This window comes from Manis pentadactyla, chromosome 15 (genome assembly GCF_030020395.1).
Source record: "Manis pentadactyla isolate mManPen7 chromosome 15, mManPen7.hap1, whole genome shotgun sequence".
NCBI lineage: Eukaryota > Metazoa > Chordata > Mammalia > Pholidota > Manidae > Manis > Manis pentadactyla.
Genome location: NC_080033.1, coordinates 34,706,316 through 34,994,673, shown reverse-complemented (window position 1 = coordinate 34,994,673; position 288,358 = coordinate 34,706,316). Strand labels below are relative to the sequence as shown.

Sequence of the window (288,358 nt, the reverse complement as noted above, 5' to 3'; positions counted from 1 at the left end):
TCTCCAATCTTCTGAAGCATAACGAACAAGTTCTTACATGGAGAACAAATTCTTACATAGTGAATAAGTTACATGGTGAACAGTACAAAGGCAGTCATCACAGAAACTTTCAGTTTTGCTCATGCATTATGAACTTTAAACAGTCAGTTCAAATATGAATATTCATTTGATTTTTATACTTGATTTATATGTGGATACCACATTTCTCTCTTTATTATTATTATTTTTAATAAAATGCTGAAGTGGTAGGTAGATACAAGATAAAGGTAGAAAACATAGTTTAGTGTTGTAAGAGAGCAAATGTAGATGATCAGGTGTGTGCCTGTAGACTATGTGTTAATCCAAGCTAGACAAGGGCAATAAAACATCCACGTATGCAGAAGATTTCTCTCAGAACAGGGGGGGTGAGGTTCTAAGCCTCACCTCTGTTGATCCCCAATTTCTCACCTGATGGCCCCCCTGCGACTGTGCCTGTCTTAGGTTGTTCCTCCCTTGAGGAATCTTACCCATCTCTGGCTAACCAGTCATCTTCCACGGCCATACAGGGAAATGTAAAGTTGGTAAGTGAGAGAGAAGCCTTATTGTTTGAAAAGGTTAGCTTTTTACTTCTTTGCATATTTATGCCCTGTGGCTTCTATGCCCAGCATTTGTCTTGAGGTATCTTTACCACTTGGAAGAATTATGATACTCGGTAAATTTGATATGAGGCACGAATTCTATTTAAGGGTTGTAATTAGGAAGGAAGAAGAAAAGCTATAGAAGTAGCAGGCAGCAGAAAACATGGGAAGATTGATTATTTCTTTGACATAACTTCTTGTAGAGTAACTTCAGCATGTATAGGTTTTAAACTACTAAGTAAATTGTGCACACACATTAACATAATAGGAGTATAGTTACATAACCAAAGCATACCTGTAATTACCAGCCCTCTCCAGTGAAACCAAGAATACCAGTTAGGCACCTTAGGCATTTGTGAAAACTTATCTATGATATGGTGGATATTGTCCAACTGAACTTGAATAGTCTGAGAGAAATCAGACAAATTAAAACAACTCATTCCTGGGGACTGTTCACATCCCATACGTTCTTTTAACAGTAAATAGTCTGTAGTTGTAAGATTTTGGAGTGCTACAACTTGCACTTCTCCTAATTCTTGTTTGAGTTCCAACAGTGTAGATCCAGTCAAATTTGTTGTTTTACTGTATGCACAGGCCAGCTTAGATATCTCCTTCTTCATTCCAATAGCAAGTCTAGGAACCAGTGGGATGAATGCAGGTAAAACTGCAGCATCACCTGGATCTTTGTTGGGGTTTTTGATGATCATCTTCTGGTATGACTCTTCCAGAGAGTGCTGATGTTGGAAGTTCTTTTTCATATCGTATCTTAGTTCATTTTCTGGGTAGCCAAATTAGGCTTTGGTCCTCTGTATAAACACAAACAGACCCTTTGCCCACACTTTGATCTGCCCTTTATACCATTGTGTAGAACTCATTGGAGGTCACGACACAGGAACTGCTTTTTTTTTTTTTTTCAAGAGAAAGGAATATTATCAGAAAAGTGTACCTCCATAGTGGATCATCTGACACCCTTAAAGTGATCAAAATTAAGAATATTTAAAGCATGCATTAATCGTTGATTTAAAGTTAGTTTTATCCTATCATGGAGTAATCCCCCTTTTCTTTCTTTCTTTTTTTTTTGTTATCTTTAATCTACACTTACATGAAGAATATTATGTTTACTGGGCTCTCCCCTAAACTGGGTTCCCACTATAAACCCCTTTACAGTCACTGTCCCTCAGAATAGCTAAATGTTGTAGAATCACTACTTGACTTCTCTGTGTTGTACAACCCTCCCCTTTCTCCCACCACACCCAGTGCATGCTAATCTTAATATCCCCCTTCTTCTTCCCCCCCCTTATCCCTCCCTACCCACCCATCCTCCCCAGTCCCTTTCCCTTTGGTACCTGTTAGTCCATTCTTGGGTTCTGTGATACCGCTGCTGTTTTGTTCCTTCAGTTTTTCCTTTGTTATTATATTCCACAGATGAGTGAAATCATTTGGTATTTCTCTTTCTCTGCTTGGCTTATATCACTGAGCACAATACCTTCCAGCTCCATCCATGTTGCTGCAAATGGTAGGATTTGTTTTCTTCTTATGGCTGAATAATATTCCATTGTGTATGTGTACCACATCTTCTTTATCCATTCATCTACTGATGGACACTTAGGTTGCTTCCATTTCTTGGCTATTGTAAATAGTGCTGCAATAAACATAGGCGTGCATATGTCTTTTTCAAACTGGGCTCCTGCATTCTTAGGGCAAATTCCTAGGAGTGGACAGGTCTATGTTTTTTAACAATGTTAGGAGTGGGGAAATCAGGAAAAACTTTCATAGGTTAAAAGCTGCAGGTCTATTTGCAACAACATGGATGGAGCTAGAGGGTATTATGCTCAGTGAAATAAGCCAAGCAGAGAAAGGCAAGTACCAAATGATTTCACTCATCTGTGGAGAATAAGAACAAAGAAAAAAATTGAAGGAGCGAAACAGCATCAGACTCACAGGACCCAAGAGTGGACTAACAGTTACCAAAGGGAAAGGGACTGGGGAGGATGGGTGGGAAGGGGAAAAAGGAGAAAAAGGGGCATTACAATTAGCACACGTAATGTAGGGGGGGTCATGGGTAAGGCAGTATAGCACAGAGAAACCAAGTAGTAGTGACTCTAGCAACTTACTACGCTGATGGACAGTGACTGTAATGGGGTGTATGGCGGGGACTTGATAATGGGGGGAGTCTAGTAACATAATGTTGTTCAAGTAATTGTACATTCATGATACCAAAAAAAAAAAATGTATCCTCTGACAGTCTGTCTTCTTTCCTTATTTTTTTTAAAAGTATAACCATATTATATTCATAAAGTATTGGTCTGTCCCCCACGAGAGGTATGCTGTGGAGTACCAGAGCCACTAGCTATATGTGGCTATGTTGTGGCTAGTCGGAATTGAGATGTCCTGTGAATGTAAATATACACCAGATTTTAAAGAATAAAAAATAAGTAAATTATCTCATTAAAATTTTTGTATTGACTAAATGTTGAAATAACATTGCAGGTTGAATTGTTTATTAAGGTTGATTTCACCTTTTTTTGTAACCTTTGTTAAAAAAATGATTACTAGGAAATGTAAAATTGTGTTTGACACTTGGGGCTTGTATTTCTTTTGGGTGGCGATGTTCTGGAATACAAGCTGAGGCAGGAACGTTTGTTTCTGAGGTACAGACACTGCTGTACCTCAGAAGAGAACAGAAAGTCAGTAAGCAATATTTGCTGAATTAAGGAACCCAAAAGTAGAATGCCAGTCCTTCTTTTTGCTGTCTACCCCAGGGATCCATTATGAAAAAATAAGAAAACTTTGAAGCATAATTTCCATAAAAGTCACCCATTTTAAGTGTATAATCCAACAATTTTTAGTGAATTCACCAGATTGTCCAACCATCAACGTCCCTTTTAGAATATTTGCATCGCCCCAATCGGATCCCCTCATGCTCCTTTACAGGCCATCCCCATCCCATCCCAAGGCAACCACTGTACGTCGTCTCGGTAGATTTCCTGTGTTGGATTTCTAAGGAATGAATCCCTATGTCCTTCCAGGGAGCAAACTCCTTGACCAGACAGGGCCATTGCTCTTCCCGGTTTCTGTCTGTCCCTCAACGCTGCTCAGCACAGGGCCAGACCCACACACGTCTCAGGGTTTGCTCGAGGGAAGGCGGGTCAGCTCGCGCCCCGCCCCCTTAGGGGTTCTCCAGCCCCGCGCCTTCCCAAGGCCCCGAAAGGGCAGGCCTGGGGGCTCGTGGTCCGCTGCCGCCTCCTGAAGAGCACGTGGGGCTGCCTTGCTGAGCCCCACAGCCCTGCGGGAGGGGCGCCTACTCCCCAAGCCCTCCTCGCGGGGACTGCAGCTCCCAGCGGCCCGCACGGGCGCGAGCTCCGCGTCAGCGCGTTCTAGGGCTTCCCCCGGCGGCTCCTAACCCTGCTCTGCCTTCTCCCGACCAACCGCCTCCCTCCCTTCCGCCGCCGGGCGCCTAACCGCGCTGAGCCCCGCCCCGCCGGAGGCCCCGCCCAGGCCCCGCCCCTCGGCGTTGGACGAAAAACCGCCGAGGCCGCCCCGCTGGGCCGCACGCGCTGGGAGCCCGGGCGTCGCAAGGTTCGGCGCGAGGATGCTCCGGGCCGGGCAAGGCGGCCGCGGCCGCTGTCGCGCACGCGTGCTCGCGTCGCGGGTGAGCTCAAAAGACGCCCCGGGGGCAGGCCCGGCTGCGCGAGCGTGCCCGGCCGGCGGGCAGCGCTGTGGAGACCGGGCGACGCTTGGAGCCCCGCGAGTCCCGGCGCGCGACCCCCGGAAGCGGGTAAAACCCGGTTGCTGCCGCCACGGCCGCCTCTCTTCCTCTCTATCCACCTTTCCGCTCCTTTGTCATTTTCAGCCTCTTATCCCTTTCAAATCTAATTTGTTTGTACATTTCTTTTTGAGGGCACCTATCAACCTTTCAAAGGGCAAAGGGGGAGCCGTGGGCGCCCCTCACCCCGCGTCACGCACGCACTGTCTGCCCTCCCAACGGCTCCGGGCCTTGCTGCACCCCCGCAGCCCCTTCTCCCTTGGAGAAGACTCAGCGGCCACTGGCCACTGTACCCCTTTTCTTACCTACGCCGCCCCCCAGGCCCCAACTGCCCCCTCGCAGCTCTCCAGCTCGTACCTCGGGCCCTGCCCCGACCTCCGCCCTTTCTGCATCTTGGCCTTGGATTCGCTGTCCTCCACTTCCAGGTTCGTTCTGCTAAACATTCTCTTTCCTCCTGAAGAGTCCTCCTCATCTTGGGGACCCAGGTTTGTTTCTTTTTAGGATCTTCCAGCAAAAACAAAAATCTCTCTCTATCCCTTGAGTACAACCCTCCCCCTCCTTTTTGGAACTTAGAGCAAAAAATATCTTTCTTTCTTCACATAGATTTTTTTTCTCCTGTCTATGATCGCTGTCCAGCAAAACCCTTCCTTTCCACCAAGGATTTTTTTTTTTATAACAAACCGTTCATTCCTAGTTTCTCTTTGGTCTGATATTTGTTTTCCCAACCCTCTTCCCCAACTCTCCAACAATAGTCTCTCTTGATCACCAGATCTACCCCAGTTAGGCTTGTCCCAGCAAAATCCCCAGGTCCCTCCCCAGAGAGGGGAGATAGGTAAGGAGGAAAAAACAACTTTTTTTTTAACAACAAAACCCTTTCTCCCACCTAGATCTCTCCCGTTTGCTATTGCTTCCGTTCTTCTAAAAGTTGCCATCTCCTCTTATTTCTCACCAGTGTCCTTGCTTCCTTGGGTATCCAAGTTCTGAATTGTCCCGTTCCTTTCCAGCACCTGCTCTTCAGGACAAAAGAAGTTGGACGAATCCTGAATTTACCACCCGGCGTTCCAGGAGGCAATACCCAGTGGTCTGACCGTTGCTGTCCCTGTGGGTCCTGACCTGGGCCCTCCTGTTTCCTGGAGAATCCCTCACTTGCTCTTCCGGTGAGTTTCCGCCCTTTGCTCTTGTCTAAAGAAAGCTACTTCCTCGATGGATTCCTTTCTTTCTCAGAAGTGTTTCTAATCCCTCCAAAAATCTCTGTACCGGTGGTGAGATCATTACAGAATTGCTGTTTGGGAAATTAGATAAGCAAAGGGGTTGTTGTGCATGTTGACCTCTCTGGAGGAATGCAGACATTTATTAGACTGACTTATGTTTCCTTGTTTATTGCAAAGATACCTTTTCCTTCTCTAGCCCAGGGTAGCAAGTTAAGATACCTACAGTCCCTGAGTGTGATCAACCAGACTGCGCCCTAAGCTACACCAGTCAATGTAAATGGCCGTGTAGAAATGCCAGGACAGTGTTGCGAGAACTTAATTTTTTAAAATTAAAGTATTGTTTATATACAATCTTATGTTGGTTTCAAATGTATATCACAGTGGTTTAGCAGTCCCTGTGACCCCCTAACATTGTGACTGAAAATTACTGTGCTCCTTTATCCCCCTATCGCCATACCCCCCACCCACCTCATTGGCCCCAACCCCTCCCCCTTGGTAACCACTAGTCACCTCTCAGTGTCCATGAGTCTAGTGCTCTTTTCTTTCTTCTGTTTTGCTTTGTGGAACTTAATTTTTTTTTTTTTTTTTTTTTTGGTGAAGAGACCAGAACACTGTGTCTGTGTGAAACCTTTTGATCTTTTAAAATGCTGACAAGTTTAACGAATATTTAAAGAGAGTGTAAGCCCCTTACAAAACTTGTCTGGTGGTCGCCAGTTTAGAAATTTTGTTTTAGTGTTTCTTTCTGTGTTAGACACACTTACACAGATACATATACCCCTGGGCATATGCATATATGCAGAACTTGTTCTCTTTAGGGCCAAAGTTCTCAAACTTCTTGATCATCGGACTTGTCTCCACTTAATTCTGGAAGACCCCAAAGAGGCATTCTGCATGTGAACTCTATCTGCTGACATTTGCTGCATTGCAAGTTTAAACTAATAAACTTAAACAGTATTTTTAAATTCATTTTTAAATAGAATAGTAGACCAATTCTATGTTAACATAACTGACATTTTTATTTAAAGACTTTCAGCAAACAAAAAAATTTAGTGAGAATAATAGGATTGTTTTATAGTTGTTTCTTATAACTGCTTTTGTATTCAGCCTCTTTGGATATGTCTTGTAGCCTCTGCAAAGTTTCCCTGAGAATGAAAAAGGCAGATATTTTTATGAAAATAGTTTTGACCTCGTTGACTTCCTGAAAGACTGTTGAAGACCTGGGGGCTCCCCACATTGCCATCCACGGCACCATGAAAACTGCTCCTCTAGATTTTAATGTTTATTTGCACCTTCTATTAGGATCAGCTTTTACAGTGAGAAACTTTGGTGTCTCTTTTCTTCATTTAGTTAATTCTGGGTAAGAAATTTTCCTGGGAAGTACAGTCTGAGGCTACTGATTGCACCATGTCTTTCTCTTTCACAATGGAAGCTTTAAATCTGCTCTTTTCATTAGATATCGGAGGAAATGAGTTAAACTTCTGGTAAATATTATATTGGTTGGATGGCCAGAGGAGGGAGTCTTTCCTGACGAGTCAGTTTAAAAATGTGGGTGCTGAGTATTACACAGGAGTCCCTGCCTCAAGTATGGAATTACAACACAGTGGAGTGGTTATGTGTGAGGGCTTTGAAGTCAAACTACTGGGGGTGAATCATGACCTTGATTTGGGATAAGTTACTTAACTGCTGTAGACTTTACCTCATCTGTAAAATAGGGTTAATAATACAGCATATTGCCTCAAAGGGGTATTGTGGGAATTAAATGAGATGATATATACATGGTTAGAGTAGGGCCTGGTATATGATAAAGCCTTTATAAATGTTTGCTTCTACTCTTACTATTATGATGATGATTATTATTGGGGCCTGGTAGGAAGATAAGTGTGGACTGTGGGAACTGGAGGCCACAGCTCTCTCCAGAGACGGCACCATCTGTCAGCTCTCTCTTATTGATAACTATCAGGGAGTATCAAATCTGGTAATTTTTAAGAGAAGCCAGAAGTCCACATATTTAGTTGAAATCTCTCCATTAAAAGAAATGTCAGTGGCTGATCCATCTTTATTTTATTTTATTTTATTTTTTTGTTTTTTTTTTCATTTTGTTATCTTGAATCTACAGTTTCATGCTGAACATTATGTTTCCTAGACTCCCCCTTCACTAAGTCCCCCCCACAAACCCCATTACAGTCACTGTCCATCAGCATAGTAAAATGCTATAGAATCCTTACTTGTCTTCTCTGTGTTGCACAGCACTCCCCATGCCCCCCCCACACATTATACATGCTAATCGTAAGGCCCCCTTTCTTTTTCCCCACCCTTATCCCTACCTTCCCACCTATCCTCCCCAGTCCCTTTCCCTTTGGTAACTGTTAGTCCATTCTTGGGTTCTGTGATTCTGCTGCTGTTTGGTTCCTTCAGTTTTTCTGTGTTCTTATACTCCACATATGAGTGAAATCATTTGGTACTTGTCTTTCTCCACCTGGCTTATTTCACTGAGCCTAATACCCTCTAGCTCCATCCATGTTGTTGCAAATGGTAGGATTTGTTTTCTTCTTATGGCTGAATAATATTCAATTGTGTATATGTACTACATCTTCTTTATCAATTCATCTACTGATGGACACTTAGGTTGCTTCCATTTCTTGGCTATTGTAAAGAGTGCTGTGATAAACATAGGGGTGCATCTGTCTTTTTCTAACTGGGCTGCTGCATTCTTAGGATAAATTCCTAGAAGTGGAGTTTCTGGGTCAATAGGTATTTCTTTTGAGCTTTTTGAGGAGCCTCCATACTACTTTCCACAATGGTTGAACTAATTCACATTCCCAGGAGCAGTGTAGGAGGGTTCCTTTCTCCACAACCTCGCCAACATTTGTTGTTGTTTGTCTTTTGGATGGTAGTAATCCTTACTGGTGTGAAGTGGTATCTCATTGTGGTTTTAATTTTCATTTCTTTGATGACTATCGGTGTGGAGCATCTTTTCATGTGTCCATTGGCCATCTGAATTTCTTCTTTGCAGAACTGTCTGTTCAGCTCCTCTGCCCATTTTTTAATTGTCTTATTTGCTTTATCTTTGTTGAGGTGCATGTGCTCTTTATATATTTTGGATGTTAACCCTTCATCGGATCTGTCATTTATGAATATATTCTCCCATACTGTAGGATACCTTTTTGTTCTATTGATGGTGTCTTTTGCTGTACAGAAGCTTTTCAGCTTGATATAGTCCCACTTGTTCATTTTTGCTTTTGTTTCCCTTGCCCGGGGAGATATGTTCATGAAGAAGTTGCTCATGTTTATGTCCAAGAGATTTTTGCCTGTGTTTTTTTCTAAGAGTTTTATGGTTTCATGACTTACATTCAGGTCTTTGATCCATTTCAAATTTACTTTTATGTATGGGGTTAGACAGTGATCCAGTTTCATTCTCTTACATGTAGCTGTCCAGTTTTGCCAGCACCATCTGTTGAAGAGACTGTCATTTCCCCATTGTATTTCCATGGCTCCTTTATCATATATTAATTGACCATATATGTTTGGGTTAAGGTCTGGAGTCTCTATTCTGTTCCACTGATCTGTGGCTTTTTTCTTGTGCCAGTACCAAATTGTCTTGATTACTGTGACTTTGTAGTAGAGCTTTAAGTTGGGGAGGGAGATCCCCCCCACTTTATTCTTCCTTCTCAGGATTGCTTTGGCTATTTGGGGTCTTTGGTGTTTCCATATGAATTTTTGAACTATTTGTTCCAGTTCATTGAAGAATCCTGTTGGTAATTTGATAGGGATTGCATCAAATCTGTATATTGCTTTGGGCAGGATTGCCATTTTGATGACATGAATTCTTCGTAGCTGAGAACATGGGATAAGTTTCCATTTGTTAGTGACCTCTTTAATTTCTCTTCAGAGTGTCTTATAGTTTTCATGGTATAGGTCTTTCACTTCCTTGGTTAGGTTTATTCCTAAGTATTTTATTCTTTTTGATCCAATTGTGAATGGAATTGTTTTCATGATTTCTCTTTCTATTAGTTCATTGTTACTGTATAGGAAAGCCACAAATTTCTGTGTGTTAATTTTGTATCCTGCAACTTTGCTGTATTCCGATATCAGTTCTAGTAGTTTGGAGTGGAGTCTTTAGGGTTTTTATGTACAATATCATGTCATCTGCAAATAGTGAAACTTTAACTTCTTCTTTGCCAATTTGGATCCTTTTATTTCTTTGTTTTGTCTAATTGCCATGGCTAGGACCTCCAGTACTATGTTGAATAACAGTGGGGAGAGTGGGCATCCCTGTCTTGTACCCGATCTCAGAGGAAAAGCTTTCACCTTCTCTCTCTTCAGTATGATGTTGGCTGTGGGTTTATCATATATGGCCTTTATTATGTTGAGGTACTTGCCCTCTGTACCCATTTTGTTGAGAGTTTTGGCTGATCCATTTTTAAAGAACATTGTGTAGCTCAAACAAAGCAGGCCTATGTTTTTTTTTTTTTTGTTATCATTAATGTACAATTACTTAAACAACATTATGGTTACTAGACTCCCCTATTATCAAGTCACCGCCACATACCCCATTACAGTCACTGTCCATCAGCATAGTAAGATGCTATGGAATCATTACTTGTCTTCTGTGAATATGCTGCCTTTCCTGTGTACCCACCTGCTACATTAGGTGTGCTAATCCTAATGCCCCATTTTCCCCCTTATCCCTCCCTTCCCACCCATCCTCCCCAGTCTGTTTCCCTTGGTAACTGTTAGTCCATTCTTGGGTTCTGTGAGTCTGCTGCTGTTTTGTTCCTTCAGTTTTTGCTTTGTTCTTATACTCCACATATGACTGAAATCATTTGATACTTGTCTTTCTCCACCTGCCTTATTTTACTGAACATAATACCCTCTAGCTCCATCCATGTTGTTGCAAATGGTAGGATTTGTTTTCTTATGGCTGAATAATATTCCATTGTATATATGTATCACATCTTTATCCATTCATGCACTGATCCACTGATGGACATGTAGGTTGCTTCCATTTCTTGGCTATTGTAAATAGTGCTGCCATAAACATAGGGGTACATCTGTCTTTTTGAAACTGGGCTCCTGCATTCTTAGGGTAAATTCCTAGGAGTGGACAGGTCTATGTTTTATAACAAAGTTAGAACTGGGAAATCAAGAAAAACTTTCATAGGGTAAAAGCTACAGGTCTGTCTCTTCATGCAGCTCCCCACTGCCTGCTGTTACTCAAAGATGATCACTTCCTCCCTGTAACACCGATGCAGAGTGAAATAAGAGGGTGGCGCTTGGGTTATAATAGGCTGATGGTCCAACAGGTTGGGGCTTTTCAGAGAGGAAGAGAGGTGGCACAGTGGAATCCTGTCACTCTCCAGTGAAAGGGCTGCTGAGAGCCTTCTTTGATCAGAGTTCTGTGCCAGCTGAGATGTTATGAGAAGTATGCACACATAAAGCAGAGTCACAGCCACCTAGAGCTTATAGTCTGGAGAAAATTGAAGAACCTGAAAGATAAATTCTGAGGCCGTTTGGGATAAGTGTTAAATGGATTATCAGACAAGTGCTTATTGGAGTTCAGAGGAGGAAGAAATAACCTCGGACTGTGTTATGTGAACAGTATTCTCCAGGTCAAGGGGTCATTTAGCCATGATTTTGAAAGGCTTCGTTTGGCAAAAGTGACTAAAGAGATGTTGGTCAAAGAAAACCACACAAATCAGGGTTTTGAATTCAGATGCCTCTACAGGCCTGACAGGGCATATAAATGAGAGGGTGGGTGGGTGTGAGAGAACAGGGAGTGAGGACTGTGGCAAACTGACGGGGGCATGCTCTGTCTAAAGTAGCTACAGCTTCTTAGCTCCAGCCAGTTGTTACTTTGCAGGAATGTGGACTCAGTGTTGACAGATGCTCAGATTTTTTCCCCCAGAATTTTAAATACAAGTTGGGAGCCTTACTTAACGTAGAATCTCTTAATCTGTAGTGTCCAATTTGGTAGGCACTAGCCACTTGTAGCTATATAAATTTAAACTGAATTAAAATAAAATAGTCAGTTGCACCCACTGCATTTCTAGGTGTTCCTTAGCTCTGTGGCTCGTGGCTGTCATTAGTGCGGATTTAGAACATTTCTGTAAGTACAGAAAGTTCTTCCGGAGAGTAATACGCTATCCAAAAGAACTCAGACAGATTTTTCAATTTGATAACTAGTAGAAAATATTTAAATTTACTGCAGGCTAAACAAAACATCTTTGTAGACCAGTAAACATTCAGATTTTCCCCTCCTTCCAAACAATGCCACAGTAAACATTATTTATCTAGTGTGGACTTACTGCTGCAGTGTAGAACCATATGGCAGGTTACCCCCCCAAAAGGTAGCATTTCACAGACTTCTTTCTCTTCCTACCCCCACCAGTAATGGAGTGATGACCCTGTTTTAAAAGAAAAAAATTGAAATTGCATTGGATCGCCAGTGTTGACTTATTGTTTTTTAAACAATTAATGCAAAAATGTTGATGAAACAGGCTTACGTCATACATAAGCTAGAGCTTAACAGTTCTTGTGTCATACAGTTCTCTCTGCTATAATGTCAGCATGCACTTAAACACAAGCCAAGCAACCGAGCCTATGTAATTCAAAATACAAACATGCTATTTTGTTGAAGTTTAGCTGTCTCCTTGAAACAACTACTTTCCCAACTGCCACACTGAGCCCTTCTGCATTTAGCAGACCCTGTGATGTCTCGATTTCTTCCATCCTTTCTCAGTTTGAACTACAGTAAAACCTCCATTTGTACCAGGATGCCTGTTGGCTTTTAATTGAACCAAAGACATTACAATGAGCTAAATCCACCTCTGGCTTCTTCTCATTAGCCTGCGGCAGTAAAAATAGTCCTTGTTTGCCTTAGTGCCATTGTAATCATACCCTAGGCATCAAAACCAAATGGTAGTACTTGGTTATAGAGTGTTAATCCAATCATATAGATACACTGATTATTTTTCTTTTAGTTAATTCTTAATATGAAAACACATAAAATTCTTGGAAAGAGTATCTGGACACTTGGGTATGTCTACAAGGATCCAGGGCACCACAGACCCTGCCCCACAGGGACATGGAAGGTGCTGACACTTGATGAATTGAATTTGTGTGATGACAGAACCCAAGTAAATTTAATATCGGCTGAGGGGGGCTTGCTTTACTATGTGGAAAAGCATGGCCTTTGGACTTTGGGCTTGCTTGCCCGAGGTTGTAACCAGACCGATGTGTTCTATGGACTTTGGGAGTATGCTGGAAAGCAGGTGATTCAAGCGTTGGGGGATTCCAGAGACTGTCTCCCTCCCTGGCCCCACCCAGAACCTCTTGTGTTTTCTAGTTTAAAGGGTACACAATGTGGTCTGCCGTTTATTCCATAAGGCATCAGTGTTGTGTGGTGGATAAGCACACAAGCTCTAAAGTCAAATTATCTGGGTTTAAAATCTGGTTCAACTACTTGTTAAGTACATGACATTGGACAGATTGCTTGTCCTCTCGGAGTCCCTTTCCTTCCCTGTAAAATGGAAGTAATAATAGAACCAGCCTCTGGGTAGTGAGGAGTGAGTGAATGAATGCATGTAAAGCACTTGGTGTAATCCATGAGAAGGAGAAAATGCTTAACATCTTATTTTACAAAATACTACTTTATATTTTATCAGCTTGTTTTATTACTGGGAGATGAATAAAGCTGGGTTCTTTGCTCCTCGGAGGACTGAAAACAGCTTCCAGCAGCCCTGTAAAAGAAACTTAAGAATTGGCATTGTAATCATTTTGCCTCTGAATATAAACTAATGCAGTTCACACCCTTTTCTCTGCAGTTTAGAAACCTAGGAAGTTCTGAGAATGCCAGGGTGTCTCCAATCTCCTTTGGTGGCCAAACCTGAATTCACATGTTGCTCTTTGCAGTCTATTTATTCCACTTTACTCTGAGTCATCCTAGGTGTTATGATTTGGTCACCAGGTGCTGTCCTGGACCCCCTGGGGATTATTTAAAACACGGTGTGTGCATTATGCACCTTTCTAAATCCCCCATGTTGTGAATTCTGAAACTCAGTCAGGTCCCAGAACTGTGGTCCAGGTCTGTGGACCTGTATTCAACTTTGAATTTGAGCTCCCTCGGTGGGCTACACGCGCAGACACACAGGGAGATGCACAATGTGAAATGCAGGTGTTGAGGGCACAGCGGTTCTGTTACATCTCAACACAAAAAGTTTTTAAACAGTATGCACTGATATAGCCTGGGAGTCCAGGCCCAACTCCTGTTATCCTAGCGTCCACCAGATTTGTTATCAGTGAGTCAGTACGTTTATTAAGTGTTTAGGTGTGGATAGAAGTATTCATAAAAGCCAAAATTGAAACAATCCAGATGCCCATCAATAGACTAATAGAAGCAGAAAATGTGGTCTATACAGACAATGCAATGTTTCCTGGTCATAAAAAGGATGAAGTAATGGTAGGTAAATGCTGTGAAATGTGGATTAAGCCAGAAAAATGCCATGCTTACTGGTAAAAGAAGCCAGACATAAAAGGCCACATCTTGTTTGATTCCTTCTGTATGAAATGGATGACCCTGTGAATGGACCGTCCTTTGTTTGCATGTGTTGTAACTTTTTGTTGAGAAACTGGACATGTTGAACATTCCAACGTGGGGACTCTGGGAGTCAGATTTTCCCTCTACCCCAGGGCTGCTTGTTGCTCTTCCTCTGTGGACTGTTCTTTGTCAAATGCTGTCAGTGAAGACTCTTTCCATTATTATTTTTTTATTTTTTATGAAGGTATTATTGATATACACTCTTATGAAGGTTTCACATGAAAAAACGATGTGGTTACTACATTCACCCATATTATCAAGTCCCCCCCACACCCCATTGCAGTCACTGTCCATCAGTGTAATAAGATGCTGCAGAGTCACTGTTTGCCTTCTCTGTGCTACACTGTTTTCCCGTGATCCCCACACCATGTGTACTAAACATAATACCCCTCAATCCCCTTCTCCCTCCCTCCCCAACCCTCCCCTTTGGTAACATCTAGTCCCTTCTTGGAGTCTGTGAGTCTGCTGCTATTTTGTTCCTTCAGTTTTGCTTCATGTTATATTCCACAAATGAGGGAAATCATTTGGCACTTGTCTTTCCTGCCTGGTTTATTTCACTGAGCATAATGTCCTCCAGCTCCATCCATGTTGTTGGAAATGGTAGGATTTGTTTCTTTTAGCTGAATAGTATTCCATTGTGTATATGTATCACATCTTCTTAATCCATTCATCTGCTGGTGGACACTTAGGTTGCTTCCATATCTTGGCCATTGTAAAAAGTGCTATGATAAACGTAGGGGTGCATATCTCTTTTTGAATCTGAGAAGTTGTATTTTTTGGGTAAATTCTAAGGAGTGGGATTCCCAGGTCAAATGGTATTTCTATTTTTAGTTTTTTGAGGAACCTCAGTATTGCTTCCACACTGCTTGAACTAGTTTACATTCCCACCAGCAGTGTAGGAGGGTTCCACTTTCTCCACATTCTTGCCAGCATTTGTTGTTCCTAGTCTTTTCTATGTTGGCCACCCTAACTAGTGTGAGGTGATATGTCATTGTGGTTTTACTTTGCATTTCCCCGATAATTAGCAATATGGAACATCTTTTCATGTGTCTTTTGGCCATCTGAATTTCTTCTTTGGTGAAGTGTCTGTTCATATCCTCTGCCCATTTTTTAATCAGGTTATTTGTGTTTTGGGTGTTGAGGCGTGTGAGTTCTTTATATATTTTGGATGTTAACCCATTGTCGGATATGTCATTTACAAATATATGCCCCCATACTGTAGGATGTCTTTTTGTTCTGCTGATGGTGTCCTTTGCTGTACAGAAGCTTTTTAGCATGATGTAGTCCCATGTATTCATTTTTTATTTTGTTTTCCTTGACCAAGGAGATGTGTTCAGGAAAAAGTTGCTCATGTTTATATTCAAGAGATTTTTGCCTATGTTTTCTTCTAAGAGTTTTATGGTTTCATTACTTACATTCAGGTCTTTGATCCATTTTGAGTTTCCTTTTGTGTATGGGGTTAGATAATAATAAGTTTCATTCTCTTGCATGTAGCTGTCCAGTTTTGCCAACACCAGTTGTTAGAGGCTGTCATTTCCCTATTGTATATCCATGGCTCCTTTATCGTATATTAATTGTTCATATATCCTTGAGTTATATCTGGGCTCTCTAGTCTGTTTCACTGGTCTATGGATCTGTTCTTGTGCCAGTACCAAATTGTCTCGATTACTGTGGCTTTGTAGTAGAGCTTGAAGTCGGGGAGCATAATCCCCCCAACTTATTCTTTCTTCTCAGGACTGCTTTGGCTATTCAGGATCTTTTGTGGTTCCATATGAATTTTAGAACTACTTGCCCTAGTTGCTTTAATGTTTTCAACAAATGCCAACCCCATGGCTACTCTACTTGCTGTCCTGAGTTCCTGGTTAGGCAAAGTCAAAGCAAGACCTTTGTGTTAGCTTTTCAAGAGCCATCCAGGTCAAGAGAGACATCAGTTCTTTGATTCTTTGAGAACAAGATTGTCTCTGCTCCCTCCTATGCCAGGAGGCCCCAGGTGGAACTGGGGGCTGTCTTCAAATTTTTGTGGAGCTGGGGAGTGGGATGGGGCAAAGGGAAGTTACAGTGTCACAGGCTTCTCCTACCAGGTTTCATTCACCATTTACTTGATAGGAGTTTACTTGGTTACTATAAAGCATTGACTTTTTTCCAGAGTTCTGATAAAGTTTTTCTCAGTGGGGGCACAGGGAGGAAGTTTTTAAATTACGAATTCAATCTTTTTACTTGATACAAGTCTACTCAGGTAGTCTGTGTCCCCTTGAGTCAGTTTGGGTAATTTGTATCTTTCTAGGAATTTGTCCATTTCAATCCAAGTTTCCTAATTTGTTGGCATGTAATTGTTTGTAGTATTCCTTTATCATCCTTTTTGTTTTTGTAGGGTCATCAGTGATGTCCCCTCTTTAATTTCTGATTTTAGAAATTTGAGTCTTTTTTTTTTCCTCTTTTTCTTTTCTTGAGATAAATCCCACTAGTTTAGATGCTACATAGTTTATTCCTTTCCTTTTGGTAGTTACACTTAAGATTCCTTTAGAGTTTATACTTAAAATATAAAATCAATCATTGTCACTTTCTTTTTCCCAAATGATTCAGAAACCTGTGAACTTTTAAGCCTTGACTGAGAAAAGTCTGCATTGCTCCTTAAATACAGATGTTGCTGTGTGTTGAGTTCTGGGCTGGCTCCCACCTTTCCTTTGTCTGCTGATGGTATTATTCCACACCTTCCAGCGTTATTTCTGTTGAGAAGTCTGTCACCAGGCTAGTCATCTTCCCTTTGTAAATCATCTGCTGCTGCTTTTTGGTATCTTTTAGGGTGTCCTCTTTGTCTTTAGTGTTTGGCAGTTCTGCTGCATGTCAGGGAGTGAATTCATTTTTATTTATTCTGCTCTGGCCTTGAAATGATTGGTTGTTATTAACCCCATGTCTTCAAGAATCAGATCTTTAAGCCTGGTGTCATGTGCTTCTGCAGTCCTGGGAGTTCCTCCATTATCTCTTTAGTATTCTGTCCTCCTGTAGTGTCTCCTCTTTCCTCATTTCCCTATTAGACATAGGCCTGAGACTTTTGCATCTGCTTCTCATATTTCCTCAATTTCTCATTCATATTTTCCATGTCTTTATCTCTCTGTGCTGAATTTGGGGGGGAGTTCCTCAGATTGCTCTGCTGATTAATTATTCCTCTTTAGCACTGTTTAATCTGCTCTTTAACCTGCCAGTGAATTTTTATTTAAATACCTTTCATTTCTAGGAATTCCAATTGCTTCTTTGAAAAGATATTTCTTCTTGTCTCATACTGACTTTTTCTTTTCTCGTGCTGGGTTTTCTTTTTTTGTTGTTGTTGTTATCATTAATCTACAATTACATAAACAACATTATGTTTACTAGGGTCCCCCCTTCACCAAGTCTCCCCCACAAACCCCATTACAGTCACTGTCGATCAGCATAGTAAGATGTTGTAGAATCACTACTTGTCTTCTCTGTGTTGCACAGCCCTCCCCATTCCTCCCCCCCACACTATACATGCTAATCGTAATACCCCTTTTCTTTTTCCCCTCCCTTATTCCTCCCTTCCCTCCCATTCTCCCCAGTCCCTTCCCCTTTGGTAACTGTTAGTCCATTCTAGTGTTCTGTGATTCTGCTGCTGTTTTGTTCCTTCAGTTTTTCTTTGTTCTTACACTCCACATATGAGTGAAATCATTTGGTACCTGTCTTTCTCCGCCTGGCTTATTTCACTGAGCATAATACCCTCTAGCTCCATCCATGTTGTTGCAAGTGGTAGGATTTGTTTTCTTCTTATGGCTGAATAATATTCCATTGTGTATGTGTACCACATCTTCTTTATCCATTCATCTACTGATGGACACTTAGGTTGCTTCCATTTCTTGGCTATTGTAAATAGTGCTGCAAAAGCACAGGGGTGCATCTGTCTTTTTCAAACTGGGCTTTGTGCTGGGTTTTCTCATCTTTCATTGTCCTGTTTTTATTTTTATTAATTTTTATTTTTTTATTTTAGTTCTTGGAGTGCTTCTCTAGGCTTGTGTGCAGAATTTCTCTTTCATTTCTTTAGCTGTCCTGTGGATGTCGTGGCTCTTCTGGGGTCCCAGTTCTCCATTTCCTGAGCTCAAGGTCCTGTTCCTTTTTTCCTTATGTCTATTTTGACCCCAGGTGCCAGCCTCCAAGGTAATGTTCTGTAAGAGAAATTTAACATAAGGCATATATAATTTAGAATTTTCTAGGAGCCACATTGAAAAGTAGAGGCAGATAAAATTAATTTTAATAACATTTAACCCACTATATCTAAAGTACCACTACAACATGTAATAATGTAAAACATTACAGATACATTCTTTCTTTTGATTTACATTAAATCTTCTAAATCGACTGTGTATTTTATACTCACAGTGTGTCTCAACTTGGGCCTTCCACAGTTCAAGCGCTTCAGAGCCACATATGCCTTGTGGCTGCCGTATTGGGTGACAGCTCCGAGTCCTGTATCTGAGTCTGATTTTCCCCCTAAGGCAGACCCGAGCTTGTACCTCCTAGTTGTCTTTGAGTTTTTGCATTTTTCCTGGCAACTTGGGGTTTTACCTGTCTCTTGAGCTTGGCTATGTATTAAAAATTATCTTTTGTCATATTTGTATGTGTTCATTGCTGGAGAAGATGGTCGGTTCAGTCCATGAAGTTGCTGGAAATCTTTTAATTTATTCCCAACAACCCCCTTATGATGGAGGTACTCTTAGGCCCAACTTACAGAAGAGAAAATATGCTTCTCGAGCTTAAGTGAATTACCTGTGTTCACATGGCTGTTAAATGGCAGAGAACAGATCCAGATACAGGTCTGTTTGAAGTCCAAGTCCATGCTCTATATTCTCCATGGCCATATCATAATTTTGAATCCTCCTTGTTTGTTTTCAGGAATTAGAAACCATCGAGGGATCTCTCCTCCCCGATCCCTTGCAAGCCTTGCTCGTCTGGAGAGTAGCTCTTGGCCAAGATTTGGCAGCAGAGAGCCATGGACCAGAACAGCGCAGGGGAGGAGGGTGCCCTTCCATCTGAGATACACCTCCCTTCATTTTCTGAGAGTCAAGGACTCAACTGCAGCAATGCCCTCAACCAGGATCTGGGTCCCAGCTCCCGAGACCTGCTCTATGCTGGCCTAAGTGGTTTGGACATGGACCCCAGCCTCCCAGCACCCAATGTGCCCAGCAAGGTGCTGGAGGACAACTTAGATGCTTTCTCCCTGGACTCTGGGGAGGACCGTGACTCCGTGAAGCTGCTGGAGAAGTATGCAGACCCGGAATCTCAGGCTTCTTTACAGGGTGAGGCTGTCCACCTGGGTCCCAGGGCCTGGTGGGCTGTTTGAAATTCCCTGGGCTAGCTACATGTTGATTCTGTGTGGATTGGTTAAGGAAACTTTCCTTTTCTGTGGGTGAATGGGGAAGGACAGTCACCTTTTGGTTTTCTGCTTGGGCATTGTTCCCAATTTGCTAGTCAAGGAAACTGAATACCGATCCTAGGAAATAATGCTGAGAAATTTGGATGTTTGGAGATATCGTAATCTTGTGTGTGGGGTGGGCAGACCTTTGAGTTGGTGAGAGACTTTCCTGCCCATGCCACATCTCAGAGGCTCTTCTCATGTTTGCAGAATGAGCTAGGATCCTGTCCATTTGCTCCTTGGTTGTCTCTTCTTCCTAAGGATCAGTGTCTTCATCTGCAAAGTGGGGGATGATGATAAGCACTCTGCTTTCCCCAGAGTAACAGTAGTCAGAAGCAAAAGAAGAAATGAATGTTAAAGCCCCTCATAGATTCTAAAGCCCTGGACAGTGCGCAGATTTTTATCGATATTGTTAGAGTTAATGCCAGCAGTCCATTGATTTAGTTCTAAGTCTTCTCTTCAGCAAAGAGAGAACTAAGACAGTAATTAGAGACCTTTCTTGTCTCCTTTTGCTTTGCCTTCAGGCTTCCCACACAAGATAAATTCAGTTTTTGTTTTAGCCCTCTTCATGATATCCTTAGGTTAGATGCTTAGGTGGGTTGATCGAGTGAGAGTCACACCACGTGCGTGGAAAGCCACATCTGGAGTGGCCCTGCAAACCAGATATTACTGCTGTTTGGGATAAGCGGCTCACGAAGCCCCCTGAAGACTTGCTAAAATGAAAACCATCTGAGGCCCCCACTCCACGCAAGGTGCAGTGCCCCCGTGTTGAAACAGTGGCTAAATATAAATTCCTAGAATCAGGACATCCGTGGTGCCACCCTGGGCACTGGACAGGCCTGTGGGTACAGTAATTGGGGTTCTCAACCCCATCCACAGAAATTAACATGAAAATGCCAGTGTTAAAACATGTGCACATATCAGGATAAGCAGTGATTCTACAGGATCTTACTACACTGGTGGACAGTGACTGTAATGGGGGTTGTGGGGGGGACTTGGTGAAGGGGGAAGCCCAGTAAACATAATGTTCCTCATGTAATTTTAGATTGATGATACAAAAAAAAAATGCGAGTGCACACATGTGCATTTTGCTGGCCAGAGAAACTGCAGCTTTCACCAGATTTTCATACGGATCCATGCGTCCCACTGAAAAATGTTACAGTCATTAACCTAGTTCAACATTTCCAAATTGATTTTAAATTGCATTTTTTTAACCTTATTAAAAAAATCCACTGAACATTAAGTTTTAACTCTGTTTTTTTAATACTTACATAACTTAAATTCATAAATGCATATACTTAGATTAATTTTAATTTTTAAGTTAGAAAAGTAATGCATTTTTATTTAAGAAAACCTAGAAAATGAAGAAGAGTAACAAGAAAAATCCCCACCCTGGCTTCCACACATAGATTTTTTAAAACATGGGTGAAGTCACTCAGAAAGACATGGTTTTGCAGAAACTAAGTGGACATTTCTATTTGAAAATTTTAAACCTTAGTTTATTTGCTTTCATATATAAAGGTAGAATATTCAGTTATCATTGTAATGATTATTCCATTGTATTGGTTGGCCATATTCTTGCTGGTTAGACTGTTACAGTGTTTCTGTGAACAACTTCTTACATATGTGTTTTCTTTTGGATTAGTTCTTTGAACATATTCCTACCAGTGGGTTTGTCCATGAGAGAATGTACACAGTTTGAGAGTGCTTATAACACTGCCTCCTGGGAAGGTCAAGTGGCTTTCTGGGCCAGTGACTCATTTGCCTCTTTTTTTGAAACAACATTTTGTTTTCTAGTTTAATTAAATTGCTTTAATGAGAATTTTAAAAGTAACTCAGCAAGGCTGGGGACTTGCCCCGGAAGGAGTCCTGTTTTTCCTCATTTAAACTGTTGGAATCATTTGACCACTGGGGACAGTGATTTCTCATATGAAGAGAATGTAGATCAGGCAGGTTAAGTAACAGAAGGCAGTGGCCAGAGGCAGATTGGGACGAGAGACCGGGCCTGGAGGCCCCATCCAGGCTGCTTGCTGCTGGGTCACTCCGCTGGGTCTCAGGCTCAGAGGCTGAGCACTCTGGCTCCTAAAGCTGAGCCCCCTCCACTCCCCACAAGCTGGCCTGTTGGATTCTTGGATCCCACCTCTGCAGAGTTCCAGATAAATGGTGTCATAAAGCTCCTGCCACCACAGCACCCTAGTCTTTAGAAGCCTTCCAGGCCACAACTGTCCTGAGTGTGGCCTCTGACTGGGTGCCGTCCTGCAGCGTGGCCGGGCCAGGGTCCTTACTCTCCTCACTCCCCAGTCTAGGCCTTGTTTTCTCTGTGGCTAAAGGTGCTGGAGGTGGAGAAAGGGTTCCCGGGCCTCTCTTCCTGTGTCTGCTATGGTTCTAAGAGTCGGTGAGTGCTTTAGCCATGCTCTTGGATGTCCCCAGGTGTCTCTAATCTGGGCTTTTTCCTTCTGTTTGTTTAGACCTGAGGCTTGGCAAGCTTCAGGTGCCTACAGAGGCTGACGAAGGAGGCAGGGCCACCTCCGGGAGCACAGGGAAAGAAGAGCAGCATCACACTTCGCCTCAGAAGCTGCTTCGGGATTGCAGCGTCTGCGGGAAGGTGTTCAGCAGCACCAGCTCTCGGAGCAAGCACCACCTCACGCACAGCCAGGAACGGAAACACATTTGTGGAATCTGCAGCAAGGCCTTTAAGCGCCGGGACCACCTGTATGTAGGCGTCTGGTCACCAACGTCTGTGCAGGGGCCTGGGGTGGGGGGACATGTTCCTAGGTCATTCTCATCAACTCCCAGATGAGCCCGACACACCCTGTCGGTGTTGGGTCCCTGTGACCCGTGCTTAGATGAGAACTCCGTGTCTGGGGACAGGTCTGGCACTGCCCTGAAGAGGTCACCCTTCCAAGCCCTCAAAGTCTACCAATGAGAAAATCACTGCCTTGATTTGCAGGTGCGACCTCCTGAGGCAATGTTGTCATAGAGGGAATCGGGTTAACTTTATAGAGAAATATTTGGAGACAGTGGTAGTTGCCTGAGGAGAACCAGCCCTTGTTTATATAAGGAACATGTACCTGGACTCCACAGGGCATGAGAGACTCTTGTCTTTTTTAACTCCTTATTATTATTATTTTTAACTCTTGATTTTAAAAAGAAAGCCCATTAAAAGAGTCTGGAGCAGAATTCCTTTTGTTCTTAATGTCTGGTAAATGATAAGCTTTTCCTGCTAGTGAGGAAGGACAGACAGACTTTCTCAAACCAAGAGACTGGCAAGTGGGAGACAGCAGTCCATTGCTTTTTTGTTGTTGTTTTTATCATTAATCTACAATTACATGACGAACATTGTTTACTAGGCTCCCCCCTCCACCAAGTCCCTCCCACAAACCCCATTACAGTCACTGTCCATCAGCATAGTAAGATGCTGTAGAATCACTACTTGTCTTCTCTGTGCTGTACAACCCTGCCCATGCCCCCCCACATTATACATGCTAATCGTAATGCCCCCTTTCTTCCCCTGCCACCCCCTTATCCCTACCATTTGCAACAACATGGATGGAGCTAGAGTCCATTGCATTTTATATGGTCCTGGCCTTCCCACAGGGCTTTGACTGACCCACCTTCCAGACTCATCCTCTCGCCAAGCCCCCAGGGAAAGGCCGCGATTTGCTTATGTCACAGACCAGTTAACAGGGGAGCTGGAGATTGGGTCTCTCCCACTCTCCTCCGATGGAGGCCGGGGCTGACCTTTGGGGAAGGGCTTTGTCATTTATTAGACACGTCCCGTTTGCAGTATTATTAGGACTGTCCAGACTAGGGCTGCTTGGAGTGCAGAGGGTGATTTTCTTATCTGTTTATAGTTATTAATGCAGATATGAGTATGACATAATCATTGTGCATATTTGTATTCATTTATATTATAGGAGGCACATTTGGCTGTTTTCTAGAAAGTTCTGGTTGCGCATCTGTAAATTGTATTTTTTCCTGTGGGGGTTTTCAGGCAGCTGTCTCCTTATAGGAAGGAATTCTATGGTAGGGGAAGGACTCCTTTGATAAAGGCAGGATCCTCCCAAAATTAGATTTTCCTCAAATGTATTCTGTAAAACATTGGTTCTTAAGGGCGCAAAGAGGGGCTATTTCAAAAAACAGTTCTGTGGGCAACTATGTTTCAGAGACATGGCAAGTTAAATAGATGACCTCTATTTATCTACCTGCTATGTGGCTTTTAAATTTGCTCCCATGAACCTCCAAGAAGCAAATAGTGTTTTGTCAGAACGGACTTGCCAGCTGAGCCGAAGTCCTCAGGGAGCAACTGTGGAGGGCTGGTGTTCCTTGGGAACCCATTCTGGGGAACTCTGGCCTGGCTTCTGGTGATTTTTCTCTCAGATAAGGGGTTTGCTTAACGGTGAGGGAGAGGGGCACCCCTTCCAGATGCTTTGTAGCCGGGGGCTGAGTGCAGGTTCTGAACTGTGGTTCTGAGCTCCACTGCCCCTTGAGAGCACTGTGGGGGGAGTCAGGCTCGGGACCCTGCAGTGGGAGGCTGAGCCCCAGTGACCTCTGACTCCCTTCTCGTGTGTGACTCCAGGACTAGGCACATGCTCACCCACCAGAAGACCAAGCCCTTTGCGTGCATAGAGCAGGGCTGCAGCAAGAGCTACTGTGATGACCGCTCCCTGCGCCAGCACTATGAGGTCCAGCACGGCTTGTGCATCCTGAAGGAGGCCCCCCCCGAGGAAGAAGCCTGTGGGGACTCCTCTCCTGCCCACGAGGTGGCCGGCCAGCCTGCTGCTGATGGCCTGCGGTCCCTGGTGCCTCCAGAAGCCAGGTCCCCGGGCCCCCTTTTGCCCAACCGAGAACCCCTGTGCTCTGTTGTAAGCAGCATGGTCCACCAGCAGATCTCTTCTTCTGGCCCAGTCCTGGCCGGGCCCTCAGATGACGGGGAAGGGAAAAACACAGCCTGTCCCTCCCCACCCTCACTGGGGCCCTACACCTGCACCCCAGCGGCCCCAGGGACCCTGGGCACTGATGTTCCCGAGGAGTGTCATCCCCTGTGGAAGGAGCTCGCCACTGGGTTCACAGCCATTCAGTCCAGGGTAGCCGAGGATGGTGGTCCACACCCAGCTGAGTTGGAGCAGCCACCCCAGCAACCGCCCACCCTGGAGAGCTGGCAGGAGGCTGGGCCTTTGGTGGACCTCCCACAGGACTCAAAGTCCAAGCTGACGATATCCAACAGGATCCAGGTACCTGACTTTATGCTGTGAGATGAGAGTCTCACTCATCACTTGTTTCCGAATTTGAGTTGTCCAGGCATTTTACTTAGTGCCCGTGTGTCCTCAGAGCCAGTTTTACAGAGGGGAAGTGAAGGTTCAGAGAGATCGTGGCCCCGCACCAACCTCCCCCACAGAAAAGCCAGGATGAAGGCTTTGCAAAGTCGCTGGGACACCCTGTGTCACCTTTCCTCACTGAGTTTTTTCTGCTTGCTTTCCTCTTGCCCTTCTCTTCCTTCTGGATTTGCCCCTCAAATTCTCCAGAGGATATAAAGGTAGAGTTCCTTCCCCCTCAGTATTCCTGCATGAGATGCCATCTCTGGCTGTGGAGCAGGGGTGCCCACATGTGTCAGCACTTGTGCAGCATTAGCCTGGTTCCTTCCCAGGTGGTCGCTACGAGGACCTGGGTGCCAAGCGGTCAGCCGCTTCTCTTTGAGACACGCTGAGGTCGAGCACCCAAAAGCTGCATCCTTTTTTTTTTTTAAACAGGTTTAATATTCGTGTGCCATCTAACCATTTTAAATCACACCATCTGGTGACTTTTAGTATATTCAAGAAGGTTGTGCACCATTACCGCTTTTTCCAGAACATTTTCATCACCCCAGAAATTAACCCCATACCCTTAGTTGTCCCCCCAGGTCTCCCTATAACCTCCCAGCCCCTGGCACCATGAATCTACCTCTGTCTCTATGGATTTGCCTGCTCTGGACATCTCATATAATTGAAATCATACACTGTGGCCTTTCATGTCTGCCTTCTTCCACTCAGCATAATGTTTTCAAAGTTCATGTTGTAGCATATGCCAGGCTTCGCTCCTTTTTATGGCTGAGTAATACTCCATTGTGTGGATACATCACATTTTGTTTATTCATCGGTTGATCGCCATTTGGGTTGTTTCCACTTCGCCATCGTGAATAGTGCTTCTGTGAGCATTTGTACAAGTTTTTGTGGGGACATACATTTTCATTTCTCTCGGAAATTACCTAGGAGTGGAATTATTAGTTCATGGGGTAGCTCTGTGTTTAACCATCTGAGAAGCTGCCAGGCTTTTCCAAAGCAGTTGCGCCATTTCACATCCCCATCCTCGGGGGATGAGGGCCTCGATTTCTCCACAGCCTCATCAGCATTTGCTATTGTCCAATTTTTTTTTTAACCATAGCCATTCTAGTGGATGTGAGGTGCTACCTCATCATGGTCTGACTCACGAGGCTCTAACGGCTGGTGGTGCTGGGCATCTTTTCATGTGCTTATCGGCCATTCATGTCTTCGGTTTGGTGTCTGTTCATATCCTTTGCGCATTTTTGAACTGGGTTGTTTGAGTTTTGTTGAGCTGTAAGAGTTCTTTACGTATTGTACATACAAGGCCCTTTTGAGATGTATAATGTGTAAAGACTTTCTCCCATTCTGTGGGATCTTACTTTCTTGATGGTGTCCCTTGATGCAGAGAAGTTTTAAGTTTTGATAAGTCCAGTTTGTTCTCTTTCTGTGTCATCCAAGAAAGCATTGCCTAATCCAAGGTCACGGAGTCACACCTGTGTTTTCTTCTTGGCACTTTGTAATTTTAGTCCTTGCATATGCCTCATTTTTGATATGTTGGCTCAAATGTATTTTCATCTTCAGGATGGAAATACCTACCGGCTCCCCTATCCAGTGAAGGAGGAGAGCATGGCAGCAGGCAGATGGTAAGTTCAGAAGCCCCTCCCTGCCGGGCCTGGGGGCTCAACCCCTCGGGAGTCCTCTGAGGGCTTTTATGTGCTGGCCTTGGGCGAGTGAGCTCTGGATGCTTCAGCCCTGAAGAGGTACATGCCACGCCATGAAGGAGTGTGTTATCGTCTTCATTTCTGGGGATTCATCGAGAGTTGTCACTGGATCAGACTTAAAAGCAAAAAAAGAAAAAAACGGGTGGAGTCCCCTTCTCCCATTCTTCCCTCCTGCCGTGTCTGTCCATAGCAACTAGCAAAATGGAGGCCCTGCAGACTGGGCAGAGCCAAGGAGCACGTATGTCTGCAAGAATTGCATCCAGATGTTTTATACAGAGAAAGGGCTAACCAGCCATATTTGTTTTCACAGTGACAAGTGGCTGTCGCCTCGAAGGAAGCAGGACCAACAGGTGAAGGTGCGCGTGCAGTAGGTTCTGTGTTCGCAGGGCGCTCACAGGCTTTGGGGAGGGAGTCAGTGGCTGGGTGTCATTGTCTCAGGATGGAGGCGTCCTCCTGGGGAAGCCTGGGCAGGGACCAGCAGTCAGGCTGCGCTGCTCTGGCGGGCAGGCCGGCGCTTGAGCCTGGAGCATCCCCTCTGCCGCCTGCCTATGGTTCCTCGTAGGCTGCCATCTCTTCTCTGTCGGTGTTTGGGTGTCTGGCATGGAGTTTTTCAAGCCTCTGAGACAGGCGCTGAGTCTGGAGGTGGAGGCACAGAGCCCCCCAGGAGCCTGGAAACCCTCGACGGCATGAGCACTGCTCCTCTGGGGATGCCTGCGTCGGAGCCTGTGGGCGCAGTGAGCCAGCCCCCGGGAAGCACAGCCAAGGTGGGTACTTGTCTGTCCCACTTCCTTCCCACTGCTCCCTGCACAACCTGCCAGTGGAAGCCATGGGCAGAGCCCAAACCAAGCGCCACAAAAAATCTCTCCAGAACAGCTTGACTTGCGCGTTCATTCCTCCACCTTCCATGCCGGCCCTGTTGGGGCAGTGCTGAGGACACCATGGTAACAGGGACAGCCCCAGCCTTTCGTCCTGGGCCTGCCAGTCCAGATGAGTAGATGGACCCATTCCAGACAGTGAGGACTTAGACTGGGCTGGGCTGGGAGGGGGAGCAGAGGGACTGAGGGGACCCCAGAGACCCCGCCTGAGGAGGTCAAGGAGGACTTTCTGGAGGGGGTCAGAGCTGAGACTAGAGGATGAGGAGCAGTAAGACTGGTAGAAAGAGGGGAGATTGTGTGGAGGTGGGTAAGAGATGTAAGTTCATGGGATCAGCCATTGCAGCCTGGCCTGGAGGTTCCCACCTGGAGAAGCCCCCTCCAGGCCGGGCGAGAGGGTTCATAGATCCCCTTGTCCATATCATGGAGCTGTGGTCATTTTTCATCTTGTGGTGCTGTTGCACTGCATCTCCGGCCCCATCTCTAAGTGCCAGTCATTTTAACAAGTTGACGCTGGCCTCATACATCTCCGAATCCCTTTGTATCAGCGCCTCTCCTTGGGGGGGTGGGCACATGAGGAAGCTTCCCGCATCATATATCCATGCCGAGAGTCTGGGGTCTGGCTCAGGCGTGGTGGCCCCGCTCGGCTCCCTTGTTGAGGCTGGCTCGGACAGGGGTGTTGGGTGTTACATTTCCCTCTGGCTCCATGGGCAGTGCCCTTGCCTATACACGCGCCCCCTTAAAGACTGAACTATGCACATGTGGCCTCAAGTCACCCCCTGTGGCTTTGAATTCTCTTCTGCAGGGACAGGCCGGAGACAGGAGAGTAGCCAGCCCAGAAAGCAGAGAAAGTGCCTGCGGCCCAAGGCATCATTCCTGCCTCCCGCTCCTTATGCCTTTGGGGAGCCGGGCCCTGAAGGAGGCCACCAGAGCTGCCTGTGGTCTCCGGTGCTCCTGGTGGACCACTCCCTGCAGGGATTGTTCCAGTGGTCTCCCAATATGCCGCCCTTGGTGCTGAGCCCCATCCGGGAGGGGTCTGGGCTGTATTTAAACACTGTTCCATGTCCACTCAGGATGATTCTGACAAAGTCATCTGCAGCAAGCTTGGTGAGTGAAGCTCAGGCCTGTCATCTCTGACCATCACATGGCAGGCCTGCTATGGGCCAGATGCAACTCGACATGTAGCATTTGATCCAGGGGTTCTCTCTGGCCTTTGGCTGTGTCCGGCCTGGGGGTCCCATGGCTGCTCAGAGGTATCCCAGGACGATGTGGAACCAGCAGCCTTCTAGGTGCTGAGAATTTTACAGGCAGAAGGAAAATATGGAGGCCATTTAGCCTGACCACCCTTCTGTCTCTCCTCTTGAATAATTTTGTTAGCAGCTTTATTGGTACATAATTCACATACCATATGAATCACCCATTTAAAATACAGTGTTTTTTAGTAAATTCATAGACTTGTGCATCCATCGCACCATGTAATTTTAGAGCAATTTCATCACCCCAGAAGCAGCACTGTACATTTGCAGTCACACACACCCCACAACCCCCATCTCCCCAGCCCTGGGCAACCACTGATCATCTCTAATCATCATGGATGCACCTACTCTGGACATTGCATGTAATTGGAATCATACAGTATGTGACATTTGGCATCTAGTTTGTTCATTTAGCAGAATGTTTTCAAAGTTCATCCATGTTACAGCATATACAGTGCTTCAATCCTTTTTATGGCTGAATAATATTCCATTGTGTGGATACGCAAAATTTAACCATTTATACCTGATGAGTATTTGGGCTGTTTCCATCTTTTAATTATCATGAAAATGCTGTTATGAACATTCACATACAAGTTTTTGTTGGACAAAGGCCTAGGAGTGGAATTGCTGGGTCATAGGGTAACTGTGTTTAATGGTTTAATGCCAGACTGTTTTCCAAAATGGCTGAGCCATGTTAATAAATTTCGATGCACATTGCATGCAAGTTCCAATTTTCCACATCCTTGTCAGTGATTCTTTATAAATTATAACTCTCCTAATGGGCATAAAATATCTTATTGTGGTTTTGATGTACATTTCTCCTATGGTCATGATGTTGATATCTTCTGATGTGCTTATTGTCCATTTGTGTATTTTCTCAGAAGAAATGTCTATTTAGATCCTTTGCCCCTTTTTAAAATTGAGTTATTATCTTTGTATTACTGAGTTGTAAGAGCTCCTTACATATTGTGGATGCAAGCCCCTTATTAGATAACATGATTTGGAAATTCTCTCCTGTTTCATGTCTTATCTTTTCATTTTATTTATGGTATTTGTGGTACAAGAGTTTTTATTTTTTGTCACTTGTGCTTTTGGTGTTGTATCTGCAGTTTTGCCTGACTAAAAGTCACAATTTGTTTTCTTAAGTCAGTTAAGAAAAGAGAAGAAATATGCAATTATGATGACTTTTACTCCTTTCTCTTCAAAGAGTTTTAAATTTTTAACTCTTAAATTTAGGTCTTTGATTGATTTTAAGTTAACTTTTATATATTATGTGAGGTTGGAGTCCAGATTCATTCCTTTGCGTGTGGATATCAGTTGTTCCAGCACCGTTTGTTAAAGAGATTATTCTTCCCCCTATTGAGCTGGTGTGGCACCTTTGTGGAAAATCAACTGACCATAGTGATTTTAGATTTTTCTTATTTTTTAATACAGACAGTTACAACGATAAGTTCCCTCAGAGCATTGCTTTAGCCACATTCCATAAGTTTTAGTATGTTATATTCTTCTTTCCATTTATCTCAAAGTATTCCCTAATTTCTCTTTTGATTTCTTCTTAAATACACTGATTATTGAGGAGTGTGTTGTTTTATTTCCACATATTTGTAAATTTTCCAAATTGTCTCCTTTTATTGATTTATAATGTAATTGTATTGTAGTCAGAGAACATGCTTTGTATTAAGTTGTTCCTTTTAAATGTATTGAGACATGTTTTATGGCTAGAATATGTTCTGTCTTGAAGAATATCCCATGTATGCATAAGAATATATTCTACGGATGTTGGGTGGAATGCACCAAAAATGTTTCTATGTCTTGTTTTATTCTGTGTGGTTGTCCTATCCATTACTGCAAGTACTGAAATCTCCAACTATTGTTTTGAATTGTTTATTTCATACTCAATTGTGTCAGTTTCTGCTTCATGTATTTTTGGACTATGTTTTTAGGTGCATATATGCTTATAATTGTCATATCTTCCTGATGGTGTGATCGTTTTTTCCATGAAGTGACTACAATGTTCTTTATCATCATTGCAATAATTTTATCATTATCTCTAGTTTTTTTTTTTTTAAGCCTAATTAGCCTAACATTAGTACCATTCTGCCTCTTTTATGGTTGTTTAATTGGTATATTTTTTCTGTACTTGTATTTTCAACCTGCTTGTGTTTTTTAAAATAAACCATGTCTCCTATAGATTATATTAGTTGGATCATACATTTTTTATCTAATCTGACGAACTCTGCATTTTGATTGGTTTATTGAATCCAGTGTCACTTAATGTTACATTGTTATAGGGAGGTTTACATTTGCCATTATGCTTTTGATTGTATGTACCTTGCCTTTTTCTCCTTCTGTTCCTCTATTCTGACTTTCTTTTGTATTAAGTGTTTTCTACTGTAACATTTTAATTCCTTTAGTTTTTCATTTTTTTCTTAACCATCCCTTAGTGGTTGCTCTAGGACTTAAAACTACATCTTAACGTTATCAGAATCTGTTTAGATGTATAATAACTTACAGTGAAATATAGAAACATTACTCCTATACAGCTCTATTTCTCCTAACCCTTTTCCTCTTATTATGTATATATGTACTTTATATATATATTTCATTTTCTATATGTGTGTGTATATACATATAAATCCAGCAATACATTGTTTAGTTCTTACATTATACTATTTTGTATTATGTAACAAAAACTGAGAGAATAAAGGAAAGCAAGCATTATTTATACAATTTGTTATGTAACATTTTTAGTTACCATTTCTCTTCTCTTCATTTATTTCTGTGGATTGGAGTTACTGTATGGAGTGTTATTTCTCTACTCCAATGCATCTCCCCTCTGTTGTGCTGTTGTTGTCATATATATGTTTATAAATTAAAGGCCTATAACACTAATCTTTCATGCACATATTTTTAAATCAAGAAAAGAAAAAATATGCAATTATACTGCCTTTTATAATTACCTACATAAGTAGATTTACCAGTGTTTTGTATTTGTTTGAATTCAGGTTACCAGCTAATGTATTTTTTTTCTTTCAGTCTGAAACTTCCTGTACTATTTATTTTCATTGTGGAGGTGTAATTCACATGTCATACAATTCATCCCTTTAAAGTATACAATACAGCAGTGGTTGGTACATTGTCAGAGCTGTGCAACTGTTGCTACCATCAATTTCCAGATATTTTCATCATGTCCCAAGGAAGCCCTGTGCTCAGCAATCACTGTTGTCCCTCCCCTCCCGACCCTGTCCCCAGCCGTAGGTAACCACGAATCTACTTTCTGTCCTGTAGTCTCGGCTCTTCTGGACATTTCATATAAGTGGAAATCATACGATGTGTGCTTCTTTGTATCTTCTTTCAGTTAGCATAAAAAGGTAGGGTTTCATCCATGTTGTGTATATCAGAACTTCATTTCTTTTCATGCATGGCTGAATAATTCTCTACCTTTAATGTTCCTTATAAGACAGGTCTGCTAGTAACAAATTTCCTCTACTTTTATTGACCTAAGGATGTCTTTTTTCACCTTCATTTTTGAAAGGTAATTTGCTGGATATAAGATTCTTGGTTGACAGTTTTTACTTCCAGCAATGAGATCATGTTGTCCCACTGCCTTCCAACTGCTATCATTTTCGATGAGAAGTCAGCTGTTAATCTTACTGGGGTGTACATCTATATCACGTTATTTTTCTCTTTTTCCTTTCAAGGTCTTTCTCTTTGGCTTTCAGTATTTTGCCTATGAAGTGCCCAGATGGAGAGCTCTTTTGTTTATCCTACTTGGTGTTTATAGAGTCTCTTGGATGTATGTATTGTTTTCTCATCACATTTCGGAGATTTTCTGCCATGAAATACTTTAAATATTTTCCTGTTCCTTTCTCCACTCCTCCTTGTATTCCCATTGCACGTGTTGCTGCACTTATTGATGCCCCACATTTCTCTGTGGCTCTTCGTTTTCCTTCATTTTTCTCTCTGTTCTTCAACATCCATCATCTCCATGGATCTATCTTTAAGTTGGCTGCTGGTTTCTTCTGCCAGCTCAAACCTACATTTTGCTTATTGTCGTTTCTTAACTCCAAAATTTCCATTTGGTTCTTTTTTTATTTTTAAACAATTTCTACTTCTTAATAGTATTCTCTCTTTGATGAGCATTTTTCATTGTACCTTCCTTTAGTTCTTTAGGCATGAGAGGTGGGAGGAGAGGGACTCCCTGTGTCCCTGGCTGCACCTCCCTGGAGTAGAGCCCTCCAAGTAGAGCTTCTGATACACAGTGCATGGGGTTGGTAGTTAAGGGAACAAATCATGGCTCAGATGCCACAAACTCACTATTCTTACCGACATTTACTCAGTTGTCCTGAATGAATATTTCTTAAAATGCTGTATACCTTTAGTATAACTTCTAGAGACTTTAACTGCTTTAAAAACAATTTTTACCAGTTACTTTGTTGTTTTACAATTTGTCTTTCTAGAAGTCCTAGTCGTCTTCCACATGATCTTTTTAACAATTTTTGTTGTGACAAGAAGCGTTAACATAAGACCTACCGTCTAACAGATGTTTTAAGTGTTCAATAAAGGATTGTTGGCAGTGCCATACTGCAGATGTCTAGAGTTTATTCATCTTCCTTAACTGAGACTTTACACTCCTTGTTTAGTAACTCCCCATTTCCCACGACCCTAACCCTGGCCACCACCATTCCACCCTTTGGTTATATGGATTTGACTATTTTAGATACTACATGTTAAGTGCATTCATGCAGTATTTCTCTTTCTGTGACTGGCTTATTTCGTTTAATGTTCTCAAGGGGTTCATCCATGTTGTTGCATATTGCAAAATTTCCTTTTTTCAAGGCTAAATAGGATTCCATTGTATGTATAAACCACATATTCTTTCCCCATTCATATGTCTATGGGCATCTTGGTTGTTTCCACATCTAAGCTATTGTGAATCACGTTGCAGTGAGCATGGGTGTGCAGGTGTCTCGTTGAGAGCCCGATTTCAGTACTTTTGGGTCAATACCCACAAGTGGGGTTGCTGGATCATACGACAGTTCTATTGTTAGTGTTCTGAGGTAGCTCCCGACTTTGCAAGCTTGGAAACCCTGCTTTAAGCTGCTCTACAAAAGCAGGTAAAAGGGGATCCTGCATCCCTTCCAGTCAGTGTTCTTGAAGCTTTCTGCTGCGTGTTTTCTAGATCAAGTGGATGACTTCTGGCAGCCATGTTATCAAGGATGACACCAAGCCCCACATTTGAATGTGAGTTTGAACAGACGTAGGACCTGGGGGTCCTACCAAAGTGGGGATATTTTTACCCTCCTTGTGTTTGCCCAGACCTCCTTCCTCACAGGGGCGTTAGCTTCTATCTGAGGGAGAAGTGGTAGATTTCTCTGGGTGTATGCGGGAAGTTCCTCCAATGTTCCTTCTTTCTTGGCATCCCATAGTTGGGCCCACGGGGACAATTGCCCAGGACCCTGGGGTTATAGGTAGAATTGGTGATGGCACATGTGAGGCTTGAGTATCCATGGAATGTGACTAGAGGGATGTGGCCATGGATATAGAAGCATGCCAGGCATCAGCATACACCTCCCATGTCCTGGACCCCTAGAGGGGTACCTGAGGGAGAAACCTGGTGATAAAGAAAATTGGAGGAAGGGAGTGCAGCCGGACAGTATCTAGAACACTTGTCCATGTCTGTCCAGGGTGACGAATGCTCAGCAGATGCATCTCGGAGATGACAGACGTTTCCACAGATCAGGGTTGTGTCCTGAGAGCAGAGCACGTCACACATCTCTGTCTTATTTCCCATCTTAGTCACATGTGTATGTCTCGTGTGTGGCCTCATTTCAGACGCATCAGGAGAGGAATCACGTTTCAGGCCGAGATCCTGGAGCTCCAGGAGCGCCCTACGGCCGAGACCGTTGAACGTGGAGCTTCTCTGGTCTGGAAGCCATCGGATGATGTGATGAGCAATCCAGAAACACAGGATAGAGGTGGCTGAGACATGGGGGCCAAATTCCCAAGGGTACCCCCCCTTCCCTCATCTCCAAGGAGTTCCTCTTTGCAGTTCTCACCTTGGCCAAGAAGCAGTATCCCTGGGTGGGGTAGCAGGCTGTGGGATCAGGCCGTCTCCTCCCACCCCCCATACTTCTCATGCAGTAATCGGCCAGGTCATCTTGAGCGGGTGCCAGGAGCAGGGTTTCTGCCCTTCCTCCTGTCCTTCCCGTCACTGACAGTGAAATACAGAAACATTGCTACTATACAGCTCTATTTCTCCGAACCCACTGGCTCTAATTATTCATATATGTACTTTATATATGTATATGTATGTGAGAGTGTATGTATATAAACCCAGCAATATATCAACTCTTATATTATACGATTTTGTATTATGTAACAAAACTGAGAGAATCAGGGAATGCAAGCTTTATTTATACAGTTTGTTATATAACATTTTTCGTTACCGTTTCTCATCTCCTCCTTTATTCCTGTGGATTTGAGTTACTGTATGGAGTGTTATTTCCTTACTCCAATGCATCTCCCCTTTGTTGTGCTGTTGTTGTCATATATATGTTTATAAATTACAGGCCTATAACAGTATTTTATGTAATTACTTTTTAGGTCAATTAAGAAAAGAGAAAAGATATGCAATTATACTGACTTTTATAATTACTTATATAAGTACATTTACCAGTGTTTTTTGTTTCTTTGGATTCAGATTACTATCGGATGTCATTTTCTCCTTCAGTCTGAAGAACTTCCTGTAGTATTTATTTTCATTGTGGAGGTGTAATTCACATGTCATACAATTCATCCCCTTAAAATAAACTATACAGTGGTAGTTCGTATTTCACAGAGCTGTGTGTGCAACCGTTGCTACCATCAATTTTTGGATATTTTCATCATGCCCAAGGGAGCCCTGTACTCAGCAGTCACTCTTGTCCCTCCCCTCTCGACCCTGTCCCCAGCTGTAGGTAACCACAAATCTACTTTCTGTCCTGTAGGCTCGGCTCTTCTGGACATTTCATATAAGTGGGAATCATACAATGTGTGCTTCTTTGTGTTTTCTTCCAGTTAGCATGAAAACTTAGGGTTTCACCCATGTTGTGTATATCAGAACTTCATTTCTTTTCATGGCTGAATAATTCTCTCCCTTTAATGTTCCTTGTAAGATATGTCTGCTAGCAACAAGTTTCCTCAGTTTTTATTTACCTAAGGATGTCTTTTTTCTCCTTCATTTGTGAAAGGTAATTTGCTGGATATAAGATTCTTGGTTGAGTTTTAACTTCCAGCAATGAGATCATGTTGTCCCACTGCCTTCCAACTGCTATCATGTCCAATGAGACGTCAGCTGTTAATCTTACTGGAGTGTACGTGTATTTCACGTTATTTTCCCCTTTTTTGTTTTCAAGCTATTTATCTTTGGCTTTCAGTATTTTGCCTATGATGTGCCCAGATGGAGAGCTTTTTGTGTTTATGCTACTTGGAGTTTATAGAGTTTCTTGGATGTATGTATTGTTTTTTCGTCACATTTTATGCATTTTCTACCATTAAATACTTTAAATATTTTTCTGTTCCTTTCTCCACTCCTCCTTGTATTCCCATTGCACGTGCTGCTGCACTTATTGATGCCCCGCATTTCTCTGTGGCTCTTCGTTTTCCTTCATTCATTTATTTTTCTCTCTGTTCTTCAAAATCCATAATCTGCATGGATCTAGCTTTAAGTTGGCTGCTGGTTACTTCTGCCAGCTCAAATCTACATTTTGGTTATTGTTCTTAACTCCAAGATTTCCATTTGGTTCGAAAAAGAAAACAATTTCTACCTCTTAATAGTATTCTCTCTTTGATGAGTATTTTTCATTGTACCTTCCTTTAGCTCTTTAGGCATGAGAGCTGGGAGGAGAGGGACCCCCTGTGTCCCTGGCTGCACCTCCCTGGAGTAGAGCCCTTGAAGTAGAGCTTCTGATACACAGTGCATGGGGTTGGTAGGTAAGGGAACAAGTCATGGCTCAGATGCCACAAACTCACTATTCTTACCGACATTTACTCAGTTGTCCTGAATGAATATTTCTTAAAATGCTGTATACCTTTAGGATAACTTCTGGAGACTTTAAGTTCTTTTAAAATAATTTTTACCTGTTAATTTGTTGTTTTACTCTTTGTATTTTCAGAAGTCCTCATCCTCTTCCACATGATCTTTGTAAGAATTTTTGTTGTGAAGAAAAGAGTTAACATAAGACAGACCTACCCTCTAACAAATGTTTTACGTGTAATATAGCATTGTTGGCAGTGCTGTACAGCAGATCTCTAGAGTTTATTCATCTTGCTTAACTGAGAGTTTACATTCATTGCTTAGTAACTCCCAATTTCCCACTACCCTAACCCCTGGCCACCACCATTCCACCCTTTGGTTATATGAATTTGAGTATTTTAGATACTACATGTCTAAGTGCATTCATGCAGTATTTCTCTTTCTGTGACTGGCTTATTTCATTTAATGTCCTCAAGGGGTTCATCCATGTTGTTCCATATTGCAAAATTTCTTTTTAAGGCTAAATAGGATTCCTTTGTATGTATAAATCATGTAATCTTTTCCCATTCATATGTCGATGGGCATCTTGGTTGTTTCCACATCTTAGCTATTGTGAATCTCATTGCAGTGACCATGGGAATACAGGTGTCTCTTTGTGAGCCTGATTTCAGTCCTTCTTGGTCAATACCCAGTAGTGGGGTTGCTGGATCATGTGATAGTTCTATTGTTAGTGTTCCGAGGGAGCTCCCTGCCTTGCAATATTGGAAACCCTGCTTTCAGCTGCTCTACAAAGGCAGGCAGAAGGGCCCCTGCATCACTTCTAGTCAGTGTTCTTGAAGCTTTCTGTTGCGTGTTTTCTAGTTCACGTGGATGACTCTTTTGGCATCTGTGCAATCGTGGATGACAGCAAGCCCAGCATTAGACCGTGAGTTGGAACAGACTTAGAACTGGGGGTCCTTCCAATGTGGGGATATTTTTACCCTCCTTGTTTCCCCCACAGCTCCTTCCTCACAGGGGCATTAGCTCCTCTCTGGAAGAGAAGTGGTAGATTTCTCTGGGTGTATGTGGGAAGTTCCTCCAATGTTCCTTCTATCTGGGCATCCCATAGTTGGGCCTACGGGGACAAATGCCCAGGACCCTGGGGTTATAGGTAGAATTGGTTATGGCACATGTGAGGCTTGAGTATCCATGGAATGTGACTAGAGGGATGTAGCCATGGATGTAGAAGCATGCCAGGCATCAGCATATACCTCCCCTGTCCTGGACCCCAAGAGGGGCACCTGAGGCCAGAAGCCTGGTGAAAAAGGAAATTGGAGGAAGGGGGTGTAGCTGGACGGTATCTAGAACACTTGTCCATGTCTGTCAGGGGTTACAATTACTCCCCAGATGCATCTGGAAGACGATAGAGGTTTCCACAGAAGAGGGTTGTGGCCTGAGAACAGGGCACATCACACATCTCCGTCTTATTTCCCATCTTAGTCACATGTGTATGTCTCATTTCAGACACATCAGGATAGGAAGTGAGTTTCAGGCCGAGATCCCGGAGCTCCAGGAGCGCCCCCCGGCCGAGACTGGTGAACAGGGAGCTTCTCTGGTCTGGAAGCCATCAGACGATGTGATGAGCAGTCCAGAAACACAGGATAGAGGTGGCTGAGACATGGGGGCCAAATTCCCAAGGGTACCCCTCCTTCCGTCATCTCTAAGGAGTTCGAACTCCCAGTTCTCACCTGGACCAAGAAGCAGTATCCCTGGGTGGGGTAGCAGGCTGTGGGACCAGGACTTCTCCTCCCGCCCCCCATTCTTCTCACGCAGTAATCGGCCAGGTCATCCTGAGCAGGTGCCAGGAGCAGGGTTTCTGCCCTTCCTCCCTGTCCTTCCCTTTGCCTGCTTTTCAGGGAGCTGTGAGGGAGACAGGGACAAGGATCCCCTCTCTGTGCTTTTGGGGACGTCTCCTCCTTGCATTCACTGACTTCCTGTGTCTCCCCTTTCTCACACTCTTCTGGGGACATTTGCTGGGAACAGTTACTGAGCTCTGCAAGATGGCCTCCAGCGCGATGCCAGGAGGGGGCACCAACCTGGAGCTCGCTCTGCACTGCCTGCACGAGGCTCAGGGCGATGTCCCGGTGAGCTGGAGGCAGGGGCGGGCTTGATGGGTCCCTGGGAAGCCCCTGCTCTCCTGAGGCTGGGGATCTGGTGCATGTAATGTGCCATCTGCGGGCTTTGCAGCTCATGAAAACTAAAGAAAGGCCACCCGTCCTTCTCCCCAGTGGCTGTGGGGTTGATGTCGTCGTCAGCTGTAGGGCAAGTGTGCAGATGGGGCCCAGTTAGTCAGTTATTTACCTTGGGCAGCAGCAGAGCACGAGGTTCCTACGAGATCGCAGGGGCAGGGGGAGCGGAGCCCAGTAGACTGACTCAGGTCCTGCACTGATCTGGTTTATCGTTGGAGCTTTTCCTTTTGTATTAAAAACCCATGTATGAAAACCCCTGGTGCAACAAAAATATCTGCTTCCTCCAAGGACCCGCTTCACAATCCTGAAGTTTAGAAAATAAAAGTGCAACTCTGAGTAGTGGAAAGGGGGGTCATGTCACCCGAGTTAGGGCCCCAGGAGTCAGTATTGCTAAGTGTACTTTTCCTAAAGTTACAAGGTAGTGGCTGCCACATAGTGGGTGCTCAGAAGAGTAACCAGCACATGTGTGTTGGCCCACATGAGTGTTGTGGCCCTGGGGCAGGGCTGGCTTTGGTGCCCCCCTCGGTCTAATGCTCTGCTTCCACCATTTTTAAAATTAACAAATTTTCAAAATGCCTGCATTTTCATTTTGCACTGGGCCCTGCAAGTTCCGTGGCCAGTCCTGATCGGGTTGACAGTGTTGAGCGAGACAAAATCCTTCTCCGTGGGGCTTGCATTTTAATTTTAGGACAGTCAAAGGGAAATCTGTTTTTAAAAGTTGTTAGCGATTTGTTCTATGAAGAAAATAAACTGGGGCGTGGCACAGGCAGGGCTCCTACAAATGCCAGTCCTTGACGAAGGAAGGAGCTGGCACAAGAACAAATCAGCACACTGCTTCCTTCGTCAAGAAAACCCTACTATGAGAAAAGCACCAGCTGCACCCAGTATGCATAGTGACAGAGCCGGTACGTCCACATGCAGTTTGCAGGCGTTGGCCAGTCCACAGCCCCACCACGCTCTGAGTAGCCCTGGAGTGAGGGAGGCTTTAGGGAGGCCTGTAAGTGTTTCTCAAATGAATGAAAGGATGAAGGCAGGCCTCCACCTCACCTTCCCTCCCTCAGAAAGTAGCCTGCTTTCCTTCCTGCTCCAGGTGGCCCTAGAGACCCTGTTACACAGAGGACCCCAGAAGCCGCTGACTCACCCTCTCGCCAACTATCACTACGCAGGTACTGGAGCGAGGCTTCGGGAGTGGGTTTGCCTGGCTAGTACTTGGGAGCCAGTCGGTCTCGGCGGCAGGCTCTGCTTGTGCCCCTGGGTGTGCTCTTGGGGCCCTCCTTCTCCTGCCTTTCCAGAAGGGCCTTTCCTCTCCAAGGGACCTCAGTGGGTGCCTGTCTCTCCTGGATGGGTCCTCCCTTCCCCCTTCCAGTGGTTCCCTCACCATCTGTGCCCAGCCAGGAAAGGGATCCCCTGGCCAGGGAGAGGTGAAGGCGGGCTCAGATTCAGTGGCTGAGCACCCCAACCTGGGAGTCAGGCAACTGGGGGTCGCTGCCTCCCATTGGCAAGTCTGTTAACCAATGGAAGCCTTGTTATTGCATCTGTCTAGTGGGGATAGTACTGATCCCAACCTGCTGAGGTTTTTCTAAGGATTGTATGAGACAAAACAGAATTCTTGGCACATACTTGGTACTCGGTAATGACAGCTTTAAAAAGGGCAGGCTGCATTTCCGCCATGGCTATGGCCGCAGAACTGTCCTTTTCCCTCCTGTTTCTCTGATAGGTTCAGACGTCTGGACCTCCCAGGAGAAGATTCTGTTTAATAAGGCATTCCAGGCTCACAAGAAGAACTTCCACTTGATACACAAGATGGTAAGGTGTACGTGGGTAGGCTGGTGTAGACAAGGACTCGACTCACACCGCTGAGCTGAGCTAGAGCTGGAGGGCCTATCGGGGTGACACGCTGTTCACACTGTAAACCGTTGGTAATTTTAAAAAGCCACTGATGTGAACTCCAGACAGTACAGAAATGCCATCACATACATGCTCAAAGCCCTCCGCACCCATCCCCGTCGTCCTACTTCTGAATGATGACCTCTGACTTTTGCTGGGCATCTCAGGCATTTCTTTCCCTGTACAGATCTTACGTGCATATACACATGTATTTAGAAAAGGATGCGATCATACTACACTTAATGTCTGCTGATGTTTTTTGTTCTTTTAACTTGATAAACACAAAACTGCACTTAACAAAAATGTACTATTTCATGTTTTGACATATTTATACCTGCAAAACCATCACCATAGTCAAGATAAGAAACACATTCATCACCCCCAAAAGTTTCCTCCTCCCCTTGGTAAATCCCTTTTTCCTACCACCCCTGTCCCTCCCTAATCACCTCCTTATCTTCTTTCTGTCATTCTAAATTAGTTTGCATTTTCCAGAGTTTTCTATGTGTCCAGCAGCATGTGCACTGCTTGTCTGCCTTTCTTACACTCAGTATCATTATTTTGAGGTTCATCCATGTTATTGTGTGGACCCTTTTTCTTGCTGAGGAGTATTCCATTGTGTGGACGTAACAGTTCATTTAATCATTCACCTATTGATGGACATCTGTGTGGTTTCCAAGTTATCTGCAATTATAAATAAAGCTTCTGTGAACATTCACATTCAAATCTCTACATGAACAAGTACTGTTGGTGGGGGGTAGGGCAGCAAATACTTAGGAAATGAATGAGTGGCTCACATGGTAGGTGTACATTTAACTTTTCAAGAAAGTGCCAAACTTACGCAAAGGGGCTGTACCATTTCACATTCCCACTGGCAGGTACAAGAGTTCCAGTTGCTCCACAACATCTCCAGCACTTGATATGGTCGGTTTTTTAAATTGTAGCCATTCTAATGAGTATGCAGAGGTATCTCACTGTGTTTCCCCCTGACTAATGTTGCTGAACAACTTTTCATGTGCTTGTTTGCTATCTGTGAGCCTTCTTTGGTGTCTGTTTGCTTCTTTGCCTTTGTTTTCACTGGGATGTTTGTGTTTTTATTGAGTTGTAGGAGTTCATTATTTGTTCTGGGCACAAGTCTTTTATCCAGATATATGCTTTGCAAGTATTTTCTCCCAATCTGTAGCTTTTTAGTCTTTTAACAGTGTCTTTTGAAGAAAGTTTTAAATTTTAATTAAATTCTATTGATTAATTTTTCTTTAATGGACCATGATTTTGGTGTCGTATCTAAGAAATTTTTGCCTAACCCAAAGTCACAGAGCTTTTCCTCTATGTCTTCTTCGAGAAGCTTTATAGTTTTAGGCTTTACATTTAGATGTACGGTCCTTTCGGGGTTAGTTTTTGTATGTAGTGCATGGTATGGATTGCAGTTCCATCTTTTCCTGTGGATATTTAGTTGTTCCAGTGCCTTTTGTTGAAGAGGCCATATTTTCTCCACTCAGCTGCCTTTGTATCATGTCAGATAGCAGTTGGCTGTATATGTATGGGTTCTTTTTATATGTATTGTTGGATTCTATTTGTTAAAACTGTCTCTGGAATTTCCCCCCTGTGTCCATGGTAGGTACCGGCCTGTAGCTGTCTCTCCTGTGGTGCGTTTTTCTGGCTTTGGGATGGGGGTATTGCTGACCTTGTAGAATGAGTTCAGAAGTGTTCCCTCCACTTCAATTTTTTTGGGGAAGAGTTTGTTTAGAATTGGATTACTTCTTCCTTAAATATTTGGGCCTGCAGCTTTCTTTGTGGGGAGGTTTTGAAGTGCAAATTCAACTTATTTAATAGATATATGGCTACTCAGGTTATCAGTGTCCTTTTGAGTGAACCTTGGTAGTTTTTATCTTTCAAGGACTTTTGTACATTTCTTCTAAGTTGTCTGATGTATTAGCATAAAGTTGTTTATTATATTCTTATATTCTCCTTTTTGAATTTATAGACTATAGTGATAGCCCCTCTCTCATTCCTGGTATCAGTAATATATCTTTTTATTCTGATCTGACTAAAGGCTTATCAATTTTACTGATTTTCTCAAAAAACCAGTTTTGGCTTCCTGGTTTTTCTCTATTTGGTTTATTTATTCTGCAATTTCTTCTGTTTGCTTTGTGTTTAAATTGCTCTTCTTTTACTAGTTTCTGAAAATGGAAGCTGTGCTCATTGATTTCAGACCTTTCTTTTTCCCAAACATGGGTTTGTAGTGCTGTAAGTTTCCCTCAAAGTACTTCTTTGATAAGGTTTCTTATTTTGGGTTTTCATTTTTATTCAATTCAAAATACTTTTTCATCTCCCTTTTGATTTATTTTTTGAAGTATGAATATTTAGAAGTGTGTTAGTCTCCAAATATTTGAGGATTTTGCATAGTTCTTCAGTTAACTGATTTTTCAGTTAATGCTATTGTGACCAGAGAAATGCTTTGCATGACTTGAATCCTTTTTAATTTATTGACCCTTTTTGATAGTTCAGAACATGGTTTACCTCTTGGTAAATGTTCTTCGTACACTTGAAGGTGGTGTACCTGCTGTGGGTGAGTGGAGCTTTATAATTGAGAGTTCGTTGTGGCTCAGAGTGTGGTTTAGGTCTTCCACCCCTTTACTGTCTAATTGTTCCAGCAATTGTTGAGAATGGGATATTAAAATGTTTTCCTATAATTGTGGGTCTATTTTCCCCCAAAGTTCTATAATTTTTTGCTTCATATATTTTGAAGCCCTGATGTAGACATATGAACTTTTAGGATTCTTATGTCTTGATTAATTGACCCTTTTATCATTATGAAATTATTTACTTTATCTCTGGAAGTACTATTTGCTCTGAAATCTACTTTTTTCTGATATTAGTATATCCAACCTCCCCAGCTTTCTTAAAAATGGGTGCTAGCATGCTATGTCATTTTTTTTCATCTCACTTTTAAACTATTTAGCCTTTACAGCTAAAGTGTGTTCTTATAAATAACATGTGTTCGGTGTTGCTTCTTTTATTTCCTATTAAATATTCAGCCTTTTAAATTAGGGTGTTTAGAACATTCACATTTAATGTTGTTATTGAATGGTTAGGTTTAAGTCCCTCATCTTGCTATTTGTTTTCTATTTGTCCCATCTGTTATTTGTTTCCCCTTTCCACTTTTTCTGCCTTCTTTTGGCAGAAAAAATTAATGTAGTAAATTGTAGGATTCTGTTTTATCTCCTTTGTCAGCTTGTTGGCTATAACTGTATTTTATTATTTTGGTGGTTGCTTTAGGGTTAATAGTATGCATCATTAACTTACCAGTCTCCCTTCAAGTGTTTTGATAACATTTCATGTACAGCATGAAAACCTTCCAGTAGTGTACTTACATTTCTCCTCCTGGCCTTTATACAATTGTTGTTATGCATTTCATTTTACATATGTTGTAAACCCCACTATACATTGTTGATATTTTTGTTTAAATGGTCAATTATTTGTAGAGGGCTTTAAACAATAAAATGTCTTATATAGTTACCCATGTACTTACATTTTCATTGCTTTGCATTCCTTTATGTAGATGCATATTTCCATCTGGTATCATTTTCCAGAAGGAAATAAATGTAAGTCATTTAACATTTCTTAAAAGTGCAGATTTGTCAATAATGAATTTTTCCAGCTTCTTTATAGCTAAAAAAGAACCTTTATTTGGCCTTCATTTCTGAAAGACACCTTTGTTAAGTGTGGAATTCTAGCTTGACAGGTCTTTTCTCTGTAATTTAAAGAGGTAATTTACTTTCTTCTGGCTTTTATTATTTTTCATAAGAAATCTCCAGATTTCTGTGTCTTTGGTCCTCTGCATATAACATGTCTTTTTTTTTCTGGCTGGATATTTGTCAGAATTTCTCTTTATCACTGGCTTTTAGCAATTTTATTATGATGGGCTTTGGTGTGCTTTCTTCATTTTTCTTTCTTGTGCTTGCAGTTTGTCGAGCTTCTTGTATCTGTGGGTTTATAGTTTTCCTTACATTTGGGGAAATTCAGTCTTGTTTCTTCAGACATTTCTTGCATCCCCCCTTCTCCTTTGAGGGCTCCACTTAGTGGGTGCTGGGCTTCCTGCAGGTGTCCGGGAATCACTGATGCTCTTTTCATTTCGACTGATTCTTTTTTTCTCTGTGTGTTTCATTTTGGATGATTTTTATTGCTATATTTCTAAGTTCAGTAATCCTTTCTTCTGCAGTATCTAATCTGCAATGTAGTTTTCATCTCAGACATTGTAATTTTTACAAATTTTTACAAAGAACTAGGAGTTCTTTTTGGGTCTCATTAGTGTCCCATGTCTCTACTTAACTTTTTCAACATATAATGTACAATTATAATGACTTTTAGTGCCCTTTCCTGCTATTCTAACATCTGTGTCCATTCTGGGTTGATTTTGATGGATTGATTTTTTTCCCATTATATGTCTTATTTTCCTGCTTTCTATGCCTGGTAATTTTTCAGTGGATTCCTGGCATTGTGAATTATAGCTTGTTGAGTGCTGAATATTTTTGTATTCTTAGTAAGTATTCTTGAACTTTGCTCTGATACATGGTTACTTGAAAACAGCTTGTTCCTTTTGGGTACTGGTTTTGGATTTGTTTAAATTGGACCATTTTTGTCTAAGGCTAATTATTCCTCATTATGGAGGCAAAACCCTCCTCATTTCTCTATCAGTGTCCCATGAACTATGAGTTTTTCCCACCCCAGCGGGTGGAAACCAGGTGCTATTCCTGGGCCTGTGTGAGGTGCCTTTTCATCTAATTCTTTCAGGTGGTTCTTTACCCAGTTTTGGGCCATCTCATATGCCCATGCTGGTCAGCACGTTGCTGAATGCTGAGGGGAGCGCACTCCAGATCTCTGGAATTTTCCTCTGAGCAGCTCTTCCCTGTCCTGCCTTGTCCTGTGAACTCTCACTGCCTTGTTCTCCCAGAACCCTCCCTCCCATCTCAGCTCAGGAAGCCCATCTGGCTCTGCCCAGATCCCTCTCCCCAGGCCATGGCCTGGAAACTCTCCCAAGGTGTAGTGTGTTGGCACAGTGGTAGCTTATTTTCTGTCTCTCAGAAAGACTTGTTCTTGACTTGCCTAGCATCTTAGCAAACATTATTTCAGACATTTTGATTGTTTCTTCTCATTGTTTTGAATGGGAAGGTCAATGTAGCTCCTGTTGCTCCATCTTGTTTGGAAGCAGAGTCCAACTTCTTTTTTTTTCTTCTAACCGAGTGATATTTCTTAGGCAGAGGATTTACTACTTTGGCTCCTAGTCTTTAAAGATATACAGAGCTGAAAAAATTTCACATGGAGAAAGTATTTTCTGAAGTGAGCCCCACATTTTAACTGGCCAATTTAATTTTCCTGAGAAATCGTCTTCCTAGAGCAATTAAACTTTCCTGTTCCGTTTTGTTTTTACAGAAGTTATTATTAATGGTGTCCATTCTTAGTGGAGGGAGAGCACATGGTGAGATCGGAATGCCCTAGGATCAGACTGTGCCCTCAAAACCTCCTCCTCTCGTGGGCCCTTTATCTCTGTGCTGTAGGGCTCTGCCTGGCTGTTGCAAAGGTTTTGTGGTATCTGCTGATGAGGGCATCCTGCTGCAGGGAGTCCCAGTTGGTAAATGCATAGCCATTAGGCCTGACGTCACAGTGAGCGCCTGTGTAGTGAGCCATCGTGTACACCTTCCCATAGGGAGGGACTCCCGGGATTGACTTGGGGCTCAGAGAGCATGCAGAGCTTGGATGGTGCTGGCTACGGTGGATTCACCCTGAGCCCCTCATCACCAGCAGGACTCTGTGCTTCTGTGCTCCTTGTAGCCCAGGGGCATGCCAAACCAAAGGGGAGAGACATTCCAGGAGAGCTTTCAGAAAGTGCCTAGCCCCACGGCGAGGGGGCGTGTGAGGCAGTGCCCAAAGCCTGCTGCTGTTTTCTTTCACCAGGTCCAGACAAAGACAGTGGCCCAGTGTGTAGAGTATTACTACACCTGGAAAAAAAAGATCAGGTTTGCCTATGTTCGGGCCCCAGGCCTGGAAAATGGGGTCAAAAGAAAGCTGGACAAGGCAGACAGAACAGAAACAAAGGTAGGGGATTCTGGGGCAAGGGGGTCTCACTGGAGTTCAGTGCTGGTCTGGATAGCTACTGATCACCCAGGTTGGGGTGGGAAAGGGTGCCCCTACAGAGGAAAGCATTTCCCTTAGAAGGGTGGAAGGTTGGCACCCTGATGTCATTTCTGCCCCTTCTACAGGCCACTTGCAGTCCTCAGAAGAGACCAAAATGCCGTCGAGCTCCTGAGTTGATGAAGACCAAGAGTTGCAGGGGAGAATCCGTTGTCAACGCAAGCCCAAATGCTGGTCCCAAGCAGACACCTGAGCCTCCGGGGAGTGTACAGGGCCGAGGCACTTTTCCCTGCAGAGAGTGTGAGAGGTGAGCACCAGCCCTGTTCCCGGATGCACCCACACAGCCTGCCCTTTGTCCCTTTGGGCCCTCAGCCCACCTTCCCCCTGCTCTGACCCGTGTCCTCTGCTGACTCTGCAGGGTGTTTGACAAGATTCAGAGTCGAAATGCCCACATGAGGCAGCACTGGCTTCAGGACCCCATGGAAACAACTGTAAGGGCGGAAAGACCAGCGAAGGCCTTCCTGCTCCAAGAGGAGGAGAAGGAGGAGGAAGGGGAGATGGGGGCTGACTTGGGCCCCTTGCAGGGGTGATTTGGGCCGTGAGCCGGGGCCAGGCAGCACGTCATCGGGATGAGGACCTCAGGCCGTCACCTCTCCCTTCAGCCTCCCCAAGGTGTTCAGGGCATCCCTCTGCCCTGCCTCCACCCCCACCCCCTGCCCCCTACTGACCAGCCCAGCTTGCAAACACAGTGGGCATTGGCCATCAACAGGCAGAGTGCCGCCATCGTCGGACACTGTGACATCCTTGCCAGCTGGTGCCAGAGGCTCCATTCTCTTTAGGTCAATAGTCTCTCCCCTTCTATTCTCTGGAGCAGGGAGCCTTGTGCGGGGAAACAGGTTCGATCTGCGTCCTCACCAATCTTCGCCTCAATTTTGGGGTTTCATTACATCTGTTAGAGAAGGCCAAGGCGTGGACACCCAGTGGGAAAATAACTCTGGATCTCCCAACATGTCAGACTCCTCATCAGGAGACTGTGCCCTCTGCATTTAGCCCCTAGTATGGCAATGACTTTGTACATTCTTAAGTTTTTTTTGTACAAGTCAATTTGTAAATCTTATTAAATTGTGTTAAGCAGCTATCTTCTGGCTTCTCTGGCCTGTTGAGCCAACAAAGGCTTTAGGGCTCCTGCCACTCGCCAGCGCCACAGAAACCAGTGAGCTTAGTCTACGCCCTGGAGGGGCCATGTCCCCATACATTCTGGGAGCCGGCCCTTAGGTGCCCACTGCAGTGTGTGTCAGCGCCCAGTCCATGCAGTGGGCACACAGCGACACAGGAGGGACCCAGGTGCTCCCCTCAGGGAGCTCACATTTTAGGAGCAGGAGAGCAGCAGGAATAAATAAGCAAAGAGGTGACTTTGGCTATTGCTTTGGGCCATAAGGACAGAAGAGTCAGCAGCGTAGTGACCAGCAGTCAGGACATGACGGTGGTTCCACTGTGTGCGGGGTGAAGTCAGGGTCTCCCAGCAGCGGCCAGCTCAGCATGCGGATCGCAGCGGGGACGAGGATCACCTCCTCCTGCCCCGAGGTCCAAACCAGAGGGCACAGGAAAGAGCACGTTCCTCCCTCCTTCGTCTTGTCCCTTTTCAAGAGTGGGGAGAGCTTGTAACAGTCTCCAGAAGAATGCCTCTGGGTCCATTGGTCAGGAGTGGGGCCCATGCTTTTTCTAAACTGACCCCTGGCAGTAGGAAGGGCTATGGCTGCAGTCATCCCGATATCCAAGGTCTCCTCAGGACTGGGGTAAACCAGCATGTTTCCTCAGGTTTCCTGCTACCTGACCAAAGCGGAAATTGTTTCTGCCAGGATAAGAAGAGGAAGCATGAGTGGCTACTGGGTCGGGAGCCCTTGCGTCCACCACAAGGTGACAGGAGGAAAATAAGGCAGGGGCTCAAATCCTAAAGAGTGACTAGGGTGTGGCAGATGGCATTAGGGGGACGGCCAGGGAAGGCCACCCAGAGGAGGCTGCTGAGGCCACGGTCTGGATTCCAGGCCATGGCGTGGCAAGTGCTGACTCTGCCACGGGAACTAGTGGAGGGTTAAAAGCTCTGTGGCTGCTGTGCCGAGGTTGCAGGAGGCAAGACAGCAAGCCTGGAGAGGTGACAGAGGCTCTCAGAGACGACGGTGGCCTGGGCTGGGTAGCCATAAAGAGGGACAGAAACTCAGGGATTAGGAATGCATCTCAGGAGACTCAGACTTACTGATGGGTCACGCTGTGAGAAACCCACTCACTGGTCCAAATTCAGTAAGTAGACACGGAGAGAAAGAGGACAGCAGAGTGAGGCTTTAATTCGGTCTTGCAGGATTGGGAGTCTCGTGGGCAGGCACACCTGGGGAGTTTGGCCCCAGTAATTTACCTCCTAGTGCGCGAGTCCCTCCCCTGGTTCCTCATTGGCTGAGTACTGCAGGGTTCACATTCTTTCCCGGAAGTCGCCTAAGCCAGTTACATCTTTCTTATTGGTACATTTAAAAAACTCAACCAGGTATAGCCAGGCCCTTATCAATTCCCACCCCGACTCTCAGCCTGAGCAGCTTCCATCACGTGGCCTTTTGTTAATACCTTACTGAAAATGTTTTAAACCTCCTGGTGGGAGTAAATCACATTTAGGTTTTATGCTGTTTTCTAACAGCTGTGACAGTTTCTCAGGCTTTCCTTGTTTCGGATGCCTTGACAGCTTTGGGACGTCCTGGTCAGGTACTTTGGAGATTGTGCCTCAGTTGGAATTGTGTGTTTTTCTCATGATTAAACCGGAAGACCATAGAGGTGAAGTGCCACTGTCATCACATGTTATTAAGGGTACATGTGTCAATGTGTTGATTCATCCCTGTTGGTGTTAGCCTCAGCCACCTGGCTGGCAAAGTTTGTCAGGTTTTTCCACCCTCAACTTAGTCTTCCTCCCCATACTGTACAGGAAGTCACTTAAGGAGGAAGGAATTGTGCTCCACCTTTTTTATTATGTTGGTATTAATATACAATCACATGAGCAACATTGTGGTTACTAGATTCCCCTCTGTGGGATTGATGGGGTTGATACATAATTCAAGTAAGGTAGAAATCAAATGTATAAGCACACATGACTTGATTGTTTTTCCTACACACTCTGTTGATGTGTAATCAAGGACTGAGTGATGGGAACCAAAGCAGTTCTCATGGCTCAGAGCCATCTTCACACAGTTTGGTATCCTTGAGAAGCCTCACGACCTTGGGCTAGACTCAAGGCTGGATAATGATGTTTGAGTTCATTGTAAGTTCATTTGCTCAGTATACATGCGGAGTGTCTTCTCAGCATTGCTCTTGAGCTGTTATGCCTTGAGTCCCCTGGCTGACCCTTTCAGGTCTTCAACAGCTCATCACGTCTCCTCCTTTGTCTGCGGCTTAGAGGCAGGGAGGGGACTGACTGGCAAGTGGGGCCAAACAGGGACCTTGAAACTCAGAGCAGGGAAGCTCTGCTTGGGCGACCCTTGACAAGCAGAGCGGACAGCTCCGAAGAGCGTCGATCCGGTAAGACTCCCGAGAAATCGCGCGTAGGGACAGGATAGAGACGTCAGGACACTATAATGGGCCAAACAGACCAAAGCAGCTAACTGGAGGACTATTTAAAATTACTCTGTGCCCTCCTAAAAACATCAGGAGTGAAAACTTCTAAGAAGGATTTTGCCCAATTGTGTAAATACATTAAAAAATATTGTTATTGGTTGCCACCGCAGGGAACCCTCAAACAAACTATTTGGTCTAATGTTATGAGAGATCTTAAGAAAGCTCATGGACAGGGCGATGCTATTCCTTTGCCTATCTAGTCTTTATGTAACTTGATCAGTCTTGCTTTGCAACCTTTACAAACTCTTCCTTTTTAGGGGCTCGCCCGGGATAACCTCAGAGGTGAGTATCAGCATCCAAGCCTGCCTTTTCTTTCACTGTCCTTATAGAAGGAAGCTGTCTGTGGCACACATCGGGCGCTCGTCAGCCACTTAAATGGGACAAGCCCGGCTGCCGATGTCAAAGTCTCGAGCGACAGTTTCCCCTGCGTCTCCTGCAGTGGATCCCCTGTCTCCCATGGGAGCCGGGAATGTCACCTGAGTGGAGGCCCGGATTCCCTTTCAGAGGCCTCTCCTTGGATGCGAGGGACCGAGGAAGGCTGTGGGCAACTGTGAGACTCTAGGCTGAGGCTGCACTTCAGTGGCTTCTGAAAGGCCCGTGTCTGGAATCAGACCCCGACAGCCCGACTGGGTATCTGTGAGAAACGCCTCTCTCTCTCTGTCTCTGACTTCCAGCCTGCTTCTTCAGCCTGCCCTGGCCTCTGAGTGAGGCAGGGGGTGTCCCTAACTCTCTTCTAACTTCATCAGTCTCATGGAACGTGACGCTCACCCCCGCAAGGTAGGAGACCCACGCTTTGCTCTTACTCCTGACTTAATGCACTCTTTATCTCGTAAAATGTGTCTGGGCACCCGTTAGCCACTTAAAAGATGATTAGCGGTGGCTACAAGTCTTAAGTCTCAGGTGAAAGGTTTCCCGGTTTCTGCTACTCCTTGATCCCCCACCTCTGGACCGAAGGGAATGTCGGGGAGTGGCTGAGCCTATTTCCTACTTTCCTATGCTAATCGGCGGACTCCGAGGGCCGACTGGATCAGTAGACCGTGGTCCTTAGATCTCGGCTCCAGCTGATTGATCCTATGGTGCTGAGTGAACCTCCAGCTAGGCTGCTGCCTATGCGAAAGATGCAGATGATCCCCGACCTCTTATCTCACAGATCAGATTTCTTACAGTAGGTGATTAGCAGGATAATTCCCAAGCAGTGAGAGAAACTGGTGTTCAAGGGTATAAACCCCACCATAAATGTCCGTAACAGTCTCTGAATTTTATCTCCCTTTGCAGGGGTTCCTCTGCTCCCTTTCAAAGCAGTCCTTTTAGGCCTGCCCACTTTTTCCTGTGTAATGTAATGTAAATGGGGTCTGTAAAGCCATCAAGCTGAAAGGTCAAACCAACAAGTAAATAGTTCTATTCTGTTAACTCCCTTCCCTAGAGGTAGTCGTCCTGGAGTTAAGCATTTCCTTGTCTGCAGCCCCAGGGAAGCGAAACAAGCCTGTGACTCAGATCAAGACTCTAAGCAGGGAAGAAAAGTCACACAGTCCCTGCACTTATCAGACAAGCAGGGGCCTCTCGAGGAAGGACTAAAGCTCGGGCAGAAGAAACTAGGAAAACTAACAGAGTAATTCAATCCCTAAAGTCTAAGAAAGAAGTGTCTTCTGCACATAAACCTGGCCTCAACACAAACACTCTGATTAGAGAGGCTTGGCCCCTGAAAGAAGTATGCGATATAATGTTATGCAGCTAAATATATTTTGCCACAAGGAAAATAGTGAAAAGTCCCGTGCACTACTACAATATGGAAGTAGTTTTCTAAATTCCTTTAGTGAAAATCTATTCTACTTACTGGTTCATCATTATCTTTGAAAATTGGGAAGTCTTAAACTAGACTCCCTGAGGTAGAAGAAATTTATCTTTTACAACACAGCCTGGCTTTAAATGACTGGTGCTAGAATTGTACTTGCATTTCATTTCCAGCCCCCTGGACACACACAGTCCGTATCAGTTCAGAGCCTTCATCGGCACTGTTAGTCTGGGGCCATCTAAACCTTAACCCAGTTACGTAAACTGCTCGCCCTTAGAGTGTATTCTTGAAAACTGAAGTACTTTAATCAAGTAAGCTATAAAGAAAGAAGGCAATTGAATATTAGTAACTCAAATCTTTAATCAGTTTGTCTGTGTATATGTTTTTGTATGAAAAGTGTTGCTAACTGTAGTCACTATGTCTCAGTCTGTATGTTTGTGTGTCTAAGTGTGTAAATGAAAAATACTTCCTACCTCCGGATGGTATTAATAAAAATTGATTTAAAGACAAGCGCTTGTGAACATTGAGCATTCTAAAACTTCCAGAAAATCTAATAAAAAATGTTAAGCATTAAAGCTAATTTAAGTTTAAGTGAAACGGACATGTCCTTATAGTTAACAACTGCCAAAGTTTACTTAAAGTCATTTAAGTTGATGTTACCTGTTAAATATTTCAAGAAGATGCTTAAAGAAAAGCTTGACTTTGATGTTTGGTAAAAGTTTTATAAGTAATCTGGCATGGTTGCTAAAAATAAGTAAACAAGTGTAGCAAATAAACATCTTAATAATAATACTGTATTAATGTATAATGGTATATATATCTGCAAACAGCCTGAGAATTTTTGTGGTAACCAAAATTCTTAAAGTTTGCTAAGTTATATAGACATATTTTGTGCTTAATGAGAAATTGTGCTGTAAGGCACATTTCCAAAAATGATAAAATATGTTCATAGATGTATCAATCTGAAGAATGCTGGTGTAACAGTTTACAGTGGCCTGTTTTTCAGTGTTCACTGAAGGTTAAGGTACCAAATGGTTTTAAGTTCTAATGAAAACTACTTAATATAATAAAGAAAACATTTCTGTATGCTAAAGAATGTATGTTTTAATAAGAGAAGGTATAAGGAATAGAAATGCATTGTATTGGAAGTAAAAGAAGATAACTATTCAAAAGTATAGCTGTTTGTTTAAAGACAGTGAACACTGAATGTAAAAGGAAAGTTGTAAAAAGTTTATAAAAAATTGATATAGTCATGCTATGTGAAATTATAGCAAATAAATCTTGATATCAAATACACAGCAAGACTAGAATTTTTGTTTGTTAAAAGAACAAAAGTTTATTACTCTACCTTTAATGTTGAAAGATTGTAAAAAGTTTTCTGATTGTTTATTAAAACAGTTTCTTATGCTTAAAGTCTCAATGAATTGTCTGAGTATTTAAGAAAATGAGATCTTAACATTAAAAAGACTAAGCTAAGTGTTGTTAACTATGTAACCTGCATTTGCTTTTAAACTTTCTTATTATTCTGGTTAAATAATAAGTGTTATTTAATAACTATAATTCTATTTAGGCAAGTGCCTTAAAAACTTTTGACAGCTTCCCAAGACCAAATTTAGAAAAGTGTTTTTACCTCTGATTAACTCTGATATTTTCCAGAGGGCCCCTGGAACATGTCAGAGGAATTTCTTCTCCTCATCAAGGAAAATATTTGACCAATTTGGCTTATTTACCCGATATATATTTACCTGGAGAGCACTGTCAAAGGGAATAATGCCAAACTTTATTACTGAATGTTTTATGTTACAGAAATACCACTCTTCCCCCTAAGACGCTTACTCCTGATGCCCAATTAAATTTACCTGTTAGCACTGCTATAATCACTGACTGTGTGTGTATTGATTGTACTCATGTACCCTCTTACTGTAATTCTGCAATCAATGTAAAATGGTCTTCTGGATATAGACTTCCAAATGGTTGGGTATTTTTGTGAAATGGCAAAACATATCAAGCCCTTTCTTCACACTATCGAGGTGTTTGTGGGGTGGAACGCATTCTTCCTGATCTAATAGACCATCTGGATATAAGAGACGTCTCTGAGCTCTGCCGTCAGATTGTGATGAAAACTTGAAACTTGGAGATCCTGTTGCTGTTGCAGTTGCAGCTGCGTTCCTCCTGCCGGTTCCTGGACTTGTCGTAGGAATGCAGAAAGAGATCTCTAAGCTGGCCTGTGCATATAGCAAAACAACAAATTTGACTGCTTCTATATTATCGGAACTCAACCAAGAACTGGGAGAAGTGCGAGCTGCAGAGCCTCAGGATCGCGCTGCTATGGACCATCTGCTGTTAAAAGAGCACGTAGGATGTGAACAGTTTCCAAGAATGTGTTGTCTCAATTTGTCTGATTCTTCTCAAACTACTCAAAATCAATTAGATGATATCCATCATATTGTCAATAAGTTTTCACAAATGCCTGGGTTACCTGACTGGTTTTCTTGGTTTTGTTGGATATGGCCAGTAATTGTAGGCCTGCTTTTACTATGTATCTGTATTCCTGCTTGTTAATGTGTGTACACAATTTAATTAGTAGTTTGTTAAAACCTATACATGCTTACGTTACTCTGCAGGAAATCATGTCAAAGAAATAATCAATCTTCTCATATTCTAGAAATAATCAATCTTCTCATATTCTCTTCCATCTGCTACTTCTATAGCTTTTTTCTTCCTTTCAAAATACAGCTCTTTACTAGAATTCGTGCCTCATACTTAAAATTGCTGTGCATCATAATCCTTTTCACTGGCAAAGATGTCTTAAAGCAAGTGCTGGACGTAAGCCACGGGGCATAAATCTGTAAAGAAGTGGAAAACTAACCTTTTCAAAGGATATTACTTCTCTCTCACTTACCAACTTTACATCTCCCTGTATGGCCCCGGAAGATGGCTGGTTAGCCAGAGATGGGTAAGATTCCTCAAGGGAGGAACAACCTAAGACAGGCACAGTCACAGGGGGGCCATCAGGTGAGAGATAGGGGGGCCAACAGAGGTGAGGCTTAGAACCTCAACCCCCCAGTTTTGAGAGAAATCTCCACCCATGGATGTTTTGTTGCCCTTGCCCAGCTCAGACCAAAACACAGTCTATAGGCACAGACCTGCTCACCTGCACCTACCCTCTAATGGCACTACATTTATTTTCTATCTTTGCTATCCTTTACATAAGTTCAAAACATAGACTTTTATTTTATACTGTAGAATGTAAAGAACTATTCTATGTCAAAAAACCTTCTATTAAAACTGGTTTACTTATTATACTCCTATATCTTAAAAGAAAAGGGGGATATGTGGGATTGATGGGGTTAATACATAATTCAAGTAAGGTAGAAATCAAATGTATAAGCACACATGACTTGACTGTTTTTCCCACACACTCTGTTGATGTGTAATCAAGGACTGAGTGATGGGAACCAAAGCAGTTCTCATGGCTCAGAGCCACCTTCACACAGTTTGGTATCCTTGGGAAGCGTTGCGACCTTGGGCTAGACTCAAGGCCGGATAATGATGTTTGAGTTCATTGTAGGTTCATTTATTCAATAAATATGAGAAATGCCTTCTCGGCATTGCTCTTGAGCCCCCTGGCTGGTCCTTTCAGGTCTTCGACAACTCATCACGTCTCCTCCCTTGTCTGCGGCTTAGAGGCAGGGAGGGGACCAACATCCCCATTATCAAGTCCCCCCCACATACCCCCTTACAGTCACTGTGCATCAGCGTAGTAAGATGCTATAGAGTCATTACTTGTCTTCTCTGGTATACTGTCTTCCCCATGTCCCCCCCTCCACATTGTGTGCTAATCACAATGCCCCTTTATCCCCTTCTCCCTTCCTCCCTTCCCACCCAACCTCCCCAGTCCCTTTCCCTTTGGTAACTGTTAGTCCCTTCTTGGGTTCTGTGAGTCTGCTGCTGTTTTGTTCCCTCAGTTTTTTTCTTTGTTCTTATACTCCACAGGTGAGTGAAATCATTTGATACTTGTCTTCTCCACCTGGCTTTTTTCACTGGGCATAATACCCTCTAGCTCCATCCATGTTGTTGCAAATGATAGGATTTGTTTTCTTCTTATGGCTGAATAATATTCCATTGTGTATATTTTCCACCTCTTCTTTATCCATTCAAGAGATGCTGTCTTTTTAAGACTATGATACATCTTTAACTTTGTGTTTATTGCTGTCCTAGTCTCAGCAAAGATACTCTTCTACTCAAATAACCAACATGCTGATCATTCTCAAATATACCCACTTGTCCTGAGGGGAAAATGTTTTCTCAGAGTTTAACAAATGATGGCAAAAAAGGGGACTCCCTGCATTCCAATTTATATTTGCCAGGACAAAATCACTTCCAAGTCTGGTCACATACTATTTCTGCCACAGCTTTAGGTGAATATACTATTAAGAAAAATATCATGTTTTCAACTTGAAATTTAATCTACTGGCCTCTGTATTACAAATATTCAGTTATAAATATATATATATATATATAATCACTAATCACCACCCAAAACAAGCTATAGAATGTTCCATCACCCCAGGAAGTTTCTTCTTGCCTTCCTCCTATCATTATTCCTCCTCCCTGACTGCAACCCCCTACCAACAAGTGTCTATTTCTATCAATATGAGATCATTTTGTCTCAAGCTATATTTTATAACAATGGATTTAAACATCATGCATTCTACTATGTCTATATTAATTAGCATAACATTATCATATTTATATTCATCCATATTGGTGCATGTATCAGTAGTTTATTCTTTGTATTGCTATTTCATTTATGTGGATTTATTTATCCATTATTTGTTTATTCATTTACCTGCTAATGGGTATTTAGGGTATTTGAAGTTTTGCATATTCCTAATAAATCTATGAACATTTGAGTACAAGTTTTGTGTGTGCATATGTTTTTATTTGGGTAAATACCTGGAAGTAGGATTTTTGGACAAGCATATAGCTAACTTTTGAAAAACTGCCAAAGGTTTCTTCAAAGAAGTTATACCATTAGCAATATAGAAAAGGTCCACTTGTTCAATATCCTTGGTAACATTTTATCCTGTAATTGAAAAAGAAAACTAGCCATTGTACTAGGTAAAAGTGGTATCTCCCTGTGGTATTAATTTGAACTTCTCTGGTAACTAATGAGGTTGTGGGTTTTTTCATTGTTTATAAACCATTCATATATCTTGACCATTTTTACATTGAGTTCCTTGAATTTTTGTCATTTGTGTATATATATACATATATATTTAATATGTATATTATGTATGTGTGTGTTTGTGTGTGTGTATGTTCTGGATACAAGCCCCTTGTTAGATAAATGCACTATGAATATTTTTTCCCAGTAGCTTGCCCATTCATATTTTTAATGGAGTCTTTTGATGACCCAAAAGGCTGAATTTTAAAATATGTATTTTTTAAGTGTTATGGTTTGTGCTATGGTATTGTGGCCTGTTCAAGACATTTTTGCCTACTTTGAAGTTAAAAAGATAGTCTTCGATTGTTTTCTTTGAGAAGTATTATGACTGAGTTTTAAATTTAGGTCTACATTGTTCTCAAATTGTATTCCTTGTGTATGAAGTGAGAGAGGGGTCTTGATTCAAAATTTTTCATTTTCATATATAACACAGTTTGTTGAAAAGACTTTTCTTTCCACATTCAATACATTTTCCAGTTTTGTTGAAAATAAAATGACCATAAACATGTAGGTGTATTTCTGGACATTCTATGCTATTCCATCAATTGGTTTTCCTCACATTATCAATACCTGTAGCTGTAGTTTATCATAGGTCTAGAAATCATAAGGTACAAGTCTTCCAACAGTGTTCCTCTTAGAAATTGGTGTGACTTTTAAGTCAACTGAATTTCCACATAAATTTATGTATATTGTCTATCTCTTCAAAATATCCTGCTAGAATTTTGAAAAGGATTGCACTGAATCTATAATATTAATACAGGAAGAATGGATAACATAACAATAGTGAATCTCTCAACCAATAATAATGCATCTCTCCATTTAGTTGTCTTTTTTAATACCAGTGATTTCTGTAATTTGAATGTAAAGGTATTGCACATTTTGTTAGCTTTATCCCCAAGTATTTTTCTCATGAATTATGAGTTTCTGAAATTTTGCTCTATTTGCAAGCTAACAATTTAGCTTACCACAGTTAGGTGCATGCTGGCAGAAGACAGGAGACTCCTGGATCACAAACTAAAGATAGTTTATAGCTCACAGCAAAAGCACCTGCCAGAGTATCAGAATTTGTACAGCTTCTCCAAATGCAGTTCCTGTAGGATGATGCAAAAAAGGTCATGTGATAACTACACAAACTTACAGGCCTAAAATTTTTATAATAAGCAGTAAGTAAGCCTGCCCTTTGCTCTGTAGCAAGAGACACTATCTGTCTTCTGGTGTTTTTTCCAACACAGGCACCCTTGAAAAGATATTTCAGAACAAAGGCAGTGCCTATGCTGCTAAGATATGCAGAAATGAGAGAGATGAATATAAAATTGTCTACCAACAACTTTATGTTTTTTTGATGCTATTTTACATGGGATTTAAAATTTCAAATTTCCTCCTGTTGATTACTAGTACATAGACATGTAATTAATGTACATTTAAGAAGTAATCAATGATCAAAAATATCCAAACTACCTTAAAATTAAGAAACATACTCTTAGAAAATAATTAGATAAAAGAAAAATCAAAAGTGAGATACAAATTCACTGGAGTACAAAGAAATGGAGAATAATTTGAATCTAAACTTAGAAAAGACAGGAAAAGCTGTCCTCTGAGGGAAAGGTGTAAGCTTAAATGCCTTTATTCAAATTTAAAAAGATGAAAAATATGAAAATAATATTCATATAAAGAAACTTTAAAGAATACAAATATTTTAAACTATCAGATAGTGTATTAATTCCAGATTTGTTTAAGCCTAATAACTTTTTAAAAGATAGAAATGATTAACAATCCAATGATGAATCTTTGAAAAAAATCTATCAAACCCAATGTGGTCTTGATTAAGAATAAATTAGAAACATACACACACACACACACATACACATACAGAAGATTAAGAATTAGAAAAGAGTAAGAAAGACCATTTAGAGGAGACACTACAAGAATCATGAGTAGAACTACCATAGATTCAGCAATCCCGCTTCTGAGCACAGATCCAAAGGAAATGATAATAGGCTATAAAGAGATTCTGCATTCCCATACTCACTGCAGCATTCTTCATGATAGCCGGGAGATGGAAACAACCTAAATGTTCATGAACAGATAATGGGTAAGGATGTGATTTTACATATATACACGGAAGGAAATCCTGCCGTTTGTGACAAGACAGATGGATCTTAAGGTCACTATGCCAAGTGCAATATGCCAGAGAAAAACAAATACTACATGCTGTCACTTATATATGAAATCTTAAACAAAATTAAAAGTTGAACTCAGAGAAAGAGTAGAAAAGTGGTGGCCAAGAGCTGGGGAATGGGAGAAATAGGGAGAGGCTGGTAAAAGGGGACAAACTTTCAGCTCTAAGATGAGTAAGGTCTGAGGACCTAATGTAAAACATGGCGACTACAATTGATAACACTATTGAAATTTGCTGAGAGTAAAACTTAAATGTTCCCCACACCCAAAAAAAAGGTAAATATTTGAGGTGATGGATGTTAATTAACTAGATGGGGGGATCCTTTCATAGTGTGCACATACACTAAATCACACAATGTACACTGCAAATATCTTACAATTTTATGTAACCTATGCCTCAGTACAGCTGAGAGAGAAAAAAATACAACCTGTGGTGGACCCACTCCCCCCAAAAAAAAGAATTATGAGGCTAGAACATACAATTCCATGCATTTTAATTCCTCTAGGTTTGTAAAATATTTGAGAAAAAATATGAACTACCAAAATGATCACATGTGGACAAACCAATCATTCCAGTTACCACTGAAGAAACTTGAAAAATGATTTAAGATCTACCATTGAAAAAGGCACTGCGACTACACTGGTTTATCGCTGACTCCCATCTAACTTTCAAAGAGTAGACAAATTAAATGTCAAATACACTATTATAGACTAAAGGAAAACATGTAAAAGTCCTCCATTCATTGTGCAAAAGCTGAAGTAACAATAAGTCCAAACTTGATAAACAACATAAATAATAGTACAGATAAACCTTATAACACATTCAAATTTAAAATAAAACAATACCAAATAGAATCTAGCATGTAGCAGATGAATAAGGCATGATAAACATTTGGAATATGGGATGTGGAATAAATATTTATTCCTGTAATGCAAGGATGATTCCACATTAAGAAATGTCAACTTAATAAAATATGTCAAATAATTTAAAGAGAATAATGCCAAAAAAAAATTTGATAAAACTCAAGTCATCACCGATAAAAGCACTAAGTAAAAGGAATTGAGGAAACTGCTTAAATGCAATAGTCTCTTTAAAAAAATCAAGAACAAATATTACTCTAACACTAAAGCCAATTTAATAAAATATATTAAATAATATTATTATCTATTATTTAATATTGTCTGGAATGTAGCAAATATAGTACAAATGAAACATGATCAGTATAAACATGGTGAGGTCATCAGTGGGGATGGTGAAGCTCTCTTTCTGTGGCAGTTACACTGTATACCTGGAATTATGGCACTAGTAAAAACAGTAACTACCATGATGGTAATGTAGAGGGATATAAAATAAGTATGTTTTTAAAAATTCAGTACTATTCTCTAAATAGACAATAAGAAACTGGAAATGGAAATGAAATCATTATGCTTTGCCCAACATTTACAAAGATTATGAAGTCTCCAGAAATAAATTTAGCAAGAAGAACACATGCCCTATATAAAGAAAAGTATAAAATCCCATAAAAGATAGAAGATCTGAATGGGAAGACAGCCTACATTCCAAAATGAGAAGTTTTAATATAAAATGTTATTTCTCTCATATGTAATTTTACATTTAATGTTATTCCAATTCGAATTCTGGTTGCAATTTTTGGTTTCCTCTTTACTTTTGGGTAAAATATGTTAAAATTAATATGGAAGAATAAATACCTGAGACTAACTGCATGCCCCTCCTCAAACAGCTGATATAAAAGAACGCTGAGGAAGACTTGCCTTACCAGTCATCACAACTCTCTACACAGTCACAGTAACCAACTCAATATGGTATTGAGACAGGAATAAAGCAAGAGATTGGTGAAACAGGTCCAGAAATAATATATATGACAAAAGGATTTAAATGTAAAAAATAAAAATCTAAATCTTAGAGGGAAACTAGGCAATTACATATAAAATCTACAGGTGAAACTATATCTACCAGGGAAACTTCTTACCAAGACAGAAAATCTAGAATACCTATATATAAGTAAAACATGTTATGTATATACATACCATATACATGTTTTATATATACACCCATGCATATAATATATACACACACATACATACATATATATATATGTATGTGTGTGTATATATGTATATATATTTGACAGTAGATGAGGAACAATATACATTGTTGCAGGGGGCACTGCAATGACAATGCTGGTGGTAATAGGAGAAAATATTTCTTTTTAAAAAGTAACCTGGCAACTTTAATTAAAATAAAAATTACATATACCTTTCTACCCACGGCAACTCCTGGGAATCTATTTCATGGAGATATCCCCAGTGGGTGAGGATACGTGTACAATGTTGCTTGTGTCGACACTGTGTTTGTTGACAGGAACTAGAAATAATGCGAATGCCCATTGTTGAAGGAGTCGTTGAAACCTACTGGGCAACAGTCTCTCTCACAGACTAGTCAATAAAGAGAAAGAGGTAAAGCACAGGGAGACAGTTCCCAGTGACACTGCTAAGCTACCAGAGCAAACTGCAAACAAATACAAAACCCAGACCAAAACCAAAAACATATTCTATCAGTTAGAAGCAAGTCGGTAGATGCAGACCACATTAAAGGGGAGTAGATTAAAGGAGGGGGTGAATCCCACGAGACCGAGAGCGCTGGGAGCCGTGTCCCAGGCTTCCTGCCATAGTTTAGGTTTTCACATGTTTAAGCCTCATAACATTACTGGGACGCTCTCTGGTGTTTTCCTCACGCACACATTTGAAGACTCTAAAGCCCTATTGTTACAAAACAAATACAATGCCGTGAATCTAGTCCTCAAGCCTGTATTTTATTTAGTGATTGTATTGAAGTATAATACTGCCTGTCCCTTTCTAAGAAATCTTCACCCTTACCAAAGTTGCAGATTGCTGTTCCATTTTTGTTTTAATTTTGGTAAATTATATTTAAAGAAATTTTTTTGACAAAAATTCTTAATATTCTTTTTTTTTCCTTTTAGTATCTATCAGAGAGGAAATGCATAATTTATTCTTGATTTCACTTTCTCCCTCTCCTAGTTCTCATCCTTTTCTTGACCTGCAAGCTAGGAGCTTATCAATTTTCTTGATCACTTCAACTAATCAGTTTTGGCTTTAGAAATGTCCCTATTCCTTGTCTGTTCCCATTCAATTCTACTCAAATTTTTCTATGTACGTTGGGTTTAATTTGCTGTACTTTTTCTGGCTCCTAAGGTGGATTATTAATTTAGAACTTTCCTCCTTTTGCACATAAAAACTTAAAAGCTATAAATTTCCCTCCTAGCACTGCTTTAGAGCTCTTTAACAACTCTGATATATTGTATTTTTAATATTATCAAAAAACTTTTTCTACTTTCCCTTACAATTTCCTATGATCTGTAAATTATTTCACAGTGTGTTATTATTTTCCAGATGTTAACAGCTTCCCTGGAATCTTGTTATAAATTTCTAACTTAATTTTGTTCTGGTCAGAAATTTCTATTCTTTCAAATATATTGAGACTTATTTAGCTGCCCTGTATATGGTCTATTTTCATAAATAGACCATAATCACTATATTTATGTATAGTGTTCTGCAAATATCAATTGGGTGAAATTACTTTTATGGTATTTTTCAGATCTTCTATGTGTTTACTGATATTTTGTCTAGTTTTTGTATCAATTGCTGAGTGTGGTGCTACTATTTTTCTTGTGAGATATAGTTTTCACTGGACCTTATATTCATGCATATTTTGCTAGGTGTGCCAGGACTGTAGGACTCTGACTTTTTATCTGAGCCATTTCTTAGAGTTTTAATGTCACTGGTGACCTTAAGAGAGGACATACCACCCCACAAACCCCAGGGATACGGCACACTTACTGCTTGTTATAAAAGCAGTAGATTCCTCACCTGCACTGCACACCCATCTGATTCCCCTCAGGGTACTCAGCACCAAGGGGAACTGATGAAAGGATGTTGATATTTATGCCTGCGGTGAAAAATAAACTCTTTCTCTCACTCACAAGTCTTGTATTTTCAGCTAACATCTATGAATCAGAAATTAGCTAATTTACTGTCTTGTACATTCAAATCCCAGACCTAATTACTCTACTGTGATTGTAGAGTTATCTGTTTTTCTTTTAATTTGATCAATTCTTGATGAAGTAAGAAGCCACAATGGATAACCCCATGTGTCAAGGAATGACAGGTTGCCTCTAGGAACTATTGGAAGGCATTAATGTCTGAAGATGGCCTCCTGTTGACAACCATTAACATGCTGGGTCCTTAAGTCATATGAAGAAATGAACTCTACCAACAACATGAATGAGTTGGGAAGCAAATTCTTCCCTAGCAGAGCCTCCACATGAGAGCTCAGCCCAGAAGACACCTTGACTGGACCCTTTTAATGCTTGACCACAGGATTTCCCCAAGCTGTGCCTGATATCCTGACCCAAGGGAACTGCAAAATAATAAATCTATGTAGTTTATGCAGCTAAATTTGTGATAATTTGTTAGCAATGAAATGATTATAGCCTCTGATGATTACCTGTTTCTTTGAGAATGTGTCACATTTTCCTGGTTCTTTGTGTAACAGTAATTTTGGATTGTGTCCTGGATATTGTTGAGTGTTGTGTTGTGTAGACTCTGGTTTCTTTTTTATTCTTTTGAAGAGTGTTGGTATTTCTGACTTGACAGGTAATTAACTTGATTTGATTTTCAAACTGAAAAGTCTGTCTCACCCACTGCATCTAAAATCTCAGTTCATTTTTTTTTTTTTGGTCCTTATGCGTGATTTAGAGACGTATAGAATTTATCCACAGAGCTTGGGCTCCTCCTTCTCCAGTTCTTTAATTTTCAGGGTTACTTGTCATTTTCCTACAGCAGTAATGCCTTGAGTTGTCTTCTGATTTGTTAAACCAGAAAGACCACAAGTTTTCTACTGGACCTCAATGTTTTGTCTTTAGTCCAAAACTTGCAAAAACTGGTAACTCAAACCACGTCATTTTCTTCCTTCAAGTATTGACTCCCCTCCAAAATTCCTCACCCTTTTTTCGTTGTCTTTATCCATAGCCTTCAGGTAGTTTTATGTATTTTCTCCAAAACTGATAGTTGTCATCTGTGGGATTAGGAATCTCTTAGGAGTTCCCACAAAAGAGAAGCAATCCACCGAGCCTGTAATTTGATCAACAGATCACTGGTGCAAAAATCTTCTAAACATTTCATCTTATTAAAATGTAAGTTACATTAACAATCTAAACCATTCTCTATGTTTATGGACTAGCTAATATCCTATAACAAAATACATTACTGTGCAATATCAATGGGCTCATAAAGACTTGCTAAAATTGTGGTATACACACACACACACACACACACACACACACACACACACATGCATATATATATACTTATACCATGATGTGTTTCTTTTTTGTTTCTTAAGTATTTTCAGTGAATAAGGATTAATAAAGCCATTTCTTCTGCTTTTGGGCCCTTACTATATGTTGAACCCATAACATGTGTCTATTGTTCTTCATACATATTCAGAGCATATCTTAAAACAGTTTCTTTGGAACCATTATCCATGTATGCTGTGAATGTATATTAACAGAATACATCTTCATTATATGAGTTCATCATATTGAGTGCATAGCAAAATCTCTAGAAAAATATAGTTATAATATTCAGAAGCTATTTACTTAACCACATTACTTACTAGTCTACTGTTCATTAAATGCTATTTCTAAATTTTGTGGTAGAAATTAATAGAAAAGCCATGTTTCCAGAGGACTACATGACCAAATTTAAAAGGGTTTTTTAAATAAACAAGGTCCTTCCTGCTGATATACCCCGAAGAATGCAGTCTATACAGGTAAAAGAATTTGCATCTTTAGTTGTAATGAACATATTTTCATCATGCTCATTGCATAGCTCTTATTTTTAAAGGTCTTGTAATAACTGCAGAAGTTTGGATAAATTCTCAAAGTCTCCTAATTCTGCAAGATGTATGTAAAATTAAATTTATAGCCATTTAACAAATCACATGGCATTATAGTTATTTTTTCATCAACTAAAAGAATCCAGAAAAGACCTAATCTCATAATGTGAACAAACCCAACATACCCTCTGGTTTCCTGGTGAATCTTTGAAGATCAACTGGTTGTTGAGAAATTAAGAGTGGTAAAATATGTGAGTTTCTGTATAATTTTGACACCTTGGATAGTGTACATCCAAGTTCCATGACTTTACATAGCTGAGAAATTCAAGAACTCTAGAAAACTAGAGCATTTTATGACCCATTAGCACAATTAAATCAAATTTCAGAATAGCACAAAAAGAAAGGGACAGATATCTAAATTCAGTAAATGTGCTAACACGAACACGATATCTAAGACATTTACTCAGGAGATTCCAATTGTTTATACAATGTACCAGTCACTTCATAATCTAGATAATGTTGCTTCAGCCTACAGTCCCTGTGTTCAAGAATATGCACTTTTATTATTAATATAAAATGCCTAGTGACAAACCTTTATTTAAGCAAATATAAATAACTGAATCAATTGCACAATAAAACTGTCACAACATTCATAAGAAAGCATTCTCTTAAATGCAAAAGTTTACACTTATAGGGAAGTAGCTTTTCTTTCAACAAGATGATCAGATTAGAATAAAAATTATCAAAATTATAAAAAATGTCAGAATGAATATTAAAACTAGAGACAGAAATTAACAAGGATACCTACTCTTTCCACCTTTACTCAACATAGTATTAGAAGTCCCAGCTCAACAAATGAGACAAGAAAAAAAAAAAAAGAAAAGGCATCAAAAACCAGAAAGGACAGGGAGGGGCGGAAGATGGCGGCGTGAGTAGAGCAGCGGAAATCTCCCCCCAAAACAACATATATCTATGAAAATATAACAAAGACAACCCTTCCTAGAATAAAGACCAGAGGACACAGGACAATATCCAGACCACATCCACACCTGAGAGAACCCAGCGCCTCGCGAAGGGGGTAAGATACAAGCCCCGGCCCCGCGGGAGCCGAGCGCCCCTCCCCCCAGCTCCCGGCGGGAGAAGAGCAGGCAGAGCGGGAGGGAGACGGAGCCCAGGGCTGCTGAACACCCAGCCCCAGCCATCCGGGCCAGAGTGCAGGGCGCTCGATACTAGGAAAACAGGGCAGCAAGAACAGTGAGCAGGCACTGGAGGCTGGGGGACAGAGGACATAAGAAAAGCGCGCGACCATTTTTTTTTTTGCTTTTTTACTGTTTTGTTTTCTAGAGCGCTTTTTGGAAGTCTTAAAGGGATAGGGACCCCAACACTAGGGAAACAGGGCAGAAAGACTAGAGAGCAGAGGCCTGAGGCTGGCACCGGAGAATGAAGAAAAACGAACGACCACCTTTTTTTTTTTTAATTAAAAACTTTTTTTTTTTTTTTAATTTAAAAATTTCTTTTTCTTTTTTTTTTTTGGTGGTCGTTGTTGTGTTTTGGCGGGTGCTTTTTGGAAGTCTTAAAGGGGCAGGGCGGGTCACTTAATCCAGAGGTAGGGAATCCGGGAATCTCTGGGCACCCTAACCCCTGGGCTGCAGGGAGCAGGGAGGCCCCTTACAGAGATAAATAGCCTCCCAGCAGCTCCTGCTCCAACGCGACTCCACCACTTTGGAGTAGCTGCCCGTGCCAGGCCACGCCCACAGCAACAGCGGAGATTAACTCCATAGCAGCTGGGCAGGAAGCAGAAACCCTGTCTGCACGCAGCTGCGCAGCACAAGCCACTAGAGGTCGCTGTTCTCCAGGAGAGGAGGGGCACAAACCAACAAGAAAGGAAGTCCTTCCAGCAGTCACTCGTTCTAGTTCTGCAGACTATTCCTATTACCATGAAAAGGCAAAGCTACAGGCAGACAAAGATCACAGAGACAACACCAGAGAAGGAGACAGACCTAACCAGTCTTCCTGAAAAAGAATTCAAAATAAGAATCATAAACATGCTGACAGAGATGCAGAGAAATACGCAAGAGAAATGGGATGAAGTCCGGAAGGAGATCACAGATGCCAGAAAGGAGATCGCAGAAATGAAACAAACTCTGGAAGGGTTTATAAGCAGAATGGATAGAATGCAAGAGGCCATTGATGGAATTGAAATCAGAGAACAGGAACGCATAGAAGCTGACATAGAGAGAGACAAAAGGATCTCCAGGAATGAAACAATATTAAGAGAACTGTGTGACCAATCCAAAAGGAACAATATCCGTATTACAGGGGTCCCAGAAGAAGAAGAGAGAGGCAAAGAGATGGAAAGTATCTTAGAAGAAATAATTGCTGAAAACTTCCCCACACTGGGGGAGGAAGTAATCGAACAGACCACGGAAATACACAGAACCCCCAACAGAAAGGATCCAAGAAGGACAACACCAAGACACATAATAATTAAAATGGCGAAGATCAAGGACAAGGAAAGAGTGTAAAAGGCAGCTAGAGAGAAAAAGGTCACCTATAAAGGGAAACCCATCAGGCTAACGTCAGATTTCTCAACAGAAACCCTACAGGCCAGAAGAGAATGGCATGATATATTTAATACAATGAAACAGAAGGGCCTTGAACCAAGGATACTGTATCCAGCACGACTATCATTCAAATATGACGGTGGGATTAAACAATTCCCAGACAAACAAAAGCTGAGGGAATTTGCTTCCCACAAACCACCTCTACAGAACATCTTACAGGGACTGCTCTAGATGGGAGCACTCCTAGAAAGAGCACAGCACAAAACACCCAACATATGAAGAATTGAGGAGGAGGAACAAGAAGGGAGAGAAAAAAAGAATCTCCAGACAGTGTATATAACAGCTCAATAAGCAAGCTAAGTTAGGCAGTAAGATACTAAAGAGGCTAACCTTGAACCTTTGGTAACCACGAATTTAAAGCCTGCAATGGCAATAAGTACATATCTTTCAAAAGTCACCCTAAATGTTAATGGGTTGAATGCACCAATCAAAAGACACAGAGTAACAGAATGGATAAAAAAGCAAGACCCATCTATATGCTGCTTACAAGAAACTCACCTCAAACCCAAAGACATGTACAGACTAAAAGTCAAGGGATGGAAAAACATATTTCAAGCAAACAACAGTGAGAAGAAAGCAGGGGTTGCAGTACTAATATCAGACAAAATAGACTTCAAAACAAAGAAAGTAACAAGAGATAAAGAAGGACACTACATAATGATAAAGGGCTCAGTCAAACAAGAGGATATAACCATTCTAAATATATATGCACCCAACACAGGAGCACCAGCATATGTGAAACAAATACTAACAGAACAAAAGGGGGAAATAGACTGCAATGCATTCATTCTAGGAGACTTCAACACACCACTCACCCCAAAGGATAGATCCACTGGGCAGAAAATAAGTAAGGACACGGAAGCACTGAACAACACAGTAGAGCAGATGGACCTAATAGACATCTATAGAACTCTACATCCAAAAGCAGCGGGATATACATTCTTCTCAAGTGCACATGGAACATTCTCCAGAATAGACCACATACTAGGCCACAAAAAGAGCCTCAGAAAATTCCAAAAGATTAAAATCTTACCAACCAACTTTTCAGACCACAAAGGCATAAAACTAGAAATAAACTGTACAAAGAAAGCAAAGAGGCTCACAAACACATGGAGGCTTAACAACACGCTCCTAAATAATCAATGGATCAATGATCAAATCAAAATGGAGATCCAGCAATATATGGAAACAAATGACAACAACAACACTAAGCCCCAACTTCTGTGGGACACAGCAAAAGCAGTCTTAAGAGGAAAGTATATAGCAATCCAAGCATATTTAAAAAAGGAAGAGCAAACCCAAATGAATGGTCTAATGTCACAATTATCAAAATTGGAAAAAGAAGAACAGATGAGGCCTAAGGTCAGCAGAAGGAGGGACATTATAAAGATCAGAGAAGAAATAAATAAAATTGAGAAGAATAAAACAATAGCAAAAATCAATGAAACCAAGAGCTGGTTCTTTGAGAAAATAAACAAAATAGATAAGCCTCTAGCCAGACTTATTAAGAAGAAAAGAGAGTCAACACAAATCAACAGTATCAGAAACGAGAAAGGAAAAATCACGACGGACCCCACAGAAATGCAAAGAATTATTGGAGAATACTATGAAAACCTATATGCTAACAAGCTGGGAAACCTAGGAGAAATGGACAACTTCCTAGAAAAATACAACCTTCCAAGATTGACCCAGGAAGAAACAGAAAATCTAAACAGACCAATTACCAGCAACGAAATTGAAGCGGTAATCAAAAAACTACCAAAGAACAAAACTCCTGGGCCAGATGGATTTACCTCGGAATTTTATCAGACATACAGGGAAGACATAATACCCATTCTCCTTAGAGTTTTCCAAAAAATAGAGGAGGAGGGGATAGTCCCAAACTCATTCTATGAAGCTAACATCACCCTAATACCAAAACCAGGCAAAGACCCCACCAAAAAAGAAAACTACAGACCAATATCCCTGATGAACTTAGATGCAAAAATACTCAACAAAATTTTAGCAAACCGAATTCAAAAATACATCAAAAGGATCATACACCATGACCAAGTGGGATTCATCCCAGGGATGCAAGGATGGTACAACATTCGAAAGTCCATCAACATCATCCACCACATCAACAAAAAGAAAGACAAAAACCACATGATCATCTCCATAGATGCTGAAAAAGCATTTGACAAAGTTCAACATCCATTCATGTTAAAAACTCTCAGCGAAATGGGAATAGAGGGCAAGTACCTCAACATAATAAAGGCCATCTATGATAAACCCACAGCCAACATTATATTGAACAGCGAGAAGCTGAAAGCATTTCCTCTGAGATCAGGAACTAGACAGGGATGCCCACTCTCTCCACTGTTATTTATCATAGTACTGGAGGTCCTAGCCACGGCAATCAGACAAAATAAAGAAATACAAGGAATCCAGATTGGTAAAGAAGAAGTTAAACTGTCACTATTTGCAGATGACATGATACTGTACATAAAAAACCCTAAAGACTCCACCCCAAAACTACTAGAACTGATATCGGAATACAGCAAAGTTGCAGGATACAAAATCAACACACAGAAATCTGTGGCTTTCCTGTGTACTAACAATGAACCAACAGAAAGAGAAATCAGGAAAACAAATCCATTCACAATTGCATCAAAAAAAATAAAATACCTAGGAATAAACCTAACCAAAGAAGTGAAAGACTTATACTCTGAAAACTACAAGTCACTCTTAAGAGAAATTAAAGGGGACACTAACAGATGGAAACTCATCCCATGCTCGTGGCTAGGAAGAATTAATATCGTCAAAATGGCCATCCTGCCCAAAGCAATATACAGATTTGATGCAATCCCTATGAAACTACCAGCAACATTCTTCAATGAACTGGAACAAATAATTCAAAAATTCATATGGAAACACAAAAGACTCCGAATAGCCAAAGCAATCCTGAGAAAGAAGAATAAAGTAGGGGGGATCTCACTCCCCAACTTCAAGCTCTATTATAAAGCCATAGTAATCAAGACAATTTGGTACTGGCACAAGAGCAGTGCCACAGACCAATGGAACAGACTAGAGAATCCAGACATTAACCCAGACATATATGGTCAATTAATATTTGATAAAGGAGCCATGGACATACAATGGCGAAATGACAGTCTCTTCAACAGGTGGTGCTGGCAAAACTGGACAGCTACATGTAGGAGAATGAAAGTGGACCATTGTCTAACCCCATATACAAAAGTAAACTCAAAATGGATCAAAGACCTGAATGTAAGCCATGAAACCATTAAACTCTTGGAAGAAAACATAGGCGAAAACCTCTTAGACATAAATATGAGTGACCTCTTCTTGAACATATCTCCCTGGGCAAGGAAAACAACAGCAAAAATGAGTAAGTGGGACTATATTAAGCTGAAACGCTTCTGTACAGCAAAAGACACCATCAATAGAACAAGAAGGATCCCTACAGTATGGGAGAATATATTTGAAAATGACACATCCGATAAAGGCTTGACGTCCAGAATATATAAGGAGCTCACACGCCTCAACAAACAAAAAACAAATAACCCAATTAAAAAATGGGCAGAGGAACTGAACAGACAGTTCTCCAACAAAGAAATACAGATGGACAACAGACACATGAAAAGATGCTCCACATCGCTAATTATCAGAGAAATGCAAATTAAAACTACAACGAGGTATCACCTCACACCAGTAAGGATGGCTGCCATCCAAAAGACAGAGAACAACAAATGTTGGCGAGGCTGTGGAGAAAGGGGAACCCTCCTACACTGCTGGTGGGAATGTAAGTTAGTTCAACCATTGTGGAAAGCAGTATGGAGGTACATCAAAATGCTCAAAACAGACTTACCATTTGACCCAGGAATTGCACTCCTAGGAATTTACCCTAAGAACGCAGCAATCAAGTTTGAGAAAGACAGATGCACCCCTATGTTTATTGCAGCACTATTTACAATAGCCAAGAATTGGAAGCAACCTAAATGTCCATCAATAGATGAATGGATAAAGAAGATGTGGTACATATACACAATGGAATACTACTCAGCCATAAGAAAAGGGCAAATCCAATCATTTGCAGCAACATGGATGGAGCTGGAGGGTATTATGCTCAGTGAAACAAGCCAAGCGGAGAAAGAGAAATACCAAATGATTTCACTTATCTGTGGAATATAAGAACAAAGGAAAAACTGAAGGAACAAAACAGCAGCAGAATCACAGAACTCAAGAATGGACTAACAGGTACCAAAGAGAAAGGGACTGGGGAGGATGGGTGTATAGGGAGGGATGAGGGGGGGAGAAGTAGGGGGGTATTAAGATTAACATGCAAGGGGGGGTAGGAGAAAAGGGAGGGCTGTACAACACAGAGAAGGCAAGTAGTGATTCTACAACATTTTGCTATGCTGATAGACAATGACTGTAAAGGGGTTTATAGGGGAGACCTGGTATAGGGGAGAGCCTAGTAAGCATAATATTCGTCATGTAAGTGGAGATTAGTGATACCAAAAACAAAGAAAAAAAAAAAAAGGGCAGTTCCTGTGTGGTAACCTCCAACGAGTTCTACACAAGGGTATAAAGGGATTATAAAAGTGTAGGCAAAGGGTCTGTTTGTGTTTATACAGAGGATCAAAGCCTAATTGGGCTACCCCAAAAATGAACTAAGATACGATATGAAAAAGAACTTCCAACATCAGCACTCTCTGGAAGACTCATGCCAGAAGATGATCATAAAAAACCCCAAAAAAGACGCACTGCTATAGCTGTAGATGCACTCATCCCACCCGTTCCTGGACTTGCCATGGGAATGAGGAAGGAGATATCTAAACTGGCCTGTGCATACAGTAAAACAACAAATTTGACTGGATCTATACTGTTGGAACTCAACCAAGAATTTGGAGAAGTGCAAATTGTAGCGCTCCAAAGTCTTACAGCTACAGACTATTTACTGTTAAAAGAACATATGGCATGTGAACAGTCCCCAGGAATGGGTTGTTTTAATTTGTCTGATTTCTCTCAGACTGTTCAAGTTCAGTTGGACAATATCCACCATGTCATAGATAAGTTTTCACAAATGCCTAAGGTGCCTAACTGGTTTTCTTGGTTTCACTGGAGATGGCTGGTAATTACAGATATGCTTTGGTTATGTAACTCTACTCCTATTATGTTAATGTGTGTGCGCAATTTAAGTAGTAGCTTAAAACCTATTCATGCTGAAGTTACTCTACAAGAAGATATGTCAAAGAAATAATCAATCTTTCCATGTTTTCTTCCGCCTGCTACTTCTACAGCTTTTCTTCTTCCTTCCTAATTACAACCCTTAAATAGAATTCGTGCCTCGTATCAAATTTACCGAGTATCATAATTCTTCCAAGTGGTAAAGATACCTCAAGACAAATGCTGGGCATAGAAGCCACAGGGCATAAATATGCAAAGAAGTAAAAAGCTAACCTTTTCAAACAATAAGGCTTCTCTCTCACTTACCAACTTAACATTTCCCTGTATGGCCCCGGAAGATGACTGGTTAGCAAGAGACGGGTAAGATTCCTCAAGGGAGGAACAACCTAAGACAGGCACAGTCGCAGGGGGGCCATCAGGTGAGAAATTGGGGATCAACAGAGGTGAGGCTTAGAACCTCACCCCCCCTGTTCTGAGAGAAATCTTCTGCATACGTGGATGTTTTATTGCCCTGGTCTAGCTGGGATTAACACATAGTCTACAGGCACACACCTGATCATCTACATTTGCTCTCTTACAACACTAAACTATGTTTTCTACCTTTATCTTGTATCTACCTACCACTTCAGCATTTTATTAAAAATAATAATAATAAAGAGGGAAATGTAGTATCCACACATAAATCAAGTATAAAAACCAAATGAGTATTCATATTTGAACTGACTGTTTAGAGTTCATAATGTATGAGCAAAACTGAAAGTTTCTGTGATGACTGCCCTTGTACTGTTCACTATGTAACTTATTCATTATGTAAGAATTTGTTCTCCATGTAAGAACTTGTTTGTTATGCCTCAGAAGATTGGAGACTGACGAAAATTAGGCTTGGGGTGGATTAATGATTGTGCATTGAGCATTGACTCCCCTATACAGAATTTTATTGTCGTTAACAATCATTTGATCAATAAATATGAGAGATGCCCTCACAAAAAAAAAAAAAAAAAAGGAAAGACTTCCAATGTTAAAATAAATAAGTAACCGGGATGTAATGTATAGCATAAGGAATATAGTCAAGATAATGTAACAGCTTGGTAGGGTGATAGCTGGAACCTCGAATTATGTATATAAATGTTCTACCACTGTGTTGTACACTTGAAACTAATGTAATGTAATACGGTGCGTCAACTACCCTTCAATAAAAAAATAATTATTTAAAAAAAAAAAAAAAAGGGGACACTAACAGATGGAAACTCATCCCATGCTCGTGGCTAGGAAGAATTAATATCATCAAAATGGCCATCCTGCCCAAAGCTGTATACAGATTTGATGCAATCCCTATGAAACTACCAGCAACATTCTTCAATGTACTGGAACAAATAATTCAAAAATTCATATGGAAACACCAAAGACCCCGAATAGCCAAAGCAATCCTGAGAAAGAAGAATAAAGTAGGGGGGATCTCACTCCCCAACTTCAAGCTCTATTATAAAGCCATAGTAATCAAGACAATTTGGTACTGGCACAAGAGCAGAGCCACAGACCAATGGAACAGACTAGAGAATCCAGACATTAACCCAGACATATATGGTCAATTAATATTTGATAAAGGAGCCATGGACATACAATGGCGAAATGACAGTCTCTTCAACAGGTGGTGCTGGCAAAACTGGACAGCTACATGTAGGAGAATGAAACTGGACCATTGTCTAACCCCATATACAAAAGTAAACTCAAAATGGATCAAAGACCTGAATGTAAGCCATGAAACCATTAAACTCTTGGAAGAAAACATAGGCGAAAACCTCTTAGACATAAACATGAGTGACCTCTTCTTGAACATATCTCCCCGGGCAAGGAAAACAACAGCAAAAATGAGTAAGTGAGACTATATTAAGCTGAAAAGCTTCTGTACAGCAAAAGACACCATCAATAGAACAAGAAGGATCCCTACAGTATGGGAGAATATATTTGAAAATGACACATCCGATAAAGGCTTGACGTCCAGAATATATAAGGAGCTCACACGCCTCAACAAACAAAAAACAAATAACCCAATTAAAAAATGGGCAGAGGAACTGAACAGACAGTTCTCCAACAAAGAAATACAGATGGACAACAGACACATGAAAAGATGCTCCACATCGCTAATTATCAGAGAAATGCAAATTAAAACTACAATGAGGTATCACCTCACACCAGTAAGGATGGCTGCCATCCAAAAGACAGAGAACAACAAATGTTGGCGAGGCTGTGGAGAAAGGGGAACCCTCCTACACTGCTGGTGGGAATGTAAGTTAGTTCAACCATTGTGGAAAGCAGTATGGAGGTACATCAAAATGCTCAAAACAGACTTACCATTTGACCCAGGAATTGCACTCCTAGGAATTTACCCTAAGAACGCAGCAATCAAGTTTGAGAAAGACAGATGCACCCCTATGTTTATTGCAGCACTATTTACAATAGCCAAGAATTGGAAGCAACCTAAATGTCCATCAATAGATGAATGGATAAAGAAGATGTGGTACATATACACAATGGAATACTACTCAGCCATAAGAAAAGGGCAAATCCAATCATTTGCAGCAACATGGATGGAGCTGGAGGGTATTATGCTCAGTGAAACAAGCCAAGCGGAGAAAGAGAAATACCAAATGATTTCACTTATCTGTGGAATATAAGAACAAAGGAAAAACTGAAGGAACAAAACAGCAGCAGAATCACAGAACTCAAGAATGGACTAACAGGTACCAAAGGGAAAGGGACTGGGGAGGATGGGTGGGTAGGGAGGGATAAGTGGGGAGAAGTAGGGGGGTATTAAGATTAACTTGCATGGGGGGGTAGGAGAAAAGGGAGGGCTGTACAGCACAGAGAAGGCAAGTAGTAATTCTACAACATTTTGCTATGCTGATGGACAGTGACTGTAAAGGGGTTTATAGGGGAGACCTGGTATAGGGGAGAGCCTAGTAAACATAATATTCGTCATGTAAGTGTAGATTAGTGATACCAAAAACAAAGCAAAAAAAAAAAAAGAAGGGCAGTTCTTGTGTGGTAACCTCCAACGAGTTCTACACAAGGGTATAAAGGGCATATAAAAGTGTAGGCAAAGGGTCTGTTTGTGTTTATACAGAGGATCAAAGCCTAATTGGGCTACCCCAAAAATGAACTAAGATACGATATGAAAAAGAACTTCCAACATCTGCACTCTCCCACCAGTTCCTGGACTTGCCATGGGAATGAGGAAGGAGATATCTAAGCTGGCCTGTGCATACAGTTAAACAACAACTTTGACTGGATCTATACTGTTGGAACTCAACCAAGAATTTGGAGAAGTGCAAATTGTAGTGCTCCAAAGTCTTACAACTACAGACAATTTACTGTTAAAAGAATATATGGCATGTGAACAGTCCCCAGGAATGGGTTGTTTTAATTTGTCTGATTTCTCTCAGACTGTTCAAGTTCAGTTGGACAATATCCACCATGTCATAGATAAGTTTTCACAAATGCCTAAGGTGCCTAACTGGTTTTCTTGGTTTCACTGGAGATGGCTGGTAATTACAGGTATGCTTTGGTTATGTAACTATACTCCTATTATGTTAATGTGTGTGCGCAATTTAAGTAGTAGCTTAAAACCTATACATGCTGAAGTTACTCTACAAGAAGATATGTCAAAGAAATAATAAATCTCCCCAGGTTTTCTTCCACCTGCTACTTCTATAGCTTTTCTTCTTCCTTCCTAATTACAACCCTTAAATAGAATTCGTGCCTCATATCAAATTTACCGAGTATCATAATTCTTCCAAGTGGTAAAGATACCTCAAGACAAATGCTGGGCATAGAAGCCACAGGGCATAAATATGCAAAGAAGTAAAAAGCTAACCTTTTCAAACAATAAGGCTTCCCTCTCACTTACCAACTTCACATTTCCCTGTATGGCCCCGGAAGATGACTGGTTAGCCAGAGACGGGTAAGATTCCTCAAGGGAGGAACAACCTAAGACAGGCACAGTCGCAGGGGGGCCATCAGGTGAGAAATTGGGGATCAACAGAGGTGAGGCTTAGAACCTCACCCCCCCTGTTCTGAGAGAAATCTTCTGCATACGTGGATGTTTTATTGCCCTTGTCTAGCTTGGATTAACACATAGTCTACAGGCACACACCTGATCATCTACAGTTGCTCTCTTACAACACTAAACTATGTTTTCTACCTTTATCTTGTATCTACCTACCACTTCAGCATTTTATTAAAAATAATAATAATAAAGAGAGAAATGTGGTATCCACATATAAATCAAGTATAAAAATCAAATGAGTATTCATATTTGAACAGACTGTTTATAGTTCATAATGCATGAGCAAAACCGAAAGTTTCTGTGATGACTGCCCTTGTACTGTTCACTATGTAACTTATTCATTATGTAAGAATTTGTTCTCCATGTAAGAACTTGTTTGTTATGCCTCAGAAGATTGGAGACTGACGAAAATTAGGCTTGGGGTGGATTAATGATTGTGCATTGAGCATTGACTCCCCTATACAGAATTTTATTGTCGTTAACAGCCATTTGATCAATAAATATGAGAGATGCCCTCACAAAAAAAAAAAAAAAGGACAGACTTCCAATGGTAAAATAAATAAGTAACCGGGATGTAATGTATAGCATAAGGAATATAGTCAAGATATTGTAACAGCTTGGTAGGGTGATAGCTGGAACCTCGAATTATGTATATAAATGTTCTACCACTGTGTTGTACACTTGAAACTAATGTAATGTAATACTGTGCGTCAACTACCCTTCAATAAAAAATAATTATTAAAAAAAAAAAAAAACCAGAAAGGAATAAGCGAAAGTGCCACAATTTGCAGATAACATTTTTTTTTGTTGTTAATTATTTTTTATTGAAGGGTAGTTGACACACAGAATTACATTAGTTTCAGGTGTACAACACAGTGATTCAACATTTATATACATGATAATTCTAGCTACCAGCTATCACCATACCAAGTTGTTACAATATTTTGACTATATTCCTTATGCTATACATTACATCCCGGTTACTTATTTATTTTACAATTGGAAGTGTGTATATATATATATTTTTTTTTTTGTGAGGGCATCTCTCATATTTATTGATCAAATGGTTGTTAACAATAAAATTCTGTATAGGGGGGTCAATGCTCAATGCACAATCATTAATCCACCCCAAGCCTAATTTTCATCAGTCTCCAATCTTCTGAAGCATAACGAACAAGTTCTTACATGGAGAACAAATTCTTACATAGTGAAAAAGTTACATGGTGAACAGTACAAGGGCAGTCATCACAGAAACTTTAGGTTTTGCTCATGCATTATGAACTATAAACAGTCAGTTCAAATATGAACTCATTTGATTTTTATACTTGATTTATATGTGGATGCCACATTTCTCTCTTTATGTGGATACCACATTTCTCTCTTTATTATTATTATTTTTAATAAAATGCTGAAGTGGTAGGTAGATACAAGATAAAGGTAGAAAACATAGTTTAGTGTTGTAAGAGAGCAAATGTAGATGATCAGGTGTGTGCCTGTAGACTATGTGTTAATCCAAGCTAGACAAGGGCAATAAAACATCCACGTATGCAGAAGATTTCTCTCAGAACAGGGGGGGTGAGGTTCTAAGCCTCACCTCTGTTGATCCCCAATTTCTCACCTGATGGCCCCCCTGCGACTGTGCCTGTCTTAGGTTGTTCCTCCCTTGAGGAATCTTACCCGTCTCTGGCTAACAAGTCAGCTTCTGGGGCCATACAGGGAAATGTAAAGTTGGTAAGTGAGAGAGAAGCCTTATTGTTTGAATAGGTTAGCTTTTTACTTCTTTGCATATTTATGCCCTGTGGCTTCTATGTCCAGAATTTGTCTTGAGGTATCTTTACCACTTGGAAGAATTATGATACTCGGTAAATTCGATATGAGGCATGAATTCTATTTAAGGGTTGTAATTAGGAAGGAAGAAGAAAAGCTATAGAAGTAGCAGGCAGCAGAAAACATGGGAAGATTGATTATTTCTTTGACATATCTTCTTGTAGAGTAACTTCAGCATGTATAGGTTTTAAACTACTAATTAAATTGCACACACACATTAACATAATAGGAGTATAGTTACATAACCAAAGCATACCTGTAATTACCAGCCATCTCCAGTGAAACCAAGAAAACCAGTTAGGCACCTTAGGCATTTGTGAAAACTTATCTATGATATGGTGGATATTGTCCAACTGAACTTGAACAGTCTGAGAGAAATCAGACAAATTAAAACAACCCATTCCTGGGGACCGTTCACATCCCATGTGTTCTTTTAACAGTGAATAGTCTGTAGTTGTAAGATTTTGGAGCACTACAATTTGCACTTCTCCAAATTCTTGGTTTAGTTCCAACAGCATAGATCCAGTCAAATTTGTTGTTTTACTGTATGCACAGGCCAGCTTAGATATCTCCTCCCTCATTCCCATGGCAAGTCCAGGAATTTGTGGGATGAGTGCATCTACAGCTGTAGCAGTGCATGGATCTTTGTTGGGGTTTTTTGATGATCATCTTCTCTCATGAGTCTTCCCGAGAGTGCTGATGTTGGAAGTTCTTTTTCATATCATATCTTAGTTCATTTTCGGGGTAGCCCAATTAGGCTTTGATCCTCTGTATAAACACAAACTGACCCTTTACCAACACTTTTATATGCCCTTTATATCATTGTGTAGAACTCATTAGAGGTCACCACATAGGTACTGCTTTTTTTTTTTTTTTAATCATTAATCTACACTTACATGACGAATACTTTGTTTACTAGGCTCTCCCCTATACCAGGTCCCCCCTATATACTCCTTTACAGTCACTGTCCATCAGCGTAGCAAAATGTTGTAGAATCACTACTTGTCTTCTCTGTGTTGTACAGCCCTCCCCTTTCTCCCACCCCGCTATGGATGCTAATCTTAATACCCCTTTTTTCTGCCCCCCCTTATCCCTCCCTACCCACCCATCCTCCCCAGTCCCTTTCCCTTTGGTACCTGTTAGTCCATTCTTGAGTTCTGTGATTCTGTTGCTGTTTTGTTCTTTCAGCTTTTCCTTTGTTCTTATATTCCACAGATGAGTGAAATCATTTGGTATTTCTCTTTCTCCGCTTGGCTTGTTTCACTGAGCATAATACCCTCCAGCTCCATCCATGTTGCCCTTTCACCAGGCGCTGGGCTCTCGCACGTGTGGATGTAGTCAGGCTGTTGCCTGTGTCTTCTGGTCTCTCTTTTAGGATTAGTTGTATTTGTTGTATTTTCAAAAACATATATGTTTTTGGGAGGTGATTCCCACTGTCCTACTCATGCCACCATGTTGGCTCCTCCCTGCAGATAACATATTATATGTAGAAAATCCTGAAGACTCCACCAAAAGTGGTTAGAACTAATCAATAAACTCAGTAAATTTGCAGAGATACAAAAATCTACATATAAAAACATCAAGTGCATTTCCATAGACTAATATTGATCTATTAGAAAAAGAAATTAAGAAAACAATCCCATTTACAACTCCATCAAAAAGAATATAATACCTATATATAAATTAACCAATAAGGTGAAAAAACAGTATACTGAAAACTATATGACACTGATGTTTGCAAATGTAAGTAAATGAAAAGATATTCTCTGCTTAGGGATTGGGAGAATTAGTAGTTAAAAAGTCCATTGTGCTCTAACCAAACTATCAATTCAACACAATCCCTATCAAATTGCTGATGGGATTTTTCATAGAAGTAGAGCAAAGAATCCTAAAATTTGTATGGAACAACAAAAGACCCCAAAAACCCAAAGCAAGCAAACTTAAGAAGAACAAAGCTGGAGGCATCACAGGCTTTGATTTTAAACTATACTGCAAAGCTATAATAATCAAAACAGGATTGTATTAGCATAAAAACAGACAAGCCATTCGATGGAAAATAGCCCAGAAATAACCCCATACATATGCAGTCAATTAATTTATGACAAGGAAGCCAAAAATATACAAGGGAGAAAAGACAGACTCTTCAGTAAATGGTAGTGGGAAAACTGGACAGCCACGTGCAAAAGAATGAAAGTACCACCTAATGCCATGCGGAAAAATTAACTCAAAATGGATTAAAGATTAATGTTAGATTTAAAACCATAAACCTCCTAGAAGAAAGCTCCTAGAGGATAAGCTCTTTGACATCCGTCTGGTGATAATTTTTTGGATTTGACAATAAAAGCAAAAATAAAAATAAAAAATGAGACATTAAACTAAAAAGCTTCTGCCCAAAAAGGGAACATCAGCAAATTGAAAAAACAACCTGCCAAATGGGGGGAAATATTTGCAAGTCATAACTGATTAGAGACTAATATGCAAAATATATAAAAACTCATTCAATTCAATAGCAAAAAACAAATGATCTAACTAAAAAAATAGGCAGAAGATCTAAATAGACATTTTTCCAAAGATATACAAATGGCCATCAGGTCCATGAGAATGTGCTCAACATCACTATCACCAGGCAAATGCAAAGCAAAACCACAGTGAGGTATCACCTCACACTTGTTAGACTGGCTATTTCCAAAAAGACAAGAAAATAATAAAGGAGGCAGAGAAAAAAAGAAACCTTGTGCACTCTTGGTGGAAATGGAATTGGTAACAGCCATTATGGAAAACAGTATGGAGGTTGCTCAAAAAATTGAAAATCGAGCTATCATATAATCCAACAACTCCACTTCTAGTATTTACCCAAAAAAAAAAACAGAATTCAAAAATATATATACACCCTCAGGTTGATTACAGCATTATTTATAATAGCTAAGATATGGAAATAACCTAAGTGTCCACTGATGGAGGAATGGATAAAGAAAGTGTGATACACATGCACAGATGAGTATTATTTAGCCATGAAAAAAGGAAATCCTCTCATTGCAACAACATGGATGGACCTTGGCAGTATTACGCTAAGTGAAATAAGTCATACTGGGAATGGGTGACATATAGAGTATGATCTCACCTACACGTGGAATCTAAAAAGCAAAATAAACAAACAAAAAACCCAGTTCAGATACAGAGAACGGACTGGTGACTGACATGGGTGGGTATCAGGTGTAGGTGAAATAAGTGAAGGGGATCAAAAGGTACAAACTTCTAATTATTATGTCATGGAAATATAAATATACAGCATGGTGACTATAGTTTATAATACTGTATTGCATATTTGAAAGATGCTAAGAATAGATCTTAAAAGTTCTCATCACAAGAAAAAAATTGTATATGGTGATGGATATTAACTAGAATTATTGTGGTGATCGCTTAGCAATATACACAAATACTGAGCCATGTTGTACACCTGAAACTAATATATGTCAATTATAATCCAATAAGAAAAAGAGAGAAAATAGGGACACATTAAAAAAAAAATAGTGTCTACTATTATGGATATATGTAGACATAGTCTTTTTTTATCTGAACTATAGTTTATTCTCTTTTCTATAAGCTAGTTGATTCCACTGGAGTAGGTTTAGAATTCTTTGTTCAAGTGAAGTACTCCCCAGCACCATGTGCAGTATAGATGGTATCAGCGAACAGGTTATTTTAAAATTTTTTATTGGTTTGTGGAAACTTCTGTGTTTGGCCTAATCCATGATGTGCTTCCATGGAACTGGAGAGTTTTAAAAAACAGTTTGAGAAACACTGCAAAAGCCATTGAACTCTTAGAGGGAAGAGGCAAGTCTATCTTACAGCTAAGGTATTTCCTGCATCTTGCAAGGTGCCTGGCCCTTATAGGCATTCTGAATACTTTCTAAAGAGATGAACACCTTGAAATGTTGTTCCTTTTGGTAACCTCATCTAGTGTTAATGTGGACAAAGCCTTATATATACAAGTAGTGTTAGAATTACTATGACAATAAAGATATATGTGGTATATGAAATGGAATAGTAAAATAAATTACATGGTACTTTCCAGAAACATAGTGCATGACAAAGATCCTTGGATTGGAATAGTATGGCTATGGGGTTCTGTCCAAAGTTCTGCCTTTACCTTGCAAGCCTGTCACTGGGACCTGTGCCAGTGTAACCTCATCTGTTAAACTACCTGACCAGAATGAGTTAGCTCCTAAGTTCTTTTTAGTGGTAAAATTCATATAGTAGTACCATCTAAAATGCTATGGAGTATTTATTAAATGATGACAAAATAGATATCCTAAATGTTTCTTTCAAGCCATTATATAATTTGAGGCATGGAGGCAATATAGACCCATAAAATAAATATTCTCAAACATTCACACCTTAGCTAGGTATTACAGACTGTCACACAGTCCATTGCTTCTTCTGAATTTTCATCATTTCACTTGTCATCTTAGCACTTAAGATTTCATTTAATTTCTTTTTTTTAATAGAAGTAAATGAATGAAGAATGAAAGCAGAAATGAAGGGTGGAGGCAATATTTCAATTCCTACAAAAATAGTTAAGTTTCTGCTCTTTATAGAGAATAAAATTCTGAAAAACTAGAACTAGATAAATAGCCTTTAAGAGTAGAAACCCAGTAGGCAAATAAGAATTGAGTAGAGTTGACATTATGTGACAATAGAGTTAGTTTCTTGAGAGTAGGAACCACGTTTTCTTGTATTTCTTTCAGTCATTTTTTAAGGTTTCCTAAAACTTACTTCAGGATTGGATGAATGTGCTCAGTCAGTAAATGTTGATCAAAAACAATAAAAAGGAAAAAGAAACAGAAAATAAACTTTTGATAGGATGTAAATTAAATATATGTACATCATATTACATTTAACATATAAAGCTTTCATTCATTTAATTCAATTTATTAAATACATAAAGCTACCTGCTATATTCTGGGGATTAAGCTAGATACAAGAAATTTCAAAATAAATAAGATATGATTCTGCACTAAGTTAGTTAATTGTGGTTACTAACCACAAGGGCTCATAAGGGGTCACAAGAGAGAGAAACTATGCAAAATAAAATCTATATACAAAGAAAACATTGAGGTGTCTCAGAAACATCCACAAATACAACTGGGTGGCTAAGAAAGAGCACTGTTTCATCCCCCCAATAATTCATCTCCAACCTTATTGTCATTTCCTTTTGGCTCAATCATCAACCCTATAGGAAGTGATTTATCACGGCACAATCAGCTTCATTCTATAGAAAGACACCAGGCTGTCAAGGAGGAATCTGCTTATATCTACTACTAGCAAAAGAGCAACAAAAAGGGAGTCTTACTGCTCTTTGTCAACACCACAGATGTACTGACACACTTTTAAAATGAAACTTGAATAGTAAATAATTTGTCAGGCTTTTAACAGCCAGCACCATGAGTGTATGTGTGTGTCGGATGTATAAACATGTGCACCTCTATTACTCAAGCCTTCTCTTCTCCATGTTTCTATGCATACTCATGCCAATGATATCTCCCTACAACCAAGCCCTTTTCTCTTTTTCCTCCTTTTTTCCATTTTCTTCTTAAAGAAAAAAAATTGGTAACACCACCTTGAAAATCTGGCTCCGAAGTGCAAACACTGCCCCTGAGGACTTAAAATCCAGTGGTAGTTGCTGCTGCCGTGTACCGAACCCAGACAGGATGTGGTAAAAGCCACACTTTAATACATAATAGAAGAAAATAATTAAGGAGAATCAACCACTTCTGCCTGGGCCAGGGGGGAGATGGTCCAAATCAAAGTAGAGCCCCTGCTTTCCCAACTTAGGGTGGCATCCTGAACACAGAGCTCATTTTACTGGATGAAACATCTGAAAATAAGTGAAATCATATAATTCGTGCAACTTCACAATTCTCTCTGCCCCGTTTTCTTTTCCCTCACTGAACAGCCAGGGAAGAGCAGTGAGGGCTGGAGGAATGCAAAATGCAAAGTAAAGTAATTCCAAGATCATCTCATAGTAAGTCTGCCGTCAAAAAGGATTCTGGGCAAGGATGGTATCAGTTCAAAAACTGACAAAGTCACAATTCTTATTACTAAGTAGATCCACATCTCAGTAAGAAGCTAAGGCAAGAGGGACATAATAATACAAAGCTCCTTAGCTGTTGACTCCAACTAAAAAGAAAAATAATTTCAAGCAGGGCAAAGATCTGCCCAGCCTCAGTGCGTGTGGTTTGGTCTATTCCCCACTTACCCTGACTTTACAGTGTGACTCCCCAGGCTCCTTCGCGCCTTCCTCCAGGTGCTCTGTGAGTCAGCGCGGCTTCCTGCGCGCGCTTCCCAGCACGTCACCCTCCACTCACTCAGCCTGCGTACGTCCTACACGTGGATAGCTACCACAGCTTCTCTACTAGCTTTCCTAGTCTGGTTTTTCTCTTTCAATATATTATAGATACCAGTCACAGATTAAGTCTTCTTGTAACCTTGAATTTTTATTAGCCTCTATTCTAAAATTTTCTGTTCAGCCACTTCCTGTAAGGTCAAGTTCAAAGCTTTCCATCTGTCATTAAGTCTCTGTTCTCACTCTCCTTATACATCTTTACCTCACTTGTCCCTGTCCCAGGAGGGGCCTCCCCATTGCTCTGGCATTCTACGCTCATTCCTGAGTGGTTCTCAGGCTGACGTCATCTTTCTGCAAACAGATTCTTTTCTTTCTCTCCACCTTCCCCAACTCTGACAATCCTACTATTCCCACCAATCACAGTATCATATGTAGCACTCTTTTCTGAATCATACCTTCTTGGGCAAGATGTATGTGAACACTCAGGTTTAGAGAAGACCATCAATGGCCACTGGGTTCAGTAAATGTTTTCCTGAAGATTTGAGATTGGGAATAATTATCAGATGGGCAGAATTTGAACAAAGAGGAGTTAGTACAACTATTTCCCCTATGAAGAGAAGTTTGAGTAAGTGGTGAAGCCTGAGGGATTTTACTTCAGACCATCTTGGTTCCAGTTCTGACTCTGTCACTTACTCTGTGCACCGTGGGTCAGCTACTCGATATGACTGACTCAATTTTCTCATTGGGTGGTTACTTAGTAAATGTAAGTGAGGCACAATACTATTAGTAACAAAATCATACCAGTGATATGCTTTGGCAGTACTAACCAGTGAAGGGATTGAAGATATAAAACTGATGGAATGGATCACAAAGAATAAAGTCCAGGGAGATGAGAAGAGAGGTGCAGAGTGATCAACAGCCAGTGAATGCGGTCATCAGGGGAGCCTCACATGGCAGCCCTTCCTATCAGACTCTATGACAACTTCGTTTACTCCCATCAGGCTGACACAGACCCAGCAAACTGTAAAGGCAATGAAGATACTGAGAACACTGGTTATCTAGTTAATATGCATTGGGCAACAAAGTTTTCCTACAGAAATTAATAATCCTCACAAAAATCTTTATAGTTATATATTACTTCCCCCACTTGGAAGATAGGGGCACCAGGATGCTGAAAAATTAAGTTATTTGCTTATTCACACAGCTAAACATTGGTAGAATTTGACTAATTAGATGGCTTTATATTTCAAACTCTAGCAGAAGTCTATCCTGAACCCTAGACTCCAAATTTCAATTTCTGGATGGATGTTTTTCAAAACTCAAAATTGAAAATAATGTCCAATATCAAACTTACCATCTTCCTAATTTGTTTTTCCGTCTACTCTGCACTTTCAAAAAGTAATCTCTCCTTCCTCTCTGTTCCCGTAACACTGGCTCCCTTTCTTTTGGCTCTTGCCATATTATGCCTCTAACTGCCCTGTGATGGGTGTTGACCACCTTGGGTAAAATGAACGGCATCTTCCTGACTCCATGCTGATCCACTGCTGAGCAGACATGAGTGATCAGTACCTGTCGCAGAGCACCAGTAGGCTGGCTTCCAAGAGTTATGTTTGACTGCAGTGTAGCAGAGGGATTTTTCTGTCTCTTTCACTGTATGAAGGAAGGAACTGAAGACATGACAAACGTAGTGAGGACTCAAGTTGCTGGATTCAGTAGAATGCTGGAATGAAGAGACAGAACAGCATCATAATGTAGAATACACTGCAAAGGTTTCTCTGTCAAAGGTGAGCTGCCCTAGATGTTTCTGGGTAGGTATATGCATTTGGTGTTTCTGATATGTGAAAAACAGTTCTATTAATTACAGTTCTTAGCTAACTGTTAGTAAAAATGTCCATTTCATACTTAAGTCGCAGGGGTGCTGGAAAAAGGTAAAACATGGTTCATAACAATTTTGTTAGGATTTAAGAAATCAGAGAAAAATTAACCTTACCAAACATACTGTATGTCTGTATTTCTTTTAGAGTATATAGCTTCCTGAGGATAGGTAAATGCACAGCTGACATCTATGCTCTCGCTCAATAAGTAGAAAGTGATGGTACTGATGTGTAAAGATATAAACTTACAATGCTTCTGCAAAGATACACGAGGCGCAACTTGTTAAGATGAACTATTTGTGGAAAATACTGTAGATTTTACAAGAACAGAATGTTAGAGAATGACTAAGTGAGAGGCAGGGGAAAGAAGATGAGAATAAATGCAGTACTTAGGAAAAAGAAATCAGAGATGCTAAAGGGGACGTGGGGGCAATGAAATGTCTCCTCGACCCCTCCCCATCTTCTCCCTGCTGAATCCTTTAGGGACTGTCCTCTCCTGCCCCAACTCCACAGCGTTCTGTTGGGGCTTTTGGTCAGTGTGAACTGCCTACGGTCACAGGGGCGGACATGAGCCTTGGCCCCAGCCATCACGGTAGCCAGAGCTGGTCCTGAGGAGAGTCCTTCCCAGAAATTCATAGCAAGTTACTGGAAAAGAGAAATGATCTTTCCCCATGATTCACAAACTTTAATGATGCAAGCTGCGAACAGCCTTACTCTCTGCCCAATGGAGAGCATCCCTTTGTATTAGGAAAGAAAGAGCCTGGAATAAATAAAAGGAGGCTGACAGGAGGGATGGGGAAACGACAAGAATTCTGTTAGTTTAGGAATTCAGTTTGACCCAAGAGTGGGCATATTCCTATTCTTCCCAGTTCCATGAGTCAAAATATTCTCTTTTTGCTAAAGCAAGTTTGAATTGGGTCTTTAGTCACTTGTGACCACACATATCATGGTTAATCGGGAAACAGACACCAGAGGGGCTGCACATGTGACTGTAAAGTCAAAGAGGTTGAAAAAGAGCTTGAAGACCAAAAAATGATCTTTGCTTTTGACTTATAATTTTTACCAGTAATCTCGGAAAGGGTAATTTTATTATACTGCTGAGGACAAAAGCTGGTTTGCAGGTGACTTAACCACCACCTAAAACTAGAATAATTTTTGAAACTTCTTGATTCCTACCACCCATCCATACAGAGACACTCAAAATAATCTCTAGTTTTTGTTCACAACTAATAAACTAAATTCCCAGTATTACAGTCTACCTAAAGTTAGAAATGAAACAATTATATAAAAAAATTAACTTTTGTTCAGTGACTTGGGGAGTAGTTCTTATAAACATATATTCTTCTTTCAGAAGTAAGCTACTTAACGTAAAACTTACATAGAACCCAAAAATCACTAAAAGGTACCCTTTCTAATAGATGAAGTAATAGTAAATTAAAAACAAAGAGAAGGGCTCCAGTTGATATTTGTTAAGATTTTAAAAGTACCTTAGATATAAAAGAGAATATAGATAGCACATAAGCGTGAACAATATGGAGACTAGAAATTTTATATAGTATGAGAAACAAGAATACATTAAAGAACATTTGGAGAAACCGTTTTTCTCAGTTGGGATTGTCACGTTGAAGGCCAATCTTCTGCTCTGAGTTCTTTTGCTCCAGGTGGTGGAATTAATCGCTGCTGTGCTCTCTGGGGGAGAGCAGGAATCCTTTTCACACTCTTAGGACATTTCTGCTAAAGAAACTTATGACTCAAAAGCAGGTTAATGTGCAAATTTAATAATTTCTTCACATAAAATACTTTCTAGCCTGGATCTAAATCTAGATTAGTGGGATTGTGATGCTTGTGTTTTGTAAATGAGAGTTCATCATTCCCTTCCCTTGTGTTACTATGATGGGTGACCTTCCTGAACCAACCTCTTGCTTGGAATAGTAGCGTTCGGTATATTTTTGTTCTCTGGCCGTTAGTACCCAGCTTATGTACTTTTAGAGGAGAAAACTCCATTTCAGAGCCAAAGAGCATGATTGCCATTCTTTGTTAGATTCACTATATACTTTAAGAAATGACAAATTTTGATTGAGTTTTCTGATCTGAACACCTACTGTAGCAATGTACTTGTTGAAGCAGAAGTGTCCTGGACACAAAAGCATATCTTTAAAGACATACACAGTCCAAATTCTAAATGCTTAATTTTCTAGTAAAACAACTAGCTGAATGGGACATGGTGAAAGAATCAAGAGACAAACAACAACCAAAAAAATTCTCTTAACAATTAACCTTGGGGGTCTTACACAATTTCAGTAAATATGTCAGTGATCACCTAAGGACTACTTTCCTTCTTAGCCCTTGTCCAATATTCAATTTGCAAATAGCACAAGACACAGAGCGGTAGACGCGTACAAAACGAGGAAAGAGAAATGAGTCAGCACGTAAGGCTCACTCTGCTATATCATTAGAAAAACAGGGTCTATTATTCATTTTGAAGCTTAAGAAATTGAGAATAAATTTTAAAGTGTCACTTGCTATTTAAAGACATTTAATACAGATAAAGCAAATTTTATATCAATTTGTATCTCAAAAGCTAAATATTCTCAAAATAAGGTCATCTCAGCACTTGCCAGTAAGCTAAAATATGAAGAAATATTGAAAAATAAATTAGCTTAGAAAAACGCCAAACGTTGTTCATATATGTCTATCTACATAATGTGAAACTAGTTCAATCAAACAAATTATTAATGCCAAATAACTTAGCCTTACAGAATTGTATAAATCTATTTTGTACTAACTTTGAAAGATCTCCAAGGCAAACTGCTGGGTGAAAAAAGATGTGGACTATCACCATGTATGTGGAAATGTAAGTGCCTAGGAAATGTAATGGATGAAATGCTTCCAAGCTGTTAACTGTGTTTCTGTGGTTGCATCAGGGTAAGTGATGAGAAAAAAGGAGGTGGGATGAAAAAGGAACTTTCCTGGTTTACCTTGTTTTTTTTTTTTTTGCATTGTATTAAACCTTTCACACTAAAAACTTATTCTCTTATGATTTGGGTAATTATAATTTTTAACCAGTTTCAAACTTTAGCCACATAATTATCTCCTTATATATTGTCTATAAATATATACTTGTATGGTAGTTTATTTTTATAAAGATTCTAACATTTTATAAAATTTAGTTCCCCCAGGAAATATGCAATTAAGTAAATGGCTTTTAAAATTTCATTATAAGCTATGTCTGCTAAATAGTTTATTACTCCAAGTGCCCAGTATAACGTTCTATACATAGTGAAGATCACTGATTGACTAGCAAGAATTAAAAGCAAAAAAGTAACTAAGGAACATGTCTTGGTACAGCTCACTTTTCAGAAAATAAATAGGTTGCTGTGTTTCAAAAAACTGTCTTCTTGAAGAGGCTTTTTAAATGAAACAACAAAAAAACTGTTAGAAATTTTCAGTTTATTTAATTTTACAATTCAGAGAAGCTCCTGCATTCATTCCTTTATGTAAACAATAATTTTTGAGCACTTATTCTGAGCCAAGCCTGGTTGAAGGCACTGGAGAGTCACTGATGAACAAGTCTTATGTGTCTGCTGTCGTGGACACACACACAGAGATCAAACACCCAAAGAGTGAAGATCGAGAAGCCAAGAGACAAGGCAACATGATGGCATGATGAGTCACCTCCTTGGGTAGGCTTCATCAGAACCATTCTGGGCCCAGCTATGAAGCAAGATCGAGCTCAGAAGTACGCAACTATGGCATAGCGGCCACTCAAAATTGGAGCCCTGCATGCCAGTAGCCTCCCCATTACGCTCAGTATATAGAAGGCACACATCCCTGGCCTCTGACTGAACTGCTCACTCAACACAGGTGACCACTGAACTTCTGGGAGAGCAAAGCAGGCCACAAGCAGATGTATATCCACCCCATGGTTCCCTGATCTCGTGGAATCTCTGCCCTGTAGACCGTTTGCTGGGTCAGTGGTATAAATCAGGGAGAAAGAAAACATAAGCTGAGTCCCTGTTGTTACCAGTTTTTAAACTTGGATCAGCATCATGCTCTCTTTTAAACTTTCTCTTTAAATTTTAAAGATATTTATTAGCTAAGATCATTCAAGGTTGAGAGGGTCCAGACCACATTGGTTTTTCTGGTCTCTCTAAATATATTTTTGTAAATGAAGGGAAAAGCAGGAGTACAAAGATTTTGATGTATTTAAAATATTCATATATAAAAAATTAACCCTGTTATCACACACATAAATCTCATGGGAATTTTGAAATAAAAATGTCAGAACTCTAAGTTTGATGGCCTTCATTCACACTGACCTTCACCTTTCAAGTTAGGTTCAAAAAAATATCTGAAGCACATGAATCTTCATTCCATGTATCAGGCTTATGCATATCACTTGATATTCTCCTTAACAATAATGTTGCAAAATATTCAGAAATGCTCTATATATTGCTATTTATTACAGCCATCCTTAATAAAAGGGAAGGACATGTTAAGTTTCAGCTGTACTAAGGAAACTCTACAAGTCAGAGCATTCTCAAGAAATGAACAGATACTGTACTGTATTCTTTAGAGGACAGGTCTCCAATGCAAAACCATGAACTACAAGCCCCTTGGAAACTTTCTAAAAATACAGATTACCAGACATTGTCCACAGGGATACTAATTCAAAAGGTTAAGATGAAGTCCAGGCAATTCTGTCTTTTAAAAACTCTTTATTAGTTGTAATAAAAGAACAGGTTGGTTACCACAGCCTTCAACTAAAACTTTTCAGTATGCATTACTTAGGCTGGGCTTTTTGTTCTATTAACTTTCTGGTCTTGTTTTCCCAAGCACAGATCTTTTGTTACATAGTCACAAAAATTAATTCAATTTCCTTTTTTTTTTTTTTACATTTTTTAAAGTTGAAATATTCCAATTAAAAAAAATTCGAATCCATATGATTCCTCAAAATAATAATGCATATAAATAATTTACTTAACATGTTACTTTTAAAACTCAGAAACAGAACAAGCAATATTACTCAGGCATAAAAAAGAAAGAAAACGTGCCATCTGTGACATGATGGACCTAGAGGGTATTATGCTAAATGAAGCCAGCCGGACAAAGACAAACACCATATGATTTCACTTACATGTGGAATCTAAAAAACAAAACACATGAACAAACAAACAAACAAAACAGAAACAGACGCCCCCGCCCCGGCGCCGCACATTAATGCCGGCCCCTTGGCGCACCTGTCAACAGAGCCTGCCAACACCCCCACTCCCGCAGCCGACAATGAAGCAAGGGCGTGTCTACACTGTCCTCGAGGTTCTGAGAATTCGGGCCTCTTGTTTAGGGGCCCGGGGTGGGCGTGCGGCTCCAGGCCCTGCAGGGGACAATCAGGCAATGCCGCCCCCACCCTCTGCGGGCCCCCGAGGCGCCCCAGGCCGAGGCCCCCAAACTGCCTCTCCCAGTCCACTGCGTGCCAAGTGTTTTCCTGACCGACACTGCCGTTAATCTACACGACATCCCCATTTCACAGAAACCACCATTGAGCCCCGAAGAGTTTAAACCAGAGAAGAAGCGTCTCCCACACTATTTCCGCGCTGCCTCCAGCCCCACTTCCAAGCCCCAGACCCAGCGCACGCGGGGCGACGGCTGCCCCGGGGCGCGCAGGCCTGCAGCGCCCGATCCCGGCCCCGCCAGCTGGCCAACCGAGGCCCGCACATACCTCCCTCGGGCGGACAAGCGTTGCAGCCGCCGCCCACGGCCACGATGATCCAAAGAAGTTGGCAGAGGCTCGCGGCCCGGTGCTCCAGGGTGCAGAGCGGGCGGGCCCCCCGAGGATGCCGGGGAGCGGCAAGCAGAGCGCGGGGGGGCGCGGGGCCGCTGGAACGATCCCGGCGCGTTGGGGCGCGTGCCAGGGGCGCGAGAGCTGGAGCCCGTCAGCGAGCTGGAGCAGCGGCAGCGCAGGGCGTGCAGGCGTTGGGTCCAGGACGGAACGGAGCGGAGCTGGGCTGGGCTGGAGCCGGCGGCGGGGGCGGGGCTGCTGCAGGGCGGGCGCTCACGGGGACGCTCCCCGGTGGCCGTCCCGGCTCCTGCAGCTGCCACGCAGGTCTGGGCTCCAGCGCAACCGCTGGAGCTGAGTCCGCGGCGACCTAGCCAGCCAACAATGGCGTGGGATCCAACGCGTGGCAGGCCTAGCTAGCGCCTACCCGCCAACCGGGCGCCCTCCCAGTGGGTAATTCGAGAAGGGGCTGCTAACTCCTTCCTCTGCCACCACACCTTCCATTCTCGTCTAATGCCTGCCTAGTTCCGGTATTGGAGTCCTTTCCAAAATTACTAGTAATCGATCTCATTGATTGTATGAGTCTCCATGTGTAACCTTAAAATATATTTATCGGAAATTGCTTGGCTTTTGTGTGTGTGTGTGTGTGTGTGAGTTCTGCTTTGTAAAAACTTAGGCCCTTAAGATAATTCCAATTATTTGTGTAATTATTTAAGATCGCCTCTAGGCGTTACTTAACCTGTCTTGTACATTGCTGGATTCTAAACTCCTAGCACAAGGCCTGGAACATAGTAAATGCTTAATAAATACCTGTGTAATGAAGGAATAAATATGGAAAGGTATAAAGAAAAGGTAATAAACTAATGATAATGACTGTGAAAAAAAAAAGAACAAATGAGGCCTAAAGTCAGCAGAAGGAGGGACATAATAAAGATCAGAGAAGAAATAAACAAAACTGAGAAGAATAAAACAATAGCAAAAATCAATGAAACCAAGAGCTGGTTCTTTGAGAAAATAAACAAAATAGATAAGCCTCTAGCCAAACTTATTAAGAGAAAAAGACAATCAACACAAATCAACAAAATCAGAAATGAGAATGGAAAAATCACGACAGACTCCACAGAAATACAAAGAATTATTAAAGACTACTATGAAAACCTATATGCCAACAAGCTGGAAAACCTAGAAGAAATGGACAACTTCCTAGAAAAATACAACCTTCCAAGACTGACCAAGGAAGAAACACAAAAGTTAAACAAACCAATTACGAGCAAAGAAATTGAAACGGTAATCAAAAACCTACCCAAGAACAAAACCACCGGGTCGGACGGATTTACCTTGGAATTTTATCAGACACACAGAGAAGACATAATACCCATTCTCCTTAAAGTTTTCCGAAAAACAGAAGAGGAGGGGATACTCCCAAACTCATTCTATGAAGCCAATATCACCCTAATACCAAAACCAGGCAAAGACCCCACCAGAAAAGAAAATTACAGACCAATATTCCTGATGAATGTAGATGCAAAAATACTCAATATTAGCAAACTGAATTCAAAAATATATCAAAAGGATCATAAACCATGAATAAGTGGGAGTCATCCCAGGGATGCAAGGATGGTATAACATTAGAAAATCCATCAACATTATCCACCACATCAACAAAAAGAAAGACAAAAACCACATGATCATCTCCATAGATGCTGAAAAAGCATTTGACAAAATTCAACATCCATTCATGATAAAAACTCTCAACAAAATGGGCATAGAGGGCAAGTACCTCAACATAATAAAGGCCACATATGATAAACCCACAGCCAGCATCATACTGAACAGTGAGAAGCTGAAAGCTTTTCCTCTGAGATCGGGAACAAGACAGGGATGCCCACTCTCCCCACTGTTATTTAACATAGTACTGGAGGTCCCAGCCACGGCAATCAAACAAAACAAAGAAATACAAGGAATCCAGATTGGTAAAGAAGAAGTTAAACTGTCACTATTTGCAGATGACATGATATTGTACATAAAAAACCCTAAAGACTCCACTCCAAAATTACTAGAACTGATATCGGAAAACAGCAAAGTTGCAGGATACAAAATTAACACACAGAAATCTGTGGCTTTCCTATACACTAACAATGAACCAATAGAAAGAGAAATCAGGAAAACAACTCCATTCACAATTGCATCAAAAAGAATAAAATACCTAGGAATAAACCTAACCAAAGAAGTGAAAGACATATACCCTGAAAACTACAAGTCACTCTTAAGAGAAATTAAAGGGGACACCAACAAATGGAAACTCATCCCATGACAAATGGAAACTCATCCCATGCTCGTGGCTAAGAAGAATTAATATCGTCAAAATGGCCATCTGCCCAAAGCAATATACAGATTTGATGCAATTCCTATCAAATTACCAGAAACATTCTTCAATGAACTGGAACAAATAGTTCAAAAATTCATATGGAAATACCAAAGACCCCAAATAGCCAAAGTAATCCTGAGAAAGAAGAATAAAGTAGGGGGGAGCTCACTCCCCAACTTCAAGCTCTACTACAAAGCCATAGTAATCAAGACAATTTGGTACTGGCACATGAACAGAGCCACAGACCAGTGGAACAGATTAGAGAATCCAGACATTAACCCAAACATATATGGTCAATTAATACATGATAAAGGAGCCATGGACATACAATGGCGAAATGACAGTCTCTTCAACAGATGGTGCTGGCAAAACTGGACAGCTACATGTAAGAGAATGAAACTGGATCACTGCCTAACGCCATACACAAAAGTAAATTCAAAGTGGATCAAAGACCTGAATGTAAGTCATGAAACCATAAAACTCTTAGAAAAAAACATAGGCAAAAACCTCTTAGACATAAACATGAGTGACCTCTTCTTGAACATATCTCCCCGGGCAAGGAAAACAACAGCAAAAATGAGTAAGTGGGACTATATTAAGCTGAAAAGCTTATGTACAGCAAAAGACCATCAATAGAACAAAAAGGTACCCTACAGTATGGGAGAATGTATTTGTAAATGACAGATCCGACAAAGGCTTGACGTCCAGAATCTATAAAGAGCTCACACACCTCAACAAACAAAAAACAGATAACCCAATTAAAAAATGGGCAGAGGAACTGAACAGACAGTTCTCCAAAAAAGAAATACAGATGGCCAACAGACACATGAAAAGATGCTCCACATCGCTAATCATCAGAGAAATGCAAATTAAAACCACAATGAGGTATCACCTCACACCAGTAAGGATGGCTGCCATCCAAAAGACAAACAACAAATGTTGGCAAGGTTGTGGAGAAAGGGGAACCCTCCTACACTGCTGGTGGGAATGTAAATCAGTTCAACCAATGTGGAAAGCAGTATGGAGGTTCCTCAAAACGCTCAAAATAGACTTACCATTTGACCCAGGAATTCCACTCCTAGGAATTTACCCAGGAATGCAGCACTCAAGTTTGAAAAAGACAGATACACCCCTATGTTTATTGCAGCACTATTTACAATAGCCAAGAATTGGAAGCAACCTAAGTGTCCATCAGTAGATGAATGGATAAAGATGTGGTACATATACACAATGGAATATTATTCAGCCATAAGAAGAAAACAAATCCTACCATTTGCAACAACATGGATGGAGCTAGAGGGTATTATGCTCAGTGAAATAAGCCAGGAGGAGAAAGACATGTACCAAAAGATTTCCCTCATTCCTGGAGTATAACAATGAAGCAAAACTGAAGGAACAAAATAGCAGTGGACTCAGAGATTCCAAGATGGAACCAGTGGTTACCAAAGGGGAGGGGTGTGGGAGGGCAGGTGGGGAGGGAGGGAGAAGGGGATTGAGGCGTATTATGTTCAGTACACGTGGTGGGGGGGATCACGGGGAAAACAGTGTAGCACAGAGAATGCAAATAGTGACTCTATGGTATCTTACTACTCTGATGCATAGTGACTGTCTTGGGGTTTGGGGGGGGACTTGATAATATGGGTCAATGTAGTAACCACATTTTTTCCTGCGAAACCTTCATAAGAGTGTTTATCAATAATACCTTAATACAAAATTTAAAAAGGGGGGGCATTTTTATAGTGTGTTTACTGCACTGTTGAGGAGAGAGGGTAAAAGAAGTGCTGTGGAAAGTGGGAACTCAGGAGTAGAAACTTAATGTGTTAGGAAGCAACCGTGTATTTCATCCCGATCAAGCTCCCATGTGAGGAAAGGTCTGCACTGGGGCAGGGCAGGAGAGGAGCAGAGGGCCAAGGGACATGGGGGAGCAGAGCTTCTGCTTGCACATCTGTAGAATGTAATTATACAAGGGCAACTAAAATACCGTTTTTTTAAGAAAAGAACTGTTTTAAAAAGTAGCAGAATATACGCCGTTTCTGACTTTTGGAATTATAAGCACTGGAAAAGATGGAAGAGATTTAAAAGGGACAATACATGATGTTGCACAGAGAAAGATTTTGTCTATGGCAATGTTTGCTATAAAATTTTTTAAGATTAATATCCCATGAGCTCCACTTCTAAGAATATATTTAGGAGAAACATGTAGAGATATTCCAGGAAATATGGGCAATGTTTTCAGCAGGACTGGGGAAGAAAAAAAACAAGAAATGCCCATCAAAAATGATGGATGAGTTTATTCTGTACACACACATTCATAGACAATAAAATCTTGCAACCAGTAAAACAAAGTAGGGAGATGGGTTCTGAATGTTCTTCCCTGGCTTGGTGGGCAGAGTTTATTTGGGAAGCAAAGCTAGTATGAGGTTTTTTTTACAAGTCAGAGCATTTCAAGGACGCAATCAAATGAGTTCAAAAAGGAATCCCACTTCATCACGAATTATACAATTTAGTTTTTAAAAAGAAGCTTAAATTTCACATATAAATGTGATAGGCGGTAGATCCCTTGTTTTTTGTAAAAAACATAGTGTCCTTTTTGCTGGGATTCCGTAAATACTTAAACTCATGTCCCTCAGTCTCTTCACACAATCTCTTTAATAAAATAGATGTGGCCATCAAGAAAGGAGAGCAGTAAACTCCAGGCACTCACTACTCCATGGAGACATTAATTAACAATAATATACAGTGAAAAAAATTACTTAGGAATCTACACAAAACTAGTCCAAATGCTGCAGCTCTCAAATGACTACAACCAAAACAGTGAGTCAAAAAAATGTATGAAAGTTCATAACAATTTGCAGTAAATCAAGTGCTGGTACCCTGAAAAGACTGACAAAATTGAGAAACCCATAGCAAGATTAATGAGAAATCAAAAGAGAATACTCAACTAGTCTGATAAATGATGTAAAAATCAATGAAAAACAACTGTAAACCACCTTTAACTGCACATAAAAAGGACTGTACAGGAGGGAGCCAACATGGCGGCGTGAGTAGGACAGTGGGAATCTCCTCCCAAAAACATATATACTTTTGAAAATACAACAAACACAACTAGCCCTAAAAGAGAGACCAGAAGACGCAGGACAGTGGCCAGACTGCAGCTACACCAGCGAGAACCCAGCGACTGGTGAAAGGGGTAAGATACAAGCCCCGGCCCTGCGGGACCCGAGCGCCCCTCCCCCCAGCTCCGGGCGGAAGAAGAGCAGGCAGAGCGGGAGGGAGACGGAGCCCAGGACTGCCGAACACCCAGCCCCAGCCATCTGGACCAGAGCACAGACACAGTACGTGCCCAGGGGGCCCTGGATACTGGGGGAACAGGGAGTAAGACCTCTGAGCGGGTGCCGAAGCTGATGCCCCTGTGACAAAGAAAAGCGGGGGCTTTTTGAAAGTCTTAAAGGGACAGGGACTTAACAGCTTGACGGAAACAACCCAGGTCACAGTACAGCAGCTGGAAATTACAGGGAAAACCGGGTGCACTAACCCCCTGGGCAACAGTTCTGAGACCCCTCACGGAGGCAAACAGTCAAGCAGCTCCCCCATCCATTACCCCACCGGGCGCTGCGAAAGCAGAGAAGCAGCCTGAGACAAATTCCGCCCACAGAAAGGGAAATTTCTCCCTTCCGGCCAGGCAAGACACAAAGACCCACTCTACACGCAATTACCCAACACAAGCCACTAGGGGTCGCAGTTGTCCCAGTAAAGAAAGGCCAGGAGCAAGTGAAAATTTTGGCCCTCCCAGCTGACAGTCAATAGCACCTGTCAACATGAAAAGGCAAAAAAATATGATCCAGACAAGACTAACCCAGACAGCTTCGGCATCTGCTACATCTTCCCCTGAGAAGGAATCTGGGGAGATAGATTTAGCCAGTCTTCCTGAAAAAGAATTCAAAACAAAAGTCATAACCATGCTGATTGACTTGCAGAGAAATATGCAAGAACTAAGGAAGGAGAATTCAGAAATAAAACAAGCTCTGGAAGGACTTCAAAACAGAATGGACGAGATGCAAGAGACCATTAATGGACTAGAAAACAGAGAACAGGAACGCAGAGAAGCTGATGCAGAGAGAGATAAAAGGATCTCCAGGAATGAAAGAACTTTAAGAGAGCTGAGTGACCAATTGAAACGGAACAATATAAGAATCATAGGTATCCCAGAAGAAGTAGAGAGAGAAAAGGGGATAGAAAATGTCTTTGAAGAAATAATTGCTGAAAATTTCCCCAAACTAGGGGAAGAAATGGCCTCTCAGACCACAGAGGTACACAGAACTCCCATGACAAGGGATCCAAGGAGGGCAACACGAAGACACATAATAATTAAAATGGCAAAGATCAAAGACAAGGACAAAGTATTACAGGCAGCCAGAGAGAAAAAAAAGGTCACCTACAAAGGAAAACACATCAGGCTATCATCAGACTTCTCAACAGAAACCCTACAGGCCAGAAGAGAATGGCATGATATACTTAATGCAATGAAACAGAAGGGCCTCGAACCAAGACTACTGTATCCAGCACGAATATCATTTAAATATGAAGGAGGGATAAAACAATTCCCAGACAAGCAAAAGTTGAGGGAATTTGCCTCCCACAAACCACCTCTACAGGGCATCCTACAGGGACTGCTCTAGATGGGAGCACTCCTAAAAAGAGCACACAACAAAACACCCAACATATGAAGAAGGGAGGAGGAGGAATAAGAAGGGAGAGAAATAAAGAATCATCAGACTGTGTTTATAATAGCTCAAAAAGCGAGTTAAGTTAGACAGTAAGATAGTAAAGAAGCTCACCCTAAACCTTTGGTAACCACAAACATAAAGCCTGCAATGGCAATAAATTCATACCTTTCAATAATCACCCTAAATGTAAATGGACTGAATGCACCAATCAAAAGACACAGAGTAATAGAATGGATAAAAAAGCAACATCCATCCATATGCTGCTTACAAGAGACTCACCTCAAACCCAAGGACGCGCACAGACTGAAAGTCAAGGGATGGAAAAAGATATTTCAAGCAAACAACAGAGAGAAGAAAGCAGGTGTCGCAATTCTGGTATCAGACAAAACAGACCTCAAAATAAAGAAAGTAAAAAAAGACAAATAAGGACATTACATAATGATAAAGGGCTCAGTCCATCAAGAGGATATAACCATTATAAATATATATGCACCCAATACAGGAGCACCAACATACCTGAAACAAATATTAATAGAACTAAAGGAGGAAATAGAATGCAATGCATTCATTCTAGGAGACTTCAACACACCACTCACTCCAAAGGACAGATCCACCAGACAGAAAATAAGTAAGGACACAGAGGCACTGAACAACACACTAGAACAGATGGACCTAATAGACATCTACAGAACTCTACATCCAAAAGCAACAGGATACACATTCTTCTCAAGTGCACATGGAACATTCTCCAGAATAGACCACATACTAGGACACAAAAAGAGCCTCAGTAAATTCCAAAAGATTGAAACCCTACCAACCAACTTTTCAGACCACAAAGGCATTAAACTAGAAATAAACTGTTCAAAGAAAGCAAAAAGGCTCACAAACACATGGAGGCTAAACAACACGCTCCTAAATAATCAATGGATCAATGACCAAATCAAAATGGAGATCCAGCAATATATGGAAACAAATGACAACAACAACACTAAGCGACAACTTCTGTGGGACACAGCAAAAGCAGTCTTAAGAGGAAAGTATATAGCAATCCAAGCATATTTAAAAAAGGGAGAACAATCCCAAATGAACGGTCTAAAGTCACAACTATCGAAATTGGAAAAAGAAGAACAAATGAGGCCTAAGGTCAGCAGAAGGAGGGACATAATAAAGAACAGAGAAGAAATAAATAAAATTGAGAAGAATAAAACAATAGCAAAAATCAATGAAACCAAGAGCTGGTTCTTCGAGAAAATAAACAAAATAGATAAGCCTCTAGCCAGACTTATTAAGAGGAAAAGAGAGTCAACACAAATCAACAGTATCAGAAATGAGAAAGGAAAAATCACGACGGACCCCGCAGAAATACAAAGAATTATTAGAGACTACTATGAAAACCTATATGCTAACAAGCTGGGAAACCTAGGAGAAATGGACAACTTCCTAGAAAAATACAACCTTCCAAGACTGACCCAAAAAGAAACAGAAAATCTAAACAGACCAATTACCAGCAATGAAATTGAAGCGGTAATCAAAAAACTAACAAAGAACAAAACCCCAGGGCCAGATGGATTTACCTCGGAATTTTATCAGACATACAGGGAAGACATAATACCCATTCTCCTTAAAGTTTTCCAAGAAATAGAAGAGGAGGGGATACTCCCAAACACATTCTATGAAGCTAACATCACCCTAATACCAAAACCAGGCAAAGACACCACCAAAAAAAAAAACTACAGACCAATATCCCTGATGAACGTAGACGCAAAAATACTCAACAAAATTTTAGCAAACCGAATTCAAAAATACATCAAAACCATCGTACACCATGACCAACTGGGATTCATCCCAGGGATGCAAGGATGGCACAACATTCGAAAGTCCATCAATATCATCCACCACATCAACAAAAAGAAAGACAAAAACCACATGATCATCTCCATAGATGCTGAAAAAGCATTTGACAAAGTTCAACATCCATTCATGATAAAAACTCTCAGCAAAATGGGAATAGAGGGCAAGTACCTCAACATAATAAAGGCCATTTATGAAAAACCCACTGCCAACATTATATTGAACAGCGAGAAGCTGAAAGCATTTCCGCTGAGATCGGGAACTAGACAGGGATGCCCACTCTCCCCACTGTTATTTAACATAGTACTGGAGGTCCTAGCCACGGCAATCAGACAAAACAAAAAAATACAAGGAATCCAGATTGGCAAAGAAGAAGTCAAACTGTCACTATTTGCAGATGACATGATACTGTACATAAAAAACCCTAAAGACTCCACCCCAGAACTACTAAAACTGATATCGGAATACAGCAAAGTTGCAGGATACAAAATCAACACACAGAAATCTGTGGCTTTCCTATATACCAACAATGAACCAACAGAAAGAGAAATCAGGAAAATAACTCCATTCGCAATTGCATCAAAAAAAATAAAATACCTAGGAATAAACCTAACCAAAGAAGTGAAAGACTTATATTCTGAAAACTACAAGTCACTCTTAAAAGAAATTAAAGGGGACACTAACAGATGGAAACGCATCCCATGCTCATGGCTAGGAAGAATTAATATCGTCAAAATGGCCATCCTGCCCAAAGCAATATACAGATTTGGTGCAATCCCTATGAAACTACCAGCAACATTCTTCAATGAACTGGAACAAATAATTCAAAAATTCATATGGAACCACCAAAGACCCTGAATAGCCAAAGCAATCCTGAGAAAGAAGAATAAAGTAGGGGGGATCTCACTCCCCAACTTCAAGCTCTACTATAAAACCATAGTAATCAAGACAATTTGGTACTGGCACAAGAACAGAGCCACAGACCAATGGAACAGACTAGACAATCCAGACATTAACCCAGACATATATGGTCAATTAATATTTGATAAAGGAGCCATGGACATACAATGGCGAAATGACAGTCTCTTCAACAGATGGTGCTGGCCAAACTGGACAGCTACATGTAGGAGAATGAAACTGGACCATTGTCTAACCCCATATACAAAAGTAAACTCAAAATGGATCAAAGATCTGAATGTAAGTCATGAAACCATTAAACTCTTGGAAGAAAACATAGGCACAAACCTCTTAGACATAAACATGAGTGACCTCTTCTTGAACATATCTCCCCGGGCAAGGAAAACAACAGCAAAAATGAATAAGTGGGACTATATTAAGCTGAAAAGGTTCTGTACAGCAAAAGACACCATCAATAGAACAAAAAGGAACCCTACAGTATGGGAGAATATCTTTGAAAATGACACATCCGATAAAGGCTTGACATCCAGAATATATAAAGAGCTCACACGCCTCAACAAACAAAAAACAAATAACCCAATTAAAAAATGGGCAAAGGAACTGAACAGACAGTTCTCCAAAAAAGAAATACAGATGGCCAACAGACACATGAAAAGATGCTCCACATCGCTAATTATCAGAGAAATGCAAATTAAAACTACAATGAGGTATCACCTCACACCAGTAAGGATGGCTGCCATCCAAAAGACAAACAACAACAAATGTTGGCGAGGCTGTGGAGAAAGGGGAACCCTCCTACACTGCTGGTGGGAATGTAAACTTGTTCAACCATTGTGGAAAGCAGTATGGAGGTACATCAAAATGCTCAAAACAGACCTACCATTCGACCCAGGAATTGCACTCCTAGGAATTTACCCTAAGAACGCAGCAATCAAGTATGAGAAAGACCAATGTACCCCTATGTTTATCGCAGCAGTATTTACAATAGCCAAGAATTGGAAGCAACCTAAATGTCCATCGATAGATGAATGGATAAAGAAGAAGTGGTACATATACACAATGGAATACTACTCAGCCATAAGAAAAGGGCAAATCCAACCATTTGCAGCAACATGGATGGAGCCGGAGGGTATTATGCTCAGTGAAACAAGCCAAGCAGAGAAAGAGAAATACCAAATGATTTCACTCATCTGTGGAATATAAGAACAAAGGAAAAACTGAAGGAACAAAACAGCAACAGAATCACAGAACTCAAGAATGGACTAACAGGTACCAAAGGGAAAGGGACTGGGGAGGATGGGTGGGTAGGGAGGGATAGGGGGGCAGAAAAAGAGGGGTATTAAGATTAGCATCCATAGCGGGGTGGGAGAAAGCTGAGGGCTGTACAACACAGAGAAGACAAGTAGTGATTCTACAACAGTTTGCTACGCTGATGGACAGTGACTGTAAAGGTGTATATAGGGGGGACCTGGTATAGGGGAGAGCCTAGTAAACAAAGTATTCGTCATGTAAGTGTAGATTAATGATTAAAAAAAAAAAAAAAAAGCAGTTCCTATGTGGTGACCTCTAATGAGTTCTACACAATGATATAAAGGGCATATAAAAGTGTAGGCAAAGGGTCTGTTTGTGTTTATACAGAGGATCAAAGCCTAATTTGGCTACCCCGTAAATGAACTAAGATACGATATGAAAAAGAACTTCCAACATCTGCACTCTCGGGAAGACTCATGACAGAAGATGATAAGCAAAAAAACATCAAAAACTCCAACAAAGATCCACGCACTGTCACAGGTGTAGATGCACTCATCCCACCAGTTCCTGGACTTGCCATGGGAATGAGAAAGGAGATATCTAAGATGGCCTGTGCATACAGTAAAACAAAAATTGGACTGCATCTATACTGTTGGAACTCAACCAAGAATTAGGAGAAGTGCAAATTGTAGCGCTCCAAAGTCTTACAACTACAGACAATTTACTGTTAAAAGAATATATGGCATGTGAACAGTCCCCAGGAATGGGTTGTTTTAATTTGTCTGATTTCTCTCAGACTGTTCAAGTTCAGTTGGACAATATCCACCATATCATAGATAAGTTTTCACAAATGCCTAAGGTGCCTAACTAGTTTTCTTGGTTTCACTGGAGATGGCTGGTAATTACAGGTATGCTTTGGTTAGGTAACTATATTCCTATTATGTTAATGTGTGTGCACAATTTAATTAGTAGTTTAAAACCTATCCATGCTGAAGTTACTCTACAAGAAGATATGTCAAAGAAATAATCTTCCCAGGTTTTCTTCTGCCTGCTACTTCTATAGCTTTTCTTCTTCCTACCTAATCACAACCTTTAAATAGAACTCGTGCCTCATGTCGAATTTACCGAGTATCATAATTCTTCCAAGTGGTAAAGACACCTCAAGACAAATGCTGGGCATAGAAGCCACAGGGCATAAATATGCAAAGAAGTAAAAAGCTAACCTTTTCAAACAATAAGGCTTCTCTCTCACTTACCAACTTAACATTTCCCTGTATGGCCCCGGAAGATGACTGGTTAGCCAGAGATGGGTAAGATTCCTCAAGGGAGGAACAACCTAAGACAGGCACAGTCGCAGGGGGCCATCTGGTGAGAAAATGGGGAGCAGCAGAGGTGAGGCTTAGAACCTCCCCCCTCATGTTCTGAGAGAAATCTTCTGCATACATGGATGTTTATTGCCCTCGTCTAGCTCGGATTAACACATAGTCTACAGGCACACACCTGATCATCTACATTTGCTCTCTTACAACACTAAACTCTGTGTTCTACCTTTATCTCGTATCTACCTTCCACTTCAGCATTTTATTAAAAATAATAATAATAGAGAAATGTGGTATCCACATATAAATCAAGTTTAAAAATCAAATGAGTATTCATACTTGAACTGACTGTGTATAGTTCATAATGCATGAACAAAACCGAAAGCTTCTGTGATGACTGCCCTTGCACTGTTCACCATGTAACTTATTCACTATGTAAGAATTTGTACTCCATGTAAGAATTTGTTCGTTATACATCAGAAGATTGGAGACTGACGAAAATTAGGCTTGGGGTGGATTAATGATTGTGCATTGAGTATTGACCCCCCTATACAGAAATTTATTGTGGTTAACAACTATTTGATCAATAAATATGAGAGATGCCCTCACAAAATATATATATATATATATATATATATATATATATATATATATATATATTTAAACACACTTCCAATTGTAAAATAAATAAGTAACCGGGATGTAATGTATAGCATAAGGAATATAGTCAAAATATTGTAACAACTTGGTGTGGTGATACCTGGTACCTAGAATTATCATGTATATAAATGTTGAATCACTGTGTTGTACACCTGAAACTAATGTAATGCAATACTGTTTTCAACTACCCTTCAATAAAAAAATAAAAAAAAAAAAAAGGACTGTACAGCATGACCAGAGGGCATATATTCCTGGCAAGCAAAGATGGTTCAACATATGACAATCATTCCATGTAATACTCCCTCCCTATGAACAGAATTAGTAAAACACCCCCATGGTCATTCATTTAAATTCATGAACACGTCAACAGATAATCCTTTTAATGAAAACCCCCAGTCAACTAAGAACAGAAAAAAAAAAACCTTGACATAATAAGCCACACATAAAGAGCTTGCAGCTAATGTCAAACTAAATGATGACAGAGTGAAAACTTCTCTCTAACATCAGGAACAAGCCTATGCTGCCTGCCCTACTTCTAGAAAATAGTACCACAAGACCTAGCCAGAAGAAAAAATCAAGATAAAGAAACAAAAGATAACCAGCTAGAAAGAGGAGAAGGAAATTATCTCTGTTCACAGCTGACATGACTGGAAACAGAGAAAACCCTGAAGATTCCACACCAAAAAAAAAAAAAAAACCTGCAGAAAGTACTGGATGAGTTAAAAAATGCTCAAGATATAAACACAGAAAAATAAATTGTTTCTACATATCCAAAAGGAAATGAAGAAATAATTCCATTTCCAGTAGTACTGAAAAGGATAAAACAGTTTGGCATAACCTTAGCCTAAGAACGGAAGAGCTGTACACTGTAAACTGAAAAGATAACTGAAAGCAATTAGAGACACAAATACACAAACACATCCCAAGTTCAAGGATGGAAGACTCAAAATTGTCTAGATGTCACACTACCTAAAAAACTGACAGATACAGTGCAACCCGTGCGAAATCCCAACAGCATCTTTTGAAGAAATCCATCCATCTCGATTTGTATGAAATTTCAAGGGCCACTGAACAGCAAACACAACCTTGAAAAGAACAAAGTTGGAGTTCTCATACTTCCTTAGTTCCAAACGTATTAAAAAACTGTTATCAAAACAACATGGTACTAGTATAAAGACAAGATACAGAGACCAGTGGAACAGAACAGACACATCAGAACCACACTCTTGTATGTGTGGTAAATCGATGTTCCCCAAGGTTGTGAAGGGCACTCAAAGGGGGAAAAACAGGCTATTCTACAAACTTCACCACCCACCCACCCCAATCCTTCCCCTGTGGTACCCACCAGTCCCTTCTCTGTGTCTATGTGTCTACTGCTGTTTGGTTCATTCTGTTTTGCTTTGTATTTATATTTCACAAATAAGTGAAATCATATGGCATTTGTCTTACTCCGCCTGGCTTATTTCACTGAGCACAATACCTTCTACATACAACCATGTTGTTGCAAATGGCAGGATTTCTTTGTTATGGCTGGATAATATTCCATTGTGTATATGTACCACCTCTTCTTTATCCATTCATCTGTAGATGAACACTTAGGTTGCTTCCATATCTTGGTTATTGTAAATAATGCAGCAATTAGGCAGCTTCTTTAAAGAATGAATTGATCAACTTCATTTATGGAAACATAAAAAGGTAGTTGAGTAGTGTGGTCAGAAAAAGAATGACTCCCAAATGATGTCTTAATTCCCAGAACCTGTGAATATGTTACTTTACATGGCAAAAGGGAATCTGCAGATCTGACTGGGTTAAGGACCTTGAGATGGGGAGATAATCCTGGATTATCTAGGAGGCCCAGTCTAATCACATGAGTCCTGAAAATCAGGGAACCTTTCCCTATTGTGTTCAGAAGGAGCAATAATAATGGAGGAAGTGTCACACAGATACTATTTTACTGGCTTTGAAGTTGGAAGAAAGGGGCCATAAGCCAAGGAATGTGGGCAGCCTCTGCAAGCTATAAAAAGCAAAGAAATGCTCCCCCCGCCTCGAGCTTCCAGTTAGGAACACAGCCTTAATATTAAGCATAACTATAATGACAAAATTTGTTAATGGATATACAATACAAAAACAAGTAAACTCTTAACATCAATAACATAAAACGTAGGGAGTGGAATTAAAAGTGTAGACCTTTTGTATGCAATGGAAGTTAAGTTGCTACCATCTTAAAATAGACCATTAAAACTATGAGAGGTTTGATGTAAACCTCATAGTAAACACAAAAGAAAAATCTATAGTAGATATATAAAAGATAAAGTGAAAAACTATCAAAATGCATTACCATATACAAAAAGTTATACTACAAAGAAAAACAGCAAAAGAAGAAAGGAACAACAGAACTCTAAGACTGAAAATAGTTAACAAAATCATAGTAGTAAGTCCTTGCCTATAATTACTTTAATGTGTTAAAAACAAGTAACCCAATTTAAAAAATGGGTGGAGGACCTGAAAAGACACTTCTCCAAATAAGAAATACAGATGGCCCACAGGTACATGAAAAGGTGCTCCACATTGCTAATAATTGGGGAAATACAAAGCAAACCAAAAGAGATGTCATTTCACACCAGATAGAATGTCCATTATCCAAAAGACAAGAAATAACAAATACTGGCAAGGTTGTAGAGAAAAGGGAACCTTCCTATACTGTTGATGAGAATGTCAATGGGTACAAACGCTGTGGAAAGCAATATGGAGCTTCCTCAATAAACTATAAATAGAAATACCTTTTGATCCAGTAATTCCACTTCTAGGAATTTACTCAAAGAAAACAAAATCCCTGATTCAAAGACATATGCAACCCTATGTTTATTGTTGCACTATTTATAATAGCCAAGATACAGAAGCAACCTAAGTGTCCATCACTAGATAAATGGATAAAGAAAATGTGGTATATATACACAATGAAATATTACTCAGTCATTAAAAAAAAGAAATCCTACCATTTGCAACAACATGGATGGATCTAGAGGGTATTATGCTTAGTGAAATAAGCTAGGAGGAGAAAGGCAAAACCATATGATCACTCATTTGTGGAATATAAAAACAAAGCATAACAGAATGAACAAAACAGCAGTAGACTCATAGACACTGAGAAGTGACTAATGGTTACCACAGGGAAAGGGTTGGGGCAGCTGGGTGGGGAGGGTGAGAGGAATAAAGGGGCAGAAAAATTCTCAGTCATAATATAAGCTGGTCACAGGGATAGTAGTACAGCATGGAGAATATAGTCAATGATTCTGTAACATCTTTCTATGTTGACAGATAGCAACTGCACTAGAGGGGATGAGGATTTAAAAATATGGGTAACTGTTGAACCACTGTGTTGTATATTTGAAACCTGTATAAGATTGCATATCAATGATAATTCAATAAGAATAAAAAATAAAATAAAAACAGAAAGATACAGGCCCAATATGCTCTCATTTCTGGTAGGCCAAGTCACCAAACTGGGGCCTAATACTTAAACCCAGTTAGTTTCAACCTTGCCCAGAAATATAGTCAGTCAGGACTTGCCTGGTCAGCATAATTGGTAAGATACCTGCCATGTGAGCCTCTCCCTCTTCCCGAAAAGAAGAGGAGGTAGTCTGCATTATAAGCATCTCTGCTCTTCCCCCTAAGAGAAAGTGACCTTGCCTGAAATAATCCCTTTTCTTTGCTAATAACTTCCCCCTCTTCCTGCCTATAAAAGCCTTCCATTTTGTACAATTCCTCAGAGCATATCTCTACTTACTAGAGGATGCTGCCCAATTCATGAATCACTTACTAAAGCCAATAAGATCTTCATTTTTACTTGGTTCAATTTGTGCTTTAACAATTGTAACAGGATTAAACTTGCCAATCAAAAACACAGAGTAGCTGAATTGATATAATAATAATAATAATAATAATAAAAATAATACCCAACTGTGTATGCTATCTACAAAAAAGCACACTGTAGATTCAAAGATACACAGGCTGAGCATGCAGTTATGATTTGTTTTAAAGAAACATATTTGAAGACGTCCTAAGGGATTTGAGAGAATTCTCAATTCCAGTTCTATCATTGTGCCTCTGTATTTTTTCTTCTTATCTTATATAAATTCTTTCTTCCTCTGGATTAAAATTTGGTGCCACACATATGATACATAAATCTAACATGCCAGGTCAACTCCCCAAAATCTCTCATTTGGTTGACCTCAAGTCATCCAATGTCTATACTCATCAGTTATCACCTCCTCCACCTCAGAGACAGACCTTTGACATCGTTTTCCATTATGCAACGTCAACAAAGTTTTATGCTTTTTTTCCTTTAGCTCTAATATATAATAACCTCCTACCTATATTTTGATTATTCCTTTTGATGATTTAATTTTGCTTTCATTTGCACAAGTTTCACAATAGGGAGCAGAAACATCTCCCCATATAATTCCATGTAAAATTATATGTGAGCATGGACAGAAAAAAATGAAAACAAGTAGTGTTCAGAGCCATTCATAGACACTGAGTTCCTTGAAGAAAACAATTCATTTTGAAACTCATAAACTTATATTTAGATCTCTGTTACTAGCGAGCTTCTTATATTTTATTCATTTCCTCTTTAGACATTAGAAGAAAACATGCAGACATGTCATAGAATGATGTCAGTGGCTTACTAGAGTCCAAAGGACTTGTCCTTAAAATTTATAAATTCAAAACTCACTTTATCAATGCATCAAGAGTTTGAGAATGACATTTATCAAACCAAGATGACAGAAACTATTGAGTTTACTAAACGTAAGCATTTGTAGATTTATGGAAACCAGATCAGTTAGATTACCCTCTGCCAGTTTATAGAACTCATTAACCCTGTCTGAACTACAGGATTCAAAGCTTGTGACTCAAAATCTTTTTCATTTTTTCTTTTCTCACACTATTTCATTGAATTCCACATTTTCCTGCTTTCTTAAGTATATGAGTATTGCCTTTGTTCCACATCAGCCTAGCAAGTCCCAATTAGCCATTTCCACAGACACTTCCAACATTTTGAGGCCTTGATACCTTTCCTGAAGATGTTGTCTGTGTGTGTGTGTGTGTGTGTGTGTGTGTGTGTATGCGTGTGCACACATTCCAGGTTGAAGAGTGTTAAAGGTCATGAGAAAGACATGGACCTAAGAGACTTCTCCATTTTTACAGCTTCACCTCTCCCACTTTATAATCTTACATTCTTTCTTGATCCCTTAGTTCGGCCAATACAAGGGGTCCCTCCTGTGCTAGCTTGAGGTCTAAACTGTTACCAAAATATTTTTGTACAAAGATTCTGTAATTTCCCAAAGGGATTTTGTAAAGATGAATGCTTCTAGACAAAAAATAATTTGAAATAAAATGAGAGAATCTGATGGTCTTAACATATTTAACTGTTGCACCAGAGCAAACTCACAAGTGCCTTTTGTAGAGGCCAAGAGCAGGCCACCCAAAGATGTGCCACTGTTTCAGAGTTGAAAACAATCAAGGTCAAAAGACTCAGAAATAAACTTAACTCCCCACCCCTCCAACCACAACTGCAGAAAAAGTATTTAAATGCAGAATGAGAGTCACCATTACTAAGTATATTATAATGTAAACTAAGTATGGTAGACCGGGAGGAATGCAGCTAAATCTGTTAAAATTTCCCTCTGTGCTCCACTGTGCCTGTGTGGCTATAAAAAAGTTGTTTACCAAACATTTACTTTTCATATTCCTATGAATTGCTTCCATTTTTCTTTGCAATCCCTTTCTCCTTGTACCCTCATTCTTCCTGACTCTTTAGAACCTCTGACTATGGATTCTCCATATGAATGTAATTAAACTTGTTTTTTTTTTCCTCCTGTTAATCTGTCTCATGTCAATTTGATTCTTAGACCAGCTAGAAGAACCTTGGAGGAAATTTCTTTCTCTTCACTTCCCGTCTGCTGACTAACACATGTCTACCAGATAGTTTCTTTCCTTTTATCAGTTTTCCTAAAAAACTGTCATATTAATTTCCTGATTTTGTAGATGTATACATATCTTAGAACACCTCCCCTCTTTTTCTTTTCAAACGTTCTTTCTCCAGAAACTTTAATGCACCTTCCAGCCTGGAAGGTACACTCCTTTCATCTTTATATTTTTCAGGTCTCTTCAGTTACACAATTGAAGACTTTGTTTTGCAGTAGATGTTATGTAGAACCTGAAGAATCAAAAGTTAGCATAAGCACAGCCATCTTAAAGGCTCAAACACCATTTTCTAACCTAGAAGGAGAAAAATTACTAGAACTTTGAAAAACAAGTTAGTCAGCCAGTGTTAATTGTAGTGACCTTTAGTTAGCCAACCTCAATCAGTTAAGCTTATCTTGCTAGAACCACCCTAAACATTCCGAAAGTGATTTTATCTAATCAGACCCCCAGGATGAGGCGTCAGCCGAAAATTTATGTGTCTATGAAAAAAAAAACACTGTATTGTGACTGTAGAAAATACTGCCCCTTTGAAAATGCTATAAAAACTTCTGGCTTTGTGAGTTCGGGGTCCTCGCTGAGACCCGCTGCGTCGGGCTAATGCATGAACCCCAGCTAGCTGGCCTCTGAATAAATTCCTCTTGCTTGTTGCATCAAGAGACGCCTTCCGTGAGTGATTTGGGGCGGCGTCCTCCTCTGGGAGAATCCAACAGTTATAGAAATAGCAACACTCCTCCATTATATTTTATTATTAGTTTAAGCATCACCAGGAAATTTATTTTCTATCTCTGAAGCAAATTCTAGTAATCCTTTCTAGGCTGACTACATAATAGGTTCTTCAGGAATTATTTTAATCTTTCTACCCCATAAAAAGCCCTAGAAGTGGCTATTGATGGCTTTTACATCAAATCACAGTACCAGGAATCCACAGTGATAATATGCAGAATACACTTTGGAAAATATTTTCTGAAGAGAAAATAATGAGCAAGTGCCTGATATTATTTAGAGTCACAGGGAAAAAATACTGCTGTCATGCAATTAAATAGATATTTGACATATATACACATTTACTATGTATGCAAGTATTTATAGTACACCTTACTTTTCTGAAGTGAATCTGTGTACCATAGAAAAACAATGTTTTTTTCACTTGGTTACCTTTTGCTCTCGAAGAGAGATAACAAAGGTCTATAATATGGATTTACTTGGCCAATTTTAGATCATTGAAACATTCCACCAGGAAAACAGTAGCAATCCAATTCTCTCATTTTCTAATCTTTCTTTGGATCTCTGCTTGGTACTTGAAACTTTCTTTTAAATGGATGAGAAGGATGTAAAGGTTAAGAGGAGAGAGAAAACCTAATGATTTAAAGTGTTAGGGTCCAGGACTCCGGGGCTTCTCCAGAGAACAAACCACACAGGCACGGAGATGTAAATCCAAGCAAAGTCTTTATTCAGCCAGCTAGCTGGGACCAACAGCACCTCCCCTGACATGCAGGTCGAGTCCGAGCTGTCGACCCCCAAGCAACTTTAGGTATAGATTATATAGGATTTCCACAGCCATTACACCAACGCCCATACATCACCACAACCAATGAAGTTAAAACACACTCCATGCTTTAACCAATAAAGTTGAAACGGGGACCCGCCACTTGCCTGACTTTTGCACAAGCATTCCTTAACGTCTTGTCACGAGTTTCGTCCCCACGAGTTTCATCCCCCTTAGGGTATGGAAACTGGGTGGCTCTCGCTCTAGGGTGTTTCTTGCATTCCCTTACATTCCCCCCTTTTTCTTGTAACTATTTCAATCATGAAATTAGAGGTCATCTGTTTGGTAGTGCAATAGGGGAAAGGCACAATATGCTTCGAAAGATAATTTCTTTCTTTGATTTCTCTCTGGGACACTGGCGCTTTGGTTCGGGTGCACATCAAAAGATTGCATGCCCAGCCTCTAAGGTGGGTTGAGACATTGTCTATTTGCTAAAGAATCTTGCTTTTTACTATGCCGTCTACAGCTGGGTCTGAATTGCTCAGCTTGCAAAATTACTTAGTCAGATCTGAAGGAGGAAAAACAGCACACAGGCCTGAGTCTTTTAGCATGCTAAAGTGAATCTTATACAAATGATTAGCATAATAAAGATCCTGCCTTGTTTTCTTCAGAGGCTCTCACTTTATTCTGTCTAAGCTTATGGTTCCTGTCTCATTCTCACTTCTACAGACAGAGACTCTAGCTGCTGCTAGGGAAAGGGGGCGACGCTCTGGCTGCTTCATGCTGAGAGGGGGCGCAGTAAAGGGTGCAGCTAGGTCTCCATCACTGGTCAGTTGAGAGGGCCTCAGAAGGCTGGTGCTTTTATTCTGGGTTTTGCAGTTTTGTGGCTTCTAGGCGAGATAAAACAAATTGTGTTATTAGGTTATGTAGCAACATCTGGAGTTGGATTTTCCATTCTGGAAGGAGGCTGCGTTATTGAAACAATACTTTTCTCTAAAATCACCCTCATTTTTATTAGAAGTAACCAGGTTAAGAAAAGAATTAACAGCTGGCTTGATTATTTGCACAAGTGCAGCAAGAAGAGCAATTGATTACACAGGCTCTTTTAAATATGCTTTGCTGGAACTTTTTGTAAGGAATTTCAGATTGAACTTTTAAAGGCCTCTTGAGGCCAGACAGCCAAGCTAGACTTGCCATCAGTCTTTGCCTGCAGTACCTGTAGATTTGGATGAATTCCTCTCTTTTCGAGGTCTCTGCACCTGCCAGGAAGTGACCTTCTTTACTCACCTGGTAAGGCTCCTGGGAACTCTGTAAGCAAGGTACCAGGCCAGTTCTTCCAAGGGGCTTTGCTGGCTTTATAAAGTCAATCTTAGTTCTTTAAAGTTGTTTACATCTGAGTCCATGCACATGTCTCTCAGGTATGACATTCCAGTCACAGCTCTGGCAGTATAACCAGTGTTCTTAACTAGTCTTCTCACAAGGAAAGCAGATTCTTATTGAACTCGTGCAAATAAACATACTGCCATGAAATACAAAAATAGTCACTGAAAGTTTTAAACTCTGGAGGGATCAGGTAGAGAGAAGGATGTTTCAATTCTGCTTATAAAGATAGTCATTTACTAAACTGTTGACAGCTTAAGAGAACAAGCTTAAAACACTTTATCAGCAACATTTGAAACAAAAAGACACAAAACTATCTTCTTTAGTTCACTTAATCTTATGTAACCAATATCTGTTCTGCCAAAATCTAGTTCTTTACTAGTTTAGGAATAATAAAACAGTGACTATAAATGGCAAAAGACTTACAAATGACAATGGTTAAAGATCTGATGAGAGCTTACTGTAAGACAGTTGACATAAAGAAATTCTGATATTTTTGTATCTTAAAAAGGTGGGGCAGCAGGGGAGACTGCTGCTGTCAGTTTTTAACCAAGCATTCTTGGGGGCGTCAATAGTGGGTTGTGGTGACATGGAAATGTATGCTGGATATTTGGATAGTTTAAATATTATATACAATCAATAGCTTACAAACAGTGAAAATAATAAGAACATAACTCAGCATAAGTGTCCAAGACCAGATACAAAAAAAGCAGGGAAAGTGCTTAAGTCTACAGGTCTTCCCTGAAAGATAAATTAAACAAGAAGACCTGGTGGTTCTCAAAACAATCTATTATAACCTTTCTCAAAAGTGGTCACACGTTTGTCCATCTAAACTTTTACAGTGAAACTGTGGAATCCATCATTAAGAATCAACCTTATCAAGGATAGAAAGTTAGCATAAGCGTAGCCATCTTAAAAAGCTTAGACACCATTCTCTAACCTAGAAGGAAGAAAGAAAATAGGAAAATATTAGAACCTTGAAAAACAAGTTAGTCAGCCAGTGTTGATTGCAGTGACCTTTAGTTAGCTAACCTCAATCAGTTAATCATACATACCAAGCTTATCTTACTAAGAACCACCCTAACATTCCAAGGGTGATCTTATCTCGCCAGACCCCCAGGATGTGGCGTCAGCCGAAATGTATGTGTTTTTGGAAAAACAATGTGATGTGCTTATGGAAAAATACTGCCCTTTTTGAAAATGCTATAAAAACCTCTGACTTTAAGTGCTCGGGGTCCTTGTTGAAACCCGCTGTGTCGGGCAGACACTTGGACCCCAGCTAGCTGGAATAACAATAAACCTCTTGCTTGTTGCATCGATCTGCCGTGGCCTTCGTTTGTCTCCTCACTGAGGGGGAAGCGCAGACCGGAATAAGGCCGTTGGGTTTTACAAAACCTGTTTTTCTGGGAGAAACATAATCTTGTACAGATTCTACACAGTTTAATTTTTAAGAATAAATTTTGGTTTGTTAACTAAGTGCATTTAATACACAGTTAACAAACTTTAGCTTTTAGTCTTTTTAATATTAAGATTTCATTTTTTAAAAAATATTCTGGCAACTCACTGAGACTTTAAGCATGAGAAACTGCTTTGATAAAACAATTAAGAGAACTTTTTGCAATCTTTCAACATTAAGAGCAGACTAACAGTTAAAGAAAACTTTTTTTTTTTTAACTGGAAACAAAATTCTAATTTTGCTGTGCACTTGATATCAAGACTCACTTGCTTTAATTTCACATAGCACGACTATATCTGTAAGAATTCAGTAATTTATTCATTTGCCCCATGGTCCCAAGCACATAAACCGGTGAGAATTATGCCTGGGCTAGCCTGGGGCTTGACTGAGTTTATCTCGCCTCATCTCTAAACATCCTGACCTTCCCCCAAAGCAACAGGCTGAGCGGATCTGACACAACAAAAGGCACCAGGCTGCTGCACCACACTGCTCTCTCTCTGTGTGTCTGTCTCTCCGTCTCTCTCTAAACAAACAGTTGCACTTTAGAACAAAGCCACTTTCTTTTATTAAAAAAAACACATTCTTTAGTATGCAGACGAGTTTTCATTCTTTATACTTTCTCTTATTAAAACATACATCCTTTAGCGTAGAGAACTGTTTTCCTTATTTAAGTAGTTTTTATTAGAACTTAAATTTGATAGTTTAACTTTCAGTGAACACTGAAAAACAGGCCACCGTAAACTGTCACACTAGCATTCTTCATCTATGAACATATATATATTATCATTTTTGGAAATGTGCTTTACAACACAAATTCTCATTAGGCACAAAATATGTCTATATAACTTAGCAAACCTTAAAAATTTTAGTTACCACAAAAATTCTCAGGCTGTTTGCAGATATATATACCATTATACATTAATACAGTATTATTATTAAGATGTTTATTTGCTACACTTGTTTACTTATTTTTAGCAACCATGCCAGATTACTTAGAAAACTTTTACTAAACATTAGACAAAGTTAAGCTTTTCTTCAAGCATCTTCTTGAAATATTTAACAGGTAACATCAACTTAAATGACTTTAAGTAAACTTTGGCAGCTGATAACCACAAGGACATGCCCGCCTCAGGCAAACCCAAATTAGCATTAATGCTTAACATTTTTTTATCAGATTTTCTGGAAGTTTTAGAATGCCCAATTTTCACAAGGGCTTGTCTTTAAATCAATTTCATTAATACCATCTGGAGGTAGAAAGATATTTTCATTTACACACTTAGGGGGTCATCTGAGTCTGTCCCATTTCTTATGTCAACAAGACTAAGACAAACACGACAAACAACAAACAGGCACCTACAGAGAAGAATCTGCCACGGCCACGGAGGCAAAACTGAAACTGAGTTGAGGGCCTGTCAGACTGCAGTGGCAGCCAACTTTCCTCACAGATGAGGACCTCGTCCTCCAGACAGGGGTAAGGGACATCTCCCAAGACCCTTGGCCGGTGATCTGCCAGCGCGTCCGCCTAAGTCAATGCTGACCCAGACACAGATTGGAGTTCCACAGGCTTCATGCAGGTTTCAGGCTTGTTCGCGAACAAAAACACTGGGTGCGCTCACCATCTGGCAAGGCACTTTCTGATTAAACACAGAACATTCTTACAGGTTTGACAAGAGACACACGGACACAAACACAGTAATACCTGGCCAGGGCAAGCCTCCGATCCTTGGCTCATTGTTCCTCTGGGGGGGTGGGGGGCGCACGCGATCCCGGGAGAGCCCGACCTTTAGGAGTAGCCTGAGTCTGGCCCATAGTGAAAAATATGAGAAAGACAAAGGCGAGGGATAGAGATGCCACTTAAAACAATATGACTGGTGTATGTGCTTGTGAACGGGTGCCTGTCATTGCACAGTTTTTCTTCTGCGGGGGACGCGAATTTATCTGGGATTCGCGGCTGTGACCCCCTTATCCTGTCATGGGAGTCTTCTAGCGGCGGGCGCCCTAATGGCTCTTAGTTGCCCGACCCGTGCCCGCGGGGAATGATTTAGTGGCAGAAAGGAGGAATGAAAAGAACAGGAGAACTTCAGAATAGGGGAAACTTAAAATGAAAATCGCAGAAATACAAACCAAAACCAAAACACAATATAACAATCAACGATAACACTAAACACACACACACCACATCTGATCACACTCGCTCGGACTGGTCCTTCTCTCACTCTGGTGCGCACCACACTCACCACTTTCAGGATCCTCAGAAACTCTCGTGACTCTCCTGAAAGGCGTCCACTCGGACTGCCAGAGGGTGACGAGCTCGATCTTTTCCACCTTTTGGGCGCCAGGTTCCTGCCGATCGGACATGCGTTCCTAAGGCCGAGTCACTCGGACCCTAGGGCCAGGATTGCTTACCTGGGCTTCACCCAGGGTCGCGAACCTGGGGGCCGGGACTACCAACCCAGACTTCCTCACTCGGGATGACTAACCCGAGACCAGACACGGGATGGCGACTCCCGCTTTATACTGGATTTATGCAGACATGAGGGGGCGACCCTTGAATTACACTGCCCCGTCCGGACAATCAGACCTTGCCTCCAGCCGTCCTTTGTTCTCCGGGAAGCCGCTCGGATCCTGGATGAGCCCCCAAAATGTTAGGGTCCAGGACTCCGGGGCTTCTCCAGAGAACAAACCACACAGGCACGGAGATGTAAATCCAAGCAAAGTCTTTATTCAGCCAGCTAGCTGGGACCAACAGCACCTCCCCTGACATGCAGGTCGAGTCCGAGCTGTCGACCCCCAAGCAACTTTAGGTATAGATTATATAGGATTTCCACAGCCATTACACCAATGCCCATGCATCACCACAACCAATGAAGTTAAAACACACTCCATGCTTTAACCAATAAAGTTGAAACGGGGACCCACCGCTTGCCTGACTTTTGCACGAGCATCCCTTAACGTCTTGTCACGAGTTTCGTCCCCATGAGTTTCATCCCCCTTAGGGTATGGAAACTGGGTGGCTCTCGCTCTAGGGTGTTTCTTGCATTCCCTTACAAAAGTTCACTTATCATTTATGTAACATAGGTTCTCAAGGGAAGAGACTTCACTGAATGCTTATCAGTTCTTCCTATAGTTTGATATCTTGATACCCAATTAACTAAGGCTTCAAGGGATTAGCTCAACTGAAAAAAGAAGAAAAATAAAACTCTTCTGTTATTTTTTACAGTTCACAAGACACTGTCCTATAAAGATCTATTTGATAATAATTATACTTATGCATTTTTAACTCTCAGTTTCATTAGTTCGGTGGTGTGGGTAAAATTGAAACATTTCCAGAATATCTCACCTGGCTTTGGTATATCTGCATATCAATAGGCATTCAGAGGGTGGAAAGAAGTATGGCTTTAGTGCATTTGCATCTTTCCTCAGGGGTGGAGAAGTTCATCTCCATATCAATCAGTAATTACCTGGGCAACAGAGAGCTTATCTGTACCTGAGAGGTGAGGGGGAGGGCCGGTGTGGTTGCTGCTGGAGCAGAGAAGACAGACAGCCTGGAACTTCAGTTTATGAGAAATAAACGGGTTTTAAACTTTATTTCCATCTTTGACTGATTTTGGTTTTTAGAGGTATTTTGCCCCAGGATTTCCTTCCCCAAACTTACAGGTGGAAATTACATGTCTCAACTAATGTTATCTAGTAACACTCGGAGCTGCCTAAAGATAAAAGTAAAGTATTTGGAATAGAGACCAATTTGGGCAACCCAACTTATGAGCAAGTTCGGTCACTAAAATCTCCAGTGCCATGATCCTCAAGACCTAATTAAGGTCTGTGAGAAATAAATGTTTCCTGGAGACTCACTGTCTTGAAACAATTCAAGCCCTCAAAGCTGTTAAGAATGGGAAGTCTCAGAAGGGGCAATGGATCAAGGGGTCATGATGTCAGTTTTTAATGACCAATACAATTAATTTAGTAGTCATATACTTGTTGAACAAAATGACTGTGTGAAGTGTAACAGTTGTAATGTTTATTTAAGTTTACATTTTATTTGCTTTGGATTTTCATGTGTTTTCCTGTGTGAGTCCCAGAATTTTTTTTTTCTTTTTTATACTTTTCCAGTGAAATTTGATTCATTGGCACACCTTTTGCATAGTTCTGTAGCCTTATTTTCAAGGAAGATATCTGGGACACAACACCTATCAATAAATGGTTTGTGTATGGATATTTGTGGGTGAAATTGAAACATTTCCAGAATATCTCACCTGGCTTTGGTATATCTGCATATCAACAGGCGTTCAGAGGTGGAAAGAAGTATGGCTTTAGTGCATTTGCATCTTTCCTCAGGGGTGGAAAAGTTCATCTCCGTACCAATGGGTAATTTACCTGGGCAACAGAGGGCTTATCTGTACCTGAGAGGTGAGGGGAAGGGCTGGTGTGATTGCTGCTGGAGCAGAGAAGAAAGACAGCCTGGAACTGCAGTTTGTGAGCAATAAACGGGTTTTTGGACTTTATTTCTTCCATTGACTGATTTTGGTTGTTAGGGGTATTTTGCCACAGGATTTCCTTTCCCCAGACTTACAATATTTATTTCCAGTTTTTGGTGATTTTTAAAAAACCTTTCTTGTGCCAGGGAATGAAAGATACTAGAATATGATCTCTGTGCCAGTTCTATGCAAGTACTACCCCTGAGACTGGATATATCAGCCCAGATCTGCACATTATGGTGGCTTGTTTTAGTACCCTCTGATTCCTCCTGGGTCCCAGAGAAGATATCCAACCATAATTCTAGAGTATAATTCATGAACATAGTATGTACTGAACCCAAAGATTATCTGATCACCAGGAATGGCATACAATGCATAACAATGTTTTCCTTTTTTGCCCTTTCTGATCAATCACTTAATAAAGCCAATTAGTTCTTCAAATTCACTTGGATAAATTTTGTTTTAACAGCTTCTAGCATCAAGAAATCATACATGATTTGAACTTTTATCATTACAAGTGCATTGATACCTATAATTAAAAGTTTGAGTGGAAAGTTTCAAGCAGGAATGCTCACTTTATAAAGGACACTAGGATAGTAACCTGACATAGCACACAGATATTTGGTGGTAGTTATATTAAATTTATATTAAAGAAATGTAGCATGATGCTGGCTTAGAGTCCTACGGAAAAAAGAAAGCAAATGGAAAGCATTTATTTATAAAGCAATTTTTCTAGTTACATAGTCTTAGATCAGCAAATAACATTTCCATTGCAAATACAATTTTCAGATTGTACTGGTATTTTCATAGTTTTGTTCTCATAGAGTTATAGGCTGATTACTTTTTTACAACTAAATATCTTAATTTAAACCGACAGAGAACCTGAATTTAAAAGTGAGTGAAAAAAGCATTCAGACACTAAAATTAGTTGTTGGTACATATGTGAAAAAAATTTGCAAAAATGTTAGACAAAGTTAGTATTTAACTTTTATGGTGAGTGATGGAAATGCTGGTTAATATTTAAAACTTAGAAAACTTAAATATTAAAAAATAAAATATATTTTAAAAGACTTCAAAGTTTTGATTATGTTTCATCCTTCAATATTTGCTTATTTATCTGTCACTATGGCAAGTAGGTACAGGTGTAGTTATTAACACTAAAGAAGTTTAAATATAATGAGGTAGATCAGGGATATGGGACAAGAATCATGATTAATTTGTCCTGCCTTTGAAGAAAAATGTCACGATATAAAGAGTACAGTAAGAACAGGAGGGACTCCATTTTAAGACTAAGATTCCATTTTAAAAACCAGGGAGTTAGGAGATAATATTTCTAACATATTTTATGGTGATAGCCAACAATGGACCCCCTCTAAGGCAGGGCAAGCAGTCCTAAATGATATGTTTCCACTGCTTGATGGTAACCAGTATTTTGGAGAAGAGATCAATAAATTCTTTCTGTTATTGCAGAATATCTAGAGGACTGACAGTAGATGGTGACATAATGTTTTTCACATGAGACAGACATCATGAGACCAGAGGTCAGCCTGTGCTTCCCTGGCCCTTTACCCCATTCTTGAAATCCTTAAAAACCCAAATCCTAAACCTTTAAGCGTACCTCTTTTCTGAGGTTGCCTGTGTTCCCATCTGAGTGTGTACTACCTTATCAAATAAACTTTTTTGTTGCATAAGTCTTTGTCCCTGAACTCTTCCTCATGATAAAGACAAGAACTCACTGACCTCCACCTCCAGTGGTAAATGTCTTTGTCACTTTGCTATTTCAATTTTTGTCGTAAGCATAGGTCTTCTCTCTCTCTGTTCTACTACAGACAACTAGGGGAGGGCTACTGAAATATCTGATTTGTGCCTGCAGGTTCCCATTGCTTGGGTGACCTGGAATGGGGCGGGTAAAAGTACAATATTTCCAGAATCTCTTGCCTGGCTTTAGTGCATCTCCTTATCAATAGGTGTTTCCAAGGGGTGGAGGGAAGTAGTCTGTCTCCATATCAATAGGTAATTAATGGGCGAGGGAGACTTATGTGGACCAGAGAGGTGGGGGGCGGGGGAGCTCTCTCTTCTTCTGCAGCCCAGTGGAGACAGACACAGGACGATTGCTTGTAAGAAATAAATGGGTTTCTTAAACTTTATTTCTTCCTTTGACTGATTTCAGTTTCAAAGGTATTTTGCCCCAGGATTTTCCCCCTGGAGTTACATATGGGACTGCGGCTGAATGATCATGTTCTTTATCAGCCTTTCCAAAAAACCTCCTTTCTTTGCTTTAAGAAATTCTCAGAACATAATCTCACACCACCCAGTGCTCTGGGCTCCCCCAATCCTGGGGTGATAGGGGCTAGTCCCCATGCCAAGCAGATTCAAGCAGACTCTGGATGCCAGGTGATCCTGGCTTTAGGAGTTGCCACGGGATTTTCCCTATGGTGAGCAGGAGTTCAATGAACTTTCCTTCGCTGTCTCTGCCCTTCCTTGCTCTCTCTAACCTGCATGGCTGCGGCCATTCACTACTACTCATGTTTAAATGAGTTCCTTCCTTACCTACACTTATTATACCTGTTCATGAATTCTTTTTCGAGCAGAGTCAAGAACCCTCATGCAGGCTGAGGTCTTACCTAGAGTGCAGGGAGATCTTCCCGGATTGGATTGCCTGACAACAATAGTACTTGATAACTAAGATACTTTATCAAGAAAGTCTAGTTCAAATAATATAAGAGGCATAAATATCCATTTCAGAATTGTGTACCTTTCTTATCTCTATCAGAAAGTACAATTTTACATTCTGGTTCTCTTTATTTTTGAAGACCACTTTGACTACCGTCCTGGAAATACTATAACACTGGGTGTGTAACTTCTTTATCCTGTTTCTATCCCTGGTTACCTTTGCAGTATCTCAATCTAAGGCCAGCCTGTTGTTGTCTTACTCTTCAACATTTAACACCGATGAGTCACTGAGTATGGAAGGGGAGCAGAATCTGCCACCCCAAAATATGTTTCTTTGACATAAGGATTATTTTAGGCTGATTATTATTTTTTTAAGAAATAGCAGATGTAGAAAAAGCTCTGAAAACAGTAGATATTACCCCTTTGTAAGGGACATATATGTGTATAAGGGACGTCTCTGTTGGTAAGGGTGTCTCTCTCTCAGTACCAGGAAGAGAAGGATGACTAAATTTCTAGAAACTCTTGTCAATGGAAAAGGCAAAGACTTAAATCTGTATAACAGCATTGCCTTTGTTTACTGTGCTTTTCCTGATAGCCTCCCATCCCTGACTCCTCTACCCTCAACATCTTTTGTCTTTAGCTGGAGATGGTATTTAAGGGGATGGTTTGGGCCCTCTGGGGGAGTTACTTAGTTTTTCTGGGTCTTTATCATACATACAGGAGGTATACATGTTCTGAAACTTGTTTATTTTTCTACTATTATTTCAGCGGTGGATGGTGAGGGGATGGTGGTGACGGGACTGGGGTCTCTGCCAAAAACCTAGAAAAGTAGAGGGAAAACTATTTTTCCTTTCTAACTATATTCTGGAACTTTTCCCAACCCCTTCATTGTTCAGAGTGAAAAGAAGCTTCCATTGCAGGGAATTTGAAACTTGACTGAGCTAGTACCAAGAAAACACATATTTGAGTGAAATACAAATGTGTGAGAACTAAAAAACACTGAAAAACAATCCCATGGAATCAACCAATCTCATGAGTTAAATTTTACTTACTATTCACAGAACAAAAATATCCATCAGTTTCTTGTTGCTCTGACAAAGCTGATCTCAGTAGGGAAACTGTGATAAAAAGAAAAAGAACAAGATTTCCATTATTGAACAAAATTCTACATTTTACAAAATGACAACTATTTAATTTTTAGTGGTACACTGCATAGAGTGCAGAAACTACCTGAGGACAACGTCAATTTGAAAGACAGTTGCTCAGTGAAATTAAGCGTTTTGCCCAGAGAATTGAAAACACCGCTGGGAGGTGATTTAGCTTATATTAAAGTGCCCCCTTGAGGATAAAAACATGACCACATGACTAAAAGTATTACTGACATACCAAATGCTTAATGTGAATCACCAAAAGAAACTTTTTCAAATGGTCAACTATATATCAGAAATAATGAAGATATACCTCTTTGTTGTAAAGCAAGGGATAATTCACATGCCTTCTTTCTTACTGTTAAAGGGGAAGAATTCGCTGCAAGAATAGCTACTAAATCTAATGGGTAGGAATTATTGTCCATCTCTCATTGTTTAAGAAATACATTTGTTATCATGAAAGAAATATTACTTTTAATAACTCCACTAATTTCTGACAAAAAGGGACTTCCTGTGGTTTTATTTTATTTCAGAGACTTAAACCCTGCCCAGACTCAGTTCAGGATGAGATTGGGGTGCTCCCCATTCATCAATTCAGACAGGTGATTGCTGACTCTCTAGATGTTCAGCCCTGTGGCCACTTCCTGTTGGCAGCTCTCTTGGGGCTGCCACGCAGGTCTGGTGCATGTGGGTCTCAGGGGCCTTTGAAATGCTGGTTGCTAAGATGACCTGTGAAGTGGCCCTTCATAGTGACTTGGCTGCTTACATAGCACCCTGCCAAAGGACAGGTTTCTCTTCTTGGCCCTTCCCTTGAGTTTAAGGAAATAACTTTATTCTTCTGCAAAAAAAAATTGTCAACCTTTTTGTTTCTTCGACATATTCATTATGTACCTGAAAATTCCCTTCTCCTGAGACTTTAAGCTTTAAAAATAAATGGAAAGACTTTTGAAAGCTTTCTTTTTTTCAGCTCCACTGACATTCTTCTTTTGTGAGAATGAGCATAAAACCTCCCACCAGCATAAAGAAGAAATTAAAGGGGAAAATGAAAGAAACACATATTTTTTTCTCAAAACAACATTCTGCCACTTCAAACAAAGATTAGCATCCTTAGAGTATTACTACATATGCAGATATAATCAGTTATGAATATATAGGCAACTAGATGACTCATATGTCAAAAATTTTGTATAAAATTCAAATAAATATTTTATCTTTGTTTTTCCCAGATTTAAATGAACTTTACACCTTGGGACATTTGTCTAGAACAAAGATGAAACAGTTAACAACCAAATTAGCCCTAGACTATAAATTACGGTGTGCTCCCTTCCATAGTTTTAATTTAGGGATATATAAAGTTTACATATTTGTAAATGCAAATTTGTCAAGAATAGGAAACTATGAGGATGCAGGGTGTCTTAAAAGTGAAAATCAATGATTAAAAGTTAAAAATTAGGAGAGCCAGCAAGCAGACTTGTGAGCTATGTGGAAAAAGATGAACAATCAATCAAGCAAGTGGGAAGCAAAATCATGTAAGAAAACTGTAACAGCAGAGCTGGAGAGAATACTACTTGAAAAGTTAGATGCAGCCTAACTGTATGTTATGCACTCCTGCCTTTTCCTTGCTTCGGTTGGAATTTACTCCTGTCTCCACTTCTGCAAAAGCTGAAGCTAAGTGAGGGTCCTGAGAAGGTCTGAACACGCTCCTCCACTTGACAGGATCTGACACAGGAAATAGTTTTTTTGTTTCTAATGAGCAGAATACATTTCAGAAGACGTACAGAAAGGAGTTACCAATAAAGATTTCATGTTTCAGTAATGATCCCTTCTCTGTGACCTGTATAATCTTTTTATTGACTGTTACTTGACAGGAATCATTTTGATCGAGACAAATATTTGCTAACTCCCTTGTGGCAATACATAACACCTTTTCCCTTTAAAGACTGAATCACTAGCTGTGACCTTAGAGTTCTAGCAGTCCTGAACTATTTCTTAATTACTTTGATTTTTTGTTAAAAGAAACAAAAGCAGCCAAAACTTCTTTTCCATTAAAATTTCTATTGTGTTTGATTTAACAATTCCCCCAGACCTGGGACCTAACAACTCCAAGGGTCATTGGTACGTTTTTCCTACCATCATTGCTTGCAGTGTCTGTGTGCCCTCACCCCAGGGATGGCCACGAGGCCATCCTGGCAACAATGGTTTCTCACTCAAACTTTCCTCACTTTTCTTCTGCCCAAACAAAGCCTTAGCCATTACTTAAATTACTGAGTCAGAAGTTGTTACAGAAGTCTTCATAATGTGAACTGCAAAGATTACACAGGTCAGGTAACTGACAGGGCTCATAAGCTTCTACAGAGCATGTTCGTGAACACTCTACTAAAGACAAATGGTGTGGTACAGGTAGGAAGCACAAGCACAAGACAGGGTCCAGTGGACTTACAGGTTTAAGTTCCCTGGAACATTCTTAGTCACACAGAATAGACTTTGTCTCCAGAACAGAAACTACATAGATATGTGAGAGGAGCTGCATTAGTTTCACGTAGCTGTTATAAAAAATTATTATTTATAATTTGGTGGCTTGAAACAACAGGGGTGTGTTCTCTTATAGTTCTGCAGGCCAAAATTCTGAAATCAGCATCACTGGGCTAAAATCAAGCTTTCAACAGGCCTTTGCTCCCTCTGGAGGCTACGGGAGAGAATCCGTGCCTTGCCTTTTCCAGCTTCTGGTGGTTGCGAGCATTCCTTGGCTAGTAGTGGATGAATGGGCTGCCCACTGTGACTGAGTCACTCCAGTCTTTGCCTCCATGGATGTGTTGATTTCTCCTCTTTTGTGTGTCAAATCTTCTTCTGCCCTTACCTTCTAAGAATACATACGATTGCATGTACAATCCATTTGGATAGTCTAAGAAAATGTCCCCATCTCAAGATCCTTAGCATAATCACATCTGCAAAATCTTTTTTTTTTTTTTTTGGCCAAATGAGGTAACATTAACAGTTTAAGACGTGGATATCTTTTCTTCGGTGTAGGGGCATATTTCTCAGCTTATCACAGCAATCTTGATTTCAGGAGAGTCAGCTGATGCTTCCACTGGGGCCGTTCATAGCCTATTGGTCACATAGGCAGCATGGGCTGTTTAAACTTTTGCACCAACACTAAGATAATAAACAAGCTACCCCTAAGTGCTGCTGGAGGGTTTTCAAATATTAAGCAGTACAGATCACTAGTTAGCCCATTCATCCACCAGAAATCCACCCAATCAGTACCAGGATTCCAGGACCCCCAGAGGTTAAGCACGGAGTTGCCCCAATTTGCCAGTAAGAGAATTCTTTCTTAACCAAGGGAAATGTAAACGAATGATTTAAATGTTCTTTGATTCAGGGGAAAAAATAGGTTCATTTAGGAAAAATTATGAGAAGAGTCTTTAGAAATATAATATTTCAGGATTAAGAGAACATAAGAGCTTTGGTTCAAAATAAGCATTCAAGACCAATGGCAGGAGTTTCCCCAGCTAAACCAAACCTAACCAACTATAATGATCACAACAGCACTAAAACTTCAAATATTGTGATCTTGTTGTAATTACACAACCACCTGTTGAGGATGTTGGAAATCTGGTTATAAATAAATAATCAGCTGCTGCTCCCCACCTTTCTAATTCATCAAGTCACCAAATTCTTCCACCTCAGAAATCTCATACTTATTTTTTGTTTCCACTTACCAGGACTGTTTTTCAGATTGTATTTTCAAGACAAGTGAACTATGCTCACTGCTATCATCTGTGTAGCCTTATTTTGCCTTCCCTACCTATGCTTTCAATTTGTTGCTAGAATTTTCCTTCTAAAATTCAGATTATTCTTTATTACTATCTTCTCAATAATATTTTCTGAATTTTACCCTTGGAACCTCTTTAAATTTTTCTGCTTTCTCTGTACTTCCTGCAGAAGGACTTAATTTTCTCAGAAAAATCACTATACTATTAGGTCTATGGGTATTCAAATAAGGCACTAATAAGAGTCATTTGCTCTCTCTGATTCTCAGCAAAGTACACACAAGGCAAGAGAATGATTTGTCCTTAAAACATATCAGTATCTACAAAATGGAAAGTTTAAACCTACTAAAATTATGTGTCTTTTTAGGCTTGACTGGCATTTTAAACCATGTGAAATAGTGTAGAATATGCCCAGGTAGAAAACTGCAGGTGAGCATCAGCAATTCTTGAGCAGATATTGCTATTATGCCCATTTAGCCCTTGTACACACAACTTCTGTTCTTTTAGAAATTTATAATTCATGAAAATAATGTATTTGGAACCAAGTACATTAAAGAAGAGGAGAATTAATTTTTCTCCAAAGAGACAAAAAAATCTTAAACAGTTGTTTCCATATTCATCTTTTTCATATTGTGAGAGAGAGGAAAGGAAAGCTAACCGTACCAGAACTCCCATAATAAATTATTTACATCATACACTGACTTGATGTATGCAAAGCATATGTTTATTATAAAAACAAAAACACAACAAAAAAAGCCATTGGCCTTTTGGGAGAAGGATTGCTTGCCATGCCATTTGTAACTCACTTGCAATTCAACCAGGCCCAGGCACTCACCAAAGTATCTAACTATATTGACACAGTTGACCTTCGAACTAGTTCCAGTTTGTAGAATAAATGGCATGCTTAATTACATTGAGATAATAATTCCTAGCTTTGTTTTCTTTATTGTTACAATAAATAAGAAAGACAGGAAAAAGGGCATTGATTATCGTAACAATTGCACACAAACTACATGGCTAATAAATTATTTCACTAATATATGCCATTAAAGGATTCATAAATATTAAATGAGAAATTTTATTTCAATAAAAATCACTGTTGCAATATTTCTGTACATGCTTATATTGTAAATCAAGCTACCCCCACTCTTTCCAAGCAGGTAGTGACATGCTCCACTTAAAAATTGATACAATAATTATTTCATAAAGGTCATACAGTTTGCATATATTTTTGATGTCCCACTGTAAAAAAAATATTGTGATCTGCAAACAAAGCAAAAATATCACAAATACATTTTAATTAGCCTCATGGTAAAAAGCCAATAGAGAGATCCCAGCATTTAAAATCAGAAGTGTGGGTTTTGGGTTAAAGATCAATTCATAGACAGGTTTCGAAATATCAACTTACTTATTTGTAAAACAGAGTTAATAAACTATGATCAAATATAATAATATAAACAAAAAGCTTAAGAGAGTTGCATCACCAGAAAGTGATGCAAACCCTGACTTCATCATTTACTACTTGTATGACCTTAGGCAAAAATTATTTATTAAAAATTCAATCTGTTAAATAATTATTCTAATGGCATGTCCATGTTATGGAGTGATTGACCATGAAAATTAAATGAGTGTATGAAAAGCATAGCAAGTACTAAGTAAAAGGTAATACTTATTAGTATTCCTCATCTGAGATGTATTCCTTCTCTTTCCCTTCCTGATACAAAATGCTAAAGTGACACCACCTTTGCTCTAGAGCTCTGAGGACAAAAGGAGACCATGGATGTAGAAGTATTTTAGAAAACATAAAGGAATATCAATATTTAGATATTTTCCCCATGATTTGTAGTTTCCATTGAGCTCAGTCACTAGGGAGACATACACAGGAGCACTATATAAATATTATCTTAATTTAAATAATTCAGTGTTTTGAAATATTTGCTATATGAAGAAAACCTTTTTAGCAAATGGAGGCTATACTTGCTTGAATGTGCTCCCTAATTACTATGTTCATATTTTAAAGTTTTCAAAAACTTTACCTCAAAACACAACTCTTACACAATTGTCTCCATCTGTTCTTGCTTATTTTCAGAAATATTTTAAAGGTTAAGAAGTTTAAGTCTAAATAGTCTCAAAGCCTACATTAATAAAAATACAGTTTTTACCTGATATTATCTGGTTTTGTTAACTACCCTAACAAGTTAGAGAACCAAGAGTAGTTTATAATGTGCAGTAACCAAATAAATAAATGTTAACTATTTTTGTTGACTTTAATGATGTACTTGTGACTACCCCATATATGAGCTAATTAAATCTACTTGCTAAATCTTAAGGACTATTCCTCATAACTACAAAGTATAACACAATCTTTCTTATTTGTCTTGTGTGATATTACTCATGAAATCACTAGAAGTACAGTATTAGATTCATAAAAATATCTATGACCTTTTCCATAGTTTTGGAGGTACCAAAATAATTTTACATATCTGTGAAGAATTATAACCATCATTAGATAAAAGGCTTCCATAGGAGACAATTTTCTAGCTGACTGAAGCTTAATTTTTAAGAGCTTATCTTTACTTAAAAAAAAAAGTACTTACAGATTTCCTAAGTATAATATGTGTCCCTTATGTACTTAAATATAAGCTAGTCTTATCTTAGTGAGATAAGGTATCATTAAACAATCAATTGTTATAATGAACAACAAAAGGCCTCAAAGGCAAGTAAACGCTTTGAAATATTTGAAAATATTAATCTTTTTATCTTTCCACAGAATGACCTTTTTTGTATGTTTTGGTCTTTTATAATTGTTCTTTTTCATTCACAGTCAGGCTATCCTTATCTAGGTGGTAAGATTCGAAAGAGCAAGGCTGTCTCATTAATCATCACAGATCTCCCCTACCTGACTCAGGACATCTCTTTGATCTATCTGCCACCATCAGCTACCAAGTTCTTCCCAATCTATCTTTCTTATTTACTATTTGCAAGCTTCTGAGCTGGGAAGGTTTGATCAAACTTAGGAGAACTTTGCTCAAAACTAAACTAGGCTCTGAGACAGTGTCTGAGATGTTTTTCTTAGTACATGGACTTCCTGACCTCAATTCTGACTTCCACATTCCTGTAAGCCTTCTGGAGAGTTGAGGTTGCCACATTAATGAACATACTTATATTCAGGCAGTTTGAGTCACACGGGTCAGTTACAGACTTGCCTGGTTTGTATAAGATAGTTTAGATGTTATAGACACTTTGTAAATTAAACAATGCTGTTCTCGCTGCCTGAGTTTTGAAATATTATCTTGTAAAACTAGTTTAAATAAAACAAAAATAATCCAGATAGGACTTGAAATCTTTAATTCCGATAACAACATTGCATATCTCCATTTATCAAATACATCAACTACTTGGCTTTGCAATGATTTGCAACAGAGCACAATGCTTCTTCTAACATTTTAATATATATATATATCTAAAGAAGGATAGACTCATAACCATAGCTTTTCAAATAGTTTAACTGTGCCAGATAAAAGCTAATACCTTCATGATGAAGAATCCTTGGGAATCAATTGCTCCTATTCCCTTATTAAACCTAAGAGGTACTACGCCACATGCAAAGTTGACAGTTGCTGTTGTTGATTCACTGTTCAGACTAAGAATGCCCTTATAATAATGCACATACAGCATTATTGATTGTTCTCTGAATTTAGACCAGCATTGCTTATTGTTTTCAATGCTGAAACATTAGAATATTTCCTGCTTAGACAGTTTTAGACTATAACAATTGCATATTATCAGTTATACCAATTACATACAATTACATAATATATACACACACATACACTAGGATACATATATAATATATACACACACATACACTAGGAGATATATATATATATATACACACACACATATATATATATGTGTGTGTATATATATATATATAACAAGCAACCTACATGTTTTATAAGTAACAGAGCATTAGGTCAGATGCTAACCCAGAAGATATATTCTTAGTCACCTGATTCAATGTTTCAAACTTTTTTTCTGTAACAGCTTTTCTAAGCATCCATAGCTTCAGCATCCTCTGAAGATTAAACTGACATGCGGACATGTTTAAAATACATTAGCAATTTTTTTCATGCCTGCCGAGTGAGAGGATTAGTCTACAAACTCTGTAGCAATAAAGCAGTGCCTTCTGTAGTTGCTGCTAGTAGCAAAAGCCTTTGTCCCCACTAAATAAAAGAGAAAAAAGTACCTGGGGATGCTTAGGGTATAGCAAGTGCAATGGCTGCCCCCTGCTTTTTCTGGGAGGACAGTTCCCATCAGCTCCAGAATTTCATTCAAGTACTAGTCCATATGAACTAGGAGTTACTAGGTTTGGTCACTTCCTAAATTATACATGGAGCTGAGCTTTACATTTTTCTTTATAAAATCAAGGGGCTATGACCACAAAAGAGTAAGTGGCACAGAGAAAGAATAGAAAAACAGAGAGGGAGGCAGCATTAGGAAGGACTTGGTATGACTACTTTAAATCTGTGTTCACAGAGAAATTATAGCACTACAGGCCTAGTGTGAGAAAACCTCCTTTAGTTCACCCTACTTCCACAAGCTAAAGGCTTCCTCTATATGAAAGAGGGAGATAGAGGCAAATATTAATTCAAGATACACAAATAGTTAAAAACATACACAGACACAGACATGCATACATATGAAACCCTTGCACATATATACTAAGAGATATTTAAGAATGTTTACAGTAGCATTTTAATATAACCTGAAACTAGAAACATGCCAAATATCCATGAAGAACAAATCTAATACCTTAATTTGGCATATTTATATAATGATCATAATAGTGGTAAAAATGAACCAATGAAGTGCAGCTACATACAACATGGGTAAAACTGTGTAACAAAGGTTAAGATAAAAGGCATGTTAAGATGACTATATGAGGTGACATATATGTGTATTATGTATAAATACATTATATATATATATATAATACACAATTATCAATAATTAGGTCGCTACTACTGGCTAGGAGGCAGGAATAAGTGACAAAGAATCACATAAGGAATATTACTGGCGATTTAAACATACACAAATGCAAATACACACACTTAGGCATTCACAGGCCAATTTAAATACTGTGCCATGAGCCAAGATATGCTTCATCTAATCATAAAAGCTGTACATATTAAAAATATATAATACCAACAAGGTCACAATTTTTTTTCTTTTCTTTTCTTATTACATTTTTTATTAAGGTATTATGGATATACACTCTTATGAAGGAATCACATGAAAAACAATATGGTTACTACATTCACCCATATTACAGAGTGCCCCCCCCTCATATGCCATTGCAGTCACTGCCCATCAGTGTAGTGAGAGGCCACAGAGTCACTACTTGTCTTCTCTGTGCTACACTGTCTTTCCCATGATCCCCCACACCATGTGTACTAATCATAATACCTCTCAATCCCCTTCTACCTCCCTCCCCACCCACCATCTCCCACCTCTTCTCCCCTTTGGTAACTGCTAGTCTCTTCTTGGAGTTTGTGAGTCTGCTGCTGTTTGGTTCCTTCAGTTTTGCTTCATTGTTATACTCCACAAATGAGGGAAATCATTTGGTACTTATCTTTCTCTGCCTGGCTTATTTCAGTGAGCATAATACCCTCCAGCTTCATCCATGTTACTGCTAACGGTAGGATTTGTTTCTTTCTTATGGCTGAAAAGTATTCCATTGTGTATATGTAACATCTCTTCTTTATCCACTCATCTACTGAAGGACACAACCAAAGTGACCACGTGTGGAACACTCTGTCCAATGACTGCAGAATACATATTCTTTTCAAATACACACAGAATATTCTCCAGAATAGACCATATGTTGTGCAAAACAATGAGTATCAATAAACTTCAAAAAAAAGTCATCCAGGGAAGGAGAAAAGATAGCAGCATGAGAAGTGTGGTGGAAATTTCCTCCCAAAAACACATATATTTTGAAAATACAGCAAATACAACTATTCCTAAAAGAGTGACCAGAAGTAACAGTACACCAGCCAGTCTACATCTGGGAGAAGTCAACATCTCACCGAAAAGGGTAAGGTAAAAAGCGGCAACCCAGTGGGACCCGAGCACTCTCCACACCCCAGCTCTGTGGCGGGAGAAAAATAATCAGAGTGGGAAGGGAGTGAAAGCACAGGACTGCTAAACACCCAGCCCTAGAAATCTACCCCAGGAGCACAAACCCACATTGCATGGTGCTCTGGAGATTAGAGGGGCTGAAAACCAAAGTCAGAGACTAAGACTACAGTTTCCAACAACTGGCTTTCCTGAGACAAAAGAAAAACACGCACTTGAAAAGACTTCTCAACAGTCAGAAGGCTGCTAAAGGGGCAAGGGTTTAGGAGAAGAAACAGGTGGACAAAATCGTTGTGGCACACTCAGCCCACCAGGTTAGGAACTTTCAGGAGCTTCAGGCACCCTATCCTCCCTGTAGGCAATGCAGCCCCAATGCCCCTCAAGGCGATAAGCAGCCTGCTGCTTTTTCCTCCCCTCAGGCATCTCCACACAAACCCACTGCCACCACCACTGCTGCAGACCAGCTGGAGGGCAGCTTTGCCTACAGAAACTACACAGCTTAATGCAGAGGCTACTCCCTTCACGAGGATAACCCGACCAGACAGCGGAGAAAGGCATGGCGACTGGGAAGTATGAAAGGGTTTTACCCTCCCTGAAAACACCCGCGCCCCTTGCTAGGAACCCCCGCCATCACCCTAGGCCATCTGGAGAGCCACCCCGCCCACGGCAGCTTAGGGGATTAACCCAGACAATGTTCCCTGGGCACGGCCAACCGGCAAGACAGTGGAGACAGACACTGAGACCAGGAAACACAAAAGGGCATTGCTCTACCTGCAAATACCTGCGCTGCTCACCTGCCACCCCCACCATCGCCCTAAACCATCCTGAGCACCACCCCGTCCACAGCACGTTAGGGGATTAACCCGGAAGCCGCTCCTTGTGCGCAGTTAACTGGCACAGACAGCGGAGACACGCACTCTGACCTGCAAGCAGGAAGGGAGATTGTTCTCCCACCTGATACCTGTGCCACTTGACTGTGACCACTCCCATCACTCCATTACTATGAAAAGGCAGAAGAACCTTGTTCAGTGCAAAATCCCTCAAACACCAGGAAGAGGGCTCCGTGAAACTGAAATCACCAATCTTCCTGAAAAGAATTCAAAATAAAAGTCATAAGCATGCTAATGGAGCTACAGAAAAATATTCAAGAGCTAAGGGAGAAATTCAGAAAGGAGATAACTGAAATGAAACAAACAATGGACAGACTTGAAAGCAGATTAGATGAGGGAGAAGAGAGGGTAAATGGAATAAAAATTAGATAGCACAAATACAGAGAAGCTGAGGCAGAGAGAGAAAAAAGGATCTCTAGGAATGAAAGAATATTAAGAGAACTGTGTGACCAATCCAAACAGAATATTAGCATTACAGGGGTACCAGAAGAACAGAGAGAAAAAGGGATAGGATGTGTCTTTGAAGAAATAATTGCTGAAAACTTCCCCAAATGGGGGAAGGAAATAGTCTCTCAAGCCATAGACGTCCAGAGCTATCCCAACAGAAGGGACCCAAAAAGGACACCACCAAGACATATAATAATTAAAATGGCAAAGACAAGGAAAAGGACAGAGAATTAAAAGCAGCCAGAAGGAGAGAAAAGATCACCTACAAAGGAAAACCCATCAGGCTATCATCATATTTCTCAGCAGAAACCTTACAGGCCAGAAGGGAATGGCATGATATATTCAATGCAATGAAACAGAAGGGCCTAGAACCAAGAATACTCTTCCCAACAAGATTATCATTTAAATTTGAAGGAGGGATTAAACAGTTCACAGATAAGCAAAAAAAGTTGAGGAATTTACCTCCCACAAACTATCTCTACCATGTATTTTAGACTGCTCTAAATAGAAGTGTGCCAAAGGCTAAATAGCTGTCACCAGAGAAAATAAAACCACAGCAAAGGAAGCAGACCAACTAAACACTAACCAAATGCAAAATTATATCAGGTACTCAAAAAGTCAGTCAAGAGATACACAAAGAGTACAGAATATGACACCTAACATATAAAGAGTGGAGAAGAAGAAAAAGAAAGGAGAAAAAAAAAGAATCACCAGACTGTGTCTATAATAGCATAATAAATGAGTAAAGGTAGACTGCTAGATAGTAAAGAAATGCCCTTGAACCATTGGTAACCACGAATCCAAAGCCTGCAATGGCAATAAGTACATATCTAAAGATAATCAACCTAAATGTAATTGGACTGAATGCACCAATCAAAAGACAAAGAGTTACAGAATGGACAAAAAAGCAAGACCCATCTATTTGCTGCCTGCAAGAGACTCACTTCAAACCCAAAAACATACACAGACTAAAAGTGAAGGGATGGAAAAAGATATTTCATGCAACTAATAGGGAGAAAAAAGCAGGAGTTGCATACTTGTATCAGACAAAATAGACTCCAAACAAAGTAACAAGAGACAAAGAAGGACATTACATAATGATAAAGGTGTCAGTTCAACAGGAGGATATAACCATTACAAATATCTATGCATACAACACAGAAGCACACAAATATGTACAACAAATGCTAACAGAATTAAAGGGGGAAATAGAATGCAATGCATTTCATTTTAGAAGACTTCAATGCACCACACTCCAAAGAACAGATCAACCAGACAGAAAATAAATAAGGAGACAGAGGCACGGAACAACACATTAGAACATGTGGAACTAACAGAAATCTACAGAACACTCCACCCAAAAGCAGCAGGATATGCATTCTTCTCAAGGGCACATGGAGAATTTTCCAAAACAGAGCACATACTAGGCCACTAAAAGAGCCTCAGCAAATTCAAAAATACTGAAGTTGTACTTGTCAGATCACAAAGGTATGAAACTAGAAATAAACTGTACAAAGAAAACAAAAAGGCTCACAAACACATGGAGATTTAACAGCATGCTCCAAAATAATCAATGGACCAATGACCAAATTAAAACAAAGATCAAGTAAGATATGGAAACAAAGGAAAACAGCAGCTCAACTCCCCAACTTATGTAGAATACAGCAAATGCAGTTCTAAGAGGGAAGTATATAACAATCTAGTCTATTTAAAGAAGACAGAACAATCCCAAATGAACAGTCTAAACTCACAATTATTGGAACTGGAAAAAGAACACCAAACGAAGCCCAAAGTCAGTACATGGAGGGACATAATAAAGATCAGAGAAGAAATAAATAAAATTGAGAAGATAAAAGAATACAAAAAATTAATGAAACCAAGAGCTGGTTCTTTGAGAAAATAAACTAAATGAATAAAACCCTAGTCAGACTTATTAAGAAAAAAGAGAGTCTACACACAAAAACAGAATCAGAAATGAGAAAGGAAAAATCACTAAAGACACCACCAAAATACAAATAATTATTTAAAGAATACTACAAAAAATTATATGCTAACAACCTGGACAACCTAGAACAAATGGACAACTTTCTACAAGAATACAACCTTCCAAGACTGACCCAGGAAAATACAGAAAATATGAACCAAACAATTACCAGCAACGAAATTGAATCAGTAATCAAAACACTACCCAAGAACAAAATCGCTGGACCAGCTGGCTTCACCACTGAATTTTATCAGACAATTAGAGAAGACATAATACCCATTCTCCTTCGTTTTCCAAAAAATAGAAGAGAAGGGAATACTTCCAAACTCATTCGATGAAGCCAGCGTCACTCTAATACCAAAACCAGGCAAAGACACCACCAAAAAGAAAATTACAGACCAATATCCCCGATGAATACAGATGCAAAAATACTCAACAAAATATTAGCAAACCGAATTCAAAAATACATCAAGAGGATCATATATCATGCTCAAGTGGGATTCATCCCAGGGATGCAAGGATGGTACAACCTTAGCAAATCCATCAACATCATCCACTGTATCAATAAAAAGGACAAAAATCACATGTTCATTTCCATAGATACTGAAAAAGCTTTTGACAAAATTCAACAGCCATTCATGATAAAAACTCTCAACAAAATGGGTACAGAGGGCAAGTACCTCAACATAATAAAGGCCATATACAACAAGCCCACAGCCAACATCATACTTAAGAGTGAGAATGTAAAAGCTTTTCCTTGAAGATGGGTAACAAGACAAGGATACCCCATCTCCCCACTTTTATTCAACATAGTTCTGGAGGTCCTAGCCACGGTACTTACACAACTCAAAGAAATAAAAGCATCCAGATTGGTAAGGAAGAAGTAAAACTGTCATTGTTCACAGATGACATGATATTGTACGTAAAAAACCCTAAAAAAATCCATCCCAATACTAACACTAATATCCGAATTGAGCAAAGTTACACGATACAAAATTAATACACAGAAATCTGTTGCATTCCTATACACTGATGATGAACTAGAAGAGAAATCAGGAAAACAATTTCATTCACAATTCCATCAAATAGAATAATATATCTAGGGATAAACCTAACCAAGGAAGCGAAAGACCCATACCCTGAAAACTACAAGACACCTGAGAGAAATTAAAGAGGACACTAATAAATGGAAACAAATCCTGTGCTCATGGATAGGAAGAATTAATATTATCAAAATGGCCATCCTGCCTAAAGCAATCTACAGATTCAATGCAATCCCTATCAAAATAACAACAGCATTCTTCAATGAACAAGAACTAATAGTTCTAAAATTCATATGGAACCACAAGTCCCTGAATAGCAAAAGCAATCCTGAGAAGGAAGAAAAAAGTATTGGGGATTACACACCACATTTTCAAGCTCTACTACAAAGCCACAGTAATCAAGACAATTTGGTACTGGCACAAGAACAGAACCAAAGATCAATGGAACAGATAAAAACCCACACATATATGGCCAATTAATATATGATAAAGGAGTCATGGACATACAATGGGGAAATGACAGCCTCTTCAATAACTCATGTTGGAAAAACTGGAGGGGAGGACAGCCACATGCAAGAGAATGAAACTGGATTACTGTCTAATCCCATAAACAAAAGTAAACTTGAAATGGACCAAAGACCTGAATATTAGTCATGAAACCATAAAACTCTGTGAAGAAAACATAGGCAAAAATCTCTTGAATATAAACTTGAACAACTTTTTCCTGAACGTATCTCCTTGGGCAAGGGAAACAAAAGCAAAAATGAACAAGTGGGACTATATCAAAATAAAAAGCTTCTGTACAGCAAAGGACACCATCAGCAGAACAAAAAGGCTCCTACAATATGGGAGGATATATTTCTAAATGACCCATCCAATAAGGGGTTATCATCCAAAATATATGAAAGTCTCATATGCTTCAACACCCAGAAAGCAAATAACACGATTAAAAAATGGGCATAAGAGCTGAACAGACACTTCTCCAAAGAAATTCAGACGGCCAACAGGTACATGAAAAGATGCTCAACATCGCTAATTATCAGGGAAATGCAAATTAAAGTCACAACGAGATATCACCTCACACCAGTTCAGGTGGCCAACATCCAAAGGACAAACAACAACAAATGCTGGCGAGGATGTGGAGAAAGGAGAACCTTCCTACACTGCTGGTGGGACTGTAAATTAGTTCAATGATTGTGGAAAGCAATTTGGAGGTTCCTCAAAAAACTAAAAATAGAAATACCATTTGACCCAGGAATTCCACTCCTAGTAATTTACCCAAAGAAAACAAGTTCTCAGATTCAAAAAGACATATGCACCCCTATGTTTATTACAGCACTATTTACAATAGCCAGGATATGGAAGCAATTTAAGTGTCCATCAGTAGATGAATGGATAAAGAAGATGTGGTGCATATACACAATGGAATACTATTCAGCCATAAGAAGAAAACAAAATAGCTGTGCCCCAGATGTATATTGTTTTCTAGGCTTAGATCTGGCTGCAGCCTGGAGAGAGGAAATGTACCAAAGCAAAGATGTAGTGGCAAAAACAGAAGCACAACAACCTAACAGAGCAATAGGAAAAAAAAGACATACCTGGAAAAGTAAAACAAAGGAAATTGTACTCAACTTTACTTATAAAGAAAGAAACTCAAATTAAGATAGGATACCATTTTCATCTATCAGATGACAAAGACTTAAAGACTGATTGTAACCGGTGTAGGTGAGCGTGTAGGAAAATTAATGTCCTTATACACTTTTAGCAGGACTACAATTTGATAACACCTTTTTTCTTAGGGGATGGAGAAGGATGAGAGACAACTACTCAAAATTTTAAACATATGTATCCTTTAGACTCACAATTCCAACTCTAGGAATTTATCCTATACAATAGTACAAAAATATATGCATAACACTATGCCATATAGTTTTGTTCATTGAAGTAGGGAAAACTGAAAACCTAAATGTCTGTCAATGGGGAATTATTTAATAAATTATGGTATACTCAAATAGGGAAAGCAACATATTTGTTCACTCATTCATTCAACAAATATTTACTGAGGATGTACTACAGGATCAGGCATTACTGTAAAGGCTGGAGATTTGGCAGTAAATAACACAGTCACAAATTCCTCTGCAACCTAGAGTATACATTACTGTGGTGAAACACACAATAAACCAAATAAAAAGTATGGAAATCATCAATGCTGGGAAAAAGTCATTTATAGGGAAAGGAAGTAGACAGTGACAGGGGAGGGACTGAAATTTTAGATGGGGCACTTAGGGAAGGCATCGGAGAATATAAGTAAGGACTGGGAGAGGGTAAGCCATGGAGAGATCTAGGATAAGACTTCCAGGCAGAAGAAATGGCCCTGAGGCAGAATGAGATGAATCAGTGTGTCCTGATATGGAAAGACCTGCCTGTTAAGCAAGCAAGCTGTTAAGAACAGAAAATATTCTATGATTTCATTCATGCTGTAAGAAAAAAGGATAAATGCATGAGCCCATGTGCTTGCATGGGCATAAACATTTTCTTGTACATATAGGAAATGTAAGAGTGTTTATATTACTTGGGGGGAATGGGAATTTTCACTTTAATATCTCCCTTGCTGTATGCTTTGAAAAAAATTTTTGTCATGGACATAATTTCATACAAAAATAACTATTTCAAAGAAGTCAGGCAGAAATCCTATAACACAGGTACACTAAGGATTCTCATCATCTCATTTCTTCCAATCTTAAAAATATATGAGCATAGCAAACCTGATAACAGAAGAAAACATTCTTCAGTCTATACGCCCCGATCCCAGTGCTAAACATTTTCAATGCAGGTAACAGATCATTTTCAGGGTTTGTGTCATAGGAGCAGGCATTGTCTACACCCTCTGTAACTCCCTTCTGTATAGTGTAGTCAATGCCCATAAAACGCTGTGAAAGAATCTACTGCCTGGATTATTGCCTGTGCTCATCCTGAAAATATGTACTGATTTAATGTGCTGAAGACCTTTCTTCTATACTGGGGTCTGCAAAAGGCAAAACATTCCTACAGGAGAGAAAACTTCCGATTGTGGAAATGTGCTTGAGATCATTTAGATACCTGAACTGCTCCAGGGAAAAGATGAAAATGCCTTGTAAAATACTGAGTTAAAGTTCCCACAAAAGGTCTAGAACAATGACTCTCAATAGTGGGGAGGCAGAGGAGTGATGAAGTAGATGCCTACCCTCCTCCGTCCTCTCTCCTCTGCTGTAGTAACTGCCAGAGGGAACCAGTTACTGATAGGAATGTACCAACTAAAAGGCAGTAGAAAAACAAAGAATACTGAGCTAGCACTTCTCTGCAACTCCTAGCACTTGTCAGTTCACAGAAGCAAAATTAGGCTCTTGAAGATACATCTGCAAGAAAAATGAAGGCATCCACATTTATTGCTCCAGGACAAGCCAATCCAACAAGATCCCAATTAAACCCCAAATCTAATAAATTAAAGAGCTGCTACATCTCACCCCACTTAACCTCACTACATCTCACCTCACTTAACCCTCCTTCTCCAGGCCTAATTTACCACATTATCTGGCCGTAGAAGTTGAACACCATATACAGGGACAGTCTCCGCATATAGGTAGGTCTCACTGCTAACATGGATTTTCATGTCACTCAAAGTAACACCAAGTCACAGGAAACAATTTCTTAAGTATCTCTGTACTTTTAATCCTACTGCCTCTTGCCTATTCAGACGTTTATCACTACGGTTAAACTCTCTTCAGTACCATCAACCTCTCCTCCTCCACAGGATCCTTTCCATTAGCAAAAAATATGCCCTAGAATCTCCCATCTTAAAATACACACCACATAATCATGCACTTCTTGTGCCCTTCAATTGCTTCTTCACTTTTCAACTTTACTTCCTATCCAAACTTCAGCAAAGAGTTGTCTATGCGAGGGCTTAGCAAATTATGGCTATTTCAGCTGGTTTTTAAGTGAAGTTTCATTGGAACAGTCACCATGCTCTTTGATGTATTATCTGTGGCTGCTTGCATGCTACAAAACAGAGGCTACAACAGAGATCAAATAGCCAAGAAAGCCAAAACTATCATTATCTGGCCCTTTACAGAAAAACTTTGCTAACTTCTGGACTATACTCATGGTCCATTTGCCTTTCAACCCACTCAAATCTAGTTATCTCTTTAATCCTTCAAGTGAAATCACTGACCAACATCACCAATGACATAATGACACCAAATCCAGATCTTCACCCATCTGTCCACTCTCCTGCAAATACTTACCTCACATAACTCCCATGACACCACTCTCTCTCCGGTTTCCTCCTGCCTCTCGAACCTTCCTTCAAAGCCTTGTCTGCTGGCCCTCCCTCCATTAACCAACCTCAGGGCTGAACCCTAAGCAAATTCTCTTCTCATTCTACAGTCACATTATCAAGGGTTCTTGATTATTCTGTCAAGAATCTTTCTGGCATCTGATAAAGTCTATGGACACCTTCTCAGAATATCTTTTAAAGATGTGATATAAAATGTGAAGGATTACAAAAGAAATACAGTTTTCGAAATATAAAATTGTGATATATATTTCTTTACTCATGCATTTTTAATACATTAAAAATCAGGATCTAGTTATGGGTTTAGTAACTGTACTATTATTGCTGAAGTAGTGATAAGTGTAAATGCTATTTTGAGATATCAGCAATAGTTGTAATGTGATATGAAAATACTGATTTCTATTGGTGAAAAAACTACAAATGTTAATACTATTGTGGTTTGAGGCCCATGTTCAAAATGGAAGGCAATGTTAAATTTCAACTAGAGGTTACTAAGAGCAAGAAAAGCTTTTCCTAGCCAAGTTCATGGGCCCCAAATTCTATAAATGAATTCCTGTGGGGCTCCTGGATCCCAGATTCAGAACCTCTGCACTGGAAGGTCCCAGTGGTTCTCACAGCTTCAGAGCCATCTCTATGTTGAGGACTCGTGGGCCTGTTATCTCTAAGCCAGACCACTGAGTTCAGACTGGGATATCCAACCTCCTACTGGATATCTCTACTTGGATATCTCATAGACATGTTAAACTTAACACATGAACACATCAAAAAACCCAGGTCTGAACTCTTAAATCTCCCCACTACCAACATTTTTTCAATACCATTCTCCCCACCTCAGTAAACGGACAAGCACATCCTAAGTTACTCAAGGCAGAAAGCTGAGGTCAGCCTTGATACTATCTTCTTTCCCAAACTATCTGTTAAGTCCTGTGGACTCTACCTCCAGAATGCCAAATTCCTCTGCTCCTTTCTAGGCCACCACATTCATTCAAGCTGCCAACCTCTCTCTTGAGCTGCTCTTAAGAGTTTCCTAACTAATCTCCCTGCCTTCTCTTTACACTCTCTCCATCACTTACCACAAAACAGTCACAACCTTACTTAATACTTTTCAATGGCTTCCTGTTGCTCTTTAGAGATAATGCAAACTCCTTACCAGGGCTCATAATATCCTATATGATTCAGCCCCACCTGCCTCGCCAACCTCACTTGGAATCATTCTCCTTCCTCTCTTGCTATGCTCCAAACACAGCAATCTTCAGAACACTAAGGTCTTTGCTCCCTAGGAGCTTCTGAACACACAGTTATGTGTTTTAAATGCTCTGCTTTATATTCTTGGAATGACCAACTCTATAGCATCCTTCAAGTGTATTTAATTAGATATCCTTGGATTTTTCTGTCATAGCACTTTATTGCTTTCATAGTATTTTCCTTATTATCTGACTACATATTTATTTGCTTACCCATTTATTGGGCTAACCAATTAGGAGGGTACACCAGTAAGGTCAGGGCCCATTTTACTTACTATGTATCTAAGATCTAGAGTAGTGCCAAGTAGACAGCAGGTTTATGCAATATATATTTGTTGAATCAATATAGTCTTTGCTCTCAAAGCACTTTCTATGTGGGGCAACAGCACACAGAAGGCCCTCAGAAAATACCTGGAAGAGTGACTCCATGATTCTACTGAACAATACAAATGATGATACCCAAAGCAATTGTGCTCCTAAGTCTCATTCTGGGAGAACTAGCTACAAGATTACTGGAAATATACAAGAATACTATTTCCACCAGGATCAGAGTATACGAAAAGAGGAACAATAGCCAAAGAAACTCAAAGTAATTTTGTGCCCATTGTGCCTAGGAATGAAAAACTCATAACTGCAAAGAGAGGCAGAAATGTAATTATAATTCTATATCAATTTATGAACATTTAAGTCACATAACAGGGAATGACGGCATAGATGAACTACAAGATATCTGAGTAAACAGGCACTACTTCTAACTTAAAAAAAAATAGACAACAGCAGTCCCTTTCTTCTGCTTCCTTTTCTTTAGGGCACTGGTTCTCAACCAGGGCAGTTTTGCCCCTCAGATACCATTAGGTAATGTCTGGAGATATTTTTGGTTGTCACAGTGAGGGAAGAGGTGCAACTGGCAACTGGTGGGACACTGCTAAACACCCTGCACACACAGGACAGTCCCCATAGCAAAGAATTATTCCACCCCAAGTATCAATAACACTGACAAACCCTTCAAGTAGTAAGTGATCAAAAATCTAATGTGATATAATTGCTATGCATACATCATCTCGGACATATAAGAAACTAGTAAAAGTGATTGTCTCTGGGCAGGGGAAGTAAGGGTTTGGGGGAAAAGAGGAGCAGTAGGGAGACTTTGATTTTAAATACCTGTATTTATAAATATATATATAAAAGGGGAATGCTCCTACACTGCTGGTGGGGATGTAAGTTAGCTCAACCATTGTGGAAGCAATATGGAAGTTCCTCAAAAAACTAAAAATAGAAATACCATTTGACCAGGGAATCCCACTCCTTGGAATTTACCCAAAGAATACAACTTCTCAGACTGAAAAAGACATATGCACCCCTATGTTTATCAGAGCACTTTTTACAATAGCGAAGATATGGAAGCAACCTAAGAGTCCAACAGTAGATGAGTGGATAAAGAATATGGGGTACATATACACAATGGAATACTATTCAGCCATAAGAAAGAAACAAATCCTACCATTTGCAACAACATGGATTGAGCTGGAGGATATTATGCTCAGTGAAATAAGCCAGGGGGAGAAAGCCAAGTGACAAATGATTTCCCTCATTTGTGGAGTATAACAACAAAGCAAAACTGAAGGAACAAAATAGCAGCAGACTCAGAGACTCCAAGAAGGGACTAGTGCTTACCAAAGGGGAGGGTTGTGGGATGGTGGGTGGGGAGGGACAGAGGAGGGGATGGATGGTTATTATGTTTAGTACCATGGTGTGGGGGATCATGGGGAAAACAGTGTAGCACAGAGAAGGCAAACAGTGATCTGTGGCATCTTGCTGCACTGATGGACAGTGACTGCATTGGGGTATGGGTGGGTCCACAATAATATGGGTGAATCTAGTAACCACATTGTTTTTTCAAGTGAAACCTTTATGAAAGTGTGTATAAATAATACCTTAATAAAAAAAATCCATGAAAAAAACCCCAAAAAATCATATGATCATCTCAAGAGATACAGAAAAAACATTTCAGAAATGCTTCAACATCTATTCATGACAAAAACTCTCAACAAAATAGGTATAGAGGGCAAGTACCTCAACATAATAAAGGCCATATATGATAAACCCACAGCCAACATCATACTTAACAGGGAGAAGCTGAAAGCTTTACACCTAAGATCGGGAACAAGACAGGGATGCCTACTCTCCCCACTGTTATTCCACATAGTACTGGAGGTCCTAGTCACGGCAATCAGACAAGAAATACAAGACATCCAGATTGGTAAGGAAGAAGTCAAACTGTCCCTGTTTGCAGATGACATGATATTTTACATAAAAAACCCTAAAAACTCCACTCCAAAAATACTAGAACTAATATCTGAATTCAGCAGAGTTGCAGGATACAAAATTAATACACAGAAATCTGTTGCATTCCTGTACACTAATGATGAACTAGCAGAAAGAGAAAACAGGTAAAAATTCCATTCACAATTGCATCAAAAAGAATAAAATGCCTAGGAATAAATCTAACCGTGGAAATGAAACACTGATACCCTGAAAACTACAAGACACTCTTTCCTAAAAATTTTTTATTAAGGAATGATTGATATACACTCTTATGAAGGTTTCACATGAAAAAACAATGTGTTTACTACATTTATCTGCATTATCAAGTCCCCACCCATACCCCAATGCAGTCACTGTCCATCAGTGCAGCAAGTTGCCAGAGATCCACTATGTCCATTCTCTGTGATACACTGTTCTCCCCGTGATCCCCCACACCATGTGTACTAAACATAATACCCCTTGGTCCCCTTCTCTCTCCCTCCCCATCCGCCCTCCCACACCCGTCCCCTTTGGTAACCACTAGTTCATTTACAAGACACTCTTAAAAGAAATTAAAGAGGGCACTAATAAATGGAAATTCATCCCATGCTCTTGGCTAGGAAAAATTAATATTGTCAAAATGGCCATCCTGCCTTAAGCAATATACAGATTCAATGAAATCCCTATCAAAATACCTACAGCATTCTTCAATGAACTAGAGCAAAACCATCATTATCTGTATATGACCTATTATATATATAAAACCCTGAAGACTCAAAAAGATGTTACAACAAACTGTTTGAAGTCAATAATACTGAGAATGTAAAATCAATATACAAAACTCAGCTGTGTTTCTACACACTAATAGTGAACTATCAGAAAGAGATATTATGAAAATACTTACATTTACACTTGCATTGAAAATAAAAAAATACCCACAAATAAATCTAATCAATGAGGTGAAAAATCTGTATGCTGAAACCTGTAAAATGCTGATGAAAGAAGTTGAAGAATATGTATGGAAATGTAAAGAGTCTGTGCTCATAGACTGAAACAATTATCATCACATACTACTCAAAGCAATCCACAGACTCAATGTAACCCCTTATCGAAACCCCAGAGGCATTTTCCATGGAACTAGAACAAAGCTAAAATGTGTTTGGAACCACAAAAGCCTGAATAGCCAAAGTAATCTTCAGAAAGAACAACAAAGCTGGAGGTATCAAGCTCCCTGATTTCAAACTATATTCATAAAGCTATAATAATCAAAACAGTACACTACAGACACCTAGATCAATGGAACAGAATAGAGAGCTTGGAGATAAACCCTATACCATACACAAAAATCAACTCTAAATGGATCAAGCACTGAAACATTAAGACCTGAAATCATAAACTTCCTAGAAGAAAACATAGAGGGTAAGCTCACTGACACTGGTCTTGTTGACAGTTTTTTGAATCGACACCAAGAGTGAGAGAAGGCCAACAAAAGTAAAAAGGAAAAGTAGGATTATATCAAACGAAAAGGCTTCTGTACAGCAGAGGAAGCAATCAACAAAAAAAGACAATCTATAGATTCAGAGAAAATATTTTCAAATCACATATCTGATAAGGGATTAATATCTAAAATATAGGAAGAATTAACACAATTCAGTAGGGGAAAAAACCCACCAAACAACCCAATTACAAAATGGGCAGGAATGTAAATAGACATTTTTCCAAAGAACACATACAAATAGCCAACGTATATGAAAAGGTGCTCCACATCACTAATCACCAACAAAATGCAAATCAAAACCACAATGAGATATTACCGCATACCTGTTAGAATGTCTATTATCACAAAGGCAAGTAATACCAAGTGTTGGGGAGGATGTGGAGAAAAGGGTTCCCTTTCGGTTCACTGTTAGAATGTAAATTGGTTCTGCTGCTATCTAAAACAGTATGGAGTTTCAGTAAAAAGTAAAAAAAGGAACTACTACATGATCCAGCAATTCCACTTCTGAGTATTTATCCAAAGGAGGTGAAATCACAATCTTAAAATATCTGCTCTGTTCACTGCAGCATTGTTTACAATAGCCAGGACAGAAAAAATTAAAGTGTCCACTGATGAATGAATCGACAAAGAAAATGTTGTGTGTGTACACACACACACACACAGTGGGATAATACTCAGTTACAAAAAAATGGAAATTCTGATATTTGTAACAACATGGATGTGCCCTAAGTGAAATAAGTCAAATACTGAATGATATCACTTACATTCGGAATCTAAAACAAAACAAAACAGAGAGAATTCATACATATACAGAACAGTTTGGTGAATACCAGACAAGGCGAGGGTGAGGGGTAGGGGGGCAGGCCCAATGGGTGAAGATCTAAAGGTACAAACTTCCAGTTACCAGACGCAGAAGTCCTGGGAAGTAATATATAGCATGGTGAATATAGTTAACAATGTTGTATTTGTATGTTTAAATGCTGAGAGAGTAGATATTAAAAGTTCTCATCTTCAAGAAGGAAAGAATCCTAACTATATATAGTGATGGATGTTAACTAAACTTATTGCTGTAATCATTTCACAATGTGTAATACATATATCAAATCATTATGTTGTACACCTAAAACTAACACAATGCGATAAGTCAATATATCTCAATTATAAAGCGATTAATTTTAGAATTATCTAGCAGCACTTAAAAACTCACAATTACAGGCGCGCCATCCGGGCGGTGGGCGCGGCAGGGCCAAGGTGGCGGTGCCAGGCGGCGGCGAGAAGCGGGCGCGCCGGGCGCGTGTTGCCGTTGGCGGCCGCTCGCTGCAGGGACGCCCCGGTGACTGCTCTCGCCACCGGGCGCAGACCTTCAGGGAACCTCGGCTGCGGCGGCGGCGGCGGCGCGGGGGGCGAGGCGAGCCGCCGCTTCCTAGGGAAGGACGCGCGGGCGTCTGGGCGAGGCCGGGAGGGTTGGCCTTCCCTCCTGCGCCTCCCGAGCACGCGCCCGCGCCTGCTTCGCTCTTCCCGGCAACCCTAGCCGCCCGCTCCCGCTGCCTCCCCAGCCCAGAGGGTCCCCGAGCTCGCCGCGGAGGTGGGGCCCGGGCGGCAGGGGCTCGGCGGCCAGCGTAGCCTCGGGGTAGCGAGCGCGCGCGAGCAGAAGGGCCGGCAGTGCTACCGCGCAGGCGCTGCGGGAGAATGAGCCCGGAGTCAGCGCACGCTCCCTGAGGGGGGAGGCCGAGGAAGCCCGGCGGATCGACTGCGAGAGAGCGCGGCAGGTCCCCAGTGACAACCGGGACGCCCGCCGGGAGCTCAAGCTACTGCTGCTCGCCTCTTCTACTTTTACTAGATTGTGTGTTTCCAGGTATTTATCCATATCTTCTTGGTTGCCAACATATTATTGTTCAAATAGTCTCTTATAATCCTTTGTATTTCAGTGGTGTCAGTTCTAACATCTCTTTATTTCACATTTTATTTCAGTTCTCTCTTTTTTTGATGAGTCTAGGTAAAAGCCTGTCAATTTTATCTTTTCACAGAACCAGCCCTTGGTGTTATATTTTCATTTTTGTCTTAAGATCGTTTTTGATTTCTCCTTTGACCATTGGTTGTTCAGGAGCATATCGTTCAACCCACATACTTGAATTTTCCAGAGTTTTTCATTTCTAATTTCCTACCATTGTGACCAGAAAACGTGCTTGATAAAATTTCAGTCTTCTTGAATTTCTTAAGACCTATTTTGTGGACTAGCATATGATCTTTTCTGGAAAATGTTCCATGTGCACTGCAGAAGAATGTGTATTCTGTTGCCTTTGGATGGAATGTTCTGTATAGATGTGTTAAGTCCATTTGATCCAACTCATTTAAGACCAATACTTCCTTATTAATTTACTCTCTGAATGGTCTATACATTGATGTAAGTGGAGTATTAAATTTTCTTACTATTATTGCATTTCCATATTTTGTACCTATATGTTGACAAATTACAATAGAAGTGTAAAGTGTGCTTATTGTAACTGTCTTTTCTGGCAGCTGTTTACTGTTTCTTCAATAGCAAGGTCAATTTAGGCTTTCTCTTCTGTGATCAGTATTGGTGAATTTACTTAGAAAGTTATCCAAACCTTCAAAAGTATTCGTATAGTACTCATAATTTAAATTCCTCAGTGGTTCTTATTTTCCTCTTTTCATATCTTAATTTTATTTGTTTTTGCTCTCTTTTTTTGATTGGTTTACCTAATATTTTCTTTAACAAATTTTTAAAGCACTAGCTCTTTGATTTATTTGATCTTAACTCACTTTCTTTCATAGAGATAATTATTTAACTTTTAAGTTCTCTGAGTGGTGAAGTTAACTACCCAAGATTCTAATCGATGCTTATTTTCTGTGTAGTAAATTACTTGAATAATTCCATTTCAGCTTTTCTTCCCATAGTGCTCCAGGATTTTTTGAAAGGGCATTTCCATTTCCACATGGAAGCGCTTCTAATTTTCTAATATTTGTTATTAAATTCTACTGCTACTCTATTTTGAAGAGTGTTGTTATTATTTCAACGTATAGTATACATACCATACTCTGGTTACAAGAAGATATTTTTTAATTCCGAGTCATAGACCACTACTAAACAATTTCAACTTTGCTCAAGATATTGCTTCATGTACACTTTAATTCTTCAGCCTACAACTGCCAATTCTTTCTCCTGTAATTTCTGGTACCCTTCCTCTAGAGTCATATAATCAGGTCCCCTCTTTTGCCCAAATTCTCTAAATGTTCAAAGTGCTCTAACACTGGTGCATATACCTGGTATATGTCAAAAAATTGGTTGACATACTCTTCTGGGGATTTCCAGATGGATTGGCTATGTGTAGGAGAGAATGAACTGCGGTGATAGAAGCATGTATTTGTAGAGGAATTGTAATTGAAAAATGATCATGTATAAATAGTTGCCTTTTTCAATTTCACATATGTTTATATTTATATATTAGATAGTAAGAGTATATTAGAGGTGGGTGTGCTGACTCTCTAGTCTCAAGAATTTACATATCATTCTAAGTTTGGATAAAGTGATATTCATAGCTTCAAATTACCCATGGTGGGAGTATTTACATCATTGACATTGGCAAATGCCTCATGATTGGATGTGTTGTGTTTGTGTGTAGAGCTGGTTGTTAAACATTTATCAGCACTACTGCATAAATTTTTTCTAAGCTCTCCTTTTATTTTTTCAAGTTTTATGATTGTATTTTAGAGTCTTTATATGTGAAGGGTGACATTTTCTGTTTTTCTCTAATTCTACAACACAACATTTTCTAGTCAATAAAACTTTTTCTTCTTATTTTAGATTTGGAAGCCAGATATAAAATAAAGAGCTAAGGAAAAATGAGCATTTATTCAAAACGTTCATCTCTTACTCTGTCTCAACCAATTGAGAATGGAGAGAAGCCATATGAATGTAAGGAATGTGGGAGGGCCTTTAGTCGTCATGCAAACTTTAGAGTACATCAAATAATTCATACTGATGAAAAGCCCTACGAATGTAAGGAATGTGGAAAGGCATTTAGTCATCTTACAGACCTTAAGAGTACATAAGAGGATTCACACTGGTGGGAAACCCTATGAAAGTAAGGAAGGCCTTTAGTCAAGCCTCACGCCTTACACAACATGACAGAATTCATACTGGTGAAAAACACTATACGTGCAAAGATTGTGGGAAGGGATTTACTCATGCCTCACATCTTGTTAGACATGAGAGAATTCATAGTGGTGAGAAACCCTATGAATGTAAAAAGCATGGGAAGGCTTTTAGGTGTAGCCACCAGCTTACCATACATTACAGATTTCATACCGGTGAGAAACCCTATCAATGTAAGGAATGTGGAAAGGCTTTCAGTGTGTATGGACTACTTACTTGACATCAGAGTACTCACAGTGATAAGAAACCATTTGAATGTAAGAAATGCAGGAAGTCCTTTAGGCTCAGTTCAAGCCTTAAAGTACATGGGAGTATTCATGTGGCTGAGAAACGCTTTGAATGTAACAAATGTGGCAAGTTCTTTAGGCTCAGTTCAATGCTTAAAGTACATCATAGAATTCATAGTGGAGATAGATTTTACAGAATATATGTATAGTAGGCCATGCAATTATATACCACTGAGAAACAGTTTGAATGAAGAGAATGTGAGAACATATGGTTCAGTTCTTACAAAGCATCAAATAATTTATACAGGCATGAATTCCTTGAAATTGAAATAGTGTTTGAAGATATTCATCATGACCCAAATGTTGTTTGCATTCAAAGTTTGCACATACTTGTTATTTTTTTATTAAGGTATTGATATCCATTATGAAGGTTTCACATGAGCAACATTGTAGTTATTACATTCACCAATATTATCAAGTCCCTTCCACACACCCTTTGCAGTCACTGTACATCAGCATAGTAATATGCTATAGAGTCAACTACTTGTCTTCTCTTTGCTATATTACCTTCCCTGTAGCCCCCCTACCTTATGTGTGCTAATGATAACGCCCCTTCATCTCCTTCCCCCTCCCTCCCCATTCATCCTTGGCCACCCCCTCCACTTTAGTAACCACTAGTCTCTTCTTGGAGTCTGTGATTCTGCTGTTGTTTTGTTCCTTCAGTTTTGCTTTGTTGATATACTCCACAAATGAGTGTAATCCTTTGGTACTTGTCTTTCTCCGCCTGGCTTATTTCACTAAGCATAATACCCTCTAGCTCCATCCATGTTGCTGCAAATGGTAGGATTTGTTTTCTTATGACAATAATATTCCATTCTGTATATGTACCACTTCTATAACCATTAATCTGCTAATGGAAACTTAGGTTGCTTCCATATCTTTTGTAAATAGTTATTGTAAATAGTGCTGTGCTAAACTTTGTGAATATAGGATCTTGTTTTCTCTGGGTAAATTCCTAGGAGTGGAATTCCTGGGTCAAATGGTATTTCTATTTTTAGTTTTTAGAGGAATCTCCATACTGCTTCACACAATGGTTGAACTAATTTACAATTCCACCAACAGTGTAGGAGGGTTTGCCTTTCTCCACAACCTTGCCAGCATTTGTTGCTCCATGTCTTTTCTTTTTTTAAAAAAATTAATTTATTAATTTATTTTTTATTTTGGTATCATTAATATAAAATGACATGGGCAACATTGTGGTGACTAGATTCCCCCCATTATCAAGTCCCCACCACATAACCCATTACAGTCACTGTCCCTGTCCATCAGCGTAGTAAGATGCTATAGAGTCACTACTTGTCTTCTCTGTGCTATACTGCCTTCCCCATGCCCCCCTGCCATGTTATGTGTGCTAATCCTAATGGCCCTTGTTTCCCTTTGCCCTCCCTTCCCACCCACCCTCCACAGTCCCTTTCCCTTTGGTAACAGTTAGTCCATTTTTGGGTTCTGTGAGTCTGCTGCTGTTTTGTTCCTTCCATTTTTCCTTTGTTTTTATGCTCCATAGCTGAGTGAAATTATTTGGTACTTGTCTTTCTCTACCTGGCTTATTTCACTGTGCATAATGCCCTCTAGCTCCATCCATGTTGTTGCAAATGGTAGGATTTGTTTTCTTCTTATGGCTGAATCATATTCCATTGTGTATATGCACCACATGTTCTTTATCCATTCATCTACTGATGGACACTTAGGTTGCTTCCATATCTAGGGCATTTGAAAAAGTGCTGCAAGAAACATAGGGGTTCATATGTCTTTTTGAATATGAGAAGTTGTATTCTTTGGGTAAATTCCAAGGAGTGGGATTCCCAGGTCAAATGGTATTTCTATTTTTAGTGTTTTCAGGACCCTCCATACTGCTTTCCACAATTGTTGAACTAGCTTACATTCCCACCAGCAGTGTAGGAGGGTTCCCTTTTCTCCGCATCCGCACCATCATTTGTTGTTCTTAGTCTTTTTTTTTTTAACACGGGAAATAAATACATTTTATTTTGCTTCCATGACATAAGCAATGTACTCAAGAATAACAGAGCATGAGTATTATTTTTAAAGACACAGTGGCTTATGACACATTAGAAGTTAGACCTGAAATGGGATTTCCTGTGTTTGATGAGCAGTTCCCAGGGCAGCTCACAGTGTGCCGTTGGGACATGCATATTGTTTGAGAGCTTAAGACCATCAAGGCCCAAGAGACGGTGGAAGATACCTGACTCCCTGACAAAAGAATTTATTTATTCATTTATTTATTTATTTTATTATTTTATTTTGTTTTATTTTATTTCATTTTATTTTTCTATTTTATTTTATTTTATTTTATTAAGGTATGATTGATATTCCCTCTTATGAAGATGTCACATGAAAAAACAATGTGTTTACTACATTTACCCATATTATAAAGTTCCCACTCATACTCCAATGCAGTCACTGTTCAGTAGTGTAGTAAGATGCCACAGATACATTATATGCCTTCTCTCTGCTACACTGTTCTCCCCATGATCCCCCACACCATGTGTACTAAACATAATACTCCTCAATCCCCTTCTCACTCCCTCCCCACCTGCCCTCTCACACCCCTCCCCTTTGGTAACCACTAGTTCATTCTTGGAGTCTCTGAGTCTGCTGACATTTTGTTCCTTCACTTTTGCTTCATTGTTATACTCCACAAATGAGGGAAATCATTTGGCATTTCTCTTTCTCCTCCTGGCTTATTTCACTGAGCATAATGTCCTCCAGGTCCATCCATGTTGTTGCAAATGGTAAGATCTGTTTCTTTCTTATGGCTGAATAGTATTCCATTGTGTATATGTAACACATCTTCTTTATCCATTCATCTACTGATGGACACTTAGGTTGCTTCCATATCTTGGCTATTGTAAAAAGTGCTGCAATAAACATAGGGGTGCATGTGTCTTTTTGAATCTGAGAAGTTGTATTCTTTGGGTAAATTCCAAAGAGTGGGATTCTGGGGTCAAATGGTATTTCTATTTAGTTTTTTGAGGGACCTCTATATTGCTTTTTTTTAAAATTTTTTTAATTTTTTAAAATTTTTTATTGAAGGGTAGTTGACAACAGTATTGCATTACATTAGTTTCAGGTGTACAACACAGTGATTCAACATTTATATACATGATAATTCTAGGTACCAGGTATCACCATACCAAATTGTTACAATATTTTGACTATATTCCTTATGCTATACATTACATCCCAGTTACTTATTTATTTTACAATTGGAAGTGTGTTTATATATATATATATATATTTTGTGAGGGCATCTCTCATATTTATTGATCAAATAGTTGTTAACCACAATAAATTTCTGTATAGGGGGGTCAATACTCAATGCACAATCATTAATCCACCCCAAGCCTAATTTTCGTCAGTCTCCAATCTTCTGATGCATAACGAACAAATTCTTACATGGAGTACAAATTCTTACATAGTGAATAAGTTACATGGTGAACAGTACAAGGGCAGTCATCACAGAAGCTTTCGGTTTTGTTCATGCATTATGAACTATACACAGTCAGTTCAAATATGAATATTCATTTGATTTTTAAACTTGATTTATATGTGGATACCACATTTCTCTATTATTGTTATTTTTAATAAAATGCTGAAGTGGTAGGTAGATACAAGATAAAGGTAGAAAACAGAGTTTAGTGTTGTAAGAGAGCAAATGTAGATGATCAGGTGTGTGCCTGTAGACTATGTGTTAATCCGAGCTAGACGCGGGCAATAAACATCCATGTATGCAGAAGATTTCTATCAGAACATGAGGGGGGAGGTTCTAAGCCTCACCTCTGCTGCTCCCCATTTTCTCACCAGATGGCCCCCTGCGACTGTGCCTGTCTTAGGTTGTTCCTCCCTTGAGGAATCTTACCCGTCTCTGGCTAACCAGTCATCTTCCGGGGCCATACAGGGAAATGTTAAGTTGGTAAGTGAGAGAGAAGCCTTATTGTTTGAAAAGGTTAGCTTTTTACTTCTTTGCATATTTATGCCCTGTGGCTTCTATGCCCAGCATTTGTCTTGAGGTGTCTTTACCACTTGGAAGAATTATGATACTCGGTAAATTCGACATGTGGCACGAGTTCTATTTAAAGGTTGTGATTAGGTAGGAAGAAGAAAAGCTATAGAAGTAGCAGGCAGAAGAAAACCTGGGAAGATTGATTATTTCTTTGACATATCTTCTTGTAGAGTAACTTCAGCATGGATAGGTTTTAAACTACTAATTAAATTGTGCACACACATTAACATAGTAGGAATATAGTTACCTAACCAAAGCATACCTGTAATTACCAGCCATCTCCAGTGAAACCAAGAAAACCAGTTAGGCACCTTAGGCATTTGTGAAAACTTATCTATGATATGGTGGATATTGTCCGACTGAACTTAAACAGTCTGAGAGAATTCAGATAAACTAGAACAACCCATTCCTGGGGACTGTTAATATCCCATATGTTCTTTTAACGATAAATAGTCTGTGGTTGTAAGATTTTGGAGTGCTACAATTTGCACTTCTCCTAATTCTTGGTTGAGTTCCAACAGTATAGATCCAGTCCAATTTTTGTTTTACTGTATGCACAGGCCAGCTTAGATATCTCCTTCATCATTCCCATGGCAAGTCCAGGAACTGGTGGGACGAGTGCATCTACACCTGTGACAGTGCGTGGATCTTTGTTGGAGTTTTTTTTTTTTTTTTTTCTGATCATCTTCTGTCATGAGTCTTCCCGAGAGTGCTGATGTTGGAAGTTCTTTTTCATATCGTATCTTAGTTCATTTTCGGGGTAGCCAAATTAGGCTTTGATCCTCTGTATAAACACAAACAGACCCTTTGCCTACACTTTTATATGCTCTTTATATCATTGTGTAGAACTCATTAGAGGTCACCACATAGGAACTGCTTTTTTTTTTTTTTTTTTAATCATTAATCTACACTTACATGATGAATACTTTGTTTACTAGGTTCTCCCCTATACCAGGTCCCCCCTATATACTCCTTTACAGTCACTGTCCATCAGCGTAGCAAACTGTTGTAGAATCACTACTTGTCTTCTCTGTGTTGTACAGCCCTCCCCTTTCTCCCACCCCGCTATGGATGCTAATCTTAATACCCCTCTTTTTCTGCCACCCCTTATCCCTCCCTACCCACCCATCCTCCCCAGTCCCTTTCCCTTTGGTACCTGTTAGTCCATTCTTGAGTTCTGTGATTCTGTTGCTGTTTTGTTCCTTCAGTTTTTCCTTTGTTCTTATATTCCACAGATGAGTGAAATCATTTGGTATTTCTCTTTCTCTGCTTGGCTTGTTTCACTGAGCATAATACCCTCCAGATCCATCCATGTTGCTGCAAATGGTTGGATTTGCCCTTTTCTTATGGCTGAGTAGTATTCCATTGTGTATATGTACCACATCTTCTTTATCCATTCATATATCGATGGACATTTAGGTTGCTTCCAATTCTTGGCTATTGTAAATAGTGCTGCGATAAACATAGGGGTGCACTGATCTTTCTCATACTTGATTGCTGCATTCTTAGGGTAAATTCCTAGGAGTGCAATTCCTGGGTCAAATGGTATGTCTGTTTTGAGCATTTTGATGTACCTCCATACTGCTTTCCACAATGGTTGAACAAGTTTACATTCCCACCAGCAGTGTAGTAGGGTTCCCCTTTCTCCACAGCCTCGCCAACATTTGTTGTTGTTTGTCTTTTGGATGGCAGCCATCCTTACTGGTGTGAGGTGATACCTCATTGTAGCTTTAATTTGCATTTCTCTGATAATTAGCGATGTGGAGCATCTTTTCATGTGTCTGTTGGCCATCTGTATTTCTTTTTTGGAGAACCGTCTGTTCAGTTCCTTTGCCCATTTTTTAATTGGGTTATTTGTTTTTTGTTTGTTGAGGCGTGTGAGCTCTTTATATATTCTGGACGTCAAGCCTTTATTGGATGTGTCATTTTCAAAGATATTCTCCCATACTGTAGGGTTCCTTTTTGTTCTATTGATGGTGTCTTTTACTGTACAGAAGCTTTTCAGCTTAATATAGTCCCACTTGTTCATTTTTGCTGTTGTTTTCCTTGCCTGGGGAGATATGTTCAAGAAGAGGTCACTCATGTTTATGTCTAAAAGGTTTGTGCCTATGTTTTCTTCCAAGAGTTTAATGGTTTCATGACTTACATTCAGGTCTTTGATCCATTTTGAGTTTACTTTTGTATATGGGGTTAGACAATGGTCCAGTTTCATTCTCCTACATGTAGCTGTCCAGTTTTGCCAGCACCATCTGTTGAAGAGACTGTCATTTTGCCGTTGTATGTCCATGGCTCCTTTATCAAATATTAATTGACCATATATGTCTGGGTTAATGTCTGGATTGTCTAGTCTGTTCCATTGGTCTGTGGCTCTGTTCTTGTGCCAGTACCAAATTGTCTTGATTACTATGGCTTTATAATAGAGCTTGAAGTTGGGGAGTGAGATCCCCCCTACTTTATTCTTCTTTCTCAGGATTGCTTTGGCTATTCGGGGTCTTTGGTGGTTCCATATTAATTTTTGAATTATTTGTTCCAGTTCATTGAAGAATGTTGCTGGTAGTTTCATAGGGATTGCATCAAATCTGTATATTGCTTTGGGCAGGATGGCCATTTTGACGATATTAATTCTTCCTAGCCATGAGCATGGGATGCGTTTCCATCTGTTAGTGTCCCCTTTAATTTCTTTTAAGAGTGACTTGTCGTTTTCAGAATATAAGTCTTTCACTTCTTTGGTTAGGTTTATTCCTAGGTATTTTATTTTTTTTGATGCAATTGTGAATGGAGTTGTTTTCCTGATTTCTCTTTCTGTTGGTTCATTGTTGGTATATAGGAAAGCCACAGATTTCTGTGTGTTGATTTTGTATCCTGCAACTTTGCTGTATTCCGATATCAGTTCTAGTAGTTCTGGGGTGGAGTCTTTAGGGTTTTTTATGTACAGTATCATGTCATCTGCAAATAGTGACAGTTTGACTTCTTCTTTGCCAATCTGGATTCCTTGTATTTCTTTGTTTTGTCTGATTGCCGTGGCTAGGACCTCCAGTAGTATGTTAAATAACAGTGGGGAGAGTGGGCATCCCTGTCTAGTTCCCGATCTCAGTGGAAATGCTTTCAGCTTCTCGCTATTCAATATAATGTTGGCTGTGGGTTTATCATAGATGGCCTTTATTATGTTGAGGTACTTGCCCTCTATTCCCATTTTGCTGAGAGTTTTTATCATGAATGGATGTTGAACTTTGTCAAATGCTTTTTCAGCATCTATGGAGATGATCATGTGGTTTTTGTCTTTCTTTTTGTTGATGTGGTGGATGATATTGATGGACTTTCGAATGTTGTGCCATCCTTGCATCCCTGGGATGAATCCCAGTTGGTCATGGTGTACGATGGTTTTGATGTATTTTTGAATTCGGTTTGCTAAAATTTTGTTGAGTATTTTTGCGTCTACGTTCATCAGGGATATTGGTCTGTAGTTTTCTTTTTTGGTGGGGTCTTTGCCTGGTTTTGGTATTAGGGTGATGTTAGCTTCATAGAATGAGTTTGGGAGTATCCCCTCCTCTTCTATTTCTTGGAAAACTTTAAGGAGAATGGGTATTATGTCTTCCCTGTATGTCTGATAAAATTCCGAGGTAAATCCATCTGGCCCGGGGGTTTTGTTCTTTGGTAGTTTTTTGATTACCGCTTCAATTTCGTTGCTGGTAATTGGTCTGTTTAGATTTTCTGTTTCTTTTTGGGTCAGTCTTGGAAGGTTGTATTTTTCTAGGAAGTTGTCCATTTCTCCTAAGTTTCCCAGCTTGTTAGCATATAGGTTTTCATAGTAGTCTCTAATAATTCTTTGTATTTCTGTGGGGTTCGTCGTGATTTTTCCTTTCTCATTTCTGATACTGTTGATTTGTGTTGACTCTCTTTTCCTCTTAATAAGTCTGGCTAGAGGCTTATCTATTTTGTTTATTTTCTCAAAGAACCAGCTCTTGGTTTCATTGATTTTTGCTATTGTTTTATTCTTCTCAATTTTATTTATTTCTTCTCTGATCTTTATTATGTCCCTCCATCTGCTGATCTTAGGCCTCATTTGTTCTTCTTTTTCCAATTTCGATAGTTGTGACATTAGACCGTTCATTTGGGATTGCTCTTCCTTTTTTAAATATGCTTGGATTGCTATATACTTTCCTCTTAAGACTGCTTTTGCTGTGTCCCACAGAAGTTGGGGCTTAGTGTTGTTGTTGTCATTTGTTTCCATATATTGCTGGATCTCCATTTTGATTTGGTCATTGATCCATTGATTATTTAGGAGCGTGTTGTTTAGCCTCCATGTGTTTGTGAGCCTTTTTGCTTTCTTTGAACAGTTTATTTCTAGTTTAATGCCTTTGTGGTCTGAAAAGTTGGTTTGGTAGGGTTTCAATCTTTTGGAATTTTCTGAGGCTCTTTTTGTGTCCTAGTATGTGGTCTATTCTGGAGAATGTTCCATGTGCACTTGAGAAGAATGTGTATCCTGTTGCTTTTGGATGTAGAGTTCTGTAGATGTCTATTAGGTCCATCTGTTCTAGTGTGTTGTTCAGTGCCTCTGTGTCCTTACTTATTTTCTGTCTGGTGGATCTGTCCTTTGGAGTGAGTGGTGTGTTGAAGTCTCCTAGAATGAATGCATTGCATTCTATTTCCTCCTTTAGTTCTATTAATATTTGTTTCAGGTATGTTGGTGCTCCTGTATTGGGTGCATATATATTTATAATGGTTATATCCTCTTGATGAACTGAGCCCTTTATCATTATGTAATGTCCTTCTTTGTTTTGTTACTTTCTTTATTTTGAAGTCTGTTTTGTCTGATACCAGAATTGCAACACCTGCTTTCTTCTCTCTGTTGTTTGCTTGAAATATCTTTTTCCATCCCTTGAGTTTAAGTCTGTGCGCGTCTTTGGGTTTGAGGTGAGTCTCTTGTAAGCAGCATATGGATGGATCTTGCTTTTTTATCCATTCTATTACTCTGTGTCTTTTGATTGGTGCATTCAGTCCATTTACATTTAGGGTGATTATTGAAAGGTATGAATTTATTGCCATTGCAGGCTTTAAGTTTGTGGTTACCAAAGGTTTAGGGTGAGCTTCTTTACTCTCTTACTGTCTAACTTAACTCGCTTGTTGAGCTATTATAAACACAGTCTGATGATTCTTTATTTCTCTCCCTTCTTATTCCTCCTCCTCCCTTCTTCATATGTTGGGTGTTTTGTTGTGTGCTCTTTTTAGGAGTGCTCCCATCTAGAGCAGTCCCTGTAGGATGCCCTGTAGAGGTGGTTTGTGGGAGGCAAATTCCCTCAACTTTTGCTTGTCTGGGAATTGTTTAATCCCTCCTTCATATTTAAATGATATTCGTGCTGGATACAGTAGTCTTGGTTCTAGGCCCTTCTGTTTCATTGCAATAAGTATATCATGCCATTCTCTTCTGGCCTGTAGGGTTTCTGTTGAGAAGTCTGATGATAGCCTGATGGGTTTTCCTTTGTAGGTAACCTTTTTTTTCTCTCTGGCTGCCTGTAATACTTTGTCCTTGTCTTTGATCTTTGCCATTTTAATTATTATGTGTCTTGGTGTTGCCCTCCTTGGATCCCTTGTCATGGGAGTTCTGTGTACCTCTGTGGTCTGAGAGGCCATTTCTTCCCCTAGTTTGGGGAAATTTTCAGCAATTATTTCTTCAAAGACATTTTCTATCCCCTTTTCTCTCTCTACTTCTTCTGGAATACCTATGATTCTTATATTGTTCCTTTTCAATTGGTCACTCAGCTCTCTTAAAGTTCTTTCATTCCTGGAGATCCTTTTATCTCTCTCTGCATCAGCTTCTCTGCGTTCCTGTTCTCTGTTTTCTAGTCCATTAATGGTCTCTTGCATCTCGTCCATTCTGTTTTGAAGTCCTTCCAGAGCTTGTTTTATTTCTGAATTCTCCTTCCTTAGTTCTTGCATATTTCTCTGCAAGTCCATCAGCATGGTTATGACTTTTGTTTTGAATTCTTTTTCAGGAAGACTGGCTAAATCTATCTCCCCAGATTCCTTCTCAGGGGAAGATGTAGCAGATGCCGAAGCTGTCTGGGTTAGTCTTGTCTGGATCATATTTTTTTGCCTTTTCATGTTGACAGGTGCTATTGACTGTCAGCTGGGAGGGCCAAAATTTTCACTTGCTACTGGCCTTTCTTTACTGGGACAACTGCGACCCCTAGTGGCTTGTGTTGGGTAATTGCGTGTAGACTGGGTCTTTGTGTCTTGCCTGGCCGGAAGGGAGGAATTTCCCTTTCTGTGGGCGGAATTTGTCTCAGGCTGCTTCTCTGCTTTCGCAGCGCCCGGTGGGGTAATGGATGGGGGGGCTGCTTGACTGTTTGCCTCCGTGAGGGGTCTCAGAACTGTTGCCCAGGGGGTTAGTGCACCCGGTTTTCCCTGTAATTTCCAGCTGCTGTACTGTGACCTGGGTTGTTTCCGTCAAGCTGTTAAGTCCCTGTCCCTTTAAGACTTTCAAAAAGCCCCCGCTTTTCTTTGTCACAGGGGCATCAGCTTCGGCACCCGCTCAGAGGTCTTACTCCCTGTTCACCCAGTATCCAGGGCCCCCTGGGCACGTACTGTGTCTGTGCTCTGGTCCGGATGGCTGGGTCTGGGTGTTCGGCAGTCCTGGGCTCCGTCTCCCTCCCGCTCTGCCTATTCTTCTCCCGCCGGGAGCTGGGGGGAGGGGCGCTCGGGTCCCGCAGGGCCGGGGCTTGTATCTTACCCCTTTCACCAGTCGCTGGGTTCTCGCTGGTGTAGCTGCAGTCTGGCCACTGTCCTGCGTCTTCTGGTCTCTCTTTTAGGGCTAGTTGTGTTTGTTGTATTTTCAAAAGTATATATGTTTTTGGGAGGAGATTCCCACTGTCCTACTCACGCCGCCATGTTGGCTCCGCCTCTATATTGCTTTAAAAATGGTTGAACTAGCTTACATTCCCACCAGCAGTGTAGTAGGGTTCCCCTTTCTCCGGATCCTTGTCAGCATTTGTTGTTCTTAGTCTTTTCGATGCTGGCCATCCTTACTGGTATGAGGTGATATCTCATTGTGGTTTTAATTTGTATTTCCCTAATGATTAGTGATGTGGAGCATCTTCTCATGTGTCTGTTGGTCATCTGAATTTCTTCTTTGGAGAACCATCTCTTCATATCCTCTGCCCATTTGTTAATTGGGTTATTTGCTTTTTGGGTGTTGAGGCATGTAAGTTCTTTATATATTTTGTATGTTAACCCCTTGTTGGATATGTCATTTACAAATATATTCTCCCATGCTGTAGGATGCCTTTTTGTTCTGTTGATGGTGTCCTTTGCCATACAGAAACATTTTAGTTTGATGTCGTCCCATGAGTTCATTTTTGCTTTTGTTTCCCTTGCTCGAGGAGATGCGTTCAGGAAGAAGTTGCTCATGTTTATATTCAGGATACTTTTGCCTGTGTTGTCTTCTAAGAGTTTTATGGTTTCATGACTTACAATTCAGGTCTTTGATCCATTTTGAGTTTACTTTTGTTTATGGGGTTAAACAGTAATCCAGTTTCATTCTCTTGCATGCAGCTGTTCAGCTTTGCCAACACCAGCTGTTGAAGCAGCGGTCATTTCCGCATTGTATGTCCATGGCTCCTTTATCATATATTAATTGACCATATATGGTTGGTTTTATATCAGGGTTCTCTAGTCTGTTCCATTGGTCTATGCATCTGTTCTTGTGCCAGTACCAAATTGTCTTGATTACTGTGACTTTGTAGTAGAGCTTAAAGTTGGGGGCATAATCCCCCCCCCCCATTTTATTCTTCCTTCTCAGGATTGCTTTGGCTATTTGGGGTCTTTTGTGGTTCCATATGAATTTTAGAATGATTTTCTCCAGTTCGTTGAAGAATGCTGTTGGTATTTTGATCGGGATTTCATTGCATCTGTAGCGTGCTTTAGGCAGGATGGCCATTTTGACAATATTAATTCTTCCTATCCTTGAGTACGGGATGTGTTTCCATTTATTGGTATCTTCTTTAATTTCTCTCATGAGTGTCTTGTAGTTTTCAGAGTATAGGTCTTTCACTTTCTTGGTTAGTTGTATTCCTAGGTATTTTAATCTTTTTCATGCAGCTGTGAATGGAATTGTTTTCCTAATTTCTCTCTGCTAGCTCATTGTTAGTGTATAGGAATGCCACAGATTTCTACATATTAATTTTGTATCCTGCAACTTTGCTGAATTTAGATATTAGATCTCGTAGTTTTGGAGTGTACTTTTTAGGGTTTTTTTATGTACAATATCATATCATCTGCAAACAGGGACAGTTTAAATTCTTCCCTGCCAATCTGGATGCCTTTTATTTCTTTGTTTTCTCTGATTGCCTTGGCTAGGACCTCCAGTACTATGTTGAATAGAAGTGCGGAGAGTGTGTATCCTTGTCTTGTTCCCAATCTTAAAGAAAAAGCTTTCAGCTTCTCACTGTTAAGTATAATGTTGACTGTGGGTTTGTCTTATATGGCCTTTATTATGTTTAACTACTTGCCCTCTATACCCAATTTTTTGAGATTTTCTTTCATGTATGGGTGTTGAATTCTGTTGAATGCTTTTTCAGCATCTATGGAGATGATCATGTGGTTTTTGTCCTTTTTTTTGATATGGTGGATGATGTTGGTGGATTTTCGAATGTTGTACCATCCTTGCATCCGTGGAATAAATCCTACTTGATCATGATGGATGTTCTTTTTGGTGTATTATTTAATTTGGTTTGCTAATATTTTGTTGAGTATTTTTGCATCTATGTTCATCAGGGATATTGGTCTGTAATTTTCTTTTTTTGTGGGTCCTTTGCCTGTTTGTGGTATTACAGTGATGCTGGCCTCATAGAATGATGAAGTATTCCCTCTTCTACTTTTAGGAAAACTTCAAGGAGGATGGGTATTAGGTCTTCACTAAATGTTTCATAAAATTCAGTGGTGAAGCCATCTGGTCCATGGGTTTTGTTCTTAGGTAGTTTTTTGGTTACCAGTTCAATTTCATTGCTGGTAATTGGTCTGTTCAGATTTCCTGTTTATTTCTGGGTCAGCCTTGGAAGGTTGTATTTTTCTAGAAAGCTGGCCGTTTCTTCTAGGTTATCCAGTTTGTTAGCATATGATTTTTCATGGTATTCTCTAATAATTCTTTGTATTTCTTTGGTGTCTGTAGTGATTTTTCCTTTCTCATTTCTGATTCTGTTTATGTGTGTAGACTCTCTTCTTGATAAGTCTGGCTAGGGTTTTATCTATTTCTTTTTATTTTCTCAAAGAACCAGCTGTTACTTTCATTGATTCTTTCTATTGTTTTATTCTTCTCAGTTTTATTTATTTATGCTCTAATCTTTATTATGTCCCTCCTTCTACTGACTTTGGTCCTCATTTGTTCTTCTTTTTCTAGTTTCATTAATTATGAGTTTAGACTGCTTATATGGAATTGTTCTTCTTTCCTGAAGTAGGCCTGTATTGCAATGTACTTCCCTCTTAGCCCGGCCTTCACTGCAGCCCACAGATTTTGCGGTGTTGAATTATTGTTGTCATTTGTCTCCATATATTGCTTTATCTCTGTTTTAATTTGGTCATTGATCCATTGGTTATGTAGGAGCATGTTGTGAAGCCTCGATGTGTTTGTGGGATTTTTCATTTTCTTTGTGTAATTTATTTCTAGTTTCATACCTTTGTGATCTGAGAAACTGTTTGGTACAATTTCAATCTCTTTGAATTTACCGAGGCTCTTTTTTGTGGCCTAGTATGTGATCTATTCTAGAAAATGTTTCATGTGTACTTGAGAAGATTGTGTATTGTGCTGTTTTTGGGTGTAGAGTTCTGTAGATATCTGTTAGGTCCATCTGTTCTAATGTGTTTTTCAGTGCCTCTGTCTCCTTACTTATTTTCTGTCTGGTTAATCTGTCCTTTGAAGTGAGTGGAGTGTTGAAGTCTCCTGGAATGAATGCATTGCATTCTATTTCTCCTTTTAATTCTGTTAGTATTTGTTTTACATTTATAGGTGCTCCTGTGTTGGGCGCATAGATATTTATAATGGTTATGTCTTCTTCTTGGATTGACCCTTTTATCATTATCTTTGTCTTTGTCTCTTGTGACTTTTTTTGTTTTGAAGTCTATTTTGTATGATACAAGTAGTGCAACTCCTGCTTTTTTCTCCCTTTTAGTTGCATGAAATATCTTTTTCCATCCCTTCACTTTTAGTCTGTGTATGTCTTTGGGTTTAAACTGAGTCTCTTGTAGGCAGCATATAGATGCATCTTGTTTTTTTATCCATTCAGTGACTCTATGTCTTTTGATTGGTGCATTCAGTCCATTTACATTTAGGGTGATTATCGATACGTATGTACTTATTGCCATTCCAGGCTTTAGATTCGTGGTTACCAAAGGTTCAAGGTTAACTTCCTTACTATCTAAGAGTCTAACTTAACTCACTTAATATGCTATTACAAACACAATCTAATGTTCTTTTTTTTTCTCCTTCTTTTCTTCCTCCTCCATTCTTTATATATTAGGTGTCATATTCTGTACTATTTGTCTATCCATTGATTGACTTTGGGGATAGTTAATTTACTTTTGCATTTGCTACTTTCTTTACTGTGGTTGTATTACCTCTGGTGACAGCTATTAAACCTTAGGAACACTTCCACCTATGTATAGCAGTCCCTCCAAAATGCACTGTAGAGATGGTTTGTAGGAGGTAAATTCTCACAGCTTTTGCTTATCTGTAAATTGTTTAATGCCTCCGTCAAATTTAAATGATAATCTTGCCCGTTAAAGTAATCTTGGTTCAAGTAATCTTGGTTCGAGGCCCTTCTGGTTCATTGCATTAAATACATCATGCCACTCCTTTCTGGCCTATAAGGTTTCTGTTGAGAAGTCTGATCATACCATGATGGGCTTTCCTGTGTATGTGATCTTTTTTCTCTCTCTGGCTGCTTTTAATAGTCTCTCCTTATCCTTGATCTTTGCCATTTTAATTACTATATGTCTTGGTGTTGTCTTCCTTGGGTCCCTTGTGTTGGGACATCTGTGCACCTCCATGGCCTGAGAGACTATCTCCTTCCCCAATGGGGGAAGTTTTCAGCAATTACCTCCTCAGCGACACTTTCTATCCATTTTTCTCTCTCTTCTTCTTTTTTCTGGTACCCTTATAATGCGAGTATTGTTCCATTTGTATCGGTCACACAGTTCTCTCAATATTCTTTCATTCTTACAGGTCCATTTTGTCTCTGTGACTCAGATTCTTTGTATTCCTCTTCTCTAGTTTCTATTTCATTTATCATCTCCTCCACCATATCTAATCTTCTTTTAATACCCTCCGTTGCGCTCTTCAATGATTGGCTCTCTTTCCAGAATTCATTCCTGAGTTCTTGAGTATCTTTCCATACCTCCACGAGCATGTTAATGATTTTTATTTTGAACTCCCTTTCAGGAAGATTCATGAAGTCTATGTCATTTAAATCTTTCTCAGGTGTTGTATTAATAATTTTACTTTGAACCAGGTTCCTTTGGCCTTTCATTTTTGTATATGGTGCCCTCTAGTGCCCAGAAGCTCTACTTTCTGGAGCTGCTCAGATCCTGAAGCAATGTCCAGGATCTCAGGGAAGTGGTATTGGTGCCTGGGGGGAAGAAAGAGCTGTTTCCTGCTTCCCGGCTGCTATGCCTGTCTCCACTGCCTGAGCCAGTGGGCCGAGCACACAGGTATAAGCCTCTATGCCTCACGTTTGTTGTTGCTGTAGGCAGATCTTCCCTCTGGCTAGCCCAACGACAGGGTAGGGTTTGCTGGTTTGTGAGCCAGGTGGGGCTGGCTGGGAGAAAGGCGCAGTAGGCTGCATATCACAAAGGGGGTCCGTGGAGCTATGTAGGCAGCCAGGGAGCTGGAGCAGCTGAAGATTGTGAAAGCTCCCAACCTGCTGGGCAGAGTGCACCCAGACAATTTTGTCTACCTGTCCCTTCTCCTGAGCAGTAATCTCTGTGCAATCCTTGCCACTTTAGCAGCCCTCTTGCTAAGGGCTTCCTTGTTTGTAAATCTCTCAGACTGCCAGCTGTTCTTTTGTCCCAGAGCACCAGATATGGGTCCCTGCTTTCCTCAAGTGGATGGAATCTCAGTTTCTCTAGGAATTCTGCCTGTCTTAGCTTTCCAACCCCCTAATCACAAGAGTACCATGAAATGTATGTTTGTGCTCCCAGAGCAGATCTCTGGAGTTAGGTATTCAGCACTCCCAGGCCTCCCCTCCCTCCCTCCCATTCCATTTCTCTTCTCCCCGCTGGTGAGCTGGGGTGGGGGAAGGGCTTGGGTCCCGCTGGGCCACAGCTTTTGTACATTACCCTGTTCTGTGAGGTCTGCTCTTTTCTCCAGGTGTATGCAGTCTAGCACAGTCCTCTTTCCTGTTGCTCTTTCAGGAGTAGTTGTATTAGTTATATTTTCGTATTATATGCAGCTTTAGTAGGAAGCCTCTGTCTCACCTCTCACACTGCCATCTTTCTACTCTATGTCTTTTGATTGGTGCATTCAGACCATTTACATTTAGGGTGATTATCGATAGGTATGTACTTATTGCCATTGCAGGCTTTAGATTTGTGGTTACCAAAGGTTCAAGGGTAATTCCCCCACTATCTAACTCTAATTTAACTCACCTAGTATGCTATTACAAACACAACCTAAAGGTTCGTTTTTTTTTTCCTCCTTTTTCTTCCTCCTCCATTCTTTATACATTAAGTATCATATTGTATACTCTTTCTCTATCCCTTGATTGACTTTGGGGGTAGTTGATTTGATTTTGCATCTGCTTAGTGATTAATTGTTTTACTTTGCTGTGGTTTTTTTTCCCCTGGTGACAGCTATTTAGCCTTAGGAATACTTCCATCTGTAGCAGTTCTTCCAAAATGCACTGTAGAAGTGGTTTGTGAGAGGTAAATTCTCTCAGCTTTTGCTTATGTGAGAATTGTTTAATCCCTCATTCAAAGTTAAATTGTAACCTTACCGCATAGAGTATTCTTGGTTCCAGGCCCTTCTGTTTCATTGCATTAAATACATCATGCCACTTCCTTCTGGCCTGTAAGGTTTCTGTTGAGAACTCTGATGATAGCCTGATATTTTTTCCTTTGTATGTGATCTTTTTTCTCTCTCTAGTTGCTTTTAAAAGTCTGTCCTTATCCTTAATCTTAGCCATTTTAATTACTGTATGTCTTGGTGTTGTCTTGCTTGGGTCCCTTGTGTTGGGACATCTGTGCCCCTCCATGGCCTGTGAGACTATCTCCTTCCCCAGATGAGGGAAGTTTTCAGCAATTAGCTCCTCAAAGACACTTTCTATTCCTTTTTCTCTCTCTTTGCCTTCTGGTACCCCTATAATGCAAATATTGTTCCGTTTGGATTAGTCACACAGTTCGCCCAATACTCTTTCATTCTTAGAGATCCTTTTTCCTCCTTGTGCCTCAGCTTCTTTGTATTCCTATTCTCTAATTTCTATTCCATTTACCATCTCTTCTACTACATCTAATCTGCTTTTAAATCCCTCCATTTTATGTTGCATTTCAGATACGTAATTTCTTGATGATTGAACCTCCATCCTAAATTCATCCCTGAGTTCTTGAGTATTTTTCTGTACCTCCATGAGCATGTTTATGATTTTATTTTGAACTCTCTTTCAGGAAGATTGGTGAGCTCCTTTTTATTTGGCTCTTTTTCTGGTGTTTGTGAAATTTTTTTTTGAACCAAGTTCGACGTTTCATATTTGTATGTGTCACCCTCTAGTGCCCAGAAGCTCTAGTATCTGGAGCTGCTCATCCCCTGGAGTGATATTAGGGGCCACAGGGGAGCAGCGCTGGTACCTTGGGGAGGAAAAAGCTGTTTCCCTCTTCCTGTCTGCAGTGCCAGTCTGCACTGTCAGAACCAGTGTGCCAGCACACAGGTGTAAGCTTCTGTGCTTTTTGTCTGTAGCTGCCATGGGCAGGGACTGCCAGTGTCGAGCTGGTGCCAGCAAGCCAGGAGGATGGTGCATCAGGCTGTGTATCACAGCTGGGGGCTTCAGAGCTGACTAGCCAGCCAGGGAGATGGAGCACCTGAAGCCCTTGAAAGTTCCCAACCTGCTGGGCAGAGTGCACCCAGACAACCTTGTCCACCTCTCCCTTCTCCTGCACAACAAACTCCATGTAAACCCCAACCCTTCAGCAGCACTCTTGCTACTAGGAAGCCTCTCAGACCACCCACCTTTCCTTTGTCCCCAAGCGACTGGATATGGATCCCTGTCCTCCACAAATGGCTGGAATCTCAGTTTCTCCAAGTATTCTGCCTGTCTTATCCTTCCAACCCCAGTAATTTCCAGAGCACCATGCAATGTAGGTGTGTGCTCCCACAGCAGATCTCCAGGGATGGGTGTTCAGCAGTCCTAGGCTTCCAACCCCTTCCAGCTCCCTTTCTCTTCCTCCAGCCAGTGAGCTGGGGTGGGGTAGGGCTTGTGTCCCACTGGATCAAGGCTTTGGTATCTTACCCTGTTTCGTGAGGTCTGCTCTCTTCTCCAGGTGTATGTAAGCCTTCTGTCCTGTTGCTCTTTTAGGATTAGTTGTGTGAAGTATATTGTCATAATATATGTGGTTTTGGGAGGAGTTCTCTGTCTCATCTCTTATGCTGCCATCTTGAATTCTCCATATATTTCTTAATATAAGAAACTAAAAGTAATATTTAAGTGCAATTTATTTGTGTGTGTGTGTGTGTGTGTGTGTGTGTGTGTGTGTATGCTGGAGAGGTTCAGTGTGTATGCTGGAGAGGTTCAATGTTGCACTTGCCATTCAATTCTGCTTCTTTTGTTTTGCAGGATTGTTTTAATGAATTTCTTATGATAGACTCAATTATTGTGTTAACTTGCTATGTATGGCAGACAATGAGGTGCCAATTTCATTTCATATGTGAATCATATCACATTTTAACTTTACTGATCATTTTATTGCTAACAGCTTTTAAAGTTCTTTATTTAAAAAAATCTAACTTTAGTATCTGCCATAAATAATGCTTAAGTAACACTTTTTAATGATATTCCACCTTAAAGCTGTACTATATATATGAGTTTAATATTCCATCTTCCAACAATACTAAATATGTAGGGTTAAGTTTTTGGCAATACGTGTTTTAAATTCAATTCTATTCTTTTGACTACTTGGAAAAAAAATAAACCTGATAAGCCACTGTGGTTATAAAGAGAGTTCAGAGTTTGTATTTTTGAAACACATGAAATCTTCCTTTTTAATTACTCTAATGACTGTATGAACACGCACTAATACAAAATGTCTTCAATATCTAAAATAATACCAGCTCACTGTCTGGATAAGTTTATTTAGATTTTACTCTCCTTGAACATTTTCGTCATGATGACATAAAATAAACAGAATATAAACTATCATCCCAACAATCTACCCCCATAAGTATGCCAGAGCAAGCATGTGTCTTTGTGGTGGTACAGTGACAAGGATTAGGAGAAAGCCCTGCATTACAATGGAATATTGAGGATTGTTTTACTATATGAAATATGCTGTGAAATGTAACAAATTATTCCCTTTAGATAAGTATGGCTGTTACAGTTTAAGAAACCAAGCAATGCATGTTAGAAGAGGTTGATGTTTTTCCATGTGTCAGATTTGATCAATCCATTAAATGCAGCATTTAGCTGATTCCAGTGCTTAGTTTAAGCAGCTAAGTCTAGAGTGTTAGCTGGTTGAAGATATTTCATAACATAAAAGCAGGTAAATTTGAATAATTCTATTATAGCTCACTTCTGTTTGCCTTTGCCTTTTCCCCTGCAGCATCTGGGCAAATAAATCAGCTTGCTTGTGCACTTGCTTCTTTCCTTAATTACAGTGAGTGAAATTAACCCCTTATTTTTAAGATCATCACATTTTATGTCCAGTTAGTTTCTACTGATTTTAGGATTAATGTGTATTAAAACTTACAGAGAAATTAGAATTTATTTAGTCTTAATGTCATTTTTATAAACTTTTATATGTGGAAAAAGTGTCAGAGTGATATTTAAACCTGCTAGCTTATGGCATATTAAGAAGTAAGTCTCTGGTCTTGTAATCTCCTCATTTTATTTTATTTTTTACTTTATTTGTTTAAACAGAGTCATTTCCTGTTGAGAATACCATTCTTTATATTCCTGACAATTTCAATTACTATCATTGTCAATGGATAAAAATTTGTAAAAATGATAGTACCTGCTGAAAGTCAAAAGATATCAAGTAAATTTTTAAAAATCATATGAGAATGGCTTGAAAATATCTTAAATTATCAAATATTCTTAAAGCTAGAAACCTATAATTCTTCAGTTGTACAAGCATGAAAATTTCATAAATAAGATAAACATGCATAGTTCCTCAGTATTTGCCCTATATCATTCTGTCTTGGTTATATAACACATATTTCATGTATATAGTATATAACACACATATATAACATATAATATATATTATATACCATATATTTTGTATATATATTACATAACACACATATGTAATATATAAACATAGATAACATACATGCTTCATTTAAAAATTACCAAGACTGCATATATTCCTTCAAAGGCAAATCACCTCAGTGAACACAAATCAATGACATCCTCACATTTCTACAAGTCAGGTAATCAGTAAAAATACAATCCAATAAGCACTCTTCTGAATGACAGTCAATCACCCACACTTCTGCAAATAATTCCCAGTTATAAATTCAGCTTTATCTTTCAGATAATAAGCTATGGTCTCACAATCCTTTGACAATTCTGGAAGTGGTACTGAGATTATATGCAAAGACTCTGAAGTTTGTATATTTGAAAAGACTTATCAAACTGCATGGGACATACTCACAGGAGACTTTTTATTTAAAGACAGAGGATATGGTGCCCGCAAGGTAAAGAGAGTTCAGTGAAGCATTGGATTGGGGATACTACAAACAACATGAGCAACCTCCTCAGGATCCTCATTAACATATGGACTGTCCTCTGTTTTCAGAATGAATTCCTAAGATCTGTGTGTAGAATCTTAATATTTGGAAGAGATGAAAACAATTTTTCCAGCACTGTTTCTATGCCCCTTTTAGACATATAATCAAGCCAGATTGTCTAGCCAGCTAGGTCAATTGAAAACCATCAACCAAGAAACTGACCCTGGGGGTTATTTGTGGAATTTTCACATCATGAATCCCACAGCCCTTACCTTGGCCAAGAGTACAAACAAAAAATCCAAAAAACACATACATCTAGGAATCTCCAGAGCTTCTCCAGTACAACTATAAACCAGTTCTACCTCTGTGTATCCTCTTAAAGAACCTTGTTTGCCATGCAGTCTCCGAGAGTGTCCTTGCACCAAGATGGGCACTAAGCTTCTTGAGCCTGAGTCCTTTTTCCTTTCTACTTTGCTACCCAGATGATTTTGATTCAACAATGACTGAAGCTTTAGAGTTTGATTTTAGTTTGTTTAACACAGTTTCTAACAAAACAGGTCTTTGCATAAGGTCTTTAGACCCATGTCATTGTGAAGTGTGATTAAATGGCAAAGATCTTTGTATGAAGTAAGTTAGGCCTTTTGGTTTTAAGGTGCACTATGTGTTAAATAATTGGACTTGGTTATTAGCATAAGGTAGTCGGGCTCAGGTTTTTGTATTAAGTAACTTGATTTTTGCTTCAAGTCTAATGTTTGGTAAGTAGTAAGACTTAGGTCTTTGTATAAGGTCATTAAACATTTTGTTTTGGAAGTATAAAATTTGGTAAATATTTTGACATTAACCCGCTTTCTCTTGCTACATGCTTTGGTATTGTTACTGCTTCTCTATCGCATTGGTTAGCAATTTTATTGTAAGGGCCACATAATAAACAGTTTAGGTATTTTATGCTAAAATTGGTCTGCATTACACATTCTTAATTTTTAGTTCTTACAATTATAAATAATATAAAAATAAAAATCAGTCCCAGCTCAAGGGCCACATCAAAAAACTCATATGACCTTAGAGTCATTAGCCACAATTCTATGATTACTGTATGTATGAAGACATTTTTCATGTGTTTTTGTTTTTTTCTTGACTGTTGCGTCAGCTGAATTTATGAGGCACTGTCCCATAGGGAATAGCAAGGGGTATAGGCCCAATAAGTCTCCAGTCCAAACAGTGCCTGGGAGCTATTTGTTGGAGGTCTGCTAGACTGATAACCAGTTTGTTAAACCATAATTAGCCAAACATTGCCTTGGGATCAACAACACCTTTATGAGCACACTTCCTGATCAATAATTTGTAAAATCATAGAATCCTCATTATAAGCAAGTGACCATAGGAAGTAGCCAACCTGTGCCATGATCATTAGGATTACATTTATCTATATGTCATATGTATTGTGTATTTTTATTGAGGTATAGTGGATATACAATATTACATTGGTTTCAAGTACACAGCGCAGTGATTCCAGTTATACATATTATTAAGTCCTCACCCCAACTAGTTCAGTTACTATCCAACAGCATAGAAAGATGTTAGAGAACCATTGATTATTTTCTCCATACTGCACTTCCATCCCCGTGTTACATGTATTTTTAAATTATAAATTTGGTCATAATTTTCCTCAACAAATTTAAGTTTATATACTTCTCTATTAGTCTATCTTGCATCTTACCAGTAATTATTACTTGTCTCAGTCTAGAATTTGATAGAGAAAATCATTACCCTAACTCAGTTCTCCCAAGCTATCATTAGTACAACAAATTTTAAAATGTGATATAAAGCTAAGATGTATATTAATCTTGCCAATAATGATACATTTTTATATGCAATGGATAAATTAATAAAAATATCCTTGCACTGGAATTATCAAGATACAGTAATATATTTGCCACAAAATACCAAGAAAAAATATTCTTACAGCTCCAGAAAATTGATTTCAAAGTTTGTGAGACTCCTGTGTTCTTCTTTTGCAGGTATTAATTGGGCGCTTGACATCAAAGACCAATGCTAATTGTTTTGGTGCTATCACATAATTCCAAGGATATAATTCCCCCAGAAAATCTCAATGCACTATATATCCTTATAAAACTCCAAAGAGATGAAATACTTTCTGGTGAAATAAATAATAACTAGTGGAACAGGCAAACAATGATGTTCATTCTGTCCATAAGAGTTGGAGAATTTGACATGATCTTAAAAAATTGTTGATTACTGTAGCTTATATATTAAGTAGTAATATTGAAACCCTAGCTGTACAATGATACAATCTAGTGTCCTTATTTCAAGTATGGTAGGTGGCTATATGTGAATATATACATGAATCTTTGGGGCATGTCTTCTGTTAAAGGAAAATTATGCCACATGCCTTAATTATAATTTAACTCTTCATAGATAGTGACTTATTGTTTGTATAGCAATTATTTTTTGTCAGCACAGGATATGTTTCTGAATTTCAAAAACTTGTGATGGTATTTACTCAAATTTCTTATCCAGATCATCTATATTCACTCTATTTTGATCAAGGAATGAGGCCTTGGATAACTTAATTCTTGACTATAATATCTAATATTAGAAAGGTTCATCCATTCACTAAAATGATTACTTATTTGTTTATATAAGTCTGACTTTTTAAAATATAAGCCAGTATTTACTTTGCAAATATAGACTATAAAAACAATTTAAAATTTTTGCTGTTCTTTTTAATAGTAAGATAGTTTTATTTTCCTTTCATGAAAGATACATTACATAGAAAATTCTAGCTTTAAATTTAGAACTTAACTAGACTACAATATGATTTTTAAGTTATTTGTATAAGGTCTATTTCATAATATTGCAACAAAGTGAAAAGGCTTGGCATCTCTGCCTTCATATTTACCTGTCTCCTCTGCGGCCTTAATCTTTTGGTCAAAAAGCTTTTGCTCAGCCCTGCAACTGTGTACATTGTTAATCATCAAAAGGAATTTTTCTCATGGCTTAAGATTGTTGCTACCAGACCCTTACCTGAAACACTTCCCTTGAGGAGATAAAGAAATATGTACAAAAATGACAACTAGATTATCAAGAAGTTATAGGAATATCATGGCCATATCCACATCAACAAAATGATTAGAGTTGACTAACCAAGGACAAGAAGTTTCATAACCATCTTAACACCCTTGCAGACATCTAGATGTCTGAGGTTGACTAGTCACTTCCTGATCTCAATTCCCTCATGTTCCCCCCTCCCTAATATAAGAAGCTTGGAAGGCAGTTATGCTCACCACTCTACCACCAACACAGCTTGAAATCAACTCTAAGTTAAGGTGGTGCTTTAGGACATTAGTCCATCTTCTTGGTCTGCTGGCTTCCTGAATAAAGAAGTTTTCCTTGCCCCACTGTCTTCTCTTAACTTATTGATATGTCATGTGGCAAGTGGCATGAGCTTGGACTTCGTAACAATATCACTTGGGAGTTTCAATTTTATCCTTAAGTATTTTTATAAATGTATGTACATTTTAGAATTTTACTTTATGTACTTTATTTAGAACATTCAAGTTGTCAGATTCTAGGTAACGCTTTAATTGTTATGCTAGTGGCATTATATTATTAGTGTTTAAAAATTGGTATTTGATTATGTAAAATAATTACACATGTGCACTCATGCTTGAAAAATATTCCATTAAGATTTCAATCTAAAGGAAGTTTCCACTATGATGTATTACTGTTCTTTTCCTTTCCTCTATAGTTTTGCAAGCAGAATTAATAGTATTCTAATACTAAGAACCTCAAACTCCTTCACTTATACACATGTCTTTAAAGGAATGAGAAATATCTATACTGTTCTAGAAGTCATACTGGAAATGTGTATTTATATTTTCTGAAATATGCCTTATTTAATATGTTAAAGATTCTACCCTTAAAATGGTTATTGGGCAGGAATTTTAGAATGGTGATACAAGGAGCTCATCGAAACTTCTCCCCAGTGAAACAAACGTTTAGCTGCTAATATTAAACTACAAGAACACCAAACGTTTAAAGTCTGTAAAAACTTTCCCAAGGACCTAGAGCATATGGAGAAATATTTATTCAAAAAGAGCTATTAACTTTTATTAAGAGTAATGAGAATCTCTAGCATTTAAGCCATAACCAGTTTCCCATGTCAACTCCCAGCTCAGTGTGCTGGAAACTGTATGCTGGGTGGATATGGCCAAGAAAATGGAATTCCCACTTACCCAGCTTCCAGGCTAGGGCTACATTTTCAGTCCAAGAAGAACAGGTCATCTGACATCTCACCTGCCCTTTGCTCTTGAGCTTTAGAAGCCATAAACCAGGCAGCTGCGGCAGAGAGGCTAAGCTTCCCTTTCACAGCACAAGTAAATATAGAAAATGAATGAGTGTATAATGATTACAAAGGCAGAATTAGTAATTAAAATGAATTTTTAAAAAAAGGTCCAGGTGGCTTCATAGGTGAATTTGGCCATGTTTACATTCTATTAATTCTATTTTGATAGAATTTAAATAGAATTAATGCCAACACCTCACAAACCCTTCCAAAAAACAGAATAGGTGGGAAAATCTCAGATTCATTCTATGAGGCCCATATTGCTTCAACTCTAAAATTAGACAGAGACCCAGAAGACAAAAGGACTATTGTGCAATATCTTTTATGCATATGGACACAGTAACATCAGAAACATATTAACAAATTTAATCCATCAACACATAAAAAGAATTATACATTGTGAACAAGCAGGGTTTATACCAGGCATGCAAGGTTGTTTAAAAATCGGAAAATCAGTTCATTTAATATATAATATTGGTAAAATAGAGTACAAAAACATATGATTAGCCATCAGTCTATAGATGTAGAAATACCATTTGACAAAATCCAACATGCTTTCATGAAAAGAAAAAAAATACTCAAAAAAACCCCCACTAGAATTAGAAGAAACATCCTTAACCTGATAAAAGGCATCTAAGAAAAATCCAAGCTAGTATCATTATTAATGGTAAACACATGTTTCTCTCTTAATATTGGGAATAATCCATGGATGTCTTTTCTCACCATTTTCATTCAGCATTCACTGAAAGATCCATGACAGGAATTAGATAAGAAAAAGATATAAGGGGCTCTTGGAACAGAAAGGAAGGAAAATAAATTCTATTCAGAAAACATGATCTTCTGTATAAGAAATCCTAAGGAATACACTGAAAAAATACTATCAGGACTTAAAAACCAGCAAAGTTGTAGAATAAAGTCAGCAATATCTATCATATCTATATATTAGCAATGAACAGTATGTAAATGAAATTTAAATAATTACTCAACTTACAATAACATCACAAATATTAAATACTATGAGGAAATTTAACACATGGAGTGCAAAATTTATACTGAGAATGGTAAAACAGTTGTTAAAAGAAATTTAAAGATTTCCTCCTCAAAACAAAAAGACACGATTCAGAAGGCAATAATGTGAAAATGACATTACTGTCCAAATTGATCTACAAATTCAATTCAGTTTCTATCAAGTCTTGTTTTTTTTCAGGAATGAAAGATACCAAGGAAAGCAGGAAATAACTTTTAAAAATAAACAAAAAATTGGGGGAAGCACATATTCCTGATATCAAGGCTTACTACATAGCTATAATGATCAAGACAGGGCCATATTGGTGTAAGAATAGATGTATGATTATTTCATACATTTATACTAGGTTTACATTGTTTTATCATATTTCACCACCAATTCCTGGGAACTCCTAACTTCCTAAATGGTGTTTTTTAAAAATTTGCATATATTATGGCTTACTTTTTGTGCTGTAAAAATTCTATGGATTTCTATGGCTGCTTAATGTGTTGTGTTCACCATAACAGTATCATACAAAATAGTTTCACCTCCATAAAAACAGTCCCCTGGATTCACCTGTTAGACCCTTCACAACTGCTCCCCAGAATTCCTGATGACTGATCTATTTATTCTTTCTATAGTTTATTTGTATCTATTTTTGTATTACTTCTCATATACTAGAGAAAGTAAATATTCTCTAATTCTGCTTTGACATTTACTGGCAAATGTATCAATTAACTCCAAAAAACCTATTTCATAGATATTTTAATATAATACATAACCAATTATTTTACTAATAATCTTGATAACATACAAAGTTGAAACATCCTTGGAAGATAAAGATTATCCAAATAAACACAAAAAGAAAAATTCTGAATAATCTTATATTTGTTTAAAAAATTGAAGCCATTCTTTAAGTTGTGTTTTTAAAATGTACTTCAGGCTCAGAAGTCTTTATCTGAATTCTTCTAAATGTTTAATGAGGGCATTATCAGTAGACTTTCACCAGATCTTCCAGAGCCTAGAGTAAGAGGGAATCATTTACAACTAATTTTAGGAAGCCAACATAATATTGATGCCAAAACTTGACAAGGATTTTACATGAATAGATATTACTGTTTCCTGAAAATTTTGTCGTAAACAATCTTGTCAATTAGGATTTATTCTTATAATGCAGGAGTAATTTTGCTTGAAAAATCAATCCAATTAATTCACAATATTAATTAAAAAAAAGAAAAGAGACAGTGATATGATTACCATATTAGAAAAACAAGTGCTTGACTAGATTTGACAAGTTCATGAAAATGAAAAATTATGCAAAAAAGTAGGTCATAGAAATTAACTTCCTTAATTTGATAAATTATGGAGAATAATGATAAACCTAAAAATTATCAAGAATTATTGAGCATCTCCTAAGATTAACAATGAGACCAGGATTCCTGTTATCACGAATTATATTTAATATTGTTTAGAATTTTAGTTCATATAAAGAAATAAGAAGAATTAAAGTCAAAGAATTGAAGTGCAATAACAGAACTGTCATTATTTAGAGACAACATCAATATGGTGTATAGAATTTTTAAAAAGTCTACAAAAACCACTCAGTATTATTAAGTGAATTTAGTAAGGTCACTAGATACAATGTCAATAATCAAAATCACCTGTAATTGTACAAAAAATGTTAGAAAATATAACTGAATTTCAATTATTATAATAGCATTTAAAACCCAACAAATGGGTTCCTATACCTAGGAATAAGTACAACAATGTATAACAATTTATACCTCAGAATAAATATGACAAACATGTGTAGATAGTTTATTCTAAAAGTTATAAAATATTATTTGAATTTATAAATGATCTAAAAAAATAGATGCTTAGTTTGAATATTCAATATTTGAAGATGATATTTTCTCTGTATTTATCAACACAATCTCAAACAAAATTTCACCAGAGTTTTCTGTGGTTACTTGGTATATGTGTGTGTATCAAAGGACAAAATTATTCTAATTCAGATGAAAGTGAAGAGAGAAAAGAACTTTAAAGGGATTCTTGAGAAAGATAAACAGAGCTATATGGTGTACATTATAATTTACCAAGATATAGGCCAGTGTAAACCAAATGCAGAATCCAGAAACAGACTCACCCATATTAGATGACTTATGAAAGTATTATTACATACTATTTTGGGAAAATAAGGTCATTTAAATAAATTATAGTAGCTAACGTTTTAAGTCTATAGAAAAATAAAGATCCCAACTTTCTATCTCACCTCATATTTAAAAAGGTAGTCCAGTAGATGTTTTTCAGAAGTAATGCTTTCAGAAATAATCTTAAACTATCTTTACAAACTGGAGAAGACATTAAAAAAACAAATAAAAAGTGTTTACTTCTAAAAGGAAAATGTTTATTAATTGGACCATGTTAAAGTCAAGAATATTGAATATGAAAAGATACCTTAAAATTTTTGTAAATATAAGCCATAGAGTTGAAGCAAATATTTAGAATTCTCATGCCCCACATGGTGTTTCAATATGAAATATATAGAGAACTCTCACTTATCAATATGGTAGACAAGCCACTAGGAAAATATCTTTAGAAGTGAGAATTTCCAAAAGGTGTATATATATATGTATATACATGTTTTTCCTATTTTATTAGTTATTGGGAAAATGAAAATTGATCACACCCATCCAAAAAGCTAAGTGAAGAAAGAATGACAACCAAGTAGTGATAAAGACACTGAGCAAGCAAACCTCTTTGCCACTGCTATGGTGCATACAGATGGGCTGTTTGGAAAGTCCTTTAACAATATTAACTAAAGTTAACCTACTCATATCCTATGACTCAGCAATTATTATAATCTCTTCCAGAGATGTATGTATATGTTCATTGATTGTAGATATATTTCTAATAGAAAGATATATATATGTATTCACCATATATTGAGACAGGGACCATGGGTGTAGTCAGAGTAGGGTGAAGGCCTCTGGAAAAACACCCCTACCAAAACTCCGAATTAAACAATTAAGCAAAGTCAGAGTCACATTAATTCTCTAAAATATCAAACTAAGAATATAAGCATTCTTCCATAAAGATTAGTTAAAACTAAAAAGCCAGTAATAACCTGGCCTGGAATGTTTGAACATCCCCCAGATAAGAAAATAACTCAGCATGGCCCATGTCTTGTTTGTGTCAATTAAATGAGGCTATTGCAAAAGTTACTTTAGCCTGCTAAAAAGCCCAGTTTATCTTTAACTTTACCCAGATGTTGCTTTCGTCCTCCAGCCCCTAATCAAGTAATATATAACCTGGGCAATTAATGTAACAGGCAGGTCCAGCCATAAACAACATAAGGAAGGGCAAGAAAGATTCCATCTTAAAAATAAGAAGTAAGATTCTTAATTTACTATTTAACAAACAGACAATAACTCAGCTCACCCTAAAAGCAAGACAAGCAGCCTTGACTGATATACTCCCAAACCAAGAAACTACTATTCTGAGAAAGAATCAAAGCAGTAAATTTCTTATGTTAACTCTGCTAATAGTCCAGAAAACTGATAAGAAACTTAGTGTCTCTGCAAAGATAAACATTTAGAGACCATTTGGTGGGTCTGCATCCCTAGCTCTTTGTCTCTCAACCGCCTATAAATCCCCTAGACAATGCACCACTACGGGCTCTCTTGTCCCCTTCTGGCTCATGCCAGGATCTCTGTCTCCTCTCACCTTATCTCTCAATAAAAGTCTCCCTGGCTCTCCTACCTTCACTGTTGGCTAAGTTCATTCTTCAACTCTGCAAACAAGAACCCCGGCATCAATATCATGTTCAAGATTGTTCACAGCAGCACTATTTATAATAGCCTAAAACAGCAAAAACACAAATTCTCTTGAACAGTAGAAGGAATAAATGAACTGTTGTATATGTCTACCATTGTACACCTTATATAATTAAAACCAGCAAGCTATAACAACACATAACAATATGGATGAATCTAACATATAATGTAGAACCCAAAGAACTCAAACATGAGAGAGCCCAAAATTATTATGCTACTTAAACCTCAAATGCAAAGGGAAATAATTTTTTATAATAGAGTTTAGAGCAGAGTATTACTTGAGGGGGGTATTGACAACAGACGGGAAGAAGGACACTTGCATTTGGGGGTTTCTGTTCCTTTATCTGGTATCTACTGAAATATGCATGATCATTTGTGAAAATTAATTAAGCTGTACACTTGTGTTTTATTCCTTTTTGTGTATGCTTTTAATTTTTCAATAAAAATGGTTTCTTAAATATACAATTCAACTTCTTTTGAAGTGACTACAAATGATCTAAGAGAGCAAAACCAAAACAAAATGGAATTTAAGCAGCCAGAACCTGAAGGAATGATATTTGTATGGGCTGATCTTTTAAAGTGGTGATTCAATAAAGGCAGGAGGTAAACCTTTTTAGCTGATAATAATATCCTAATTATTCTTGCCTGTATCAATAATTTTAGAGATAAAATGAAATAAATTCACTTTTTCTGACTAAATGGACACAATTTTTCTATTACTTTGTAAATGAACAAAACATAGAATAGTGATTTGGAAGAGATTAGGACTATATTTTTTATTCTAAAATGATCTAAAAGAAAATTTCCCATGATTATTACCTTACAGGAAATATAACTTTGAAAGAAGCTGCATGTATAGATATATATTGTTTGATGTTTTTTAAAATGTCTAATTACATGATAACAGATCTCACTTCAGTGGAATTACCATTTTTTTTTTACTTACAATTCCTTATAATCATCACATCCTTTGGAAAATTTTAATATTATTAGAGGTTTTATTTATCAATATTTTATATATTTTTTCTCACTATAAAATATTTAACTTGTTATTAGGAATTCTGTTTTAATATTAGGTTTGAAAATAATACAGAAATTCAGCATAAAGGAGAAAACATGATTGAACATATAAATGGCATCATTAATATAATTAATCATGCCATTTCCTCATCAATACAAGCTGGAATCATTATATGAGATTTTTTTTAATACTCCTATATTTGTATTATCAAGTTGACATTTTATCTTTTTTTGTTGTGCTCAGTTTTGCTGCCTTACAACTTGGTAATCACCTACCAATTCCACACCTGTATTAATCAATATTAATTAATTTTTTCTTCCAACCTAAAATCTGACATGTAATCTCCTAAGGGGGTAAGATAAGTTTCTTTTTCAGCATTTGAAATCATACCTTCTTTGATCTTAACAAGAAAGATGAACAGTATTCTTTAATGTTATATCACTTTGATCTTGGTAACATTTTATGTGAAACTCTGCTTTGAAGATACAATGAGTATGATTTGGAGATTCAAATTTATAATTTATACTATACCTCACTTAAGCCTGTGTTATATAGTCTATGTGGTTGTGGAAAAACATTTATTTTTGGTACCCCAATGAACATTCTTACATCATTAAAAATATCTCATGTAAATGGAATTTTACATTATTATAAGTTTAAATCTATATCCTATCTTCGTCCTTTCAAAGTTCTGTTTGACACATTAGACACTGAATCCATAATTAACTGTCCAAACGAAGCAGACAAATATTCCGAAGTACACTTGTGGAACACATCAAACTGGCTGAAGCTTGGTGACTTTACTTATTATGCTTGTTCTATGTGGGGACTTCTCATGCAAAATGGTTTCTGCCTCATAGTGCTTGAAGCTATATTTCCTAGAGTTCTACTGAATAGTATGGGGTGCCAAATAAAAGAAACATAAGAATTTAATTTATGTCTGACAGGAATATTATTGTTAGAATTAATGAAAAAGCGTGAATAAGAGAGATGACAGTGGAGACATTACTAGGGATGAACCCATGCTTAAATAAAATGAAAAAATAAACATAGATATCTCTAGGTGAAGTAAGTAAGGTAATATCTCTAACCTTTGACTCAGAAAATAAAGTCCTTATTCCACCATTGAGGAGATTCAATCCGTAGAGTATTCAACTATATGGATTCAACACTCCATAATTCAACAACCATTTACAATCACTACTTATTTTTTCCAGACACAATTGACATAAACATTGTTTAAACTGTACAGCAATATGATTGCACTGCTACCACAGTAAGATGAGTCACCATGTCTACTCCTTTGTGTGTGCTTGTGGTGAGTGTGCATTGAGAAAACTGAGGGTGCAAGTTATATTCTAGTGGGTGAAGTCCTCACATGGAAGTAATACAGGTAGGGACAGGTAGGGAAAGAACTGGTAGAAAGGTAGCAAAGATGATACTCATTTCATGTAGCATATTAAGTATATCATGAAAAACTCAGAGACCAGTACTGAAACATTTGATAAAAGTGCTACCAACAATAACGTAGAAGATACGTTAAATATGTAATCAGCATGCAAATTTTGGGGAAAAGGACAGGAAAGAAGTTTTTGGTAATATGTGTTGGTTGCTTTTTGATGAGTTTATCAAACAAAACAAGAAAAATATGATTTCAGGAAAATAATAGCTAGTTTGAAACTATGACAACAAATATAATCCACAAGCCTAGTAATTTATATGATCAAAGAAGGTTATTCTTAATTCTAAATAGTAAAGTATAAAGTTGACAGGTTAACTAAAAGGCAACTTGTAGCAAATATTTTATTAAGGTTATATACATTGCCTCATTGATAAAATCTCTGATTATATTTCTTAGAATATGAGAACACTGAAAGTGGGTAAACAACTTATATTTCAGTTGGAGAAAATACCTCCATGAAGAGAAAATGAGGATATGGCCCTCTTACTGAAGTCTGATATGTACCTACAGGTATAGAGAGAGAAACATGGGGGTAATAAAATAAGTATAGCAAGTATGAGAATTGTGTGTTAAAGTGAATATGAGTGTGGCTTCTAGAGTGTGGAGGTGACACAGAGCAAACAAATAAGAATTAATATTTCAGAAATACTACCAAGAAAGTATAGAATGAGTTATATTTCCAAATTATCCACAGTCTGGACTAAAGAAATTGTAACTATCTGAAAATTAAATTTATTTTTGGGGCTTTTGGTGGGGAAAATCTTGGGGCAAAATACCTTTGAAAGTGAAATCAGTCAAAGGGAGAAATAAAGTTAAGAAACCCTTTTATTTCTTACAAGCAGTCATCCCATCTCTTCTTGACCAGGCTGCAGCAGCAGAGAGCACCATCCAACCTCTCCAGTCCAAATAGTATGCCCTTGTAATTACCTATTGATATGTAGACATACCACCTCTTTCCATCCCTTAAAACACCTACTGATACGCAGACGCACTAAAGTCAGGCAAGAGATTCTGGAAATATTGCAATTTTGCCCATAGGCCTCCAATATGGGTAAGAATGGCTAAAATTAATGGTCATAACCCCAAAGGATGTACTAACTTATGCTTACCTCGGAAGTGACCAAAATATCATGCAAAGGTTTACCTCCCACAGGTATGTGACACTCAGGTAGCTGGAGATCATGGATAAAAAGGGATAAAGGAGTCCTTCTATAGTAGCACAATCAGGACTAATTGTTTGGATTGTTTCCTCTTCGACCTGTTGCTGAAGGAGGCCTTTCTCCTTTAGGGTTATGGGAATGGCCGTATACATGACACATGATACTGGGCAGAAGAGATCAAAGACTATTAATTTCATATAATAATATACATATTACATGAATTATATATATACATTATATACTAAAATATGTAATACATAATTATTATTTTATTTTTCACATACAAAGCTACAAGAGAGGAAGACATCGTGCCATGCAGGGCCACATGGCATTTATACCTAGGGACAGAGTAAATAAGCAGGAACTGTGAGAAACAGGTTTTGTACTAGCAAGCTGATAGAGTGCTTCCTACTTAGAGTAGAATGTGACTGTCTTGTCTGAATAATTTGCCGGCTGCCAGAGAACTGAAACTTGCTACAGAGAAGTGAACAGGCACTTCACCTGGAGGGTTGTTTGGCTATTGGGCCTCATTCACAGGAGTAGAGTTGGGGAGGAGACATGTGGTTAGGCTGCTTGTGGCCCTCTATGCTTCTGATCTTATAGTGATACATAATATTGAAACTCAATTTCAGGCCTTTCAACACTAATCAAGAACATCCTATATATACTCACAGAGATTATGGTATTTCTATGGACCAGTGACTAACACGTCTGGAATTATGCTGTATGAGCTTCACAAGTATATAGGATGTGTCAGCATATAGATACATTTTTTTAGTTGTGAAATCTCCAGATGAAGAGAAAGTTCATCCAGAATATAAAATTACCTTGTTTTATACCATGGTAAAGAAATTACAGTACATCAACAAAAAATTGATCCTTGATCATGATGATCACTGTGTAAATTATTTCCCCTGCACAGAGCTTGAGTGAATTTTATAAGCAAATAGACAGTGAATCTGGTATTTGATGGATTCTAGTAGCTCTTAGTGATCTTCACAAGCACTCAATTTCTCTTCCTACTGAAGCTGGCTCTGGGCCCATGACTCATTTCAGTGAATAAAATATGACAAAAAATGTCTTATTTGGCACATTATTTTCTCTCTACTTTGGTGATATGAAACATACGTGGTGAAAGCTCAGTCAACTGGAATCCTTGAGTGCTCTATGACCCATCTGGCCAGCCCACCTCTGACTTCAGCACAACTACTGTAAGTGTTTGCATGCACACTAACACTAATGTGTGCATCACAGCACTGCTTTTCTTGTTCCTGTGGACATTTTGTTGTTTTAAGGCAGTGAAGTTTTAAGATATTCTAAAAATATAGCTTTACTGAAGTATAGTTAACATAATAACTCATGTACAAAAAGTGTACATTGGTGTTTATGTCTGTATATACCCATGAAACTATACCACAGTCAAGATAAAAACATATCCCCACTCCTAACAGTTTCCACGTGTTCCATTGTAATTCCTCCTTTTTATCCCTCCACGACCACCTTCTATATCAGAAAGCCACAGGTCCTCTTTCTGTTACTTACATAGTGATATTTTCTGGAATAATTACATAAATGAAATACAATACGTGCTTCCTTTTATCTATCTTTTTTTCCACTCAGTATAATTGCTTAATTCATCATAAATATTTTGCTACATTTTACACTCTAACCAATAGTGTATAAAATTTCCAGTTGCTCCACATCTTTGCCAACATTTGATAAGGCTGGTCATTTTAATTTTTCACATGTTAATAGGTCTAATGATCTCTAGGTTATTCCCTAATGATTAAGGATTGATTTTGCTCATTATACATCTTATATTCCTGCACCTTTGTATGACCCCAAACAGTGTGTCTGACACTAGATAATATGAATTTTCCCTTCTTGAATGATGGATAAATTTTTATTTCTACAAATACTCTTGAGCTTGGTTCAGGGATATCATTAAATCCCTAAAATGGTTTGCTCTTTTCTAAACTTGTTTTAATACTGTGTTAGGAACAGATGAGCATTTAGTCTAGGGTTAATTTCTCCCCATTACCGAGGCAAGGTCTTCTGAACACTCCACCTGATGCCCCATAAATTATTAAGTTTTCCAGTATGATTGGTGATAGCAGACATCATTTCTGGTACTTTGTGAGCCTCAGAGGCTGTTTTCTTCTAAACCTTCCAGAAGTTCTTTTTTTTTTTTTTTTTAGATAATTATTTTTTATTGAACGGTAGTTGATGCACAGTATTACATTACATTAGTTTCAAGTATACAACACAGTGATAAAACATTTATATACATAATTCTAGGTTCCAGCTATCACCCTACCAAGCTATTACAATATCTTGACTATATTCCTTATGCTATACATTACATCCCGGTTACTTATTTATTTTACCATTGGAAGTCTGTCCTTTTTTTTTTTTTTTTTTTTGTGAGGGCATCTCTCATATTTATTGATCAAATGGTTGTTAACGACAATAAAATTCTGTATAGGGGAGTCAATGCTCAATGCACAATCATTAATCCACCCCAAGCCTAATTTTTGTCAGTCTCCAATCTTCTGAGGCATAACAAACAAGTTCTTACATGGAGAACAAATTCTTACATAATGAATAAGTTACATAGTGAACATTACAAGGGCAGTCATCACAGAAACTTTCGGTTTTGCTCATGCATTATGAACTATAAACAGTTCAAATATGAATAATCATTTGGTTTTTATACTTGATTTATATGTGGATACCACATTTCTCTCTTTATTATTATTATTTTTAATAAAATGCTGAAGTGGTAGGTAGATACAAGATAAAGATAGAAAACATAGTTTAGTGTTGTAAGAGAGCAAATATAGATGATCAGGTGTGCGCTGTGCCTGTAGACTATGTGTTAATCCAAGCTAGACAAGGGCAATAAAACATCCACGTATGCAGAAGATTTCTCTCAGAACGGGGGGGTGAGGTTCTAAGCCTCACCTCTGTTGATCCCCAATTTCTCACCTGATGACCCCCCTGCGACTGTGCCTGTCTTAGGTTGTTCCTCCCTTGAGGAATCTTACCCATCTCTGGCTAACCAGTCATCTCCCGGGGCCATACAGGGAAATGTAAAGTTGGTAAGTGAGAGAGAAGCCTTATTGTTTGAAATGGTTAGCTTTTTATTTCTTTGCATATTTATGCCCTGTAGCTTCTATGCCCAGCATTTGTCTTGAGGTATCTTTACCACTTCGAAGAATTATGATACTCGGTAAATTTGATATGAGGCACGAATTCTATTTAAGGGTTGTAATTAGGAAGGAAGAAGAAAAGCTATAGAAGTAGCAGGCGGAAGAAAACATGGGAAGATTGATTATTTCTTTGACATATCTTCTTGTAGAGTAACTTCAGCATGTATAGGTTTTAAGCTACTACTTAAATTGCGCACACACATTAACATAATAGGAGTAGAGTTACATAACCAAAGCATATCTATAATTACCAGCCATCTCCAGTGAAACCAAGAAAACCAGTTAGGCACCTTAGGCATTTGTGAAAACTTATCTATGATATGGTGGATATTGTCCAACTGAACTTGAACAGTCTGAGAGAAATCAGACAAATTAAAACAACCCATTCCTGGGGAAGGTTCACATCCCTTATGTACTTTTAACAGTGAATAGTCTGTAGTTGTAAGATTTTGGAGCACTACAATTTGCACTTCTCCTAATTCTTGATTGAGTTCCAACAGTATAGATCCAGTCAAATTTGTTGTTTTACTGTATGCACAGGCCAGCTTAGATATCTCCTTCATTCCCATGGCAAGTCCAGGAGCTGGTGGGATGAGTGCATCTACAGCTGTAGCAGTGCGTGGATCTTTGTTGGGGTTTTTTGGTGATCATCTTCTGGCATGAGTCTTCCAGAGAGTGCTGATGTTGGAAGTTCTCTTTCATATCGTATTTTAGTTCATTTTCGGGGTAGCCCAATTAGGCTTTGATCTTCTGTATAAACGCAAACAGACCCTTTGCCTACACTTTTATATGCCCTTTATACCCTTGTGTAGAACTCATTGGAGGTTACCACACAGGAACTGCCCTTTTTTTTTGTTTTGTTTTGTTTTGTTTTTGGTATCACTAATCTACACTTACATGACGAATATTATGTTTACTAGGCTCTCCCCTATCCCAGGTCTCCCCTATAAACCCCTTTACAGTTACTGTCCATCAGCATAGCAAAATGTTGTAGAATCACTACTTGCCTTCTCTGTGTTGTACAGCCCTCCCTTTTCTCCTACCCCCCCCTTGCATGTTAATCTTAATACCCCCCTACTTCTCCCCCCTCTTATCCCTCCCTACCCACCCATCCTCCCCAGTCCCTTTCCCTTTGGTACCTGTTAGTCCATTCCTGAGTTCTGTGATTATGCTGCTGTTTTGTTCCTTCAGTTTTTCCTTTGTTCTTATATTCCACAGATAAGTGAAATCATTTGATATTTCTCTTTCTCTGCTTGGCTTGTTTCACTGAGCATAATACCCTCCAGCTCCATCCATGTTGCTGCAAATGGTTGGATTTGCTCTTTTCTTATGGCTGAGTAGTATTCCATTGTGTATATGTACCACTTCTTCTTTATGCATTCATCTATTGATGGACATTTAGGTTGCTTCCAATTCTTGGCTATTGTAAATAGTGCTGCGATAAACATAGGGGTGCACTGATCTTTCTCATACTTGATTGCTGCATTCTTAGGGTAAATTCCTAGGAGTGGAATTCCTGGGTCAAATGGTAAGTCTGTTTTGAGCATTTTGATGTACCTCCATACTGCTTTCCACAATGGTTGAACAAGTTTACATTCCCACCAGCAGTGTAGGAGGGTTCCCCTTTCTCCACAGCCTCGCCAACATTTGTTGTTGTTTGTCTTTTGGATGGCAGCCATCCTTACTGGTATGAGGTGATACCTCATTGTAGTTTTAATTTGCATTTCTCTGATAATTAGCGATGTGGAGCATCTTTTCATGTGTCTGTTGGCCATCTGTATTTCTTTTTTGGAGAACTGTCTGTTCAGTTCCTCTGCCCATCTTTTAATTGGGTTATTTGTTTTTTGTTTGTTGAGGCGTGTGAGCTCTTTATATATTCTGGACGTCAAGCCTTTATCGGATGTGTCATTTTCAAATATATTCTCCCATACTGTAGGGATCCTTTTTGTTCTATTGATGGTGTCTTTTGCTGTACAGAAGCTTTTCAGCTTAATATAGTCCCACTTACTCATTCTTGCTGTTGTTTTCCTTGCCCGGGGAGATATGTTCAAGAAGAGGTCACTCATGTTTATGTCTAAGAGGTTTTTGCCTATGTTTTCTTCCAAGAGTTTAATGGTTTCATGACTTACATTCAGGTCTTTGATCCATTTTGAGTTTACTTTTGTATATGGGGTTAGACAATGGTCCAGTTTCATTCTCCTACATGTAGCTGTCCAGTTTTGCCAGCAACACCTGTTGAAGAGACTGTCATTTCACCATTGTATGTCCATGGCTCCTTTATCAAATATTAATTGACCATATACATCCGGGTTAATGTCTGGATTCTCTAGTCTGTTCCATTGATCTGTGGCTCTGCTCTTGTGCCAGTACCAAATTGTCTTGATTACTATGGCTTTATAGTAGAGCTTGAAGTTGGGGAGTGAGATCCCCCCTACTTTATTCTTCTTTCTCAGGATTGCTTTGGCTATTCGGGGTCTTTGGTGTTTCCATATGAATTTTTGAATTATTTGTTCCAGTTCATTGAAGAATGTTGCTGGTAGTTTCATAGGGATTGCATCAAATCTGTATATTGCTTTGGGCAGGATGGCCATTTTGACAATATTAATTCTCCCTCGCCACTAGCATGGGATGAATTTCCATCTGTTAGTGTCCCCTTTAATTTCTCTTAAGAGTGACTTGTAGTTTTCAGAGTATAAGTCTTTCACTTCTTTGGTTAGGTTTATTCCTAGGTATTTTATTTTTTTTGATGCAATTGTGAATGGAGTTGTTTTCCTGATTTCTCTTTCTGTTGGTTCATTGTTAGTATATAGGAAAGCCACAGATTTCTGTGTGTTGATTTTGTATCCTGCAACTTTGCTGTATTCCGATATCAGTTCTAGTAGTTTTGGGGTGGAGTCTTTAGGGTTTTTTATGTACAGTATCATGTCATCTGCAAATAGTGACAGTTTAACTTCTTCTTTACCAATCTGGATTCCTTGTATTTCTTTGTTTTGTCTGATTGCCGTGGCTAGGACCTCCAGTACTATGTTAAATAACAGTGGAGAGAGTGGGCATCCCTGTCTAGTTTCCGATCTCAAATGAAATGCTTTCAGCTTCTCACTGTTCAATATAATGTTGGCTGTGGGTTTCTCATAGATGGCCTTTATTATGTTGAGGTACTTGCCCTCTATTCCCATTTTGCTGAGGGTTTTTATCATGAATGGATGTTGAACTTTGTCAAATGCTTTTTCAGCATCTATGGAGATGATCATGTGATTTTTGTCTTTCTTTTTGTTGATGTGGTGGATGATGTTAATGGACTTTCGAATGTTGTACCATCCTTGCATCCCTGGGATGAATCCCACTTGGTCATGGTGTATGATCCTTTTGATGTATTTTTGAATTCGGTTTGCTAATATTTTGTTGAGTATTTTTGCATCGACGTTCATCAGGGATATTGGTCTGTAGTTTTCTTTTTTGGTGGTGTCTTTGCCTGGTTTTGGTATTAGGGTGATGTTAGCTTCATAGAATGAGTTTGGGAGTATCCCCTCCTCCTCTATTTTTTGGAAAACTTTAAGGAGAATGGGTATTATGTCTTCCCTGTATGTCTGATAAAATTCCGAGGTAAATCCGTCTGGCCCGGGGATTTTGTTCTTTGGTAGTTTTTTTATTACCTCTTCAATTTCATTGCTGGTAGTTGGTCTGTTTAGATTTTCTGTTTCTTTCTGGGTCAGTCTTGGAAGGTTGTATTTTTCTAGGAAGTTGTCCATTTCTCCTAGGTTTCCCAGCTTGTTAGCATATAGGTTTTCATAGTAGTCTCTAATAATTCTTTGTATTTCTGCGGGGTCCGTCGTGATTTTTCCTTTCTCATTTCTGATACTGTTGATTTGTGTTGACTCTCTTTTCCTCTTAATAAGTCTGGCTAGAGGCTTATCTATTTTGTTTATTTTCTCGAAGAACCAGCTCTTGGTTTCATTGATTTTTGCTATTGTTTTATTCTTCTCAATTTTATTTATTTCTTCTCTGTTCTTTATTATGTCCCTCCTTCTGCTGACCTTAGGCCTCATCTGTTCTTCTTTTTCCAATTTCGATAGTTGTGACTTTAGACCGTTCATTTGGGATTGTTCTCCCTTTTTTAAATATGCTTGGATTGCTATATACTTTCCTCTTAAGACTGCTTTTGCTGTGTCCCACAGAAGTTGTCGCTTAGTGTTGTTGTTGTCATTTGTTTCCATATATTGCTGGATCTCCATTTTGATTTGGTCATTGATCCATTGATTATTTAGGAGCGTGTTGTTAAGCCTCCATGTGTTTGTGAGCCTCTTTGCTTTCTTTGTACAGTTTATTTCTAGTTTAATGCCTTTGTGGTCTGAAAAGTTGGTTGGTAGGGTTTCAATCTTTTGGAATTTTCTGAGGCTCTTTTTGTGGCCTAGTATGTGGTCTATTCTGGAGAATGTTCCATGGGCACTTGAGAAGAATGTATATTCTGTTGCTTTTGGATGTAGAGTTCTATAGATGTCTATTAGGTCCATCTGCTCTACTGTATTGTTCAGTGCTTCCGTGTCCTTACTTATTTTGTGCCCAGTGGATCTATCCTTTGCGGTGTGTGGTGTGTTGAAGTCTCCTAGAATGATTGCATTGCAGTCTGTATCCCCCTTTAGTTCTGTTAGTATTTGTTTCACATATGCTGGTGCTCCTGTGTTGGGTGCATATATATTTAGAATGGTTATATCCTCTTGTTTGACTGAGCCCTTTATCATTATGTAGTGTCCTTCTTTATCTCTTTTTACTTTCTTTGTTTTGAAGTCTATTTTGTCTGATATTAGTACTGCAACCCCTGCTTTCTTCTCACTGTTGTTTGCTTGAAATATGTTTTTCCATCCCTTGACTTTTAGTCTGTACATGTCTTTCGGTTTGAGGTGAGTTTCTCGTATGTAGCATATAGATGGGTCTTGCTTTTTTATCCATTCTGTTACTCTGTGTCTTTTGATTGGTGCATTCAATCCATTAACATTTAGGGTGACTATTGAAAGATATGTACTTATTGCCATTGCAGGCTTTAAATTCGTGGTTACCAAAGGTTCAAGGTTAGCCTCTTTAGTATCTTACTGCCTAACTTAGCTCGCTTATTGAGCTGTTATATACACTGTCTGGAGATTCTTTTCTCCTCTCCCTTCTTGTTCCTCCTCCTCGATTCTTCATATGTTGGGTGTTTTGTGCTGTGCTCTTTCTAGGAGTGCTCCCATCTAGAGCAGTCCCTGTAAGATGTTCTGTAGAGGTGGTTTGTTGAAAGCAAATTCCCTCAGCTTTTGTTTGTCTGGGAATTGTTTAATCCCACCGTCATATTTGAATGATAGTCGTGCTGGATACAGTATCCTTGGTTCAAGGCCCTTCTGTTTCATTTTATTAAATATATCATGCCATTCTCTTCTGGCCTGTAGGGTTTCTGTTGAGAAATCTGATGTTAGCCTGATGGGTTTCCCTTTATAGGTGACCTTTTTCTCTCTAGCTGCCTTTAACACTCTTTCCTTGTCCTTGATGTTTGCCATTTTAATTATTATGTGTCTTGGTGTTGTCCTTCTTGGATCCTTTCTGTTGGGGGTTCTGTGTATTTCCGTGATCTGTTCGATTATTTCCTCTCCCAGTTTGGGGAAGTTTCCGCAGTTATTTCTTCTAAGATACTTTCCATCTCTTTTCCTCTCTCTCCTTCTTCTGGGACCCCTATAATACGGATATTGTTCCTTTTGGATTGGTCACACAGTTCTCTTAATATTGTTTCATTCCTGGAGATCCTTTTGTCTCTCTCTATGTCAGCTTCTATGTGTTCCTGTTCTCTGATTTCAATTCCATCAATGGCCTCTTGCATTCTATCCATTCTGCTTATAAACCCTTCCAGAGTTTGTTTCATTTCTGCGATCTCCTTTCTGGCATCTGTGATCTCCCTCCGGACTTCATCCCATTTCTCTTGCATATTTCTCTGCATCTCTGTCAGCATGTTTATGATTCTTATTTTGAATTCTTTTTCAGGAAGACTGGTTAGGTCTGTCTCCTTCTCTGGTGTTGTCTCTGTGATCTTTGTCTGCCTGTAGCTTTGCCTTTTCATGGTGATAGGAATAGTTTGCAGAGCTGGGACGAGTGACGGCTGGAAGGACTTCCTTTCTTGTTGGTTTGTGGCCCCCCTCTCCTGGGAGAACAGCGACCTCTAGTGGCTTGTGCTGCGCAGCTGCGCGCAGACAGGGTTTCTGCTTCCTGCCCGGCTGCTATGAAGTTAATCTCTGCTGTTGCTGTGGGCGTGGCCTGGCTCGGGCACCTACTCCAAAGTGGTGGAATCACGTTGGAGCAGGATTTTGAGCAGGAGCAGCTGGGAGGCTATTTATCTCCGTAAGGGGCCTCCCTGCTCCCTGCAGCCCAGGGGTTAGGGTACCCAGAGATCCCCGGATTCCCTACCTCTGGATTAAGTGTCCCGCCCTGCCCCTTTAAGACTTCCAAAAAGCACTCGCCAAAACAAAACGACAAAAAAGCAAAAAGAAAAAATGGTTGCGTGCTTTTCTTATGTCCTCTGTCGCCCAGCCTCCAGTGCCTGCTCACTGTTCTTGCTGCCCTGTTTCCCTAGTATTGGGGTCCCTATCCCTTTAAGACTTCCAAAAAGCGCTCGCCAAAACAAAACAGCAAAAAAGCAAAAAAAAAAATGGTCGCACGCTTTTCTTATGTCCTCTGTCGCCCAGCCTCCAGTGCCTGCTCACTGTTCTTGCTGCCCTGTTTCCCTAGTATTGGGGTCCCTATCCCTTTAAGACTTCCAAAAAGCGCTCGCCAAAACAAAACAGCAAAAAAGCAAAAAAAAAAATGGTCGCGCGCTTTTCTTATGCCCTCTGTCGCCCAGCCTCCAGTGCCTGCTCACTGTTCTTGCTGCCCTGTTTTCCTCATATCGAGGGCCCTGCACTCTGGCCCGGATGGCTGGGGCTGGGTGTTCTGCAGTCCTGGGCTCTGTCTCCCTCCCGCTCTGCCTATTCTTCTCCCGCAGGGAGTTGGGGGGAGAGGCGCTCGGCTCCCGCCAGGCCGGGGCTTGTATCTTACCCCCTTCGCGAGGCGCTGGGTTCTCTCAGGTGCGGATGTGGTCTGGATATTGTCCTGTGTCCTCTGGTCTTTATTCTAGGAAGGGTTGTCTTTGTTATATTTTCATAGATATATGTTGTTTTGGGAGGAGATTTCCGCTGCTCTACTCACGCCGCCATCTTCCGCCCCTCCCCAGAAGTTCTTTTTATGTCTTTGGATAGTTTCCTCCCATGCATGCACTGACCAATACTTAAGGTGAATTCTTTGGGGGAACCTCTGAAGATGTGTGGGGCTCCCCTTCTGTGCAGCAACCTCCCATCTTATATTCTTTGCAAATCCTAACCATCATAGCCTGCTTAGATTCCTATCTGTCTCTCCTCAAGTAAGGGATATTTTCTGGCAGTGCTTGGGCTCCTGCTGCATGAGACTTGACCCACAGCCTGGACATGCTTTCAGGCAGTAAACTAAGTAAGTCATAGGACTCAACTAATCTCCTTCATTGTCTGATGTCTAATGTCCTGACAGCCATTGTTTCACATGTTTCCCAGTGTTTCAGTCACTTGAGATAGGACAAATCTTGCCCCAGTTATTACATCCTGGCCAGAGATGATGTCATGGTTTTTAAAAAAATTCCAGCATGAATTAGCCTTTCCTGACTACTACAGGAGAGGTTATATTATTGTTAATATACTCAACAATTAGATGTAGGGGAAATTTTAAAATCTCACAGCTAACATCTCAAATTCTAAACATATGTGCATGTGTGTATATATATTTTATATGACAAGAAAGTGACAGTAGTCATCATTTTCTTAGAATATGAGGTTGGTAATTAGATATTAAGACATGGAGTCCAATTTATTCTAACACTAATTTCTGAGAGAACAACCTATAATATTCCAGAAACATAGATCTACCTCATTGCCAAGTTATAAATACAGTACCTAAGTTACATTCACAACTTTAGTTTTAAGGGAAGCTGAAAGACTCAATATTGAGCTTTCCAACCTTAGAAATAGAAGGTAAGAGAAAGGTTATGAGTGTCAATTAACATATCAATCACACTGACTACATCAAATTCCAAACTCCAAACATCCCTTTAGCTACTCAAATTCCATTCATAGCTTTTTATATAGAATAAATGCTCATCTGTACTACAGATGAAGCCAAAGATACCCAGTGCACCATCAATATCTATCTCAAAATATCCTTTCTCTGCTTATTTAGTAAAAATTCTGCCTTGAGTTTCTATAAACAGGAAACCAATTTACAAGTCAACTGTCAAAAATGTACCACATATAGTGTATTAAGGAAAAGGAAAAGCAAATCCTATATCCATAATTAGGCAAAGAGGAAAATATTCATAGACTTTATATTAGGGAAAAGTCATAAAAACATAACTATAGCTATAAATATAGATGTTCTCGAAAGAAAGGGAGAACATATTCAGTTACTAATATCTGTGTTTCTGTTCACAGGGCTATAGTTGGTATTTATATTTTTCTTCTGCCACATAGTCCTTGTTGTCTTTTCCATCAGCCAGCATCTCAGCACCTTAGTTTTTATTACTAGATACTTTGAACCATTAGTGTTTCTGCCTTTTGTATTTATCACAGGTTATAAAAGAGTTGAGCGATTTACCTGAGGATCACATTTTCAGAACACACTCCTCCCTGCCTCCTCCTTCTTGATAATTATGATTAAGCATCTTACACAGTACAGTAAATATATTCTTTTCTTGTTGATTAAGTGGCATATGGATCTAAAATAGCATGATGCCTGTGCAGAAATGGTGTTTCATTTTCTGAGTGAATTAAACCTCTAAACCAGAAGAGCAGACTTCCGGAGATTGGAAAAAAAAATTATTAGAGGATCATTAAGAAATACCACTTACAAAGCCTGAGCACCAGAACAATGTGTTGTGTCCATGGAAGAAATAGTATCAAATACTGTACAGGGGAAATTTACCCATATCTAGCAAAATTGCTTATTCCAGCCCATACAAACAGATAATTACATGCACCATATCTTGTAGGACAATATACTTACAGCTTATAATGATGCCATCACTAGCTCTTCAAATGGTCACTTCAACTTTACATGAAAACAGTTTATTCTTGCTGAGAAAACTCTGGTAAAACAAACTCCTTAGACATGAGCCACTCCATCATTGATATTAATTTTGTTGTTGTTATTGTAAAATGAATTATTCATTCAAAAACCCAGTGCTGTGTATGATATCATAATAATGAATTAGTATTCAATAAAGCTACAAAACACAGTGCTGAGAGAAGCACTGTGGCCAGAGATGACACAACTATATCCCTCATAATTTTTATTCAAGTGAAAAGAGTTGCCAATTTAGAAAAGAAAGGGATCAAATACAAAATTCCACCGAATCATTTCCCAGTCTTCCAGAGGAATAAGGTTATCAGGTAATGACAGTGATCTCTGCAATTCTGAGACTGTCCCATTGATGGCAGTGATGGTGAAGCTGTCTGATACAGGGACAGTCTCCATCCCAGCTGCCTTGTTAGCCTATTGTTCAGGTCTTATGGTAATTAGTGAAAGAAGCTAACCAAGATAAGTAAGCTTGTCCTTCTGATTTTTAAGAGGATGGGTAAGATATCCTTCTGAGCATCTCTTCCGCAGTAAATACTCTTTTGTGAGCATTCACACAGAAAACAAATATGCTCTCACTTGGTTCTCATTCTACAATTTCTGAACATATAATTCTTCCCAAATTTCTTGATGAGGAACTCAGCAACCATGTTATTTTTGTAATTGTCCTTACCTTCTTGCCATGTGATTAACCATTGTTCATAAATCAATGCAGATATGGACCTCTGAGATTTTTTATTTAGAAAAAGTATACTTCCAGATATGCTGTTCAAAGTCCTGTCCACTTGAGGGATTGATCTCCCCCACTGGCCTTCAGGTCCAACCTTGAGTGTAGGTAAAATGGAGTAGCATTTCACATCCTGCAGGAGCCAGTCAATGAGCCAAAACAAACTAGATAAATCAGGCTTAGATTTGATTTGCTGAGTCAACTGCTCATAATCTCCGTATGGGTCCATTTGTCCCTTTGCTCTGGGGACCTTCTTTGCCCTCTGGAGCACCTTCTAATCTTGGACACTAGGCCCTGCTGGTGAATGGTAAAGGCAATGAGGAAATAAATCAGCTCCTCCAGAAAGCCCTTTCCACAGGTTACCTTGGATCCTTTCCTGTTCCCAGACTGTTTTGCCATATGCAAATGACCTATGTCTAAATCAAGCTTATAATCATGACTTTTGGTCCCCTGGGGATGGGGAGCACAGGGCTGGAAGCATCTGTTTCACCTCTGTTCTATTCCCAACCATGTCCTGGTCCCTATCCTTACTGCACTGACGGTCTTACCACTAATTAAAGTGAATAAACTTCCACTCTGACTTCTTCCTGAGAGGAAGTTGGAAAGCCAGGGAACTTCTCAAGGACTGCCAAAGGCAATTCTGAAGGGAATTTCCCTGGCCAGTCATAGAAGCGGATGTGGGCTTTATAGAATTGGAAGGTGGCACAAGCTAATATGTGGCTGAGCTCCAGTCACACTAAGATAAGCAATTCATGTTCTGCAAACATATCCATTACACACGTCTGCATTTCCTTAATTTTCATTTGGATTACTTTTCCCTGTCAGTAGTTTCCTGGACAAATGCTGTATAGAAAAGCATCATAAGTTTGAAACCCTTATTGCATTTATTTGCAGGTGTGTATAAATAAACCAGATTAGCACATCATACTATAGATGAAAGATGAGAGAAAATCTAATTTCTTTATTTGGTCTCTAAGGATCTGGTCTTCCTCATGGGCCCCTTCTTGCTGGTTAATAAGGAGAAAATACATGTTTAGGATTATCATTTTAAGATCTTGTTTAATCCAGAAATTTAAATAGTTCCTTTGAGTAATGCTCAATAAAGTCTCAGTCTCAGAGTTGCTGGCAGAGGAAGAGTCAGGGTCTTTGCTTCTCTGCTTTTCCAAGGGATGGATGTCTTCTGTTCACCTGGTCACTGTCTGCCCCACCATTGGAGGATCTGCTGTGGGTCTTCAAATAATGCTTTTTGGTTTGCTCATGGCCTGGTGATGCTCCTAGGGTTGCTGTCATCATACTCCCTGAAGACCTTCCCATGATTCTCATTTAATTGCAGCCTTGGCAGTCTACTAGGCTTGCTATGGCACGCCCTTTACCCAGACTTTCAGCTACTTGTTCTCATCAACACCACAGGGAAGTCAGGGAAGTCTATCCCTAGGCACAGCCAGCACTTGTCCATAGAGCACTTAGAAGTATTTTGGTAAAAGATGTCCCTGGTTGGAGGAAGACTTAGAAAAAGGTACCACTTTTTCCAAATGTTTGCAACAATGGTCTGCTGGATCCTGTTCATACTGGTTCATGAGAACCAACTGTCAGATCTTTAGGAATTTTGAAAGCCCAATTGACAAACACAAACATTATTAAAATTAAGTTATACAAACTTACAATTAAATATATCAAAGACAAAGGTAATACCCAAAAAGTATCACTTCCCAATTAATTTACTACATTTTACTATTATTTATACTTTTGAGATTATTTGTAAGTATTATCTGTATGGGGGAAATACTATACAATGTTACCTTATCCTGCCTCTCTTCCCAGCATGGTATTTATTCATGGCCATGTAGGTAGCTTGAAATCAGCCATAGTAGGAATATTCGCACCACAAAAACTGGCAAAAGTTACAAATCAGGGTTTTTTCACTATTTTGTTGATTGTCTAGGCTTAAGAAATAAATGTAGGAAATGCTAATAATGCAGGTTTGGTTTACAAGTATGTTATGCCTGTTGCCATTACACTGTGAAAAACACAAAACATGAGGAAATATCCTGTCAGTGTTTGAAAACTGCTCAGCAAAGTTACTCAGGACATTGGTGGCAAATTAGTGAAGATCTAACCAAAATACATCTTTGATGTCTCACTTTCCTTTTTTTCTTTAAAATAAAGGAAAATATTCTTTAAAATAAACCAACATTCATGTTAGAACTACACTTATTCACCAACTGGAACCATAGGTTAGTTTACAGATACATTTATCACTGATGTAGCTCCTGTGAGGGTGCATGACTTGCAGTCTAGAATTTGCTGCCTCTACTGCCTTCCCCCGCCGACGCTCTCAACTGGGAACCTTTGTGTAGTGAATAAACTGTACATAAGTACACCATGGTCCTACCCCAGGGAATCCTTCTATTGAAAGATTATGCCAATTTTATTCATTCATTTATTTATTTTGGTATCATTAATCTACAATTACATGAGGAACATTATGTCTACTAGGCTCCCCCCTTCGCCAAGTCCCCACCACAAACCCCATTTCAGTCACCATCCATCAGCGTAGTAAGATGCTGTAGAACCACTACTTGTCTTCTCTGTGTTGCACAGCCCTCCCCGTGCCTCCCCCCACATTATACATGCTAATCGTCAGGCCCCCTTTCCTTTCCAGCCCTTATCCCTCCCTTCCCACCCATCCTCCCCAGTCCCTTTCCCTTTGGTGACTGTTAGTCCATTCTTGGGTTCTGTGATTCTGCTGCTGTTTGGTTCCTTCGGTTTTTTTCTTTGTTCTTATAATCCACATATGAGTGAAATCATTTGGTACTTGTCTTTCTCCACCTGGCTTATTTCACTGAGCATATACCCTCTAGCTCCATCCATGTTGTTGAAAATGGAAGGATTTGTTTTCTTCTTATGGCTGAATAATATTCCATTGTGTATATGTGCCACATCTTCTTTATTCATTCATCTACTGATAGACATGTAGGTTGCTTCCATTTCTTGGCTATTGTAAATAGCGCTGTGATAAACATAGGTGTGCATCTGTCTTTTTCAAACTGGGCTGCTGTGTTCTTAGGGTAAATTCCTAGAAGTGAAATTCCTGGGTCAAATGGTATTTCTATTTTGAGCTTTTTGAGGAACCTCCGTACCATTTTCCACAATGGTTGAACTAATTTACATTTCCACCAGCAGTGTAGGAGGGTTCCCCTTTCTTCACAACCTCTCCAACATTTGTTGTTGTTTGTCTTTTGGATGGTGGCGATCCTTACTGGTGTGAGGTGATAACTCATTGTGGTTTTAATTTGCATTTCTCTGATGACTAGCGATGTGGAACATCTTTTCATGTGACTGTTGGCCATCTGAATTTCTTCTTTGGAGAGTTGTCTGTTCAGCTCCTCTGCCCATTTTGAAATCAGGTTATTTGCTTTCGGGGTGTTGAGGGGCGTGAGCTCTTTATATATTTTGGATGTCAACCCTTTATCGGATCTGTCATTTAAGTATATAGTCTCCCACAGTGTAGGATGCTTTTTTGTTCTATTGATGGTATCCTTTGCTGTACAGAAGCTTTTCAGCTTGATATAGTCCCACTTGTTCATTTTTGCTTTGCTTTCCCTTGCCCGGGGAGATATGTTCATGAAGAAGTTGCTCATGTTTATGTCCAAGATATTTTTGCCTATGTTTTTCTCTAAGAGTTTTATGGTTTCATGACTTACATTTAGGTCTTTGATCCATTTCAAATTTACTTTTGTGTATGGGGTTAGACAGTGATCCAGTTTCATTCACTTACATGTAGCTGTCCACTTTTTCCAACACCAGCTGTTGAAGAGGCTGTCATTTCCCCATTGGATGTCCATGGCTCCTTTATATTAGGATATTTATATTTATAATTTATAATTTATAATTTAAATTTATAATTTATAATTAAATTGGGTTATTTATATTTATAAATGTTTGGGTTAATATCTGGAGTCTCTATTCTATTCCACTGGTCTGTGGGTCTCTTCTGGTGCCAGTACCAAATTGTCTTGATTACTTTGGCTTTGTAATAGAGCTTGAAGTTGGGGAGCAAGAATACCCCCATTTTATTCTTCCTTCTCAGTATTGCTTTGGCTATTCGGGGCCTTAGGTGGTTCCGTATGAATTTTTGAACTACTTGTTCCAGTTTGTTCGTAATTTGATAAGGATTGCATTGAATCTGTGGATTGCTTTGGGCAGGATGGCCATTTTGACAATATTAATTCTTCCTAGCCAAGAGCATGGGATGAGTTTCCATCTGTTAGTGTCCTCTTTAATTTCTCTTAAGAGTGTCTTGTAGTTTTCAGGGTATAGGTTTTTCACTTCCTTGGTTAGGTTTATTCCTAGGTATTTTATTCTTTTCGATGCAATTGTGAATGGAATTGTTTTCCTGATTTCTCTTTCTGTTAGTTCATTGTTAGTGTATAGGAAAGCAACAGATTTCTGTGTATTAATTTTGTATCCTGCAACTTTGCTGAATTCATATATTAGTTCTAGTAGTTTTGGAGTGGAGTCTTTAGGGTTTTTTATGTACAATATCATGTCATCTGCAAATAGTGACAGTTTGACTTCTTCTTTACCAATCTGGATTCCTTGTATTTCTTTGTTTTGTCTGATTGCCATGACTAGGACCTCCAGTACTATGTTGAATAACAGTGGGGAGAGTAGGCATCCCTGTCTTGCAACCGATCTTAGAGAAAAAGCTTTCAGCTTCTCACTGTTCAGTATGATGTTGGTTGTGGGTTTATCATATATGGCCTTTATTATGTTGAGGTACTTGCCCTCTATAACCATTTTGTTGAGAGTTTTTATCATGAATGGATATTGAATTTTGTTGAATGCTTGTTCAGCATCTATGGAGATGATCATGTGGTTTTTGTCCTTCTTTTTGTTTATGTGGTGGATGATGTTGAAGGATTTTCGAATGCTGTACCATCCTTGCATCCTTGAGATGAATCCCACTTGGTCATGGTGTATGATCCTTTTGATGTATTTTTGAATACGGTTTGCTAATATTTTGTTGAGTATTTTTGCATCTATGTTCATCAGGGATATTGGTCTGTAATTTTCTTTTTTGGTGGGGTCTTTACTGGATTTTGGAATTAGGGTGATCCTGGCTTCATAGAATGAGTTTGGGAGTATTCCGTCCTCTTCTATTTTTTGGAAATCTTTAAGGAGAATTGGTATTATGTCTTCTCTGTGTGTCTGATAAAGTTCCATGGTGAATCCATCTGGCCCAGGGGTTTTGCTCTTGGGTAGTTTTTTGATTACCACTTCAATTTCATTGCTGGTAATAGGTCTGTTTAGATTTTCTGTTTCTTCCTTGGTCAGTCTTGGAAGGTTGTATTTTTCTAGGAAGTTGTCCATTTCTTCTAGGTTTTCCAGCTTGTTAGCATATAGGTTTTCATAGTATTCTCTAATAATTCTTTGTATTTCTGTGGGATCTGTTGTGATGCTTTTCTCATTTCTGTTTCTGTTGATGTGTGTTGATTCTCTTTTTCTCTTAATTAGTCTGGCTAGAGGCTTATCTATTTTGTTTATTTTCTCAAAGAACCAGCTCTTGGTTTCATTGATTTTTTTCTATTGTTTTATTTTTCTCAATTTTATTTGTTTCTTCTCTGATCTTTATTATGTCCCTCCTTCTGCTGACTTTTGGCCTCATTTGTTCTTCTTTTTCCAATTTCCATAATTATGACTTTAGACTATTCATTTGGGATTGTTCTTCCTTCTTTAAATAGGCCTGGATTGCTATATACATTCCTCTTAAGACTGCTTTCGCTTTGTTCCACAGAAGTTGGGGCTTTGTGTTGTTGTCATTTGTTTCCATATATTGCTTGATCTCTATTTTAATTTGGTCACTGATCCACTGATTATTTAGGAGCTTGTTGTTAAACCTCCATGTGTTTGTGAGCCTTTTGATTTCTTTGTACAGTTTATTTCTAGTTATATACCTTTGTGATCTGAGAAGTTGGTTGGTAAAATTTCAATGTTTTTGAGTTCACTGAGGCTCTTTTTGTGGCCTAGTATGTGGTCTATTCTGGAGAATGTTCCATGTGCACTTGAGAAGAATGTGTATACTGTTGCTTTTGGGTGTAGAGTTCTATGGATGTCTATTAGGTCCATCTGTTCTAGTTTGTTGTTCAGTGCCCTTGTGTCCTTACTTATTTTCTGTCTGGTGGATCTGTCCTTTGGGGTGAGTGGTGTGTTGAAGTCTCCTAGAATGAATGCATTGCATTCTATTTCCTCCTTTAATTCTGTTAGTATTTGTTTCACGTATGTTGGTGCTCCTGTATTGGGTGCATATGTATTTATAATGGTTATATTCTCTTGTTTGACTGACCCCTTTATCACTATGTAATGTCCTTCTTTATCTCTTGTGACTTTCTTTGTTTTGAAATCTGTTTTGTCTGATATTAGTACTGTAACACCTGCTTTTTTCTCCCTGTTGTTTGCATGAAATATCTTTTTCTATACCTTGACTTTTAGTCTGTGCATGTATTTGGGTTTGAGGTGTGTCTCTTGTAAGCAGTGTATAGATGGGTCTTGCTTTTTTATCCATTCTATTACTCTGTGTCTTTTGATTGGCGCATTCAGTCCATTTACATTTAGAGTGATTATCAAAAGATATTACTTATTGCCATTGCAGGCTTTAGATTTGTGGTTACCAAAGGTTCAAGGTTAGCTTCTTTACTATCTTACTGTCTAACTTAACTTGCTTATTGAGCTATTATAAACACAGTCTGATGATTCTTTATTTCTCTCCCTTCTTGTATGTCAGAAGGGAGAAGAATGTCTTCTCCATTCTTTATATGTCAGGTGTTTTATTCTGTGCTCTTTTGTGTTTCCTTTGACTGCTTTTGTGGGTAGTTGATTTTATTTTTTGCCTTTAGTTAGTATTTGGTTGGCCTGCTTTCTTTGCTGTGATTTTATTTTCTCTGGTGACATCTATTTAGCCTTAGGAGTGCTTCCATCTAGAGCAGTCCCTCTTAAATACCCTGTAGAGGTGGTTTGTGGGAGGCAAATTCCCTCAACTTTTGCTTGTCTGGGGATTGTTTAATCCCTTGTTCATATTGAAATGATAATCGTGCTGGATACAGTAGTCTTGGTTCAAGGCCCTTCTGTTTCATTGCATTAAATATATCATGCCATTCTCTTCTGGCCTGTAAGGTTTCTGCTGAGAAGTCTGATGATAGCCTGATGGGTTTTCCTTTGTAGGTGACCTTTTTTCTCTCTCTGGCTGCCTTTAATATTCTGTCCTTGTCCTTGATCTTTGCCATTTTAATTATTTTGTGTCTTGGTGTTGTCCTCCTTGGGTCCCTTCTTTTGGGAGTTCAGTGGCTTCTGTGGTCTGATTGACTATTTCCTTCCCCAGTGTGGGGAAGTGTTCAGCAATTATTTCTTCAAAGACACTTTCTATCTCTTTTTCTCTCTCTTCTTCTTCTGGTACCCCTATAATGTGGATATTGTTCCATTTGGATTGGTCACACAGTTTTGTTAATATTCTTTCATTACTAGAGATCCTTTTCTCTCTCTCTGTGTCAGCTTCTCTGCTTTCCTGTTCTCTGATTTCTATTTCGTTAATGACCTCTTGCTTCTCTTCCATTCTGCTTTTAAGTCCTTCCAGAGACTGTTTTATTTCTATATTCTCCCTCCCAACTTTATCCATTAGCTCTTGCATTTTTCTCTACAGGTCCATCAGCATGGTTATGACCTTTATTTTGAATTCTTTTTCAGGAAGATTGGTTAAGTCTATCTCCCCAGGCTCCTTCTCAGGGGTTGTCCCTGTGATTTTGGTTTGGATCAAATTCTTCTGCCTTTTCATGGTGATAGAGGTGGTCATGGGCAGTCGGCATTTGTGTCAGCTGGGAGAACAAAGTCCGTTCCTCCTTGCTGGTCACTTTCTTCTCCTGTGAGAAGGGCAGCCCCTAGCCACTTGTGCTAGGTGGCTGCATGCTGACGGGGCCTCTACATCTTGCCTGGTCGGCTGTGGAGGCGGCTCTGTGCAGCTGCTGTGGGCGTGGCCGGCCTCAGGCTGCTGCTCCGCTATGGTAGGGCTGTGCCAGAGGGCAAACGTGTGGGAGGCTGTTTATCACCATGAAGTGCCTCAGAGCTGCACTGTCACCCAGGGGGTTAAAGGCACCTGGAGTTCCCCGGGCTTCCCAGCTGCTGGTCTGAGTGTGCCCGGATGCTTCTGTCCAGCTGTGAGGCTCCTGTCCCTTTAAGACTTTCAAAAAGCACTTGCTTTTCTTTTGTCCAAGGGGCACCAGCTGTGGGGACCCACTCACAGATTTTATTGTTCCGTTTCTCTAGTATCCAGCACACCACGCACTGTGTGTCTGTGCTCCTGGTGCGGATGACTAGGGCTGGTTATTCAGCAGTCCTGGGCTTCCACTCCCTCCCCGCTCTGACTCCTCTCTTCCAGCTGTGGAGCTGGGGTGAGGGGAGTGCTCGGATCCCACTGGACCGCAGCTTGTATCTTACCCCCTTTGTGAGGCGCTGGGTTCTTGCATGTGTAGGTGTAGCCTGGCTGTTGTACTGTATTGTCTGGTCTCTCTTTTAGGAATAGTTGTATTTGTTGTATTTTCAAAAATATATATGGTTTTGGGAGGAGATTTCTGCTTTCCTACTCATGCCGCCATCTTGCCTGGAAGTCCTATGCCAATTTTATTTTAATTTGTCTATGTCCTAGGCTTGTTCATGGCAGCCAGAAAACTTGCCTCTTCCAAGAGTCTTTCTTACCTAACACACCACACTCTCTCTCCTATTTTCCATCATCCCTGAAAGGTTCACTTTTACAATTGCATGGCAGGTATCCCTCATGGCCTGGTTCCCTGCCTGGGGAGTCTTTCTTGAATGCTTTATAGCAGAATTCTAGAAACTGAGTCTACTGTATTTGGTTGTGATTTGCTAAAAGTTAGAGGAATAGGAGGAGTGGGATAAAGGAATTTAGAGAATCTTCTCCCAGGACAATGGGCCAGCCTGCAAGTCTATTTACTTGAAGCACATGCCACTATTTGAACATCAAAAGCTGTATCTGAACACCAGGAGCAACTACATCATTTGTAGAGCCCAGTCAGTACAAAGAGAAAATGTGGGGCTCTTTCTTCAAAATTATTACCTATTTCAAGATGGTAATAGCAGAGCCTTAAACCACGCCTGGGGCCCTTATGAACAAGAGGCCCTGTGAGGCATTGGGCACACCTGATGAAGTCTGCCCTGTTATGCACATTCTTTCCTTTCCATCCCTTCAGAAATATTCCTAGTCACCATCCCCACTCTGCTCCAGGCATGTTCTGGATGTTCTGGATGTGAATCACATACTCAAAGACAAAAGTAAAAACATATATTAATGTTTTTTAATTCCTTGGTTATTTATGTTTCTTAAATTATTCCTAAATTGCCCAGATCCACTTCTCTGAGTCTGCGACGTGCAAGAGTCAGAAACTGGCAAAATCCTGTTTCTTTCATTCATTTATCCATCCATTCCTCATTTGTTTATTGAGCACTTGCTATCTTCACTAATAGTGAGCAAGCAGACACATCCCTGGTCTCATGAGGATCTCTGTTTAGTGCAGAAATGAACTCTAAACAAATAATGATCCACATAAATATACAATTCCAAACTGGGATAAAAGAAGAAGCATGGTACCCAGAAAACGAATTAAGATATGATATGAAGAAGAACTTCCAACATCAACATCCTCTGGAAGAGTCATTCCAGAAGATGAACATCAAAAAACTTCAACAAAGATCCTGGTGCTGCTGCAGTTGTAGATGCACTCATCCCACTGGTTCCTGGACTTGCAATTGGAATGAAGAAGGAGATATCTAAGCTGGCCTGTGCATACAGTAAAACAACAAATTTGACTGCATCTATACTGTCGGAACTCAACCAAGAATTAGGAGAAGTGCAAGTTGCAGTGCTCCAAAATCGTGCAACTATAGACTATCTACTGTTAAAAGAACATATGGGATGTGAACAGTTCCCAGGAATGCGTTGTTTTAATTTGTCTGATTTTTCTCAAACTATTCAAATTCAGTTAGACAATGTCCATCATATCATTGATAAGTTTTCACAAATGCCTAGGGTACCTAACTGGTTTTCTTGGTTTCACTACATATGGCTGGTAATTGTATCTGCTTTTGTTATGTAGCTGTATTCCTATTACGTTAATGTGTGTATGTAATTTAATTAGTAGTTTGTTAAAACCTATACATGCTTATGTTACTCTACAAGAAGATATGTCAAAGAAATAATCAATCTTCCCATGTTTTCTTCTGTCTGCTACTTCTATAGCTTTTCTTCTTCCTTCCTAATTACAACCCTTTAGTGGAATTCATGCCTCATATAAAAAATTACCGAGTATCATAATTCTTCCAAGTGGTAAAGATACCTCAAGACAAATGCTGGGCATAGAAGCCACAGGGCATAAATCTGCAAAGAAGTAAAAAGCTAACCTTTTCAAACAATATTGCTTCTCTCTCACTTACCAACTTTAAATTTCCCTGTATGGCTCCGGAAGATGACTGGTTAGCCAGAGACTGGTAAGATTCCTCAAGGGAGGAACAACCTAAGACAGGTACAGTCACAGGGGGGCCATCAGGTGAGAAATTGGGGATCAACAGAGGTGAGGCTTAGAACCTCACCCCCCCTGTTTTGAGAGAAATCTTCTGCATACGTGGATGTTTTGTTGCCCTTGTCTAGCTTGGATTAATACTTAGTCTATAGGTACAGACCTGATCATCTACATTTGCCCTCTTACAGCACTAAATTATGTTTTCTACCTTTATCTTGCATCTACCTACCACTTCAGCATTTTATTAAAAAATAATAATGATAATAATAAGGGAGAAATGTGGGATTCACATATAAATCAAGTATAAAAATCAAATGAATAATCATATCTGACTTGATTGTTTATAGTTCCTGATGTGTGATCAAAACTGAAAGTTTCTGTGATATGACTGCCCTTGCACTGTTCACCATGTAAGAACTTATTCACTATGTAAGAACTTGTTCACCATGTAAGAACTTGTTCGTTATGCTTCAGAAGATTGGAGACTGTTGAGAATTAGGCATGGGGTTGATTAATGATTGTGCATTGAGTCCCCTATACAGAATTTTATTGTTGTTAACAACCATTTGATCAATAAATATGAGAGATGCCCTCTCAAAAAAAAAAAAAAAAGAAGCATGGTTTTATGAACAGGCCTTAGATATACCGCAGGAGATTGATATGACCCAAGGTTGTAGAGTTGGGAGTGGGTGGTTAGAGAAGGGTTCCCTAAGTGATCTGTTCTGAAGCCTGAGTAGATGTTTAAAAAGAGAGCCAAGCCCACTCCAGGCAACGGAAGAGCAGGTGCTGTGAAAATGGCCCAAGTCTCTGCATGGCTCTGGCACACTCTCTGTGGGGTAATGGCCCTCTTTCCTGCCTGATCAGGGCTGGATCTAAGCTGACCCTACCTGCTGCCTTTTCAGATTCTCTGATTCGGGGAAACAAAGAATTGGCAGGACGCCTGAAAATGACCAGGAAGAAGGTGTACTGGGTCCCCAACTCTTCTGGTGGCCTTGTGAATCTTGGCTTGGATGTAGGCAATGACGTGATTTCAGGACTTAGCTATGTAAGTAGATCTCCTTTCTATCAAAATACCAGGAAACTGAGTTGACAGGGTATTCTCAATAGTCATAAATTAGGTAAAAGAATTTTGTCCTTTGATTTTTTTTTTTAATTAACCTCAGCCTTCCACAACTGGATGAATCAGTTCATGACACACCTTCATGGTCCGTCTGTCTGTCTGTCTATCTATCACCTATTTATCTATGTATTCACTTATAATAATGCAATATGCACCTGAAAACCCACCACCAATTCACCATCTCTGACCTGGATAATCTCATACAGCTGCTGGTCTTCCTCCATCTCATTCCCTAACTCTCCCTACCTGAGGTGACCACTATCCTGAATTTTATCCCACTGATCCCTTGCTAAGCTTTTGAGATAGTATTATTAATTCTATCTGAGGTCCTAGAAATGATGTGTCTGTCTTATTTTAGTTGTTTCCCACTTAATCAAAAGAGTAACATGCAATGTTTTTGGATTTTCTTTTTTATGTATTGATTTCAGTAGGTTTACCCTCAGAGGGTGACATGGTCTCACACTCTGTGGGTGATTAAGTATGGCACCCTTTAATCTTGTCTACTGTATTTATTGACAGATGGAAACCCAATGACCTGCTCAGAGTTACTCAGCAAATGCAAGGCAGAGCCAGGCTGGGACCTGGCTGTCCTGATTCTTAGCCCAGTGATCATTCCCTGTCTGGCAGCCTTTCTTTTATTTTTTTGTTTTTATTGAGATATAATTAACAGATGACACTATATTAGTTTCAAGTGTACAACATAATGATTTGATATTGGTATTTATGGTGAAAGATCACCACAGTAAGTCTGGTTAACATCCATCACCACACATAGTTTTAACTTTTTTTCATGTGGTGAAAATTTTAAGATCTACTCTCTTAGCAGCTCTCAGATAGGCAGTACAGTATTGTTAACTATAGTCACCATGCTGTATGTATATCACATCACCACGACTCATTTATTTATAACTAGAAGTTTGTACCTTTTGACCCCCTTCACCCATTTTGCCAACCCCTCAACCCCTACCTCTGGCAACCACCAATCTGTTCTCTGTATCAATAAGATCTTTAAACTTCTTTTTTGGTTTTTTTTTTGGGATTCCACATATATGTGAGACCACACAGTATTTGTCTTTCTATGTCTGACTCTGGAAGCCTTTCTTTAGGAAGCTGGATATGGAAAGATCAATCTCTCCTGGGTGGCTGGTCCAACACTGCCTCAGGGCAGTATTTATGATGTCTGAAACTGATACTCTTTTGTTTTTATTTCCCAAGAAAACTTACACTCTTGAAGGTGACTTCCAGCAGGTGAGGAAGCCCGAGGAACCAGGGGAGGCAGAAGTCCTCCCTCGCGGGAAGTATGGTGCTGCCCGGAGAACCATGATTCCCTTCCGTCCCAAGCCAAAGTGAGTCCTGATGGGGACGTGAGGGGCAGTATCCAATAGGGCAATGGTCTTCAGACCCTTACACCTAGGTACTTCCCAAAGACACCTCCCATGTCCCAACACAGTCATGTCACCCACCACAGCCAAATACCTCTAGAGCATCCTCTGAGGAACAGCAGGGAGGCAGAGTTGGCTCTTTCATTCACTTAGCAAGGATTCATTGAGCACCTCCATATGCCAGGCACTGTACTAGGCTGAGAGGAAACAGCAGTGAGCAAGACAGATACAGTCCCTACCCATCATGGATGGCATGTGGGGGAGAAAGACAGCGAGCAAGTAAACTTGGAAATAAATATGCAACTACCAGCTCTTTGAGGACAGTACTATGAAGTGTGAGGGTGCTGAGGAACAGTGGAAAAGTTACAACTTTTTATGTTCTGGGTGGTACTGAAACTGAGACCTATATAATGAACAAGATCTTACTAGGGAAGAGTAAGGGAAGGTTGATCTGGGCAGAGGCAGCAGTATGTGCAAAGGTCTGACCTTCAAGTGGAAGGAACACAACACAGAGTGTCCAGAACAGTGTGACTGGAGAGTCATGAGCGCTAATGGGCAGGACACGAGATGAAGCTACAGAGGGAGGCAGATGCTGAAGCACCACACATGTCTCCACAGGCCACATTAAGTATGTTGGTCTTCATTTTAAGAGAAAAGGGAGCCATTGAAAGAGCTAAAGATGCCTTATGTCATTACCCTTAAACTTGAGAGTTAAGGAAATTCAGTATATCCTTCAATGCAGTAAACCATAGTTTAAAGTAGCCATCTCCAAAGGTCTTTCTAACATATGTAAACTTGCTTTCAGGGGCCTCCCAAGAACCATTCATACATTCATTTATTCATTATGTACTACAGGACCTTAACACTCTCAGGTCTGATTCCTTAGCATTGCATCACCAGGAATCCACTTTGTATTTACAATTTCTTCTTCTCTCCAACATGTTTGCTAAGATTTTATTTATCAATAAACTGCATTTGTTTTCTTATTTTTTAAAAATCTGATCTCCTAGCAATGCTAGCTACACTGTTCCACTGCACTGATATTATCTCCACCAATAACAAAGAACCTTGGTGCTTTGCCTGGGCAGCCTCATCTTAGGGATGCAGACTGTGTCTGTCAGGTGGCATATTGCCACTGTGTCATAGATTCTTGCACTGTCTTTGTGATCTCAGATGGCCCCATGCATCTGGTATAATCTCTTACCCTCCCTTTATCCTTTCCTTCCAACATCTCTGGCAGCCTTACCCAGAAAACATAGCCACGGCTGGTGGTAGGCTGTGAGGATATAAAAAGCTGGAGGATGGAGAGAAAGTCCCATGGCTGAAAGAAAAGAAAAACATCCCATGAGTTTGACATTTTTGTCTTCTCAGGTTTCACCCCAAATCTTTATATTTTAACTGAATTTTCTTCATGTTGAAACACATAGTATTAAATGCAATTTTGGGAAAAAAAGTAGAAATTATATACAACTCCAACATCTTAATCCAATCATTATTTCTCTATTTGTGAATCAATCCTAGACATATGGCCTTATCATTCCAATTTACCTTCTATTTCATTTTTATTGTTTTTGTGAAAGTTGTGTGGACAAAACAGAAAAATTAAAATGAGAATCAGTCTTGTTCCTCTGCCAATTCCAATCCCTTCCTCAAAGTTAACTACTACTACTGACTTGATATAAATGTCTAAATATATATATATGTATATATACACACACAAACATATACATATTTATATCAAATTGTTAACAGTGGTTGACTTTTTATATATTATTTTCTGCTTTCCCTCATTTCTTACTTTTTTACTATGAGTAAAAATATGCTGAATTTCTTTATCTGCAGGTGGCCTTTTTTTTCTTGCTTAATGTGCTTAGAGCCTCTGTCCATATCTACATAAAGATCAACTGTTTTTGGACACTTCTGATTTGTTTTCCACAGTATGGATATACCATACTTCTTTTCTTTCTTTTAAAATCACTCCGTATTGATGAGTGTTTTTGTTGTTTCTGGTTTTTAACTATCACAAATAATAAAGAAAAAAATACATGTTTTGTACATCCAGATGACCACCCTGTGGTTTTTATAGTTATAATTCATCCCCTCAAAATCTTGCCATTGACTTAATTTTGTATCTCTAGAGCCTATATCATAAGGATGACCACATTGCCTGTGACTTCTCTGCTAGGTGTCCTTCCCCTCAGCCTCTGGATGATGCTGGCCTTTTCTCCTACCTCACATTGTCATGGCTCACCCCACTGATGATCCAGGGCTTCCAGAAGCCTTTAGATGAGAACACCATCCCCCCGCTGTCCGTACATGATGCCTCAGCCCAAAATGGTAAAAGGTAAAGTCATGTTAAGCAAGGCATTGGGTTGGTTGAAGACCTTGTCTTTGGTGGGGGCTGGTGACCAGAGATGCTTGGGAGTAGTTGGTAGGGTCTGTGCTCACGTAGCCAAAGAATACTGCTTTCTTCTTGTAGCAAGAGGCCTCAGTCTGCTCTGGATGTTCTTAATCTGGGATTCGTGAATCTCCTGGTACCTATTTTATATATATGGGCCAGACATTTTTTTTCTGGAGCAAGAATTCACTTCTTTGGTCAGATTTTTCTAAGGGCCCAACCTCAAAAAAGTGATAAATTGTTGCTTCTAGTTTGTTCTGCTTTTTCTTCTGGATAAGGCATTTATCTGCATCACTAATCATTAAATTGTAGGTCAGTGATCTAATCTCTTAATCTTTGAGTCCCTACTGACTAGTTGTGTGATTCACTTACCTGAATAACCCTCCTTACAAAGGAAGATGAGAATCAAATGTGTGTGTGGGTGGGGAGTGCATACGTGATTTGAAATTTTCTGTACTCCTGTTCCTACCTCTAGCTTCTTCATGAGAGATACCAGGTGTAGAACAGTATCTTCCAAATGTGTTCCACAAAATGGTAGTCCCCTAAGAGCTCCCTGAAAGAGCATTCAGTGGTCAGGGGAAGGGGAGTTGGTGAAATGTTGTATATTATAGCCAGGACTCAGAGATTTATGAAGCAAATTAATGTATTTATGGCACTAAGAAAACAGAAACCAGTTAAACTTTGACCCATTGCTTCTCAGATTTATTCAGTGAAAAACAAACAAAAAGTTTCCAGGGAACACCTCTTGCTTAGTGCCAGATATTGATCAGACTCTCTCCTTTTACCAGCTATGATGTCAGATAAGTTACTTACCTTCCCTTTCAGGGCCCTGTGTCTGTATGTATAAAATAGTGGATCATAAAGTGTATCTCATGGTCCTTCATAGGACTGTTTTAAGAATCAAAAGTGGTGCTCAATTCAGTTTAAAGCACCAGGGAAATGCCTAAAGCGTAACAGGCAGAGTTAAAAGTTAGCTTGTTCTTCTCTGACCATTAAGGGTACTAGATCTCCTAATTTACATCTTCTCACTTCTAGTTCATGGAGTCTGCCTTTTTTGTTGTAAATCCACAATGTTCATCAAACTTTTGCAGTTATTCCACTTTTGGGCTCTTTTTTGAAAAAATAGTTATCCATGCAGTCACACCTTTAGAGAGGCTTCTTTCTGTATGTTCACTATGTAACAGGCAGACTACTAGGGTACATCTTCCCCAATCTTTCAGAAGAGCTACTTTGGGAATTTGCTGACAAACTGCCAGCCATTATCATCACTACCACTATCAGCAGATCATGATGATCTGCCTCTATCTTCATTATCACCATCATAATTCTTCACATTTTATTGCTCTGTAACTATAGAGTATTGCCCCTTCCATTATCACCTTTGATCATCACAACAGGGTTATGAACTGAACAGGGCAGATGTTATTTTCCCCACTTTACAAGTGAAGACACTGAGGATTAAGAGAATTAATGAGATTCCCTGAATCACATAGCTAGTGAATGGAGGAGGTAAAATTTGAAACCAAGTCTTCTGAATCTGAGTCTGGTAATTATAGCCAGAACTTGATAGAGTTGCCAGGAGAGCTTTGGGCAGGCTCTGGAAGATTTATATTTGTTTAGTCAAAGTAAAGCCAACTTCTAACTTCAGAGCTTGTTGTCTCGGTGTATTGGGTTATGTGCGCGCTAGGGCTGGAATGAGAAGAGGTTGCCCCATAGTTTGACTTAAGTAATGTTGCCCACAAGCAATAAAATCCTCAAACACATGCAGGTGTCATGGGGACATTTTTGCTTTGCTGAGCTAGGACCCAGACCCCCCAAGTTATCTAGTCCACACTGCATTTAAAAGACAAATCTGATAGACCTCTTATGTCTCATTTTAATCTGTAACCATTTCTCCTCCTCTGCATTTTGGGCATGGGATGGCATAGTTATTTTTTAAGTCAGGAAGGAAGAAGCAGCCTGGAATTTTGATTGTAGGGGAAGGAAAGGACAGAAAGATTCTCATGGTATTTGTTCCCTTCTGGTTCTAGGCTGGGCATGAGTGTCCATGGCTGGAGGAGTAAAGAATAAAAGGGCTAGAACTGCTTGCCATGAGAGACTTGGTGAGATTCTGGGCAGAGGTTAAGAACCAGAAGCTGACAGAGCTGTTTGAGAACATGCACCAGCAGTGCTATTGTTGGGTCCTGGGGACAAAGGGTGGTCCAGAAAGGGAGGCCATTCTGTCCACCATGTTCTTGTTTTGTAAGACCTGGAAGCTTTAGGGAAAGCCTAGAGTGTTGGGAGCCACACAAAGACAACAAGATGGCCACAGTTCATGAGGTTCCTGCTTCACTTCCTGGAGATTAGCTGCGAGCCCGCGCGCGCCAACAAGAAAGCCCGCGCGCGCCAAGAGATACTCTTCTCCCCCTCCTTCCCCATTATCATATACCAATCAGAATGTAACTCGCTGCGCCATCCCTGCTATGCAGCCAATCCCCTGCTTACAAGTATCCTATGGCCCACTCTGCCCCTGAACACTGGTGTATATCTACCCCCGTCTTACAATAAAATTTGAAGGCTTGATCAGAATACTGTCTTGCCTTCGCTCTTCTCTCGCCCCCATTTTCTTCCAGGTCAGATCCCCTTCGTCCCCACAAATAACTTGGTCCCGCTGGACGGGACAAGTGGCGCCCAACGTGGGGCTCGAGGCGCGGATCTTTCGCAGGCGGACCCCCGAGAAAGAGATCGTCTGCAGACCCCTTACTAATGAAATAATAGGAGACGCCTTTCGCCGCTCACGGAAGCCGTCGTCCCTGGTGAGTACCGGCCGCCTTACAAGAAAATGGGAACTAAATTAAGTAAAGAAGCGGTCTTCATAGGAGACCTAAAAAGTTCACTTAGGGAGAGAGGAGTTCGAGTTAAAAAGAAAGACTTGGTAAAGTTTTTTATTTTTGTTGATGAAGTCTGTCCGTGGTTTATCATTAATGGCCCCGAAATTCATCCTAAAAAATGGCAGAAAGTAGGTAGAGATTTAAATGATTATCTTATCAAAAACGGCCCTGACTCTGTTCCTGTTTCAGTATTTTCCTATTGGGGTCTTATCAGAGATATTGTTGAAAATACTGACCCTGATAAACGCCAACTCTTGTCAGTGGCAGAATATTGCCTCCGCCCCCTATCTCGGGCGGCCTCAAAATCGTCCCTTTCGAGTGATCCCCCTGCCCCAAAATCAGCTAAGTCCCCCTCCCCTAGCCCGACACCATCTTTGCTCAGTGCCCTCCATGATACCCCTCCCAAATGTCGCATTTATCCGCCCCTCCCTCGAGATTCGGACTTTGTCGATACACAAAAGGTTTTTCCAGTCGTGACTAAGAGCCAAAATGGCGAGCCTTTAGATCCGAGAGACGCGGCTGAACTAGAAGACGAAGCGGCCAAGTATCACAACCCAGATTGGCCCCTTGCCGCCCCGTCGCTTAACCCCCCTTCTTACACACCCCCAGTTTTGAAAAGAGCCTCTTACACTCCCTCTATTCAGCCTCCCAATGTTTGCGCCCCGGCCTTTTTGCCCCCGTCGGCCCCTCCGCTACCCCCTCCGGCTCCCGGTCCTGTTGGCCCCCCTACCAGCACTGAAGACCTAATAGCACAGATAGTAGAACAAAGAATAACTTGCCATCTCCAAAAATTAGTTGTCTCCCAACCAGTTCGTCCCGCATTATATTCGCAAAGGGGCCTCGCTAAGAAACCGCTTACAGCCACAAAACCTAAAAAACAACCTAAAAAACTGCTCTTTCCTGTTCTTACCCGGGCCTCCGCCCGCTCTGGCCCCACCTCCACAACACATAGCCCGGAGGAGGGCGATCTTGAAAGCGACGGCGAAGACGCCCCTGCTGCTCAGGAAATAGAAAGTGAGGGAGAGGAGCAGGCTGAGCCAGAGCCGGCCGAGCCTGCCGATGGCCCTAGAGAATTTCACAAAATCCATTTCAAAAGCTTAAAAGAGCTGAACGCGGCCGTCAAAGCTTATGGCCCCAATGCCCCTTTTACCCTTTCTGTTCTTGATTCGCTGTCTCGAGGAGGACATTTACTCCCAGGTGAATGGCTGCGTATAGTCCAGGCTGTGCTTACCCGTGGTCAGTTTTTAACTTGGAAGGCAGATTTTGCTGACCGCTGTCAGACCATCGCTGCTGCCAATGTAAAAGACCCTCATTCCCCAACAGCGTCCTGGACTTTTGATAAGCTTACAGGACAGGGCAGATATATCTCTGAAACCAGGCAGCAGCGCCTTCCCCTTGGTCTTTTATCTCAAGTGAAAGATGCCGCTTTGGGCGCTTGGATATCACTCCCTGCTTCCGGGACTGCTAACACTCCTCTAACTAAGATCACTCAAAGCTCGCAAGAAGACTATAGCGAATTTGTTAGCAGACTGTTAGAGGCCGCCGAAAGGACCCTTGGTTCCGCGGCTGCCAATGATAAGATTGTAAAACAGCTAGCCTATGAAAACGCCAATTCGGCATGTCGAGCCGTCCTCCGCGGTAAGACTCGAGACAAAACTCTTGATGAAATGCTGAGAATGTGTAGAGATGTCGATCCTTTTACATCCAAAGTTCAAGCCCTTTTAGCTGTAGGTGCCGCTGTTCAAACTCCCCCAGCTTCTTATCCTCCTTCCTTCCCCAAGGGCGCACCGCCTATGCGTAACTGCTTTAAATGTGGACAGCCAGGCCATTTCGCTCGCCAATGCCCTACAGCTCCTCCTCCTAGAGTTGGGTCAGTCCCCGGTATTTGCCCTCGCTGCCATAAGGGGCGGCACTGGGCCAAAGAGTGCCGTAACAATCCAACAAATCCTTTTTACAGTACCACAAATCCTTTCACCCCCCCTTTTCAGGGAAACGGGCTGAGGGGCCAGCCCCGGGCCCCCCAGCCAATTCCATTTCAGCCGGCCTCGGGGAACAGCCTAGCCGTAGCACTCCCGCCCTCTATCGGGCCACACCCGGGAGTGCAGGACTTGACCTCTGTGCCTCCTCCTCAACAATATTAACGCCTGAAGAGGGAATTACAATTATTTCCACAGGAATTTATGGCCCACCTCCCAAAGATACTTATTTTCTAATTTTAGGGCGAGCTTCCACCACAATAAACGGCCTTATTGTCCACCCTTCCTTAGTTGACAATGACTATACTGGAGAAATAAAAATTCTTGCTAGTGCCCCCCAGTGCCCTGTCAGCATTATGAAAGGTCAGCGTCTTGCGCAGGCGCTCCCCCTCCCTTTAAGTACATCTCACCCTGCTATTCATAAGCAGCGAGGCTCCTCTACCCCAGGTTCTTCAGACTTATATTGGATCCAAGCTATTACTAAAGAACGCCCCACTCTTAAACTTAAGATCCAAGGAAAAGTATTTGAAGGAATTTTAGATTCGGGGGCCGACTCTACGGTCATATCTCAGGCTTCATGGCCCTCCAGCTGGCCCTTACACGCTTCCTTGACCCATCTACAAGGAATTGGGCAGTCAAGAAACACCTTACAGAGCTCACAGTTATTAAACTGGGAAGATGAAGAAGGAAATACCGGATTCATTCAACCCTTCGTAGTTCCTGGGTTGCCGGTAAATCTTTGGGGAAGAGATATCCTTTCTCAAATGAAGGTCATCATGTGTAGCCCTAATGAAGTTGTAACACAGCAGATGCTTTCACAGGGTTACCTCCCTGGTCAGGGGTTGGGCAAACTAAAACAGGGAGATCCCAACCCGATACTGGCCACGCCTAAGATAGACCGCTCAGGTTTAGGGTTTGAAAAACATTTTTCGTAAGGGCCGTTGCTCCTCCTGCACTCCAGGCAGACAAGATTACTTGGAAAAGTGATGTTCCTGTCTGGATCGATCAATGGCCCCTTACCACTACAAAATTAAATGCAGCCATAGAGTTAGTGCAGGAACAGCTGGCTGCTGGACATATTGAACCCTCTACATCCCCTTGGAACACCCCAATCTTTGTAATCCAAAAGAAATCAGGCAAGTGGAGGCTCCTACAAGACCTCAGGGCGGTTAATAAGACTATGGTCTCTATGGGCGCATTACAACCGGGAATTCCCTCTCCAATAGCCATCCCTAAAGGGTATGTCAAATTAGTAATTGATCTAAAAGACTGTTTTTTCTCCATACCTTTGCATCCTGATGATTGCAAACGTTTTGCCTTTAGTATACCCATTACCAATTGTGTAGGGCCTTCTCCCCGGTTTCAGTGGAGAGTTCTCCCACAAGGAATGGCCAACAGCCCCACTCTGTGCCAAAAGTTTGTAGCCCAGACTATAGACCCCTTTAGGTTGCTCTTCCCCACTTTGTATATTATCCATTATATGGATGATATTCTTCTTGCCGGTCCTGACCAGCAACAGCTCTATGCGGCCAGTCAACAGCTAGTCACTGCCCTCCGAGATCGAGGACTACAAATTTCCCCAGAAAAAGTCCAGGTCCACCCCCCCCAACTATTTTTAGGCTTTGAATTATTTTCTAATAAAATCCTCACTCAGAAAATTCAGTTAAAGAGAAGCTCCTTAAACACTCTTAATGATTTTCAGCGTCTGCTAGGAGACATCAACTGGCTCAGGCCTTATTTAAAGCTGACCACCGGAGAGTTAAAGCCCTTGTTTGATGTCTTACGTGGAGACCCTGATCCTTCCTCCCCCCGCTCGCTTTCATCAGAAGCACAAAGGGCATTAACCATTGTAGAGCAGGCTATTTCTGAACAGACCATTAGCTACTTCTCTCCACATCTAAGTTTGTGGCTGCTCATTTTCCCTACCCCCTTCTCCCCTACAGGAGTCCTTTGGCAAAACCATCCACTATTTTGGGTTCATTTGCCAGCCTCCCCCCCTAGAGTCTTAGCTACCTATCCTCAATTAGTTGCTGCCCTTTTACGTTTAGGCCGAGAGGCAGCTCTCAAGTTGTTTGGGAGAGACCCTGAAGTTATAACCCTCCCATACAATACATCTCAATTACAATGGCTTATTCAACATGATGATGATTGGGCAATTAGCTGCACCTCCTTCCAGGGGACAATAGACAATCATTACCCTGCAGACAGATTAGTCCAGTTCCTTCAAAAGACCCCGGTTGTCTTTCCCAAAAGGACTAAAACCACGCCAATTGCTGGGGCCGTGATAGTGTTCTCTGATGGGTCCTCCTCCGGTATAGCCGCTTTCAGTATTAATGGGCAAGTTACTCGAATACAGACAGACCTCTCTTCTGCACAACTTGTTGAACTAACTGCAATAATCAAAGTTTTTGAGCTTTTAATAGATGCCCCCTTTAACCTTTACACTGACAGTGCCTATGTAGCAACCTCTGTTCCCCTATTAGAGACAGTGCCTTACATACGTCCCTCTACAAATGCTTCCCCCCTATTCGCAAAATTGCAAAAATTAATTCTAAACCGCGATGCCCCTTTTTTCATCGGGCACATACGCGCTCACACTGGCCTTCCAGGGCCGCTTGCCAAAGGCAATGACAGAGTTGATCTGGCGACTCAATTAGTAGCCTCTGTCACGTCAGACTCACCCTTGGCTGCAGCCCAACGGGCTCATGAACTACATCATCTCAATGCTCATACTCTTAGACTCAAATTTTCAATCACCCGAGAACAAGCCCGCCAAATAGTTCGGCAATGTCAAGGATGTCTGACTCTCCTCCCAGAGCCTCATAACGGAATCAACCCCCGGGGGTTAGTTCCAGGAGAGATATGGCAAATGGATGTCACTCATTACCCTCCCTTTGGTAAATTAAAATATATCCATGTGTCTATTGACACATGTAGTGGTTTCCTATGTGCATCCTTGCAAACGGGAGAGGCAACTAAAAATGTTATTACCCATGTTCTCTCATGCCTGGCATATCTACCACCACCTAAAATCTTAAAAACTGACAATGGGCCTGGATACGCCAGCTCTAGCTTTAAACAGTTCTGTGCGCAGTTAAGTATTAAGCACATAACAGGAATCCCCTATAATCCCCAAGGCCAAGGCATTGTTGAAAGAGCCCACTTAACCCTTAAAAACATGTTATTCAAACTTCAGTCGGGGGGAGAAGTACTCTATCCGAAAACAGGTAATGCAAAGACACTCCTAAATCATGCATTGTTTGTTCTTAATTTCCTTACTTATGACTCCGCGGGTAAAACCGCTGCTGATCGCCTTTGGCATCCCTCCACGGCAGATAATTATGCACAGGCTATGTGGAGAGATCCGATGACCAACACATGGCACGGGCCTGACCCTGTGCTCATATGGGGGAAAGGACATGCTTGCATATATGATGCTAAGGCACAAAATGCCCGATGGCTCCCAGACAGACTCATTAAACTTCTAGACACAAATAAAAGCAAAAACAATAATTCTAGTCCAGGGCATATTAACCCCTGAGAAGCCTTCCCTTTCTGTTTAATTTCAGGAGGCAAGGTCAAAGGACCTCTCAGTGTCTCACCAGTTCCAAGCAAGAGACCTAGTCTCTGTGAAGAAAGCGCCTCAACCAGAACCGGACTGGCAAATAATTTGAACTGATAACCCTCTTAAAATTCGCTTGTGTAAAAATGATTGTGTCACTAACAATTCTAATGACCCAGTTACTTCCCACCTTCCAGAACCCTAACCCCCATGAACCTAAGATGCTCACATGGCAAATCATCACCCCGGCTTCCCAACAAGTAGTAGTCCATTTAACAGGACAACACCCTAGGGGAACTTGGTGGCCTAACCTCACTGTGGACCTGTGCTCTCTCTTCAAACAAGACCCTTGGCACGAAGGTAGAATAGGGATACCAGGATGCGGTTCCCATAATTCCATGCAAGAACTCCAAAACACCTGCTTCTATGTATGTCCAGGCCCCCAAGCTGGCAGTGCCAAGATCTCACAGTGTGGTGGGTGGACAGATTTTTTCTGTAGATATTGGGGTTGTGAACAAACAGGGACATGTCATTGGCTGACAAAAGGTGCAAAGAGATCTCCTCAAAGCCTCATAAATATCCAGCGGAAGCCCTCGCAGAATAATACTTGTACCCAATACCCGATCTGCAACCCTATTGACATCTCTTTCACAGATACAGGAAAAAAGACAACAAACTGGGAAAACGGGCTTATGTGGGGACTGAGACTCTACCAGAGTGGCTATGATAATGGAGTCTTGTTTATGCTCAAGCTTAAAGTAGAGCCTCTTCCGGCTGTCCCAGTAGGACCCAACGCTGTCTTGCGAGACCAGCCGCGTCTCCCAGCCCCGCCCGCGCCGACCCTAGCCCCACCTGCAGACGCTGCCACCCCTTCCTTCGCCTCCACTCTTAACCGACCCACCTTCCTTCCTAGCACCGGACAGCGCCTTCTCAACCTCCTTGAAGGAGCTTTCCGAGTTCTAAATACCACCAACCCAAATTCTACCAAATCCTGTTGGTTATGCTTCTCCTCTTCACCTCCTTACTATGAAGGACTAGGATTGTTAGGCAATTTTAACAATACGACCAGCCACGAAGCCTGTAGCTGGGGCTCGCAAAAGTTAACCCTGACTGAGGTAACTGGAAAAGCTACATGTTTAGGAACAATTCCCTCAACCCATAAGAGTCTGTGTAATCACACCATACCCATAGTTACCTCGAGTGAATCTAGATATCTAGTCCCTCCCCGTCAAGGATGGTGGGCTTGTAACACTGGACTAACACCGTGTGTTTCCACCTCTGTTTTCAATCCCTCCCATGATTTCTGTGTTATGGTTCAACTAGTGCCGAGGCTTATATATCATGATGATCCCTCATTTGTCACTGAGTTCGACCCTAAAAATAGGTACAAGAGAGAATTAGTCTCGTTGACCCTAGCCACATTAGTGGGAGTAGGAATTGCAGCAGGAGTAGGAACAGGGACAGCTGCCATCATCCAGGGGAACCAAAACTATGAAGGGCTGAGAACCGCCATTGACGACGATCTAAAAACCATAGAACAATCTATTACCAAACTTGAAGAATCTCTGACTTCCCTTTCTGAAGTCGTCTTGCAGAATAGACGGGGGCTAGATCTACTGCTCCTAAAAGATGGAGGACTGTGTGCAGCTTTAAGAGAAGAATGCTGTTTTTATGCAGACCACTCCGGAATAATAAGAGATTCAATGTCCAAGCTTAGAGAAAGGCTAGACCAGAGGAAGAGAGAGCGAGAAGCTAGCCAAGGCCCCTTTGAGTCCTGGTTCACTAAGTCCCCATGGCTCACAACTCTGATCCCCACCATCCTTGGACCCTTAGCAGGACTCCTCCTTTTAGTGTCTTTTGGCCCTTGGGCTTTAAGAAAACTAACAGCCTTTATTCGAGAGCAGGTTGACCAGCTCGTCAAGCCAGCAGTTGCTGTTCATTATCACAGACTTACAGCCTGTGATGAAAGATCCGACACCGAACCAACCAATGCTCCCGGCCTCCAGTTTTCAACTTTACAGGCGCCTCAACCCTGGTACCATCGATTCTGGCACCGTAATTAATGTGGCCCATATGCTGGTCGGCCAGAACCAAGCATACCCCTAACTGTGAGGGTATGGGCATCGAGATGAGTGCGAGACAAAGTACCGCAAGGGAGGGTTCTTCCTAGAACCTCTCTGGTCCTCCCTGAGAATATGCCTGGTTTGCATAGAGGTTGGTATCCATATGTACATAAAGCCTTAATATCAGCTAGCAATTTGGCTTTCAGCTCTGCCTCTCCTCCCTAAAAGATACCGAGAGCATATAGGTAGACATTCGCAAGATGTTACCTTACTGGAGGAGCCAGGCCTCTATTCCCTCACTCGATTAAGGCCCACCTTTCTGAAATAAATAGAAAGGGAGGAGATGTTGGGAGCCACACAAAGACAACAAGATGGCCACAGTTCATGAGGTTCCTGCTTCACTTCCTGGAGATTAGCTGCGAGCCCGCGCGCGCCAACAAGAAAGCCCGCGCGCGCCAAGAGATACTCTTCTCCCCCTCCTTCCCCATTATCATATACCAATCAGAATGTAACTCGCTGCGCCATCCCTGCTATGCAGCCAATCCCCTGCTTACAAGTATCCTATGGCCCACTCTGCCCCTGAACACTGGTGTATATCTACCCCCGTCTTACAATAAAATTTGAAGGCTTGATCAGAATACTGTCTTGCCTTCGCTCTTCTCTCGCCCCCATTTTCTTCCAGGTCAGATCCCCTTCGTCCCCACAAATAACTTGGTCCCGCTGGACGGGACACTAGAGTCCCTTGGCATAGTTCTTGAGAGTCTTATCATGGGCAGTGGTAACCGCTTTCCAGACATTGGACTAGACATATGGGAGCAGGAGCAGGAAGTAAAAGAGCAGATGCCAGCATGGTGACTGTAGCTGGCAGACTGGATTGTGGCTGCATGGGAGGCATCCAAGGCCGGATTAAGGCTCTGGAAGCCCTAAACACCGCAGCGACTATTGTCCAGTCATCTGCTCCTGCCTCAACTGTAATGCAAAATAAAGAAGTATAAGAAAATCAATATTTTAATTTTTGTCATGATAATTTCTTGGATGCAAAAAAGAAATATTTTTGGGATTCCTGTTTTGCTGGTGTAGCACAAACATCCTAGACATCATTAGCTCAGAATGTCAAAGACACATTATCAGTTGGGTTGTCCAACACTGGGGCACACTTTTGGGAACTTTAAAATAAATGAGGTCACTTTCTGGAGGTCAAAGTTCTGGTTTTATGGATCTTAATTGGTGTATAAAAGAAAGAGTGACATTATTCAAAGTCCCAGGCTCTTTCCTCAACTAATTATATTCCATATTCTAGGGCAATAAAATAATTGATGAGGGAAAGTTATAGAAAAATTCAAGCTACTAAATACAGAAGGAATGATAAATAGAAAAATCACCATTTTGTTAGCCGTAATGGAAGTGTATCTAGGCAATGGTCATCAGTGATGGGGAACTTGGCAATGAATGAATCAGACCAACATACCTTAACCCCCTGATCTACCTTAACATTATGAATAGTGGGACAGCAGACATTGTACATCTTCTGGTGTGATGAAAAAGAAAATACATTAAATCACTATTAAGTATTTTGCCAACTGACCTGAATACTGTATTTCATTAAGCCTCTAGATCTAACTAGCAGTTTAATAGGAATTACAGGGGATAGGAGATTGTGTTAGACAGCACCACAGGGATGCAGTCAGTCAAATTCAGAATGTGGGAAATTCTACAGGATAAATAACCCAGTTTCTTCAACAAATAAATGGCAGAAAATGCAGAGGAGGAGAAATGGTTACAGATTAAAATGAGACATAGGTCTATCAGATTTGTCTTTTAAATGCAGTGTGTGGTCCTTGTTTAGATCTTGATTTAGGCAAACTGACTATAAAAGCATAATTTTGAAGTAATTTGAGAAATTTGAGTGCAGACTGTTCAATACCATTAAGGAATTATTGTTATGTCATTAAGTGTAACAATTGATTGTTATTAATAATAGCTATTGAATTAAATGAAGGAACTTTTTGGAGGCCAGATTAATAACTGTTGTTATTATGGTTGCTATGTTTTTATTTTTGAAAGCTTTATCTGAAAGAAGTACAGACTGAAGCATTTACAGATGAAATGATATATCTGGGATTGTATGAAATACTCTACAAAAAAAAAGTGGAGGGGAGGAGAGATGAAATAAAAATGTCAAATGTTGAGAATTCTTGAAGCTGAGGAATGGGTATTTGGGGAGATTCCATCTAACGTTCTGTCTACTTTTGTAATCTCAAACTTTCTGTGCTCCTAGGCTAGCAAGACCTGGGACATTCAGGTGACATATGCAGAGAGATTTCATTTGGCTCAATTTTCCTCTTTCAAGGCTTTGCTGCCTTTGGGAAGAAGAAGTCTCAAGGCATGGGATTAAAAAAGCTTCAGTGCTTCGAGTGATGATGAGATTCCAAAGAACAAGGGCTATTTTCGATGCGTTGCTGGGCTGCTGCGTCTCTGCTGCGAGTGTTCTGGGGCCAGTAAGTGGCAGGCCTGGTGAGGTCAGGGGAACTCCAGGCTTTAGAGATTAACATCTTCAAGTCCATGCCAGGAACTGGAGATGTATTTGTTTGTCAGCTGCTACTCAGGAGAGGGAGGCCTTTTGGGGGCAGCCGAGCTAGTAGTAGTTAGGAGTATGAATTCTGCAGCCACTGTTTGAGTTCACACCTTGGCGTCACCTCTTAATTGTTGGGTGACTTTGGGCAATTTGTTTACTTTATCTGTGCCTTAGTTTCCTCAAGGAACCCCATGACATTCTCAGCAGTCGACCTCATGGAAACCCTCATGTGGAAACTGGAGGGTATAATGTTACTACCTCATAGGGTGAATTTTAATGAGACAAGTATGTAAAGAACTTAGAATATGGCCTGGCTCAGTACATGCAAGGTGATTTGAGAAATGGCTGAGCAACTCTGGGAGTGTAGGTGGCAGGAACTAACGGTCTCTTCTGTGTACCATGGTTGGGATGAATTAGCTCTACTTCCTGTCCTCCGTTTCCTCAGCCCAGGATTCTGATTGCAGAGAGTGAGGCTGACTATCTCAGCTGGGGTCATATGCTCACTAGCTGGCTTGAAGATGGTAGAACACTGTGAGTGCCCATCTGGTCTAGACTGCATGCAAAAGGGCAGGTGAGAATCTCCCCAAAAGAAACTAAAGTGTTATTACCAACTAAGAGGAAAATGGAGGTAGGTCAGGAAGAAACAACAATTGATAAGTGACTTAGTGGCTCAGTATGCTGGATATTCCCATTTGTCCCTCTAGATCCACTTTCCATCATCCATGCGGCCCTGTACCCCTAGTGTGTGATCTATATGGATTCCATTAGTGGGGTGCCCCTGCCCTCTGCTTCTGGTTGGGTTTGACCAATGGGAGACTCTACCAGGAGATTGGAGGGAAGAGAAAGTGAAGGCAGGATACTTATTTCTCAGGCTGCCTTATTCCCTATCATGGAGTTGGTGACAGGGCCCTCTTGTGAGGGGCCCTTTCTATGTTATTTTCTCCTTCTGGGTTCCAGTAACTTCATTCTACCATCTAACCTTGGGTCTGGGTAGGTTACAATTCCTTGATATCACTAGCTCCATGGTGCTCTGCCATCCCTTGTTGGATTTCCTAAATTCTGTCCACACCTTTATAAACAGCTACTTTTAAACTCTGGAATCACTCCACTAGTGTGTGTCCTGTCTTGTGAGGGCCAGCTACAAGGTATTGGACATCGAAGTCTCTTCTACCTGGATTATGACCTTCTTGAAGGCAGGATTGTGCTTGAGTTCATTTTGATAATTTAGCCTTAACCCTGGGATCATGTTTGATGTTTGTTGCCTGAAAGGATTGGGAGGTCTGAATGACCCAAACTCCTATTTCCTTTTAGATGCTGATTATACCAAAGATCCTGGAATATTCTGAAGAGCAGTCAGGGAATATTGTCTATGGAGTGGGGCTCTGCTTTGCCCTTTTTTTCACTGAATGTATGAAGACCCTGAGTCTGTGCTCATGTTGGGTCTTCAACCAGCGCACAGGTATCAGGTTTCGTACAGCCATTTTCTCCTTTGCCTTTGAGAAGCTAATGCAATTTAAGTCTCTAACACACATCACAGTGGGAGAGGTAAGTGACTGGAACTGCCATACTTCCCCATTTGTCCTCCAGACATCCTGCCCTGGGGTCCAAGGGAGGGAAAAAGGGGAGTTAGGAGAGGAGGAAGAAAGAGAAAGGAAATAATTTCTAGGTTAGTGTTGATAACCATCAAAAGTTGCCTCTGGGATCATAGAAGCAGGTCACCAGTAACAAGGCAGATGTCACGTGCATTCAGAAGACTGAGGATTTATCTATACATTCATCAAATATTTAAGGAGGACTGCTCTGGGCCAAGCCCTGTTACAGACCCTGGGGATACATCAGTGAGTAAAAAGACACAAATCCTGTGTAGAAGCACATTGGAAAGTGCATCCCCTCAGCCAGTTCTGAGAGGAGAGTATGGGAGGACTTGATGATTTGCGGAAATCATCTAGGGATAAGCAATCACAGATAACTTCTCTGAGTGTTAATTTTCTTATCAGTAAGATAAATACTTAAAATTGCCTGGTTATTGTTATTGAGATGTCAGTTCCTGCCCTTGCTTTCCCTACAAATAACACAAACATTGACACAGATTGGTGGAAAATGTGTAGATTTATGACCCATGGAGTCATGGGAGATATTGGAACTTTACATATTTAATTTTAATTGCCCTATTTTTCTATTGTTTACTGGTTACCTTGGGGATTACTTTTATACTGAAACAAACATTTTAATTTTTGGAAAAGGCAGCACTGCCTTGGTTCCTTACCCTCAAGCCAAAGACCTTCATGATCTGTGACTTTCCAGTGTCATTTCCTCCCACACTGTAAATCTGCGGAGAGGAAATCCCGGGGAAAAATACCTCTAAAAACCAAAATCAGTCAAAGGGAGAAATAAAGTTTAAAACCTGTTTATTGCTTACGAACTGCAGTTCAGGCCCTTCTCTCTTTCCTGCTCCAGCAGAAGCAAAACCAGCCCTCCCCCTCACCTGTCAGGTATAGATAATTTCACTGAATGTATGGGCTTGGCCAGAGCAGTCCTCCTTAAATTATCTGTTGCCCAGGTAATTACTCATTGATATGGGGATGAACTTCTCTCCACCCCTGTGGAATGATGCAAATGCACTAAAGCCCTACTTCTCTCCACCTTTGAGCACCTGTTGATATGCAGATATACTAAAGCCAGGCGAGATTCTGGAAATGTTACAATTTTATCCACACACACCCTCTCCTGTTGCCCCAGGTAGGCTACCTCCCTGCCAGCTAGGCTGAGCTAGCCTCCAGTCTTCAAATACACTGGTCACGTCCACTGCCTGGCAATGTTGCTGACATCATCTCCACCCCTTGCCCCTTTAAAATCCCATTCATCCTTCAAGACCCAGTTCAGAGATCCTGTCCTTCATGATTGCATTGCCAAACCCCACTTCCCACCAAGCTGCTCCACTAATCTGGCTGCCCCACTATTATAAGCCTCCTTCAAAGGCATGAACCATTTCAGATTTGCTAAGCTATAGCCTCAGAAGGCCCAACATCTGAATTACACAGGACAAATGTTCAGAAAATGTCTTCTGAATTAACCATTGCTATCAAGTGGATGCTTTTCTTGAACTCAATTGGTAACTGTAACTCCAGGGGCAAAATACCTTTGAAACGGAAATCAGTCAAAGGGAGAAATAAAGTGGAAGAAACCCTTTTATTTCTTACAAGCAGTCATCCACTTCTCTTGTGACCCAGAAGAAAGGACCCCACCCATCCACTCTGGTCCAGATATGCCCTTGCCCTTGTAATCACCTATTGATATGGAGATGGGCTACTTCTCTCCACCCCTTGGAAATACCTATTATTATGGAGATGCACTAAGGCCAGGCAAGACATTCTGGAAATATTGCAATTTTACCCACAGTAACAAACAGGAGATATTTATTATTAATCATTACTGTTATTCTTCACCATTTTCTTAGCTTCATGAACTTAGGCAACTTGTTTAGCCTCTCTGAAACTGTGGAATAGTTGTAGCACCACAGGATTGTTGTCTTGTAGGATTAAATGAGTTAGTAGATATGAAGCATGGAAAAAGGGGGCGGTGATTTGTAAGTGTTAAATTGTACCATTAATCTGGCAGGCCTTGAGCATGGAGGCTGCACTTGACCAAAATTAGGATCCATAGCAGTCCTTTTCCCTGTTTATCTCAGGAAAATCATCATAGTAATTGCTAACTTCCTCTAAACCAGACATTGTCCTAAGTGCTTTATTTACCTAGCTCAGTCAGTCCCCGACAGCCTTCAAATGCAGTAGTTTCTGTGATCATTCCCATCATCACAGAGGCAGAAACTGAAACAAGGACGGTAGGAAACTTGTACAAGGTCACATGCTTGGTAAACAGCAGAGCCTGCTTGCAGAGTCCAGGCTCTGAATTAGTGCACTTACTTGCCTCAGTAAGGAGAGCTTCTGCACTGAGACCTACCTTGGTGTCTTTGCTCTGTGCCTCTGTTCTGAGCATCTGCTCTATGCAAGGCCCAATTTCCCCAAACATCTTCACAGATAAGTAAGACAGGATGGCCCAATTTGAAATGGAGATGGAAGTAGTTGCTCACATTCTAGGATTTCTAGACAGTTGCTTCCAAAAATTTTATTTTAAAATTAATTAAAAATACACCTGAATACATTCTCCTTGGAAACAAAATAAAATAGCATAGATGACATCCTAGACTGGGTCATTTCTCATATGCCTAGAGATAATCACCATTATCAATTTGGCTTGAGTCCTTCCTAGACTTTTTAAAAGTACAGTTAGGTACACATGCAGGTTGGGTACACATATTGTATTTGGCGTGTATGTTTTTACGTAAAGTTCTACGTAGTGTTCTGCAACTAGGTTTTACCAATACAAATGTACAACCGTTTTGGGGGTGAGTTTTTACACCAGTGGTACTATATTGTTTATGTTGTTTTGTAGCTTTTTCTCTCTTCCTCATTATGTCTTAGTTTTCCATGTCAGCACATAGAGATCTTCTTCATTTTCAGTAATGCTTACTCATAATTATAGCACTTTCTTTTTCCCACCATTTTGATTGAGGTATACTTGACATATAACATTGTATTAGACCAAGGTGTATAACATAATGATTTGATATATGTATATATTGCACAGTGATTATCACAATAAGTTTAGATAACATCTATCACTTCACATAGTTATAAATTTTTTCTTGTGATAAGTACTTTTAAGATCTACTCTCTTAGTAACTTTGAGATAATACAATAATACCATATTGTTAAGTATAGTCACCGTGCTTGTTTATCTTATAACTAGGAGTTTTTAACTTTTGGTTAACTTCACCTGTTTTCCCCACACCCCGTATAGCACTTTCAGTGGGCCAAAATAAAGCATTTCACATGCATTACCTTAAACTGTCACATCAACACTATGAAGCAGGTTGTCTTATTCCTGTTTTACTGATGAGACAACCAAGGTGCAGAGAGACTGAGTAATGTGCCTGTGGTTCCACAACTAATAAATGACAAGTGTGGAGCACGATCTCTGACATTTTGCTCCAGGACTCAGCATTACTCGTATTTCTTGGGTGGATGCTTTAACTTCCCCACCGATGGACATTTTGGATTTTTCCAGGGTTTTGCTACTATAAGCAGTGATGCATGAACATCCTTGCATTGATTCCTCCAGCACATGTGAATGTTTCTCAACAGAGAAATGAAACAGCCAGCTCATGGGGTTTATGCAATTATTAATTTTAAAAGAACTGTTAAATTGCCCTCCAAAGTGTCCATACCAAATTATACTCCCTCATGCACTTTAAACTTTTTAAATGGCTTACTCTTACTCTGGAGTACATCCTGGGAACTGGAAGGAGATAAGGTTAAAGTTGAAAGGAAATCACTTCTTAAGGTTATTCAGATTGGGTATTATTCTAAAAGACATTAATGACTTGGTTCCTTAAATATTCCTTGATTTGGAATGTCAGCTTTTATATAACTTTGAACTAGCCAGTATATGTTGGGAAGGGGCAGAAGAGTCTATAACAAAAAAGAAGGGGCAGGAGAAGGAGAAAGAGAAAAAAAGTCAGCTCCTGCTAAAAAATATCAGTTATTATAAGTAGCCAAATGAATGGAATAGAATAGAATAGAATAGAATACTAGAAGCAACTCTCTGGAGTCTGGATATTAGTAGTAAATGTAGCAATGGCATAGTTAAACATAACTTTTATTGAGCACAGTCTATGTGTGTAGATATTTTATATCTCATTGACATTCTCACAACAATCATATGAAGTAGGTATCATCCAGCTTCACAGGTGGAGAAGCTGCAGCTCAGAGTGAAAAGTAATTTGTCCAGGGTCACACAGCTAGTAAGAGGAGAGCTGTGAACTTGGTATATCTGTCTGTATCGTCCTGCTTCTCAAGCCTTCCTGCTGGGAGAAGGCAAGGCGAGGCCACCTGCCACATGCATATATGTAGTTCCTTTGGGGCACTTTGAGAGGTAATCCCTGTGCCATGGACTTGCTGTCTTTTAGGTCATCAGCTTCTTCACCAGCGACGTAAACTACCTGTTTGAAGGGGTGTACTATGGCCCTCTGAGCTGCCTCATCTTTTTCTTGCTGATTGCCTGCACTGTCACCTCCTGCCTCATTCTTGGACCCACTGCGCTCTTCGCCACTTTGTGCTATATCCTGCTTCTACCGCTCGAGGTAAAGTCTTTCTTTGGGACCTGTTTGATGTGGGATACTCCCCAGAAGTTCCTGGGCTCTGGAATATGGAGCACTTCTGAGTAGGAACTTGACTCTTGTTGACTGTTCGTTCCATTGTGGTTAAGATTCAGCTTCAATTTTTGCCTCAAGCTGTTGTCTGGACAACATTGACCAAATAAGAGGTGAATATGATGTGTGAAGTTCCCCTCAAGGGATTACTGCTTCATGGACTTTGCTCAGTAGATACTCTTTATGTAATATTTTTGTTCTTTTTCTTCTACCCAGAATGTGCCGATGTAATAATGCAGACAATATTTAACATTTCACTGAGCACAGTATAATGAGGGAAGGGAAGCAAATTTGCTAACAAATATTCAGGTGAAATAATATTTGGCAAAACAGCAAGTGACTCTTGGTTTATTTGTGCTTCAATTATGGAAATTGAGTGTTTTTCTCCACAACACAGGTATTCTGATAAAAAATGATTGTAATTGTTAGGAGACTTAGGGCTCCCAAAGGCAGAGAAGTCACATTTCTGTTTAGTTAGCTATGGCCTAACTCAGTTTGGTACCAAGGAAAGACCCCCAGGGTGTGTGAGGCAGGTGCTCTAAGCCCTGATGGCCTGGAGAGGCTTCCACTGGAAAGCCTTCAGCAGGGACCTGAATTTAGAGTCACAGTGGATTCAAACAGTGCAGGATTAAACCCAGGTATTCAATCTGCAGCTGGAGTTTGCCTTTGGAAAGAGTTCTAGCTGCTGTACTTGTGCCAGGCTGAACTCTCCCACCCTCATCAAAAGATGTCTTACTGCATCCTGACTGCAGGTATTCCTGACCAGAATGGTCGTCAAGATACAGAATCACACAGCTAAAGTCAGTGACCAGCGCATTCGTGTGACCAGTGAAGTTCTCACCTGCATTAAGCTGATAAAAATGTATGCATGGGAGAAACCATTTGCAAAAATAATTAAAGGTACAGAAAATCTGGCTTTCTGCTCAGAGCCTAAGGATGCCATGCCAAACCTTTTGGGAATGTCTTTCATGTTCTGGAGATTGTTCTGTGCTCTTTGGAGAATGTTCTTATGGTTAATTTCAGTGAATTTCTTCTTCTTCTTTTTTTTTTTTTACCACCCAGACCTCAGAAGACAGGAGAAGAAACTCTTGGAGAAGTCTGGGTATATTCAGAGCCTAACCATTTCCACCTTGTTTGTAGCCCCCACAGTGTCCACAGTAGTGATGATCCTCATCCACACATACTTGCAAATGGAACTTACAGCTTCTGTAGTAAGTATTTGGGGCACCTTATTTCCTGCCCACTCAACTGACAGGAAGTTTTCTCATGTGTCCTTTTCTTGCCCATGCCCCTCAAGATCTGAAGGTTTTGTAAATGGGTAAGTTGATTTTGATTTTGCAAACATTTAGGATGTTCAAACTTTCTTCCATCTGAGAAACTGACATCCCTTGAATAGCAGCTGTAGGAGGGAGGGATGACAGTCATCCAGGCATGCAAGGGAGGTGGAATGTGTAGTCAAAACTCCAGTGATAATGATATGCAGATTGAAATTGAGAATCCTAAATTAAGAACTTTCTTTGATCCCAAAATAGGGCTCTGAAAATACACCTTAAATAAAAAGTAATAACTTCTTCTCTTGCTTTGCGTTCTGACCCTGGACCTGAGAAGCATAAGCTGCCTTTTAGTGTTAGGAATCCTAATTCTTTAAGGAGAAAAAGACAGGATGCCCCTTTTTGAGAGGTTGGAATCTAGCTGGGGGCAGAGGGCAGGAGACTGCACCCAAAGCAAGATGGGGAGCATTTGACAGTCTAAAGCCAAGGGTTCATTTATGCTCCAGAGGGTGGTCACCTCCACTGGACCCAGGGACACATGAGAGAAACACTCCTGAGCAGCTCAAGGATAAAAGAGGGGACTATATAAGGAAAACTTTAGAGTCAACACTGCACTCACACCCTGCAGGATTAGATCAAAGCATTCCCGCTCTGTTGGAGTTATCTTTAGATTATACTGGAAGAAGGAGGGGGTGGAAATGGGGCATGAATTGGAAGATCACATTTGGGGACCAAGAGCTGGAGGAGGTTTGTGGGTCAGGGAAGGTCTCTGGGAGAGAGAGAGGAATGGATTATGCATGAAGCATATGGAATATTTTAAGTATTAGAAAAGAAAAGAGCATCTAAGGCAAAGAAGAAGAAATGTAATCTTCATAAGAATAATAGCACCAAGCTACCTCAATGGGAGACAAAGCTCTCACACGTATTTTCTCAGTGTTTCCCAAATTTTATTCCTATACTGGCTATATGATTTTTGGCCCTATGTCAGTGGGGAAACTGAGCTGGGGTTGGTAGTGGGGGTGACCTCACCAAAGTTACAGAATTTAGTTGAGCTTCAACAGGATGCCCCCCTTGGAGTGTTTGGGATCTAGCTGGGGGCAGCTGTCACCAGGCCTGCAGACTTGGAGACTTGAAGAATGGTGCTCTTTTCTGTGCTTTTCCCAGTCTCCCCCAAATACGGGCTTGACCTCTGCCAAATGAAGGACGAGCTTGTCAGAAGCAGCAGAATCTGGCTCTGTGGATGGGAGCCTCATGGGGTGGAGGGAAGAGGACAGGGCTGCAGCCTTCACTCCCTCCTCCCCTCCTATCCAGGCCTTTGCGGCGGCGGCTGCCATGAACCCCATGAGGCTGTCAGTGTTCTTCGCACCCTTTGTAATCAAAGCCCTCACAAGTTCTAAGACTGCTGCAGAGAGGCTCAAGGTAAGTGGTCAGAGGACAGTTTGTATGGCCCTCTGCTTGAGTTCTCATTTGCCTTCAACCCTCCTGAATTTGACCCCAGACCAAGTCAGAGTCCAGCTCAGGTGGAGAGGGATTGTGCCCAGTCTGATGTGGGGGCTGAGAAGACAGATGAATCAGGCCAGCTCCCAGGACCCAAAGAAATCTTAAGATAGTCATCCAAACCAGGTCTCAGATAGGCAGTCTGCAGGCCTGTGCAGGTTTGTGTAACGTTACCCTGATGGTTTTATGAAAAAATCGTTATCTATTGCTTGTATTTAAAAACCTGGGAACTTTTTATGAAAACCAGATTTCTGCTGGATCTTTTGAATAATCAGCAGGTTTGGAAATGCTGAACCCGATTCTCCCATGGCCACAAGCAGCTGGAGCTGAAATGATAGTTGTCCCGCTTCGCCTGAGCATTGAGATGCAGTTGGCTGCAGTCTCCATCATGCCCTATTTCACATCAAACTTTGGGACTGTGTTTTACTTACTATTTACCATCTTAGTAATGGTCTATTTCACTTCTTTACATAGCTCTCTTGTCCCTATAGGCATCTGAGTTTAAAACTCTAAACCAATTTTTAAAAGATATTCTGTACTCATTTCACTTAAAGGTGTGTAGTCCTCACCCTAAATATTCATTCACTCATTTATTAATTTATTCAAAACACAGTTATTGAACTCCTGCCACCTACCAGGCACTGTGAATTCCACAGCAAGTACGATCACCAGGGTCTTGCTCTCAGGGAGTTACAATCTGGTATTGGAAACAGAGAACAAGCAAATAAATGGTAAACAAAGAGTGTCAGAACACATGGAGATTTGTGACGCCAATAAACCAGGGTGATGTGCTAGAGCTTGGGTATGGGAGGCTGCAGCTCCTTTGGGTAGGCCTGTCAGAGAAGGCCTCTCTGCCAAGATGACTTTTGAGCTGAGTGATGATGAGTAGGCAGAAAAAGTGCCAAGTGCAAAGCCCTGAGGTTGGAATGAACTTGGCTTGTCTAAGTGACACAGGTCCTTCATTTCTCAACAGCCCCAGATGCTCTTTAACTCTTGCTGCTGCCGTCAGGGCCCCCTGTGGCCTGCCTCCTCCCTGCTGGTGCAGTAGGGTCTCCCTCCCCTCTGTGCCTGTTTTCACTGCAGGGTGGTGGTGGGCAGAGAGGAGAAAGCTACCATCTAGGCTGCAAAGGGTGGGTAGGGATGTTTGCTGAAGGAGTGGCTGGAGAAACAGCTTGGAAGTCAGAGAGTATGTGACTAGAGAGCAGAAAGGATGGGATGGGTAGTTATGGTGGGAGAGGAAAGGGCAAGAAGGGTGGGTGAGGGCAGAGATCTCAAAGGGGCTTTTCCTCCTCAAGGCATCCAGGGGCTGGGGCTGCACAGGGCTGCTCCTTGGATGGGCACTTATTTTCTAAATCCTCTTGCTCAACAGGGTGTCTCTGACTCTTGCTTCACTTGCTGAAGTTTTCTTTTTTTTCTCTCCTTTTTTTGTTTGATATAATTAATGTACAATTACATGAGCAACATTTGGTTACTAGACTCCCCCATCATCAAGTCCCCACCACATACCCCATTACAGTCACTGCCCATCAGCATAGTAAGATGCTATAGAATCACTACTTGTCTTCTCTGTGCTATATTGCCTTCCCTGTATACCCTACCCCACATTATGTGCTAATCGTAATGCCGTCTTCCCCCCTTATCCCTCCCTTCCCACCTATCCTCCCCAGTCCCTTTCCCTTTGGTAACTGTTAGTCCATTTCTGGGTTCTGTGAGTCTGCTGCTGTTTTGTTCCTTCAGTTTTTTCTTTGTTCTTTTACTCCACAGATGAGTGAAATCATTTGATACTTGTCTTTTTCTGCCTGGCTTCTTTCACTGAGCATAATATCCTCCAGCTCCAAGAAATGGAAGCAACCTAAGTGTCTATCAATAGATGAATAGATAAAGAAGATGTGGTACATATACACAATGGAATATTATTCAGCCATAAGAAGAAAACAAATACTACCATTTGCAACAACATGGATGGAGCTGAAGGATATTATGCTCAGTGAAAAAAGCCAGTTGGGGTACCATCCTTCTTTTTGTTGTCCTTCTTTTTGTTGATGTGATGGATGATGTTGATGGATTTTTGAATGTTGTACCATCCTTGCATCCCTAAGATGAATTCCACTTGATCATAGTGTATGATCCTCTTGATGTATTTTTGAAATTGGTTTGTTAATATTTTGTTGAGTATTTTTGCAACTGTGTTCATCAGGGGTATTGGTCTGTAATTTTCTTTTTTGGTGGGGTCTTTGCCTGGTTTTGTATTAGAGTGATGCTGGTTCATAGAATGAGTTTGAAAGTATTCCCTCCTCTTCAATTTTTTGGAAAACTTTAAGGAGAATGGATATTATGTCTTTTCTATATGTCTGATAAAATTCAGCAGTGAATCCCTCTGGGCCAGGAGTTTTGTTCTTGGGTAGTTTTTTGATTACTGAATCAATTTTGTTGCTGGTAATTCGTCTGTTTAGATTTTCTGTTTCTTCTTTGGTCAGTCTTGGAAGGTTGTATTTTTCTAGAAAGTTGTCCATTTCTTATAGGTTTTCCAGCTTGTTAACATATATATCTTCATAGTATTCTCTAATAATTCTTTGTATTTCTGTAGTGTCCATCTTGATTTTTCCTTTCTCATTTCTGATTCTGTTTATGTATGTAAATTCTCTTCTCTTAATAAGTCTGGCTAGGGGTTTATCTATTTTGTATATTTTCTCAAAGAACCAGCTCTTGGTTTCATTGATTTTTTTTCTATTTTATTCTTCTCAATTTTATTTATTTCTTCTCTGATCTTTATTATATACATCTGCTGACTTTAGGCCTCATTTTTTCTTCTTTTTCCAGTTTCAATAATTGTGAGTTTAGACTGTTCATTTGGGATTGTTCTTCCTTATTTAAATAGGCCTTGATTGCTGTATACTTTCCTCTTAGAACTGCCTTCCTTGTGTCCCACAGAAGTTGGGGCATTGTTCTGTTGTTATCATTTGTCTCCATATAATGCTCGATCTCTGTTTTAATTTGATCATTGATCCATTGATTATTTAGGAGCATGTTTTTAAGTCTCCATGTGTTTGTGAGCCTTTTTGTGTTCTTTGTACAATTTATTTCTAGTTTTATACCTTTGTGATCTGAGAAGTTGGTTGGTAGAATTTCAGTCTTTTTGAATTTACTGAGACTCTTTTTGTGGTCTAGTATGTGGCCTATTCTGGACATGTTCCATGTGCACTTGAGAAGAATGTGTATCCTGATGCTTTTGGGTGTAGAGTTCTGTAGATGTCTATTAGGTCCATCTGTTCTAGTGTGGTGCTCAGTGCCTCTGTGTCCTTACTTATTTTCTGTCTGGTTGGTCTGTCCTTTGGAGTGAGTGATATGTTGAAGTCTCCTAAAATGAATGCATTGTATTCTATTTCCGCCTTTAATTCTGTTAGTATTATTTTCAGATATGTCGGTGCTCCTGTGTTGGGTGCATATGTATTTATAATGGTTATAGTCTCTTGTTGGACTGACCCCTTTATCATTACATAATGTCTTTCTTTATCTCTTGTTACTGTCTTTGTTTTGAAGTCTCTTTTGTCTGATACAAGTACTGCAACACCTGCTTCTTTCTCCCCATTGTTTGCATTAACTATCTTTTTCCATCCCTTGACTTTTAGTCTGTGTATGTCTTTGGGTTTGAGGTGAGTCTCTTGTAAGCAGCATATAGATGGGTCTTGCTTTTTTATCCATTCTATTACTCTGTGTCTTTTGATTGGTGCATTCAGTCCATTTACATTTAGGGTGATTATCAATAGATATGTATTTATTGCCATTGCAGGCTTTGGATTCATGATTACCAAAGGTTCAAGGGTAGCTTCTTTACTATCTAACCATCTAACTTTAACTCACTTATTATGTTATTATAAAAAGTCTGATAATTCTTTATTTCTCTCCCTTCTTATTCTTCCTCCTCCATTCTTTATATGTTAGGTGTTCTGTACTCTTTTGTGTTTCCCTTGAGTGCTTTTGTGGATACTGATTTTATTTTTTGCCTTTAATTAGCATTTGATTGGTCTGCTTTCTTTGCTGTGATTTTGTTTTCTCTGGTGCCATCTATTTAGTCTTAGGAGTACTTCCATCTAGAACAGTCCCTTTAAAATACCCTGTAGAGGTTGTTTGTGGGAGGCAAATTCCCTCAACTTTTGCTTACCTGAAAATTGTTTAATCCCTCTTTCAAATTTAAATGGTAGTCTTTCTGGATACAGTATTTTTGGTTCAAGGCCCTTCTGTTTCATTGCATTAAATGTATCATGCCATTCTCTTCTGGCCTGTAAGGTTTCTGTTGAGAAGGCTGATGATAGCCTGATGGGTTTTCCTTTGTATGTGATCTTTTTTCTCTCTATGACTGCCTTTAATACCCTGTCCTTGTGTTTGTTCTTTGCCATTTTAATTATTATATGTCTTGGTGTTGTCCTCCTTAGGTCCCTTGTGTTGGGAGATCTGTGGGCTTCCATGGTCTGAGAGACCAGCTTGGGGAAGTTTTCAGCAATTATTTCTTCAAAGACACTTTCTATCCCATTTACTCTCTCTTCTTCTTCTGGTACCCCTATTATATGAATATTGTTCCATTTGGATTGGTCACACAGTTCTCTTAATATTCTTTCATTACTAGAGATCCATTTATCTCTCTCTGCCTCAGCTTCTCTGTATTCCTGTTCTCTGATTTCTATTCCATTAACAATCTCTTGCACCTCATTCAGTCTGCTCTTAAGTCCTTCTATTGATTGTTTTATTTCTGTTTTCTCCCTCCAGACTTCATCCCTTAGCTCTTGCATGTTTCTCTGTAGCTCCATCAGCATGGTTATGACTTTTATTTTGAATTCTTTTTCAGGTTAGATTGGTTATATCTATCTTGCCAGGCCCTCTCTCTCATGTTGTTTGAGTGATTTTTGACGGGACCAGGTTCTTCTGCCTTTTCATGGTGATAGAAGTGATCGCCAGCAAGTGGCACGTGTGTCAGCTGGGAGAACAAAGTCCCTTCCTGCTTGCTGGTCACCTTTCCCTTCTGTGCTGCCTGTGCCAGTTACCTGCACTCTGGGAGCAGTCTCTGGGTCAATTCCCTGAGCTGCCATGGACGGCTCAGCTCTTGCCTAGGGCACAGCCAGGAGTTGCAGGCATGCAGTGTGTGTTCTCCTGCAAGAACGGTGCTCCTTTGTGCCCTCTGGAGTTTGCCCTGGCTTCCTCTGTCTGTGCCGTGTTGCTCTGTGATGGCGGCAGACTCTGTGTCTGGCCCGGTTAGCTGTGTGCTGGGAGAAGACTGTGTGGTTGCTGTGGACGGGGCTGCTCCCCAGCTGTTCTGCAATAATGGTGGATCAGCTGGTTTGCTTGCAGTGCTGGCAGGGATTCATGAATGGCAGGCTGCTCATTGCTGTGAGGGGCTTTGGAGCTGCATTGCCACCCAGGGGGTTAGGTGCCTGAAGTTCCTTAAGATTCCCAGCCTGCTGTGCTGAGTGTGCGGGGATGATTTTGTCCACCTGTTGAGCCCTTGTCCCTTTAAGACTTTTAAAGCACCTGCTTTTCTTTTGTCCCAGGGGATCCGGCTGTGGGGACCCGCTCGCAGTCTCCGTCTCGGATTTTACTTTTCCGTCTCTCTAATATCCAGTACACCATGCAATGTGTGTCTGTGTTCCTGGTGCAGATTACTAGGGCTGGTTATTTATCAGTCCTGTGCTTCCACTCCCTCCCCACTCTGATTCTTTTTCTCCCACTGGTGAGCTGGGGTGGGGGGAGTGCTCGAGTCCCACCAGGTCACGGCTTTGAGAGATGCTGAGTTCTCACAAGTGTAGATGTAGCCTGGCTGTTGTACTATATCTTCTGGTCTCTCTTTAAGGAATAGTTGTATTTGCTGTATTTTCAAACTATATATGGTTTTGGAGGAGATTTCTGCTGCCCTACTAATGCCACCATCTTGAGTGCCCCCTCTCCAGTTGCTGAAGTTTTCTGTCTGGCCCTGTGGGCATTTGACTTTGAGATCCCCAGGCTGGAAAGGGAAGAATGATCCCTGAAGCCATGATTCCTTCTTTTTCTCTGCCCCTGGGCTTGTAACCCAGCTCCTAGTCCCTTGTGCCCTTTGGCTCCTGAACACCTGCAAACCGGTTTCCAGGGACAGGGAGAAGAAAGCTGTGAGCCTTCAGGGAGGACCCCTCCTTGCAGGTGGCCACAGGTAGAAGGTGAGCTCGCTGCTGGGAGCTGCAGAGACTTGCACACTGTGACTCTGAAGAAGGCCTTCAGGGTGGTGGTGGGGGTACTGGAGACAGGGGTCTCCAGACTCTTTTTCCTCTGTGCTGTTTATCAGAAAAACAAGTGAAAGATTGAGAATTTACTTAGAGCATTTGCAGGTGTGAGGACACCCTGCTTTTGCTCCCAATAAGCATTCATTCATATCCAAATGTGTGCTTGCCACACTAACTCATTAAGCCAGCATGCTACTCAAATTTTATTTAATAAAATTAAAATAATTAAAATACATATGATAAAAATATTATTTTTAAAGCAAGGGAATGAAAACCCCCAAGTTTGGGATGGTGGTTTTTCCTGGGGCTGGGAAGGCTTGGAGGGCTTCATTCACACCAAGCAGGGGATGAAATGGGGAAGGGCCCCATAGTAGATAAAAGTTATGGCTCTTGAGTTCAGTGGTGGTCTTGTGGATATTCATTATGTTCTTAAAAATAACTAAGTGAGTAAATGCCCAACTAACTAAACAAAGTAAAGGGCACCATGCAATTCCCAGTGATGACTGTATGCCTTTATCTAATGTTATGATTAATCCAATTCAATATACCTGAGGTACAATTAAAAAAAGAAGCAGACCACCTTTACTTTTTCTTTTGAAAATAGCTTTTTGTTGTTTTTGTAAAATACTATGTGCTCATTGTAAAAAGTTCAGACAATGCAAAAAGGTACAGACAATAAAACTCAGCATCCACTACCTACAGATAAAACCATCATCCAAAATGTTAGTAAGTATCCTCCTAGATCTTTCTAAGCATATCTCCAGGTAAAGACAAGTGGATATAATTAAATTCAATAAGCTCATACTTCCCACCAACCTTTTTAAATGCTGGAACTCATGTAGTTCAACTCTTGTTTTTTTACAGGGAGGGAAATGGTAACGCAAAGAGAGGTGACCTGCTGATGGTCACACTTTGAAATGTATGACCCAAAACAGCATTTCCCACAGTGTGGGGGCATGGGCAGACCATGTTACTTTTAATAGTTGCAAGTTAAATTTAAGTAGAAAAATTACATAGTTTAAAAGTTTGTAAAACTAAATGGGCAGGTCAGCTAAATGGGCACATGTTCCTACTGGGCTAAAGAACTGAATCCCTCTTCCCTCCCTTTCTTTTTTGTCTGTACAGAAATTTTTCCTCCAGGAGAGCCCTGTTTTATATGTCCAGGCATTGAAAGACCCCAGCAAAGCACTGGTTTTAAAGGAGGCTACCTTGTCATGGCGACAGACCTTTCCCAGGATTGTCAATGAAGCCTTGGAGCTGAAGAAGAATGGACACACCTCCAAGAGGATGACCAGGCCTCAGGCACCACTAGGTGCCCTCAGGCCAGAGGACAAAGGGAACAGTCTGGACCCAGAGTTGCAGAAGATAAACCTGGTGGTGTCAAAGGTAGTCTCATCCAGGCCAACTGCCAGACTTTAGGGCCTGAGGCTGGGAGGTTGGCCTGGTACTCCACCATTTCCTTGGATAAAAATTGCCCTTCCAAGTCTCTCTTTAAAATACAAATTTTTCATGGAAGGCAAATATAGGAAGTCTTTCATACTTTCATGTGAATCAATTTATCATCTAAAATTTTTTTGTAATAGCAAAACCCAGAATAGTATGCTATATGTATGCTGGTCTTTGGAGGGACCAAGGACATAGAGAAGGGATGGGAAAGAAAACTAAACTAACATTTATTAAGTTGCTAGTATGTGCCAAGCGCTATCCTACACGGTTCAGTTTGGTTGTGCTATAAACTCACTTTATCTGGCTTCTTCTCTAATATATTTGAAAGGGCTAGCTTCCCTGCTATGTTCAGATCTCATGTCCCTACTTCTCTATTATCTATTAATATCTAGTACTAGATATTAATATCTAGTGGCAATAGGTATATGTAGAAAAGATATTAATATCTAATATTAACATGCAATAGTAATAGATGTTAATATCTAGTATCTATTATTTATAATTTTTCCCATTGTGATCACCTGGAATTCCATGCTTTAAACTGTTATCATCTCTAGTCTTAAAGTCTCTGAGCTTTAGACTCAGCTGCCTATTTACCTCTTCTTCAGTGCCTACCAAGCACTTCAAACAAAACAAGGACAAAAAAGAACCCCTGATTTTCACCCTCTCTAACCCATTCTCCAACTCTTCCCCATCATGGGAGATGGTACCACCATCCTTCCAGTGATTGAGGACTTGGAAGCCAAACTTGACTCCTTTCCTACCTCCACCAACCCAATCCGTCAGTGAGGCCTGTCAGCTCTTCTTGAACACATGTCTTGTGAATCCAGCTGCCTTTCACCATGGCCCCCACCACTGCCCTAGCCCCAGCCCCTGTCATGCTATTTTCAGCTCCTGTCGGAGCCTCCTTACCAGCCTCTCTGCTTCCACTTTTGCCCTCTTATGATCTGCCACAATGCAGCAGACAGAGGGATCTTTCTGAAACAAACCAATGCACAGCACTCTCTTGCTCAAGCTCCTCACTGACTTCCCACTGCACTTAAGATAGAGCCCAGCTTTCTGAACGCTCTGTGCACATCTCTGACCTCTTCTCCCATTCATTTCCTCCATATTAGCCCTCTCAGCTCTTTGATGATCAACCTTGTTCCTGTCTCAGGATCTTTGCTCCTCCCATCCTCTTAGTCTGGAACCTGAAGATCTTCCTGTGTCTGGCTCCTTCTTGTTATTCAGGTCTCAGTTGCAATGACACCTGCTTTAAGAAGCCTTTTCTGGCCAACCCAACTAAAATTGGTTTAACTTCCAACTCTATCATGCTTTAACTTTCAACTCTGTCATTTATCACCATCTGATATTATTTGTTTGCTGAATTATTTCATGGTCTATCTTCCCCCACTAGAATGTAGAATGACAGTTCTTTTCTTCCTTACTTGGTTCTTGGAAGAAACTCAAGTCCTATTTGATGGATGAATGACTTAGTAAATGGATGAATATGCATGAATTCTGTGAGGCTGGCTTCATTATTCCCATCTTACAGATGAAGAAACTGAGGTGCAGACAGGCTAAGTAACTTGCCCAGGGTCATAGAATGGAATATATGCAGATCTAGAATTTGAGTTTTTTTGCCCCACAGGACCACCTGTCCATGAATTCCTCTCCTCCACTCCCATGTGCCTTCCTGCACTTGATGTTGCCCCATCCCACCTACATAGACTGAACTCAAAGCTCCTTTGAGCTTTGCTTGGGGTTTTGGGTTAGGTGTAATTATTTTGTTCTCTTTTTTCATTTTGTGTTCAAACAATGGATCTACCCTGGGCAAGCAGGAGGGTTGTGCTGTCCCATACCCTGTTTTTCCTCCTTGGTTTTGCAGGGGACCATTTTAGGGGTTTGTGGCAACACTGGGAGTGGCAAGAGCAGCCTGTTGTCAGCCCTCCTGGGGGAGGTAAGTAGTTTGTGACTACATGGATGTCCACTGACAGACAGTCAGGAGCTCCCAAGCTCAGGCTCCCCCCAGTAAGTCCCACCACCACTTTCTACCTCTAAGGGGTCTGAGGCATTAGAATGTTTATAAATCGAAGGCAGTTGAGCATGCACTGAAGGGGAGGTGAGGTATAAATGCCCTCTCTTCTCTTCTTACCAGTGGGAGTGCTGCCTCTGACATCACTGGGACATCTGTCCTCAGCTGCTCTCTGTGCTTTCCTCACCCTGCTTCATAACCGACCAGCTATCAGGGTGATGATACAGGGTGTCTCAAAGTTTAATATGATAATAGAAATAACTTCATGAAGCCAAACTCAGAGTGGGACACACGTTCCATGTGAGACAGGAGCAGGAGTGAAATGTGGAGGGACAAAGAAGGAGGAGGAGGGAGGAGGGGCTGGGGGGCGAGGCACTCTTGGAAGGCTGGAATGACTGTTACTCATACCCCAGCAGTGGGGTCCACAAGTCTGCTGTGTGGATTCCGTCCCAGCAGGAAACTGGCCTGGCTTGGCTCCAGCTGCTGCCCCCATCCTCAGGGCCTTCCTTCAGACTCATCAGTGGGAATAACACAGTGTTGAAAGTCCCATTTTACATAGAAGAACCCCCAGGGTCACAGAGAGCAATGGGGTGGTGGTGGTGGGGAGCACTGTGGCCGCTGAGCCAGGTAGGGTCTGTTTGCCCGGTTCTGAGGCTGGACTCACTCTGCTGCAGATGTACTTGCTGGAGGGCTCAGTGGGACTGCACGGAAGCCTGGCTTATGTCCCACAGCAGGCTTGGATCATCGCAGGTAGTGTCAGGGAGAACATCCTCATGGGAGGCCAGTACGATAAGGCCCGGTAAGCTCTGGGAAGGACAGGGAGGACATGGGGGAGTGTGGCTTGTCTGGGGAGGGATCCCAGTAGCTAATTGTAATTTGACAACTGCCAACACTTCTTTGCTCACTTACATGCATTGACATATTTCCTCCTTAGTGTGAAAGAGATTATCACCGTATCTATTTTCTAGATGAGTTAGCTGAGGCCCCAAGAGGTTAAATGATTTGCCCAAAGTCACACAGCTGGGAGGATATGATAGAAACAGGATTTGGGCCTAGTTTCTTTCAGAAACTTCACACTTAACTATTATAACCAAATAACCCTTCACCTCCAAAAATGTTACTTTAAAGCTTTGTATTAATTAATTCCTGACCTCTATGACAAAGGGTCAAACAAATGTGTGATGAGGTTGTGCAATGCAAGGAAATGAGTTTGGATTCGTGGCCCAGTGGGCCACTCACCTACCACCAGTATTCCTCTTTGCCCTTTGCAGCCTCTCCCTCCCAGTGTCTGGGTTGACCTACTTGACATATTCACGTGGAAATCATGAGTGAAGTCTATTCAGTGGAAGATCCATGAAAACCTCCCTGAATGCTAAAGCTGTGCTTCCAACTATGGTGTACTTGGCCTCCCTTAACTATTTGCTTTATTTTGCAATCTGCCCCCGCCCCCAGGAACTACACCGAGTGGCATAGATATGCAGGTGTATAAACTGGCTGTCTCCCACTGGTTTTCCTTTGGGTGCCTTAACGTCAGGTCCAATACCAACTCATAAGCACCTTGCTGACCAAGTCTCTGTCTTGCCTCCCTCTCTTCCCAGATTGTCCAGTTTGGTTTCACGGCATCACTGAACTGTGTACCCCAGTGAGTCTGATGCCACCCACTCTGATACCTTCCATATCGAATTGGTCAGCAACTCTCTCTCCTAAATACCTCTTGCATTTCTCTCTTCCCAACTTCACTGCCACTTCTGGTCTATGATCTTTTGTGTGAACTCTTCCTACTGCTCCTGCCTTTGGCTCCCTTTCTCTAGGCTTCTCCCACTCTGTTCTACCCTGTGTCCCACCTCCTGGGCACTTATCCTAAAACATAGCTGTCATACTGTCATTGCTCTGCTTTTAGACTGATACAACTCATAGGGCAGTTTTGAATTACTGATCAAAAATAAAAATGTACTAACTCTTTGAATTGGGGTATTTAATGCATTGATAATGTCACCCATGAACCCAAAAACCCATATACAAGACTGTTTACACTACGCATTGTTCACAGTAGCCAAAGACTAGAAATAACCCAAATGTCCATCATGAGGGCACTGATTAAATAATTTATGGTGCATCCGTATAATGAAATACTGTGGTGCTGTCAAACCAAAATAAACCCATATGTGCTATACACAGACATCTATAAGTAGATTATTGCTGAATAAATACATAAGAAACTAGAACAGTGGCTATTTCTGAGGAAAGCAACTGAAGGTCAAAGATAGGAGGAAGGCTTGCTTTTCTTTTTTACAAGTATTAGGTTTAAAAAAAATGAAGGGAGGAAAATAATGCAAAACTCCTCCCATGCTTTACCATTAAATGTAGGATCAAGTCCAGATTTCTTAGCATGAAATCCAAGACCTTTCCCTTCCAAACTTGGGAAGGCTGGAGGGCCAGCCACCTGTCCCTTTAGCTCCCTGTTCTTTGCAGTTACCTCCAGGTGCTCCACTGCTGCTCCCTGGAACGGGACCTGGAAATTCTGCCCTTTGGAGACATGACAGAGGTGAGCAAAAGAGGAGAATGCCCCTAGCTCTGTTGTGACAGTGCCTTTGTACTGGTTTTCTGGGACCCTCAGGCTGCCTCCCTAGGTAGGTACAGAAGGACACCAGTTCTTCCTTCTGAAAGCAGCTTAAGCTGGCTCTGCAGCTGCTGCCTCAAAGCCTACCACACTGAGCAAGAGAAGGTGAGGCACATTTTACAGTGAGAGCTGGCAAAGATGCTCCCTTACCTCACAAGGATGGGGAGCTGACCTTCAAGTCCTCCTTCTGGAGCAAGAGTGAAGACCCTGTGATGATAAGAAACCTCCCATCCATCCTGCCTTTTCTCCACCCACCTGCTCTGCCACATTCTGCTCAGTGTCTCCTTTGTCAGTGGAAACATCAACCATCTGATCTGATTTCTGACTGTTATCTTTTTCCAATCGTTCATATGTGTAGATGCCTTTAGTCTACACAAGACCCTTGTAAGATTAAAGCAGTGTTGTTGCCTTGATAAGCTAGCAACTTGAGTGCATTGTCTTAGGGGAGCCTCACGAACCCTAGAAGGTCAGTTGTTTTAATACCCTTCTTTTAAAGATGGGATTGTAAATCCTTGCAGGCAGAGAGCTCAGTGGTCTTGTTCATGGTTCTCTTCAGTAGGAAGAACAAGTTCTGGTCTCTAAAATGGTATGACTAAGAGTATTGACCTTATCTGGTTGCTTCCCAGTTTAGGTGAGTTGACGCATAAGAAGTGTTTTGAACAGTGCCTAGTGAGAGTAGATGTTAGCTTATCATTAGAAGAACACAGTAGGCATTTAGGAAGTATTTGTTGAGTGAGTGACTGGATGGGAACTGAGCCTTGGCCAGGCCAAACAGCTTGGTGGTGAACTGGGGGCAGAGCGGTGACCAAAAGTCACCCTGCCACTAGATAATATCTGATTCTTTTCTACAGAGACCTCAAGAGTTCATGGTAGGGCAGGGAGTGGTACTCAGATGCTGACTCCTTTATCCTCAGCACTTGACTAAGGGATGAACCAGCCAGCAGCTGTCTGACATGCTAGTCTGCAGGGGGACCCAGAACATGCTGCCCAGTAACTGTGGTTGCCTGTTACTGTCTATTACTCTGATCTAAGTTGTTGTGTCAAGTGTCTCTCTACACAACAGCACTGGTAGAGCCCCTCCCAGCACTGCATCTCTGTCTTGTTGAGCAGTTGTGCACAGTGCAAGCAGTCTTAGACAGCCCAGGCTCCTGGGCCCACCATTCTGTAAGTTGACAGTAACAATCAATGGAGGTTTAAAACCAGAATAAGATGTAAGAAAGTGCTGTTTTCCTGGGAATGATTTGTTTTACCTGAATTGTTAAAGGTTTCTTACGTCTCCTGAGAAGTCTATAGGTTTAGAAAAACTGTATCTAATAAAGAGTTGTAAAATTTTAATTAACTGAAAGTCAGTTTTTTCATCCACTACTAAGCAATTTTGAAAAATATTGTTTAAATGCCAGGGGTGCCAAGTCTAAATCATTGGGTGTCCAGGAGTGTTTCATAGTGTTCATATCTGCCCACTGGGCTGGTTTGAGCATAACTGGCTGTGCTCACCCTCTAGTCACAGTGCCTTTGGTTGCCTCTCTAAAGATTGGGGAGCGGGGCCTCAACCTCTCTGGGGGGCAGAAGCAGAGGATCAGCCTGGCCCGAGCTGTCTACTCTGACCGCGAGCTCTACCTGCTGGATGACCCCCTGTCTGCCGTGGATGCCCAAGTGGGGAAGCACATCTTTGAGGAGTGCATTAAGAAGACCCTCAGGGGGAAGACTGTCGTCCTGGTGACCCACCAGCTGCAGGTGACTGCCCTTCCAGGGCTCTGGCCATGACTGATGGACGATGTAGATCCTCAAGGCTTTGCCATGGATTCTGCTATGGATTCCATAACAGTCTCACAGCAGCTACCCCTTCATCTCAGTCCAAATTCAGGGAGTGTTGTAAAGAACTTGGGTCCCCTCTGCTTTCCACATGGAGAAGATGGGCTGGTAAAAGACTTCTATGGCTCATAAAAACTGAAACCACATTTTAAGGTTTCCTTTATCTTCAAAATTTTATGGGCAGGCCCCTGCTTTTGAACCTACAAAAAAAGAAAAAAAGTCCCTCAGAGAAGAATTTCCTGAGTCTCACCTTCCTTACCCAGGGGTAATGGCTGCACTGGGTGCTGCCTCTCACGGGGCCTCTTCCCTAGTTGTTTTCTTTCATGCTTGGTTTTGGCCTCAAGACATTATAATTTCTCCCTCTTCTTTTTTGGCCTTAGTATTTTTTTTTTTTGGTATAAAATATTTAAGACACAAAAACTGTTTAGAATATAATGTAATGAAAACCCATGTATCTACCATCCACATGACACAATCGAACACGGTCCCCACTCACACCAAATTCCATCTCCTCCCTCTTGCTCGCCTCACTTTGCTGTACATCCTTCCCAGGCCTGTCTTCATACCTTTACAACAGATGCATGAATCTCTAGACATGATAAAGTGTTCTTTCGCATATTTTCAAACTGTGTCCTTTGGTAGTTTGTTTTTTTAACTGAACATTGTATTTTTGAGATCTTCCATGTTGACATATATAAATTCATTTAATTCTCACAGGCTTAATATTCCAGTATCTGAATATACCAGAATTTATTTCTATAGGATGGACTTTGAGGCTGTTTCCCAGTTTTCACTTTTATGAAAAATGCTTCAGTGTATGCACATTTGTGAATTTTTTAGGGTAGAATCTCAGGAGTCAAATTGTTGGTTCATAATTCTTGAAAAATCTTGAATTTTACTAGATATTGTCAAGTTGTTTTCCAAAGTACCCATCTACAATGCCCCCAACATTTTATGAGACTTCTCTTTACTTCCAGTTGTCACCAACATTTGGGATCACCCAACATTTAAATTTTTGCCAACCTGGTGGTATAAAAAATATTTTATCATGATTTAAATTTTGAATAGTGAAGTTGAACATTTTTGATATACTTACTGAAGACTTTATTTCTTTTGACTCTCCAGTATTTAGCATTTTGTGACCAGATCATTTTGCTAGAAGATGGGAAAATCTGTGAAAAAGGAATTCATAGTGAGCTAATACAGAAAAAGGGGCAATATGCCCAACTCGTCCAGAAGATGCACAGAGAAACCACACAGGTGATTTCCACTCCATCCCCCTCACTCTCTGTGGGGAATGACACACCCTGCATTGATGGCATGTGCTTTCTCCCCAGGACATGCTGCAGGATGCAGTAAAGACAGCAGAAGGGTCTCAGGTAGAAGGTCAGGCCAAGAACACCTGCCAGGAAGAGCCTACTGGTGACGGTGCTGGTAATGGTGTCGGAGAGCAGGGTAAGAACATCTGCATGGCTTCTTGGGTCCTCCAGAGGCTCTGGCGTTCCTCCTGGACCCCAGACCAGGCCATGGCCATCAGTGTTAGGGATCCCAGATATCACTTACACAAGCTAGAGATCCAAGTAGTTGAGGGTTGGGGTCAGGAGGCATGAGGGATCCAGGAAGTGAGTGTTTGGGGGTGCACAGCTGAAGGTGTACAGAGGCAGAGGCAGAATGGGGGTAGCTTGGCCTGGAGTGGCATAAATTTAAACTTTGTTATGTATTTAGGCATTCATTCATTACATCTTTGTTGAGAGATGTTGAAAGCAAAGGTATTAGAAATCAGTCATGAATTGGACCCAGTCCCAGATGTTCAGAAGCTCATGGCACTGCTCTTTCTTGAGATGGAAAATTAAAACAGAAAGACCTCTATTTTTAAAGTAAGACAAGCTCTAGATTGCATTACAGTTCTGTGGCTTATAAATCTGTATGACCTTGGCCAAACAAGGCCTTAACCTCTTAGAACCCTCATTGGCGAAAGTGACGGTAACTGTGCTTACTTTGCAGTGTTGTAGTGGAGATTAGATAAGATCAGGTGTAAGGAAGCCCCAGCACAGTGCCTAGCACATTGTAGGCTTGGATCACCAGCAGCATCTTTAGCTGTGAAGGTCAGAAAACAATTTGGAGCAGAAAAATAATTGGAAAGAAACAGTGTAGATCACAGAATGAGAAGAAAAGTTGAAGAACCAGTCTTCAGCAGCTTTGGAGTCTAAGTACCAGGAACAGGTGCAGAATCTTTTTGAAGAAAACCTACTCCAAATATTTTCCATCCTAGTGCGATTGGTCTCAAGATTCAAATTGCAGGAAGAGAGGCTCTTTCCCAGGAGCAGTTGGGGTGTTGTGAGGCAGAAGGGAGAGCGTGAGGCAAGAGCCACAGACATCACCCACAGCGCTGCTGTTTTGTTGTGTCACCAGCAGCATCTACTAGTATCTCTAAGTACTGGTCTCCCTGCCCAGCTTTATGCCGAGAATCTGCCTGGGCTCATGTCACAGCTTTTTTTTGAGGAGTTGTTTTAGAAGTGTATCACTGCAAAGCATCTTAGCAACTATCTACAGGCCTGCCAGTTGTCGGATGAGGTAACAGAGATGCTAAGTGATTTGCTGAGGGGGACAGTATTGTGATGACAATTCGGTCACCCAGTTTTCTGGTCCAAGGTCATTGCTTTCTTCATTCTCTCCTGCTGCCTCTCTCAACCCATCAAACTCTTGGAAACCGAAGGCCCTCTGGATTTACTGGGTGGCTGGGGAGGAGCCCCCTTTGGAGGCTCTGAAGTCTGGGTCAAAGTTTACCTTTGGCAGAATCTTCCATAGAAAACCTGCTGGTTAGGGTCAGACTTGGGTGAGCACTGCAGCTGAAGGTGAGGAAGGTGGAAAAGGATGGAAACCAGGGGCAGAAGGCTTTGCAAGGACTCCTGATTTTGGAAGATGCCAGTGATTGGGAGGCATACCATTTCCTTTTTCTCTTACTTGGATCCAGTGCTGGAAAATCGTCTTACAAAGAAGGAGAACATGGAACAAGGGTCCCAGAAATGGAGTGTCTACCACCACTACATCCAGGCATTTGGAGGTATGGTCTGTCAGCTGCCCTACCAGACCTGAGGCTTTCTCTCTGACCAGCCATGTCCCTGAAGCTGGGTCAGACTGGAGTGTGTGAGGTCATGGGAAATAGGGAGGCCCAGGAGAGTCATGCTGTTCGTGGATCTAATTTGCACAATCCCAGTCCCAACTACACTCAATTACAGTAACTCCACCACCATAGTCAATGCTGGGGGTTATGTTTTTATACATGCTTAGGTTAAAATGTACCTGGGATTTTTAAAAATCAGGTATAACAATTATTGTCACAAAAGGAGAAGTTTGTATGTACACATTCCTAGAAACAGGAGGCAGGCACACCATGCAGGGCCACAGGGGGAATCACCAGCATTGGTCAGGAGGCAGAGGGGCAAGAAGGGAGAGCATGGCCCACTGCCTTTCTCTGGTTTTTATGGGATGAGTGGGCAAGGCATGGTAGGTGTACTGAGTAAGCTTAGGATTGGTTAGTTTGAATGATTTTGGGGGGTCTCTGGGCTATAGAGGTGGTCCCTAGTTATCTGGTACCTCACCTAGGGGTGATCTAGGTCAGGGAGAACATTGGCTGGGGTGTGAGAATTTGATAAAGGATAGTTGGGGGTATGAACTGTGAACTGGTTGGTTTATGTATCAAAAGCATGCTCACAGGTAGTCATTTGCTACCTCAAGGACTTACTTAGTCCTGGGAGGCGCAGTCTTTCCAGGATCAAGAACCCAAATGCCACAGCATCAAGAATACAGAAAATAAGAAAATATAATCATAGCAGTACTCTTTGCTTAAGTGTTTTTCAAACTGCAGGTACTGACTAACTACTGGGTTGTGAAATAAATTAATTGGATTGTAAGCAGCACTGAAAGAAATGAGAAGGAAAAGAATAGCAAATATCTGTATGCCTAACATACAGTAACAATGGTGAAGCTCTTATTTTTGGTATATATCAAAATATGTTTCTGATGGTGGATGGCTACTAGAAATTTCAAAGTTACTGCTTTATCAAGTGGTGTCTAATACTGTTTATACAAACATAACTGTAGCATGTTATAAACACAAAACTATGTATATGATACTTTTTGAGTGATTTAACACATTTCTTTAGAGTAATTTTGTTTCCATGCCAACTTTTCACTCTCCACTGATTTTGAAACCTAATATGTGTGAGGTGTGTCTTCTCTCTGCCTGTCTGGGGGATGAAGAGGTAGGCTGTGCATCAGAAATCACCACCCCAACTCCTTCCATCAGGGGCATCCCTGCAGGAAGAACAAATTCTTGTGGAATGCATGAATGAATCCAGTGATCAATTGATCTACATTTACAAAGTACCCATTATGGGCCAGACACTGTGCCATGCTCTGAAGGGCTGGGGGTATAAGGTCATCTAAGAACCAACCCTGGAATCCAGCTGGAGAATGATGGCATTTGCACCAACCAGGTAGTAAGAGAGATCTCTGTGGCCAGGTAAAGTCTCAGATGTCACTGTAGAAGAGATGGCCCTTAAGTAGGGCTTAAGGAAGGGTAGAATTTAGGAGAAGGGCACAGGCATGGGACACAGACTGGATAGGTGGGTAGAGTGCTGGGGCAAGAGGTGCATCCTCAAGGAAGGAATGTATCTTGGGTGCTCCCATCCTTGGCTTTTTTGAACCGTAGCTTCACCACTCACCAATTCTTTTACTTTGGGCAAGTTTCTTCCCCTCTTGCAGACTCAGTAAATAGGCATAGAAATTTGGGACTCAGAAATAATGCATATGTTTAATACTATGTGTGGCACAGAGTACATAGAAGTACATACCACATAAAAAGTAGCTGTTGTTTCAATTTTATTTCAGTTTTGAAAATTGAATTTAGGACCTGCATAGGAGAACTAACTTCTGTAGAATACTTCCTATGTGCCAGGTACTGGGCTGGGTGCTTGACACACATTATCTCGTGTCATCTTCAGAGTGGCCCCCTGGGGCTGGTATGATTCTATCACCATTTCTTAGGTAAGGAAGTAGAATGTCACTGACATTTGCTTCTGTGCCCAGGGGCACATAGCTTATAGGAAGTAGAGGCAGGATTTGAACCCAGGCCTTTTAACCTTGCAACCTGCTTCTTCCAAGTCCTCTAAGGTGGATGGGGGTCAGGGAGATGCAAGGGCCTGGGATGGCCAAGCAGCTTTGTCAGCAGTGGCCATGCACCTTCTCGTGGCACCTGTGTGTCACCTCCCTCTCCCTTCACAGGTTACATGGTCTCTGTCATGGCTTTCCTTCTCATGGTGGTGTTCATCTTCCTCCTGACCTTCAACTTCTGGTGGCTGAGCTATTGGTTGGGTCAGGGCTCCGGGGTGAGTATCATAATGGGAGTGGGTGCCTTTCTTTGGCCTTTGTGGAGTGGAGTGACATCTAACTCCATGGGGTCAGAGCAGGGGTTACGGGACCCATTGATAAGCCCAGAGACTACTGTTGCCAAGTTGCCAAGTGGAGGAGGTCTGGAGAGAGCCTCTGAGAGCCAGAACACAGGGCTCCCTCCCGGCTCTGGCCTCCTATGTTCACGGAATGAGCAGTCACCCACGCAGTCTTGCCAGGACAAAACCAAGAGGTTTCTATCCATGAACAGCTCCCCAAGAAGATTTTACATTGCACCTTAGTGACTCTTTCCTCCAGCAGCACTTTGTTCTCTCGCTAGGCTTTACTTAAAGTATGCCTCTGCACTTCTTAGGGGCTGGGAGGCCACATCAAATATAAACATGGCTGACATTAGTCAAAGCAAGGAAAACAGATTTTACTCAGTCACCACTGAGAGCAGGTGGAAGAGCTGAGCTCCATTCTGATTTGTGTAAAGGTGATTTGGGTGTTTTTTTTTTTTTTCAGAAATAAAAATAGATACTTTTATTTTTTTTTTTGTTTTTTGTAGATAATTATTTTTTATTGAAGGGTAGTTGACACACAGTATTACATTACATTAGTTTCAGGTGTACAACATAGTGATTCAACATTTATTTACATGACAGTTCTAGGTACCAGCTATCACCATACCAAGCTGTTACAATATCTTGACTATATTCATTACATCCCGGTTACTTATTATTTAACCATTGGAAGTGTGTATTTATTTATTTATTTATTTATTTATTTGTGAGGGCATCTCTCATATTTATTGATCAAATGGTTGTTAACAATAAAATTCTGTATAGGGGGGTCAATGCTCAATGCACAATCATTAATCCACCCCAAGCCTAATTTTCATCAGTCTCCAATCTTCTGAAGCATAACGAACAAGTTCTTACATGGAGAACAAATTCTTACATAGTGAAAAAGTTACATGGTGAACAGTACAAGGGCAGTCATCACAGAAACCTTCGGTTTTGCTCATGCATTATGAACTATAAACAGTCAGTTCAAATATGAATACTCATTTGATTTTTATACTTGATTTATATGTGGATACCACATTTCTCTCTTTATTATTATTATTTTTAATAAAATGCTGAAGTGGTAGGTAGATACAAGATAAAGGTAGAAAACATAGTTTAGTGTTGTAAGAGAGCAAATGTAGATGATCAGGTGTGTGCTGTGCCTGTAGACTATGTGTTAATCCAAGCTAGACAAGGGCAATAAAACATCCACTTATGCAGAAGATTTCTCTCAGAACAGGGGGGGTGAGGTTCTAAGCCTCACCTCTGTTGATCCCCAATTTCTCACCTGATGACCCCCCTGCGACTGTGCCTGTCTTAGGTTGTTCCTCCCTTGAGGAATCTTACCCGTCTCTGGCTAACCAGTCATCTTCCGGGGCCATACAGGGAAATGTAAAGTTGGTAAGTGAGAGAGAAGCCTTATTGTTTGAAATGGTTAGCTTTTTACTTCTTTGCATATTTATGCCCTGTGGCTTCTATGCCCAGCATTTGTCTTGAGGTATCTTTACCACTTGGAAGAATTATGATACTCGGTAAATTTGGTATGAGGCACGAATTCTATTTAAGGGTTGTAACTAGGGAGGAAGAAGAAAAGCTATAGAAGTAGCAGGCGGCAGAAAACATGAGAAGATTGATTATTTCTTTGACTTATCTTCTTGTAGAGTAACTTCAGCATGTATAGGGTTTAAGCTACTACTTAAATTGCGCACACACATTAACATAATAGGAGTATAGTTACATAACCAAAGCATACCTGTAATTACCAGCCATCTCCAGTGAAACCAAGAAAACCAGTTAGGCACCTTAGGCATTTGTGAAAACTTATCTATGATATGGTGGATATTGTCCAACTGAACTTGAACAGTCTGAGAGAAATCAGACAAAAAAAAATAGATACTTTTAATAATATTTTTTAAAATTTATGATCAAAATTTTGCTCCACAGTTAATTGAGAAAACCTGCAGAAATCATGTGAAATGCTGACAACTATAAAAAGATGCCCAAATAATATATGAGTGTATAATAATAATAATAGGTAAATTGAAATGGTTTTAAAATACATTAATTTTTTTTTTTGAGAGGGCATCTCTCATATTTATTGATCAAATGGTTGTTAACAACAATAAAATTCTGTATAGGGGACTCAATGCACAATCATTAATCAACCCCAAGCCTAATTCTCAACAGTCTCCAATCTTCTGAAGCATAACGAACAAGTTCTTACATGGTGAACAATTTCTTACATAGTGAATAAGTTCTTACATGGTGAACAGTGCAAGGGCAGTCATCACAGAAACTTTTGGTTTTGATCACGCATTATGAACTATAAACAATCAGGTCAAATATGAATATTCGTTTGATTTTTATACTTGATTTATATGTGAATCCCACATTTCTCCCTTATTATTATTATTATTATTATTATTTTAATAAAATGCTGAAGTGGTAGGTAGGTGCAAGATAAAGGTAGAAAACATAGTTTAGTGCTGTAAGAGGGCAAATGTAGATGATCAGGTGTGTGCCTGTAGACTATGTATTAATCCAAGCTAGACAAGGGCAACAAAACATCCACGGATGCAGAAGATTTCTCTCAAAACAGGGGGGGTGAGGTTCTAAGCCTCACCTCTGTTGATCCCCAATTTCTCACCTGATGGCCTCCCTGTGACTGTGCCTGTCTTAGGTTGTTCCTCCCTTGAGGAATCTTAGATTTGGGTGTTTTAAAGGGAGAATGAGGGGCAGGGGAGTGTTGAGGCTCCTTAGACTCAGAGAAGTGAAAACTGCAAAGGGTTGGCAAGCGTAATGCGATTATGCAGCTGTGTCTGCTAGCAGAACAGTCTATCCTCCCACAGAGGTGAGGAGGCTGAGGTCCTTGTCTTCCTGATGATTACATCTCAAAGGATTGGTTCTCAGGTCCTTGAGAGAGATGCTTCTGAGTTGCAAGAGATACATATTCACAATTATGAGCCCTTTTCAGTAAGGGCTCTGAGAAAGGGAGTCAGGGCCATATCATTAGGTGCTGAACAAACTAAGTTTTCCTGCAGCATGTGAGCTTCCTTAGGCAGCCATTTCAATTATGTGGCAGTGGGGTGGGGGGCATTGGGGTCCTCTTAGGGACATGGTGGAGTGTGGGCAAGTCTCTTAGTGCAGTGATTTGGACAGAGTTGTTCTGTGTTGCGAGTTCTGCAGTTCTCAGCCTGGTGTGCCTGCTTAGTGTGTTAGTCTTCCTATAACCATGTTCCAAGGGAGGTAATCACTGCCTCACTTTACACATGAGGGAACTGCTTAGAGGAACAGGAACCTGCTCTGGGACATGACAGTGCCAGGACTTGAACTTGGCCAGTTTCTCCAATGTTCTACTTGGGTAACTTCTGAGCCATGTGTCAGGCAGTTTCATCAGACAGCAGAAGCCACTTGAAGTATTTAGAGCTTTCAAAGGTTTCATATAGGAATTAGAGGCTATACAACCACTGGAAAGGCTGGAAGAGAGGGGAAATGGGCTCCAGTGATCCCAGCAGCAAGCTGCACAGACGTGGCTGATTCTCAGAAGGATGCCTGCAAACCACTCGCTAAGCTGCATGTCCCTCACACCTGCCCACAGCAGCCACCAGCATGTGATGGGTTCTGCTCTTCCAGCTTTTAGATTCCCTGTGAGTGTCTCCTTGGCAGACTCTAATCTGAGACCATGCTGTCAGAGAGTCTGGGAAACAGAGTCCTCAAGCTCTCCTTTGGATCATAGTGGATAATATAGAAGGGACCAGACTGATGCTGGATGATAATCTAGTGTAAATTACTAACACCCTAGAGGGAAGTAATTTATCAAGCAATTTTCTACCCTGTTGGAAAAAAGAGGCCTCATTAGAAAGCATGCTGCTTTCGGACAAAAATGCATTGAGAGAGGGATGAAAGGAAGTCATAAAGTGGGCAGGAGGCTGACTTAGAACAATCAGGATAGATTTGGTGATGGAGTGGAGGGAAGAGCTGGAGTCAGAGAGACAGACCAGTTTGACTGCTGTTATAGTGGTCCAGGGGACAGGCAATGAGGGCCTAATCCAGCGGGCAGGGAGAGGAAAGGAGAAGCAAAAGTTCCAGGTAGGAAGGTGCAACATATAGTCTCACCTTGTACCAGTTACTAAGTCTTATGTGGCCCTAGAAAGAAGTCTTTCTCCCTCCTGCTGAATTTCACCCTGAACTTAAGTGGTCTGACCCTCTAAAAAAGAAGACTCACTGTTTTCCTCTATTCTCACACTATGATACCCAGTGAGAAGGTTTTTCCCCACCTCAACCAATTCTCCAGCTCTCTAGAACACCAGGTGATGTACACAATTCAATTCAGTTCTGATGCTAACTAGCTGGAGATAGTATAGACCCCACAGGTTAAGGGCTCAGTCCCACAAGATCACCCCACTTCAGATGCCAACCACAAGTCCAGACCTCCTGCACTTCTGATGGGTCACTTATAAGTTGGGGGCTCCCATGACCCCCTCCTCAGGTTTGATAATTTGTTAGAATGCTCACAGAACTCAGGGAAATACTTTTATCAGCTTATTATAAGGAATGTAAATGATGCATCTATAAAGGATATAGGTGAACGTTATAAAGGATACAGATGAACAGCCAGGTGAAGAGGTACAAGGGATGAGGTCCAGAAGGTCCCAGTGCAGGACCTTCTGTCCTCATGGAGTTGGGGTAAGCCACCCTCCTGGGACTTGGGTATGATCACCAACCCAGAAGCCTCTCAACCCTGTGCATTCGGGATTTTTATGGCAGCTTCATCACATAGGCATTACTGATTATGAGTTCAGTCTCCAGCCCTTCTTCCCCCACTGGAGGATGGGGGATGGGGCTGAGAGTTCCCAGCTTCTACTCATGGCTTGGTCTTTCTCCTGACTAGCCCCACTCCTGAATCCATCTCGAGGCTCCAGCCACCAGTTATCTCATTAGCTATAGAAAGACCCTCTTATTGCTCCAGAACCTCCAAGGGTCTTAGAAGCTCTTGTGTCATGAACCAGAGTCAAAGGTGAAATATTAGAATAGAAGCTGCAGTTAGCACCCCTATCACTTAGGAAATTACAAGAGTTTTAGGAGCTCTGTGCTAGGAATCAGGGGCAAAGACCAAAGTCATTTCTTACTATGCCACATCCCCTGTTCTTTCTTGAAGACCAATACCAGCCAAGAGGGCAACAGGACTTCTGCACAGCCAGGTGACATACGGGACAATCCTCATCTGCTCTTTTACCAACTGGTATATGGCCTCAGTGTTGTGCTCCTAATCTGCATAGGGGTCTGCTCCTCATGGACTTTTACCAAAGTCACGCGGAAGGCATCCACAGCATTGCACAACAAGCTCCTCAACAAGGTAAGGGCCTGGATACTGGGTGTGGCCACAGGCTGAACCCTGACCTTGCCTGGTTGTTTTATTAAATATTAGACTTTGTTTTTTGGGAAGGGGTTTAAGTAAAATTGAGTGGACAGTATAGAGAATTTTCCAACACCCCCAACCACCCCCAATTTTCCTATAATTAATACCTTGCATTAGTGTGGGACATTTGTTACAATTGATGAGCCAATATTGATATATTATTATTATTACTAGCTCAAATTCCATAGTTTACATTAAAGTTCACTCTTTGTGTTGTACATTCCTTGGATTTTGACAAATGTATACTGACATATATCCATCATTATAGGATCGTACAAAAGAGTTTCACTGCCCTAAAAGTCCCTCCAATTGTTCATCCCTCCATTCCCTTAGACCTCTGATAACCACTGATCTTCTTACTGTCTCCACAGTTTTTCCTTTTCCACAATGTCACATAGTTGCAAGTGTACACTGGATCACTAAATGGTTGGGGGCAGTCCAAAGAATGAGGTAGTGAATTGAAGCTTTTCTGCTGCTGGAAGTATGATTCTAAAAGTTTAGTGTCCCTTGCTGAAGGGTCATTAGTCATATCAATGCTGGTCCCAATTGTCTGAGCACTGCCACATGTAGAGTTGCTTATAACTGCCCCAAGTTCCTTTGGGGTGGGTATTGTCCTCATTTTACTTATGAGAAAACTGAAATCTCTTGTGTGCTATGGTTAGGATACCAAATTATCTGTGGTATCACACTTCTTTCCTCACTTATTAAATATTATATGTGCCAGGTTCTGTGTTGGGCACTGGGCTTACAGGAAATGAACAATGTAGTTATGATTTGGGCTATCATGGTCTTACAGTCTACTGAGAGAGACAGACAAGAAAACAGACTGTTGTAATGTGGTACGCAAAGCCACCTAAGGAAGGGGGCAAATATTGCCATAAGAACATAATAGGCACCTAACCCCACCGTGGGGATGGTGGAAGGAAGTAGGGGGTCCCTGGAAGAAGGAACTTTCTGCTAAGACCTGAAGGTTCAATCAGATTTGGCCAGCTCAAGATTAGGAGAACAGAAGCAGAGCATATCTGGGGTCCTGAATTTGAGTTCAGGAAGGCTGAAGCTCAGAGGTATATTAGAGGGGTTCTTGGAGGGTGAGGAAGGCACCCATCATTCCTTGTAGACTGGACGGAAACTGTGTTGACACAAAGTGTTTCAGTTTGGGGAAGATGAAGCAGAGGCATTTCCATGCATCTCAGATAAAGCAACTAGCTTGGTGAAACCAGAAAGTAGGAGAAAAATTCTCCTTAAGGCCTGGGCTATGGTGTTGGCGATGCTAGACAGTTTCTAATGTTCTGGATCCACACTCCAATATTCTAGAACTATCCAGCGCCCAGGCCTCAAAGTGATAATTCATGTTTTAATTTTGAGAAATATTCAAGTTTTTTTCCATTAGAAAATGTTTCATATTTAAAATGCTTTCCTTTTCTAGTTCTTCAGTGGCTATACTGCTTTTAAATTTGCCTTTGTCTTTTCAATAATCACTAATAAAGAACCAATAAAATCTCTGAGAAAATCAGCTCAACTGCAAAAACAAAACCCAAAAACAGATTATTTTGATACTTAGGAGGCAACCAAAAACCCTTTCCTTTGTGTCCCCACGATTTATCCCTTATCCTGAGTGGCAGTGGGCTCTCAGATGGCTTAACTCCTGCCATAGCTGAACCGAGGTCTGCTCATTTGCCCCTTTTCCCTGCCCCCTCACTGTGCAGGAGAGCTCAGTGTCCTTGAGGGGGTGAATGTTCTGCTCTTAATTTCTTAAAGTGATTGTGGCAATTCTTATTGCTTTTGTTCATGTATTTAACAAAATATTCTGTAGATAAAAATTGAAGTTAATAGAGGCAGAAAAGGTGAAGAACCTGATAACCTGTCTCTCCCTTTGTCCTCTTGCACCTTAGAGAGCAAACATGAATGTGAACTGCACTTGCTTAGCAGTATCCAGGTATTTGTAGTGACAGCTGCTATAAGGGACACTTCAGGATTCAAATAATTGCTACTAGTCAAAATGTGCTTTCCTCCTCCCTGCCTCCGCCTTTCGTTCCTTCCCTTAGTTTGGCCTTAGTAGATACCATTAACTTCTATGCATGTCTTTCATGTGTTATGGCTTGAGAAATACATGGGGAAATGTAGATGGTCAGCTGGTCAGCTGCTCTGTGCCATGAGCCTTTAAGAAATGCCTTCTGTAAAGGGTGTTGCTGTGATGGGGGTTGGGGAAGCCTTGGGAGGCCTGCTGTGGCCACGGTTTTGCCATTAGTAACTTGGATGAGCTTGAGCGAATCACTAAGCTGCTTCCCCTTCTCTGGGCTTCAGTTTTCTCGTCTGTGTAATGAGAACCCTGAACTAGATGCTTTGGTTAGAGCCCTTCTAGAATGTTATTTTGGCTCCAAAGGGCTTCATGTCAACTGCTTTTGGAAATCAGTCTGGGATACCACCTTTAAGAAGGGGTAGTCATGGTTAAATTCTACCCAAGATGCCAAGTCATATGCAATTGTAGTGGAATTGCTGCTACTAATTTTTGATGACCCTGAATGGAAATGGTCCCATCTGTAGAAAATAAATAAGAAGAACTGGTATTAATGGAATGCTTACCAGAAGGCAGCTACTATTCTGAGCACATTCAGTGTGTTACCTCTTCTTCCCTCCCTCCCTCCCTCTCTTCCTTCCTCCCTCCCTTCCGTCTTTCTTCCAACACTTTATTGAACAGATCTTTCTTCTTTCTGTCTTCCAACAGCTTTATTGAGATATAATTCACATAACCATAAAATCCACCCTTTTGTATTGTATACCTCAGTTGTTTAGTATATTTGCAGAGTTGTACAATCCTCACCACCCATCTGTGAAGCATTGTTATTATCCCCAATTTACAGATGAGGACATTGAGACTCAGAGGGTAAAGTAACTTGCCCAAGGTCACACAGCAGTAGGTAGAAGAGTCAGTCAGCATTGGAACCCAGGAAAATTGACTCCAGGGCCCATGCGTCTAACCATTGCTCTATGCTGTCTCCTCTGGACGTTCCTTAGGCTGCATCCTTCACCTCTTTGGAGCCCAAGGGTAACCGATATGTTCATCAAGTCGCAGGCAAGTCCTGCAGCTTCTCTCGTGATCTGGGTTGCTTTTGTCCCTGCAGGTGTTGCACTGCCCCATGAGCTTCTTTGACACAACCCCAGTAGGACGACTCCTGAACTGCTTTGCAGGGGACTTGGATAAGCTGGACCAGCCTTTGCCTGTTGTCACTGAAGAGTTCCTACTCCTGCTTTTGATGGTGATCTCTATCCTGTTGATTGCCATCGTGCTCTCTCCATATATCCTGCTGATAGGAGCCATTTTAGCCACTGTTTGCCTCTTTTATTATTTGTGAGTGGGATCTTCTTTGCTTATGGACATAGTTTGTGACTTAGGGTGCAAGGCTGGGGCCAACCTAGAGCTGGGTGGTCCTGGAGGTGTCTGGCCCAGGTCACTCACTCTCATTCTTTATGAAGGTTGTTCAAGAGGGCTGTCAACATGTTCAAGAGACTGGAGACCTACAGCCACTCCCCTCTCTTCTCCCACATCCTCATGTCTGTGCATGGCCTGAGCTCCATCCATGTCTATGGAAAAACTGAAGACTTCATCAATGAGTGAGTCTTCCTGCTGCCAGGCACAGATGGCAGGGACCATGGGGTTGTGGAGAGCAGGAAAGTAGGAAATAGAGCAGCCAGGAATAGTGTGACCTTTGGAAAAGTCGGAGACAGCATTGCTTTATTCTATTTATTTCTTGCAGCCTTCAGAACCACATTGGTAAGATGATGTTTCTTATAAGAATAGAAAATGTAAGTGATATGAAAAATATTTGTAAACCTGAAAGACCTGTGGATATTGCATCCATGTATTAATATAATTAATATTAAGTAGCATTACTGTGTCAGCACTTCTTTTCATTGTTTTTTTCTTTCTTTTCCAAACATGTATATAATTTTAATAAAATAAAAAGTAATAATAGCTTTCCATATAACAGAATTTCCTTCATTGTTCACATCTGTAGATTTACCTTCTAAATGTTTGTTGAAACAAACAAAAACAAAAAAGTTCTATGGCCAGACTTAATTGTTTAATATGAACTTATCTACTTGGAAAGATCAATCAAACATGATCTGTGCTGAATGGTAGAAAGCTCACAGTCTGGTGGAAGACAGAGGCACAGACATGTACTTTTGTAATAATATAGGGTTGAATATGATAGCATAGGAGAGGAGCAGATAAAAATGCCATAAGAGTTCAGAAGGGAAAGAGATGATCTGCAGCTGGGGGATCAGGGAAGGCTTTTGGGGAGGTGACATCTGAGTTGGCCTTGAAGCCTGTAAGAGTTGGGCATGGTGGATCGTGTGTGCTCAGTTAACCAGAATATTGGGTGAGCTGTGGTGCCACAGAACTCTCCCTGTGGCATTGGAGAACACCCAGGGGCTGTTTAGACACTAGGACTGGGGGGATCCTGGAGCGATGCATTCATTCAGTCAACACTGAGAACCTACCAGATGCTCAGCACCCACTGGGGATACAGCAGTAAGCAAGACAGACACAGCCCCCACTCTGAGGTGGATAGGTACTAGGAGGGGACCACTTCCCTTCACTCACTCAGAAGTCCTGGCATATATTCACTCTTTGGCCCATTTGGGGTAACTTACCTATCCCTGAACCAATCACCAAGGTCGGGAGAAGAGCACCTGCTGATAGGCCTATGTTGGTCAGAGCCTACTCACAAGATCTGGGGTCAGGTCAGCTCTGTGGCTGAGAGAGGGGAAGGGAAGAATCCCCCCAAAGAAAAGTGAGGTCCTGTTGGTGGGAGTGGGGAGCCAGATGCCAGAGGAAGCCACCACCGTCGTTCCTGGGGAATCCCTGGGTTAGACAGATGCATGTGGTTTTCAGGGTGTCCTTTCTTTCTCAGGTTTAAAAGACTGACTGATGCCCAGAGTAACTACTTGCTGATGTTTCTGGCTTCCATGAGATGGCTTGCACTGAGACTGGAGCTTGTGACCAACCTGGTGACCTTGGCTGTGGCTTTTTTTGTAGCTTTTGGCATTTCCTCTGTTCCCTATTCCTACAAAGCCATGTCTATCAGTCTCATCCTGCAGGTGAGGGAGGGATTCTTAGATAGTGGGGGCTTGGCCTGCAGCCCATGGGCAGATCCAGGGGTTCATGGGACTTGGATGACACCTTAGGTTTAGCCATTTGTGATCTTATGAACTATGTGCTTGGTCCTTCTGAATCTGCTGCTTTGCTCTGTTTCATTGAAACATCTGAACTGGGGAGTCTGTATTTAAAGGTATTTAATGGAATCATAAAATATAGGGATTAAAAGGGAGCCCACAGGCAACAGAGTTCAATCCTTTTATGTGCAGATGGGGAAATTGAGGCTTAGAGTGGGAAAGGAGTTGTCCAAATGGACACAGCAGTAGAAGCACAGCCAGGCTCTTGGCTTCCTGGCTGGTATCTCTTCACTTTACTGTTCATACCAGATTCAGTTGTCAAGCTTTTCTGGGTTAAAAGGTAGGTGTCTCTGTCCTCCCCTGAAACAGGGTTTCTTAAACTTCAAAGGGCTTAAGACTTGAAACCAAGTGCTTGGCCCCAGCCTCTCAGGCTTATTCAGCTTGGGCCCCTTGTGAGGCCAAAGGGAGGATCACACTCTAGAGCATAATACAAGGATTCAGGGTCAGGCCTGGCGGCACAGGGTCTTGGAATCTAATTTTAAAAAACAGGTTCTTCAGGGGCTTCTGATGTAGCAGTGTGTGTACCTCACAGTCAAGTTCCTCCATGCCCGGCACACTGGGGTGTGGAGAGAGACTGGCTGACCCAGGTTCATGTCCACTGAGTTAGTCCTGTGGAAGGGTCATCCCTGAAGGGCTGTGAGGACAAAGGCCAGCTCAGCAGCCACCTGGGCCACCGTGGCTGCACATCCCAGGGCACTCCTCCGGGGCCCTCATTAACTGTCCGCTCAGGGTTGTGTGACTTTCCAACTGGCTTTAGATCTCATGTGCCCCAGGGCAGAGGTGTTCTTTCAGGTATGCAAAGGGACCCATTTGTTCCTCATTGAGCCCATGCAGCAGCCACACATTTTGCATATACATACACGTCCAGGCCTGTGTGTGCAGAGCTGTCCATGCAGCTGGCTGGGGAGGGTCACACTCTCATACAGCTGACTACTGCAGGAACAGTGGGATTTCTTGGGAGCTTTTGTGAAGCTGGTGGTGTGCTTTCTTCTACTGAGTTCTCACTACATCCCATGAGTTAAGGGGAAGTCAAGGATGTGGTCAAGCACATTTGGGATGTGCAGGTTTGAACCAGGCTCTGCTCATCATTAGCTGTGTGACTTAGAGGAAGTCCGATACCCTCCTTGTGTCTAGGGTTCCTCATCTGTAAAAGGGAGATATAACAGTTTTGAACTCACAGACTTGTGAGGTTGATGCACAATAAACACCTAGAATAGTGCTTGGCCCAGAATAAACACTCAATGAATGTTAGCTGTTCTTGTTCTGGCTTACAGATAGGAAACTAGAGCTTTGGGAGTTAAGTAATGCCTATGTTCCCACAGCTATGAAGAGACAGGTTTGTCCATAGTGGGTTACATTTGCACTCTCTCTTTTTTCTCTCTGACACATGCACACACATGAGCACATGCACGTGCACACCTGCACTAGTGTAGAGTTGCATCCAAGCCTTCCAAGCCTTCCAGAGCTTAGGAGTGGCACCAAACTGGTGCCACAGGGGACTTAGAATCACTAAGGCCAGAAATCTTTTCTGGCTGCTGCATGGCCTGGGCCAGCAGGGCAAAGCTTGGGGCAAGCTTGTTCGTGCTGGTACCAGGGAAGGTAGGCAGAGCCCCAGAGTGCACTGTGCATATGCAGGCGCCTGCTCAGTCTCCCTGGCTTACTCCACCGCAGGAAACTAATGAGGAACTCTGCCTGCTTTGCTTTGAAATCGCCCTGTGTTCATTCTTTCTTCTCATTGTTGGTTGCCCTGTTTGGGTGTTTCATCTCTATCCTGGGTAATAACCTCCCAGTCTCCTCCCCTCTCGTGAACCCCTTCCAATCCACTTTCCTCATTCTTACTAGAGTGATCTTTAATTACAGTTTTCCTCATCTCACTGTCCTGTTCAGAATCTTCAGAGAATTTCTGTCTCCTTATTCACCAGACCTAAGCTGTGGACCCTACCTTCCAGGTGCCCCAAATCTGGCCCATGACTGCAACATGCTTTCCTCCTCTGATCAGATTGGTGCCTCACTGACATCTGCGTGCACTCCAAGGAAATTATGTGCAAGCTTTGGGAAAGGAATCCCACACCACATTGCTGTGTAGCCCTATGCAGTATAAATGCTAGAGATGCTTCTGGCTGCAAGCCAAAGCAAGCTATAGAACCAATTCAAAATGGCCTTGACAGTCTGGGAACTTACTATCTGATATAACCTGAATGCTGGGTTAGGGTCATTCTCTATTGGTTAATTTATGGGCCTAGAATGAACCCAAGATCATTTATCATTCTGCTCTGGCATCCACAGCTTGGTTTTGTCTTAGGATTGTCTACTGAAGGTCACAAAATGGCTGCTGCAGCCCCAGGCAATGTCCTTATGCAAATACCTGCCTAAGGCTGAAGAGGAGATAACTTTTTCCATGTGTCCTTTTTTAAGAACAAGGAGCAGTTTCTCACAATACTCCTATCTGGCTCTTCCTCATGCTTCATTGGCCAGAATTATATCATAGCTCACACTTCAAATAGTCATTGGCAGGAGAAGTGAAATCAACATGATTGATTTGAACTAACCAAGCCTCCGTGGAGCACCAGGCTGCCAGACGCCTGAACATAATGGTAGTTGTGCTAGCAAAGAAGAAAGAAGAGACCAGCTATTGATTAAGGAACCAGTTTTCTGGTATACTGAGTGGAGGAAAGGCAGTCTCCCTGGCCTCCTTTACCAACTCAGTACCATTTTAAGACAGTGTCCCCCTTTTCTGACTTATATAGGGCTTTCCCTCCCCTTTTCATACCCTTTGCTTCAGCCATAGCCAAGTGGTAGGTATGGGCCTGGATGTATCCTCCTATCTTACTACTTTCAGGACTTTGTCCCCTCTATTTGGAACCCATTTTTAGCCTGCTAAACCCCACCTCTCCTTAAAAATGAAAGTACAGTGCCAGCTCCTCCAGGAATCCTTCCTTGTAGCCCTCATCTGGGTGGCTGCCCTCTGGGCCTGATGGCACCTGACGTCGATGCCCGCTGTGGAGCACATCCCTCCATGCTGCCTTTCTCTGTTGACCTGTCTGTCTTCATATCCAGCTTGGAGTTCCTTGAGGGCAGGGCCTGTGACTATTGCACTTTCGGGCACAGAGCCTGGCTTAGCTCTTGGCATATAGCCCTCAAGGAGTGTATTAAATGAACCTGATGCCCAGCACCCTCTGCATGGCCTGTTTTCCCATATCTTGGGCGAGGGGGATGGAGAGTGTAAAGGCTGGGGTCCCAGTCCCAGCTCTGCCTTCAACTTCCAGGTGATTCTGTGTATGTCATTTCCTCCCTTTGGGCCTCAGTTTCTCCATCTGTGGTACCTCCTGAGAGTCTCCAAGACAGCTTTTAGCCTGGATTTCTCTGAAGGCAGAGCCTGAGACAAGGACTTAGGTGCAGGCAGATTACTTGGGACATGCTCCTGGGAAACAGGACTGAGGGAGTAGGATAGTGAGACCAGGACGAAGGAACTCCATCATGACAGTACATCACTGATGTCGCTATTCTAGGTCACCAGTACTCAACTCTACTGGGATCTCCTAAGAAGTATAGAGGGTGTCTCAGGATTATCCCCGAAAGGCTGAGAGATACGAACTTTTATCTACCATCTCCTTTCCCCATTAGTTGAGGCTTGCTCCACAGGGCCTAAATGCCCCTTTGTTTCCGGGTTGCACTGTGCATGGGCTGGGTGGGCTTCTGTGGTGTGGATGACGGCTCTGAGCAGAAGACAGAAAGACGCACAGATGGTACTTGAGATGGGCCAGTGTCAGTAGGGTACTCGCTCATAGCTGCCCATCACAGCTGCAGCTAATCTCAGAAGTGGGCTCAGGTGGCACCAGAGACATCTCTGTTCCAGAAATTGTCTTGGTTTGAAGAATCACTTGGGGGAATGGCAATGGGTGATTTTCAGGAGTGTTGAGAGCTTGAGAATAAACTCAGCAGCCTCTTGACCTCCTGACACTTCTCCTTTGTTCCAGCTGGCTGCCAACTTCCAGGCCACTGTCCGGGTTGGTTCAGAGACTGAGGCGCACTTCACAGCCATGGAGAAGATGCTGCAGTACATGAAGGTGAGGATGCAGGCTGGGTTTGTTCTGGGCTGCTCTGGAAGGCTCTGTATCTAAGCCTGGGGCTCAGCTTCTGTGGCTTTTGCAAGCACTGGAGGCCTGAGAGTTACCCCCAGAAAGCAACCAGAGTTCCTGGCCCATCCTCCACATCTTCCCTGGACCTGTGAGTATATCTTGGAAGCTCTTTCATACCCACTGGTTCATTTGACCACATCCCTCACAGCAATCCTAGGTGTAGAGGGAACAATCAGCACTCTTTAGAAATGAAAGGTTTGCTCAAGTACAAAAATAATAATACTTGGTATTAGTATTTCTTCTATTTATGTCATGGTACTTAAGAGCAGATTTTTGAGACAGATGGCCTAGGTTCAAGTCCAAGCCTTGTTGTCTAATGTAACCCTGGGCAACTTATTCAGGCTCTCCATTCCATATCTCTGAAATGGGACAGATCAGGGTATCTATTTCATTGGATTATTACAAAGATTAAGTAATAAAATATGTAAGGCACATAGCACAGTGCCAGGCCTCTAGTAAAAGTGCAATTTTACTATATATAGATTATCTCATGGAATCAGGTTGATTGAATTTTATCCCCACTATCCAGAAGAGGAAACTGAGGCTTGGTCAGGCTGACCATCTTTCTTATGATTACACAGCATGGGGCTGGCAGAGCCCTTTAAAGCCAGGCCTCCTGCCCCTGTTACATGAGTGGAACTTGTGAATCAAGAACTTTGATTGCACACAAGGGATGCTGTTGTGACACTGCATTGGCAGTAGAGTTGGGACTTGCAGCCAGGGGGCCCTGCTTCTCCTACATCGTTCTTTCCTCCCAACACACCCAACTTCATGCGGAGTCGTGGGCTTAGACTCAGGCAGCCCTGGTGTCAGTCCTCAGTCATCCTCCCATCAGCTCTGTAATCTTAAGCAAGTCATTTAACCTGTTTGAGCCCCTGTTTCCTTGCCTGTGAAGTGCATCTAAAATTGCCTACCTCGTAGGATGAGACTAGAGAGAAAGTCTGCACAAGGGCTCTGAACTATCAGACGTGGCCTACAATGGGTCAGTGAGCTCTGCTGCCCTTATCTATTCTGGATTCTGTTTCTTTAGAGCCTCACACAAAAAATTAGAAGAAAAAATTCTCTATGTTGGTAGGGGCTAACTATATGTTTCTCATTCTTTGGGGATGAAATTATGTGCATTTCAAGGGAGCAGTGGGTGGGCGGCATGGGCCTCTGATCACACACCAGCAGCTGGGCCATGGTGCAGGGCAGGCTGGGGCGGGCCACACACCCAGCAGCTGGAGGCTGGTGGGTCAGCCGGACATGGGCAGAGATTAATGATAACCACTGACTTCTTTTTCTTTCTTCAAAACTGAGATGTGTGTTCCTGAGGCTCCTTTACATATAGAAGGCATGAGTTGTCCCCATGGGTGGCCGCAGCATGGGGAAATCACATTCCAGGACTATCAGATGAAATACAGAGACAACACGCCTATTATCCTCAAAGGCATCAACCTGACCATTCGTGGCCAAGAAGTGGTGGGCATCGTGGGAAGGACGGGCTCTGGTGAGCTGAGTGTTCCAGGGCATCCCCCGTCCTCAACTGTGGCCTTTGGGTGTTGGACCTATTTGGGGCATGTGTTTGCTAAGTGACCCCACAGGCATTTACTGAGCCCTCACTTTGTGCTGGGCCTTGTGCCAGATGCTGGGGAATGAAACCCAAAGTTCCTGCTGCCGTGAGATGCCATTGGAGGAGACAGATGTGAAGCAAGTCATCAAATAAGGAAATAGAGAAGATAATTACAGGTCGTGGTAAATGCCACAGACGGAATATGAGGGGTGGTGGTAGAGTTGTTGGTGGGTCCTTGACCTACAGTGGCCTGGGCTCTGAAGCTCACATTTGAACAAGGTGCTGGGAGGAGCCCTCAAGCAGGGAGCAGTGCAGAGGCTCTGCTAGCGTGAAGAGCAGGGCAAGGAGTGACATCTGGGTCCTGCTTTCCTTTCTCCCCTCCCCTCTCCTCCCTTCCTGAACACTCCATTCAGGCTCCTTCTCTCTCTTTTCTGACTTCTTTCCTTCCCTTCCTCTCCAGTAGCTTTTGGGAGATCTGGCCCAAGTGTCACTCCCTCCCACTTCTCGCACTGTTCAAGGACACTGCTCAGTCTTGGCTGTGCGCCCTGGGGCTGCCTCCTCCCGGTAGCCCCTGGGCTGGCTGGAGCCTCCATGGGCCTCCATCTCCTTGGGCCCCTGCTGGACTCACTGCTTTCAGCTGTGGTCTTCACTGTGCTCTGCTCTTTCTGTTTTTCACCTGCAGTTGGCCGGAGAGGGCTGGGCTCTGACCCAGAGAAGCCCTCAGTAGACACTGGTCCCATTGAGTGTATTCATTCTGTAGGTATTTATCGAGCACTCTCTCATCTGTCAGGCAGTGAGAACAGAGAGGTGAACAGACACATAGTGACTTGTCTTTTAGAGCAGATGCTCCTGAGGCCTGGAAAGTAACGAAGATGAGTGAAATGAGTCTGGGGTGTGATGAAAGGAGGGTGTGCTGAGGTGGTGAACACTGTTTTTCTCTAGGATGAGGCTGCACTTAGCTCCAGCTGCTTGTTGACTGGGGGCATATGGGACCAGGGTTGCCATTTCTACTAAGTTTCAAGAGAAGCATGCAGTTTGAATTTTTGCATATAAGATCTTTGAATTTTTTTAATGCTGGAAAATAATTTAAAAACTAACATTAACACTGCATGTGTGAAACAGAACATATATGTGGCTGGGTTTAATCCAGGAGCTCCATTCACAATCTCCAATCTGGGCTGTAAGAAAGTTTCTCATGGTTTTGGGCATCATTTGGAGCAGAGACTCAGCCTTCTGCTCTCTTAGTGCTCATGATGACAAAGGATGGGGCACGGAGGGGACCCAGTCAGATGTGACTGCCAGGAGTGACCTGTGTTTCTCCTAGTGCAGACTCAGGAAGCTGAAACCCTGCTTGTTTCTTGCCCAACAGGTAAGTCCTCCTTGGGTGTGGCTCTTTTCCGCCTGGTGGAGCCCACAGCAGGCCGAATTCTCATCGATGGTGTGGACATCTGCAGCATTGGCCTGGAGGACCTGCGGTCCAAGTTCTCTGTCATTCCTCAAGATCCTGTCCTGCTCTCAGGAACCATCAGGTATGTGCTGGGCCAAAGGCCAACCAGGTGCAAAGAACAGGCTCCTAGGATTCTTGCAAGACCTGGAAGCCAGGGCTGTTCTGCCTCTGGTTAGCTGGTGGCCAGTGCCCCAATTTCTGGGCCTCTGATCTGTCTTTGGCACACTGGGCCACTGCTGCCTACCTGGCCTGCCCCACTGTAGTGTCCTTGAAGACTGAATGAGGCCCTCATAGACACAAGAGCACTTTGTAAACCATAAAAAAAAACAAGGTATAATTTTCATTTTTTGAAAACCTGATGGAATTACTCAGATTTCAGTTCCCTCTTTGGCATTTGCACTGTGGTAGCCGTATTCCTGCATGTCTGGATGAGGTTTGCTCTGCACTCTTCACCCACTGGATAAAGCCAATGGGAGCATTTTAGGCTGGAGGTTGGGGAGTGCTTCTTCACAGGGTACACATTCCAGCCAGTGAAGAGGTGAGAATAATCCAGGCAGTCTGCCCTGAGATGTAGACAGAATTGGATCTTTCAGCCTCTTTTCCACACTTTCTGTTTCCTCAGAAGTCGACTCTGTGACTGAGCTTTATCCAGATTTGTGCCCCTGCTTGACAGTGCATGGGAGCTATGTGCGGACACCAAGGCAGGGAGTCGGGGGAAGACTGGTGCATTAAAAATGGAGCTAGACCCCTGTGTCTCAGGGACATTTAAGGGGCTTCTTAGGCAAACTGATCCCCAGACCTCATTCATTCATTTATTCATTCCCTTATCATTCATTCACTCTTCATCCTTTCACCAATTTAACTTACCTTTTCTGAGCCTCTGTCAGGCCCAGACATTGTGCTAGGGACTGGGGACACTTTGGTGAATGATCACTGCCCCTGCTTCCCTGACAGGAGCTCATAGTGTAGTCAGGGTGGAGTTATGAGATGTAAGACCTAACAAATTAGAATACAAGGAGGTAATTGCTAGATCAGAGATATGAACAAAATGTTAAGGGAGCCCAGAAGTAAGACAAATAAATGTGTGGGTGAATCCAGAAAAGCTTCACGGAGGAGAAGTTTGAGCAGGGTCTTGAAGGATAAGTAGGAGCATGCCTGGCAGAAAAAGAGGAGAATATTTTTCTAGAGAAAGTACATGTGTACAAACAGAGAATTTTTAAATGATTGTGTTGTTTTAGGGCAATGAGATAACATTTAATGATAGATTTCTGTGTTAATGTAGAGCTTGGTCAAGTCCATTGCGCTTGGTATAGGACTAGTAAAACTATGAATTAACATTCACTGAGCAGCTATATGTGTCAGCCCTATACTTCAACGTTCCATCTCCCCTTTACAGGCGAAGACACTGAATTTAGGAAAAGGAGCCACACAAGGGAATGGTGGAGATGAGGGATACTCTAACCCCTTAACCAGTTATATTCCCCTTTGCAGCAGGAGGAAGAGTGACTGCAACACAGGAGATCTGGGTTCTCTACTCCTACTTCTGAGTTTCATCTACTTCTGAGTATCTTTGATTCCAGACTGACTTGTGGTGTGACTTGGAATAAGCATTTAACACTGATAAACCAAAATTTGCTCATCAGTAATGTGGTATACCCATTCCATGAAGGAAAGGATATTAATGAGCCCATTTGGGAAAATGCTTTGGGGACTATCAAGTACCACGGGGATAAGACATTCTACCTTCTGCTTTTCTAATACAATCTAGCCCTACACACAAAGTGGGGAAAGATAAAGCAGATATTAAGAACAGGTTTCAATCAGGACTGAGTGGTTATGTAACAGTGGAATGTTCACAATGTTGTCTATGTTAAAGGCACGTGCCAACCTTAATGGGTATAAAGTCTAGATAGATCCCTACCTGATGTTGGTTGCCTGGATGATAAGTTAGGATTCTTTCTCTGCAAGAGACCACCAACAGCACCTCAGTGAGATACCACTTCACATCTACTAGGATGGCTATCGTAAAAAAACTAAGCAAGAGAAAGGATTATCAGTTGGTGAGGATGTGGAGAAATTAGAACTCTGGTGGGAATGTAAAATAGTACAGCCACAGTGGAAAACATATGATGGTTCCTCAAAAAGTGAAGTATAGAATTATATCTGATCCAACAATTCCTCTTCTAGGTATATACCCAAAAGAGTTGAAAGTGGGACTTGAGCAGATATTTGTATGCAAGTGTTTGTAGCCTTATTCACAATGGTTGAAAGGTGGAAACAACCCATATATGCATCAATAGATGAATGGATACACAAAATGTGCTATATATAGACAATGGAATATTATTCAGCCATAAAAAGGAATGGAAATTTGATATATGCTACAACACACATGGACCTTGAAAACATTTTGCTAAGTGAAATAAGCCGTGACAGAAAGACACATATTGTATATTTCCACTTAAATGAGGTACCTGGAATAGGCAAATTCATACAGACAGGAAGTAGTATAGAGGTTACCAAGGGCTGAGGGACTGGGGAAAGAGGGAAATTGTTTAATGGGTAGAGTTTTTGTTAGGATGATGAGTTTTAGTGTCTGGTTACAAACATTGTGAATGGATTTAGTGCCACTGAAGCATACACTTAAAAATGGACAAAACGTTAAATATTATATTATATATATTTTAACACACCTACATGCACATACATGCACACACCCCCACAGACATACCCCAAGTGGTTTAAACTAAAAAGACCTTTTTGGCTCATGGCCAGGAATCATTCAGGGGCTCTGTGTCCCCCTTGTTTCTCCTAATTCTGCCTTGGCCTCTCGTGGGCTCCAGTCCCACTCCCAAGGCAAGATGTTTGCAGCCACTTCTGTTCAGTCAGTGAGAAAGAGTAAGCCTCTTTTCTGGGGATTGCCTGAAAAGTCCTGAGACACAGTCTGACTGGCTACATTCCCACCCCAACTAACCGCTATGGTGTGGGATTGCTACATGCTGATTTGCTTATACCTGAGTCACTTGCTTCACCCCTGGACTTGGTTTTAGAATCCCACCTGGACCACGTGGGCTTGAGGGTGGGGAAAACGTGGCCCCCAAACAAAGCTTGGGGACTGCTGACTACAGAAGGAACAGGTCCTAGGAAGGCAAAAGCCACAATCACTCATGGTAGTCCCATGGTTTCTCTAAACCCAGTAATCCACTTCTAACCATTAGTTGTCTGCTGTGTGTGGAACACGTGCTCAGTGGTTGCCTGTGGTTATTTAGTACTTCTCTTCTCTCACATGGCAGATTCAACCTAGATCCCTTTGACCGCTGCACAGACGAGCAGATCTGGGACGTCTTGGAGAAGACATTACTGAGTAAGACAGTAAGTTGCTCCTAGGCCTTACCTTGGTCTTCGCCTGCCTCTTCAACAGGGGTGCTGGTCCTCTGGGACTCTTCTCCCATGATATTCCACATGCTGCCGCTTTGCTGTGGGGATGACACGATCTCACAGAGATGAGATGATTTGGGATTCCTAAATAAAGTCTGATGGCACTCATACCCCAGTAGGCACTTTCTAGGCTCCAGGGTCCCCACTGTTCTGGTGCTTACAGTCAATAGGAGATGAAGGCAACAAATAAATGAACACACATGATCTGTTCAGATAGCGCACGCACTGTAAACGTAGTAATGCGGCCCAAGACATGTCAGCGGGGAGCAGCTCCTGCCCGTGGTGCAGCCAGGCAAGGCCTCCTTTGAGTTGGGACATAGGAGTTGAGACCAAATATTGAGGGGGCAGCCAGGCATAGATCTTTGAGAGCACATTCTAGGCACAGGAACTCGCATATGCAGAGACCCTGAGATGAGGGCCAGAAGGCGCAGGCAGGGAAGAGGCGAACCTGCGGCGGGGTGTGGGGAGAGGAGAAGGGTGTTACAAAGTGTGGCAGGAGAGGCACAGGGGTCAGGTAGGTGTCACTACGGTGGCCTACACGCCTATACGGCCTACATTTCATCCTCCCTGACATTACAGGTCTCCAAGTACCCCCAAAAACTACAAGCGGAAGTTGTGGAAAATGGCAGAAACTTCTCTGTGGGGGAGAGGCAGCTGCTCTGCATTGCCCGAGCCCTCCTTCGCAACTCCAGGGTAAGACCACCGAGTGACCGAGAGTGATGCCTGGCATGGGAAACCGTGGGGAGTGCTCCTTCCCCTGTCACCACAGGGCAATGCTGTATGTGCTTTACTTACATATTTGCAGGGCTGTTCATGTTACTCACTGCTGTTCCACATGTACCTGTGGTGTAAGAAAGGCAGGCAGGTGGGGCTCAGCCTGAGCTCCCTTAGACCCTGATGTCCAGCAACTAAGCTGAAATGATCCATCACTAGATCCAAATCATGATGTGCATTTCCTACAAGGAGCTAAAAGTTAGAAACTTAATTTAACAACTGTCTACTATACATCCTTTTACAAACTTGGATGCCAGACACTCTGTTGTCTTTATTAGAGCTGGGAGTCAGACAACAGCTGTTCCAGGGCAAAATTACCTATTTTTAAAAAGTTTCATCCGACAGTATTTCTTGAAATTTTCCAAATATTTTGTTAGTAATTTTGGGTATTTGACTGCCTGAGCTAGTTAGAAGCAAATTTTGTCTCATAAGAAAGCAGTGCACACACACACACACGTATACAAGTACAGACATGTACATTTACCCCTCCACATGCACATGTGTACATGCATGCACACAGCTGCACACATGTATGTGCACACACACACAGACCATGGTTAACTAATGGTGAATGCAAAAACTGTCAGTGCAGACTATCAGAGCTCCAGGAAAAGAGGAGGCCGAGCTCAGTGGGACCAGAAGCAGGGGAGAAGGTTTCAGAGGAGGGAGGACTATGACCCTTTTGCTGAGACAGATGAACAACAGGATTTGCAATACAGATGTAGTGCTTTCTTAACTTCTCAGGTCCTTATTTCAGTTACTTAGTCACTGGTAGCAAAGTTGCTTTTTCTACATTGTTCCTCAAAGTTGAGTCATCACTATATGATTTTTGTCATATATGTGTATCATCTACTTGTGATTTACTCATGATGCCCCTTTAAAAAGGGCCTCATTTTAAACAGTAACATTTGTGAAATCATACTTCCTGTGAAATCATGCATACATTTTCCTAATGCAAATTGTTAATGAAACAAAATTAAAAATGTTAAAATAAAAAGAATGCTTGTCCATATACTGGATACACTATCTCATGTACCGTCCAGGTGTGTGTGTGCCCCTCTTTGGGGAACATTGATTGCTCTGTTAATTGGAAAGCAGTTCATCAAACAAGAAGTTACCAGTAGGACAATTTTCATTTTCAAGAATGTAATTCTCTGGTCACTAAAAAAATAGTTAACTCTTAGTGGAAACACATTCTCTTCATAATGTAAGGGATAACTAGAGCTCAAAGTGGGCTTTGAATTCCATCCAGATCTCTCTCATTTTCCAGCTAGGGGACTCAGTGAATTAGTGGTAGACTTTTCTGTAGGTCTTGGGGCCTGACCCTATTTGATATCCACCAGATCATTCTTATTGATGAAGCCACAGCCTCCATTGATGTGGAGACCGACACTCTTATCCAGCACACAATACGTGAAGCCTTCCAGGGCTGCACAGTGCTGGTCATCGCACACCGCATCACCACTGTCCTCAACTGTGACCGCATCCTGGTCATGAGCAATGGGAAGGTGAGAGCTGCAGCCCTGGGCTGGTGGGAGGATGGGTACTCAGGCCAGGGCAGTAGGAAGCCTTTGACTCCTTCAAGACTGAGCTCAGCTGTGTCCTGCTCCTCACCCCCCTTCCTCTCTCCATCTCCAAGGTTGTAGAGTTTGACAGGCCTGAGGTCCTGCAGAGGAAGCCTGGGTCCATGTTTGCAGCCCTGCTGGCAACAGCCAATTCTTCAATGAGCTCAGGAGGAGTGGAGACTGCATAGAGGCTGGCGGCTGAGCTCACCAGGGCTCACCAAAGCTGCAGCTGTGAGGCCTGCAGTCTAGATCTTGTGTGGAGATGGCTACTTCTCCTGAAAGTGGAGCTGAAATGTGTTGAGAGGATGATGAAGGGATTGAAGGAGCAAAACCTGGAATAGGCCATTCTGTGGCTCCCCAAGCCTGGGAACTCCCAGCACCTTTTGAGAACATGAAGTCAAATCATCATGTGTCTTTTAACTGATATGTTGAGTGATTTTAATGATGATGTAAAAGCGTATTGTAGTTTTCTGATTTGTGTGGAAGGTGTTGCAAATGAAGAATTGATTTTTGTAAAAAATAAAAGTAAGAAAAAGTCACATTCTCTGTTCTGCTTTCTGTGTTAGCGACTACTCGTTCAACTGCAAGAAACAGATACCCCCTCAAACTGACTTCTGGAAAAAGCAACTTTATGGGCTCATGTAATGGAAAGGTCCAAAAAAAGGTTTTAAATTGGGTGCGAGTATCAAAAGGATGTCTGCCTTGTGGACTCTGCCTCTTTTCTCTCAGCTCTGCTTTCCTTTGTTTGGCTTTACTCTGCCTTCTCTCTCCTCACGGCGGCAGCATGGCTGCCAGCAGCTCTGGGCTCATGTCATACCAACTCATCAGCCCCAGGTCGTTCACCCAGTGATTCCAGCAAAAGCTCCAGGGCTAAAACACTGGGCCAACCCAAGTTATGTGCTCATACATGAGCCAATCACGTGGTAGACCCCAGTCACGTGCCCGTAGCTGGGCCTGGCGATGAGGTCAGCTGCACTGAATTACAGGGACTGAGAATGAAGGGGATCATTTCTCCAAAACAAAATTGGGGTGGGCTTACTACATGAAAGAGGAATTCATATGGATGCTGGTGAGGCCTGAAACAGTAGCTGTCCACTGTATGTTTGTTTACTGATTGGAGCACAGATGGGTAGAATAAGTGATAACATATGCCAGCTGGAAATATCATTTAGTGCCCCTTTCCCCCAAGTGGTTATAGATACATAAATTGAAAAGGTAATTATTTTCAATTTACTTCTAAGGAGACCTCATTATTGAGAAAACACTCAAAGTACTTCCTTTGTGTTTTCAGGTTATGTAGTCTGATTTTGCCATAAGAAAAATCAGTTCAGTACACAAATATTCTAACTCTGTTTCTTGCATTGGAGTAGGTGTTAAGGATGTAATGAAGTTCCTGCCCTCAGGTATTTGGGATCTAGTGAGGGTAAGTGAGCCGTGAACAAGTAAACAGGCAGTTCAGAACCCAGTGACAGGAGGTGTGGACAGCCCAAGCAGGCTTCCTGGTGAGGTTGCAGTTTACTGAAACCTGAAAGGTGAACAAATGTTTGCTCAGATGATGAGGGTTGAGGCAAGAAAGAACTTCCAGGCAAAGAGAACAGCAAACAAATCCCTTTTGGAAAGGACTGTGACTGGGGCTGTTGCAATCCTGGGACCAAAGAGAGGAGCGAGCTGGAGTCCTGGAGTTAGTGACGTGGGTGTACCACTGCTTCCTTCCTGGGGATCTCACGAGGCACCTGCTTCTCTTCCTAGGGCGTTTCCTACGTGAATATCTTCTCTCTCTTAAAAAATCCCTTTGCCAGGTATACTCCTTTCTTCACAGCCCTTCCCTTTTCTCCTTGACCCCTCCTGCCCCCACCCCATCCCACTCTGCAGGGTTACAGAGGTGCTCATCTGAAAGGTGAAGGTGACTCTAATCACCCTGCCCTGCTCCCTCCCAGAGCTGCCTGGGGACAACTGCAGGCACCACGTGTGAGAATGGGCTCCGCAAACTGAGTGTCGCTCCACCGCAATACTTCACCCGAATCCCTCCCTAGGCCAAATTTATCTATCATCTATCTATCATCTATCTATCTATATTTATTTATTTAAAAATTTCTTTAAAATTTGGTATCATTAATATACAATTGCATGAGCAACATTGTGGTTACTAGATTCCCCGCATTATCAAGTCCCCACCACATACCCCATTACTGTCACTGTCCATCAGCGTAGTAAGATGCTGTAGAGTCACTACTTGTCTTCTCTGTGCTATACTGCCTTAAGCCAAATTAAGATGCCATATTTTTTTTGGCCAGCAGATGACAGGCTCTTCTCAAAGATGAGGGGTGGCTTGTTGCTTTCGGATCCAGATCCACTGAGAATCTGCCACAGCAATTTGTCCTGAGTCAGAGGACAGGAATAGAGCCCATTTCTACTGTTTTCAGGGCCCATCCCATATTCCCTGGAAGCAGCCTCTCTTCCTGGAACGATTCTCAACCTCGACTGCACATTGACACCATCCAAGGAGTCTTTAAAACACTGACATCCATGCTTTGAGGTTCTGATTTCACTGGTTTGGGATGGAGACTGAGCATTGGGATTTTTAAAGCTTCAGGTGAATCTAGTGTGCAGCAAGACTTGAAAACCATTTGCTCCAAGCAGCTTTAGCAGAATTTTTTGGAAAATAGTATATATTCGTTAACAGTATTGGTAGTATTTTATTCTTTGAGCTGAGTGATGAGTATATGTATTTTTCTTGAAGTAATTTGTTGTATAGTTTTGGGCATCTGAATTATTTTGTAATACAAATTTAAAAATTGGTATTTAATATTTCAAAAATAATATGAAAATAATTGTCATGAGAGAATGTAGAACTTGGTTCTACTACTTCCTTATACTTGTTTGAAGGTTTGCTATCATTTGTATTTTCACTTACATTCCTGTGTGGAGGAGACCACAGTATTTTTAGTGCCCAGGGGTTCTAAAGGCCCTAATCTGTCCTCAGGGGAAGTTCTCTTCCTGGTCAAGTGCAGTGGACAACTTCAACATAGGGTATATGATGTGGTCCACACAGACAGCAGGCAGATGTGTGGGTCAAAGGAGGCAGTGGCCCCACTGGCCCTGCCTTGGGCCACCACGTTTCCAGCTCTGGACACTCCATCTTAAAAGAAACACTGCTAAATGGAGGCTCTCCAGAGGACAACTACTGGGAGGGGGTGATGTTGTGAGAAGGACCAGGTGGAAAGAGGGAATGGCTCAGATTCAGTCTTCATTTTCCTGAAGAGCTTCTTCTACAAGTGGCTCCAGAGGGCAGCCCCAGGCCCAAGAAGCATGGATGTTCAAGTCGTTGGAAAGGTGCCACTAGAGAGTGGCTGCCTTGAGGGGCAGGGAGCTCCTCAGGGCTGGGAGCTTTTTCTGACAGCTCTCCCCTGTGTAGGGCGAGGGGCACTGTAGATAACCCCAAACATCTAGAGTATTCCAACGAGGTTCAGTGCTGGCAGGGATTCTGCGGGTGTGGGAAGGTGGACTGGGTGACTTCTGTGGGGTACGTGACTCTGGAACGCAACTATGAGCATGAAAATGCCTTATGGTAGGGGTTCTCAAACTGCAATGAGCATCAGAATAGCCTGGAGGACACAGCTTGCTGGACTCCACCCCCTACTTTCCGATTCAGTAGATCTGTGGTGGGGCTTAAGAATTTGCCTTTCTAGCAAGTTCCTGAAGTTGCTGATGCTGCTGATTAGGGACCATTCCCTTGGGACCCAGACATTCCAAGATCACTCTGTCCCATGTAATTTAGAGAGTAAGAGTTTAAAACATCATTCTAATATTCTCCTCAAAGTTTCTGTGTATTTCCAGCACATTTTATTTTTAGATATCTTCTGGCTCAGACCCTCCTGAGCATCTCTCTAAGCTATGCAGACCCTCCTCTCCATCACATTGACCTGGAAGGAGAATCCAGCACTTTCCCTTGTTTTCTTTGCACATGTGGATGACTTCAGTGAAGTTTTGGGCCAAAGGAGGGGTTTCTATTCTAGTAACTCACAACTCCCAATGGGATATCAAGCGCCCATCTTCTGCAGGAGTCTCTGCATTTCCACCCCTCAGGCTCCAGAGTCCTCCCTGCTGCTGGTCGTTATCCCCTGGGGTTCTCCCTGTTCCCACCTCCCAGTTCCAGGATATGCATTTTACAGAGCAGTTTGGTTCTTGCTTTTGTTGCCTTTTCCTGCCAAGCAAGTCGCCAGGGTCTCATAATCTATACCAAGAGATGTATCAAGGCAGTTGTCTAAACAACTCTTGTGCCAGCTGTCAAGATAGTAAAACTTCACCCCATGATACTACATGTCCCCTATTTCATGCTCTGTCTCCTTTAAGTGACTCTATGGAAGCCAACTATGTCAGAGTGAGAAGCAGCTTCATAAATTGTCAGTCCAGTCTTTTGGCCTGTGGTCCACAGACTCCTCAGCTAGATTCAGGGAGCTGTGAATTTGGATGTCTTTTTTTTTTTTAACTCATTGAAATTTTGTATTCCCATAGACTATGAATGAGGTAGCAAACTGTAATAGACTTTGTCACCAAGAGAAACCAAAGATATTCTCAAATCTCATTTCAATTGTTTCAGATATCTCAAAATATCATTTACGTGCACCACTGCTTTGAAATTATAGTAGTTATTAGACCTACTGCTAGATCATACTATTTAATGCATCAGTATAGAAGCATATATATTATAAAATCCAACTTCATGTTTTTTATATGTTAACCATGTTTCATTATAATTGGTTTTCTTAAAAAATCCCACTTACTTTATTTTATGCATTTAAATACTATTCTGAGAACATTCTAGAACACCAAAGGGAGCTATGGCACAAAAAAGGTTAAGAACCCTCATATAATTCAGTTCTTTGATTTTGTAGAGGAAACTGTCTCAGAAAATGGAGGTGCTTTGATCACAATTACCCCACTGGCTTTAACTGGCTGGCTTGGGACTTGAACCTAAAACAGAAGAAGGGACAAGGTTAGCATCAGGGGTTATGGATAAAGGTTTCACCCCAATACCGTCTGCATGGTGTGTTCAGAGCAGGGTTGGAAGACTAGCTCCTTCTAGTTCGGATGCCTGGCCTACCTTGACTTTCCCAGTTCTCGCCACCATTGCAGCAACTCTGAGCAGAATCAGGGCAAACCCATTTCTCATTACAGCAAAGAGGAATGTAATTTTCTGATTTAATGATGATGTTTCTTGCCACATCCCTGGTTCCTGAATGCTTTGTCATCTGTGCTGCCCTCTAACAACTGTACTGATCCAGAAGCTTGTGTTCTGACATGAGGGCCCACTCCCACTGGGCATTCACTGAAACACTCCCACCCATTCTCCCTACACCCATCAATATAGTTCACCATTCTGGGGTTGTGCCTGATTTATTATTTAGAGCTTATAGAGCAAGTCCACAAACACCATTTCACATAAAACACATGCCATAAGAGTTGCTGGAGATGGCTAAGAGTTTTCACTCTGAGAACCTTAACAGAGCAAAGAAGGAAAAAGATGCATTGCAAGATCTTCATGACCTAACCATTTAAAGGAAAAGTTTAATTGTTCACAATAAGCTTAGTTTTCCTGGTCCTGAGAATGGAGGGTTGTCTTTTTCCACTTGTGGGGGTGAGTTTGTATTCACAGGCTCAGCTCTCTGAGCCAAGGGACTTGCTCAGGTCTTTGAGCTGTAAGTGTTGGAGCTGAGGCCAGAACTCATGTTTTCTGCCTAAGACCATGTTTTGTTTTTTAGAGAGCTTGTTCTCTAATTGTGCCATGCCTACATTACTGGCTCATTAATTATGTTTCTTCCACTTATTGCTTTGAAAGCACATTCAAATTCCAAATTACTTTCTAAAATCATTTGACATTAACTTTGTTTGGTCTTTATCCTGTATCTCTCTCCTTAATTCGTAAGGCAAACAGAAAAAATGAAAACCCCATCTCTCTTCCTTCAGCTGATACTTAGTGTACTTCCACCAGATTCCAAAAGCAACCCAGAAAGTGCAATTTTTTTTCTCATGAAATCCTACTAATTAAAAAAGTTATTATTTACAAATAATAGTTACCACCGATTGAGTATTTACTATGTTTAAGAAACTGTAAACACTTCACTTGGATTATCTAATCCTCACTTCATTTCCAATGCTTTGAAAGTAGTGTTCTCAGATTATAGTTGGAGAATTTAAATATAGAGACTTTGAACTCAAATCTGATTCCAGAATTCCTACTCTTTAACCACTGTATATTACTGATTCTGTAAAACTCCACACACTGATTTTTGTGTGCTTCCTGGCTCTTTGAGACAGGATCTCTGTCTCTGTCTCTTTCTCTCTTCCTTTCTCTTTCTCCTTCCCCCTTTTCTGTACATGTATAATTTTATGTACACACACATAAATATATTTTTTTAATTATTAAAACATTTCTTGAGGTTGATTGAGCTCATGTTTCTAGAGTTTTATTGAACACATGTTGGTGAAGTGCAGGAATAGGGAGGATTTCAGACAGAGACTCCCTTTGGAATAAAGGTCTCCCAGAACTTCAGAGCTGGGAAATCTCCCTAGAGAAGCAGTCCTGAGCACCGAGCACCATCGTTGGTAACTGGGCACACAGGCTCCTCATACATGCATATACATTTACTTACAAAAGATGTGCCACATATACTGTTCTCCTGCTGCTGGTCTACCCCTCCCTGGTAAGGGACCAGCTCCCTGGTCTCCTCACCTGTAGAACTGGAGCTGGGGAGATTTTCTCCTTCTTTTTTGCAAAGCTGCGATGTGGCAGGCTCAGAGGGGGTGGCTGTGCAAGCAAACTGAGTGAGCTTTGAATGTCACTGAAGGAATCAGACTGTACCACAGGTCTGTACTGGGTCACTATACTAATAACATTTACACACAAAAGTAGAATTTTTATAAGGATGATAAAAATATATGGAAAGGTTTTCTAACACTTTCTTCCTGTCATCCAGTGGATTGTCTTGCACCTGCCCCAGCCCTGGGGATGTGTATGCTCTAGTTGAAGCTCGGTGCCCTGGCATTCTGTGAGTGTATGCGCCATCTGAAACAGGAGCTTGTCTGTTCTTTTCTTAAGGACCCTCCTGGGCAGAGACTTCACAGTTCCTCCCCATCATTCCACTCCAGAATTTGTTGCCTGACAGGCCAAATGGTCTTAATGTGATACCAAAATACTGTGTGTCTTGGTAGAGATCCATCTCTGCCAAACCTTCCACAAGCATAGAGGAGAAATACTCATCAATCTCATTCCATAAAGCTGACAGCATTTGACTCTGTTTGGAAATTATGAAAGTGAGTCTGTGCTGTGTTTCTGAGACCTCCTGGGATGATTGTGAAGATAAGTGATAAGAGGAGGAAGAACTTCGTGATACACAAA

At 40.7% G+C, this 288,358-nt stretch overlaps 2 protein-coding genes and 2 long non-coding RNA genes across 6 annotated transcripts; 2 read left to right on the top strand and 2 right to left on the bottom strand.

The window, feature by feature from the left end:
- Positions 1 to 4,208: 4,208 nt before the first annotated feature.
- On the top strand, positions 4,209 to 47,166 carry LOC118935884 (zinc finger protein 541-like). Its single transcript, XM_057492866.1, has 16 exons — positions 4,209 to 4,395; positions 5,388 to 5,540; positions 19,093 to 19,496; positions 22,081 to 22,324; positions 24,192 to 24,846; positions 26,494 to 26,555; positions 26,944 to 27,000; positions 27,196 to 27,401; positions 28,311 to 28,539; positions 34,597 to 34,739; positions 37,640 to 37,703; positions 38,282 to 38,424; positions 38,801 to 38,901; positions 40,097 to 40,172; positions 40,724 to 40,812; positions 46,846 to 47,166. The coding sequence occupies exons 3-16, from the start codon at positions 19,190 to 19,192 to the stop codon at positions 47,101 to 47,103; spliced, it is 2,634 nt and encodes an 877-aa protein (XP_057348849.1). The 5' UTR covers positions 4,209 to 4,395; positions 5,388 to 5,540; positions 19,093 to 19,189; the 3' UTR covers positions 47,104 to 47,166.
- Positions 47,167 to 53,915: 6,749 nt separating this feature from the next.
- Positions 53,916 to 88,646, bottom strand: LOC118935883 (uncharacterized). The gene is made up of 4 exons (XR_008994160.1): positions 87,434 to 88,646; positions 86,692 to 86,885; positions 58,661 to 58,786; positions 53,916 to 54,805 (listed from the first exon to the last, which is right to left on the bottom strand). It is a non-coding gene; the product is annotated as an uncharacterized LOC118935883 (long non-coding RNA).
- Positions 88,647 to 114,031: 25,385 nt separating this feature from the next.
- On the bottom strand, positions 114,032 to 150,507 carry LOC130681099 (uncharacterized). The gene is made up of 3 exons (XR_008994159.1): positions 150,076 to 150,507; positions 125,119 to 125,184; positions 114,032 to 114,972 (listed from the first exon to the last, which is right to left on the bottom strand). It is a non-coding gene; the product is annotated as an uncharacterized LOC130681099 (long non-coding RNA).
- Positions 150,508 to 150,580: 73 nt separating this feature from the next.
- ABCC11 (ATP binding cassette subfamily C member 11) lies at positions 150,581 to 281,498 on the top strand. 3 transcript variants are annotated; one of them, XM_057493286.1, is made up of 30 exons: positions 150,581 to 150,723; positions 211,709 to 211,851; positions 213,142 to 213,272; positions 215,494 to 215,652; positions 228,528 to 228,675; positions 230,064 to 230,297; positions 234,781 to 234,954; positions 235,776 to 235,923; positions 236,086 to 236,234; positions 237,606 to 237,713; positions 245,162 to 245,422; positions 247,350 to 247,421; positions 248,171 to 248,295; positions 249,969 to 250,041; positions 251,647 to 251,850; positions 253,054 to 253,188; positions 253,266 to 253,383; positions 254,903 to 254,992; positions 257,215 to 257,318; positions 262,546 to 262,743; positions 265,929 to 266,155; positions 266,281 to 266,418; positions 267,723 to 267,909; positions 272,022 to 272,111; positions 273,483 to 273,672; positions 275,105 to 275,264; positions 278,476 to 278,554; positions 279,200 to 279,313; positions 280,738 to 280,902; positions 281,034 to 281,498. In XM_057493286.1, the coding sequence occupies exons 2-30, from the start codon at positions 211,753 to 211,755 to the stop codon at positions 281,145 to 281,147; spliced, it is 4,194 nt and encodes a 1,397-aa protein (XP_057349269.1). In that variant the 5' UTR covers positions 150,581 to 150,723; positions 211,709 to 211,752; the 3' UTR covers positions 281,148 to 281,498. The 3 variants fall into 3 exon arrangements, with proteins under 3 accessions (XP_057349269.1, XP_057349270.1, XP_057349271.1); XM_057493287.1 differs by lacking the exons at positions 150,581 to 150,723; positions 211,709 to 211,851; positions 213,142 to 213,272; ... (8 more) ...; positions 247,350 to 247,421; positions 251,647 to 251,850 and having other exon boundaries at positions 248,158 to 250,041; XM_057493288.1 differs by lacking the exons at positions 150,581 to 150,723; positions 211,709 to 211,851; positions 213,142 to 213,272; ... (17 more) ...; positions 265,929 to 266,155; positions 267,723 to 267,909 and having other exon boundaries at positions 266,372 to 266,418.
- The last annotated feature ends 6,860 nt before the right edge of the window (positions 281,499 to 288,358 follow it).

Coding starts and splice junctions, on each gene's coding strand:
- LOC118935884 (XM_057492866.1), top strand. CDS start 19,190: ATGGACCAGAACAGCGCAGGGGAGGAGGGTGCCCTTCCATCTGAGATA. Junction 34,740..37,639: donor TCCAGAAACACAGGATAGAG/GTGGCTGAGACA, acceptor CGTGTTTTCTAG/TTCACGTGGATGACTCTTTT. Junction 38,425..38,800: donor TCCAGAAACACAGGATAGAG/GTGGCTGAGACA, acceptor TGCTGGGAACAG/TTACTGAGCTCTGCAAGATG.
- ABCC11 (XM_057493286.1), top strand. CDS start 211,753: ATGACCAGGAAGAAGGTGTACTGGGTCCCCAACTCTTCTGGTGGCCTT. Junction 275,265..278,475: donor CTGCTCTCAGGAACCATCAG/GTATGTGCTGGG, acceptor CTCACATGGCAG/ATTCAACCTAGATCCCTTTG. Junction 279,314..280,737: donor CCCTCCTTCGCAACTCCAGG/GTAAGACCACCG, acceptor GATATCCACCAG/ATCATTCTTATTGATGAAGC.